At 42.7% G+C, this 214,506-nt stretch overlaps 3 protein-coding genes across 5 annotated transcripts; 1 reads left to right on the top strand and 2 right to left on the bottom strand.

The window, feature by feature from the left end:
- Nucleotides 1-6,592: 6,592 nt before the first annotated feature.
- On the top strand, nucleotides 6,593-13,438 carry arg1 (arginase 1). Its single transcript, XM_060939482.1, is given in 9 exon segments — nucleotides 6,593-6,742; nucleotides 6,848-6,920; nucleotides 11,146-11,320; nucleotides 11,444-11,603; nucleotides 12,039-12,133; nucleotides 12,267-12,371; nucleotides 12,490-12,626; nucleotides 12,788-12,924; nucleotides 12,926-13,438. Coding segments are annotated over 9 exon segments (1,062 nt in total). The 5' UTR covers nucleotides 6,593-6,655; the 3' UTR covers nucleotides 13,019-13,438.
- Nucleotides 13,431-125,423, bottom strand: p4ha1a (prolyl 4-hydroxylase, alpha polypeptide I a). 3 transcript variants are annotated; one of them, XM_060939480.1, is made up of 15 exons: nucleotides 125,311-125,423; nucleotides 94,145-94,232; nucleotides 93,932-94,028; nucleotides 87,876-88,027; nucleotides 87,534-87,671; nucleotides 76,430-76,681; nucleotides 72,452-72,648; nucleotides 54,128-54,304; nucleotides 38,809-38,879; nucleotides 29,146-29,245; nucleotides 25,890-25,943; nucleotides 24,244-24,309; nucleotides 19,261-19,329; nucleotides 19,068-19,164; nucleotides 13,431-14,541 (listed from the first exon to the last, which is right to left on the bottom strand). In XM_060939480.1, exons 1-15 carry the CDS (start codon nucleotides 125,323-125,325, stop codon nucleotides 14,471-14,473), a joined length of 1,644 nt encoding a protein of 547 aa, XP_060795463.1. In that variant the 5' UTR covers nucleotides 125,326-125,423; the 3' UTR covers nucleotides 13,431-14,470. The 3 variants fall into 3 exon arrangements, with proteins under 3 accessions (XP_060795463.1, XP_060795462.1, XP_060795464.1); XM_060939479.1 differs by lacking the exon at nucleotides 38,809-38,879 and adding an exon at nucleotides 52,708-52,778 and having other exon boundaries at nucleotides 125,311-125,421; XM_060939481.1 differs by lacking the exons at nucleotides 38,809-38,879; nucleotides 76,430-76,681 and adding an exon at nucleotides 52,708-52,778 and having other exon boundaries at nucleotides 125,311-125,422.
- A 3,052-nt stretch (nucleotides 125,424-128,475) lies between these two features.
- dnajc9 (DnaJ (Hsp40) homolog, subfamily C, member 9) lies at nucleotides 128,476-197,215 on the bottom strand. Its single transcript, XM_060939478.1, has 6 exons — nucleotides 197,109-197,215; nucleotides 158,467-158,645; nucleotides 155,828-155,968; nucleotides 138,683-138,937; nucleotides 138,510-138,593; nucleotides 128,476-129,188 (listed from the first exon to the last, which is right to left on the bottom strand). The coding sequence occupies exons 2-6, from the start codon at nucleotides 158,638-158,640 to the stop codon at nucleotides 129,084-129,086; spliced, it is 759 nt and encodes a 252-aa protein (XP_060795461.1). The 5' UTR covers nucleotides 158,641-158,645; nucleotides 197,109-197,215; the 3' UTR covers nucleotides 128,476-129,083.
- Nucleotides 197,216-214,506: the final 17,291 nt, after the last annotated feature.

Below are 214,506 nucleotides of genomic sequence, written 5' to 3'. Positions count from 1 at the left end.
TCTTGAAGTCCCACTGTCTGTGTCTGCCCTCGATGGCCAAGCGTTAGGTGATGGAAGAGTCATCCAAGTTACTTCTCCAGTCTTCCTCCAGTCTCAAGGTCACAAGGAAGAAATATCCCTGCACCTGATTCCTTCACCTGAGTTCCCAGTTATTCTAGGCCTTCCTTGGCTTACTCGCCACAACCCTCGCATAGACTGGGTAACAAGCCAGGTTGTGGAATGGGGCCCTGCATGCCATGCCTCTTGTCTGCTCTCTAGCTCTCCTGTGTCTCCTGCCGAGCCCCCTGATCTCACCAAGTTATCTCAAGTTCCCACAGAGTACTGGGATCTCAAGGAGGTCTTCAGCAAGAGCAGGGCCGCTGTTCTTCCTCCGCACCGGGCCTACGACTGTGCCATCGACTTGCTCCCTGGGACTACCCCTCCTCGTGGCAGACTGTTTTCCCTCTCTCAGCCAGAATGCAAGGCCATGGAGGAATACCTCAAAGACGCCCTGGTCTCTGGGTTCATTCGACCCTCCACCTCACCTGCTGGTGCTGGCGTCTTCTTTGTCGGCAAGAAGGATGGGGGGCTCCGACCATGTATTGACTACAGGGGCCTGAACAAGATCACTGTGTGCAACCGATATCCCCTTCCACTGATGTCCACAGCTTTCGACCTGCTCCAAGGCGCCACCGTCTTCACCAAGTTGGACCTACGGAACGCATACCACCTCATCCGTATCCGACAGGGAGACGAGTGGAAGACTGCCTTTAACACCCCGTCTGGGCACTACGAATACCAGGTGATGCCCTTCAGACTCACCAATGCACCAGCTGTTTTTCAGGCCCTAATCAACGACATCTTGAGGGACATGATTAACCTGTACATTTTTGTCTACCTCGATGGCATCCTTATCTTTTCCAAGACCGTGCAGGAGCACCGCCACCATGTCCGCCAGGTTCTCCAGAGGCTGCTACAGAACAATCTGTTCGCCAAGGCCCAGAAATGCGAATTTCATGTTCCCGAGGTCTCCTTTCTGGGTTTTATTGTACGGACAGGCCAACTCCAAATGGACCCAGCCAAGACCCTGGCCGTCCGGGACTGGCCCACTCCCAAGTCCGTCAAAGAGGTTCAGCGGTTCTTAGGATTTGCTAACTTCTACCGCAAGTTTATCAGGAACTTTAGTTCTGTAGCAGCACCCATGTCGGACCTCACCAAAGGGACAGGTGGATCTTATGTCTGGTCCCCTCAGGCGGAAAAGGCGTTCAAAGACCTCAAGGATCGTTTCTGCATGGCACCCATTCTGGTCCTCCCGGACACCTCCCAACCATTCATCGTGGAGGTGGACACCTCGGACAGGGGTGTCAGCACGGTGCTCTCTCAACGTTCGGAAGGAAAGCTGCACCCCTGTGCTTACTTCTCCCACCGCCTGAGTCCTGTGGAGTCCCGGTACGATGTGGGGGATCGAGAACTGCTAGCGGTCAAATTGGCCCTTGAGGAGTGGAGGCACTGGCTGGAGGGAGCGCAACATCCATTCCTGGTTTGGACTGACCACAAGAACCTGGAGTACCTCCAGCAAGCCAAAAGACTGAACCCACAACAGGCTAGGTGGGCCCTGTTTTTCAGTCGGTTTGACTTCACCCTCTCGTACCGTCCCAGCTCCAAGAACACCAAACCTGACGCACTGTCCAGGCTGTTCTCTGCCACTAACAGGGAGAGTGAAGTCGGGCCTATCATCCCTGTGTCCCGGATTGTGGCCCCTGTCCGCTGGGGTATTGAGGAGGCCGTCCGACGAGCCCAACGCCAGGACCCCGATCCTGGGACGGGGCCACCGGGCCTCTTGTACGTCCCACATCAAGCCCGGGCCAAGGTTCTCCAGTGGGGTCACTCTTCCCCTCTCACCGCCCACCCGGGAGCTCGGAGGACCCTGGACTTCCTGAAAAGACGCTTCTGGTGGCCTAACATGGAGAAGGAAGTAAGGTCATTTGTCCTGTCCTGTGAGGTCTGCACCAGAACCAAGAACCCGCGACAGTGTCCCCAGGGTCTCCTGCATCCTCTGACCATTCCCCGGCGTCCCTGGTCCCACGTGGCAGTCGACTTCATCACGGGTCTCCCTGAGTCTCAAGGTAACACTGTCATTTTGGTTTTAGTCGACAGATTCTCGAAGGCCTGCCACTTCATACCACTGTGCAAACTCCCTTCTGCTCTTGAAACAGCGAAACTTATTTTTAATCATGTCTTCCGAGTCTTTGGTCTCCCACAGGACATCGTCTCAGACCGAGGGCCCCAGTTCTCCTCCCGAGTGTGGCACGGGTTCTGCAAGGTCATCGGAGCCACTGCCAGCCTCTCCTCTGGGTTTCACCCACAGTCCAATGGTCAGACGGAGAGGCTCAACCAGGACCTGGAAACCACCCTGCGAGGCCTGGCTATGGATAACCCGACATCGTGGAGCACCTGGCTGCCATGGGCAGAGTACGCCCACAACACCCTGCAGTCATCGGCCACCAAGCTGTCACCATTCCAGTGCCAATTTGGGTTCCAGCCACCTCTGTTCCCGGACCAGGAGGAGGACGCGGGGGTGCCCTCGGTCAACCAATATGTGAGACGGTGTCACAAGACCTGGAGCAAGGTCAGGAAGACCCTCATCCAGACCTCCAGAACCAGCCAGACTCAGGCCAACCGCCATAGAACACCTGCCCACGCTTTCCGCCCTGGGCAGTGGGTTTGTCTGTCCACTAAGGACCTTCCGCTGCGGGTGGAGAACCGCAAGCTGGCTCCTCGCTACATTGGCCCCTTCAAGGTGGTGCGCAGGGTGAACCCTGTCTCCTACCGGCTCCAGTTGCCCCGGACTCTGAGGATCAACCCCACTTTCCATGTTTCCCTGTTGCGGCCCGTACTGACGTCCACGTATGCCCCTGCCCCTAGGAACCCCCCACCCCCCCGCATCTTCCAGGGTCAGACTGTGTTCACCGTGCATCGCCTGCTTGACTCCCGCCGGGTCCGTGGCGGGCTGCAATATCTTGTGGACTGGGAGGGCTATGGTCCTGAGGAGCGCTGCTGGGTTCCCGCTCGGAATGTCTTAGATAAAGAACTGTGTCGGGACTTCCATTCGGCCCATCCGGATCGCCCTGGGAACGTCAGGAGACGCTCCTGGGGGGGGGTCCTGTTAGGACTGGGACTGTTTTGGCCTCTAGAGGCCGCTGTTATTTCCTGTTTTTTGTCTATGTTTTGGACTCTAGAGGTCGCCACTGTGTCCTGTGTTTTGGGTTGGTGTTGATTGCCTGTTTTCATTAGTGTCACCTGTTTCCAATTTATTTTGTGTATTTATACCCCCTGAGTTCAGTCGTCTTGTCACGGAGTCTTTGTGCTGTTATGTTTAAGCTCCAGTTACCTCTGTTCCGATTTCCTCATCCATGTCCTTGTGTTCTTTGTATTTTTGCTTTCTTTTGGACTTTGTGGATTTTGTTTTTTGACTTTGTGAATCTTCTGAGCGTTTGGTATTTTTGCCTTTTCTAGTTTTTTTGGCTTTTGTATTGACTTTGAACTTTTGGATTTTTTATTTTTTCCCTTAAGATCTTCTGAGCATTTTGGATTATACTTTTTGGATTTTTTGTAAATATTGTAAATAAACCTTTTGATACTTTTTCTACTTCCGCCTCACGCCTCTGCATTTGGGTCATCCCCCTGGTGGCCTAGTGGGGGTTTGCTGGATTATCACACCAGTGAACCAGGTTTGAATCCCAGCAAAACCCTAACAGTTATCATGTAATTATTAAAATAGTTAACAGATGTATTGTAGGAGGGTGTAGCAACACCAATCTTGATGGGATTAGTACTCATCGTTTTCCAAAAGACCGGACAACGAGAGAGAAATGGGAGCACTTCATGCCAGACTCCCGGAAGCTGAGGACCAAAGCAGAGCCGAGAAAAAGACCAAGAAAATTGGCGATTCACAAGTTGACTGTTGCCAGGGTAAGAAATAAGAGAGACTATAAATTAGGTGTTCCTGTGTTTGTGTGGTACACAGATAATGTTATTTATTGACACACACAAAAGTAAACAACACGAAAGCGCTGGGCGATAATACACTTACTTAGATTAGATTAGATTAGATAAAACTTTATGGATCCCTTTGGAAGGGTTCCCTCAGGGAAATTAAAAAGACAGTCCGCAGCCTGGTAAAAAGCAGCCAAAGTAGACTCCAAAGTAGCGTGTTTAAATTCCCCAGAAATTATCATGAATGCCTCAGGGTGCTGTGTCTGCAGCCTTGCTGTGATAGAATGAATCCCCTCACATGCAGCGTCTGCGTCTGCCCTCGGAGGGATATAAACACAGATGGTGATGCTAGCAGCTCCAAGTCCAGGCAACAGAAGACTGTCTTTACAGAGAAATGTCCCGGGTTACACCAGCGGTTGTTCACATAAATGATGAGTCCCCCACCTTTGCCTTTCCCACATGTTTTAGTGTCTCTGTCGGCTCTCACAGCAGTGAATCCCCACAGGTCCACATTAGCATCCGGTACAAGGTGTGTTAGCCATCTCATCTCATCTCATTATCTCTAGCCGCTTCATCCTGTTCTACAGGGTCGCAGGCAAGCTGGAGCCTATCCCAGCTGACTACGGGCGAAAGGCAGGGTACACCCTGGACAAGTCGCCAGGTCATCACAGGGTTGACACATAGACACAGATAACCATTCACACTCACATTTCACACCTATGGTCAATTTAGAGTCACCAGTTAACCTAACCTGCATGTCTTTGGACTGTGGGGGAAACCGGAGCAAACCCACGCGGACACTGGGAGAACATGCAAACTCCACACAGAAAGGCCCTCGCCGGCCACGGGGCTCGAACCTGGACCTTCTTGCTGTGAGGCGACAGTGCTAACCACTACACTACCGTGCCACCCTGTGTTAGCCATGTCTCCGTAAAAATAAATAAGCTGCTCTCCCGGTAAACCCGCTGGTTGTTCAGTGCGGATAGCTCGTCGACCTTATTCGGCAGTGAGTTCACATTCCCCATGATAACGGAGGGAATGGATGGTTTGTAGTGCCGCTGGTTGTCTGCTAGCCTAGCCTTTAGCTCAGCCTCGGCTTTGCAGCCCCTGGGTTTCCTCCTCAGCTCGGCCGGGATGGGGTGTCGTATCCTGGCTTGTCCCATTGTTTTCAGGGCCAGCAGCTCCTCTCTCGAATAAGTGAGAAAACTGGCTCCTGGTTGCGTATTAAAGTTAAAAATATCCATGGGATATGAAGAAAAACACACTATGTCTTCGTAAGAAGAGCAGAAAAGTAAAAAGGTGGAAAAAAAAGAAGTTTAAAAAGCTAAAAACTACAGAGCTACTGGAGAGACAGCTGTCTCACACAGCGCCCAAGGGTCACATTTTCTTTACATTTTACTTCACATGTATCAAGGGATATGCGTGTCAGGGCTTGAGATCTTGGGACCTGACAAACACATTAAATGTATATACAACCCCGCTTAGCCGATTCCATGTGTGTAGCTTATGAAATCTTTCTCCTACAGTAGCCAGTACTCTTCTAAATGAAGAAATATATAAATACATAATAGTAATGAGAAAAAATATGATTTATGTAACAATAGATAGATGAGCATTGATACATGAATCCATGGGTTTAGAACCTGAAGGTGACAATTCCATATTTCAACGCAAAATCGCTAGCTGCTAAACTTGGTCTACACAGGCTGTGCACTGAAACCATGCAAGTTCTCTCAGCCTGCTGGCGGTTCCGCAGGTGACGTCACAAATCTGGCTCCAGACTCCCTTGGGTTTTTTCCAGACATTTTTTTTTTTCTGCTGTAGACAGATGGCCTTGTGAAAAATTACCCTTCTGGATGAGTGTGTAAAGGGACATTCTCATTTCATTATCTCTAGCCGCTTTATCCTGTTCTACAGGGTCGCAGGCAAGCTGGAGCCTATCCCAGCCGACCACGGGCGAAAGGCGGGGCACACCCCAGACAAGTCGCCAGGTCATCACAGGGCTGACACATAGACACCAACCATTCACACCTACGGTCAATTTAGAGTCACCAGTTAACCTAACCTACATGTCTTTGGGGGAAACCGGAGCACCTGGAGGAAACCCACACGGACACAGGGAGAACATGCAAACTCCGCACAGAAAGGCCCTCGCCGGCCACAGGACTCGAACCCAGACCTTCTTGCTGTGAGGCGACAGCGCTAACCACTACGCCACCATGCCGCCCCAGGTACATACTTTCATATAAAAAAGAAAAGAAAAAAAAAGAAATTGGTCCAGGATATGCACTTTAACTGGTGTCCTCACAGGCTGCTGAAGGTCGAAATGGCTAGAGAAGTTAGAGAAGCAGCTTTAGGACCAAAAGGTCGCTGGCTCGATTCCCTAGACCAGAAGGCTGTGGGGGAGTGAATGAACAGCGGCTACATGGGTTGAGGTGTCCAGGTTGTTGTCCAACTGCTCCAGGTGTTTTTTTTTTTGTTTTTTTTAGGTAGTTCTAATTAAACAAATCCTTGTGGGATTTTAATAGAATATACAAAAAAAGGTAACTCCACCTTCCGGTTAATAGACACGCCTGAAGTAATGCGCCATATAAGAGATGGATCGGTTCGTGGAGCGCGTGCGCCGCCGCTGTGCATCTCTCCAGAGGTGTTTAAAGAGCGGAGCGGAAACAGCATCTCCATGAGGATTTTAAACATCGCCTTCAGGATATTCCGAAGAGACCTCCACTCTGTCGGGATAATTGGAGCACCTTTTTCTAAAGGACAGGTGAGCTCTCGTGTACTGGGAAATAAAAGCCACTGGACACTACTGAGCTCTTGATTTCCCTGTGGATAATAAATTAGATTAGAAATAATGTTAAGTGTCTTGCAGCCCAGGGATGGTGTCCAGCTGGGACCAGATGTGATTCGGGAAGCTGGACTGGTGAAGAAACTTGAAAGCCAAGGTAACACTTTTACTATCCTGGAAATTTAAATTCAAATAAAAAAAATATTGCAAAGCAAATAAACAAGCAAACAACTGTGTTGTAAACCTAAATACAAATAAAATGTCCAATGTTTGAGATTTAAAGAATGTCTTACTGTACTTATTAAACTACTCTGTTTCAGAGAACACACACCGTTTTGTTGCAATGGACATACTGACTAAAGACAAATGAAGGTGTTTATGATACCTTAAGAAGAGCAGAGTATTGATGGCAGTGTTGCATTGTAAAACCTGATTCAAATGGTTTCTTCATTAAAACGTGACTATCCAGAACAGTGCAATAAAATCCTCAAAACTCTCATCATTCACTGCAAACAAATTCAAGACTGGCATAATGCCACCGATCATATATTATTATTACAGTTCCTCTTGACCCCCCAATTAGAAATGTAACTGCAGTTCAGTTGGATTGAACCCCAAACCTCTCTGATCACATCCATTCCATCTTCATTCATCACTGCAGTTAAGAACACTGCACCATGTGCAAGCCATTTATTTCTCCGTATAGGGTAATAAACACTAAAATGTCCATTTATATATGTGAACAGAAGGCTCATGCGTTTACACATGTGCAAGATTAGAAGGCTTGAAATATGATAGAGACCTTGCTGTCTGGTTTAACTTTTTTGTCTGACGTGTAAATGAGACATGAGATGGGATCTGATAGGACAGAAGTTCCTGACCTTGCAACACCCACATAGGGGCGTGTGTGTGAAGTCCATCTAGTTATCCATCATCCGTAACAGCTTATCCTTTGCAAGGTTGTGGGCAAGCTGGAGCCTATCCCAGCTGACTATGGGCAAGAGGCGGGGTACACCCTGGACAAGTTGCCAGATCATTGCAGGGCTGACACATAGAGACACACAACCATTCACACTCACATTCACACCTACAGTCAATTTAGAGACACCAGTTAACCTAACCTGCATGTCTTTGAATTGTGGGGGAAACCGGAGCACCTGGAGGAAACCCACGCGGACACAGGGAGAACATGCAAACTCTGCACAGAAAGGTCCCCGTCGGCCACTGGGCTCGAATCCAGAACCCTTTTGCTGTGAGGTGACAGTGCTAACCACTACACCACCGTGCCACCCTATGTGTGAAGTTCTGAGAATATACATTGTATACACTGAGGGAACATTGTAATGCAGGGCAAAAATGAGCACATTTTGTTACACAAGGTCAAGAAGCATGTGCTTCTTATGGAGTCATAGGAGTGCTATAAAAATAATAAATCTCATCTTCTCTAGCCGCTTTATCCTGTTCTACAGGGTTGCAGGCAAGCTGGAGCCTATCCCAGCTGACTACGGGCGAAAGGCAGGGTACACCCTGGACAAGTCGCCAGGTCATCACAGGGCTGACACATAGACACAGACAACCATTCACACCTATGGTCAATTTAGAGTCACCAGTTAACCTAACCTGCATGTCTATGGACTGTGGAGGAAACCGGAGCACCCGGAGGAAACCCACGCGGATATGGGGAGAACATGCAAACTCCGCACAGAAAGGCCCTTGCCGGCCACGGGGCTCAAACCCGGACCTTCTTGCTGTGAGGCGACAGCGCTAACCACTACACCACCGTGCCGCCCCAATAATAAATCTGCATAATAATAATAATAATAATAATGTTAAATTTATATAGCGCCTTTCTCGTACCCAAGGTCGCTTTACAATTATAAGGAAAGGGAAAAAAAAGGAAAAAAAAAAGTCCACCAAAAGAAGGTCAGGATGTCATTCCAATGGTGCAGCAGCCACAGTCCCACCAAAAAGCACACAAAAAAAAGTCCCACACCGCCTGCACAGCCGCTGGCGGGTAACATCGCCCGGAACACCGCACCATGGATCCACAAAGCGAGCACAGAAGCACTGCCACGCAGAGCACTGGTATGTCCCAAACCACCTGCACAGCCACGGCGACACTACCAAGAAACATCGCTCGGAACACCGCACCAAGCACAAAAGCACCACAGCACAGAGCGCTGGACAACCCCAATGTTAAAGAGCAATGAGCTCACTGCAGTCCATAGGTGAGGAGCACAGGCATCACCCACGGCGAACCAAAGCCTGGAGGGAACCGACGCCCAAAACCGGGTCCGGAGCTACACCACAACCGGCTCAAACAACTCAAACAAAAACAAACAAACATCAAACTACACAAACACAAAAAAAGAAAAACAAAAGGGAAAATAAAATAAAAAGCTCCAATGAGAAGCAGCAGCCAAAATGTGCATGGTGTACTCTCGACCGGAAACAGATATAAGAAAATAAACCAAAATAAAAAGAATACAAAATAAATACAGATAGATAGATAGATGCTTTTTCATTTGCTTAAGTGGCCAAGTTGTCAATCAACTGGCTGTGGGCGGGCCTTCTTGCCCAGGCTGAGTAGTCAGTTCCAGCACACAGGAATCCTGCTTTGCACAGTGTGAATGTGGCAGCAGTTTGAATGATGAGGGAAGTAGAGGATTTGTTTCCTCTGTGTGTATGCTGGCCATTATCTGCTCTTATTCTTTTATAGTTTTAGTCTTTTATATGGTACTCTGACAGTGTTCAGTTTCTGTGTTCAATAATTTCTTATTATTGATTATCTCATGATGTTATTATCTCAAATGATCTCATTCCAACAGCTTGGCCCCTCAAGCAAACAAAAAAAAAGCAATAAAGAAAAGCATTCATTTTCTTATTCTTTTATTTTCTTATTATTTTACAGATTTTTATGGCACTCCTGTGACTCCATAACTTCTGGCTACATTCCAACATTTCCTAGCCTCAATTTCCCACCAAAATTCAGACAGATTCCTCAGAGTTTTGAAGAAATTTGTGCCAAAGAGTGTTTTCAGGTCATGAAAGTCCCCCCCCCCGCAGTGAAGGAGCTGTGTCTGTAAAACAAAAGCTAAACTTGTATTACTTTAATCACCATTTTGTTGCCTACAATGTAGCAGTGTAGTTTTGACAAGCTCACAGCAAGTGCTAGCTAGGCTTAAGTACAACCTCTATATTGCAGGGTTAGTTGTTACGCAGCCGACAACTAAGCCACCTTTCATAAAGCATGACGAGTTATTTCTCTTGCATGTAAAATAAAAACTAATTTCATAGAACATTTTATTCACAGAATAAGAAATAAAATGAGTAGAGAGGTGTTACGTACACCCAGCTGCAGCCTTGGGAATGGGGCGAGGCTGCACATGGGGTGGGGCTATATGCATGTTCTAGCCCATTTGCCTCATGATCCATCATGTTGTGTGCCCTGAGATGCTTTTCTGCTCAACGTGGTTGTTGAGTGGTTATTTGAGTTACTATCGCTGTCCTATCAGTGTGAAGCTTCACAGTTCTACTCACAGAACTGCCACTCACTGCATGTCCCCCCCCCATCACTCTATGCAAACTCAAGAGACTGTTTTGCATGAATATTCCAGGAGATCAGCAGTTTCTGAAACATTTAGTTGTTGTTTAGCAAGTTCATAAGTCACAAACTGAATGCAATTTGGAAAAAAAGACATTATTCATACAGCATTTTAACAATGACTGTATTGCAGGCTTGTTATAGTGTCTGTTTTGGTTGACTCCTATAGTTTAGCAATTGGTTTGATCCATGGTCATGCAGTCTGCAGACCTGAGCAGAGTGTAGTATCCAGTTTGGGTGAGTCTTTGCCAATTGTAGCCTGGGATGCAGTTCTTGGCTGGCAGGAGTAGACCATAATGGGGGTTTCTGGTGTTCTAGCCCATTTGCCTCATGATCCATCATGTTGCGTGCCCTGAGATGCTTTTCTGCTCAACGTGGTTGTTGAGTGGTTATTTGAGTTACTATCGCTGTCCTGTCAGTGTGAAGCTTCACAGTTCTACTCACAGAACTGCCACTCACTGCATGTCCCTCCCCCCATCACTCTATGCAAACTCAAGAGACTGTTTTGCATGAATATTCCAGGAGATCAGCAGTTTCTGAAACATTTAGTTGTTGGTGCATATTTGGCACCCCAGTCAAGGTCACCAAGATCATCTTTTCCCACATGCTGATGTTTGATGTGAACATTAATTGAAGTTACTCTATTGACCTGTATCTGTATGACACTGCATTTTACTACTGCCACATGATTGGCTGATTGGATAATTGCATTAGTATTCCTAATAAAGTGGTTGGAGAGTGTATCAAAAAATAATCTGGCTCAGATTGTCTCTTTCAGGTTGTATGGTAAAGGATTATGGTAATTTAATATTTGAAGAGGTGTCCAACGATGAACCCATTGGGAGGACAAAGCAACCCCGGGCAGTTGGTCTTGCCAACAAACAGCTTGCTGCTGCTGTGCAGAGAGTTAAAAATGATGGCCACACCTGCGTGATGCTTGGAGGAGATCACAGGTTCAGCAAGTTCATAAGTCACAAACTGAATGCACTTTGAAGAAAGGACATTATTCATACAGCATTTTAACAATGACTCTATTGCAGGCTTGTTACAGTGTCTGTTTTGGTTGACTCCTATAGTTTAGCAATTGGTTCAATCCATGGTCATGCAGTCTGCAGACCTGAGCTGAGTGTAGTGTGGGTTGATGCCCATGCTGACATCAACACACCTCTAACCAGTCCAACAGGAAACATCCACGGGCAGCCCTTGTCCTACCTCATCCATGAGCTGTGCACTAAGGTGATTCACAGCATTTTGGAGAAAGTATTTTTATTCAGTGTATCTGGGCTAATACACCATCTGTGTTAATAATAGTAAGCTACATGACACATACCAGAAATCTATGTGAAATGTGTTCATCAAGGCTGTATTCTGCAGTATAGTTACAGGGCTTTGCTCTATTATGCATGTGGTCCTACAATATGACAATAATGGCCTAGTACTGTTTTACTGTATAGTCCCAATGCAGCTCTTGGTAAGATCATTTTATCTGGACTAAGAGCTGTTACAGAAACTCCCATTGTATATCTAGATATATAGAGTTCAATGTACCTCATTGTGCCTTGACCCCTGCTATGGACACTTGTTAGTTGTTAAATTTATAACTAACATACAGATACTATATACATACAGAGGATATTTATATAAAAATATTTGTCTTTCTGTCTCCTTCAGATTCCTGTCATGCCAAACTTCTCATGGATCACACCTTGCATAGCAGCAAAAGATGTAGTGTACATTGGACTCCGAGATGTAGATCCAGAAGAACAGTAAGTACTTAACCAATTACAGTTAGAGAGGAAATGTTAATATTTGACTCTGAAAGGAGACGCATGTTCATTCAATTTTTTTAAAGTTCTAAGAATGGACATATACCGTATCCTATAATGTGTTATATTGCAGTCACATCCTGAAACACCTGGGTATTAAGAGTTTCTCTATGACAGAGGTAGATAGTCTTGGAATTGCCAGCGTTATGGAACAGATATGTGATCACATGTTTTCAAAGTAAGTATTAATTTACAACATATAAATAAAGGGTTTTACAAATGATATCTATGTTCAAATTATAGTACACCTGATTCCACATCTCATATCAATTATAAAACCATTCTTTGACAAACAGGATAAAAAAACCCATCCACCTGAGTTATGACATTGACGCTCTGGACCCCTCAGTGGCACCAGCCACAGGGACCCCCGTGATAGGAGGCCTGACATACAGAGAAGGCATCTACATTACTGAATATCTGCGTCAAACAGGTGAGAGAAACCTACTGATTTGCACTGAACATTATTCATATACTTGTCTAATTAATTAAGTAGACATGCAATACCTACTAGCCTTTAAGTCTTGGGTGCAATGTTGAGAAATGGAAATGTAGTGCCAAGAACCGACCCAACCTTTAGTGTTTCACAAACAGGGCTCTTGTCTGCTATTGATGTCGTAGAGGTGAACCCAAAGCAAGCCAAAAGAAAAGAAGAGGCTCACTTCACAGCCAACGTGGCTGTGGATCTCATATTAAGCTGTTTTGGACGAGCGCGTGAAGGATCACACCCAGCCAATTACAAAATCCCAGACCCATAAGTGCAAAATCACCATATTCAGATTTCTTCCTGGAAACCTGCTCAATTCATACAGAACACAAACTTGACACAGTGTCAGCAGAGAAGCCTCCACCACCACTAAGTTTAATCTGTCTTGTGACAATTTTTTTAATGCCTGAAACACCCCTAAAATATACTTTAAACAGGAGGCACGCTATTGAAGAAAAGCTATTTCAGACATCTGGCTTTGTTGTGACCTTGACCCTGTTTGGTTCAATTAAAAGAATGCCATCAATTCAACTATAAAACCTACAAACCTTCAATGACGACTCTTTGAGACAGTGCTAAAAAGAATCTCGGATAGACAGACAGATCACCGAGAATCCTAGAAGCATAACAATATGAAATAATCATTTTTATTACTTGTTTTTATTCAATTACCCATATGAGTGTGTGTATTTCTTTTGTGGTGTTTCACTGGTGATAGACCTGGTGCAAAACTAACAGAATAAAAGCATATAAACAAACAGATCAGCAAATTCTTTATTTTTGTACTGTAGTAAACAACGTTCACACACTGATACAGCATTTGACCACAAATCTTATATCACTGGAGTGAAAAAATGTGAAATGATGCATAAATAGAGGCTTTCATTTCTTTATCAGATAACAGGAGTAAGAGAATGTAACTGGAGTCATGTTACAGTCTCACCATTAGTACAAAGAGAAAGATTTTGAGATGACAAAATGCTAATACATCCTTTCCTTCTCTGCTAGCAAACCCTGGTGTGAGCCACTGTAATGGTCAATAGTACAAGAAAACTAGTTTTAGTGCATTTCATACGCTGTTTGCAACAAAAGATTTATATAACGAGTATTTCTTGGGCACTTTATTCTTTTTTAAATCCTGGTTTCACTTGAGGAAAGAGACCTCAAATATACAGTGTACCTTTGATTTTAAACATGACAATCTGTTTGCCCCTGTGTGAATGACCTCAGTGCAAGTGAAGCCTTATACAATGCCCTGGCATCAGACTGGTGCGTGTGTGAGTGAGAGAGACAGACACACACAAACATGTGCGTATGCGCGCACGCACAGAGAGAAAGGTATTGCAAAGTACTCCATTGCCTCAGCTAAAAGAATTTATCACACTTGTAGCTATAATCCAACTTCAGGACTCCAGAGTAGTCTTTTTACACAAGAAATGTTGAGATGAAATAGGTTTACGTTTGAAATGTCTTATTTTTGTGAGCTCAATAAAATCTGGTACCATGTGGATGCTGTCCTGAAGTTTGAGATTTTCCCTAGAGTACCTCAGCTATATTAAGATCTGGAAAGATGGAGTGTCATAAGTGACAGTTCTTCTCTGCAGCTATTTTGAGCAATGATAAAAGGCACCAATGGCATCTGCTGGCAGACACACATTTAAATAAAACATAAAACATGACAGACCTAGGTTGACAAAGGCAAATGTGGGTGGGACTGGGGATTCAATTAGGAGTATCTCATAGGTCTTTAAACCACAGAGTGGACACAAGCAGGATGAGGAAGATTCTCATCAGTCTGTCTTATGAAGGCTACAGGGTCTTCTGAACTCCTGACCTCTTTCATGGATCCACTTGTTTGAAACTACATAAAGACAGAGAAAGACTGTTCAGCAAAGAACCATGCCAAGAGAAAGGTCTTGAGATAATGTTCTAAAGATGAGATGTGATTTAAAAATAATAAATAAATAAATAAATAAATAAATAAATAAATAAAGGACAAGAAAACACTGCCCTGTAATACATTAAAGTCCCCATAGCTATAATTTGAGTTTGTATGTTGGTGTATTTCCTTCTGAAACAGGAAGTCATGTTAAACTGTACTTAGTGATTCTTCATGGTAATTTTCGGCTGCTGCATTTCATCTGCCATGCTGACTTCAAATGGGCTCATAGCGAGTGCGGTTTATGGTGTTTAACAAGAGGAATCGTTTCAAATGATCTCAAACGTAAGGGTCAACGACAAACTTTGCTGTCTGTTCCGAAAAACAAGAGGGCAAGAGCTTTTCTCACTCAATTTGTTTCATGACATATTAATGATTATGCAATATTAGAGAGAAAAAAAAAAATCAACATGGAGTAGTGCCAGGCGGTATGACCAAAAATTTGTATCACATTTTTCTTTAAGATTCTGGTGGTTTCGCGGTACATCACATTATTTATTTATACGTACTTCTGGGTTGCCCTTTGTTTCATGTACAGTCATATGAAAAAATAAGTACGTTCCATGGAAATTGTAGACTTTTCTCAACAAATTTAAACAAACATTTCACCCTTTTGATACAATGCCTACAGATAAAGGTAATATACTTGAACAAAAACAACAAGGAAAATTAGTTGTCATTTATTCAACAAAAATATCAATAGATGTAATATTCTTTTGTGGAGAAAGTAAGTACACCCTTGGCTTCAGAAGCCAGTATTGCCACCTTTAACAGACATAACTTCTTGTAGCCATTTTGCATAATTGTCCACCAGTCTCTGACATCGGCTTGCTGAAATTTATGATCACTTTTCCATACAAAATTCCTTAATTTGCAAGATGTTTGACTGTTTTCTTGCATGTACTGCCCTTTTCAAAATCTCTCCACAACATTTCAACAGGGTTCAAAATCTGGGCTTTGATGGGGCCATTCCATAACCCTCTATTCCTTCTTTTTGAGCCATTCCTTAGTGGATTTACGAGTGTGCTGAGGATCATTATCTGAAAGGTTCACCTCCGGTTCAACTTCTGAACAGATGGCCTCAAATTATCTTCAAGCACTCTTTGATATGATTCAAAATTCAGAGTTGAATCAATGAATGCAAGTTTCCTAGTTTCTGAGGCAGCGAAGCAACCCCAAACCATAACATTTCCACCACCATGCTTCATGGCTGGTATGAGGTTCTTTTCCTGAAAAGCCGTCTTTGGTCTGTGCCACACGTTTGATTCGTCTGTCCGGAGCACGTTATTCCAAAAGGCCTGGTCTTTGCCTATAATGTTCATTGGCAAACTGTAGTCTTGCTTTAACATTCTGATAGAAATACATGTTTAACATGCTTGAAACTGGAACAGTCAGGCTGTTCTGATTACTAGTTGTTTTTGATTGTTAAACCCATGTGAATACACTACCATTCAAAAGTTTGGGGTCACTTTGAAATTTCCTTATTTTTGAAAGAAAAGCACTGTTCTTTTCAATGAAGATCACTTTAAACTAATCAGAAATCCACTCTATACATTGCTAATGTGGTAAATGACTATTCTAGCTGCAAATGTCTGGTTTTTGGTGCAATATCTATATAGGTGTATAGAGGCCCATTTCCAGCAACTATCACTTCAGTGTTCTAATGGTACAATGTGTTTGCTCATTGCCTCAGAAGGCTAATGGATGATTAGAAAACCCTTGTACAATCATGTTAGCACAGCTGAAAACAGTTTAGCTCTTTAGAGAAGCTATAAAACTGACCTTCCTTTGAGCAGATTGAGTTTCTGGAGCATCACATTTGTGGGGTCGATTAAATGCTCAAAATGGCCAGAAAAATGTCTTGACTATATTTTCTATTCATTTTACAACTTATGGTGGTAAATAAAAGTGTGACTTTTCATGGAAAACACAAAATTGTCTGGGTGACCCCAAACTTTTGAATGGTAGTGTATATACTCATGTTTGTCCTCCAATAAACTGAGAAACATCTCTGAACAGCTGCATCTGTGTCAGTGATTGCTCCCGGATTGACCCGTGAGGCAGAATCGCTTAAGCAGCAGAGGTCTACATTCCTAAACCATACTGTGTCAATTTGACCTTCTTTGGTACAGAGAGATCAAAACCTAACATTCTTTTTGGACAGCAAAGGCTTTTTCTTGGCACACCTCCCATGCAGGTCAAATTTGCCCAATCTCTTTCTGATTGTAGATGTATGCACTTTCACACCAACAGTTGCAGGAGTTACCTGCAGATCCAGTGGTGAAGTTTTGGGGTTCTTGGAGACTTCTTTTAGCATCAAACGGTCTGCTCTTGGGCTGAATTTGCTGGGGTGGCCACTCCTGGACATATTTGGCAGTTGTTTAAAATCTATACCACTTGTAGATGATTTTCCTTACAGTGGAATGATTTATTTCTAATAATTTAGAGATCTTTTTAAACCTCTTGACAGATTCATAAGCACCCACAACCTTTTTTCTGAGGTCCTTAGAGAGCTCTTTAGATCTTGGCATGATGACACCACACACTTCAATAACAAAGAGCACACCAGACCCTAGACATCAGGTTTAAAGAAGACCGGTTCCACCTGTACCTCTACCTGCAGGAAGTTCTAATCAATGGCACCTACTCTGGAACACCCGAGTCTAATTTTATGGACTTGGAAGTGTGATAAACGTAAGGGTGTACTTACTTCTTCCATGGTGTCCTTAGTTTTTTGTTTTACTGATTTTTTTAAATTTAAAATATGAAAATGGCTACAAAATGTCACGTTCGTGTGCCATTTGTTCAAATATATCACTTTTATTTGATACAGTAGGCATTGTATCAAAAGGGTGAAATGTTTACTTGTTTAAATATGTTGGAAAAAAGTATACAATTTCCATGGACTGCACTTATTTTTTCACATGACTGTGTATATACTAGTGTGTATTTCATGCATCAGGCATCCATCATAGCGGCAAAATATTTAAAGATATTTTTTGGGGGGGCTTTTTTCACCTTTATTATTGGATAGGACAGTGCAGAGACAGGAAATGAGCGGGAGAGAGAGAGACGGGGAGGGACCAGGAAATGACCCCGGGCCGGAACCGAACCCGGGTCGCCGGATCCACGGCACGGCGCCCCATCCACCTGAGCCACGATGCCCCCAGCGGCAAAATATTTGATCATAGATGATGACTGTGGGGTAAATAATAGGGTTGGGTATTGGCACAGATGCCCGATTCAATTTGATTCTAATTCACAAGCTAATAATTTGATTTTAATGCTAAAAGTTAACCGAGAGAGTGACATCTAAAGGGGGTCCTAGTAACTGCTTTTAAATACTAGTCAGAGCTCATCTGTGTAGCTCGCTTGCTATGTTTAATCATGAACCTTTTATGATTGTTATAAAAACAATTAATAGAAGAAACAATATTTTTGCACAGCCCCCAGTAAATAAGATGGCTGCAAGTGGAGTAATTAGTGCATATGTGTACAGTACATGAAAAACAAAGAGCAATCGGGAAGCGCGCGTTATAATTGTGAAGTCCGCGAGGTGTGCCGAGAAAGAGAATCACAGTGCGCAGCACTTGGAGTGAGGGAGGAATACGTGATTAAAGTAAATTGTGGGTAATTGATTGTTGTGTTATGAAGTTATCACCGTTAGTAAGAAGTGTATGCACAGTTAATAGGGGTCCCCTCTCAGTACACTCTGCACAGAGCTCTGTAGCTCTTCTAATGGCAAACATTGTTACATAATTTGCTGCCAAATGAAGTATTACAGTTGTTTGAGCTATGCTATGGTATATGACAGTATATGAAAAATTCATGCTATATGGGAAATTAAAACCAGTATATCGGATGAACCGGTATTCCGCCCAGCACTAAAGCAGAAGTAGTGGATGCAGCACCCATTGGACTGAAAGCCCTCAAATGTAATGCAGCTATATGACACAGAGACTGAATTATGGCAGAGACTTGGCTCAACTATGTCACGATGGTGTATTTGTGTAATATGGTAGTATTAAGAAAATTTTGGAACCTTATCTGCTTGAGCAAAGTGTAAAGATGAGAAGGTGAGTTGGTCAGCTTAAAGAACAAAGCACTGCTGTATCACTCTCTCTAGGTCAAGATAAACGGAGGGCTAATTTTCACTGGTGCCCCTATCAACAGGCTGTAGAATGGCCTTGTGGGTAGGAAACCAGTAAACAAAGTGGAAATACACCAACTTGTTGGTGAAAGATGTTTAATCGAAAAGACAACTCAGTATTTCATTACAAAATACATTTTGGACATTGCTGAAGGCTACAGGGTATTAAGATTAATATGCAAGTTGTTCAGAGTGGAGATTTCCTTCAAAGTAAAAATATCCTAAATTAAAACAGAAGCACATACAGTGTGGAGTAAAGAAAAAGGAGCTCTAATGAAGATGACTTCAGGTCACTTACCCCACTTATTGCCAATAAGTACTGGGCAAGCGGCATGCCTTGTGCTGTAATCTCCCTCTCCACTTGGGAACAAATTATACCAAAACACTGCTGTACCCTATACAGACAAACAAAGATTGATAAAATACTGAAAACTGGAATAATCGGGACAAAGTAAGCCAAGCCCTGTTTCACCAACAGGAACATGTTATACCTTTATTGGCTTTACTGCTGCTCCAACTTCTGGGAAGACTGTGGCACCCCCTGCTGCCACATCACTCATCTACAAAAGAAATATGTGCTTATATTGCAGAGATTGCTTTTTTATATGGTAATTTAAAAAAAAAAACACCCTCATTTCAGTACAAATAGAGGGAAAACAAGTACATAGTACCAGGGATGTGAGTGACAAATTTTAAAAAAAGAGGAAAATTTTTAGGCTCAACAGATGACCCCGAAGGGGTCGTCACGACAACCAAGTTGTCATGGGGAGGGTATGGGAGGGTGTGCCCTCCCATTGGTGGGGGTCTGGGAGGTCTCCCCCACGAAAATTTTTGTAAAAAGGACTTAAAATGGTGACACTTTAAGCACATAAAATGTAAAATTTCTAAATTAGCACATTTCAGTTTAAAAAATGTTTTGGTCAAATTTCATGGTGCTTTAGTGATACATGTTTCAGAACTTTACAAAAAATTTTTGAAAATGAGAAAAAAGTGTCATGTTTCAGGTTTGGGGTGCCGTGTCTGGCCTTAAGTCTGAAAAATTTTACCATTGATACCAAACTACCACCACTACAAATGTCATGTTAGGCCATATGAAAATAATTTCTTGTTTCTCATCTCTATTTTTCCTCAAAATGGGTAGGACGGGCTTATTTTATTTTTATTTTGTTTTATTTTTCTGCTATGTGGGGGATAAAACACGAAAAATTGGAATGGTTGGAGCAGACTCTGGTTTCAGAGGCATGACGCTAAATTACCAGTGTAAAAAAAAAAATGTTTATGGTGTGTCAATTTTTTTTGGTTCGGGCTGTAATGATTATGAGGAACAAGAATATAATTTTATGTGGCCTTACATAACTAGCAATAAAATTTAAACCCTGCCACCAGTTCATAGTACATGTACTTACTCTCTTCAATCAGACCTAACACCTGAAAAATTAATGGCTAAATAAAATTCCACACTTTCTGTGAAGTTTATACTTGCAATATAATTTCAGATTAAACCTAATCATTGTTCAAATGTATCTGTAAATATTAAATGTGCTAGTGATAAATTAGATTGGAATTATCACATTATTTTCAGAGAACTAAAAATTTCATTCAAAAAGTAACAGTGAAGGTAATGTTTTTAATACGTAGGATAAAACATTATTATTATTATTATTATTATTATTATTGATGCCTACCTGGCAATGCATAGTTAGTCTTCTGAATCTCAACTCGACTCCTGTGTTTTTCGCTTTTCACGTGTCCACTGAGAGTCACAAATCCACGCCGTCCGTAGTTCAGTTCACAGCAACACAATTTGCAATGTGCGATTCCTTTCTTGTTGAGTTTTTCAAAAACCAAACTAAAAACACTTCCATCGGGAGCTTTGCGCTCTAACCAGTCCCAACGCCACTTATTTTCAATGCCAGAATCTATTTTCGTGACATCGGACTTCACAGACAATGCCGCCATTTTCATTCATACTCGTACATACCTGCCAACCTTGGAAAAAAATTTTGAGTAGCAACTTATCGTGGCGGTGCAGCGCAGCACGGCGTGAGGTCAGGCACATTTGCTGATCAGTATTGATTGTAATGAGGGAGCATGTGAACAATGTATTACTAAGCACAGAGTTCCCACTCACCACCATATCTAGTTATTCAACATACAAGCAGACTATGAAGAAAACAAGAACTCAATGAAAAGGCATGAATATATTTCCAATGCTTTCACCAAGACATTTGGCACAAGGCAACTGTGCCCCAAAAATATGTCCTTTATACAGACCTTAAACTTAAAGATAAGGGATAAATGTACTGCCTTTGGCATATTGTGTCTTAAATACATTGGGAATTATAAACAACAAAGAATCCCAAATAGCATGCTATGTCCCTTTTGACATTTAGCATTATATTGTATAGATAACAGAAAAACCAAAGGGCTATAGCCTATGTCTTTTAAAACAGACGCCGACAGTCTGCAAAACACACACACACACAATCCTTTTTTCATAAATTTAGTTTTGACCATAAAAGAGATTCTGTTGCTCCTCGCTACACTAAACATCGAAAGTGAATATTCCAGAGTACCTATATAAATATATTTTTTTCAATATTAATATTTAGTAAATGCAAACTGATAACCACACTTACAGAAAAACTTACTGAAAATAAATTATAGGCTACTCTGGCCTATCCAATAACATAGCCTTTATAATATTCACTGACCTGGCCTAATTTGGAAAAAAATAATGGCCTATGTATATAAATGCAAGCATTTCTATGTTAGCAATATTATTACCTGTATTTCCTTGATGGCTAATGTCAAAATCATAATTGCACACTGTGCAAAACGCATGATTAGGCAGTTTAGGGGGCGGAGGCATGGCCATTGATCTTGATACTTCGTTAGGAACTTCTGAGGGGCATAGACTCGCTTCTTTTTAGATTTGCTAACCTCTCTCTGTCAGTATCCTCATCTGACGTCATGTGCATTATTAACTGCAAGGCACGCGCATACACAAAACACACATCATCCACTACACGCACTTACGTGAAAACACTTCGTGCGCTGCTCATTGAATCTCACATGCACGAGTAGCCTAGTTCAGAAGATTTTAACGCGTCTATCGGTCGACTGGATGGAAACGTCAGTAGGCTACTACAGTACATTTTCACTTTAGGCTATGCAATATTTTTTGGATTGAGAAGCCTGGGTCAAATATCAAAACAAGCTGGAACAAATATTTCCTTCAGATAAGGCGGAACACTGTGCTTTGAACTCTGACGTTAGAACGGTTGTCCTTGCTTTATTCACAATACCCTTGCCCTGCCCATTTACCTTCAAAACGGTGTTTAGCACCGTCCTCCCTTGTAAAACCAGTCACAGTATGAAGATCGACCGAGAGGGATGAAAATCAATGTCGTTACTTTCGTTTTGACGGCTCCTCGGCTCTCCGCTTCGCCTCATAGCCTAGGCCTATTTGAAGAGTTTAAAACTAGCGCTGTGATTGGTCGAAGTCTTCTTTTCTCTACAGGTTGCTGGTCAATGCGGTTACACCCATAGACGAGTTGCCTAGTGCGCGAATGCACAGACAGTTGAACCGGAATATTAAAGATCTTTCTAGAGGTCTGCGCTGGACAGAATTTTCAGTCCCGCTCCCGCAAAGAATTATGATTTTCAGTCCCGCTCCCACCTGCCATATTTTGTCCCGCTCCCAAATCCCGCATGATGCGGACGTTCGCGTTATTTCTCACGAAAGTTCTTGTCATTGGCTTGGGGAATTAAACATGCTGAGCTTAGCTGAGCTCCCCACTGACCGATCCTTCACCTAGCGCACGGAGCGAGGGTGCGCGTTACCAGGCGCCATGCGCAGCTGAGGCTTTACAGAGATACCCAACACACCTACCAACATCTACAGTGGATATTAAGAATATTGTACATAGCTTATATGTCACTCCTCACATTTACACTCTAGGAAATACAAGTAGGCCTATAAGAAATTAATATAATTTAAAGACACAGCGTGATGGTGGCCCGCCCCCTACTTTGAGTGGATTTGAGCATAAATATCTACAGCTCACGTTCAGGGGTGCGTTTCCCAAACAACCAACCAAGTTAGCATTAAACCAATATGGTACGATGCAAGTTTGAACTAACTAACATCCAAAAAACGACTGTTTCCCAAAGCTGTAGTACCAACTTGGTCTGAACCAAGTTGATTTGAACCAACACAGTTCAAACCACGATGTTTTCAGATGTGTTCGGATGGTCTCGTTTATTGTCGGAATTCAGAGAAACAACCCGAAGTTGGCTGACAGTGCGAGCGGCATTTCACCATTAAATGACCGTTAAGCCAAATTTGGTGCGTCCATAATCTTCCCCTGATGCTTGCAACTTGGTGTAGATGTTCATTTAGACTAATATAAAATTGCAATACCCCTCATTTGGAAATCACGTGTAAACAAAAGGCATCTCCATAAATTAAAGCATCATATACTAGTTTTGGCTATAAGGCTATTTGCCCTGATTAAAAATAGCTAAGCAAACTGCTGTGAGATGGCACAGATAACGTTATGTAGATCTACATGTTGTGTATTTATAGGTGGCATTGTTAGGTTTATTGTAAGTTTATTGTTTAGACTCTGACATTCTGCTGACACATTCCAAGTTGAGCGCTGCATGCGCTCATGATTGACAGCTCTCACTTTGATTGACAGCTCTCACTTTGCGCACTCGCACTCCCACTTTCTTTTTAAAGCAGCACTTCTGAAGCACTGTGAGCTTCACTAGAGGAGCTCTGCTCTTCTGCCACGATCGGAGATCTCAAACACGGAAGAGCGGAAAGGAATCGGAAACGTACGCGAGATTAGACCACATCCGCAAATTTAGGCATCTTAAAATGTTTTTATTAATGCCAAATAAAATATCCAGCACAAATTATATATGATAGACATAAATTAATAATTTATAAATTTTATTTTAAACACGTTTTTAGTTAGCGGGACTGCAGCTTATCACCTCCCCCTCCCGCCCGAAATGAGCTTTCAAAATTTGCCCCGCGCCGCACTGCTTTGCGTTGGGTCCCGCGGGAGTGCAGGGCTCTACTTTGAACTCAAAGCCATCAATGGCTTTTTGCGTATTTTGAAGTGTTAAATCGTAGCAGCGTAGTTTGATGTCTAAATGCGTATCTGCTACGCAAAATGCGTAAAGGTTGGCAGGTCTGCTCGTAGCAGTGCATGTACAATAGCGACTCCTCTCCACACAGCGATAATGATCAGATCGCTGTAAGGAGCTTTCGTCACTTCCGCTTAGTAAAATCCGGAAAAGTTTCGCGCCAGACTTTACCGAATATATATATATATTTTAAATTTTAGAAAACGCGGAAAACGATTTTTTTACGCGGAAAGGCAATTTGAAAAACGCGGATTTCCGCGGAAACGCGGAGATTTCACATCCGTGAGTACAATTGTCTTAAAATCACTTACATAGAAGAGCCAGGTGGCAATGCGGTTCCCTGTACCCAGCTCCTTAAAGGCATCTGGCTCGTCTTTCTATCAGAGATCATAAACAATAGTATAAAGCAGGAAACAAAACAGTGCTGACCGTTTCAGTTGTATGTGAACTCAAAGCAGAAGTTCAAAATAGTTCAAAACAGCTTTCAACAGAGGTGTTCTACACCAGGGCGTTACTTCAGTGAACTACTTTATTTGTATTTAATAATAATAAAAATTATATAATATTATATAAAAATATTTTAATTAATAAGTGTGGGGTTCTTTTTGGTGTACAAAGTAATGACGAGTGCAGAACAGAAGTGAAGGAGAGTGCAAGCAATTTGGAATGGATGGAGGAGAGTGTCAGGAGTGATCTGTGTGAAGGTTGCCAGCAAGAGTGAAAGGGAACATGAACAAGATCAGCTATGTTGTATGGTTTGGAGACAGGGGCACTGGCAAAAAGACAGGAGAGTGAGCTGGAGGTAGTGGAGCTGAAGATGCTGAGATTTTCACCGGGAGTGACAAAGTTGGGCAGGATTAGAAACGAGGATATTAGAGGGACAGCACATGTAGGATGGCTTGGAGACAAAGTGAGAGAGGCAAGAGTGAGATGGACACGTACAGAGGAGAGATCCAGGGCATATGGGAAAAAGAATGCTGGAGGTAGAGTTGCCAGGTAGAAAGAAAAGAGGAAGACCAAAGATAAGATTTATGGATGTGGTGAAGGAGGACATGAAGGTTGGTGGGACAAAAGATTTGGAGGACAGGAGGAGATGGAGGGACGTTATCTGTTGTGGCGACCCCTAACGGGAACAGCCGAAAGATGATTTATTTTAGGTGTAAAAACATCCCAGTAAGCCTACATCATCTCATCTCATTATCTCTAGCCGCTTTATCCTGTTCTGCAGGGTCGCAGGCAAGCTGGAGCTTATCCCAGCTGACTACGGGCGAAAGGCAGGGTACACCCTGGACAAGTTGCCAGGTCAGCCTACATCATGTCAATACTAATGTGTGTTTAAAAAAAAGAAAAAAAAAAGAAGTTGCTGAATAAATAGGCACAGATTAATATAGTATTAAATTTCTGACATCTCTATAAACCATCTCATCTCATCTCATTATCTCTAGCCGCTTTATCCTGTTCTGCAGGGTCGCAGGCAAGCTGGAGCCTATCCCAGCTGACTACGGGCGAAAGGCGGGCTACACCCTGGACAAGTCGCCAGGTCAGCCTACATCATGTCAATACTAATGTGTGTTTAAAAAAAAAAAAAGAAGTTGTTGCTGAATAAATAAGCACAGATTAATATAGTATTAAATTTCTGACATCTCTATAAGCCAATATTCTTAAATTATGGAGCACAGAAAAAAAAAAAAAAGTCTAACGCCTGAAGGTGAAATGGATTGTACTTATTACAAATCTCATTCTGCAAATTATGAATTTTGTGAACTTAAACATTAAGGCCCTTAATCTTTTGATGTTTTGTTGATACAAGTTGATGTGCAGATCAGGGGAGAATACAGATCAACCCTGAAATCAGTCCATGGGAGACTGACATGCATTTCACCCATTTTGCTGAGCCAGGCAAACAGGTAAATGGCTGTTGAGAGCTGTTAAAAAGTAAAATGACAATGCTTTTTACCCGTCCAAAGTCAAAGTGCGGCTCATACTGTCCTCCTACACCATAATTAGCCACCTAAGAGGCAGAGAGAGAGAGAGAGAGAGAGAGAGAGAGACACAGATTATGCATAACACATAGTATAATGTACTTAAATAATATTGGCTGGCTTTGAGTGGTATATCAGATATATTCCATTCAGCTAGCGTGATACTAAAGTTGAAGACGAGTTCAGTATCATGCTAGCTGAATGGAATATATCTGAAATACCATGAAAAAAGCCAGCCAATATTATTATTAAGACATACACAATTTTTTCCAGTTTCTCGATGTCTGTTGGGATGTTTTTCTCTTGTAAATATGCGTCAAGAATATTTAATGAAATTTTGGTAGCCTTTCAAGTGTTCAACACCTCTTTCTCTTTCCCGGCGAACAAAGAAATGCTTCCACGCATGTGCAGCAGAAAACTCTCTCATTGGATATTCACATCAGCTCCGACATGTGACATCATGTTGTCTTGACAACCATGCAATATCGTAAACCATATTCAACGCTCATTCTCCATTGGGTAGAGTGACATAATACATGTAGGATAAGCGATATGCTAATAATATTGCACGCTATCAAACCAAATGAATGAAACCTGCTAGAATGGAATAGAATACATGTTTTTATTCGATCAAAAAAGTGTCCTGTATATATATAATATAAAATGGTGTACAGTGGATTTGTATGGGGCTATTATTGTAGCAAACTTATTTACACATGTATGTGGAGAGTTGTATGACTCTCAATGTGTGTTTTCTCAGATCTATAAATGTGTATTTTAAAAAAAATCATCTATAAATGTGTGATGAGATTTGTACACGTGTAGACGAATCTGTAAATGTGTACTGAGATACTAATGGTTGAAAAGTCAAAGTATTTTGTTCCAAGAGCTGGAAAAACAGCAGCTCCAAAAGCTGGAAGTCATCAGTTACAACTCAAGTTGGCCCTTCAATTGCCTGTCATTTTACACATGGCATATCTGCAAGTGTGTGTGGAAATTTGTCTGTATGGACAAGGTTTTGTTGACCCTGACCTGAGGTATGGCAAGCAGAACAGCCATTTTTCATCACTTTCCACATACATTTTGTTAATGAAAACAGCATAAAAGGTGGCGCTCAAAATGTCAAAACACTGCTTTTTACGCTGCAGTGAAGCTATCTGCAGTTTAGAATTTCACTGTCAAGCTATCCATGCTTAAGTTTTTCAACGCGTGTCCATACACGGATGTACAGTAAAGGATCATGAAGCCCTCAGAACCAGAAAGAAAAGGATTTGACAGCATTTGACAGATTCCCCTGAATAAACTGTAATAAATGTGCCATTAGATTAAATGTAAAAACATGATGTATGTACTCTGTTTAAAAGGAGAAAATGTAGAGAGTTATGTGGATTTCAACATCAATTTCTTCTTCGTCTTCTTCTTTTGGCTGCTCCCGATTAGGGGTCGCCACAGCAGATCTTTCGTCTCCATTGCTCCCTGTCTTCCGCATCCTTCTCTACCACACCTGCCACTTTCATGTCCTCTCTCACCACATCCATGTATCTCCTCTTTGGCCTTCCTTGTTTTCATTTGCCTGGCAGCTCCATCCTCAACATCCTCCTTTCCACATGCTCTGCATCTCTTCTCAGGATGTGCCCATACCATCTCAGTCTCATCTCTCTTAGCTTAATTCCCAAGCTCTCCACATGTGCTGTCCCTCTGATGTACTCGTTCCTTATCCTGTCCAACCTTGTCACTCCCATCGCAAACCTTAACATCCTCAACTCCGCCACCTCCAACTTTGCCTCCTGTCTCTTGGCCAAATAAATAAGCTATATTTTACAAAGGTACAATATGAAAGAGCATGAGATGAATTATTAGCATAGCCATTTTTGGCAAATTAATAAATTAATTCTGAATCATGTGGCATTTCAGTGGCTTTATATGCAAACAGGCTGGGTTTGGGAAACGGTTTCTCTGAAGCTTTTTCAAGTGAATAATTCTCTCATATATACATGAAGAAGAATCTGCATCATCACTGGTGCCAACTGGGGGAGAATTTTACTGTACCACTGTAAGACAAATTCATACTAAATCCCTTTGTATTTAATGGATTTATATGGCCAAATACATAGGCTACATTTCAGTAGTTATTTCTCAGAGTTGTCCCATAATGCATGAATAACTCTGCAGTCACGTGAAAGAGCATCTTCCCGAGTTTCATCAGTGCAATTTTGGGTCAATTTTACTGTACCATACTGCAATTAGAATCATTTGACTCCTGATCCTACAGTGCAAGTCTATATAAGTAAAAAATCCCATGGTGTTATGACCCACTGAACCAGGGATAGGCATTTTAAGTCCTTGAGCGCCAGGATCTAGCAGATGTCACATTCTGATATAAAATTTAAAATCTCCTGGATAGCAATAATACAGGACTGGAGCTGCCTATCCCTGTAGTGAATATTAACATAGAAAATCACATCTAGTCCACCTGTAAAAAACATTGTAAGGGCCATTTCTTTCCATTTCTGGGTTGGGGCAGGGCTACACGTGCCCCACCTCATTTTGCAGGATGCAGGCTGGACTTTCTTGCTCTTGGAGAAAAATACTTAAACTTTTCAGCCATTAATATACACATTTATAGATTTGTCTACACATTCACAGATTTGTGCATGCAAGAATTAAAGATTCTTTTACACATTTACAAATCTGATTATGCGCACACGGCTTCAGACAGTTATACAACTCCACACATATTTGCAAATAATTTTGCCACAATAACAGCCCCATAGGTGTGGAAATTATTCAAACCCCTCTTCAATTCAGTTCTACTGGCATAGCGTGAACAGTAGAGATCACAAAGCAGCTCTACAGAAATACATTAATTCCAGATATGAGTTTTAAACATACGTAATTATAAATTTACCCCTTTTATACATATTCAATTTTGGCACTTTGCATTATACCTTAAATTTAAAGTGGATTAAGTGAATCAATCAATCTACAGTGGTGCTTGAAAGTTTGTGAACCCCTTAGAATTTTCTATATTTCTGCATAAATATGACCTAAAACAACATCAGATTTTCACACAAGTCCTAAAAGTCTTCAGAAAGAACTGAATATTTTCTGAATTGACTATATATTTTAAAGAGAGAGCAGGCCTTAAGCAGTAATTTTGACAGCATCAGATACAATATTTGTCTTATCCATTCTGCAAATCTTCAAAATCTCACACAAAGATACACACACCTGTAGCTCCTCTGCTGTTCTGACATCCAAACCTGTAATATCCTGAATTCTCTGATTAATGCGGTCCACCACTGGGTGCTCATAGGCTGCTAGCCAGGCGCTGCAAGCAGAAAACAATGTCAGCTTTTCTGTGATCAGCATGAAAACAGTCTAAGAGAGTCACAATCATTGTTGGAAAATGGTCAAGAATTAGTGGTGATTTGAGTTAGTACAAAAGACAGCATGCAGTGTAGTTACTAAGATTTAGGTTTTATTGGTCATATGTAGGGAGTTCAGTAAAGAAAAAACAGCAGAGTCAAATGTACTATAGTCATAATGTGTTTTTGATGTGTAGGGGGCTCGCTAACTCACTGATCTAAAGATACGGATTCTCTACACACTGGAAATTACAATCCCAAATGAGAAAAAGTTGGGACTGTATGGAAAATGCAAAATAAATAAATAAACAAATAAATAAAAATCATTGTATTTCATTGCAGACAGTATGGGCCCAAGATATTTCATATTTTATCTGGTCAACTTCATTTGTTAATAATACACCCATTCCTGCACTTCAGGAATGAAAAGTTGGGACAGGGGCAATTTAGCACAAGTAATGAGTTAAAACAATTAAATGATGACATGATTTGAATCTGGTGATGTCAACAAGTGATTGTAATCATGATTTTTACTACAAAAATCAGTATCCAGGAAAGGCCTAGCCTTTGCAGAGCAAAGATGGCTGAGGATCTCTAGTTTCTCAACAAATGCAGGAGAAAATTATTGAAATGTTTAAAAATAATGTGCCTCAAAGAAAGATATGAAGGGATTCAGATATTTCACCCTCAACAGTGCATATCATTAAACGGTTCAAGGAATCTGGAAGAATTTGGGTGCATAAAGGGCAAGGGCTCAAGCCTAAGCTGAACACCTGTGATCTCTTATCACTCAGATGGTACTGCATCAAGAACCGTCATTCATCTGTAGCTGATATAACCACATGGGTTCAGGATTACTTTGGCAAACCTTTGTCAAGCACTACAATATGGAGTTACATCCACAAATGCCAGTTAAAACTTTACTGTGCAAAAAGGAAACCCTACGTTAACTGTGTCCAGAAGCACTGACGATTTCTCTGGGCTCAGAGACATCTGGGATGGACCATCACATAATCAAAATGTGTACTGTGGTCAAATGACTCGATATTCCAGGTCTTTTTTTGTCAGAAAAAGACACAAAGTTTTCCAGACAAAAGACAGAAATGACCACCAAAGTCCAAAAGTCAGGGTCTGTCATGGTGTGTGGTTGTCTCAGGGGCCTTGGCAAAGGTAACTTATATTTCTGTGATGGCAGCATTAACGCAGAAAAGTACATTGAGAGTTTGAAGCAACATATGCTGCCTTCAAGACATCTTTTCCAGGGATATTTCAACAAGACACTGCAAAACCACATTCCACACACATTACAAAGGCATAGCTATGGAAGAAGAGAGTGCCTGTCCCCTGTACACAACAGAGAATTCTGGGGGAGGGGGGGACAACCACACACACACACACTTGCAAAAGTATTCATCCCCCTTAGTGCTTGTCCTATTTTGTCACATTACAAGCTAGAATTTAAATGGATTTGGGGGGGGGGGGGGGGGGGGGGGGTTAGCACCATTTGATTTACACAACATGCCTACCACCTTAAAGGTGAAAATTGTTGTTTTATTGAGACAAACCATAGATGGGGAAAAAAAAAAATCTGGAGTATGCATAGGTATTCATCCCCTTTCAGATGAAACCCCTAAATAAGAGCTGGCCCAACCAATTCACTTCATAAGTCACATAATTAGTTGATTAAAGATCCACCTGTGTGCAATCAAAGTGTCACATGATCAGTCACATGATGTCTGTATAAAATCAACCTGTTTTGGAAGGACCATGACTCTGCAACACTACTAAGCAAGTAACATGAAAACCAAAGAGCACTCCAAACAGGTCAGAGACAAGTTGCGAAGTGTGGATCAGGGTCGGGGTTTAAAAATATCCCAAACTTTGAATATCCCACAGCGCACCATTAAATCCATTATAGCAAAATAGAAAGAATATGGCACCACTACAAACCTGCCAAAAGAAGGCCATCCACCAAAACTCACAGACCAGGCAAGGAGGGCATTAATCAGAGATACAACAAAGATAACACTGAAAGAGCTTCAAAGAGCCATAGCGGAGACGGGCATATCTGTCCAAAGGACCACTTCAAGCTGTAGACTCCACAGAGCAGGACTTTATGGAAGAGTGGCCAGAAAAAAAGTCATTGCTTAAGAAAACATGTTTGGGGTTTTCCCAACAGCATGCGGCAGACTCCCCAAACACATTTCTCTGGCCAAATAAGACTAAAATTGAACTTTTTGGCCATCATGGGAAATGCCATGTGTGACACAAGCCTGAGAACACCTGTGAGACACCCTGAGAACACCATTCTTACAGTGAAGCATGTGGTGGCAGCATCATGCTGTAGGGATATTTTTCATCTGCAGGGACAGGAAAGCTGGTCAGGACTGAAGGAAAGATGGATGGCAATAAATACAGAGCAATACAGGAGGAAAACCTGTTTGAGTCAGCCAGAGGTTTGAGAGTGAGATGACAGTTCACGTTCCAGCAGGACAATGACCCTAAGCATACTGCTAAAGCTATACTGGAGTGGTATAAATGGAAACATTTAAATGTCTTGGAATGGCCTAATCAAAGCCCAGACCTCAATCCAACTGAGAATATGTGGCATCACTTGAAGATTGCTGTACACCAACACAACCCATCTAACTTGAAGGAACTGGAGCCATTTTGCCTTGAGGAATGGGCAAAAATCCCAGTGGCTAGATGTGCTAAGCTAATAGAGACGTACCCCAAGAGACTTGAAGCTGTAATTGCCGCAAAAGGTGGCTCTACAAAATATTGACTTTTTTTGGGGGGGGACATCCCCCCCCCCAAAAAAAAAGTCAATATTTAAAATACCTATGCACATACCAAACTTCTGTTTTTTCATCTTAATTATTGTTTGTCACAATAAAACAATTTTCATCTTTCAAGTTGTAGGTACAGTATGTTGTGTAAATCAAATGATGCTAACTTCCTAAGAATCCATTTTAATTCCAGCTTGTAATGTGACAAAACAGGACAAACATCACAGGGGATGAAGACTTTAGCAAGACATATATATGATATGATAATTACCCTGTACTGTTCCACACCTTAAGACCTGTTTGCAGGAAGAACGTGAAAAAGTAACACCTGAAATGCTTCATTACTTAGAGTACTTTAATTTAAAAAAAAAAGTGCTTACTAAATTCATGAGGTAAAACAAACTAATGTGCTGTGTATTGTTTTAAGCGCAGTACAGGTCAAAGATGATTTAAAAATCATTGTTCCAACATACCATCCCAATTTTTTATGATTTGGATTGTACACCACTAAATTCTGACTGTCCAGAACCCCTGAATATATTGCATGTTAATGAAGCTTGAATTACTACATTTATTAAATTTATCTGTATTGGACCAGATGATAATGAAATTTAAAAAAAAAAAAAAAAAAAAAAAAAATATATATATATATATATATATATATATATATATATATATATATATATATACACACACACACACACACATACACACACTACCGTTCAAAAGTTTGGGGTCACCCAGACAATTTTGTGTTTTCCATGAAAAGTCACACTTTTATTTACCACCATAAGTTGTAAAATGAATAGAAAAATATAGTTAAGACATTTTTCTGGCCATTTTGAGCATTTAATCGACCCCACAAATGTGATGCTCCAGAAACTCAATCTGCTCAAAGGAAGGTCAGTTTTATAGCTTCTCTAAAGAGCTAAACTGTTTTCAGCTGTGCTAACATGATTGTACAAGGGTTTTCTAATCATCCATTAGCCTTCTGAGGCAATGAGCAAACACATTGTACCATTAGAACACTGGAGTGATAGTTGCTGGAAATGGGCCTCTATACACCTATGTAGATATTGCACCAAAAACCAGACATCTGCAGCTAGAATAGTCATTTACCACATTAGCAATGTATAGAGTGTATTTCTGATTAGTTTAAAGTGATCTTCATTGAAAAGAACAGTGCTTTTCTTTCAAAAATAAGGAAATTTCAAAGTGACCCCAAACTTTTGAACAGTAGTGTATACACACACACACACACACACACATACACCAGGGCTTTACATTATCTTTTTTGCTCACCGGCCACTGTGGCTAGTGGTTTTCCCGAGTCACTAGCCATTCAGCCTTTTCACTAGCCACAATTTTGTTGCCAGGAAATCGCAGTTTTTTCTTCACCATGATACATTAAAGTTCGGAAGATCTAGATTTAATTACGAATGGCAGTGTATAATGTACTTCTACAGTAGCACTCAAGTATTCAGTGCTGTTAAGGTAGCTCCCTATATGAAAACATGCAACCAATTCAGACAAAAATATAAAAAAGAGTATTCTGTTTATTGAACTCAAATTCAAGCCCCTTACAATATGAAATATTGTATAATATGAAAAAACATTCAGTACAACTGAACTGATTCTAATATTAAAAGTCCAATTCAAAACATTTATCACTGAAAAACATTTGATGTTTTGATATGCAAGTATTATGTATTATCTATTAATAGTGTGTGTGTGTGTGTGTGTGTGTGTGTGTGTGTGTGTGTGTGTGTGTGTGTGTGTGTGTGTACATGTGTAGAGAGAGACATTAAATGTCCTCATTACATTCATCATCAGATGAGTCTGAATGGTCCATGAAAAATGGTCTTCGTGAACTGAGGCTTCCAGCAGGCCATAAGTTGATAGCTTGGTCAAGATCAACTTCTTTACAATCGCGTGAATGTTTCTAAACAGCAGCTCCATCCTCTCCAGCTCAGCCGACTTCATGACAGCCAGGGACTGAAAGCAATGCTGTCCTGTAGTGAACTAGCCGTCTTTGCTGATTTTAATGTTATACTACCGATGTGTGCATTTGACTTTTTGTGGTCCTTTATAGTTTCGAGTTTAAAATTACTGGTGCCTGTCTTTGCCATACTTTCTACAGTCTTCGCAGTACATGGTATTTTCGGTTTTGCTATGAACTAGCCAATCTCGCCTGAACTTCCATTTGTCATTGAACTGTCTTATCTCCCTATTAGCGTCTTGTTCATCTTCATGGCCGCAGCCAGCTCTGAGGCCCCCGCGGTCTGGACCTCGGTCATTTTTAAGAGCTGAAAATACATTTGTACGCTAAATATTCAACTGGATAAAAAAATAAAGAATAACATTAAAATGTCTCCGTAAAAAGTGCATTGTTAATTATGTTAAATGCTGATTCTGTCTTCTGTGTGCTTGGTGTGTGCAGCTCTGAGACCAAGAACACAAAAGCGAATGAGCGCGCGACTCGGCGGAGGAACGCAGAGCGGAAGACACAGGGTTTCCATGGTAACCATCAGCGCGCTTTCATGAAGCTGTTAAATTTACATTTTCGAAGCAGCACAGTTGTAGCCTGTCTTGTTTGTGATTTTAAAAATAAATCATTCGATAAGCCAAAGCAATAGAGTGGAAAGTTTCAACTTATGTTTGCCTTGGATAACTCTGCGTAAAACATGGTGGCGTACACTGATTTTTTCCCAGAATTTTTTTGTGTGTAGGTGTAACGGATGCCAGATTGTTAATGTATCTTAGTTCCATAGGTTACATGGTTAGGGTATCTTTTGTCCTCATTGCTTGGGCCAGATCAAACCATTAAACAAGCTTAAATTATTCTTACTCTTGCCACGTACAAAAAAAAAAAGGGGAAAATGGGGGTTGTGGAATTTACAAAAATGAAATTAATATACATGACATGATTTCTTTATGCTACCTCTCTGAACATATATAAATCATGTAGAACTGATTGATTTTTGAGGAATGTCAAATCTATGAATTTCAGTCATGTTGGGAGAAAAGAAAAAAGTTATGTTTTGCTCAGTAACTCCACCCATTTTGAAGACGTCAGCAGCGGGTGCGGGTGCACGAGCTGCGCAAGGCCAGACATTTTCAAGTTCAGTCCACCATAGAGTATTAACTTTAATCCAGCAGGGAAGATATACAAAACCAAGGAAAAAAACATTTGGCTTCAACAAGCTAGTTATAAATGCTGAGCATGCAAATCAGTCACGTTAATTTAACATGGGATAATTAAATACAGCTAACATAAAAAAAATCCTCCATCTTAGCAAATAAAACATGTTTGACAAAAAATATCTTTGTGTTAACATGAATAAATCATGTTTGTTAAACATGACAAAGGTTGGTAGATTGAACATGACTAAATTTGGTCAAGTGAACATGATTTTAATGTGTGCAACCGATGTACATGATTTTTTCCTTTTAAATCCACAGCCTATTTTTTTCAGTGTACATTTTTTTTTCCAAAATGGATGATATTCAGTTCAAACACCATTAAAAGTAATTTCAGGAATAGATCTCTTGTGTGGCGTGTAATTCACCCCTCTCACTTAAATATGGCAAATTTTTTTCCGGCGCGCGCTTTGCGCATCACGGACCTCGGTGATTTTAAAATGCTGCCTCCAGCCCTGCTCATCTCTGCCCCTTTTTCCCTGAGCAGCAGGGTTTGAAACTCCAGCTCTGTGCTGCCACATAGTGTGCTTGGTAGTCGTCAGCAACTTTGTCGCTTCGTTCATTAACCGCAGGTTACCGTATCACTGACTTTATCTCAGACGTTAACGAACGTTCTAAACAATTCTAACATGTTGTCAGAATGTTTATGCAGGTGCTCATGGGAGTTGCAGGTGCGTAACTGGTAGAAGATAAACAGTATCTGAGCATACTTCTGGTCCTTTATAACCCACCACGCCTACTTAGATGAAAAGGTGCAGGCTATCTGTTGGTACCTCAAATAGTGAAGGCTACATTAGGGAGCAGAGCCTTTTTTTTTTTTAATAAACAAAGCCCCACAGTTATGAAACAGCCTTCTAAATAGTGTTCGGGACTCGGACACAGTCTCAGTGTTTAAGTCTAGGTGGAAAACATATTTCTTTAGTTAAACCTTTTGTTAATAGCTTCTTATTAGGTAAAGGAGTAGATCTGGAGGGTCCTTGGGCATAGTGTGTTTTGATAAACTGGGATGCTCGGATTCATTAAGTAACAATGGGCATACCCAACAACCTGTGTTTTCTCTCAGTCTCTCAAGTTACATGTCAAACCTGAAATACCAGTGATGCTCGCCTCTTCTGCACTTTGCATCTGCCTGATCCATCCTGATGCCCTACTTCTGGCTCGAGTCTCATCACATTGCTCCTGTGGATGATGGCTCCATATGGACAGTTTAAAGATGCACTTAGATGGTGGACCTGGACACTTACAGTTTTGCTATGATTGTTTAGGACTATAATTGCCATAATAACTTTAGGACTGCAGTCGTCATGAACAGTTATACACTCATGTCTCCATCAATGAACTGTTGATAGCGTCAACAAAATAGACTTCATGCTAAAACTATCATGAATTTCCTGGTTACACAATTGTACTTGGTGACTATATACAGTGGTGCTTGAAAGTTTGTGAACCCTTTAGAATTTTCTATATTTCTGCATAAATATGACCTAAAACATCATCAGATTTTCACACAAGTCCTAAAAGTAGATAAACAGAACCCAGTTAAACAAATGAGACAAAAATATTATACTTGGTCATTTATTTATTGAGGAAAATGATCCGATATTACATATCTGTGAGTGGCAAAAGTATGTGAACCTCTAGGATTAGCAGTTAATTTGAAGGTGAAATTAGAGTCAGGTGTTTTCAATCAATGGGATGACAATCAGGTGTGAGTGGGCACCCTGTTTTATTTAAAGAACAGGGATCTATCAAAGTCTGATCTTCACAACACATGTTTGTGGAAGTGTATCATGGCACGAACAAAGGAGATTTCTGAGGACCTCAGAAAAAGCGTTGTTGATGCTCATCAGGCTGGAAAAGGTTACAAAACCATCTCTAAAGAGTTTGGACTCCACCAATCCACAGTCAGACAGATTGTGTACAAATGGAGGAAATTCAAGTCCATTGTTACCCTCCCCAGGAGTGGTCGACCAACAAAGATCACTCCAAGAGTAAGGTGTGTAATAGTCGGCGAGGTCACAAAGGACCCTGGGGTAACTTCTAAGCAACTGAAGGCCTCTCTCACATTGACTAATGTTCATGTTCATGAGTCCACCACCAGGAGAACACTGAACAACAATGGTGTGCATGACAGAGTTGCAAGGAGAAAGCCACTGCTCTCCAAAAAGAACATTGCTGCTCATCTGCAGTTTGCTAAAGAGCACGTGGACAAGCCAGAAGGCTATTGGAACAATGTTTTGTGGACGGAGGAGACCAAAATAGAACTTTTGGTTTAAATGAGAAGCGTTATGTTTGGAGAAAGGAAAACACTGCATTCCAGCATAAGAACCTTATCCCATCTGTGAAACATGGTGGTGGTAGTATCATGGTTTGGGCCTGTTTTGCTGCATCTGGGCCAGGACGGCTTGCCATCATTGATGGAACAATGAATTCTGAATTATACCAGTGAATTCTAAAGGAAAATGTCAGGACATCTGTCCATGAACTGAATCTCAAGAGAAGATGGGTCATGCAGCAAGACAACGACCCTAAGCACACAAGTCGTTCTACCAAAGAATGGTTAAAGAAGAATAAAGTTAATGTTTTGGAATGGCCAAGTCAAAGTCCTGACCTTAATCCAATGGAAATGTTGTGGAAGGACCTGAAGCAATCAGTTCATATGAGGAAACCCACCAACATCCCAGAGTTGAAGCTGTTCTGTACGGAGGAATGGGCTAAAATTCCTCCAAGCCGGTGTGCAGGACTGATCAACAGTTACCGCAAACGTTTAGTTGCAGTTATTGCTGCACAAGGGGGTCACACCAGATACTGAAAGCAAAGGTTCACATACTTTTGCCACTCACAGATATGTAATATCGGATCATTTTCCTAAATAAATAAATGACCAAGTATAATATTTTTGTCTCATTTGTTTAACTGGGTTCTGTTTATCTACTTTTAGGACTTGTGTGAAAATCTGATGATGTTTTAGGTCATATTTATGCAGAAATATAGAAAATTCTAAAGGGTTCACAAACTTTCAAGCACCACTGTAAGACAAAGTTATTTATAAATCTGTTATCACCCAAATGAGGACAGGTTCCCTTTTGAGTCTGGGTCCTCTCAAGGTTTCTTTCTTGTGCCGTTTGAGGGAGTTTTTCCTTGCCACTGTTGCCTCAGGCTTGCTCATCAGGGATAAATAAATTTATTTAGGATAAAATTAGTTCACATGTTTAAAGTCTATTTTTCTGTAAAGCTGCTTTGCGACAATGTCTGTTGTTAAAAGTGCTATACAAATAAACTCTTGACTACAAGTTTGTTTGATCTCAATTTCAATGCAACACCTTTGTGTGAGTGATCATTCAGATGACTGAATTACAGATACAGATGAGAATTCTGATTCTATTACATTCTATGATTGTTCATTTATCCTCATATACTCAGTACAACACAAAGTTTAACATAAAGGATGGATGCATGGGGTACACTAGAGCAACACAACAGGAAAACAAATAGACACATGCCTCCTGACCTACACTTAACCTTTAGCCCCTTACCTCTTGGAGACTCTGTATTGGGCTGTGGTGAGTTGCCCCGTTTGAGGGTCATGCACAGTGGCACGCCTGAGCTAAGGAATAGGCACAGGGGAAGAGAGAGAGAGAGAGAGAGAGAGAGAGAGAGAGAGAGGAGGAAAAGGGTAAGAGCAAGCACTCCCAATAAGATTTCCCTTTATATCTTATTTGGTGAGCAGCACCTGCTTAAGTTACATGTGCAATTATAAGGAGTAAATCAGCACAACTATGTTAATTCTCTATCTTCTCTGTGTTAAGACAGCTGTTGCAGCAACCCTACTATGATCAGTGACACCTGGAGGAACAACCTGCACACTCCTTTAAAACAGCTTCAGTTTCAAAATCTCTGAAATCATTGTGAAAAATAGCTGTTAAACCACCAGCAACTATGAGGAATTAGAGAATAACATACTAACATGCTAAAGAATAAATGAACCTTGCCAATTTATCAGGAAATAACAAGTACAGCTATTTGTTACACAGTTCCCTCCGAAAGTACCGGAACAGCAAGGCCAATTCTTTTGTTTTTGTAATACACTCAAAACATTTGGATGAGATTAAAATAAGAATGAGACAATAGATCAGAATTTCAACTTTCATTTCTTGATATTTACATCTAGAATTGTTTAACACCTTAGAACATGGCACCTTTGGTGGCAGAGCACCCACTTTTTAGGTGAGCAAAAGTACTGGAACAGACAGTCTTAAAGAAAACTAGAACTGTGGGTAAACTCACTATAAAATACCCCCACTTGTCAAAATCCAACAAACTGTCTAGGAGGAGTTGCACTTACGAGCCTGTGATCATATCTTCTTCAATCGGTTCAACCAGCCCACGTCCCCCCCCCCCCACTGCAGCCATCTCTCTTTCTTCCCTCAACATACCTCCCCCCAGTCATCACAGCAGCCCCCTCCTCCCCCTCCTCAACACAGACTCCTCTATGCATTACTGCAGACCAGGTCAGAGGTCAACTGAGGAAGCTTCACCCCAGGAAAGCAGCAGGCCCAGACAAGGTGTCCCCACAACTACTGAGGACCTGCACTGCTGAACTGGGTGAACCACTCCAACGCATCTTCAACCTCAGCCTGCAGCTGGGGAGAGTGACAACCCTCTGGAAGACATCATGTATCGTTCCAGTTCCCAAAAAGAATCGGCCCAGCGAGCTGAACGACTTCCGACTGGTGGCGCTCACTTCACATCTGATGAAGACGTTGGAGCGGCTCTTCCTCAGCCTCCTCAGACCTCAGGTACAACATGCCCAGGACTGTCTGCAGTTTGCGTACCAGGCAGATGTTGGTGTGGAAGACGCCATCCTCTACCTGCTACACCGAGCCCACTCGCATCTGGATAAGGGAAATGGCACAGTAAGAATCCTCTTCTTGGACTTCTCGAGTGCCTTCAACACCATCCAGCCCCTAATGCTTCAGGACAAACTGAACAGGATGCGAGTGGACCCCTGCCTGGTCACCTGGATCTCCAGCTACCTCACTGACAGGCCGCAGTACATCAGGCTGAAGGACATCACGTCTGACACTGTAATTAGCAGCACCGGAGCACCCCAGGGCACGGTGCTGGCCCCTCTTCTCTTCACCCTGTACACCGCAGACTTCTGCTACAACTCGGAGCTGTCTCACATTCAGAAGTTTGCCAATGACACAGCCATCGTTGGGTGTATCAGTGACGACAGAGAGGAGGAGTATAGGAGCCTGGTGAGGGACTTTGCTGTGTGGTGCAACAGGAATCATCTGCAGCTCAACACCTCGAAGACCAAGGAGCTGGTCATTGACTTTGGGAGGTCCAGACCAAGGTCATGACCAGTTCTGATCGAGGGAGTCGAGGTGGAGGTTGTGGATTCTGGACAGCAAGCTGGACTGGACTTGTAACGCCAATCACTTATACAGGAAGGGACAGAGCAGGCTATACTTCCTGAGGAGGCTGCAGTCCTTTAACATCTGCAGGAAACTCCTGTGGATGTTCTATCAGTCTGTGGTCGCCAGTGTCTTGTTTTACACCATGGTGCGATAGGGGGGGCAGCACATCCAAGAAGGACACATCCAGGCTGGACAAACTGATCAGGCGGGCCGGCTCTGTGGTCGGCATGAAGCTCTCTGGTGACGGTGGCAGAGAAGAGGTCTATGGACAAACTATTGAACATCATGGACGATGCCAGTCACCCTCTGCACACCGTCATCAGCAACCAGAGGAGCCTGTTCAGTGACAGAATGCTCCTTCCCAAGTGCAGGACGAACAGACTCAAAAACTCCTTTGTCCCTCACACCATCAGACTGTACAACTCCTCTCTGGGGGGGAGGAGGGGTAACAGGAGGACAGAGGACGGGAAGGAGCAGTAGCCTAGCCTAGCCTAACAATAAGCAATACCGGACAATGTGCAATATAAAGTGCAATATCTTTCCTGCTTCTCCCCCCCACACTTACCCTAACCCCACTTCTCCCCCCTTTCCCCCTTCCTCTCTTCCCCATATCTTATTCTTTTATATTTGTATATGTAAAATACTTACTTTATTTTAATTCATCTAGAAGTTTTCTCTATTTCTTTTCTCTGTTTATCTGTAATGATGCTGATGGAATCTTAATTTCCCTGAGGGAACCCTCCCAAAGGGGTCAATAAAGTTTAATCTAATCTAATCTATTGCCATATGGAAGAGAATTAGTCAAATTATCTCTCCTTTGAAACATTGGACCAGGATTATTTTCCTTCATGCACATCTTCAGGTGGTATACTGCAACTGTGTAGTTTCATCAAAATCCATCAAACCGTTCAGGAGGAGTTGCACTTACAAGACACATGGACAGACAGACGGACGGATAGATAGATGGACTGGGAGATCCTATATATAATAATACTTAATGTTTGGTTGCATATCTCCTGCTTAGAATAACTGCATCAAGCCAGCAACCCACTGACATCACCAAACTGTTCCATTATTCTTTTTGATGGTTTTTCCAAGACACAGTTTCATTTAGTTGCTTGTTTCAGGGTATTCTTCCTTCACTTTCTTCTTCAGATGGTGAAATGCTGCTTAACTGGGGTAAGGTCTCATGATCAAAGGAATTTAATGTGTTGGCAGTGTGTTTTGAGTCATTTGTCTTGCTGCATGAAGTTTCTCTCAGTTAGACTGGATGCATTTCTCCGTAAATTGGCAAACAAAATGTTTTTGTAGACTTCTGGATTCATTTTGCTGCTGCTTCTATCATGAGTTACATCATCAATAAAGATTCGTGAGTCTGTTCCAGAAGCAGCCATGCAAGCCTTGTTTTGGATCACAAGCAGATCCTATCCCTCTCCACACTTTGGCTGTTCCATTGCTTAGTTAGAAGTTGATCTTGGTTCCATACCTTTTGTGGCTCATCTCTGTATTTTTTTGTGAATTCCAATCTGGTCTTCCATTTACATCTTGTGGTATAGGCTTTATATTTTTGCTCTCAAAGTCTTCTTTCAAAGATCTTTCACCTCTGCCCTGTGAAGGCTGCTAGTGAAGTCACTGACTGTTGATTTCGGGTTTTTCTTCACAGCTGTCACAATGCTTTTTTCATTAATTGCTGTTGTTTTCCTTGGCCAACCTGTTTCATGTCTGGTTGGTAGTATAGCAGTGTGATGTTTTTTTCCAGGACATTCCAAACTGTTGTATTGGTTATGCCCAATGGTTGTGCAATGGCTCAATGATCAATTTTCCTACTTTTCTCAGCTTCAAAATGGCTTGCTTTTCTCCCATAGACTGTTCTCTAGTTTTCATGTTGGTTTATCCTTTTTAACAACAAACACACCCTTCACAGGTGAAACCCAGGGCTCAAATGAAGAGTAAACATTGAGTTATTAATTGTTCAATCAATCAATCAATCAATCAATCAATCAATCAATCAAATAGGGCAACAAGAAACACAAGAAAGGTACCTGGTCAACAAGAAACATCTCATGGTCCAATATTTTTTGTTCACTTTAAAACAAACAAAACACAGTGGGTTCAATCTATACAGGTGCTGTGTACGTGTACCACCTTGCTGATAATAGAGGTCAGAGGAAAATGATCAGATTTGTCTATAGTAACTCAATCACTCTTTTTAACTGTGGTGAGCAGAAAAGCATCTCAGCATGCACAAAACATTGAACTTCGAAGTGGATAGGCTACAACAGCAAAAGACCACATTGGGTTCCAAACCTGTCAGCCAAGACTAAAAATCTGAGGCTATCATAAACACAGGCTCACCCAAACTGGACAGTTTTAGACTGGAAAAAGACCAGGTGATTTTTTTTTTTTTAGTCTCCAACTGTGCAGTTTTGCATTGTACTGGTGACTGGCTGATTGGATAACTGCAGAAATTAGATATACATGTGTCACCAATAAAGATAATGAATGGATGGTAATAGGGAGTTTGCATAACAACTATTTCTGCAAAAAGTTAAATGTTTGGGAATCCAAAATGTTTTTTGTACTCACTCAACCTTGTAGAAGTCATAAAAGAAACAAATTTGCATTAAATAAAATTTACAGTGCCTAAGATTTCTGCACAATATTGTATGTGTAAATTGCGCACACACATTTTTTAAATATATATTCATCCATCCATCCATCCATCCATCCCATGGGACCCCACACCAGCCTGAAAGTTCCCCCCACACATACATTTTAAGGTTGGGGGGAGAGGGTACGAACAGGAGTGCAGTTCTATTGTAAAAATTGTTCTAATTATTGTTGTTCTAAAATAAATGTGAACACTTAAATAGGACTCCAACTGTTTGCTCAGGTCCAAATGCTCTGTAATAGGAGCCATGGAGAGGGGTCCTGCAGGTGACCATCCTCATCCAGCGCACCCCCCCCCCCCCCCCAAAAAAAAATAAAATAAAATAAATAAATAAATAAATAAAATTAAATGAATAAAAAAAATTAAAAAATAATAAATAGGGGGGTTTTTTTAAATAAAAAAACCCAGCAAATTTGGGGGAAACACTGGTTATAGATTTCTATTTTATAACTCATACTTTATTGAGTCAGTACAAAAACATTTTAGGAGTTCCAAACGTTTTCTCTGCTCATATATCGTGAGCAGAGAAAAACAAAATGGTGGTGCATGCTGCTGAACCAACCGATGAAGAAATAAATATTTTCCAACACAAAATTAAATGTTAAAGAAAAAAATTTTTATCTGAGCAGCATACTATATAAGAGACCACTTTTCAGATTAAAAAAGAAAACATAATGAATGCTACTGGGTTTTGCTGCAAAACTAAGAAGCAAGTGAGACAAAGTGCCCAGAAGAACTGTGGCTGGTTCTGCAAAATGCTCAGTAAAACCTCCAGCTAATTTCCTTATAAAACTGCACTCATTGTACCTGAGACAATTATTTTTTTTTAAGCAAAGGGTTCTCTCACACAGTATTGACGTTGTTTCATACTAAGAGACCCAAACCTGTTCCAGCATGACAATGGCCTGTGCACAAAGTGAGCTCCATGAAGACAGTGTGTTGAGGTTGGAGTGGAAGAACTCCTTGAGGGTCATGCACAGAGCCCTGATCTCAACCCCACTTGTGAATGGACTGGAATTTTTTTTTTTTTTTTAATTTTATCCACATTCATTGGATATGAGCAATTGCACGCTCTGATTGGCTGCTGTACTACTACGATATCAGCTCATATATCACGAGCAGAGAAAAACAAAATGGTGGTGCATGCTGCTGAACCAACCAATGAAGAAATCAGAACTGTCCTTGAAAACGAAACCCCAAAAAAGATCAAGTATTAAAAATAAACAGAAATAGCTAAAAGAATATAGTTAGTTTGTCCCCCCCATATCTCCTGTTCCACACTCCAGCCCAGTTGGTGGCAGTAATGCACCTTTAAGTTGGTTTGCCAACTGCCACAAAACCCTAAAGAAGAAGACCCCCCCCCCCCCCCCCCCCCCCCAAATAAATAAATAAATAAAGCGCAACAAAATATGGAATAAAAGTATTTGATGGGAACACCAGATCTTTTTATTTTTTACAAATTGCGACCGTCATTTCAGTGGTTTGTTTAAATTCTAAGCTGAAATGATTGGACGTTTTGTATAAAGTTTTTATTTATCAAATTTGCAAATAATAAAAATGATCTGTTTCTCAAAATCCAGTGAATGTGGATAGAATACAACCATTATTCCACTCAATCTTGTTGTACATGGCTTATAGCCAACTCAGTGTTACGTGCCTCACTGGTTATCAGCTCATGTACAACTCAATTTAGACTCAATTAACTCAATAATTGTTAATTTATCCATCTCTCCCACTCTCTCTCTCTCTCACACACACACACACACACACCCTGCCCCACCACCAAAAAAGTTGCCACTTGAGAGTATACGATTGGATAATTACTGCAGTGATTAATGCATTTCAACTGGCAATAAATCTTTTAACCTGAACTGATGCAGTGAGTTAGCTTCTCATTTCTTAAAAGACCATGCTAGAAAACCCCCGTGGTTGTGGAAATTATCTTACTATGTTAAAAAATTCCGTGGTTGTGGAAATGATCTTACTATGGAAATGATCTTACTATGTTTCAGAAGGGTCAAATTATTGGCCTCCATCAAGCAAACTTCATGGAAGAGATGTGGTTGGGGAAAAAACTAACTGACCGTGATTGAAGATCATTTAAACACGAAGCTGAATAGTTTATTTAAAAAAAAAAAAAAGACAGTAGAACTCGTGGCTATGTTTAATAGTGAAAGTAAGAGCATTTCCAAATATTTAACGAGAACTCAGAGGATTGGGACTAAACAGCTGTTTAAGAAAGCCACTTGTTAGGGAGGCTAATCAGAAGAAAAGGGTTCAATTTGCTAGGGAGCAATAAGATTGGACTCCGGAGCAATGGAAAAAGGTGACGTGGTCTGATGAGTCTAGATTTACCCTATTTCAGAGCAATGGGTGCATCAGGGTGAGAAGAGAAGTGCATGAAGCGATGCACCCATCATGCATAGTGGCCACTGTACAGGCCTCTGGAGGCAGGGTTATGATTTGGAGTTGCTTGACAGTTGGTCAGGTCGAGGATCAGCAATGTTATGGGGCAATAAAATGAAGTCAGCTGATGACCTAAATGTATTGAATGACCAGGTTCACGTCAGTGGATTTTTTCTTTCCTAATGGCTCAAGCATGTTCCAGGACGACAATGCCTGGATTCATCAGGCATGAAGAATCATTTTCACACATGAACTGGCCACCACAGAGTCTTAACCTTAACCCCATTGAAAGTCTTTGGGATCCTGGAGAAGATTTACAGAGTGCTTTGACTCCTGCCATAAATACAAGATCTCAGTGAAAAATTAAAGCAACTTTAGATGGAAATAAATGTTGTGACACAAGGTTGATACAATGACATGATGAATGTGCACCGTAACCAAATCTAAAGGCAGTTCAACAAAATATTAATGCGCAACATTTTGTGTGTGTGTGTGTGTGTGTGCGCGCGCGTGTGTGTGCTATGCATTGTGGACGCACATACGAGTGTATATACAGAGTACCAGTCAAAAGTTTGGACACACCTCTGACTTCAATGGTTTTGTTTATTTTTATTAATTAAAAGACACTTCATGTCTTAAAGGAAGGATGGACTGTCGTTTCTCTTACTTAGTTGAGTGGTTATCACAGGGGAAGCCATGCCCTAAATGTTAGAGAAGCAGCTTTGGGACTAAAAGGTCACCAGTTCGATTCCCTGGACCAGCAGGAATGGCTGAAGTGCCCTTGAGCAAGGCACCTACCCCACTTACTCCCTGGGTGCTGTAGTACACAGTAGCTGCCCCTGCTCTGGGTATGTGCGTGTGCTCATGTGTGCATGTACAGTATATGTACATGTGACAAAAATAAAGGCTTCTTCTTCTTGACATAATATGGATTACTGCAGTTGTGAATAGAGCTATTTAACTGTATTTTTATTATTTACTATTTGGTTTCAAATGCATTAAGGCGGCAAGAAATTCCACTAATTAACTTCTGACAAGTCACACCCTGTTAATTGAAAAGCATTCCAGGTGACTACCTCATGAAACTGATTAAGATAATGCCAGTAGTGTGCAAAGCATCATCAAGGTAAATGCTGGCTACTTTGAAGAATCTAAAATATCAAACACTTTTTTTTTTACTTTACACTTTGTTTACCACATACAGCTCTGGAAAAAAAATTAAGAGACCGCTGCAAAATTATCAGTTTCTCTGGTTTTAGTATTTATGGGTATGTGTTTGAGGATCATGAACATTCTTGTTTTATTCTATAAACTACTGACATGTCCCCCAAATTCCGCAAAAAAAATCTTGTCAGAGCATTTAATTGCAGAAAATGACAGATAGTCAAAATAACAAGAAGACAGTCATCTATATCTCCTGCCCTATATATCAACTATATACCAAGTTTCAAGATATTATTTGTCACATTTTTCAAGTTCTGCTGCAGGAAACCAACCCTACCTCTTTACACTGACCTCAGCAGCGGGACTTTTGGTCCCGGTGAGCTAAAAATTAAATTCTCACATTTCTTAGTATCAAAAGGCACATATACATTACTTAAAACAACACATATACCAACTTTCAAGACCATACCACTTTCAGTTTTCAAGTTCTGCTCCAGAAACAAAACCTACCTGTACCCCTTAGACTAACCTGAGAGACTAAGTCTGAAATTGTTTCCAGGGAAACATGAAAAATTAAAATTTCTCAAATTTCTTAGTATGAACAAGCACATCTACATCACCTTGTTAACATGTATACCAAATTTCAAATCTGTATCATAAATAGTTTTAGATATATGCTCCGGAAACGAACATTACTCTTAGAAACCAAATCAAAATCTATTTTGTTATGTAAAAATTTGAAAAATACTTTTTTAAAAAAATACAAAATAGCAAAAGGCATCAGTTCACATGTTGCTTGATATGTATACAAAGTTTCATGAAGATATCTTCAGTAGTTTTAAAGATATGGCCTGGAAACGAAAACGTGACCAGCTGGATGGACCCTGTTTCTATATCTCCCACCAAACTTCGTTTGGGCAGGGGATAAAAAAGATGAAGTGTTTTCAGACCTTGAATAATGCATGGAAATCAAGATCATATTAAATTTTTCAACAATACTAATTTTTGAACTTCAGATGAGTTCAAAAATAATCCAGCCACTGGGGGTGCATAAGCGTACTCTTGGTGCCAGTCCCAAGCCTGGATAAATTGGAGAGGGTTGCGTCAGGAAGGGCATCCGGCATAAAACTGTGCCAAATCTAATATGCGGAATGAAAAGAGAAATACCATACTGGATCGGTTGGGGCCCGGATTAACAACGACCGCCTCTGGTACTGTTGGTCAACAGGGTGCCGGTGGAAAGTGTGCTATTGCTGCGCCAAAACAGAGAAGGAGAGAGGGGGGAGGCGTGTTAGGAGAGAGTGTGAAAGATGGAAGGGAAGGAGCTTAGAATTGAGGGTAGGAACACTGAATGTGGGAACATTGACTGGCAGATCAAGAGGGTTAGCAGGTATGATGGAAAGAAGGAAGTTGGACATTTTGTGTGTGCAAGAGATGAGGTGGAAAGGAAGCAAGGCCAAGAACATTGGAGATGGATGCAAGTTGTTTTATTATGGAGTCGATGGAAAGAGAAATGGTGTTGGTATTGTTTTGAGGGGAGAGTTGGTCAACAGTGTGATTGATGTGAAGAGGGTGTCAGATAGAGTGATAGGCATGAAGTTGGAGATTCAAGGAGTGGTAATCAATGTTGTGCGCGCGTACGCCCCACAGGTTGGATGTGAGAATGAAGAGAGTCTTTCTGGGAAAAGATGGATGAAGTGGTAGAAAGTATACCGAGGGAGGAGCGCGTGCTGATAGGAGCAGATTTCAACTGACATGTTGGCGAGGGAAACAGAGGAGATGAGGACGTGATGAGCAGATATGGTGTAAGAGAGAGAAATGTGGAAGGGCAAATGGTGGTTGATTTTTCAAAGAGGGTGAATTTGGCAATAGTCAATACATACTTCGAGAAGAAAGAGCAGCACAGGGTGACGTTTAAGAGTGGAGGCAGATCTACACAGGTGGACTACATACTCTGCAGAAGGAGTAACCTGAAGGAGATAGGAGACTGTAAAGTGATGGCAGGGGAGAGTGTAGCTAGACAACATCAAGTGGTTGTGTGCAGGATGAGCTTGAAAGTGAAAAAGAGCAAGCGTGAAATAGTGGAGCCGAAGATTAAGTGGTGGAAACTAAAAGAGGTTGAACATCAGAAAGAGTTTAGGGAAGAAATGAGATGAGCATTGAGTGGTCACGGAAATCTGCCAGAAGATAGGAATACTACTGCTATACTAGTAAGAGAGGCAGCAAGGAAGGTGCTAGGGTGGTCATCGGGAAGGAGGAAGGAAGACAAGGAGACATGGTGGTGGAACAAAGAAGTGCAGGAAATTATAAAAGAGAAGAGGCTAGCAAAGAAGAATTGGGACGAGCAGAGAGACGAGGAAAGCAGGCGGTTATACAGAGAGACGAGACAGAAGGCAAAAAGAGCGGTAGCGAAGGTGAAAGCAGATGCATACCAGGAGTTGTACAAAAGATTGGAGACCAAAGAAGGAGAGAAAGACCTGTACAGACTAGCTAGGCAGAGAAACAGGGAAGCGAGGGATGTACAGCAGGCAAGAGTGATGAAAGATGTAAATGGAAATGTGCTGACAAACAAACAAAGAGAGCGTATTAAGAAGGTGGAAAGAGTACTTTGAGGAGTTATTAAATGAGGAGAATCCAAGAGAGAAAAGGTCAGATTCATTGGAGACAGCAAATCAGGAAGCAGAGTTGGTTAGTAAGGATGAGGTGAGGGCAGCCATGAAAAGAATGAAGACTGGGAAAGCAGTTGGACCAGATGGTATCCCGATTGAGGCTTGGAGATGTTTGGGTGAGATGGCTGTGGAGTTCCTAGCAAGATTGTTTAATAAGATCCTAGAGAATGAGAAAATGCCAAATGAATGGAGAGTGTGCTAGTCCCAATATACAAGAATAAGGGAGATGTACAGAGCTGCAGTAATTACAGAGGAATAAAATTGATGAGCCACACCATGAAGCTATGGGAAAGGGTATTGGAAGCGAGACTGAGAAGAGAGGTAGCAATCTGTGAACAGCAGTACGGGTTTATGCCAAGGAAGAGCACATCGGATGCAATTTTTGCTCCAAGAATGTTAATGGAGAAGTACAGAGAAGGCCAGAGAAAGCTACATTGTGTGTTTGTAGACCTGGAGAAGGCATACGACAGAGTGCCGAGAGATGAGTATTGTATGAGAAAGAGTGGAGTGAATGAGAAGTATATTAGAGTGGTGCAAGACATGTATGAGAACAGTGAAACAGCAGTGAGGTGTGCAGTTGGAACGAATGAATGGTTCAAGGTGAAGGTGGGACTCCATCAAGGATCTGCTTTGAGTCCTTTTTTGTTTGCCATAGTGATGGATAGCTTGACGGACAAAGTGAGGCAAGAGTCACCATGGAACATGATGTTTGCGGATGATATTGTGATATGTGGTGAAAGTAGAAAGGAGGTTGAGTTGGGTTTGGAGAGATGGAGGTATGCACTGGAACGAAGAGGAATGAAGGTGAGCAGGAGCAAAACCGAATACATGTGCATCAAATGAGAATGGGGATGAGAGTGTAGTGAAGATGCAAGGAGCAGACGTAAAGAAAGTTGGTGAATTCAAGTACCTGGGGTCAACTGTGCAGGAAAATGGGGGCTGCGATAGTGAGGTGAGAAAGAGAGTGCAGGCAGGGTGGAACAGTTGGAGAAGGATTTCGGGAGTCATTTGTGATAGGAAAGTCCCAGCAAAAGTGAAAGGCAAGATGTACAAGAGAGTAGTGAAACCAGCTGTGATGTATGGATTGGAGACCGTACCCTTAACAAAGAGACATGAGGCAAAGTTGGAGGTGGCGGAGTTGAGGATGTTAAGGTTTGCGATGGGAGTGACAAGGTTGGACAGGATAAGGAACAAGCACATCAGAGGGACAGCACATGTGGAGAGCTTGGGAATTAAGCTAAGAGAGATGAGACTGAGATGGTATGGGCACATCCTGAGAAGAGATGCAGAGCATGTGGGAAGGAGAATGTTGAGGATGGAGCTGCCAGGCAAACGAAAATGAGGAAGGCCAAAGAGGAGATACATGGATGTGGTAAGAGAGGACATGAAAGTGGCAGGTGTGGTAGAGAAGGATGTGGAAGACAGGGAGCAATGGAGACGAAAGATCTGCTGTGGTGACCCCTAATCAGGAGCAGCCAAAAGATGATGATGAGTTCAAAAATCAATATTTGGTGGAATAACTCTGATATTTAATCACAGCTTTCATGTGTCTTGGCATGCTCTCCACCAATCTTTCACGTTGCTCATGGGTGACTTTATGCTACTCCTGTCGCAAAAATTCAATCAGCTCAGCTTTGTTTGATGGCTTGTGACCATCCATCTTTCTCTTGATCACATTCCAGAGGTTTTCAATGGGGTTCAAGTCTGGAGATTGGGTTGGCCATGACAGGTTCTTGATCTTGCGGTCCTCTATCCATACCTTGATTGACCTGGCATGGAGCTCCGTTCTGCTGGAAAACCCAATTCTCCAAGTTAGGGAACAGTGTCAGTGAACAGGAAGGAAGCAAGTTTTACTCCATGATAACCATGTACATGGCTTGATTCATGTGTCCTTCACAAACAAAAATCTGCCCCATTCCAGCCTTGCTGAAGCACCCTCAGATCATCACTGATCCTCCACCAAATTTCACAATGGGTCCGAGGCACTGTGGCTTGTAGGCCTCTCCAGGTCTCCGTCTAACCATTAGATGACCAGGTGATGGGAAAAGCTGAAAATTGGACCCATCAGAGAAGAGGACCTTACTCCAGTCCTCTACGGTCCAATCCTTATGGTCTTTAGCAAACCTCAGCCTGGTTCTTCTTTGCTTCTCATTGATGAAGGGCTTTTGTCTAGCTTTGCATGACTTCAGCCCCGCCGGGAGGAGCCTGTTTTGAACCTTTCTTGCTGTGCAGTTAACCCCAGCTGTCATTTGCTATTCTCTTTGTTGGTCACTTGATGTTATCCTACAGTTGTTGAGTGACATTCAAAGGAGTTGATGATCATCTTGGTCAATGTAGAGTCATTTTCACCCTCTGCCAGTCTGTAACTTTGTTGTACCCGATGCCTGCTGGTTGACGTTATTCTTATGAACTGCCATCTTTGAAATTTTGAAGATGGAAGCAAACTGATGCTCACTGTATCCCTCTGCCAGTAAAGCCAGAATGGAACCCCTTCTTTTTCTCACTCAAAAATTCTCTTTTTAACTGTTTTGGCATGATGAATAGATATTTTTGTATTCCAATTAAATTTAAGGTACTACTAGCACTGTTTTTGCCATCCAAATTGGTCCTATTGCAAACGGATAGTGATGACCACAGCAGTGGTTTTTATACTTTTCCTCATTAAATAAGATTTGGTTCAGGTAATCACCTAATCAGTACCTCATTAAGTAAAATGAGGTGTGCTTGTGTTGGAATTCCAGCACAGACACTGGAATGAAATGGCTGCCATACATAAAGATGCTGATTTAAGAAAAAAAAAACTGAAGTGGTCTCTTAATTTTTTCCAGAGCTATAATTCTATATATTATTTCATAGTCTTGATGTCTTCAGTATTGCTCTACAATGTAAAAAATACAGAAAGACCCATGAATGAGTAGCTGTGTCCAAACTTTTGACTGGTTGTCTCACACGCACACACAAACACACACACACTTGCAATTAAACAGAAATGTACAGTGTCCCCTGTGCCTCCTCTCTTGTTAAAGTTGCTGAGGTATAATGTGGTGAAACAAATACGTGTCTGGATGAATGGCATGGCCTTTGTGCCTACAGGCATCTTACCTTTTGCTGATACGATAGTGGGCGGTCTCCAGTACGCCAGTGACAGGGTTGGAAATGGTGGCTCGGCGCAGCTGTGAAGCCAACCGGCCGAGAGGAGACGAATTACTCACTATGCCAATTAAGCACATTGGTTTGGGGATTACGATGTTCCCATAACACTAAACCTCAATGGGCCTCATTTATCCATCTTTTTGTGAAGTTCTATGTGAATGTTTGTGTAAGCCAAACTGAACTTTCCACTTTTCAAAAGGTACGAGAAACAGCAGAACTGCAGAAGTTATTTTGACTCACTTCTCATCTCATCTCATCATCTCATTATCTCTAGCCGCTTTATCCTTCTACAGGGTCGCAGGCAAGCTGGAGCCTATCCCAGCTGACTACGGGCGAAAGGCGGGGTACACCCTGGACAAGTCGCCAGGTCATCACAGGGCTGACTCACTTCTATGCCAATTAAAATAATAAATAAATAAATAAATAAATAATAGCAATGCCACAGCACCTGAAAAGATCAGAATCTAATGATAAATTACAGATAATGTTTATGGGTTTCTTCATTTTTTAAATTCATATCAATAATAGCAATTTTAAAAAAATACAAACCGTTCCTCAATCGTACTCTTAGTTTCATATCTCGAGAATAAGGATGTGTTTGATAGAGACTAAAAAGCACTTAAGTCACTCTGAATAAGGGCCTCTGCTACTGTAAATGTAATAGAAATAAGCAATTTAAAAACTTGACAATATAATCTATATATCGAAGTGCAGCAATTCATATAAATTAAATGAAGTCAGTTAAGTCAAGGTTTACATTAGTCAGTCTTCCTGTGTGTAAATTTACACACTTAGGAGCATGAATAGAATACGATTGGGGTTTTTTTCCAGAAATTATGGGATTTTCATTAATACTGAATTTCTTGGAAAATGGATGATATTCTATGAACCATTTTACAAATAAATCAATTTGTATTCAACTTGATAAATGAGGCCCAATGTTTCATAAATGAACACATCCCTCAGTTAGCCTGAACTACAAGGTCATACTGTGCTGGCAATAGCATTAGCTACAGTATATAACTGCATTAGTGCAGAATATTACAGCATATTTTAGCATTTGGTAGTAATCTAGGAACACTTAAATTCAGTGCAAAACTAAGTGGAGCACCATGTCTAGAATGGTTTCTCCAGTTCAGATATTTTGCCCCCTCTTTATTTATTTATTTAAAAACACAACAAATCAACTCATGAAGAGCTTTGCAATTTATTAAATGTGTAACATATTAGGTGTTCAGCACTAGTCCTGAAAACCAGTGACCGGTGATTCATTTTATAACCAACAACCAAGTTCATTCCAGCAGACATTAAAACTGATCTAAAATAAAATATTTGTAATTGATAGAATTGTAGATCTTATTGAACTCACCCTGGGCTTGGCTAGTTCCTTTACTTTTTCCATCTCTCTTTCACTGATGATGCTGTGGAAACGTACAATGCGTGGCTGGTCCCACTCATCCTCCTGTTTTACAGGGCCCAGCACATAGTATGGGTGCCTGTTGTTGTCGTAGAAACGGCAAAACAGCCGGCTCTGTTTGCGTGGGGTCTGTGTGGTTCAAAATGAACAGTAAACACTGTAAATCCACTCCTATAAACGTGCAGAGTACATGGCCTGGCCAGCTAATAAACGTGCAGAGTACATGGCCTGGCCAGCTAATAAACTGATTCCAATTAACCACTACTTCAAACAGCTCTATATAGTACAGGGTGTTTTTAAAAAATGTGATATTATGTGAGATGTAAATATCCCAGAAACTACATAGTCGAGGCAAATGAAACTGAACAGGCTTAATGTTGAGCAATACAAGATTTATTCCTCAAAATCTGAATGAGAAATTCAAAAAGGTATGTGAATTCCATAAACGATTTCACAAATTTTCAATATGTGCACTGCCTGAGACACAGACACACAGAGACAGCCTTCCTCCTTGAACTTTTTGTGCCATGTCCAAATCTGCATTGCAGTTGGTCCATTTTTAGAGAATTCCCTCATAAATGCATACTGCACAGTCTTGTTCGACTGTGTCTGAACATACTCTAACACACAAAACACCTTTTTTTTTCCCAGTGAATAGCATTTCTATACCTAAAAAGATAAAAACAAAAAACATTAAACCTAAAATTTTGACCTGTTTCCACACACGCTGTTAAAATTTGAGGTCAACTGAATGAGAAATGGCAAAGTGATTAGATTGCGAAATTATATCAATTTTTTTAAACACCCTGTATATACAGTATATACAGACAGGTAACAACTGAAAGGGTAGGTGAGTGGAGAAAAATAAATGGGTAGAAATTAGTGCTGTCAAAAATGTCGCGTTATTAACGCGTTAACTTGACTCAATTTTAACAGCGATAATTTTTTTATCGCGAGATTAACGCTCTGTGACATGATGCCACGCCCCGCACAGCCAGAGTCCTCTGCCCTCCCCCGAAGAGCCACGGTGCTCGGCTTAGGTTTCGTTTTCCCATCGGCGGCTCCAGCCCCACTTTGCAGTGGCTGTGACAAGACGTGTTATGCTCTGCAATAAAAAAAAAAAAATTGGTACAACCAGTGTTCGAACTATGCCGATATTTTCGGGGGGTCCCTTTTTTTCCCTTGGGGGGGTGCTTGCGCTTGTCTCAGAGCGCGGCTCTCCATCGCGCGCTCGCTTCGGATATGCAAATGCTTCCCGTTACACACGATTGCTATGTCATTAAACATCATTTTGCCAATATTTTAGAGACCCCCCAACATTTCCCAAATCATGTTTTCAAGGGATCTCATGTCTGTTTCAGGGGATCTCGGATCCCCCGAGTACCCCCGTAGTTCGAACGGTGAGCAAGCCCATTCACTTTTTTATGCTGATAAGAGAATTACAATGGTTTTTCGTGTGACAAAAATGTGCGATTAAATTGCGATTAATCGCGAGTTAACTATGACAGTCGCGACATTAATCGCGATTAAATATTTTAATCGCTTGACAGCACTAGTAGAAATGTTTCCAGGAGGTGGACTATGCAATAAAGCAAATAAAATCCCAATATGCTCTGTGATCTTTATAAAAATGCTGAGCAGGCCCAGTTGACCTCAGCTTTAGATTATGATGGTAAAAGGAAAAGATCAAAGTGAATCTGAAAGAGGGTTCATTATTGGGGCATGGATGATGGTGCATTCTGTCACAAAAACTGCTCAACTGCCTGCTGTTTCAGTAGGAACAGTGGCTAAACTAGAACCTGCATTTACAGTACCAGTCAAAAGTTTGGACATGCCTACTCATTCATAGGTTTTTCTGTATTTTGACTATTTTCAACATTGTAGAACACTACTGAGGACATCAAAACTCTGAAATAACAGCTTACTGGAAACATCAGGAGATCTGTGAAGGACAACTTGATCTTGGAAATTACAACACCAAGAGATGGAGTAAGGCCAATGCCAAAGGCAAGAAAAAGCTTGTTACACATACAGTCCGAGAAGCTGCAGAAGAAGACTGTCGCTTAAAAGCGATCAGTCTCACCTACCAAAGGCAGTTAATGCAATGGGACCAGGCACTCAAGCAACCGCTGTCCTGGAAGGAACTCTGGGGTGCTGACCAGGGTAAGCTGACCTTCCTCCTGCAAGCCATGGTTGCCCACCTGCCAACCCCAAACAACCTTAAAGCATATACGCAGAGCCATGGCCTCACTTTCGTTTATAAATGCCTTGAGACCTCAAGAATGGCACAAGAATAGTTTTAAGTTATATTATTTACTTTTAATTTATTTTTAAGTTATATTACTTATTAAGTTATATTGTTCCAGTTCTGTTCTCGGCCACTAGGGGGCAGTGTGGAATAGCAGATGCAAGATGGCGGCGCACTTTTGGCCCTTTTCCACTACCCTTTTTCAGCTCACTTCAGCTCGCTTCAGCCCGACACGGCTCGCGTTTCGACTACCTCAAAACAGCACGACTCGGCTCGCTTCAGCCCTGCTTAGCACCCAAAACTCGCACGGTTTTGGAGTAGGGCTGAAGCGAGCCAAACCGAGCTGAGTGAGGCTAGGGGCGTGAGCAGACACTCCCCTGTGCACTGATTGGTGAGGAGGAGTGTCCTCACATGCCCACACACGCCCCACGAGCACGCTGGGATCTGTAAACACCGTAAACCCGGAAGAAGATCACTGATGTCACTGTTTGCGCCGCTTAACGACATCACGTGACGTCCACCCACTTTCGCTAACTCCACCCAATGTGTCCACCCACTTCCAGCCAGCACGGTTCAGCGCGGTTGTAGTCAAAATGCAACCCCAACAGCCCCACTCAGCTCGACTCAGCACGGCACGGCTCAGCCCAACTCAGCCGCGTTTGTAGTGGAAAAGCGGCAATAGTTGCTGCGGCCCAGAGCTCCCAAAACATATGCAACTTTTTATTTTATCGTTTTTAACCTTGTTTTAGTAAGGATTAGCAACAGTTTACAATCAGTGAGAGCATGCACTGTTTACAGTCCGGAAGAACTCATCGATATTGGACTGGAAGGCTTTATTCCTCCACTACCCACGGATATCCCTGAAGAACTACTTAGAACCACTGTGCCTGCGTGGGTAAACAACCGAGCCAAGTCACACCATCGTCGGAGGAGATACAGGAGAAAGAAGTGGGGTAAGAGAGACGGCATCCAGATGAGGCTGAAGAACTGCCCTCACAAACCTCCACTCCCCAGCCTAGTCCTCGCGAACACCCAGTCCTTAACCAGCAAGATGGACGAGTTGAGACTCAGGATCTCAACACAGAAGTGGAACAGCTGTGCCCTACTCTTCACGGAGACATGGCTAAGCGCTAATATCCCCGACTCGGCTATTCAGATTGCCGGCTGGACTGTATACCGGGCTGACCGAACTGCTAACTCTGGCAAGGACAAAGGTGGAGGTGTGTGTACTTACGTGAGTAACTCTTGGTGCACCTCTGTTATTATCATAGAACAACATTGCTCTCTGGACTTGGAGTTTATTTCTCTGCAGTGCAGACCGTTTCATCTCCCAAGAGAATTCACCGCGGTGTTTCTCCTCACTGTTTACATTCCTCCCCAAGCTAACGCTAAGATGGCATTGAGCAAACTTTATGACAGCATCAGCGACTTGTAAAACTCTCACCCCGACGCTGTGTTCATTATAGCTGGAGACTTTAACCATGCTAAATTGAAGTCTGTTCTGCCTAATTTCTATCAGTTTGTGGATTTTCCAACCAGAGGAAAGAATACACTAGACGTTGTTTACTGTAACATTGCCAACGCATACAAAGCATCCCCCTCCCCCCACCTCAGACGCTGCGACCACATCCCTCTGTTCTTGACCCCTGCATATAAGCCTCTCATTGCCAGGTCAAAGCCCACTAACCAGATCATCAGAGTCTGGCCTGAAGGAGCTATTGAATGCTTGCAAGACTGTTTTGAGGACACTGACTGGGAACTTTTTAATTCGATCTCTACCTTGGATAGACAATCAGACCTAAATACATATGCATCTTCTGTTCTGGACTACATTAGCTTCTGTGTAGACAATGTCACCACCCACAAGACCATTCGCACCTTTCCAAATTGCAAGCCCTGGATGAACAGACAAGTCCAGAACCTGCTGGCAATCAGAGACAAGGCTTTTCACTCCGGCGACCAGGCAGCCTACACAGTAGCCAGGGACAACCTGAAGAGGGGCATCAGGGAAGCTAAGCACTCCTATAAAGAAAAAATAGAGCAGCACTTTGTGGACTCTGACCCCAGACGCATGTGGCAGGGCATCAAATCCTACACTGACTACAAGAGCACCAACCCCTGTCTGCCCAGCTCTCACAATCCAACCCTCCCTGATGACCTCAACAAATTCTTTGCACGGTTTGATGAGGGACCCATTCCCCAACCCCCCACTGAACTTATGGACACTGCATCACATGCACTGGTGCTAAGCGAACACGAGGTTAGGCGGGCCCTCGGCAGCATTAACCCTCGCAAAGCACCAGGACCAGACGGAGTTCCCGGAAAGGTCCTAAAATACTGTGCAGGCCAACTAAGCACAGTCCTCACTAACCTGTTCAACATCTCCCTGGACCAAGCTGCAGTCCCCACCTGCTTCAAAACCAGCACCATTGTTCCTGTCCCCAAGCAGGCGGCCATCAAGTCCCTGAACGACTATCGCCCAGTAGCACTCACACCCATTGTGATGAAGTGCTTTGAACGACTGGTGCTAGCTTACATCAAATCCAACACCCCCCCATTCCTTGACCCACATCAGTTTGCATACAGGACCAACAGATCAACGGAGGACGGCATTTCATTGGCCCTTCACACTGCCCTCTCACACCTGGAGGAACCAAACAGTTATGTGCGTATGCTATTCATTGACTACAGCTCGGCATTTAAAACCATCCCCCCTCTCAAGCTGGCCACTAAGCTGTACAACCTCGGCTCCAGTCCCCAGCTCTGCAGATGGATACTGGACTTCCTCAGTAACAGACCTCAGTCTGTGCGCATGGGCAAACTCCACTCAAGACCCATCACCCTGAACACAGGCGCGCCGCAGGGATGTGTGCTCAGCCCCCTTCTCTACTCCCTCTTCACACATGACTGTGTTCCTAAGCACAGCACAAACACAATCGTGAAGTTTGCTGACGACACAACTGTGATTGGCCTGATCTCCAATAACAACGAGTCGGCCTACAGGGAAGAGGTGGAGCACCTGGCACGCTGGAGCCAAGACAACAACCTGGCCCTGAACTCCAAGAAGACGAAGGTGGTGATCTTGGACTTCAGGCGGCGTGGCCAGGGTGACCACCACCAATCCATCAGCATTGGAGGGGAGTCAGTGGAGGTGGTGCAGAGCTTTAGGTTCCTGGGAGTTCACATCAGCCAGGACCTGTCATGGACCACCAACACCTCGGCAATAGCCAAAAAGGGGGCCCAAAGGCTGCACTTCCTGCGGACACTGAAGAAGGCCCAACTACCACAAAATCTGCTCATCAATTTCTACCGCTGCACCATTGAATCAGTCATTACATACTGCATTACATCATGGTACTCCAACTGCACCTCCGACAACAAGAAGACGCTACAGCGCATCATTAAAACGGCACAGAGGATCATTGGCAGCCAACTCCCCACACTTGAGGAGATTCATCACACACGCTGCACAAACAGAGCAATAAACATACTGAAGGATCACACACACCCCGGTCACAGGCTCTTCACCATGCTGCCATCTGGCAGACGCTTCAGGACGCTGCGCAGCCGCACTACAAGACTGAAGAACAGTTTCTATCCCACCGCCATCAGACTTTTGAACTCCATGCGTCACCTGCCCCCCCTCATTACTTCAGGACGTGCTGAACTGTGAGATGCCAGTGGTCCCCCCAGGCTGGGAAACCTGGAAGGCATGTGTGTGTGCCTGTAGCCGCAGGCTGTGTGTGCGTGTGTGTGTGGTGGGGGTGGGGGGAGGGGGGGTGTCTGTCCAATAGTGACCATTGTCTGTCCAATAGTGTGATCACTGTATTAGGACATTACTGATACTGACCCCTGCTTTCCTGGACTGTGCAGTGGGGTCTGTGCAATAGGACCCTGTGCATTGGTCTGGGTAAATATATTGCATTCTGTGGCCACAGCTTTGTAATGTAATATGATGACTCACTTGCACCTTATTTATTACTATTACTATATATATACCTCTACTTTTATCTTCCCAACTGTGTGTGTGTATGGGTATGTGTCCCATACCAACATTAATCCACCTCTACTGTGCTGCTAACTTGGTCAGTGAATACCTGAACCCTGCACCTATTTATTATTTATCTTAATTTTATATCATCACTTTCAACCTTACCAGCACATTTGATTGTATATATTTATTGTGGATTTTTATATTTTCTATATATATATATTTTAAATATTGATGTACAGTACCTATATTGCTTAACTACTTATTACTTTTATGGGCATCTGTGGGCTGTTTCTAAACGACATCTCACTGTACTTGTATGGTGACAAAGTACTACTAAAAAGTACTACTAATCATGAAGTGCTAACGATAAATCTAATATAGTAATTTTTATGATTAAAGTGATTTATATAGGTAGTGGTCCGAGTGAATGACCTTGACGTCCGTAACGTCACAGCAGGAAGTCTATTGGTCTCCTCGCCATTTTCACTATACACAGAGCTGACTGCAACTCCAATCCTCCATTTTGAGCCAATTTATCGCCATGCCACGTAGATGTGTTTTTGGCCGGTGCAACAACACGACAGAAGGTGGATTTATGTTGCATTCATGGCCCAAGAATATTCAAACTGCAAAGATCTGGATGTGTTTTGTGAGAAGTTCACAGACACATTGGGCAGCTATGAAGTGGTCTTTCCTCTGCACATTTTACTGAAGACTCGTACAAAACCTCTGATCTGTTGAGGAGTATTAGCTATAAGCCCGTATTGAAAGAGGGTACAGTCCCAACAATTAAAGAAAAATAAAACAAGAAAAGGAAAGTATTTATTTTTTTTAATGTGAGTTCAGTTGCACCAGTCCTCCTGGAGCATGAGCCGAGGGTTGTTGCTAAAACCCGGGATGAACTGGGACGGGACATATCGCTCGGGCAGTGACCTCCCCGCGGTTGTTGCTAAAACCGGTGACATCCCGTTCCGTCCCAGGTTTTAGTAATTGCCTGAGCCTAACAGTAATGGTGGAATACACAGTATGGAGAGAATGAGTGAAGTAGCCGTCTTATTTCTAAACTGGATATTGCTGCCATCTCACCCTTACGTGGAAGAAGTGAATGGATGGAGAACTGAACGAACAACTGAAAATCAGATTGTTTCAAAACAATCGGCCACAAGATCGGCCTTCAAGAAGCGATAACACAGATGGGTAAGCTCCAACTCTCAATTGGATTAAAAAACAAAACAAAAACAAAAAAACGTTGTTTACCTGCATTTAGATTAATACATGTCACTTGCATTGTGTGTTTAAGTTACTGGTATAAGATTATTTAATTTGCTTCAGAATGTGATTGTCTCAGTTCATCTGATTATTTAATTAGCCTTTTATGTTTTACCAGTGAAAATGCATGTTGCATAAGTTATAACACCTATCCTGTTTTAATGAGAGTCAACCCACAGTCACTGAAGTCAAATCAGTCTTAGTTGAGCAAGTCGATAACGGTATTTCTTACTTTCACCATAAATTTTTATTTACATGACTTTGGTCTATAGCTGTAAAAGGCCTCGGCCTTAAAATCGGTTACCACAGTGGCGACACGCACTCAGGCATGGCTAGCTCAGCGGGGCAGCTCGAATGTCAACTTTGCAGTCGATTTTAACTCAAAAATCTTTTTTTATTCCCATTTATGCAGCATACAAGAGTCAAGGATGGAGATACTATCCACTCAGAAATGTATTTAAAAATAAAGGTTCTGCGTATCTGCTTTAAGATTTGGGGCAGAGAAGAAACTCAATCGTTCAAGCACTGTGGGGCAGCTGTTTGCACCCTGAATCACATTTTGACAGGATGGCCCAAAGTACTGGGAGAACGCTGATACAGGTGGAAGCACAACAAGGTCCTTACAGAAAGCGTCAAATGGACAGACTAACATGAACTGAAGAGAGCCAAATACCAAGACTTGATTGAAGAGGTTCTTGTCAAAGGATGGCATGCAACTTTATTTCCCCACTGAAGTTGGCTACCACAGTTTCCCAACAAAATCAGTTCACTATTTCTTTCAGAAGTTGAGGTTGGAGCCCAAACAGTTGAAGAAAGCCATAGGGGGAGATAGCCACAGCAGCTGAGACCAGATCAAAATAGCTGTGATTGACAAGAGCCCACAATTGGAACCCTTCAGCAGGTGAAGGCTAATTCATTATATTACAGGCATTGAGCAGACACTCCAGAGCATCGTACAACAAAACCATGACATACCCACAGCAGTGGGCAGCCCAGGGAGCAGTTGGAGGTAAGGTGCCTTGATCAAGGGGACTTTAGCCATTCCTGCTGGTCCAGGGAATCGAACCGGCAACTTTTTGGTCCCAAAGATGCTTCTCTAACCTTTAGGCCATGGCATGCAGTCTTTGCTGCCCTGCTCAGGCAAGGGGTACAGACTAAGGGGTGAAACGCTGGCAACTCGGAGATACCTGCTGATGAGGCAGAAAGGTTTCCAACACTGCAAATGTTCCTTCCACCTTGTCACATGTATTACTGTCATGAGAAGGAACCAGCAACATCATGTCTTAAGCAGCTCCTGCAGTTTCTGCTTGTAACAAAGGATCTCTGATGCTTATTTCACATGGAACATGTATGGAATTATGTGGTTAACAAAAAGTGTTAAAAATGTTTCTTATTTTAGATTCTTCAAAATAGTCACCATTTACCTTGATGAAAGTACAACCCCAGTTCCAAAAAAGTTGGGACACGTTGTAAAATCTAAATAAAAACAGAATGAGAAGATTTGCAAATCATGAAAACCCTACATTTCACTGAAAATAGTACAAAGACAACATATCACATGTTGGAACTGAGAAATTTAATTGTTTTTCGAAAAATTTCTGCTCATTTTGAATTTGATGTCAGTAACATGTTTCAGAAAAGTTGGGACAGGGGCAACAAAAGACTGTAAAAGTTGTGTAATGCTAAAAAACTAATTTGGTTAATTGTCAACAGGTCAGTAACATGACTGTGTATAAAAAGAGCATCCCAGAGAGGCGGAGTCTCTCAGAAGTAAAGATGGGGCGGGGTTCACTGCTCTGTAAAAGACTGCGTGGGCAAACAGTGCAACAATTTAAGAATAACGTTCCTCAATGTAAAATTGCAAAGAATTTGGGGATCACATCATCAATGGTCCATAATATCATTAAAAGATTCAGAGAATCTAGAGAAATCTCTGTATGCAAAAGACAAGGCTGAAAACTGACATTGGATGCCTGTGATCTTCAGGCCCTCAGGAGACACTGCATTAAAAGCAGACACGTGTCTGTAGTGGAAATCAGTGTATGGGCTCAGAAACACTTCAGAAAACCATCATCTGTGAAAACACTTCATTACTTAGAGATGAAAGTGGAGCAAAGAAAAAAAAAACCTGAAAGTCAAACTGGGGGGGGGGCAACGTCCCCAAAAAATATTTTAATAACACGCAAAACCCTGCATTCTAGTGCATTTTAGTACTTATTTTCACTAAAACAAGTTATAACTTTTAAGCCTTTTTCTTTCATGTACATTAATGATTAACATGTCAAAAATATCAAATTTAATTCCCCTAGTTAATGAGTAATTTTCAGGAGTGCATTTAGAAAACACGGTGATTTTCCTGGCTACACAGTTCATTACTTTGGAAAAAAAAATCAGACAGTTGAAGGTAAACTCAGCAAAATCCCAAAACAGTACTGTTAAAAAGTAAAGGTCTGTTAGAGTTTCTAAAGCTTTCAGGTTTCAATGTTGGGGACATTGAGCCTCGTTTATCAATCTTTTAGTAGAGTTGTGTGTTTGCATAAGCTAAAGTGAACTAAAAATTTCCAACTCGTATTTATGCGAGTTGAAGCCAATTGTTTACATTAGTTCGTATTGTCTGTAAATTTAAACACACCAATGAATACCAAATTTCTCATATAAATCAGGGGCGTAGGGTGTGTGTGTGTGTGTGTGTGTGTGTGTCACACACTGACTGGCAGCCTGAGTACATTATGTAACAAAAAATAATTACCATTGCTAGTTTTAGGCAGCTTAGAAACCGGCTCTTCCATTATTGCTGTTTCTTCCACGTTTTCTTGATGTTGTGTTCTAGAAACGGCACTAAAACTTAGCTTCGAAACCACAAAATGCAACTTTGATGGAAAAAAAAATTATATATATATATATATATATATATATATATATATATATATATATATATATATATATTGCTTACCTCTCTTCACGTCGAAAGAAGGGGGAAAGTTTTGCTTGTTTTGACATGGCGAATTATTAACACGAGAAAATACTCGTAATTGGCAACTAAAAAGACTGCAGCTACACTGGCAGCTTGAACATACTTTATAGTGTGATTGTGTTGCGCTTGCGCAGAATGATGTCAGTCCTGCGCACCTTAGCACGCACGCCATTAACAAAGAACACCTGTCTTTAATCAATGAACCATGTTTGGGCTATTTAAGGACTACGCCCATGCAAGGACAATGCAAAGTATTATGCCGCGTCTAGGAACGCGAAAAATCCGGAAAATAAATTTCTCCATTCAGAAAACCGGAGATTTAAGAGTTTTGTCAAATATCCGGATTTCCGGGTCATTAGCGGAAAAAATCTGGAGGAAAATCTAAAAATCCTGAATTCCGGGAAAATCCGGAACACTTTCATGACTAATTACTGCATCCACAAATGCAAGTTAAAACCAGATATAAACAATATCCAGAAACCCTGCCCCCTTCTCTGGGCCCAAGCTCTTTTACGATGGACTGAGGTGAAGTGGAAAACTGTCTAATGAATCAAAAGTAGAAATTCTTTTTAGAAATCATGGACCCCACGTCCTCCAGGCTAAAGAGGAGAGGGACCATCCGGCTTGTTATCAGTGCACAGCTCAAAAGCAGCATCTGTGATGGTATGAGGGGGCATTAGTGCACATGACATGGAGAGCTTGTACATCTGGGAAGGCATCATTAATGCTGAATGATATAAACACATTTCAGAGCAATATGCTGCCATCCAGACTAAATCTTTTTCAGGGAAGGCCTTCCTTCTTTCAGCAAGACGATGTCAAACTGCTTTCTGTGCATATTAAAACTACATGGCTCCATAGTAAGAGTGTCCGGGTGCTAAACTGGCCTGCTGCAGTCCAGACCTGTCTCCCTTTTAAAACATTTGGTGCATTCTGAAGCGCAAAATACGACAAAGGAGACCCCGAACTGTTGAGCATCTGAAATTGTATCTCAGGCAAGAATGGGACAACATTTCTCTTTCAAAATTACAGCAGCTGGTTTCCTCAGTTCCCAAACGTTTACAGAGTGTCGTTAACAGTAGAGATGATGCAACACAGCGGTAAACACGCCCCTGTCCCAACTTTTCTGAAAGACATTGCTGACATCAAATTCAAAATGAGCATATATTTCTCAAAAAACAATAAAATTTCTCAGTTTCAATACATATGTTGTCTTTGTACTATTTTTAATTAAATATAGCATTTCCATGATTTGTAAATTACCGCATTCTGTCTTTATTTACAGTTTACACAGCGTCCCAACTTTTTTGGAATTGGGGTTGTAGCATACCGTTTACGCTTTGCACACTACTGGCATTATCTTAACCAGCTTCATGAGGTAGTCACCTGGAATGCTTTTCAATTAGCAGGTGTGCCTTGTCAAAAGTTAATTAGGGGAATTTAATGCACTGGAGACAAACTGTAAGCAGTAAATAATAAAACCACAGTAAATAGTTCTATTGAATGACTGTAGTAATCCATATTATGTCAACCACTCAGTTAAGTAAAGAGAAACAACAGTCCATCATTACTTAAAAAGACATGAAGTGTCTTAATAAAAATAAAGAAAAAACATTGAATTAGAAGGTGTCCAACCTTTTGCTTGGTACTATAGATCTGTGAGGAACACATCAATACATTGTGGTAGAAAGAGTACATTGAAGAGTACCTCCATTTTCTCCCTAATTTGGTCATCTGCAAATACACAACCACCAGCCAACGGTCCTCTATCATACCACAGCAATGAACTGGGGAGGGTGAAGGTTTATAGACATGTAAAACCAACCAACTGCTGCAAACCACTGAATGGTTTGTGAAGGATGAAAATGATGTTAATCATGTCACTGGCCTTCACAGACAGCAGATTCCATCCAAACTAAACACCTATGGGAGATTTTGCAGCGATGCGTTAGGTATCGCTCTCTACCACCAACCAAGTACTAACTGAAAGAATGCTGTTTATTCCTCCAATACAGTTCTAAATACTTGAACCTATGCTGAGGTGTATTAATAAAGCTATCCTGGAGGCTTGTGATGGTAGATCCAAGTGCTAATTGAATAAAGTGCAAATGTGAAATAAAGTGAATCAGTTATACCAATCACCATGCAAAGACTCAGGTTTTTAATTATACAGCGTCTTGCAAAAGTATTCATCCCCCTTCGTGTTTGTCCTGTTTTGTCGCATTACAAGCTGGAATTAAAATGGATTTTTATTTATTTTGGGGTGGTTTGCATCATTTGACTTGCACAACATGCCTACCACATTTCAAGGTTCAAATTGTTTTTTTTTTTTTTTTTAATGATGACACAAACAATAATTATGACGATTTAAAAAAAAAAAACACAGAAATCTGGAGTGTGCATTGGTATTCATCCCCCAAAGTCAATACTTTGTAGAACCACCTTTTGGTGCAATTATAGCTGCAAGTCTCTTGGGGTATGTCTCTAGTAGCTTAGCACATCTAGTCACTGGGATTTTTGCCCATTCCTCAAGGCAAAACTGCTCCAACTCCTTCAAGTTAGATGGACAGCTGTACACCAATGCAATCTTCAAGTTATGCCACAGATTCTCAGTTGGACTGAGGTATGGGCTTTGATTAGGCCAGGGGTTTTCAAAGTGTGGGAGAGTCAGCCCCCCTCGGAGAGCAAATAAACAACAGCGCCCCCCCCTTACAATTTTTGTTGTTGCCATACTTAATGTTCCATTCGTATTTTTAAAAAATGGTTGTGGTACACATTTTTTTTTCTTTTTCACATTTTAAACATCTGTGCTTTTTAAAACATTTTGTTTTACACATTTTAAACATCTCATAGCATCGTTAGCTAGCACCTCTTGGCAGACAACACACTGTGGCAGTGGAACATCTTCAGATCCAGTCCATGAAAATCCAAACTTTAAATAATCGTGGTCATACTTCCTTCTTTTTTCAGTCCCCCCAGGATTCCGCGGGCCTTTTTTGTGATTGTTGCGGCTAAAATGTCTGATGTTGCGGGGGTTTTCCAAAAAATTGCGATGAAAGTTGCGGTGTTTTTTAGGTTTTTGTTGCGATTACATTGCGGGAGGAAGTGAAAGTTGCAATAAATTGTTGCGATTTTCTCTTTTTGTGATTAAAATTGAGTGATATGTTAAATATTAAGTTATTACTGAAAAACTATTGATTAAAAAAACCAGACACTGAGAAATGGTCCTATAAACATCTTTACCAATATAAAAGATTACCAGGACTACAAAAATGCAGAAAAATAGGCTTTACTTATCCAAATGCACCTGTTGGTTCAAAAGTTAAAGTGCATAGAACCTCACAGCACAACATGAAGTTACCTTAAAATATAATATAAATGCCTCAGCTTTCATGTAAGAAAAAAAAACTATTAATACTAGGACTGTGTGCAGGCAGTCTCTCCTGAAGACTAAATTAAACAATAATTATAAACTAATAAAATAAATGGCTCAGGCTTCATAGAAGAAAAAAAAACAATTTGAACAGAATCTCACAGTATGATGCTGAAGCTGCCTAAACAATGGAAAATAAAATACCATTTTGGCAAAAATGTTGGCATCCATTAATTTCTTGTATTAAGTAAAAAAATAATGTAAAGTGCACACAGTCCTTCACTGTAAACATAACACACTTTCAGTAACAGAATTTAAGCCTATATAAACACTGACTCGCACATGCAGTGTTGCCAGATACTGCTGACGTTTTCCAGTCCAAAATATGTTCAAAACCCGCCAAAATGCACTTGAAACTGCCCAATCTGGCAACACTGCACGCATGCTGCTTCTCTTGAACGTATACACGGAAGTAAGGCGGAAGGTAGTTTGTCGACGTCACCTCAAGACGACGCCAACGATTGGTCAAATTTGCGGGAAAGTTGAGGTGATTGGATATAATTGCAACACCGCCCTGAATTCGCAGGGATTGGTTGAATTTGCGTTGAAGTTGCAAATCGCAACATCCTGGAGGCTCTGTTTTTTCACTTGGCCCAGACTCTGTCTCCTCACTCACTGTAGCTTTAGGTACTAAAAATCGATCCATTTTATCTCTGGTAAAGGCTAGCTGAAGTTCGCTAAAATGTCCGCAATAGTAACTTATTCTGGTTTATTTTTCCTCACGTTGCGCCCCCCCTGAAGAAGTCTGGCACCCCCTAGGGGAGGCACGCCCCACACTTTGAAAAGCCCTGGATTAGGCCATTCCAAGACATTTAAATGTTTCCCTTGAAATCACTCTTTAGCAGTATGTTTAGGGTGATTGTCCTGCTGGAACATGAACCCTCATCCCAGTCTCAAACCTCTGCCCAACTCAAACAGGTATTCCTCCAGAATTGTCCTGTATTTAGTGCCATCCATCTTTCCTTCAATCCTGACCAGCTTTCCTATTCCTGCAGATGAAAAACATCCCCACAGCATGATGCTGCCACCACCATGCTTCACTGTAGGAATGGTGTTCTCAGGGTATTGGGTTTGGGTCACACATGGCATTTCCCATGATGGCCAAAAAAAAATCGATTTTAGTCTCCTCTGACCAGAGAATCTTCTTCCATGTGTTTGGGGAGTCTGCCACATGCTGTTAAGCAAACTCCAAACATGTTTTCTTATTTTTTTTCTCTTTAAGCAATGGCTTTTTTCTGGCCACTCTTCCATAAAGCCCCACTCTGTGGAGTGTACAGCTTAAAGTGGTCCTATGGACAGATACTCCCATCTCCGCTGTGGATCTTTGCAGCTCCTTCAGTGCTATCAGTTTGGTGTCTTTATTGCATCTCTGATTAATGCCTTCCTTGCCTGGTCTGAGAGTTTTGGTGGGCGGCCTTCTCTCGTCAGGTTTGCAGTGGTGCCATATTCTTTCCATTTTGCTATAATGGATTTAATGGTGCTCCATGGGATATTCAAAGTCTGGAATATTTAATTAATTAATTTTTTTTTAACCCAACCCTGATCTATACTTCTCAATAACTTTGTCTCTGACCTGTTTGGAGTGCTCCTTGGTTTTTCCATGTTGCGTGCTTAGTAGTGTAGCAGAGTCAGGGTTCTTCCACAACAGGTTGATTTATACAGACATCATGTGACAGATCATGCGACACTTTGCACACAGGTGGATCTTAAATCAACTAATTATGTGACTTATGAAGTGAATTGGTTGGACCAGCTCTTATTTAGGGGTTTCATACGAAAGGGGATGAATGCCTATGCACACCTCTGTTTTTTTATCTTATTGTTTGTATCTCAATTAAAAAAAAAAAAATTGCATGTTTAAGGTGGTAGGCATGTTGTGTAAAATCAAATGGTACTAACCCACCCCCCCCAAAAAAAATCCATTTTAATTCCAGCTTGTAATGTGACAAACAGGACAAACTCTAGGGGGATGAATACTTTTGCAAGACACTGTATTTACTGTGGTTATTACTGCAACCCCACTCTGAGTACTCTTCCTATGTACAACCCCAATTCCAAAAAAGTTGGGACAAAGTACAAATTGTAAATAAAAATGGAATGCAATAATTTACAAATCTCAAAAACTGATATTGTATTCACAATAGAACATAGACAACATATCAAATGTCAAAAGTGAGACATTTTGAAATTTCATGCCAAATTTGAAATTTCATGACAGCAACACATCTCAAAAAAGTTGGGACTGGGGCAATAATGCCGCTTTTCCACTACCAACGCGGCTGAGTTGGGCTGAGCCGTGCCGTGCTGAGTTGGGCTGAGTCAAGCTGAGCGGGGCTGTTGGAGTTGCATTTCGACTACAACCGCGCTGAACCGTGCTGGCTGGAAGTGGGTGGACACATTGGGTGGAGTTAGCGAAAGTGGGTGGATGTCACGTGATGGCGTTAGGCGGCACAAACAGTGACATCAGTGATCTTTTAAGCGACAGTCTAATGACCCGGATAGTAAACAATAAACATGGAGTCGTTAGTGTTGCCGGTCTTGGTGCTGTGGCTTCTTGTCACTGACAACGCCAACAGATACTGGCAAGAGCGTATAGATGAGGCGAGGCGCATGAGGCTTCAGAAATTCTCGTAATTCGTAATTCTTCTTCTTCCGGGTTTACGGTGTTTACAGATCCCAGCGTGCTCGTGGGGCGTGTGTGGGCATGTGAGGACACTCCTCCTCACCAATCAGTGCACAGGGGAGTGTCTGCTCACGCCCCTAGCCCCACTCGGCTCGGTTTGGCTCGCTTCAGCCCTACTCCAAAACAGTGCGAGTTTTGGGTGCTAAGCAGGGCTGAAGCGAGCTGAGTCATGCTGCTCTAAGGTAGTCGAAATGCGAGCCGTGTCGGGCTGAAGTGAGCTGAAAAAGGGTAGTGGAAAAGGGCCATAAGAGGCTGGAAAAGTTAAAGGTACAAAAAAGGAACAGCTGGAGGACCAAATTGCAACTCATTAGGTCAATTGGCAATAGGTCGTTAACATGACTGGGTATAAAAAGAGCATCTTGGAGTGGCAGCAGCTCTCAGAAGTAAAGATGGGAAGAGGATCACCAATCCCCCTAATTCTGCGCCGACAAATAGTGGAGCAATATCAGAAAGGAGTTTGACAGTGTGAAATTTCAAAGAGTTTGAACATATCATCATCTACAGTGCATAATATCATCAAAAGATTCAGAGAATCTGAAAGAATCTCTGTGCGTAAGGGTCAAGGCTGGAAAACCATACTGGGTGCCCGTGATCTTCGGGCCCTTAGACGGCACTGCATCACATACAGGCATGCTTCTGTATTGGAAATCACAAAATGGGCTCAGGAATATTTCCAGAGAACATTATCTGTGAACACAATTCACCGTGCCATCCGCCGTTGCCAGCTAAAACTCTATAATTCAAAGAAGAAGCCGTATCTAAACATGATCCAGAAGCGCAGACGTCTTCTCTGGGCCAAGTCTCATTTAAAATGGACTGTGGCAAAGTGGAAAACTGTTCTGTGGTCAGACGAATCAAAATTTGAAGTTCTTTATGGAAATCAGGGACGCCGTGTCATTCGGACTAAAGAGGAGAAGGACGACCCGAGTTGTTATCAGCGCTCAGTTCAGAAGCCTGCATCTCTGATGGTATGGGGTTGCATTAGTGCGTGTGGCATGGACAGCTTACACGTCTGGAAAGACACCATCAATGCTGAAAGGTATATCCAGGTTCTAGAGCAACATATGCTCCCATCCAGACAACGTCTCTTTCAGGGAAGACCTTGCATTTTCCAACATGACAATGCCAAACCACATACTGCATCAATGACAGCATCATGGCTGCGTAGAAGAAGGGTCCGGGTACTGAACTGGCCAGCCTGCTGTCCAGATCTTTCACCCACAGAAAACATTTGGCGCATCATAAAACGGAAGATACGACAAAAAAGAGCTAAGACAGTTGAGCAACTAGAATCCTATATTAGACAAGAATGGGTTAACATTCCTATCCTTAAACTTGAGCAACTTGTCTCCTCAGTCCCCAGACATTTACAGACTGTTGTAAAGAGAAAAGGGGATGTCTCACAGTGGTAACCATGGCCTTGTCCCAACTTTTTTGAGATATGTTGTTGTCATGAAATTTAAAATCACCTAATTTTTCTCTTTAAATTATACATTTTCTCAGTTTAAACATTTGATATGTCATCTATGCTCTATTCTGAATAAAATATGGAATTTTGAAACTTCCACATCATTGCATTCCGTTTTTATTTACAATTTGTACTTTTTCCCAACTTTTTTGGAATCGGGGTTGGACTTTCTGAACTAAAGGAAGCACAATGATGTGAGATTCTTACCAGCCTGATTCCTTCACCTCTGCAAAGCTGCTCATATTTCTTCTTTTCTGTAAGGAAATCCTTCCTGTCCACCTCTCTGTTCTCTCGCTCCTTTTTCTCCTCCTCTGTTCCTTTCTGCTCCCTCTCTGCTTTTCTCTGCTTGGCCAGCTGGTATTCAAAGTATTTTAGGTTGCCATTGGCTCTCTGATGAGCAGGATCTGTACAGCAGGAATTATTATATTAGCAGTTAGAAATCATCAGCAAAATGCAGCCCTTTTTAACAAAGCATCATGCAAATTTATTTCCGAAAACAATGTTTATATAAGTATCCTCTCAATCATACCATACACTCAGGGTCTAAAATTAGCACCCGCTACTCACCAAATGAGTGTCCATGTCCATTGCACTTCTCTGCTGCTTACATAGATGTACATTATATGCCATAGATGGGTATATACAGATATTTGTAGATAAGCTGGTATGTTGCACTTTACCTTATTATATACTTTATTATATACTCTTATAATGTACCTACTTATATATTATACACAACTACTTATATATTATACACACACACACGCACTATATATATATATTTACAACCCCGATTCCAAAAAAGTTGGGACAAGGCCATATTTACCACTGTGAGACATCCCCTTTTCCCTTTACAACAGTCTGTAAACGTCTGGGGACTGAGGAGACAAGTTGCTCAAGTTTAGGGATAGGAATGTTAACCCATTCTTGTCTAATGTAGGATTCTAGTTGCTCAACTATCTTAGGTCTTTTTTGTCGTATCTTCCGTTTTATGATGCGACAAATGTTTTCTATGGGTGAAAGATCTGGACTGCAGGCTGGCCAGTTCAGTACCATGATGCTGTAATTGATGCAGTATGTGGTTTGGCATTGTCATGTTGGAAAATGCAAGGTCTTCCCTGAAAGAGACGTCATCTGGATGGGAGCATACAGTATGTTGCTCTAGAACCTGGATATACCTTTCAGCATTGATGGTGTCTTTCCAGATGTGTAAGCTGCCCATGCCACACGCACTAATGCAACCCCATACCATCAGAGATGCAGGCTTCTGAACTGAGCGCTGATAACAACTTGGTCGTCCTTCTCCTTTTTAGTCCGAATGACATGGCGTCCCTGATTTCCATAAAGAACTTCAAATTTTGATTCGTCTGACCACAGAACAGTTTTCCACTTTGCCACAGTCCATTTTAAATGAGCCTTGGCCCAGAGAAGACGTCTGCGCTTCTGGATCATGTTTAGATACGGCTTCTTCTTTGAACTATAGAGTTTTAGCTGGCAACGGCGGATAGCACGGTGAGTTGTGTTCACAGATAATGTTCTCTGGAAATACTCCTGAGCCCATTTTGTGATTTCCAATACAGAAGCATGCCTGTATGTGATGCAGTGCCGTCTAAGGGCCCGAAGATCACGGGCACCCAGTATGGTTTTCCGGCCTTGACCCTTATGCACAGATTCTTCCAGATTCTCTGAATCTTTTGATGATATTATGCACTGTAGATGATGATATGTTCAAACTCTTTGCAATTTTACACTGTCGAACTCCTTTCTGATATTGCTCCACTATTTGTCAGCGCAGAATTAGGGGGATTGGTGATCCTCTTCCCATCTTTACTTCTGAGAGCCACTGCCACTCTAAGATGCTCTTTTTATACCCAGTCATGTTAATGACCTATTGCCAATTGACCTAATGAGTTGCAATTTGGTCCTCCAGCTGTTCCTTTTTTGTACCTTTAACTTTTCCAGCCTCTTATTGCCCCATCCCAACTTTTTTGAGATGTGCTGCTGTCATGAAATTTCAAATGAGCCAATATTTGGCATGAAATTTCAAAATGTCTCACTTTCGACATTTGATATGTTGTCTATGTTCTATTGTGAATACAATATCAGTTTTTGAGATTTGTAAATTATTGCATTCCGTTTTTATTTACAATTTGTACTTTGTCCCAACTTTTTTGGAATTGGGGTTGTATATATTAACTTATTATATACCAAATACTATCACACTATTACATATACTATATGTACTGATATATACTTTAACTATGCCTATCATGTAATATACTATGCTTTTTATCTACCATATACCACTCAACACACTGCACATGTAACTGTCCACAAAGTATTTGCACTGCTCATTACACGCTTATTTGCACTGTGACTGGTTACTGCCAACTGCACTACCTCACTACCTCCCACATTGAGAGCTTTATATTTTATTACTTGCTCTTATTGGTAATGTTTTATTTCTTTTAGTATTTTGTTTTTTGTATTTTAGTTTTTTTTATACGTATAATGCTATTTAGTCTTTGTATTGATCTTGTGCAATGCGGAAATGTCACTGGATACCTTGAATTTCCCTCTGGGATTAATAAAGTATCTATCTATCTGTGAGTAGCAAGAGTGCTCCGAGAGTACAATATCCCCCACTGGCAACTATGCCATAACTCTGGTAAAATGCAGCTGAATTGAACGAAATTGCAATATGCGTATTACCGACGTATATCAAAGAATCCTGCCAAGTTTTGTGAAATTCCTCCAAAAATTGTGAGAGGAGTTGATTTCAGAAGGTGAGTACCCTTCCCAGGACGGACGGACGAACATCGCCACAACATAATCCCCCCTTTGGGCCTTTCGGCCAGTAGGGGTTAATAAAAATTATGAGGGAAGGTGATTTCAGAAAGCGAGCACACCTTGATGAAATTGCCAAAGTACAAGTTTGTTAATAATCAAGGGTATAACTCTGGTAAAATTTGCCCAAATTAAAAGAAATGTCAATATGTGTATAACTGTTATATAGCAAAGCCTTTTGCCAAGTTTGATGACATTCCTCCACAAACTGTGAGAGGAGTTGATTTCAGAAGAACGTACACCCTCATAAAATTGTCAAAAGTTATTCAATCAAGGGTCAAAACTCTGGTAAAAATTTTCACAAATGAATTTAAATTACAATATGTGTATTACCATCATATAACAAGGCCTTGTGCCAAGCTTCGAGAAATTTGTCCAAAAATTGTGAGAGGAGTTGATGTCAGAAGGCAAGCACACCTTCATGAAATTGTGAAAGTACAAGGTTGTTAATCAAGGGCCACAACTTTGGTAAAATGCGACTGAATTGAACAAAATAGCAATATGCCTACTACCGACATATAACAAGGCTTTTTGCCAAGTTTGGTGAAATTCCTCCAAAAATTGCAAGAGGAGTTGATTTCAGAAGGAACACACACACACACACACACACACACACACACACACACACACACACACACACTTATGAAACTATCAAATTATAATTTTGTTAATCACGGGCTGTAACTCTGGTAAAATGTGACCCAATTTAATGAAATTACAATACATGTGTATTACTGACAAAGAATCCTGCCAAGTTTCGTGAAATTCCTTCAAAAATCGTGAGAGGAGTTGATTTCAGAATGTGAGCACCCTTCCCGGGACGGACGGACATACATCACCACGACAATCCCCCTTCGGGCCTTTCGGCCAGTAGGGGATAAAAACCCATGTTGGTGAATAAAATAAATGAGGTCAGTCGCCAGTGGTGGGTTGCATATAAAGGCCTACAACACAAGTTGATTGGCTGGTTGAAAAATATTTTGGACAGGAATTTTTTTTCAGTTTAACAGCCATGGGCAACTATGTCAAACTATACCAACTATTCTACTGGTTGGTATAGTTTGTGTGAAAACATTAACACCATGGTGGTAAGTTGGGCTCAGTGAGGTCTGTATATATTGTAGTGCAGGCAGGGTTCAATATTGACTCATTGGTCAGCACCATACTGTATATGGTCCAGAGAATAATCCAGGTTCTGACAAGTATAACACTATCTGGTTATGAACAACACTGTGTATTTTATTTAAAACCAGAAGTCTGTGTTATGAAATGATGGAGAATCAGCAACAAAACTCTGCAACATTGGAAGGATTTCAATAATCTTGTAGCAGGCCTTACCTAGCGTCAACAGTCTTTTGGTATGCTCCAGGGCTCTCTCTAGCTCCCCCTGCTGGTATACAGAGTAACTTAGGTAGTCCAGGACAGTCACAGCATCAATGTTTGACTCCTCACCCTCATCCAACTGTCTCAGAGCCTGCGTCATCCACAACTCTGTGTGATAGTAATCTGCTTCTGAGTATGCAATCTTCCCCAATTCAAAACAGTCCTCCACTGTCAGAGTGCTCTTATATGGCAAATCTGCAGACAAACCTATGACAGCACATATAATCATTTGTTGCATTCCAAGTTAAACCCTGTAAATTCATAGCTAGGCCTACATGACCCTCACAAAATATAGCTATATTACAACAAAAAGTCCATCAAAATATATTAATAATCACAGGATTATGGAGAGGTTCTGTTATTATTAAGCAATGCAGCCCTAGTCAGCAGCCCATTACTGCTCTTTCCCACAACTTTATCCTTAACGTGCTCGTCTTATGAAAATGACATCACCCCTGGAAATTATACCTTATAAAACTAGACATGTTAAATAGTTTACTGTCTAAATTGTATTTTAATACGAGACTGGGAACATGTTCTGTTCTATCTAGTTGTTAAAGTTTGGCTCTTTGTGTCCGCCATTACATGAATGTGTTCCTGTTAAGTTACCGTTAATTCAAAGGAAGTGACGTCATATGCGCAACACTTGACAGTTTGCGGCGTTTCTGGCTTCGTCTGCTTTGCAAAGTGTAGCACATTTTTAACTTTTATTTATTTATTTTTTTCATTCCACAACAAATACCCCTCCTTGAATCACCACCTTAAGGTGGTGGAGGGGTTTGAGTGCCTCAGGGATTCTAGGAGCTATGTTGTCAGGGCAATTGCCCCTGGTAGGGTCTCCCAAGGCAAACAGATCCTTGATGAGAGGTCAGGTGAAGAGCAGTTCAAAAAGGACCCTTATGAAAGAAAAAACAGGTATCTGAATACCCTTGCCCAGACCAGGGATACCGGGGCCCCAACCTGGAGCCAGGCCTGGGGGAGGGGGTCTTTGGTGAATGCCTGGTGGTCGGGCCTATATCCGTGGGGCCCGGCCAGGCCCAGCTCGAATGAGCAACATGGAACCACTCTCCTGTGGACCCACCACCTATCCTGTTGGCTTCATTCGATGCACTGTGGATGCACTTTGGGCAGCCAAAGGCGGAGGCCCTGGTGTACTGATCCCCAGCTGACAAAACTGGCTTTTGGGACATGGAATGTCACCTCTCTGGTGGGAAAGGAGCCTGAGCTTGTGCGTGAGGTTGAGCGGTACCGACTAGATATAGTTGGGCTCACCTCAACGCATAGCTTGGGCTCTGGAACCGATTTCCTGGAGAGGGGTTGGACTCTCTTCTATGCTGGAGTTGCCAAGGGTGAGTGGTGCCGGGCAGGGGTGGGGCTATTGGTAGCCCCCCAGTTTGGTGCGCTAACATCAGAGTTCTCCCCAGTGAATGATGGGGTCATTTCACTGCACCTTCGGGTCGGGGAATGGTCTCTAACTATCATTTGCGCTTATGCGCCAAATGGTAGTTCAGAGTATCCGGCCTTCTTGAAGTCCTTGAGTGGGGTACTAGACAGTGCACCACGAGGGGACTCCATTGTTTTACTGGGGGACTTCAGTGCTCACGTGGGCAATGACAGAGACCTGGAGGGGTGTGATTGGGAGGAACAGCCTGCCTGATCTGAACCCGAGTGATGTTCAGTTGTTGGACTTTTGTGCCATGCACGGTTTGGCCATAATGAACACCATGTTCAAGCATAAGGGTGTCCATAAGTGCACATGGCACGAGGACACCCTAGGCCACAGATCGATGATTGACTTTGTAGTTGTTTCATCTGATCTATGACCATATGTCTTGGACACTCGAGTGAAGAGAGGAGCAGAGCTGTCAACTGATCACTACCTGGTGGCGAGCTGGATCAGATGGTGGGAGAGGAGGCCAGATAGACCGGGCAGGCCCAAACGAGTAGTGATGGTATGCTGGGAATGTCTGGCGGAAGCTCCCGTCCGTCAGATCTTCAACTGTCACATCCGGCAGAGCTTCAACTGCATATGTCCGAGCGGACCATGTTCCGCACCTCCATTGCTGAGGCGGCTGTGCAGAGCTGTGGCTGCAAGGTTGTTGGTGCCTGTCATGGCGGTAATCCCTGAACCCGCTGGTGGACACCTGTGGTGAGGGGAGCCGTCAAGCTGAAGGAGGAGTCCTACTGGACTTGGTTAGCCTGTGGGTCTCCAGAGGCAGCTGACAGATACCAACGGGCCAAGCGGAATGCGGCTTTGGCACTCACTGAAGCAAAAACTCAGGTGTGGGAAGAGTTCGGAGAGGCCATGGAAAGTGACCTTCAGTGGGCCTCGAAGAGATTCTGGCAAACCGTCTGGCAACTCAGGAAAGGAAAACAGTGCTTGGTCCCTACTGTTTACAGCAAGGATGGAGTGCTGTTGACCTCAACTGGGGACATCATCCAACGGCGGAAGGAATACTTTGAGGATCTCCTCAAAGAGGTGGGATTGCCACCTTCATGTTGTCCGAGGAGGATGCAGAGTCTGAGGGTGCTTGGGAGGACTCTCCCATCACAGGGGCTGAGGTTGCTGAGATGGTTAAAAAGCTCCTCGGTGGCCAGGCTCTGGGGGTGGATAAGATTCGTCCCGAGTTCCTGAAGGCACTGGGTGTTGTTGGGCTGTCTAGACTAACATGCCTCTTCAACACTGCGTGGAGGTCGGGGACAGTGCCTCTGGATTGGCAGACTGGGGTGGTGATCCCCCTTTTTAAAAAGGGGGACAGAAGAGTGTGTTCCAACTATAGGGGGATCACACTTCTCAGCCTCCCTGGGAAAGCCTATGCTGGGGTGCTGGAGAGGAGAGTCTGGTCGATAGTCGAACCTCGAATTCAGAAGGAACTATGCGGTTTTTGTCCTGGTCATGGAACACTGGACCAGCTCTTTACCCTTGCAAGGGAGTTTGCCCAATCTGTCTACATGTGTTTTGTGGACCTGGAGAAGGCTTATGACCATGTTCCTCATGGTGCCCTGTGGGGGGTGCTTCGGGAGTATGGGGTTCAGGACCCACTACTGCAGGCCATTCAGTCCCTGTATGACTGGAGCAGGAGTTTGGTTCGCATTGCCGACAGTAAGTCGGACTCGTTCTCGGTGCATGTTGGACTCCGTCAGGGCTGTCCTTGGTCACCGGTTCTGTTCATAACTTTTATGGACAGAATTTCTAGGCGCAGCCAAGGGGCAGAGGGTGTCTGGTTTGGTGGCATCAGGATCACGTCTCTGCTTTTTGCGGATGATGTGGTCCTGTTGGCTTCATCAACCTGTGACTTACAGCATGCACTGGGATGGTTTGCAGCTGAGTGCGAAGCAGCTGGGATAAGGATCAGCACCTCCAAATCCATGGCCATGGCGCTCAGCCGGAAACAGGTGGAGTGCCTACTCCAGATCAAGGGGGAGTTGCTACCTAAAGCGGAGGAGTTTAAGTATCTCGGGGTTTTGTTCACGAGTGAGGGTAAGGGGGAGTGGGAGTTGGACAGAAGGATCGGGGCAGCATCAGCAGTGATGCGGATGCTAAACCAGTCTGTTGTGGTAAAGAGGGAGCTGAGCCAAAAGGCAAAGCTCTCAATTTACTGATCCATCTACATTCCCACTCTCACCTATGGTGAAGAGCTATGGGTAGTGACTGAAAGAATGAGATCACGGATATAAGCGATAGAAATGAGTTTTCTCCGCAGGGTGGCTGGGCTCTCCCTTAGAGACAGGGTGAGAAGCTTGGTCATTCGGGAGAGGCTCGGCGTAGAACCGCTGCTCCTCTACATTGAAAGGAGTCAGTTGAGGTGGTTCGGGCACCTTGTTAGGATGCCCCCGGACGCCTCCCAAGGGAGGTTTTCTGGGCATGCCCCACCGGGAGGAGACCCCGGGGCAGACCCAGGACACACTGGAGAGATTACACCTCTCAGCTGGCCTGGGAACCCCTCGGTTTTCCCCTGGAAGAGCTGTTGGAGGTGGCTGGGGAAAGGGAAGTCTGGGCTGCTCTGCTTAGGCTGCTACCTCCATGACCCGGATCCAGATAAGTGGTAGAAGATGGATGGAACAAAACTAAAACCAAAGCACATCTCCTGAGAGGTGTGTCCTTCAAGGCTGTTCAAGTGTAAGGCTAAATAATGGCAGTAATTAGGCACTTTCACTTTTAGAGCCGGCAGAAGCGGGTGGCGTGTTGTGCCATACGCATTGTGCTCAGCAATCGCGCAACATCGAAAGGAGTCAGTTGAGGTGGTTCGGGCACCTTGTTAGGATGCCCCCTGGACGCCTCCCAAGGGAGGTTTTCTGGGCATGCCCCACCGGGAGGAGACCCCGGGGCAGACCCAGGACACACTGGAGAGATTACATCTCTCGGCTGGCCTGGGAACCCCTCGCGCAACATCGAAAGGAGTCAGTTGAGGTAGTTCGGGCACCTTGTTAGGATGCCCCCTGGATGCCTCCCAAGGGAGGTTTTCTGGGCATGCCCCACCGGGAGGAGACCCCGGGGCAGACCCAGGACACACTGGAGAGATTACATCTCTCGGCTGGCCTGGGTTTTGGTTCACCACCAATACTAAGCTGCTCATAAAACTACAACCTTTTCTGGTTCTAACAATACCAATTAGGACCATGTAGACCTTTTCTATTTTGTGCTCCAACATTAAGTAGAGGTGTGTGTGTGAGAGTACGCAATTACTGTTATTTATTTTTGAATAAAATTCCGATGCTGTAGTTGAAGGAGAGGGTGCAGTCCTTGAAAAAAAAAAATCTAAGTCTTACTTGCCCAAAAAACAATTCCACTTGCCCAGAGCTTTATTTTATTTTGGAGAGGACAGAATGCAGCTGACTTTTTTTTTTTTAAGTAGGTGAAGAAGCCTAATTATGATCAATCCACAAAACCATAACACCAATATATGCAGACACATTCAGAAAGAAAGAAGTTCTAGTAACAGAGGAATTAATAATTTAGGGTATATTAAGCTGTGGAGAGTTTTGAATGAGTATAAGAACAATGCCAAAGCTTTGTTTATCATCAAAGGAACACAGTCCTGTGCAAAATGTCACTGTGGAACCAGAGTGTAGAAATGAACCTACAGTTCCAGAGAGGTCTACACAAACACACTGAACTTTACAACAGCTGCACACATGTGAAATGGAAATAAATCAACTAAAGCAGGAAAAACTCATCTCTAGCCGCTTTATCCTTCTACAGGGTCGCAGGCAAGCTGGAGCCTATCCCAGCTGACTACGGGCGAAAGGCGGGGTACACCCTGGACAAGTCACCAGGTCATCACAGGGCTGACACATAGACACAGACAACCATTCACACTCACATTCACACCTACGGTCAATTTAGGCTACGTTTACATTAGACCGTATCTATCTCATTTTCTTCGCGGAGGCACTGTCCGTTTACATTAAACCCCCTGGAAAAGCCAGGAAACGGGAATCCGCCAGCGTCCACGTATTCAATCTAGATCGTATCTGGTCCAGTGCTGTGTAAACATTCAGAATACGCGAATACGCTGTGCTGAGCTCTAGCTGGCGTCTCATTGGACAACGTCACTGTGACATCCACCTTCCTGAGTCGCTGGCGTTGGTCATGTGACGCGACTGCTGAAAACCGGTGCGGACTTCCGCCTTGTATCACCTTTCATTAAAGAGTATAAAAGTATGAAAATACTGCAAATACTGATGCAAATACTGCCCATTGTGTAGTTATGATTGTCTTTAGGCTTGCCATCCTTCCACTTGCAAGTAGTAAGTGATATGCGCTGGGATCACACACACAGCGGCTCAGTCCCGAATCGTGGCTTCTGCACTTCACTTGAGCGCTGTGTGAGCTGCGCAGGGCCGGAGTGCGCACCCTCCAGAGGGCACTCGCTGTTCAGGGCGGAGTGATTTGGAGCGCAGGATGCCTGCGGAGCCGAGCGTATCTGCGTATTGGTGTTGCTGTGTGCACGGCTAACGGTTTTAGTGTAAACGCGAATCATTTTAAGAACATTAATCTGATGATCCGCTGATTCGACGTAATGTAAACGTAGCCTTAGAGTCACCAGTTAACCTAACCTGCATGTCTTTGGACTGTGGGGGAAACCGGAGCACCCAGAGGAAACCCACGCAGACACGGGGAGAACATGAAAACTCCACACAGAAAGGCCCTCGCCGGCCACGGGGCTCAAACCCAGACCTTCTTGCTGTGAGGCGACAGCGCTAACCACTACACCACCGTGCCGCCCCAGCAGGAAAAACTATTTTGGATAAAATTGTTATTGTCCGTTACACACTGATCAACCTGTGTGACTCAGTTGTGCCTTTTGAATAGAGAATAAATGAAGAGGGAACTGAACATTAACCATTTATTGAAATTATTCTTACAAGGGTGATTATAGTTAGTGTATGACTACAGCCACAACTGGAATGTGCTGATTCTGTTTGCGTTTGTAATTATTGTACCATCCACTATTAGATAAAATTAAAATAAAATCTTAAAATATTGTTTGAAAGTCTAGAGCAAGATATTGTTATTTTACAAATAACACTTCAGATATTATTTTAACAATAATAAGCCTCACTGTATAAATGATAGAGTGCAAATAGCTCTGTAACTAGATGTCCTTGGGGTTGTTGAGACATGGAGGGGCAGTAATATCATCTAGCCCACAGTTCAGGTCAGAGCCCTTTGAGAGTAAATGCTTTGGCTTTTGCAACATTCCGTTCCCAAAAGCTGATGTTGGGGGAAAAAGTCTTTACACAAAGAAGGTTTTCTTGCTTTTGTATTTTTTTTTTTAAACTGTTCTTCCGTGTCAGGACTCTTCGGGGAAAAAGAAGGTATATTCTGACATGTACCGGTAGCTAATGCTAGGCCACAAATCTGCACCATCACTCCAGTTATTTTGAGGAGTTTTGTATGGATCAGAACTGCTAATAAACTCAAATTTCTGTGTATATCTATCCTTCACTTCTTTCTGACTAAGATTGTCCACGCAATTCAGTAGTGGAGCTTTTTTTTTTTTTTAGCTGTAGTTACCTTCAGACAAAAGCAACAGATGCCGGACATCTCCGCTTGGCTTCAGTGTGTGAACAATCAGCGGGTCCCGTATGTGTTTACGATTTTTATGTCACGATTTACAACCAATAGGAGACACCCTTTGTCAGCTGTCCACCAATCACAGGCTCCCGTGCCACAATGGTGGTATGTCGATAAATATTTAGAAAATAAAAATTATATAATTATGTAATATATGAAAAGATCAAAAGCAATAAAAAAAATCATAATATATACATACACTGGTTAGAGGTAAGGAACATTATTCAGTGATATCGTTTATTATTAACTCCAATCATGATATAAAAGTTCCAAGTTTGACACCTGCCCACTTCAACCACATTGCTGGCACACGATGTCCTTGACCCTTGTCGCCCATAGCCAAGTGGTCATTACGTGAACCCCTCTGAGCCGAGCTTTTCCAGTACACTTGAACACAAGCATACTTCGATTAATTATAACCAAAAACAAGGAAATTTGAATTATCTCCTCAAAATATTTTTTTGTACTTTTATATATTGTGTTGTTGAATAAAACTTTTTAATGTATTTCCCGTGAAACAAGACGAGGTACTTTAGACTGGTTCCCTGCTTTCTTAGCACAGAGTGCGCATACAGTCAATGTCTCTGACGCTTGGTAGGATTAATTTTATACAGGAACCAGTCCAGGAAAACAAGATTTTCGCAGACACAGGTGAACTTTGTTTTAATGAGGAGTCAAATGTCACGATGTATGATTCACTTTGCAGAATAATAATTGAAATATGCTACTGCCAGACTGACAGTTCAGGCCTGCATCACGGAGCAGTTGCCTGTGTTGCTTAGGTTACCAGCACTAACTTTTGTCATCTAATCGGATGATTACTATTAAAGTTTTACTTGCCCTTGCGCACGCTTTAATCGTCTTGGCTGATCAGACATGTGGTTTTTCGAGCATAGGGGTGGAAAGGCTGTTTGTGCCGATGATGCACTATTTGAAGGCGGAGGAGCGGCTATTTGCACAAACAGTAGACACAGATGCTTCGGCTGTTTTGGTTATAGCACACTAGGATAAAGTACCGAAAGGAGAAGAGTGCGCTTGTTTAGACAGTTAATTTGTTTACAGGCAAGATTTGACGGAAGATGGAGGTGTTAATAGTACCTGAAGATACAGTATTAATTGAAGAGCGTACATTTTGCTCATGTTGTGAGAGAATCTCTTTCAGAGCCTATAAATACAGAAAAAAACGATAAGTTAGTTGAGAGATCTAACAGGACGACATGTCCATACATTTGATACTGAAATCATGTTTTTAGATGCAATGTAACGTCGCATGTGTTTCAGTGGACAAAAAGGCAACGACATGATTCAGAAATACACAGGGAAGTTTATCACAGAGTGATTATAATTTAATCTTGCAATGGCCTTTTCCTTCGCGCAAATTCCACGTTCATTGTAGGGACTTTACCTTAAAATTTCGAACAGGTTCAATTTACCTTAAAACCAGCTCTCTCTAAAGGACATAGGTTCTAAAGGGTAAGAAGTTCATAGGTTTTGGAATTTTGAAAATAATATTTTATAGTTGCAGGGATAGTGATTTTAGTAAAAAAAAATAATGGTAATTGCATGCTGACCCCCCCCCCCCACCATACATACATATGTGACCCCTCACCGAATCCAGGGACACACGTCGGCCGAAACGAATCCAAGATAATCGCAAAAGAAGCATTTTTTTCGAAATTTGTGATTTTTGGTTTTTTTCATCATGTGCAAGTTGAGATCTTGAAGAATGCAATCAGTATTTCAGATAACAGATTGTTTTGTTGGAAAAGCATACATTTTTGTTGCAAATTGTCTCGTTTTTGTCAGGACTGTAGCCTGCTGGGGGGTGTGGGTAAATTACCATATGGGCCATTCACATGATGATTTAAGTCTTTTTTTTTTTTTTCGCGAATCAGCTGCATGATGCGAGTTGAGCTCGTGGCTACTTAACCTGCATACAGGCATGTAATTTCACTATGGAATGAGGAAGCTAAACAGAGCGCAGAGGAGCTGAAACACGGTATTTACATCGGAGATAACCATTCCTAACAAAAAAAACACGCAACCTCGTTTTCCAGATTGAATGGAATACTTGAATGATCGGATGATACACGGACCGTTCTAGGATTACATTCCATCGGAGGCATTGGTGTGTGCAAGGCGCCGTTTCTCTTTCTGATGGGGTAAGTTTATTAATCTAAGGCTGTGTGGTTATTTTTGCATGTAACAGAGTGTGCTGTGGTTTGGTTAAGCCTAGGTCACAACCGGACGTACGATTTTTTGGCCGTGCGATCTTTGGCGTTTCCCAAATTGCTGCGTTTTTTTTTTTTGTTCACGGAGAAAGACGCGCGTTGGCCATAAGTTTGTCTTGCAACCTGAAAAAAACGCAAGCGCCCGAAGAGTTTGTTTGACATGACAAAGAACCTCTGCGGCCATTCTGCGGCTCGAAAATCAGCACGTCACACGCGCGCTCTCGTGCGTTTCATGCGTGCTCTCCGTGCGTTTCTTGCGGTTTTTGCATGTAGACCGGCCGTAGGAGCACGTACGGCCGGTTGTGACCGAGGCTTTACATGAAACTAGTGTTGTGTTAGTTGTGTCATCATTGTGCTATCTTTCTTTCTTACGGTGTGAGTAATTTTTCAACCACAAAACGTTAAAGTATACTTTAGGACTTATTTTTGTACTTCATAATTGTTTTGGGCATACTTTGAATGGAAGGAAAATTGACGTGGTGATCTTTGTTTACATGAAAGTAGCATTGTGCTAGCTAGTAGGGGGTAGGGCTTTCCTTAATATCATGCAAATGAGCACCATTATGTGCCTGCCCTACACCCAGAGTAGCTGAGATGGAAAACTTTGAGGGCGATTTTCTCCCTTTTCTGTTTTAAGAAGTATACACTTTCAAAAGGCCACACATTCTTCAAATATTGTCAGATCTCCACATGGAAGGCATCATTGGAAAGCTTAGAAACTGTACTTTCTGAATCTGTCAATAACTCAAAATGCCCCCGGGCAGACATGTGTCCCTGGATTCTGGGATCTGACACACACACACACACACAATATATATATATATATATATATATATATATATATATATATATATATATATATATATATACACACACACACACACACACACACACACACAGGACACACACACCTCTACTTAACGTTGTAGCACAAAATAGAAAGGGTATATATGGTCCTAATTGGTTCTATTAGAACCAGAAAAGGTTGTAGTTTTATGAGCAACTTAGTCTTGGAGGTGAACCCTAACAAATTCCTGGCTGTTGTACACTCCAGTATTGAAAGTGAAAGTGCCTATTTACTGCCATTATTTAGCCTTGTGCCTACCAAGTGGGGTTACAAAGATGACAATTACAAAGAGACACTGTTTTATAATAACTGTGAAAGTTGAACACCAAATCAGTAAAAAAAAAAAAAAAATTTAAAAATAATAATAATAATAATAAAAAAAATTATGAATAAGCAAACTATGATTTGTACCATGTATTAACTTCCTGGGTTCCAGAAAACCACTCGAGCAGTTGTTGCTCCTCTTCTTCACGAGCGACTTGGCTTGAGTACTCGTCCACCTCTTTCTCCGTGGCTATAGGTTCTAAATCGTGCTCAGACAACCAACCAAAGATTGAGGATGAATTTGAAGACCTTTCATCGTCTTTTTCAAAAGAATCAGTATCAAGAACGCACGCCATTGCAGAGAATAGCATAGAGTTTGTATGGACACAAAAGAAGGCAGTGGCGCATATGACGTCACACATGCAGCGCCGCTGACCTGTAAATCGCTGCGATCTATAATGGCGGACAAGCTTTTAGTGATTTTTAGAACAGAATTCAGACGCAAAAAAATTATTTTTCAAACCAATTTTTTATTTATCGGTGAACTTTACAACCTATTTGAGCATATCACATACAGAAAACCTGGGATTTTATGATGTAATTTTCGTTAGACTAGCACTTTAAGGTCATACTCACCAGGGAGATCTCCAGTGGAGATGGCATGCGTTTCTAGCTTATAGGTGTCCTGAAGTCGGAGCAGAGCTTTGGCTGCTCCTGCCTGATCTTCATCGCTCGGGAAGTATTGCCGGTGGATGGTTAGGTTGGAAATAAATCCTGTGCAAGATTAAATGTTTAGTTTCCAAAGACAGAGTTTTATATACTACATTTTCTAAACATATATATTCTCATACAACCTGGACAGAAAATTCTGCATAGACTTTTTTTTGAATGAACCACACCACATTCCTCTCCAAGTTTGTGCTCACAGAGATTAACCATTTTGATCTAAAGTGTTCAGACAAGAGATACAATACTGACCATCAGACATGTCTCTAAGCACCAGGTCTTCTACTTCACCCCACTCTGTGTTCAGCCTTTTCATCAGTTTGAAAGCATTGACTGGGTGACCAAGGAAACCTTCAGGGTCATATGTAGCCGTGGCTGTTAGTGTCTCCATTTTCTCAGCCCAACTGAAAAACATATGCAATCATCCATGAAATGGTTTTACTGATCTCACTGAAAGGTTCTGCAAACTGAAACTTTGTTTCTTCTTTACAAACTTTCTAAACTTTCATTACAAGCTTTGTAAACTGCAAAGTTGAATTCTGGGCAAAATGTTCTATTTCTATTGCTGTTGGAGTTTTGAGATGTTTTGCTGCTGCACATGCCGTGTATCTTATGTGGAAATGTTTTGCAGAGATAAAATGTTCTGCATTTTACGATTTCGGAGATTGCCGAAGCAAGTGAGGAGCAATATCGCATGACCACCGTGGGGTGTGTTTGACCTATTTTTAACCAAAACATATCAGCATGGACAAACAAAGAGGATTTCACTCTCCTGCCAGCTAAAAAGAATAGAAAAGCCTGCCTAGTGAGTGCAACTACAAGACAGAGCAAGGTTAGATGACGCCATTTTTCTGGACAGATAATTAAATCATTCTAGTTAGTGCTTAGCTATATTAGCCTTAGAATGCATGGGCTTGACTCCACGGTAGCAAGTATGGAGCTATACACCTAATGTTTTGATCATACAGAAAAAGAAACGATAACACATAAGCAGCAACAGAGAAAAGATATATTTGTCTTTTGTTTCACAGATCTATTCACTAATGTTAACCACAAATTACATCCCTGCAACTCAAAACTCCCCGAGGTTGATGCAGAGCCACAATGTTTTCCGTGCATCACCATCTTGGTGTGACCCAGTTCCATAGTTAGGCCAATTAGTTCAAGCTCCTCACATTCAACTATTTCCACAGGGCCATACTGTTTACCTCAAGAGGCAGGAAAATGGTCCCAAAATGGAGAAAAGCGACACCCAGCACATCAAATTGATTACATCTCTTCTGCATGATATTGTTCTTGCGAGATGTAGGAAAATGACAAGCACAAAAGATTTTTCACAAAAAATGTGAAAATTTCAGATGACTTTGCAGTCAGCACCTTTAAGAAGCAGGCTTAAGCTGGTCTTTTGTTTGTGTCAGTACAAAATTCCAGCTTATTTGTACAAAAGGGTCTGCCATGCTGTTTGATCCATGTACTAGGAGTTAAAATTTAAGCTTAATTTTGAATTATTTTACATCAGTTAGCTTTTCAAACTGCTGCTGATACGGTACTGCATTACAAAACAGTGTAACACTCAGAAGAAAGCATTATCTATCCTCTTCCACATACATGAGTTTACAGACACTCACAATTGGCTAGTGTCACTGTGATCTGTGATTGACAGAGGAGAGAGATCATGCCACACCTCCCACCCATAGCACACGGCCAATTTTGCTGTCTTACTCTCAGACACAAATTAACTGTGGCATCATTGGGACTCAAACTTGCAATCTTGAACAATTTGCTGCTGAGCATACAAATCATATTCAAATGAAAATGTTGATTTTGTTTATTGATAGTCTCATTATGGTCATGTCATCTGGACAGACAGGTTTCTGACTAGAGACAGCTAGTTTTGGACAGAATTTTATCTTTCAGTGGTGCTCTGAACAGGAACAGGTTTGGGCAATATTCTTGGGTGATAGTCAATTAAAGCTCCAAAATCATACTGTTCCCACTAAGCTGCATACTTCAGTTTTTTTCCTGGGCAGAAAAAGTAATAATTGGAGAAACCAACAAACAATTGCAGTGAAGTTCAGTCCAGCTGCAGGTGGTGGTATAAAGTTAGAACCTGCAGTGAATGGGCCAATTAAGTAGCTGACACAGGTTAGCTATGTCTATTGTTTGAGAGACATGGCCAAATGAAGACACAAAATATGAGTGAAACAATGGGAGATAATGAGAGAAGCAAGTTAAAACTAAGAGTCATTTATAGTTACACAGCTATCATCAGGTGTAATGGGCAAAAATATGCGTAGATGCTAAGAAGAATGGGGAAATAACTGAGAAATCGTAGGCAGAGTGGAAACTGGGCTAACACCACATACAACAGAAAATGCATTTATAGGCTGAGAGTACTGCATCTATTGGGCTGCAGTGCTGAGGACATGGTCTCACAATTTTATGCCAGGAATGACCTTGATTTGCCTTGATGGTGCTTGTGTCATGCTAGAACGACATAATGGAGTGAGCACACTCCATTTGGTTCTAAGGTTGTTATCGCCAGGGTGGTTGTCAAGGTTTTGCCTTCTCAGCCTATAAAATGCCCCAATGGCTTAGCGCAAAATATAGCCTCTGACAACCAAAGTCCAGCTCCTGGCCTTCACGTGGCTGAACTGTTAAAAACCAACAGGAGAAGGGGTGCAAGGTGGGTTACTGGCGCCTTAAAACCAGTTGTTCCTGTTCCTTTAGAGTTTAATGTCATCTACTCATCTCCTATAACGCCTAATTTCTAGATAACCCTTAGAACCCAGTTCCTGGTTGCTGTAGATCCAGGTTGGTGGTAGGAAGGGCATCCAGCCGTAAAAATTTTGCTTCAATTCAAGTCATGGAGGTTCACAGTAGTAGTTTAGAAGTAGACGGGACTCCTGGATGTACCAGGAGTGTCGTGAACGGTAGGGTGGGTGTTATGCGTGGGCAACACCAGATCGACATCCTGCGACTACGCAAGAAACGCAAGAAATGTCAGAAATTTCGACTTGCGACTTTGAATGTGGGCACTATGAGAGGTAGAGGAAGTGAGGTTGTAGAGACTGTTTCGAGAAGGAAGATTGATTTATGTTGTCTGCAAGAGACAAGGTGGCGAGGTGGATCAGCTCGAATGATTACGGGCAAGGACTCAAAATATAAATTCTTTTGGGTCGGCAATGATAAGGGTACAGGAGGAGTAGGTATTCTCCTGGCTGAAAAGTGGGTTGAGCATGTGTTGGATATCAACCGGATCTCTGACAGAATCTGTCTTATTAAGATCATTGTGGGGTCAAATATCTTATCAATATTTACAATCTATGCTCCCCAAGTTGGGCTGTGCGAAGCTGCAAAGGATGCCTTCTATGACGAACTTCAGAATTTAGTCATCAAAATTGGCACAAATGAAACCCTCCTCATCTGTGGTGACTTCAACGGTCACACTGGGGCCTCATCCTCCGGGTACGAGGGGATACATGGTGGTTTTGGTTATGGGGAGCGCAATCTTGAAGGTGAAAGGATCTTAGAGTTCTCTGTGGCTAATGAGCTTATTATCTGCAACTCTCTTTTCAAGAAGAGAAGCACTCATTTGGTCACCTACAAGTCTAGCGAGTGTTCTACCCAGGTGGATTGCATCTTGACTAGGCATAGTCACCGCAGATTTGTGACTAATGTAAAGATACTACCTAATGAGGAATGTGCCCCACAACACAGACTTCTGTTATGTGACTTGGCAGTTAGTCCAATTAAGTGCAAAAGATCAACCTTTAAACCCAAGCTCCGTGTTTGGAAGCTTCGTGACCCTGAAACCCAGGCGAAATATCAAGAGGAGGTTGAGAAGGAGCTGCATGAATTACTAAATTCATCTGCAGAGGCCCCGTCAGTGGAAGGAATGTGGCATGCCCTAAAAAGTGGTCTGTTGAAGGTAGCGGAAACTCTATGTGGTTCGACCAAGAAAGCCAGTGGCTGGAGAAAGGAAACATGGTGGTGGGACGAGACAGTGAGCTCTGCGGTGGACGAAAAGAGGCGGTTATGGAAAAGATGGCGTAAAGAGGGTGGCAGTAAAGAGGAATATCTCGCACCTAAGCGTAACGCTAGGCGTGTGGTCTTTGATGCTAAGAAACGTGCCGAGAATCAAAGGTTTCAGAATGTGGAGAAAAATGAGATGGACATCTACCGCATTGCTAAGCAAATGAGAAGAGTGAATCGGGATATTGTTGGTGAAAGTGCTGTGAGAAACGACCTTGGCTGTCTGGCAGTAGATGACGATGCTAAGAAGGAAGCCTGGAAGGAGCACTACGAGCGTCTCCTTAACATAGAATTTCCATGGTCTGTAGAGGATTTACCAACTGCTGAGCCTGTTGCAGGACCTCCAGTGCAGGTGACACCTGTAATGATAGCTGAGAGCCTGACAAAGATGAAAACTGGCAAAGCCCCCAGACCTTCTGGCATTGCCACTGAAATGCTAAAATCTTCTTCTGAAGTTACATGCCAAGTGTTAAGTAATCTTGCCAACTCGATCATAGCAGAAAGGAAAATACCAGCTGACTGGGATGATAGCTATATTGTCAACTTGTATAAGGGGAAAGGCGATGCTGCAGAGAGAGGTAGTTATAGAGGTCTTAAACTCACCGAACACTGTCTTAAAGTCATCGAAAGAGTCATTGAGGAAATATGCCGTGGCATTGTTGACATCAATGAAATGCAGTTAGGATTTGTGAGTGGCAGAAGTACAACTGATGCTGTTTTCGTCGTTCGTCAGCTACAAGAGAAATATCTTGCGAGAGACCGAAGGCTTTACCTCATCTTTGTGGATCTCGAGAAGGCATTCGACCGTGTCCCCCGTGAGGTATTGTGGTGGGCCATGAGGCAGCTAGGACTGCCTGAATGGTTAGTTGGAACAGTGCAGGCCATGTATGCTCATGCCAGAAGTAGAGTACGTATTAACAACTTGTACAGCGAGGAGTTTAATGTTCGGGTTGGAGTTCACCAAGGCTCTGTCCTCAGTCCTCTTCTGTTCATCATCGTCCTTGAGGCTCTTTCAAGAGACTTCCATACGGGCTGCCCCTGGGAGCTACTCTATGCAGACGACCTGGTTCTGATATCTGAATCTATCGAGGATGTGCTCAATAAATTCCAACATTGGAAGGCAGGGCTCGAGTCCAAGGGCCTGCGAGTGAATGTGGACAAGACAAAGGTGATGTTTCTTGGCCCCAATCTAAACCCCCTAAAAGACTCGGGAAAGTTCCCGTGTGGTGTTTGCCGGAGTGGCGTGGGTAGCAACTCTATCTTCTGCACAGGCTGTTCTCATTGGATCCATAAAAGGTGTAGCGACATCAAAGGAAGGCTCACTGCTGACCCATGCTTCAGATATAGAAGGTGTCTAGGAACAGCCCGCCCAATTGACAACAGGCCATGCGAACATGTCACTGTTAGACATGTCAGACGCTTGGAGTCGTTGACTCCTTTTGCTATCTGGGTGACACCATCACATCGGGTGGTGGCTGTGAGGCTGCTACTATTACAAGAACTAGATGTGCATGGGGCAAGTTCAGAGAACTTCTCCCAGTCCTGACATGCAGGCGTTTGTCTCTATCAACACGTGGGAAAGTGTACAAAAGCTGCGTAAGGAGTGCTATGCTTTATGCTAGCGAGTGTTGGCCCCTGAAAAGTTGTGAGCTCGGAAGATTAGAAAGAAACGAGAGGGCCATGCTGCGTTGGATTTTGCATACCAAGCCTGACGATAGATCGAGCACATCTATCTTGAGAAGGAGGCTCGGTCTGACAGACCTGGAGTCTACCCTCAGGCGTCGGCGACTTCGCTGGTTTGGCCACGTGCAGCGTAGCAACTCCATCATCAATCGCGCATGCCACCTCGAAGTCGCCGTGCGTAAACGTCCTGGCAGGCCCCAGAAGTCCTGGCAGGAATGCGTGAAAAATGATCTGAAGGCTGCTGGTCTGTCTGCCAGCGACACCCAAGACAGAGCTCGATGGCATGCTGCTGATCTCCATGCGATGTCCGACCCACTCTGAAGTGGATACACAGACGCTAATTTCCGGATAGTGAGTGAGTGAGCACAGCTTAGCATATAGCCTTGTAACATCATCTTGCCACAATTATATATTGTCTTTAGTTAATGTGTGAAAAGAACCTCAAAAAGGAGGGACTGGGAAAATTTGATAAATAGCCTAAAGAAATAAACATTACATAGAAAGTCTGTAAAATTGAAAACTATGTAAGAAAAAGTCTGTGTGGCTCACAGAGTCTTTCTGCCTAAATGGCAGAAGTGTCTGAGACTTACCGTTTGACCTGCTCTAGCTTGCTCTCTTCTGCTTTGATATAGTCTTTCAGAGATTTAACCAGGTCCTTCTCCATAAACAGCAGATCTGTCATTTGGCCTGTACACATAACAGGGTAGACAAACATACGGAAACATAAATGGAAGGGTTTAAGGGAACATTGCAATGAATGAGGTGATAAAATTGTTTTAGCAAACTCATGAATATCAACTGACCAATAGAAGTATAGAAGTCATTGTGGGCAGAGCAGTTTGGCAGAAACAAGCTGATCAGCAATACATACCATACACTCCAAGTCTCCATCTACACACACACAAATATACACAAATTATCAGAGCTCATCAGTACATTATCTACGAGTGCATCTCAAACAATTAGAATCTCATGGAAAAAGTTCAATATTTTCCATCAGTTATTTAAGAAAAGTGAAAATTTTATATATTCTAGACTCTACACGTAAACTGTTTCAAGCATTTTTTACATTTAATTTTGATAATTATTGCATACAGTGCAAAAAAGCATCTAAAAATGTTAAAAGCATTTAATTTCGAGTTTGAGTAAAAAACAGTATAAATACCATATACTACTCAGTCTAGTTCAGTACACACAACCACAATCATGGGAAAGACTGCTGACTTGACAGTTGTCCAGAATACAATGATTGACACCCTCCACAAGGAGGGTAAGCCACAGGAGGTCATTGCTGAAAAGGCTGACTGGAAAAGGTGCACAGGCAACAGGGATGACCGCAGCCTTGAGGGGATTGTCAAGAAAAATCAATTCAAGGACTTGCAAGAGCTTCACAAGGAGCGGACTGAGGCTGGCATCAGTGTATCAAGAGCCACCACACACAGATGTCTTCAGGAAAGGGGCTACAACTATCACAGTCCTAATATCAAGCCACTCCTGAACCAAAGACATAAGTGTCTTACCTGGGCTAAGGAGAGAAAGAACTGGACTGTTGCTCAGTGGTCTAAAGTCCTCTTTTCAGATGAAAGTAAATTTTGCATTTCATTTGGAAATCAAGGTCCTAGAGTCTGGAGGAAGAGTGGAGAGGCACAGAACCCAAGGTGTTTGAAGTCCAGTGTGACGTTTCCGCAGTCTGTGATGATTTGGGGTGCCATGTCATCTACTGGCGTTGGTCCACTGTGTTTTATCAAGTCCAAAGTCAACGCAGCCATCTACCAGGAGATTTTAGAGCATGTCATGCTTTCATCTGCTGACAAGCTTTATGGAGATACCGATTTCCTTTTCCAGCAGGACCTGGTACCTGCCAATAGTGCCAAAACTACTACCAAATGGTTTGCTGACCATGATATTACTGTGCTCATTTGGCCATCCAACTCGCCTGACTTGAACCCCATAGAGAATCTGTGGGGTATTGTCATGAGGAAGATGAGAAACACTCGACCCAAAAACAGAAGACCTGAAGGCCACTATCAAAGCAACCTGGGCTTCAATAACACCTCAGCAGTGCCACAGGCTGATCACCTCCATGCCATGTCACATTGATGCAGTAATTCATGGTAAAGGAGCCCCAACCAAGTATTGAGTGTATAAATGAACATACTTTTCAGAAGTTGGACATTTCTTCATTGTAAATCCTTTGATTGATCTTTGGAAATATTTGAATAATTTGAGATATTGGATTTACGATTTTCATGAGCTATAAGCCATAATCAAAATTAAAATGACAAAAGGCTTGAAATATTTCACTTTACTTGTAATGAATACAGAATATATGAAAGTTCACCTTTTTGAATTAAATATGAAAGTTCACCTTTCTTAATTAAATTAAGGGGGAAAAAATGAACTTTTTCCACAATATTCTAATTGTTTGAGATGCACTAGTACATACATACACCACCAATTCCAAAAAAAAGTTGGTAAAACGTAAATAAAACAGACATTCTATATTCAGTTACAACATTCTATAGTCAGTTGAATGCAATACAAAGACAAGATATTTAATGTTTAAACTGAACAACTATTGTATTTTTCTAAATATACACTTATTCTGAAAGTGATGCCTGCAACACGTTCCAAAAAAGTTGGAAGAGGGGCAACAAAAGACTGGGAAAGCTGTGGAACGCTCAAAAAACACCTGTTTGGAACATTTCACAGGTAAGCATGTAAATTGGTAATTGGAAAGGCTCAGTCATTCACTAGCAAGACGGGATGAGGTTCAGCACTTTGTGAAAAACTGTGTGAGTAAATAGTCCAACAGTTTAAGAACAACGTTTCTCAAATGTACAATTGTAAAGAATTTAGGGATTTCATCATCGACAATCCATGTCATCATCAAAAAATTATCTGAACATAAGTGGCAAGGCCGAAAACCAACACTGAACGTCTGTGAGCTTCGATCCCTCAGACAGTACTGCATTAAAAATCAACACGACCGAATAAAGGCTATTACTACATGGGCTTGGAACACTTCAGAAAGCCAGTGTCAGTAAACATCACTGTATCTACAAATGCAAAGTGAAAGCCATATATCAACAACATCCAAAAACGCCACCGAATTCTCTGGGCCCAAGCTCATCAGAGATGACTAATGCAATGTGGAAAAGTGTGCTGTGGTCTGATGAATCCACATTTAAAATTATTTCAAAAATCATGGACATTGTGTCCTCCAGGCTAAAGAGGAAAACGACCATCCAGATCAAAGTTCAAAAGCCAGCATCTGTGATGGTATGTGTTCATGCCCATAGCATGGGTGAAATTAGCTAGGCCTTTAGGGGCACCAGCAGCTTTAGTCAGGTGTATACCAGGAGCCAGGGCACTGGACACAGCAGGTAATCTTGGGGTCCTAGGCAAGCACAGGTTCTCAAAGATAGTTATCCATGTATATATCTAATTATATACATCAGTCTGAAATTACTAAGAGTAACTTTGTAGAGGTGTTTAAATTAGCGAAGGCGATGTCCGATGCTCTGGCCCCATCCCAACGCGGTGTGGCAATATAGCTTACAGCAGGTTATGGTTGCTGAACTGTTAGTTGTCCAGGTGGTGCTCTGAAAACAGTGTGGGCTTTATAGATAATTGGGCTAATTTTAAGGGCACTGCTGGCCTGTTATGGTGGTATCCATCCCACTTGGGAAGGTGCTGCTCTCATTTCTTGCAGCATAGGTCATAGTCTCAGAACAGGCCTAATTAACTTCTGACAATCCAGAGCCATGGCGAGGGAGCAGACAAACAGGCTAAACCAACTGTCTGCTAGCTGCGCAGGGTCATCACTTAAGGTCCACTACATCAAGACTGTGTCTGTTCCCCGAGCCAAACAAAAAAGTAGAAATACTCAGTTTGTTCCAGTAACCTAATCGATATAAAATTAGATCGTACTGACTATACAGTCGCTGCCAGCACCTTTGATCTGAAGGTAGGGCTATTAAATATTAGATCTCTTACATCTAAAGCACTAATTGTGAATGAACTTATTACTGATCAGGTGTTTAATGCACTGTGTTGAACAGAAACATGGATTAAAGGAACAGTCCACCGTATTTCCATAATGAAATATGCTCTTACCTGAATTGAGACGAGCTGCTCCGTACCTATCCGAGCTTTGCGCGACCTCCCAGTTAGTCCAACGCAGTCCGACGCGCTGTCACTCCTGTTAGCAATGTAGCTAGGCTCAGCATGGCCAACGGTATTTTTTGGGGCTGTAGTTAGATGTGACCAAACTCTTCCACGTTTTTCTTGTTTACATAGGTTTATATGACCAGTGATATGAAACAAGTTCAGTTACACAAATTGAAACGTAGCGATTTTCAATGCTATGGAAAGTCTGCACTATAATGACAGGCGTACTAACACCTTCTGCGCGCTTCGGCAGCGCATTGATATCTGAGCTCCGTATCAATGCGCTGCCGAAGCGCGCAGAAGGTGTTAGTACGCCTGTCATTATAGTGCGGACTTTCCATAGCATAGAAAATCGCTACGTTTCAATTTTTTTAACTGAACTTGTTTCATATCACTGGTCATATAAACCTATGTAAACAAGAAAAATGCGGAAGAGTTTGGTCACATCTAACTACAGCCCCAAAAAATACCGTTGGCCATACTGAGCCTAGCTACATTGCTAACAGGAGTGACGGTGCGTCTGACTGCGTCTGACTAACTGGGAGGTCGCGCAAAGCTCGGATAGGTACGGAGCAGCTCGTCTCAATTCAGGTAAGAGCATATTTCATTATGGAAATACGGTGGACTGTTCCTTTAAGCCAAATGAATATATTGTAGTGGACATCTATTATGGACATAATTCACCATACCATGTCTTGCTTGCAACGTTGGTTTTTTACTCTGTTCTGATGCTTTGTTTGCCTTGCTCAGCTAAGTTGGCATTTTTCCTCTGATCTGATGTGCGTTCCGCACGACATGTTTGTGTTACCTGGTTAGAGTATTAGCGACGCGGCCCCTTTAAGGATGGGAACTCTGTTTGTTTATCTGATGGGGAGCGCCATCTTGTTTTTCTTCCTTGAGTGTTTCAATAAACGACACGCCGTTGTGTTGTCAAAGTGAGAAATTGACTCTTCTTTTCTAATATCGCAATTTCCACACTGGTGACCCCGACGTTTGTCTGCTGGACGCATTCCAGAGACGCACCGAACGACTATGGCGACAAACGCTATAACTTTGAAGCTCCCAGAGTTCTGGGAGTCATCGGCTTCTGCGTGGTTCGCGCAGACTGAGGCACAGTTCGCGCTGCGTGAAATAACCGCGGATACCACTAAGTACTACTATGTAGTGTTGGCCCTCGGCAGCTCGACAGCGACAAGAGTGGTCAGTCTCCTGAAAAACCCCCCTGCTGTGGATAAGTATACTACACTCAAGGCTCACCTGTTAAAGACTTTTGAACTTTCTGATGCTGAGAGGGCTAGCCGGCTATTTTCTCTGCAAGGCTTGGGCGATAGCAAACCCTCTGAACTTATGGACAGAATGTTGGATCTGCTTGGGGAGCACAGGCCTGGGTTCCTCTTCGTCCAGCTTTTCTTGCGTCAACTCCCTTCTCAGGTACGGGCTGCTTTAGCCAACACTTCCATCACTGACTGCCGCGCACTGGCAGAGAAGACTGACAATTTTTTTCTGGCTGTTCAACACCCCTGCATGACTGCTGCTGCGCTCAGCCCTGCTTATGCCGTTGCAACCGACCCATCCCATGCCTGTCATGCCGCCGCCCCATACCCTGGTGACCCAGCGCTCACTGCAGCAGCTACAGTTTCGCACCGGCCATGTTCTGACTCCAGCCTATGTTTTTACCATGTGAAATTTGGCTCCAGGGCCAAGCAATGCCGAGCACCTTGCAGTTTCAGGGGGGTGGGAAACGCCAAGGCCAGCGCTCAGTAGTGGCCTTGAGCGTCGGCCGCACTGGCAGGCTGCTGTTCATCCAGGACACCACCTCTGGACGCCGTTTCCTGTGTGACACTGGCGCGCAGAAGAGCATTCTACCTGCATCGACGCTGGACATCCTGGCGAATGGATTTGGCCCCCCCCGGAGGCCGCTAACGGCAGCCCCATATGCACTTACGGCACGCGTCACGTGGAGCTGTGTTTCAGCGGTCAGCGGTTTAACTGGGACTTTATCACGGCCAAAGTGGCTGTCCCCATCCTGGGTGCGGATTTTCTATGTGCTTACGGGCTGCTGGTGGATGTCAAAAACCGTCGCTTGATTGTCGCCACCACGTTCTCTTCATACAACTGCACTCTCAGTGGTGTGGACTCCATCAGACTGTCTAGTGTGCTCTCACAGGCTGACGAGTTTCATCGCCTACTCGCAGAGTTTCCAGGGCTCACGCAGCCCACCTTTTCGTCATCTTCTGCCAAGCATGGGGTGGAGCACCACATCGCCACCACTGGCCCACCTGTCTACGCCCGGGCGCGACGGCTAGATCCAGCTAAGATGGCCATTGCCAGGGCTGAGTTTGACAGCATGGAACGCCTTGGCATCATCCGCCGCTCTAACAGCCCGTGGGCTTCGCCCCCCCACATGGTTCCCAAGCCTGCCGGTGGGTGGCACCCCTGTGGTGATTACCGCAGACTTAACGATGCTACAATGCCAGACCGCTATCCAGTGCCTCACATCCAGGATTTTTCAACATGCCTGGCAGGCAAGGTCATTTTTTTTTTTAAGGTGGACCTCATCCGTGGATACCACCAGGTTCCTGTCCATCCGCTTGATGTGCCCAAAACAGCAGTGATCACCCCTTTTGGACTGTTCGAGTTCTTGAGGATGCCTTTCGGCCTTAAAAACGCCACCCAGACCTTCCAGCGCCTCATGGACTCCATACTGCGTGATCTGCCTTTTCTGTTTGTTTGCCTGGGCGACATCCTTTTGGCCAGCACTTACAAAACCGAGCACCTGGCCCACCTGTGGATCCTTTTTGAGCGTCTCAGTCAGCATGGACTTATCATCAACCCAGCTAAGTGCCAGTTTGGTTTGACCACCATTGACTTCCTGGGTCATCGCGTCACCAAGGACGGGGCCGTGCCACTCCCGTCTAAGGTTGCCGCGATCTCAAACTTCCCATGGCCCATCACGGTGCGGTCCCTGCAGGAGTTCCTGGGAATGGTGAACTTTTGCCACCGCTTTATTCCTGGTGCTGCTGCAATCATGTGCCCCCTGCATGAAGCCTTGAAGGGGAAAGCACCGAAACACCTGGTGGATTGGTCCTCGGAGAGGGAAAAAGCTTTCATGGCTGTAAAGGCTGCTTTGGCCAAAGCAACGATGCTGGCACACCCATTACCTGATGCACCTATTGCCATCACTACGGATGCTTCAGACTATGCAGTTGGTGGGGTGCATGAGCAGTGGGTGGATGGTGCCTGGCAGCCACTCGCTTTCTTTAGCCGCCAGCTACGCCCGCCTGAATGTAAATACAGCACTTTTGACCGGGAGCTGCTGGCACTCCACCTGGCCATCCGACACTTCTGTTCACTGCTGGAGGGGCAACAGTTTACAGCTTTTGTCGACGATAAACCCCTTACGTTTGCCATGGCTAAGGTGTCTGAGCCGTGGTCTGCCCGCCAACAGCGTCAACTCTCTTTCATCTCAGAGTTCACCGCGGACATACAACATGTTGCAGGCAAAACCAACCTTGTGGCTTACTGCCTCTCTCGCACCACTATGGGAGCCGTCCACCTGGGGCTTGACTACGCCCACATGGCAGCCGATCAGGCCACTGACCCCGATGTGCTGGCACTCAGGACAGCTGCTACTGGACTGCAGTTATCAGAGATTGCTTTTGGTGATGGTGGCAACATACCGCTTTGTGACGTTTCCACTGGGCAGCCGCGGCCCATCATGCCCACGGCATGGAGATGACGAGTTTTTGATGCTGTGCACAGCCTTTCCCACCCAGGTAGGAAGCCATCTCAGAGGTTGGTGGCAGCAAAGTTTGTCTGGCATGGCCTCAAGAAGGATGTGCGGGACTGGGCAGACTCATGCGTGGAGTATCAGCGCTCAAAAATTCACCGTCACACAAAAGCTCCCTTGGCGCATTTCCCAGTACCAGAGCGATGGTTCGACCATGTCAACATCGATCTGGTGGGACCCCTCCCCTCCTCCCGGGGCTTCACTTACCTCCTTCTCCATGGTTGATAAGACCACATGTTGGCCGGAGGCTGTCCCATTGGCATCAGGGACGACTGCTGAAATGGCTCGAGCGTTCATCAGGACCTGGGTTACCCGGTTTGGCACCCCATCTGATCTGTCTTTGGACCAGGGCTCATAGTTCACTTCCGAGCTCTGGAACGCCATTGCAAACAGCCTGGGTGTGAAACTCCACCGTACCACTGCCCATCACCCCCAGGCTAATGGGCTTTGTGAGCGTTTTCATCGGGCAATGAAGGCCTCTCTTTGGGCCAGCCTCAAGGATGGTGGCTGGGTTGACCAGCTCCCTTGGGTCATGCTAGGCCTGAGGACTGCCCCTAAGGAGGACCTACAGGCCTCATCAGTGGAGCTGGTGTATGGCCAGCCATTGCGGGTTCCAGGGGATTTCTTTCCAGACTCTTCTACTCCCTGGTCTTCGGTCCAGCAGCGGGCGGTGTTTCAGGATAAGGCGAGGCTTTTTGCACCTGTCCCTACTTCACGCCACAGCCTCCCGCAATCCTACACTCCCCCGAGTCTGCCATCAGCGGAATATGTCTTCATTCATCATGATGCACACCGGGGCCCACTACAGCCACCTTACAACGGGCCGTTCCGCGTGCTAGAAAGCGGAGAAAAGCATTTTGTGGTGGACTTTGGCGGTAAGGCAGAACGCGTTTCGGTGGACCGCCTTAAGCCAGCTCATCTGGATGTGGACAGACCTGTGGGGCTCGCTCAGCCTCCAAAACGAGGGCATCCTCCGATTCAGCCCCAGTCCCTGAGCGTGGCGCCACCACGCAGGGGTTCCTCAACCCATGTTCCAGTGCAGAGGAGTCATTATGGCCGGATTGTTCGCCCACCTCCTTGCTGACTTTCATTTGTTTCTGTGTTATGGCGAATTCTGGGGGGACATATGTAGTGGACATCTATTATGGACATAATTCACCATATCATGTCTTGCTTGCAACGTTGGTTTTTCACTCTGTTCTGATGCCTTGTTTGCCTTGCTCAGCTGAGTTGGCATTTTTCCTCTGATCTGATGTGCGTCCCGCATGACATGTTTAATGTGTTACCTGGTTAGAGTATTAGCGACACGGCCCCTTTCAGGATGGGAACTCGGTTTGTTTATCTGATGGGGAGTGCCATCTTGTTTTTCTTCCTTGAGTGTTTCAATAAATGACACACCGTTGCGTGTCAAAGTGAGAAATTGACTCTTCTTTTCTAATATCGCAATTTCCACAATATAGCATTAAATGAAGCTAGTCCTCCTGGACACAGTTATCTACACCAACCTCGTCTAACTGGCAGAGAAGGTGGCGTCACGGTTATTTATAATGATTATGTAGGTGTAACACAAAAACCTGGTCATAAATGTAATATATTTGAAGTTCGTCATACTAATATAATGTATGTAGCCTCAAAAAATAAGTCTACCCAGTTAATTCCATTACTTATTATTTACAGGCCCCTGGGGCCATATTCTGAGCTTCTTTCTGAATTTGCAAATTTTCTCTCAGACCTGGTTATTTCCTTAGACAAAGCTTTAGTTGTCAGAGATTTTAATATTCACTTCGATAACCCATCCTTTGACCCTTTGAAAACAGCATGTGTGTCCATTTTAGATTCAGTAGACGTTAATCAGAATGTCATAGGACTGACCCATAATGGTGGTCACACTCTTGATCTAATACTAACATTTGGGCTAAATATAGAAAATATAGTCACACGTCCAGTCTCAAGTTCTCAGATCATTATCTCATCTTATCCAAAATATGTCTGAGCAATAATATGCACCTTACCACGCTACTGTATTAAACGTACATTCACGTCAACTACTACACAGAGTTTTATAAATGATCTCCCAGTTATCAACTTTGATTGGGTCACTGTCAACCCCTGCAGAACTTGGCTCCACTTAAAAGGAAAATGATCAGCGAGAAAAAAAATTAGCACCCTGGTATCACGATGGCACTCACACTTTAAAACAGACCACTCAAAAACTGGAACATAAATAGTGTCAAACAAAATTGGTAGTGTTCAAATTAGCTTGGAAGGAGAGCTTCCTGAAGTATAGAAAAGCACTTAGTGCTGCTAGATCAACATATCTCTCCTCCCTAATAGAAGATAAAAATAATCCTAGATTCCTATTTAATACTGCAGCAAGATTAACCAGGAATAAATCCACTATAGACACATGCACACCTGCAGTATGTAGTAGCAACGACTTCATGAATTTTTTTAATGACAAAATTTAAAATATCAGACAAAAAATTCAAACTACTAATTTAAGGTCAGACAACTTAAGTGACAATTTAAATAACCCTGTAGTTAGCAATATAACTATCAGATCAGCAATTAGAATGTTTTATTCCCCTTCGAGAAATTGAACTACTTTCATTAATCTCCGCATCAAAATCATCAACTTGCGTACTAGATCCCTTACCTACATGTCTATTCAAACCGATAATACCTGAAGTAATTGAACCGCTTCTAAAAATAATAAATTCTTCTCTTAGGATCAGCTATGTACCCAAATCCTTTAAACTTGTAGTTATCAAACCCCTGATTGAAAAACCTGACCTTGATCCCTGTCAGCTGTCCAATTATCGGCCAATATCAAACCTCCCCTTTATCTCCAAGATCCTAGAAAAAGCTGTGGCACAGCAGTTATGCTCATATTTACATAGGAATAACATCCATGAAATGTATCAGTCAGGATTTACACCTCATCATAGCACAGAGACAGCACTGGTTAAAGGAGTAAATGACCTACTGCTAGCATCTGATCAGGGCCGTATCTCACTGCTTGTGTTGTTTGACCTTAGCGCAGCATTTGATACCATTGATCATTCAATTCTTTTGGATAGATTAGAAAATGCTGTGGGAGTTAAGGGAACAGCCCTCTCCTGGCTCAGCTCTTATTTAACTGATCACTATCAGTTTGTTGATGTAAATGGTGATTTTTCTAGACACGCTGAGGTAAAGTTTGGTGTTCCACAAGGTTCTGTCTTAGAACCACTGCATTTTTCTTTACATGTTACCTCTGGGTGATGATATTCGTAAGCATGGTATTAGTTTCCAGTGTTATGCTGATGACACACAGTTGTATGTTTCTGCAAAACCAGATGAGAGACATCAGCTTAATAAAACTGAGGAATGTATAAAGGACATTAGACACTGGATGCTTATTAACTTCCTTCTGCTTAACTCTGACAAGACTGAAGTACTTGTAATAGGACCACATGCAGTTAGAAGTAGGTTTTCTGGTTACACAGTAACTCTGGATGGCCTTTCTGTTTCTGTGCAGGAGTAAAAGACCTCAGGGTGATCATTGACTCCAGTCTTTCATTTGAAACTCATATCAATAACATTACCTGGAATAGCGTTCTTTCACCTTAGAAATATTGCTAAGATAAGAAATTTAAATGTCACTACACGACAAAAAACAAAAACAACAACAAAAAAAAACCTAGTCCATGCTTTCGTTACCTCCAGGTTGGATTACTGTAATGCCTTATTGTCTGGATGTTCCAATAAGTGCATAAACAAGCTCCAGTTACTTCAAAATGCAGCAGCAAGAGTCCTTACTAGAACTAGAAAATATGACCACAACACCCCTGTCATATCCACACTGCACTGGCTCCCAATCAAATTTCGTATTGTTTATAAAATACTACTATTGACCTTTAAAGCACTGAATGGTCTCACGTCACAGTACCTGAGAGAACTTCTGGTTCTTTATGACTTGCCACGTCTACTTAGAGCAAAAGGTGCAGGCTATCTGCTGGTACAACATACAGTGAAGACTACATCAGGGGGAAGAGCCTTTTCTTACAAAGACCCACAGTTATGGAACAGCCTTCCAAGTAGTGTTCGGGACTCAGACACAGTCTCAGCGTTTAAGTCGAGGCTGAAAATATACAGTGGTGCTTGAAAAGTTTGTAAACCCCTTAGAATTCTCTATATTTCTGCATAAATATGACCTAAAACATCATCAGATTTTCACACAAGTCCTAAAAGTAGATAAAGAGAACCCAGTTAAACAAATGAGACAAAAATATTATACTTGGTCATTTATTTATTGAGGGAAATTAACCAATATTACATATCTGTGAATGGCAAAAGTATGTGAACCTCTAGGATTAGCAGTTAATTTGAAGGTGAAATTAGAGTCAGGTGTTTTCAATCAATGGGATGACAATCAGGTGTGAGTGGGCACCTTGTTTTATTTAACGTTGTTAAACGTGATCTTCACAACACGTTTGTGGAAGTGTATCATGGCACGAAATAAGGAGATTTCTGAGGACCTCAGAAAAAGCATTGTTGTTGCTCATCAGGCTGGAAAATCTTAAAAAACCATCTCTAACGGTAATGTTAATGTTCCAAGATGGCGCTGCGGATGGTTGCCTCGGTACTTCGCTCTCTCGTACTTTCTACATTTTTGTGTATTTGTTGTGTTTCTTGCGTTTCTTCGCTTGTCACATACTCTAGAGAAGAACTCATAAACATTGAATTAACCACCAGTAAAGTTCTTTCATCGGCTTTCATCAATCCGGAAATTTTTTCAGAGTTACTTCTTGGAGGAGCAGCAACTCTCTATGGATTACGCCGTGGACGCCAGAGACACCGGGGGAAATGAGCTGGCGCGCTCGTCAGACTGAGGCAGCGGGGGCTTCGCACTGCACTCCCGTCTATTCACCTGGCTAACGTCCACTCTCTGGCCAATAAGATGGACGAACTGCTGCTCCTCAACACAACACAGATTTTAATAGATCTGCTGCCTTGTGCTTCACCGAAACCTGGCTCGGTGAGCACATCCCGGACTCTTCTCTCCACCTGCCTGGATTTCACCTGCACCGAGCGGACCGCGAAACGGAGCTCACGGGGAAAACGAGGGGAGGCGGAATCTGCTTTTACATTAATGAAGGTTGGTGTACTGATGTCACAGTTCTAAATAAATCATGTAGTCCTCATCTGGAGTCATTATTCATTAACTGCAAACCGTTTTATGCTCCGCGAGAGTTTTCCTTGTTTATTCTGGTTGGAGTTTACATCCCTCCTCAGGCGTGTGTTAATGAGGCGTTACAACACCTGGCTGACCAGATAAACAATGTGGAGAAAAAACACCCGGACTCTTTGCTCATTGTTTTGGGGGACTTTAACAGAGCAAACCTCAGCCACGAACTGCCAAAATACAAACAGCACATTAAGTGTCCCACTAGGGACACCAACACTCTGGACCACTGTTACACTGTTTTAAAGGACTCATACCACTCTGCCCCCCGTGCAGCCTTGGGACTATCTGATCACTGTATGGTTCATCTTATCCCGTCCTACAGGCAGAAGCTAAAATCTGCCAAGCCTGTAGTTAAGACGGTGAGGAGATGGTCTGATGAGGCCAAAGTGGAACTACAAGCCTGCTTTGACTACACTGATTGGAGTGTTTTTGAGGCTGCAGCTTCAGACCTGCATGAACTGACTGATACTGTGACATCTTATATCAGTTTTTGTGAGGATGTGTGTGTGCCCACCAAGACCTTCCGCACATACAATAACAAACAACCCTGGTTCACCGCAAAACTCCGACAGCTTCGCTAGGCCAAGGAGGAGGCCTACAGAAGTGGGGACAGAGTCCTGTACAAACAGGCCAGAAACACACTGACGAAAGAGGTGAAATCAGCTAAGAGGAGCTATGCTGAAAGGACTAAAAACAGCCTTTCAGCCAACGATCCGGCATCAGTGTGGACAGGCCTGAAGAACATCACTAACTACAGGAGATCATCCCCCTACACTGCAATGAACCATCAACTGGCTGACGAGTTGAATGTGTTCTACTCCAGATTCGACAAATTCACACCTCTCCCCCCCTCAGTCATTAAAGACCTATTCACACCTCCTGCTATTCTGCCTCCTCTCGCCTCTGACCCCACACCAGCACTCAAGATCTGTGAGGAGGATGTTTGTCAGCTTTTTCGCAGACAGAAGATCAGGAAGGCACCTGGCCCAGATGGTGTGTCACCCTCTTGTCTGAAGGTCTGTGCTGATCAGCTGGCTCCCATCTTCACCCAGATCTTCTATAGATCCCTGGAGCTGTGTGAAGTCCCCTCATGCTTCAAACGCTCCACAATAATCCCGGTTCCCAAGAAAACCACCATCACAGGACTGAATGACTGCAGGCCTGTAGCTCTCACATCTGTAGTCATGAAGTCCTTCGAGAGACTGGTGTTGTCACACCTGAAGGACATCACAGACCCCCTGCTGGACCCCCTGCAGTTTGCCTACCGGGCAAACAGGTCAGCGGATGATGCAATCAATATGGGACTGCACTACATCCTGCAACACCTTGACTCTGCAGGGACGTACGCCAGGATTCTGTTCGTGGACTTCAGTTCGGCATTCAACACCATTGTTCCAGACATCCTCCACACCAAGCTCACCCAGCTCACTGTGCCCTCCTCCACCTGTCAGTGGATTACAAACTTCCTGACTGACAGGAAGCAGCAGGTGAGGATGGGGAGCATCATATCCAGCACTCGGACTGTCAGCACTGGCGCCCCCCAAGGGTGTGTGCTCTCCCCACTGCTCTTCTCCCTTTATACCAACGACTGCACCTCAAGAGACCCGTCTGTTAAACTCCTGAAATTTGCAGACGATACAACGGTCATCGGCCTCATCCAGGACAGTGACGAGTCTGCATACAGATGGGAGGTTGAATGGCTGGTCTGGTGGTGTGGTCAGAACAATCTGGAGCTGAACACGCTCAAAACTGTGGAGATGACAGTGGACTTTAGGAGGAGCCCCCCCCACTCTGCTGCCCATCACCAACAACACAGTGACTGCCGTTGAAAGCTTCAGGTTTCTGGGTTCGACAATCTCTCAGGACTTGAGGTGGGAGACCAACACAGTCACTATCATCAAAAAGGCTCAGCAGAGGTTGTACTTTCTGCGCCAGCTCAGGAAGCTCAACCTGCCTAAGGAGCTGCTGACACAATTCTACTCTGCCATCATTCAGTCTGTTCTTTGCTCTTCCATCACTCAGTGCGTTTACATGCACATCCAAATCGAGCTACTGTCGGTAATCGAGCTAAGGGTCCCAGAGAAATCCAATCCTACATGCACACAAGGAAATCGAGCTATTGTGTGAGGTACATTGTGCACCCGAGCCACAGGTGGCGCTACACGCCCCATCGTGTTGGTACACTTCCGGTTGTCGTCATGAAGAAGAGCTATTCAAGAGTATAAACAAAGTTATCAGTTCCGTGTTCACAAGAAGAACGACGACGAGGACAGCAACATTGAGATATATTATATATATTCAACTCCTTAAGCTGAATGAGCATGAACTCTATCTCCTCATTGCTCCAGAAGTGCACGTTTCTACTACTGTTGTCATGCCGACCGAGGCTGTTGTGTTTCCCGCTTGTGGTCTCGTCACTCGTCACTTCCGGAAGGGGCAGTGCTGAAGTAAGTAGCTCGACTATGTAGCTCGATAGGGTTTACATGCACTAAGTAGCTCGGCTACAATCGCATAATCTAGGTCGCGTAGCTCGATTACAAGAAATCCAGTTCGGTTCGATTTCAGCCGAGCTAAGGTGTTTCCATGACATTTAGAACTTCGATTTCAGTCGAGCTATGGCAGAAATTCGATTTTCTCTATGTGCATGTAAACGCACTGACTGTTTGGTTTGGATCGGTCACCAAACAGGAGAAGAACAGACTGCAACGGACAATAAGGTCTGCAGAGAAAATTATTGGTGTCAACCTGCCCTCCATCCAAGACTTATACTTGTCCAGAGTCAGGAAACGGGCAGGTAACATCTCTGCGGACCCATCACACCCTGGTCATAATCTGTTTAATCTTCTCCCCTCAGGGAGGCGATATAGATCTCTGTATGCAAAAACAACCAGACACAAGAACAGTTTCTTCCCTCAGGCTGTCTCTGTGATGAACAGCTAAAATCCAGATTCATATATCAGTAATATCACTTGCAAAATATCTGCACACTCATACTGTCATTCTGTGCTCACTGTTACTTATATTTATACTTAAGTTTACTATTCATCTTTGCACTATGCACCATATTGCACCAAAAGGGAAATCCTTTCTGTGATGAACAGCTAAAATCCAGATTCATATATCAGTAATATCACTTGTAAAATATCTGAACACTTATACCATCATTCTGTGCTCACTGTATACTTTATTTAACTATTCCATACTTGACTTACCTGGATTACTTTGCACTATGCACCTATTTTTGTTGTTGTTTATTTGTTTTGTGTATACACTTTAGAGCAATTCCAGCGTTATGGACGTGACACTTGAACTCAAAATGGCAACAAATGACCCAGTGCATGTTTTATTGTCTCCCAGTATTTAAACAGGTGTTGCATATTTTAAGGCTGTACCATACTGGAGAAGTGATAGAACAAGAACAATTCCCATAGTACATCTAGGGCATGCCAGAAAATGCCAATAAAAGATGCGTTATGGATGTGACAGAAAAAGTAGATCACTTTTCTTGGGTGACTGTACATTTTTATCAAACTCTGTGAAATCGTAAACCTAATGTCGAAATGGAGATATCCATTTGATAGAGGGGTCCAAGGTGAATATTAAAAAAATCTTTGTTTAAAATATTTTGTATTTCATGCAGAGTTTCGGAAGGAAAAGTCAGCGTTATGGATGTGACGAAATTTCGTTATGGATGTGACGCGTCTGAAATAGACATGGCATATGTTTAGAAAATCAGCAATTTAACCACCATAACCCTTTGAAAAACTCTCTAAATATCAGCTAAAACTATCAAAGTTCTTAAATAATATTTAGGATGGCTATTGTTTTGCTGTTTTGTGGATTTTAGCATACATTTCTGTGGCTTGTGGCAATAATATAGAATTGTACATGATCAAAGTTGATTTTAGCTTGGGTTTTACATTATAAGAAAGAAAGACTGACAGTGACATTAGGTTGGTTACAAATTGGTTCAACTTATTCACATCTGTAAAATACAGGCCTAGGTGATATCTCTGGGAGTGGTTTTGATGTATTACATGTTGCTTTATTTTTGCATGGTGAGGTTGACATTTACATGGAATTGCCCTTTATCTGTTTTGTACTATGAGAGCTAAGTGAACCGGAGTCAAATTCCTCGTGTGTGTCCACATACCTGGCAATTCAAGTGTTTCTGATTTCTAAAGAGTTTGGACTCCACCAATCCATAGTCAGACAGATTATGTACAAATGGAGGAAATTCAGGACCATTGTTACCCTCCCCAGGAGTGGTCGACCAACAAAGATCACTCCAAGAGCAAGGCGTGTAATAGACCCCTTTCACTGACGTCACCTGAAACCGGAAGTAAACAGACCCTGCGCCATTTTGGAAGACCAACAAACTCGTGATTAGGGAGAAATAACGGCAGCGGTATGTGAACCCACGAGAATAAAGTGGAGTGTCAAACGACTTAAACAAACAAATCTGAGCTGTTTTATTTATGATTTATTGGCCCAACAGTAGACTTGAAAGAAACCTGTGTGAGACTTGGCAAAAAACTGTGGATATAATGGATAAGTCTGTGCATGATCTGCGGACACTTTGAGGTAAGCAAACGCAAGAAATTCAGATTTAAAACATGCTAAATTGGCCTCAAGTTGATAACTGTATGAGGAGCAAGCCTCCCAGACTTCTACAATTTAATAATAATAATAATAATAATTTAGGATGGTTTGGGGCTTGCTCTCCCTCCTATTATATAAATAAAGCATAGTTGTTGTGTAGGCATATATCATAAATACATATGTATAATTTGGATAAATTAACCTAAATTATGGATACCTTAATAGTAACAAAAAGTATTAATTTTTCAACTGAAAAGATATATTATTAAAAGATAAATATCAACAAGATTACCTTGGCCATAACTATGTGTAGGTTATTCTTAATAACAGCTGTAATATCACGAACCAAGCCACTAACAACATAATTGTAAGCCTGTAGCCCTTTGTAGGCTTTCAAGTCATCAGCAGTGTAGGCAGTGTTCGAACTACGGGGGTACTCGGGGGATCCGAGATCCCCTGAAACAGACATGAGATCCCTTGAAAACATGATTTGGGAAATGTTGGGGGGGGTCTCTAAAATGTTGGCAAAATGATGTTTATTGACATAGCAATCGTGTGTAACGGGAAGCATTTGCATATCCGAAGTGTTGTGTTTACATCAAAGATAAAATAAACCGATATGACAACGACTGCTGCTGCCAGGTTGGTTGTTGAGTAGCCTGACTGTTTTTTTTTTCTTGCGTGTGGTATCATTGTTGACGCGAGGTTGTTTTTTGAACATGCCAATGCGGACACGATTTCCCCTGATGAGTTATGACTTCAGACGCGATGCGTGTGTAGAGGTGTGGAGTCCGCGTGATATGTGCGTAAGATAGGCTTCTCATGTGTTTGGAGATCCACGCTCCGAGACAAGCGCAAGCACCCCCCCGAAGGGAAAAAAAAGGGACCCCCCGAAAATATCGGCATAGTTCGAACACTGAGTGTAGGCACTGGGTGTAAACAACAAATAGTTTACAATGTCTGGGTAGCAAACAGATGGCAGAATTGGTGTCAGGTCCTCCTTATGTTTCCATTCTCCCTTGCCGCGAGTCTTATCATACGGGTCAAACCCATCAATCACAGCCAGCTTCTCCACATACCGTGCCCTTTCTGCAGCTGGTAATGTACTCACATAACCAGAATTATCATCCATCGTGTCACTTTACTCTCGCTCGTACTTTGTTTTATATTGTGAGTGCATGTACTTGGTCTTCCAATATGGCGCCTAACAAAATCTCGCGGCGCGGTGACGTCATGCGGTAGCCCTCTATAGTCGGTGAGGTCACAAAGGACCCCAGGGTAACTTCTAAGCAATTGAAGGCATCCCTCACATTGGCTAATGTTAATGTTCATGAGTCCACCATCAGGAGAACACTGAACAACAATGGTGTGCATGGCAGGGTTGCAAGGAGAAAGCCACTGCTCTCCAAAAAGAACATTTGCAGTTTGCTAAAGATCATGTGGACAAGCCAGAAGGCTATTAGAAAAATGTTTTGTGGATGGATGAGACCAAAAGAGAACTTTTTGGTTTAAATGAGAAGCGTTATGTTTGGAGAAAGGAAAACACTGCATTCCAGCATAAGAACCTTATCCCATCTGTGAAACATAGTGGTAGTAGTATCATGGTTTGGGCCTGTTTTGCTGCATCTGGGCCAGGACGGCTTGCCATCACTGATGGAACAATGAATTCTGAATTATACCAGCAAATTCCAGTTAACCTAACCTGCATGTCTTTGGACTGTGGGGGAAACCGGAGCACCCGGAGAAAACCCACGCGGACACGGGGAGAACATGCAAACTCCACACAGAAAGGCCCTCGCCGGCCCTGGGGCTTGAACCCAGGACCTTCTTGCTGTGAGGCGACAGCGCTAACCACTAACTGGTGACTCTAAATTGACCGTAGGTGTGAATGTGAGTGTGAATGGTTGTCTGTGTCTGTGTGTCAGCCCTGTGATGACCTGGCGACTTGTCCAGGGTGTACCCCGCCTTTCGCCCGTAGTCAGCTGGGATAGGCTCCAGCTTGCCTGCGACCCTGTAGAAGGATAAAGCGGCTAGAGATAATGAGATGAGACCAGCAAATTCTAAAGGAAAATGTCAGGACATCTGTCCATGAACTGAATCTCAAGAGAAGGTGGTTCATGCGGCAAGATAACGACCCTAAGCACACAAGTTGTTCTACCAAAGGATGGTTAAAGAAGAATAAAGTTAATGTTTTGGAATGGCCAAGTCAAAGTCCTGATCTTAATCCAATCGAAACGTTGTGGAAGGACCTGAAGCGAGCAGTTCATGTGAGGAAACCCACCAACATCCCAGAGTTGAAGCTGTTCTGTACGGGGGAACGGGCTAAAATTCCTCCAAGCCGGTGTGCAGGACTGATCAACAGTTACCAGAAATGTTTAGTTGCGGTTATTGCTGCACAAGGGGGTCATACCAGATACTGAAAGCAAAGGTTCACATACTTTTGCCACTCACAGATGTGTAATATTGGATCATTTTCCTCAATAAATAAATGACCAAGTGTAATATTTTTGTCTCATTTGTTTAACTGGGTTCTCTTTATCTACTTTTAGGACTTGTGTGAAAATCTGATGGTTTTAGGTCATATTTATGCAAAAATATAGAAAATTCTAAATGGTTCACAAACTTTCAAGCACCACTGTTTCTGTTTAGTCAAGTCTTTTGTTAACAGTGTTTATGAGGTAAAGGTGTAGATCTGGAGGGTCCTCAGACAGTGTTTTGGTAAACTGGGATATATGGATGCTGTCAGTCCCCCACTCACTTGAGTTTGTTGATGGTGTAGTGGCTGACTGCTTTATGTCCCAGGGCTCCCTCATGCCTGTGTTACCTTCTGGCTCTCCCCTTTTATTTGTGCTGGAGTCCCTGCTTTTGCATACAATGCAAAATGTATACTGTTCCTACTCATCAGGTGACATTGGGCATACCTAACAACCTCCGTTTTCTCTCCCCCTCCCCCTTAAGACTTCGCTCTTTTTTCTGCCTTTAAACCAGCAGCTTGTGGGTGTGATGCATGTCTAACACTAACAGTGAAGCTACTACTAACTAGCTACTATTAAATCCTTCTTTCTACACCCATCACCCACAGACAGACAGGAGCAAGAAGTCCATTCATTTAATGCAGTGTTTAAACAAAATTTTTGACGTTTATTAATTATCAGTTTGTGTGAATATTTATTTATTGCACTGGTACTAAACTAGTACCATACCCAAACCAAAATTGTAGTACTGAAACAACCTGAGTTCACACTATGACATTTCTCTGTCAGTCAATCTGATTTTACAAGAAATATGCTTGTTTTATATGCAGAAACAAACGTTACAATTGTGTTTTCATTACATGACCAAAATACACCTCTGCCATAATGTATTCTCGAACAAATGTTTTCAAAGAGAAATGAAGACATAATGGCTACTGTTGTGTCCCTTTGTGCGCACATTTTCGAAATTTAACAGCCTTAAAGGATATGGGACATGAAACATAAATGCACGCTATATCAGTTTCTTTCCATTAAAAATATGAATTAATTGCATCAACAAATACAAAATCATCTATTAAATTCAGTAAAATCGTTATATTCGTGATGATTATATGGCATTTCTGCTCGACTTCCGATATGCATTTTTTGCAACCGGAAGAGCCGCTGTCACGTGATCATACGTCACAAAAACTTTCGGGCACAGCACAAGCGGGTAGATGAATGGAGAAGTGGACGACAAGAAAATTGTTTTTATAGTCTTTAAAGTACATTGGACATCATACATTGGACATCATGGTGTATTGTGCTGCTTATGGTTGCAATAATTCCAATGGGAAATGCCCTGGAGTAAGTTTTTTTGCATTCCCCAAGGACTCGAAGCTGAGGAAAGTGTGGGCTCACCTGCGCATGCGCAGTAGGCTTCGCGCATGCGCAGTAGGCTTCGCGCATGCGCAGTAGGCTTGGTAGGACAAATCCAAGAGGTAGGATAACTTTACAGAACACCTGTTGAAAAAACTTTGCACCTACTGTTTCCCACAAACTGTGTTCGGACCATTTCACTGAGGATTCTTTCAACATTAATACTCAGGTACTGAGCGATATTAATTCATGAAACAGGAAGTATAAGGATGAGAAAAAAAACAGTTTAAATCGGGAAGCTGCGCACATTTGCGCCAGGCTGCACAAATGTGCGCAGCTTCCCGATTTAAACTGGTTTTTTCCTCATCCTTATACTTCATGTTTCATGAATTAATATCGCTATTTTTTTCTTTAATCGGATCTGCGCGATTCAGCTGTGAAAAAGGCGGCATCCGCCGAAAGGCGCGCTGTTTGCATCCCTGAACGGAGGCCAGGGGACAGGGCAGGAATATTTTTGTTGATATGAGTGATCCGGTGCGATTTCCCGACCCCCCTGTTGAAGACCTCTGCGCTAAGCGTCTGAAAGCCGAGGTAAGGATTAGTATTATAATTTTGGGTGCATCAATTATTGATTATCATAATTCTGACTCGTTTCGCCATTTTGAATGTTTTCATCTCGGACTCTGGAAGCATTGTATCTCAATCAATCTCGAAAAATATCAGCAAAAAAAAAAAACTAGCTTGCAACGGACTTTAGCTAGATCTATGATGAACTTTCAATGTATGATACAAAAATAATACTTCTTTCAACAGATCATTAGCCTTTGAGCAGAATTGTTTTTAACTTACCAGGAAGTGTTATCGAGCCGACCGCTTTCAGTTTCATGAGGGCTGAATGAACTCTCACTCTCAGAATCATCTGACCCGTCAGAGTAAAGACAAGATCCATGTTCATGTGAATTTCCAGCTATCGGTTCGAATTGATAGGGTCTAACTTCACATCTCTGTGAAACATCGGGAATATCACTGTCGATGGTGTCCATTTCAGTAACCTGTTTACATTAGATACCCAAGCGCTGGCTCCTTGGAAAGTTTTTGTGACGTCACGGGTCACGTGACCACCTAGCTCATTAACGAATCCTTATTTTACGCTGATGTATAAAAAAACTTGAATAATGTGATGATTTTCACATTTTTGATGCCCTGCAGTGATTTAGATGGCATTTCTTATGTCCTTTATACATAATTATGCCCAGGTAAAAATCCATGTCCCATATCCTTTAAGCCTCCACAGCTTCTCAGCCAAGAGTGATCTCAGGAGATGATGGTTTAGGAAACCTACGTCACAACCAATTCCACCCATACTAAGGTCTGAAGCACACATTTCATGCCAGATCAGCTAGTTGAACCAAAAATCAGAGGGTCAGAGAGGCTCTTTGAATGGAACAGCTACAGGATTTAAAAACTACGGCCAAGCGTGTGGTATAGGAAAGCACTGAATAACAAACACCTAATATTACACCAAATTATTATTAGTAGTAAGTTTCAAAACATACATACTTTTACACGCTGATAAAATGGCTAACACACGTTGGCAATATTTATCTTCATAGCAAATACGATACCATTAAAAAAAGAAAGAAAAAAGACAGACTGGCCGAGTTTTAGATGGAGCCATTTGACATTAATTCTGTTAAGACAGGCCAAAACTCCCAGGACTAGTTTGCGAAAGTTGGTTTTGTATACTCTGCAAATTAGCTCCAAATCTAAGTGTGTGGAGCAAAATGGTTCTTGAGATTATGTTTGACAGGAACCAGTGAATCAGCGGGGTGAAAATAAGAACCTTAAGGTTCTTGCGAGCTCACCAAAATGTAAATCGCTGTGCTATAACGCCATCATAAGGAAATGATCTAAAATACAATGATGGAAAAACGCCAAAAAAACCTGTGCATGTCTAATAAAGCTTATCGAGAACCATGGGTTTGGAGAATCTCTCTTTCATTAGATACTTTGAAAATCTGGAACAATGGACTTGATTGAGCTGTCTTTGAGAAATCACTTTTCAATAATGGATTGTTTGAGGTGGGAGGTGTTCTAGATGGATCACTAGTAGAATGTGTTTTTCTGAAATTACGCTGCGTCCAGATGTTTGTCGCAGATGTGGAATGTCCATGGCTGCATATTATTTCTGATAAACATCTAGAGCGGTGGCTACAATTATCGACACCTTAATGATCTTTTGGCCATTGCAAAAGTAGAAAAGACATTCAATATGTAAATTGTCCAAGAATAATTACTCAAACTGCCACTGGGAAAAAAATGAGTTGATTCCCAATTACTTGGCGCATCAGATCACGTGACACCATTCCACAATTAATTATCAACATCCAGATGATTATTTATTTAAAAATAATAATAAAATCGGTATGTAGTATTAAGTTAACAAAATAGTTTTTATTTAAATTTTGTTTTACATAGACTTATATTTAGTACAAAATATCTTTTACATAAATATATGGATGCCTGTGCTTACGTAAATGAAGTAATTCTAATGTTTGTAAACAAATGAACTGATCGTATTTAACCTGTCAGAAAATTTTTGTTCCACTTTAAGTATTTTCGTAGGTCACATCTTGTTAATCATTCATTCTTGTTTGTATTAATTTCTAGTTTACCAATAAATGTCAACAGGCAATTGACATTGTAAATGCATGAAAATCCAGGTCAAAGGTCGCATGTCATTCCTCGAACCAAAACTTTATATTTTTACATCTTAAAATATAAAATGTCTACTGATATTGTAATATGTGGTAGATATTTACAAAAAACTGAAAAAAAAAATTCTGAATGGTATAGAAAAATCTGAATATTTCAAGCATGTAATTTTTTTTTTTAATATGCTAGGAATTTAATTCTGGTCTAATTCTATTTATTGCAGTAGGATTCCAAATACTCTATAAACATTCCATTCTGTTACGAATCAGAAAAAAAATTTATAAAATCACAGCACTTTATTTTTATTTTTAAAAGTACTTCATCTACTTCAACAATGTTACACAAAGATCAATACATAACAGTTGTAAATGTGACTTAATTCCACAGGGTGTTGATAATGCTGGACACCAGTGAAAGTGATCACTATTAGTGACACCTCACGTGACTTCTCAAACACGCGTTTATACACAAAATGGCGATTGTCAAATGAAAGAGTAAGAAACAAAGGACGTTTCGACAAAGATATCATGAAATATCGGTGAATTTGATAAGTACAAACATGTCCATGATCTTTCCACCATGCTCACCTGCAATGATAACGTCCAGGTTTTCCTCAAATTGCTGATCTTGCTGAAACAAATTCCATCTCAGGTACCGAGCTGTGTCATCAGACAACAAGATCAAAGGGCGAGTGGGAGTCATCCGGTTGATTAATTAACCAATAATAACTGTTGTAACTGAAACTCACCTTTGTAAAATTGTTTATTGGTAAATCTGAAAAGGTGTCGATAATTATGGGCTGTCAATAATTCTAGTTGCCGCTCTAGTATATTTTAGTTTATGAGACTATTCTTTGTGAACATTATTTCCGTTATCTATGTTTTGCATCAGGCTGGCACGGTGGTGTAGTGGTTAGCACTGTCGCCTCACAGCAAGAAGGTTCTGGGTTTGAGCCCAGTGGCCGGCGAGGGCCTTTCTGTGTGGAGTTTGCATGTTCTCTCCATGTCTGCGTGGGTTTCCTCCGGGGGCTCTGGTTTCCCCCACAGTCCAAAGACATGCAGGTTAGGCTAATTGGTGGCTCTAAATTGACCGTAGGTGTGAATGGGAGTGTGGATGGTTGTTTGTCTCTATGGCCAAGTTTACATTAGACCGTATCAGCGAATCATCAGATTAACGTTTTTAAAACGATTAGTGTGCACACAGCAACACCAATACACGGATACGCTCGGCTCCGCAGGCATCCTGCGCTCCAAATCACTCCGCCCTGAACAGCGAGTGCCCTCTGGAGGGTGCGCACTCCGGCCCTGCGCAGCTCACAGAGCGCGCGAGTGAAGTGCACGAGCCACGATTCGGAACTGAGCCGCTGTGTGTATGATCCCAGCGCATATCACTTACCACTTGCAAGTGGAAGGATGGCAAGCCTAAAGACAATCATAACTACACAATGGGCAGTATTTGCATCAGTATTTGCAGTATTTTCATACTTTTATACTCTTTAATGAAAGGTGATACAAGGCGGAAGTCCGCGCCGTTTTTCAGCAGTCGCGTCACATGACCAACACCAGCGAATCAGGAAGGAGGATGTCACAGTGACGTTGTCCAATGACGACGCCAGCTAGAGCTCAGCACAAGCGTATCCGCGTATTCTCAATGTGTACACAGCACTGGACCAGACACGATCTAGATTGAATACGTGGACCCTGGCGGATTCCCGTTTCCTGGCGTTTCCAGGCGGTTTAATGTAAACGGACAGTGCATCCGCGAAGAAAACGAGACAGATACGGTCTAATGTAAACTTGGCCTATGTGTCAGCCCTGTAATGATCTGGCGACTTGTCCAGGGTGTACCCCGCCTCTCACCTATAGTCAGCTGGGATAGGCTCCAGCTTGCCTGCGACTCTGTACAGGATAAGCGGTTACAGATAATGGATGGATGGATGGATGGATGGATGGATGGATGTTTTGCATCAGTAGCATAGTAGATCAGAAATGGTATTCTTGAGAAAAGATTGATTCATAAAAAATAAAAAAATGGGCCAAAGTTAAGAAAATAATTGTAGTCATGGTATCTGTGAAGATACTCAGTCGTCCAGGTACATAGTAATCTGTGGTTGGTAGAAGAGAGCAACTGGACTTGCTTGAAAAGTCTTGAAGACGTTTCGCCTCTCGTCCGAAAGGCATCATCAGTTCTGTCTGTCTAATAGGGAGTATCAAGTATTTATCCTCTCATGGATCATAATAGAATCCAAATCAGAATGCTGATGGCTGCATTGAAGGTGGCTGATAGATGTCATAGACACCCACCTCTGTTCAGTGATGGTCGTTCCAGGCTGACAAATTTGAACGATCCTCTCTGGCTAAGATGTCTGCCAGTTTTCTGGAAGTCCTCTCATACTCCCGCACTAGTCGAAGGGTACTCATCCCAAAGTGTGTAGAAACATATCTGTGAAGATATGTCCAGTTGCTCTCTTCTACCAACCACAGATTACTATGTACCTGGATGACTGAGTATCTTCACAGATATGTTTCTACACACTTTGGGATGAGTACCCTTCGACTAGTGCGGGAGTATGAGAGGACTTCCAGAAAACTGGCAGACATCTTAGCCAGAGAGGATCGTTCAAATTTGTCAGCCTGGAACGACCATCACTGAACAGAGGTGGGTGTCTATGACATCTATCAGCCACCTTCAATGCAGCCATCAGCATTCTGATTTGGATTCTATTATGATCCATGAGAGGATAAATACTTGATACTCCCTATTAGACAGACAGAACTGATGATGCCTTTCGGACGAGAGGCAAAACGTCTTCAAGACTTTTCAAGCAAGTCCAGTTGCTCTCTTCTACCAACCACAGATTGTAGTCATGGTAGTTTACCAACGGTACCAATGGTAATAAAAGTGTTATCCTCAGACTAGAAGAAGAGGCAGGTTGTAGCAATGTGCCAGGGAAGGGTTTGGGTATAAGAAGAAAAACCTGTGACAAACAAAGAAGCCTTTGTTTGTCACAAGTTATGGAACAGCCTTCCAAATAGTGTTAGGAAATCAGACACAGTCTCAGCGTTCAAGTCTAGGCTGAAAACATCTGTTTAGTCAAGCCTTTTGTTAATAGTGCTCATGAGGTAAAGGAGTAGATCTGGAGGGTCCTCAGACATGGAGTGTTTTGGTAAACTGGGATGTATGGATGCTGTCAGTCCCGCACTCGCTTGCTCACTCGAGTTTGTTGACAGTGTAGTGGCTAGCTGCTTTATGTCCCGGGGCTCTCTCATGCCTGTGTTACCTCCTGGCTCTCCCCTTTTAGTTATGCTGTCATAGTTAGTTTTGCCAGAGTTCCTGCTTGCACTCAATGCAAAATGTATACTGTTTCTACTTATTCAGGTGACATTGGGCATACCTAACAACCTGTGTTTTCTCTCTCTTCCCACCCCCATCTGTCCCTCTGAATTACATGTCAATCTTGAGATCGAGATGCTGACCTCTTCTGTTCCTCGGACCTGCCTGATCCATCCTGATGCCCTATGTCTGATCGTAGTCTCATCACATCGCTCCTGTAGAGGATGGCCCCATATGGACAGCTGAAAGTCACACTTGGAGGATGCTCTGGACACTTACAGTAATGCTTTAATGGCTGAGGACTACAGTTGTCTTGCTAACTTTAGGACTGCAGTTGTCATGAACAGTTTTGTACTCAAATTTCCATCAATTGAAGGAGTTATAACGTCAACGAAACTGACCATGTTAAAACTGTTAACGTTATAATCATGTTGTCTGTTGTTGCACAAATGAGGATGGGTTCCCTTTTGAGTCTGGTTCCTCTTGAAGTTTCTTCCTCATGTCATCTGAGGGAGTTTTTCCTTGCCACCGTCTTGCTCATTGGGGATAGATTAGGGATAAAATTAGCTTAGTCATTCAAAATTCTGTAAAGCTGCTTTGCAACAATGTCTATTGTTAAAAGCGCTATAGAAATAAACTTAACTTGACACATGCACACTCACGCACAGTGAAATTCACCCTCTGCATTTAACCTATCTGAAGCAGTAAACACACACATAAAAAAGGTGAACCAAGCCCTCAGCTGCTCTCCACACCAACTCATTTATTGGATGGCTTGTGGATAATCTCATCTCGTTATCTCTAGCCGCTTTATCCTTCTACAGAGTCGCAGGCAAGCTGGAGCCTATCCCAGCTGAAAGAAAGGTGGGGTACACCCTGGACAAGTCGCCAGGTCATCACAGGGCTGACATATAGACACACACAACCATTCACACTCACATTCGCACCTACGGTCAATTTAGAGTCACCAGTTAACCTAACCTGCATGTCTTTGGACTGTGGGGGAAACTGGAGCACCCAGAGGAAACCCACGCGGACACGGGGAGAACATGCAAACTCCGCACAGAAAGGCCCTCGCCGGCCACGGAGCTCGAACCCGGACCTTCTTGCTGTGAGGCGACAGTGCTAACCACTACACCACCGTGCCACCCAAGTCAAAGTCAAGTAACAAATCTTTAAAATTAGGGCACTAGTCAGACTCAAATACTACAAGCCTGGTGTAACACCAACTTTGACTTCTAGGGCAGCTCTTTCTTCTTTTTTCTGTTACCCTTTGGAGACTGGTGGGAAAAATTGCATTCATACAATTAGCATTTATACCAGTTCAGACCACAAAGTGTGAAAAAAGGTTGCATGGAGAACTATGCTCATTGCCTAGTCATTAATAATTATTAATTAGAGGAGCACTCAGAGCGCAGGCTTCCACCAAGGACAACAGTCGACTCTTATGAGATGCAAATCTGCAACTACAACCACTGTACAGTATATGTGGATATTTTCCAGAAGTATTAGAATTATGTGCCTACAACAGGAATTATGAATCCTAGAGGATTACTGATACCCATAAATGTGGATTGTGCAGGGATGTGATTTGGGGCTGGTGAAATTATCTGAAAATTTTAGCTGGGGGTCTGGGGGCCGCAGGCCCCCAGCTGGTCCAGGGCAGCGCCCTGGTGGGGGGACAAGGGGGGCGAAGCCCCCCGAAGCTCCTGGGTTCTGGGGTTTTCTGACTTAAAAATTGTACTAAAATGGCAAGCAAACACACAAGAAAAAACTTGTCATGATTAACAAATTCAAGCCAATTTAATGGTCAACATGCAACTCTGAGCCCCTATAGTAAATTCAATGATTCTTAACTGACAAAAAGATAAAACATGAAACCTAAAAATGTCATTCTAAATTAAATCATCTGCATTAGAACACATAGAAAATTGTATAAGGAAAAACAAAATTTATACTTTCAATTACTGTAAAAGTTGAACATACCTAAATGTGCCTTTTCAAACAAACATGATGCAACATAAGAATTCATCCACAAGTCTTCAGGAACTCTCAAAGAAAAAAAGATGCTAGCATCCATGTCCAGTTCCAGCATATCAGTCACTTTTTTTCTGCAGTTTCTACTCTAGCAATGTCAACTTCATATACATAACTCTATAGTGTTCACTCACCAAAGGATAATCATAACTCCACAGTGTTCATTCACTTAAGGAGGATATTCAGAACCCCAGTGTTCACTCACTTAAGGATATTCAAAACTACTATGTTCACTCACTCAGGTTTCGTTTCTATCCCGGGCTCCAGCCCGACTTTGCACACTCGTAGCTCAGGCAGGGGAGGTCCCAGCCTGCCCAAACTTGACAGCTAGGGTCCTCTGCCCTCTCCCCAAAGAACCAGCGCAGGCAGGGCGCGCCAGCCCCGCGCCTCGGGGCGAAGAGCCATGGTGCTCGGCTTTAGTTTCGCTTTCCCATCGGCGGCTCCTGCCCGACTTTGGACGCTCGTAGTTCGGGCAGGGGAGGTAGGTCCCAGCATCCCCAAACTTGACAGCCAGAGTCCTCTGCCCTCCCCCCAAAGAACCAGCGTGGGCAGGGCGCGCTAGCCCCGTGCCTCGGGACGTAATTCGTCCCGAGGCGAGCCGCAGCGCTCTGCTTAGGTTTCGTTTCTATCCCAGGCTCCAGCCCGACTTTGCACACTCGTAGCTCGGGCAGGGGAGGTCCCAGCATCCCCAAACTTGACAGCCAGAGTCCTCTGCCCTCCCCCCAAAGAACCAGCGTGGGTAGGGCGCGCTAGCCCCGCGCCTCGGGACGTAATTCGCCCCGAGGCGAGCCGCGGCGCTCCGCTTAGGTTTCGTTTCTATCCCGGGCTCCAGCCCGACTTTGCACACTCGTAGCTCGGGCAGGGGAGGTCCCAGCATCCCCAAACTTGACAGCCAGAGACCTCTGCCCTCTCCCCAAAGAACGAAATCGCTGAACAAATGTCTCACAGTCTTATGTCCAATGTCTGTAGCAACCTCTTTCTCCAACCATTCCCAGCGGAACTTGTTTTTCACTATTCTGTCGATTTCTTTAACTCGATTTGCATCTTTACGCTCGATCATGGAGGCTGCCATCTTTCAACTCTTTGTTTGAAGCGAACTTACGTACAGCTATCTAACAAGCGCGTTCATTGGTTGTTACAGAGCGATGGGCCAATCACGTACCTCGTTTCATCTCAATGACGGAATTACTGAAAGTTGGAATGAATAGGATACGAATGAGGATTTTTGAGCGAAAAATCGGAAAAAATGTTTTTTTCAAATTTTGAGGTGAAAAAAGCGGAATTCCACGAATTCGCAGAAAAATCACATCCCTGATTGTGATATGGAGGCTATCGTGTTTCTACATTGGCTATGTTTTTTCACTATTGAACTTTACTGCCATCAACTGTTTTTTAACATGTATGGCATTGTTGAGTGCAGACTTCCACGAAGGCTCGAACCCGGACCTTCTTGCTGTGAGGCGACAGTGCTAATCACTACACCACCGTTGTGGATAATCAATCAATTAATTATTTCTGCTCCCACGTTGTATTTGACATTGTTTGTTTAAAAGTATTGCTTTTAGACAATGCATGCTCAATACAAATGGACTAACTCCTGTATATATGAAGGGGAAAGGGTGCCACATCCCAGGCCATACCTCCATATACCCCAGTGGAGTGAAGAACTGCTCATGCCCAGCTGGTTTTCTTACCCTGTGGACAGAAAGCTTTCCTCACACTTGCTTTATGCGTGTTTAACAGTGCTGTGATCATCATGGCAACGCAGTATCCGGTTCTTTTGATGTGAAAAGAATGTAACTGTTAACCGGAGTTTAACATGACCGGCTTTACAATTAACCAGGATGTGTTTGCGTCGTTTATTCCCGAATTGCGAAACCGGGGAAAGTCTAAATAGGCTGCTGTGGGCAAAAACTTTTTCTCAGCCAAATAAACAGTGAACTGGCAGTGGCAGTAAATACAGCACAGTATCCACACGGCAAATAACAAACAGTGGATCTGAAACAGCTCATAGTGGGATAAAAGGCGCTTTTACTGAACAGGAAACGCACAATGATGTAAACACAAGACAAAGTAACCCCAGAAAAGCTCTTCTCTTCCTCCTCCGACAAGGGACAGCTCAAAGAACACACAGAGAACCAGCAGAGAAATTTCTAGACTCGCTCATACCCCCGTCTCCAAAACATCAACTATTTTCATTCGCTTCCGGTTGTTTTCATTCAAAGAGAAATAAGCTGAACAAGACATGAAACCTACCATCATTTTCTTCATTTTTCTACAAAGCCAGTAAATTAATGATATAGCACCGTTTTCAGCCTGACCCGTTCAGCTCCAGGGGCTGCAGTGTCGCCCCCTGTGGACAGAAAGAAGATCCTGCACAGGTTCTAACATCACACAACCTCAAGAAAAAACAAAGAGCCATCGTCCCAGTATTCTGTAAATGTAAATAAACAACATGAACTTCATTTTTCTTTCTCTCTTATGTTTATTTGTTTTTGCGTTCATCACAAAAAACAACAGAGGGCACCGTAAACGACGTCATTTTCCACCTTCGACTTGCAAAGTGTGTGGGGGACAAAAAAACATGGCCGCCTCCGTGTGCGTCTTTTGTTAGCAACAAGCTAACTGTGATAAACAACATACATTCTTCCTCAATGAACTGTATCGTTAGTATTACAGAATCAACTCGAATACATCTGTATTTTGATTAATCTAAAGCAAATATTTGTATATACACAGTGTAACTCATCTAAAAGGTATGACGTACTACTGTGTTTACTTCTGATGCTGTGCGCAGCCATGTTGATTTGACGTCACTCCGAAGCTCGTAACTATCCTCAAGTGACAAGTAGTAATTTCAAGTTGCTTGTGTGTTGGTTTCTTGTAGTGCCTGCTGGGGAAGGAAAAAAAAAAAGCAGCTACTGAAGTTACTGTACAATAAACTGGAAACCTGCTGGCAATCCTTAACTTATGTGTCTCAGATACAGTCAGTAAATAGTTTACCTAACGCCACTCTTCAGATGTGACTAAGTAATGTGTAAATGTCTTTCACAGGAAAGAATCAGCACTTGTAGGTCAATGGTGAGAGTAGTTTTTCCTTTTTTTTTTTTTGCAGATGTAGGCAATGCTGTTACTCTTACAATGTAATTATGTTATTAAAATGTAAAGTCATGTTTCAGTAAACAATTAAGCACAGGAAGTTCAATGATAAATATTGCAAATGTTTGTTGTTCTGTTGTAGAACAGTCATGTTGAATAGTGCCAATAGACTGCTTTGTAAATAAAGCCTGAATGTAAATATATTATATTATATACATGAATCTACTGAAAAAAAACTACTTAACAATTACATGGTAGATTAGATATGTACATAGACTGTACAGTGGATATAAAAAACATCTACACGCTCCTGTTAAAATGGGTGGCGCACGGTGGTGTAGTGGTTAGCGCTGTCGCCTCACAGCAAGAAGGTCCGGGTTCGAGCCCCGTGGCCGGCAAGGGCCTTGATGTGCGGAGTTTGCATGTTCTCCCCGTGTCCGCATGGGTTTCCTCTGGGTGCTCCGGTTTCCTCCAAAGACATGCAGGTTAGGTTAACTGGTGACTCTAAATTGACCGTAGGTGTGAATGTGAATGGTTGTCTGTGTCTATGTGTCAGCCCTGTGATGACCTGGCGACTTGTCCAGGGTGTACCCCGCCTTTCGCCCGTAGTCAGCTGGGATAGGCTCCAGCTTGCCTGCGACCCTGTAGAACAGGATAAAGTGGCTAGAGATAATGAGATGAGAGACTCCTGTTAAAATTGCTTCTTTTTTTTTGTAATGCAAAAATAAAACCAAGATAAAACCATCCATCCATTATCTATACTGCTTACTGATCAGGGTTGCAGGGGAAGCTGGAGCCAGTCTCAGCTGACTTCGGCTGGGCTGACATGGAGACAAACCACCATTCACACCTATGAGCAATTTAGATCAATCATGTCAGATCATTTTCCACCCTAAATGGGATATAGCAACCAATACAATTGAAGTGAATAACACAAATGTTTTAGGGGGAAAAATGAATATGGAAATAACTTGGAATAACCTGGTTGTATAAGCATGTATAACCCCTACATAGTACTATGGTTAAAGTGCCTTTGGCATATAATACAGTACTTTTTGGGTAAGAGTTGACCAACTTGGTACATCAGTGGCTATGCTGACATGCAGCTTAATCTTCCATTAATAAACCAATTAGCTGAATCAGAAAAATTCCATGTGTATATACACCTCAGTCAGAATTGAGCAAACAAACCTAAGCCAACTGATTGAACAAGGTGGACTAATGCACTTTAACTTGACCTTGGAGATCAATAATCTTACTTCTTGTGTTATTCCCAAATATCACAGGTAACTCTTATCTGCAACAGCAATGTATCAAGCATCTGGGCCAACCATTTATATTAAATGTTTAACACATTACAAAATTAAAAGAAAACCTATACTGAACCACAAGTCTCAAACTGGCTCCTACATTTTTTTTCCTTCTGGTTGCTGGATGTCACTTGTAAAACCGCAAAATGCACTCTCTAGACGAAAAAACAAGGATTTTTAGTTACAGGTGATTAAATACTAAGGAAAACAATTATGAATATCACATTCCATTTCTGCTAATAGACCCACTTTGATCCTACATATTTAAGACAAGAATTTCCATGATTATGTGACTGATAACAACTTGAGTGAAAAGTAGAATTTTTGAAATACTTACATGAACATCAGAGTTTCTTAGTATTTGGTATGTCCCCTTTTTGCTTTAATGATGGTGTGCACTTGAGCAGCCATGGACTCCAAGTTTTTGAAAATCTTATGATCCATTTTAGATCAAATCCATCAGACTGCCATCTGAACACGTGCTTCAAGTAGATTATGAATTTCTGAAATTCTGACATGAGGAAAATCTGACCATTTATACAAAGTAGCTAACATGGTCAATAACAAATTTGATTACATTTTAAATAGGGATCTAGGAACGGTACAGAATCCTGAATATTGAACCATGACTTTTTGTTTTAGACATTTCAAAATTTTAAAACCTTCAGGTTTTTTTTTTTTCCAAATTTTAAATTAACGACAACAACTCCTCCTATGTAATTTAAACAAATTACATATGTGTCTTCCCCCCCCACTCATCTTAGCAGTCCAGGTAACAATTTGTTTGTGCAGTTGTATGGCTAATATTGTCTAATTACCTGGCCATGGAACAATCACAAAATCCCAAAGGTTTTTAGAAAGTTGGGGACAATTGTCTCAGGTCACCCTGAACATTTTTCATTCTTTTCTTTTTAAAAAGAAATGCATTGAGCAACTGTTTTGGGTGCAATGTTCAGACATATGTTGCTATAGACATCACGAACAAGGTGAATGCTGTTCAGTCAAACAACCATTCTGATGAAAAAAAAGGAATGTTTATTACATTTTTACTTTATCCAAAACAATATACATAAAAGTGCCACAAAAAGTGAATTTAAAAATTGCTGACCGAAAACTAGAGGTACACCAGGAATACCATGCATTCCTTGTCTGACTAGATCAAGATCAGAGCTCTAATTATCGAATATGGAAACCCTCACAGTAACAGAGCATGCTTTCTACAAGCTACTGTTGCTAAGGAACATAAAATATTGCAGGCCTGATTTAGAACAATTACATTAATAGTCAAATTATGTTAGTTAACATCAGTTGAGTCTGTGTTCACAGCCTATATAAACATACCTAGCATAAATGAGTCAGTGGTGGATTCCATGTATTGCTTATATTGGTCTGATACAGATATGCAGTATGGCACTGGTGCAACAGTAACTGAAGAAAAACATAGAACTAGAATACAGTCACTGCCTTCCTCTAGGCTTTGCTGCTACGGTAAGTCAGTTCCAAATCATGAAATTTTGGGCGCTAGAAGATGGTTACAATTTGCAAAGTGAGGAAGACAGTGAGGTGAAAAAAACAAGTCAATACAAGCTACTCCCTGTTTGATATTTGCAATATAAAATGTCAGTTTTTCTTTGCCTTTTTCCCCTTAGAAGACTTCTTGCAGTACTTCGCCTCCAAGTCTGAGATGAGAGAGTTAAAATCTTTTTCTTTGGACTTCTGTCTTTGCTACAGGGAAAAGTAAGAGACAAAACAGATGATTATTATTAATTAGATCTTCAATAAATAAGTTATAATTCCATAGAGACAGATGTAGTAGAGCCTAATCATATCAGCCACTCAACAAATGCTAATCTTCATAACCTCAGATTATAAATTTCATTACCTCTTCTGAGTGAATGTTATCTGTTACAATTTGTCCAACAGAAAACAATGTTTCATTGATTCCTTCTAGATGTTGCACAATCATCTAGAAGCTCACAATAAGCTCTTTAGAATTATTGCTGCAACTAGTGGTCAAAATGGGAACTACACCAAGTGCCAACAGGAATCACTCTGCCCCATGCTCACTATGAACGTTTTGTTTATTAGTGGGCAGAACAGTTCCTCTTATTGCCTCATTTGTGCTCTGAATTTTGCATAGTGAGACAATGGTGATAGTAGCAACAATAACAACTGTCAAGCAAATGAATTTCTTTCTTTAAAAAAAAAAAATCCATCTAAATGCAAGTCATCAAAACAATCACTGTCATCATTTTAGTCCATAGTTTCAGTCCTTTCCCAGATTTGAAAGTATGCAATGAGCAAATTTAATCTATACTGTTATCAAGCTAGCTATGCAAGTTGTTAATGTGTCTTTGGAATGCAATAAGCCTGCAGGCAGACACCAACCACTTATAAAAGTTATAGGGCCAGATTTACAAATGGAAACCACCTTTTAGCATTAAAAATTCTCAGTATTTACTAAAGACACAGGAAAAGTTGGCAATGAAATGGGATGGGCAAAGTTATTTTTGTGACTGACCTCACTGCATATGTATTTGTAGGATTTTCCATTTCAGAGTTCAAAATTTGGGGAAGGAGTTTATTTAAATGAAATCATGATTTACAAAAAGGTTTGCGGTAGTCAATTTACTACTAATTGTGCCATTATTTAAACGCTGAAAAAAAAAGCACTTATTAATTCTGTGCGAGACAGATACTGAGTGCACAGGTAGCATGTCGGAGCAGAAATTGAGTGAGCATGCACAGAATAGGATTTTGTTTGCTCAGATTAATATTTTCGCTTCGAAATAAAATTTGTGCACTTGTGCAAGTCCCACTGTGCACTCAGAAACAAGATATAAAACAGAGCATGTGGTGGAAGGGAGAGAATTTCCTCCAATTGTGTTAATTTATTTGGAATGACAGCGTTATCAGAACGTATCTATTACCAACATGTTATTCTGCACCCATTTGAGACAATACACTAATTTGCACTGCTCTTGGTAGATTGCGCTGGTAATTACTGAAATGAACTGGCTGCGTTTGTATTAATTAATTTGCACATCATCAGTAGATCAGAACTGGTCACTCCCGTCTGCTTCCCCCCCCCCCTTAATTGCAGCCTCACACTCATTTGCCCTGTTTAATAAACCTGGTCCATGTCTGATTTCACTGAAGCGCTGATTGAAAGAATTGTGCATTTAAATGCTCATGTTACATTTCCAAGCAAATTACACTGCCCTGCCTAAATAAATATACATTTTTTTTTAAAGGGGGCACGCATTCTAATATTTGGTTGGACTGCCTTTAGCTTTGATTACAGCAAGCATTAGCCATGACATTGTTTCAATAAACTTATGCAATGTCAACATTTATTGCAGTCCAAAGCTGGATTAAATTTTCACCGAGATCTTGTTTGAATTAGAATGCCTGTCATTGTACACAGTACAACAAAATTGAAGTGCTTCATGTCTGTCTCGTTTTATAAGACAAACAGAAAACAAATACTAAAAATATTAAGTGACAAGTTATTGCACAGTTTTGTTATTGCACTTAATTTATGAGGTCGTAAGTCATGCATTTGCAGCATTCACAGTTCTGATGGCCCAGGGAAAGAAACTGAGTCAGTTTTTCTTTTCAAGCTCCCGTAGCGCCTCCCTGAAGGCAGGAGAGCAAACAGTTTGTGACCAGGGTGAGAATTGTCCTTGATGTTGCTGGCTTTGCTCAGGCACCATGCGTTGGAGATAGTTTCCAGAGAAGGCAGGGGACAGCCAATAATTTTCTCTGCTGTTCTGGTGACCACCTGGAGGGCTCATCTGTCTACTGCTGAGCAGCCAGCATACCACACTGCGATGCAGTATGCCAGCACAGTCTCGACAGCCGAGCAGTAGAATGTCACTAGCAGATTCTCATTTAGTTTGGCTTTCCATAGCAGCCTCAGGAAGTGCAGCCGCAGCTGGGATTTCTTAACCACCTCCTAAGTGTTTACCAACCAGGAGAGGTTCTGTGAGATCGTCAGCCCTAGGAACTTGAAGGTTGAGACCCTTTCCACTTCTACTCCATTTATGAGGAGTGGGGCAGGTTCATCTCTGTGTCTCCTTTAGTTGATAATCATATCCTTGGCTTTGCTGATGTTCAGTGCCAGGTTGTTGTTTGCACACCATACGGACAGCTCCTGGACCTCGTTCCAAAACGCTGACTCCTCACCTCTCGTGATGAGATCAACCACTGTGGTGTCATCCGCAAATTTGATAGTATTTGAGGCATGGATGGGAGCGCAGTTGTAAGTGTACAAAAGTGTAAGTGTTGTCCCTGTAAGTGTACAGGGACAACAGTAGCTGATTTTAAGCAGGATGGGACTGTAGCTTGTAACAGGGAAAGATTGCTCCTGGAGAGGGAGTGTGAAGGGCGTGGTAGATGGTGGGAGCAGTTTGACTGAGTATGGCAATGTTGTCTCAAACCAGGAAAATAAATGGTTGAGTTCTTCTACCAGCGAGGGGTCAGCACTAACAGTCACATGTGAACTGCCCTTATAGCTGATCTGCTGAAGTCTCTGCCACACCTGCCTTGGGTTATTGTGTATTAGGTGGTCCTCTATTTTCCTCTTGTAGTCCTCCTTGGTTGCTTTAATGCCTCTCCTTAGGCCAGCCCTTGCCACACTGTACTGAGCCCTGATACCTGACCTGAAGGCAGAGTTGCATGCTTTCAACAGAGACTGTACCTCCCTAGTCACCCAGGGTTTACGGTTGGGATAGACCCAAATGTGTTCACCAACCGTTACATTATCTGTGCAGGTTTTTATATAGGACAAAAAACAAACAAACAGTCTCTCTGTATGCTTCCAAGTCCTGATATTCAAATGTATTCCAATCTGTGCGTGCAAAGTAATCCTGCAGCTGAATGAGAGCGTCCCCTGGCCAGATTTTATTAATCCTAATGTCAGGCTTAGTCTGTTTCCTGAGTGGGGTGTAAGCTGGCAGGAGTAGCAGTGAGAGGTGGTCTGACAGACCCAGGTGTGAAGAGGTACTGCTCTGTATGCTTGCTTTAAGTTGGAATAGGCATGGTTTAGTGTGTTCTTCCCCCTGGTGGCACACAGTACACATTGTACAAATTTAGGAAGCACAGTCCCTTAGGCATACTTAATTAAAGTCCCCAGCAATGATAAGCCTGTTGTTGTTTGTTTACGGTGTCATACAGCAGGGCAAGAGCAGTGCTAACATTAGCATTCGGTGGAATATATACAGCAGTCATGAGTACAGCCATGAACTCTCTTGGCAGACAGAAGGGTCTACAAATCACAGACATTGCATCCAGGTCAGGAGAGCAGTAACTGAATATGTGGCTTACAGTTTGTGCACCAGTCATTGTGAAAATAGATACACAGGCCCCCTCCTCTGCCCTTACCAGAGTCTTCATTTCTGTCATGAGGGCGGGTGGAGCAGTCTGCTAGCAGAATTGCAGTGTCCAGGATCCACAGATGTAGCCAGGTCTCAATTATGATAAATCACAAATGGTGGCATTTGCTGTGATTTGCAACTCCAATTTGTCCATTTTGTTGATGATGGATCATGCATTAGCGAGAAAGATGCTTGGAACCAGGGGCTTATGGGGTTGTTTTCTCAGTTGAGCCCATAGGCCAACTCGGCAACCTCGCTTTTGCTTCCGTTCCCTTCACTGTCTGCGTCTCCTCACTGGCCCGGCTACAATCTAAGTAGATCCCGGTGGTCTTGTTATATCATGCGGCATGTTAGGAGCTTGTTGCAAAGTGCTCCTAACATCGATGGGACACTGCAATCCAATATTGAGCAAGTCAGCATGACTGTATATGTGTTTTGCATGATAGCATGTCCTAACACACATTACACACAGTACATACATAATAGACATTGTGTCAGAGAGCCAAAAGCCACTGCATGCTGCCATCTTGGTTGCCCTGTGCTTGCGCTTGGACAGTTGAGGATGGGAGAGTCGAACCACTGCATGTCTTTGAACGCAGATTAGGTACAATGGGGCCACTGCAACTGGCACAAGCTGTAATTATTTTACTTACACACACACACACACACACACACACACACACACACACACACACACACACACACACACACGTCTTGCAAAAGTATTCATCCCCTTGGTGTTTGTCCTGTTTTGTCGCATTACAAGCTGGAATTAAAATGGATTTTTTGGGGATGAGCACCATTTGATTTACACAACATACCTACCACTTCAAAAGGTGCAAATTGTTTAATTATTGTTTGTCTCACAACAACAACAACAACAATAATAAAGATGAAAAACAGAAATCTGGAGTGTGCATAGATATCCCTTTTCATATGAAACCCCTAAATAAGAGCTGGTCCACCAATTCACTTCATAAATCACACAATTAGTTAAGATCTGCTTGTGTGCAAAGTGTCACATGATCAGTCACATGATGTCTGTATAAAAATCAACCTGTTCTGGAAGGACCCGGACTCTGCAACACTACTAAGCAAGCAACATGAGAACCAAAGAACATTCCAAACAGGTCAGAGACAAAGTTGTGAAGTATAGACCAGGACTGGGTTATAAAAACAATCCCAAACTTTGAATATCCCACAGAGCACCATTAAATCCATTATAGCAAAATGGAAAGAATATGGCACCACTGCAAACCTGACAAGAGAAGGCCGCCCACCAAAACTCACAGACCAGGGAAGGAGGGCATTAATCAGAGATGCAACAAAAACACTGAAAGAGCTGCAAAGATCCAGAGCGGAGATGGGTGTATCTGTCCACTTTAAGCTGTACAATCCACAGAGCGGGCTTTATGGAAGAGTGGCCAGAAAAAAGCCATTGCTTAAGGAAAGACATTTGGAGTTTGCCCAGCAGCATGTGGCAGACTCCCCAAACACATGGAAGATGATTTACTGGTCAAATGAGACTAATGTTGAACTTTTTGGCCATCATGGGAAATACCATGTGTGATGCAAATCCAACATCCTGAGAACACCATTCCTACAGTGAAACATGGTGGTGGCAGCATCATGCTGTGGGGATGTTTTTAATCTGCAGGGACAGGAAAGCTGGTCAGGACGGATGGCACTAAATACAGGGCAATTCTGGAGGAAAACCTGTTTGAGTCAGCCAGCGGTTTGAGACTGGGATGAGGGTTCACAGTCCAGCAGGACAATGACCCTAAACATACTGCTAAAGCTACACTAGAATGGTTTAAAGGGAAACGTCTTAGAATGGCTTAATCAAAACCCAGGCCGCAATCCAATTGAGAATCTGTGGCATAACTTGGATTGTTGGACACTAACGCAATCCATCTAACTTGAAGGATTTGGAGCAGTTTTGCCTTGAGGAATGGGCAAAAATCCCAGTGGCTAGGTGTGCTAAGCTAATAGAGACATACCCCAAGAGACTTGCAGCTATAATTGCAGCAAAAGGTGGCTCTACAAAGTACTGACCCTTTTTATTTTTTTTGGGGATGGGAATACTTATGCACACTCCAGATTTCTGTTTTTTTTCCATCTTAATTATCGTTTGTCACAAAACAATTTGCACCTTTAAAAGAGGTAGGCATCTTGTGTAAAATCAAAAATGGTGTTAACCCCGCAAAAAGTCAATTTTAATTCTAGCTTATAACGCGACAAAACAGGACAAACACAAAAGGGGAGGAATACTTTTGCAAGACACTGTGTGTGAGAGAGATTTTTTTTTCCAGATTTGTGTGGCGTATACAGTGGGGCAAAAAAGTATTTAGTCAGTCACCAATTGTGCAAGTTCTCCCACTTAAAAAGATGAAAGAGGCCTGTAATTTTCATCATAGGTATACCTCAACTATGAGAGACAAAATGAGAAAAAAAATCCAGAAAATCACATTGTCTGATTTTTAAAGAATTTATTTGCAAATTATGGTGGAAAATAAGTATTTGGTCAATAACAAAAGTTCATCTCAATACTTTGTTATATACCCTTTGTTGGCAATGACAGAGGTCAAACGTTTTCTGTAAGTCTTCACAAGGTTTTCACACACTGTTGCTGGTATTTTGGCCCATTCCTCCATGCAGATCTCCTCTAGAGCAGTGATGTTTTGGGGCTGTCACTGTGCAACACGGACTTTCAACTCCCTCCAAAGATTTTCTATGGGGTTGAGATCTGGAGACTGGCTAGGCCACTCCAGGACCTTGAAATGCTTCTTACGAAGCCACTCCTTTGTTGCCCGGGCGGTGTGTTTGGGATCATTGTCATGCTGAAAGACCCAGCCACGTTTCATCTTCAATGCCCTTGCTGATGGAAGGAGGTTTTCACTCAAAATCTCATGATACATGGCCCCATTCATTCTTTCCTTTACATGGATCAGTCGTCCTGGTCCCTTTGCAGAAAAACAGCCCCAAAGCATGATGTTTCCACCCCCATGCTTCACAGTAGGTATGGTGTTCTTTGGATGCAACTCGGCATTCTTTCTCCTCCAAACATGACAAGTTGAGTTTTTACCAAAAAAGTTCTATTTTGGTTTCATCTGACCATATGACATTCTCCCAATCCTCTTCTGGATCATCCAAATGCTCTCTAGCAAACTTCAGACGGGCCTGGACATGTACTGGCTTAAGCAGAGGGACATGTCTGGCACTGCAGGATTTGAGTCCCTGGCGGCATAGTGTGTTACTGATGGTAGCCTTTGTTACTTTGGTCCCAGCTCTCTGCAGGTCATTCACTAGGTCTCCCCGTGTGGTTCTGGGATTTTTGCTCACCGTTCTTGTGATCATTTTGACCCCACGGGGTGAGATCTTGCGTGGAGCCCCAGATCGAGGGAGATTATCAGTGGTCTTGTATGTCTTCCATTTTCTAATAATTGCTCCCACAGTTGATTTCTTCACACCAAGCTGCTTACCTATTGCAGATTCAGTCTTCCCAGCCTGGTGCAGGTCTACAATTTTGTTTCTGGTGTGCTTTGACAGCTCTTTGGTCTTGGCCATAGTGGAGTTTGGAGTGTGACTGTTTGAGGTTGTGGACAGGTGTCTTTTATACTGATAACGAGTTCAAACAGGTGCCATTAATACAGGTAACGAGTGGAGGACAGAGGAGCCTCTTAAAGAAGTTGTTACAGGTCTGTGAGAGCCAGAAATCTTGCTTGTTTGTAGGTGACCAAATACTTATTTTACCAAGGAATTTACCAATTAATTCATTAAAAATCCTACAATGTGATTTCCTGGATTCTTTCCCCCCATTCTGTCTCTCATAGTTGAAGTGTACCTATGATGAAAATTACAGGCCTCCCTCATCTTTTTAAGTGGGAGAACTTGCACAATTGATGGCTGACTAAATACTTCTTTGCCCCACTGTACTTCCAACAACACTTATTGCTGCCAGTACATTGCTTCTTGGTCCATACAGAGTCATCAGTCTGGCAAATAATCCATAGTAGTCCTGCCTGTCTGCCAGTTCCTGTAGTTCCTCAGCTTTTTTGCACCATCATCTGTCTTTTATGGCTCAGATTTCTTGTTGCACTTTCACTTTAATATCTATGAAAGCTTTCATGCTTCTATCGGAGTTCTCTTTTAGACGTAGGTTATAAATTTTGCATTTTTCTTCGAACAAAGCTCAGATAGAATTGGCCTGTTCTTGAAACCAGTCTGATGTACTTTTCTTCTGCTATCCAAGTACATCACTTACAGTTGTGTACACAATGTATCTTTCAGCCGTCGCCACATGTCCAACATTTTCTGTGTCTTCTTGATCAGGGCGTTTTCCTGGAGAGCAGCTGTAATAGCCATTGAGTTTGCACCGTGTCCTCATTCTTCAAACTTGTCTATGTTTAGTTTCTTATTTGTTGTGGAGGCTGCTCTCTTGCATCTAGGAAATACATGTCTGAGTCTCAGCTTTGATTGGACCATATAGTGGTCTGTTGAGCATTCAGCTCCTCGCATTACCTTTGTTGACAGAATCTCTTTCATGTTGGATCTATGAATCATGACAATCAAGGAGATTTAAGGTGTTTGGATCTTGGGTGGCACCAAGTGAAGTAATTTGTGTCTGGTTGGTGAAAGTAGGCATTAGTGATGTATAGTTCACATGGAGTACAAAAGTTGAGCAGAGCTCACCATTTGTGTTCCCATTTCCCTTGACAAATTTCCCAGTAGTACCTTCGTATATTACATGATCATTCCCTACTCTTGCACTGAAATTTCCCAGGAGCAGAAGCTTCTCTACTTGAGGTACCGTCTACCCCACCAGCTAATTCGTAATAGAAGGCTTCTTTTTCTTCATCAGGATAGGTCATGGTAGGTGCATACACACTGATCAGGTTTAGGTAACGATCATTCCCTGTGGGTACATGTAAACTTATGATTCACTCAGATATTCCCCCTGGTAGTGATGGTAGTTTGCCAGCTATCTTATTCAAAATGGCAAAAGCAACTCCTGCATTTTTTCTTCTGTCTGTATTCCCACTCCAGAAGGTGTATTCGCTTTCTTGCACTTGTCCTTGGCCTTCAAGCCTGGTCTCTTGGAGTGCAGCAATGTTGATGCTGTAGCAATCTAGTTCCTTCGCAGTCAGAGCTGTTCTACGCTCAGGTCTCTTATCATTGTCCAACATGGTGCAGACATTCCAAGTCCCAACTATCAATTTCATATTCTTTGTTTTTCTACCGCTATTATGGAGACCCGCTGGCCACGGTGAGCCAGCCAGGTAAGGACTGGGTAAGCTTTCTTTACCCCACCTTTTCTAGGGGTACATTTAATCATGTAGTAGTGTTACATCAGAAATGTTTGATCAACTAAATGAACTGCATTATTTGACTTAAGGCTATTTAGCCACACTGGGGGCACTGGCTTTTCGACCAGAATAAATTTTTCTGCTCTCATTGAATTTTTTGCATACATAGCTTATTCAAGTTAATTCAAGTCTGGTCAACCCTCAAGTGCTTATTACAGGGTTTCTCCAAAAATTCACTAGATAGTAACCAATAGCATAAGTCAAGTATGATAGCCTGCTGACTTTTTTTTTTTTGATGTTATTTAACATCAATCTGCCCCACCAAAACCTATGGTCACAATTTCACTTCATGTTTATTTTACCTGGATCATGGCCACTAGGCTGTCCTCTGTATTCAGACCCATCTCTCTTTGGAGCTCCTCAGCCTCTTTGTGCTCCTTCTCTGCCTAGACAACACAGATGAGTGACATTAATGCTACTCAGACAAAGCTCCATATGTTGGCTGAGAAGTCCTGATGAAGGAAAAGCCACTGACCTTCCTCCTGCGTGTGGCCTTTTTCTTGGCACCTTCATGAGTAAAGGCTCTGTAGGCTGGCACGTCTTTAGCATCTACGGCTTGCCGCAGAATGTCCCGCACGCGAGGCTCGTCCTCATGACTACTGCACAGTGCTGACTCCATAATGCGATCCATGTCTCCCTCATGCAGTAGGTACAGCCTCTTTAGGTCCTGCTTCTCTTCCTCAGAGTCCTTATACTGCTTCTCAAAGTCAATTATGTCCTGCAAAGTTATCTGAAAACACAGTTTTGCACACAAAGAATTTAGGACCCTTAAATTATGACAAAGACTTGTTTAGCAAGGTGGGAGAATGGGTAATTTAGATCATTCCTCCAGATTCATTTGAATCCTGAGGCAGCCACCAAAAAAAGTAAAAAGGGCAACCTTCTACAACCCAGGGTAGGATCAGATCTTAACATAAGACAGGGTGTCATTTGAAAACTACCTTCACCCTGCCTTATCTGTAACTAATACAGCCCTGCAACCCTGCTCTGACTCAAGTCCACCAATTATGGTCTGCTAGTGAAGGCCAGATTACCAGATCTTTTAGCTCAATCATCCCAAGGCCATCCATCCATTTTCTACCGTTTATCTGGTTCTGGGTTACGGGGGCAGCAGTTTCAGAAGTGATACCCAAACATCCCTGTCCCCATGCACCTCCTCCAGGGGATGCCAAGGTGTTCCCAGGACAGCAGAGAAATATAATTCCTCCAGCGTGTCCCAGGTCTGCTTCCAGCTGGACATGCCCAAAGCACCTCAGCTGGCTCCTTTTGATGTAAAAGGACCAGCGACTGCACTTTGAGTAGGGCTCGACATTAAGGACTGCTCGATTGCCCGGGGACAGTGAAACATGCATTCAGGCAAGTGGGATATGTCCCAGACATGCCCAACTGGGCAAGTTGGAATGAGCATATATTACTTACTAACACCACAAAAATTAGGCTTTGATATTTTATTTCATTTCAGTTCCTTAAAGCGTCCCTCACTACATATCCGTCATTATGTCTTGGCTGTTTTCTTACTCTCAGTTTCATTTACTGCTTTGCAAGTCATTTTGTAGTATGGTACGCGTACTGTTTATAGACCCCTTGCACATGACGTCACGCATCACATGACAATTACAGCTGGGGTCAGACAGACACAGTCTTTCACGCAAGCAAGGCTTAATCTGTCTTCAATATGGTTAATTTTTGCACTGTTTTTGCTTATTCAAACAGAGAAATAGATAAAATGCATTACAGTCTCCCCACTGTCAAGAAAAATGTTAACAAATAGAAGCAAATGCTTCAAGAACAACGAGGAAATGAGTCATTAAAGAACATGGCTAAGCCTGAAAACTCCAGAGAAATTCACAATTGTATTTAAAATGCATTTTATAAAAACAAAGTCGTGAGTGAGTATGGAAGAGTTTTCTTAAGAATCTCGTTTTATTTTTTTCTGCCTGCACTTGAGTTAGCTCCTTCATGAAAGTGTTCGATTTTCTTACAGGTGAAGCAGCTTCCTTATTTAACACAGAAAACCTAGATTAGTTTCAAACAACTTGGGCATAAAAAAAAATCTCAACAAAGAGTGACATGCACAATATATCCTGAAAGAACAACAGATTAAGAGCAGAGAGAGCTGGAGCTTTGTGTCTCTTATAAGAGGAACACAATCCTGTGCAAAATTTCTCCATGGAGTCAGTGCAGTAATGAACCTTCAGTCTGAGAGTTCTACACAAAACACACTGAACTTTACAACAGCTGCACGCATGTGAAATGGAAATAAATCGACTAAGGCAGGAAAACTATTTTGGATAAAATTGTTATTGTCCGTTACACACTGATCAACCTGTGTGACTCCGTTGTGCCTTTTGAATCAAGAATAAATGAAGTGGGAACTGAACATTAACCGTTTATTAAAAATATTTTTACAAAGGTGATTATAGTTGGTGTATAACTACAACTACAACGACGACTTCGCTTGGTTTGAGGCATACAACAGCACGGCCGCACAGAAATCTTTTCCCCCTCTTGGCGACCAGGTACTGACGCTATCCCCGGTCAGTGTGAGGAGATCATTCAGCAGGATCAACGCTCGGAAAGCTCCTGGACCTGACAACATACCTGGTCGTGTGCTGAGGGACTGTGCGGGGGAACTCGCAGTTGTCTTCACAGACATCTTTAACATCTCGCTGAGTCAGGCCATTGTCCCTACATGCTTCAAAGCCGCCACCATCATCCCTGTCCCACAGAAGGCTGAACACCCCTCCTGTTTCAATGACTACCGTCCGGTGGCACTCACCTCCATCCTTATGAAGTGCTTTGAACGGCTAGTCATGCAATACAATAAGGCTACATCCACACGACAACGGCAACGAGATGTTATTTAAAAATATATCGCGTCCAAATGGGCAACAATCAGTAAAATATCAGGTCCATATGGCAACGCAACGCTTGCTGAAAATGATGCAATACACATGCCACACCTCTAGGGGCGCTGTAAGACGGTCCCTTCGGAGACACCAGAACAATAGAAGTAGTAAGGACGCATGCGCATAAACTATTATGCGCGAGACTTCATATTAGCCACAAAGTCAGGAAAATCTGTTTGTAAAATTACATTATAATGACCAAATACAATGAAAAGTATTTTTCCAGTCTCACCTGTGAAAGGTAATCCCATGTGATCTCGTTTGGACGGCAAACCTGTTGGTACAGTTAAACACAGCTAATCTTTATTCTCCGCTTTGACCTCTCCAAAATGGCGGCGAGGATGACGTATGATTCTACGCGGAAGGCGGCGTCTTTAATGGTCCGGAATAAATTGAATGATACACGTTGATGGATTAATTTGTTGTTTCTCACCTGTGAAAGGTAATCCCATATAATCTTGTTTGGATGGTAAACCTGTTGGTACAGTTAAACGCAGCACATGAATCTTTATTGTCCGCTTTGACCTATCCAATATGGCGACGAGGACGACGTATGATTCTACGCGGAAGGCGGCGTCTTTAATGGTCCGGAATAAATTGAATGATACACGTTGATGGATTAATTTCTTCTACGCCCTTTTTGAGGAATGTATTGTAGAACTTAAACCCACATCTGAAGAGGTGAGATCGCTCCTTTTTTTTCCCCTATTTTTGCTGGCGGGATTGACTCTGCCCTAAGGGCAGAGTCTCTCTCTCTCTCTCTCACTTTGCACCATTACACAATAAATATTCACAGTGAAAATATTTTGTAAGCGCGTTTCATGAACCAAGTTATAGGATTTGTTGACAACTCGCATCGAGTTCGTTACACTTCTACCCGGCGTGAAGCACTCACAGTCATGTGGTTGTGACGTCATCGTAAACAAATCCGTTCTACTCATCCAGACGACTTCACAACGGCAACGTTGCCAGATCTTTCCACTCTGGAACCCGTTCTCAAAAAGATTGCGTTTTGGGCACCCAAAACGCCGGTGCCGTGTGGACGCCAGGCCTAAACGATAAGCAATTGTATTGGAGTCACCTGAATTCGTTGCCGTGTGGACAGGGCCTAAGTCTATCCTTCCCCCCTCCCTGGATCCCTTCCAATTTGCATATTGGTCCAATTGCTCAATCGATGATGCCATCTCCACTGCCCTCCACACAGCCCTCACACATTTAGACACAAAAGCATTTAACATAATGAAAAGCATTATGTTAGAATGCTATTCATTGATTTCAGCTCAGCATTTAACACCATCATCCCCCAATAGCTCATTTTCAAACTGGACAGGCTGGGGCTGAACACCTCACTGTGCAACTGGCTGTTAGACTTCCTGACCGGGAGACCACAGGCAATACGGGTCGGCAGTAACACATCCAGCACCATCACACTGAACATGGGGGGGGGGCCAAGGATGTGTGTTGAGCCCCCTTCTATTCACTCTGACAACACATGACTGCACACCGTCGCACAGTTCTACCCTCTTCATTAAGTTTGCAGACGACACGACTGTGGTGGGTCTCATCAGCAACAACGATGAGAAACTACAGGAGCGAGGTGAGCTGCCTGGCCTTGTGGTGCAGACACAACAATCTCTCTCTGAATGTTGATAAGATGAAGGAGATTGTTGTGAACTTCAGGAAAATGCGCACCCAACATGCTCCTCTAACCAACAACAGTACTGCCGTTGAGAGGGTGACCAGCACCAAGTTTCTGGGAGAATGTCTCAGAGGACCTGTCCTGGAGCAATAACAACATCACTGGCCAGGAAGGCTCACCAGCGCTAGAGCTAGAGCCCCAATCCCCATCATGTGCACCTTTTACAGAGGTGCCATCAAGAGCATCCTGACCAGTTGTATCACTGTGTGGTATGGCACCTGCACCGCGTCCTGCCACAAGACCCTCCAACACATCGTGAGAGCAGCTGAGAAGATCGTTGGCACCTCTTTCCCCTCCCTCAAAGACATACCGGTACACAGCACCCACCTCACTCAGAAAGCCCTTTGCATGGCAGGTGATCCTACCCACCCACTACATAGCTTTTTCAGCCTGCTTCCATCAGGGAGGAGACTGCAGAGCCTTCGAGCTAGAACCAGCAGACTGAGGGACAGCTCTGTCCACCAGGCTGTCAGGATGCTTAACTCTCTCCCTGCTCTGCCCCCCCCTTTGCACACACAAACTTTGGACCCTGCATCCCTCCCAATCAATACACAAACTCAGGATCCTGACCCCCCCATCAATACCGGACTTTGCCATCATCAAGAACTGGTTGCGCACGTATCACTTTAGGCAGTCTATAAGCTCATCCAATTTACACTACTGTTTATAATTGCACTAGCCATACCCACAGACTTTTATCTGTTAGGTGCCTATGTCAGTTTATTGTTCTGATGTCAATATATAAAATCTTTATGATTAGTGTGTATTAGTCCTATATTTTACGCTTAGTGTTTATTTAATGTTTATTGCTGCATCATAGGTTTGAGAGTAACACAATTTCAATCTTCTGTATGTCCTGTACATATTGCAGTATTGACAAAGTAGACTCTGAATGTGCTGATTCTGTTAGCGCTTATAATTATTGTACCATCCACTATGAGATAAAATTAAAATAAAATCTTAAAACATTGAAAGTCAAGAGCAAGATATTTTACAAATAACACTTCAGATATTGTTTTAACAATAATAAGCATCACTCTATAAATAATAGAGTGCAAACAGCTGTGTAATTAGATATCCATGGAGTTGCTGAGACATGGTGGGACAGTAATACCATCTGGCCCACAGTTCAGGTCAGAGTCCTTTGAGAGTACTAGTGCATCTCAAAAAATTAGAATACCATGAAAAAGTTCCTTTTTTTCATAATTTAATTCAAAAAGGTAAACTTTCATATATTCTATATTCATTACATGTAAAGTGAAATATTTAAAGCCTTTACTGTATTAATTTTGATAATCATGGCTTATAGCTCATGAAAATCAGAAATCCAGTATCTCAAATTATTAGAATATTCCCTAAGATCAATCAAAAAAAGGATTTACAATACAGAAATGTCCAACTTCTGAAAAGTATATTCATATATACACTCAATACTTGGTTGGGGCTCCTTTACCATGAATTACTGCATCAATGCGGTGTGGCATGGAGGTGATCAGTCTGTGGCACTGCTGAGGTGTTATTGAAGCCCAGGTTGCTTTGATAGTGGTCTTCAGCGTATCCGTATTTTTGGGTCGGGTGTTTCTCATCTTCCTCTTGACAATACCCCATAGATTCTCTATGGGGTTCAGGTCAGGCAAGTTGGCTGGCCAATCAAACACAGTAATATCATGGTCAGCAAACCATTTGGTAGTAGTTTTGGCACTGTGGGTAAGTGCCAAGTCCTGCTGGAAAAGGAAATCAGCATCTCCAAAAAGCTCGTCAGCAGATAGAAGCATGAAGTGCTCTAAAATCTTCTGGTAGATGGCTGTGTTGACTTTGGACTTGATAAAATACAGTGGACCAACACCAGCAGATGACATGGCACCCCAAATCAAATCAAATCAAGTTTATTTGTATAGCGCTTTTAACAATAAACATTGTCGCAAAGCAGCTTTACAGAATTTGAACAACTTAAAACATGACTTAAATCATCACAGACTGTGGAAACTTCACGCTGGGCTTCAAACACCTTGGATTCTGTGCCTCTCCACTCTTCCTCCAGACTCTAGAACCGTGATTTCCAAATTAAATGCAAAATATACCTTCATCTGAAAAGAGGACTTTGGTCCACTGAGCAACAGTCCAGTTCTTTCTCTCCTTAGCCCAGATAAGACACTTCTGACATTGTCTCTGGCTCAGGAGTAGCTTGATATTAGGAATGCAAAAGTTGTATCCCCTTTCTTGAAGATGTCTGTTCGTGATGGGTCTTGATACACTGACACCAGCCTCAGTCCACTCCTTGTGAAGCTCTCCCAAGTTCTTGAATCAACTTTTCTTGACAATCCTCTCAAGACTGCAGCCATCCCTGTTGCTTGTGCACCTTTTCCAGCCACCCTTTTCAGCAATGACCTTTTGTGGCTTACCCTCCTTGTGGAGGGCATCAGTGATTATCTTCTGGACAACAGTCAAGTCAGCAGTCTTCCCCATGATTGTGGCTGTGTGTACTGAACTAGACCGAGAGATACACTGTTCATACTGTTTTACTCAAACTCGAAATGAAATATTCTAATATTTTGAGATGGGTTTTTTTTAATGTTTTTGTACTGTATGCCATACTGATTAAAATTAAAATAGAAAAATGCTTGAAACATTTTAGTTTACGTGTAATGAGTCTATAATATACAACATTTTCACTTTCTTAAATAACTGATGGAAAATATTGAACTTTTTCACAATATTCAAATTTTTTGAGATGCACTAGTAAATGCTTTGGCTTTTGCAGCACTCCGTCCCCAAAAGCTGATGTCCAGAAAAAGTCTTTACAAAAAGAAGGTTTTCTTGCTTTTGCAATTTTTTTTAAACTCTTCTTCTGTGTCAGGACTCTTCAAGGGAAAAAAAGGGTATATTCCAACATGTAGCTAATGCTAACCCTAGGCCATAAATCTGCACTGCCACTCCAGTCATACACAGGAATTTTGTAACCACTAATAAATTCTAAATTTCTGTGTATATCCATCCTTTGTTTCTTTCTAAGATTATCCAAGTAATCCGGTAGTAAAGCTTTTTTAGCTGTAGTTTTCTTCAGACAACAGCAACAGACACTAGATATCTCCGCTTGGCTTCAGTGTGTGAACAAAGTTCGCTTGTCCCCCAGGCAGCAGGTAGTGAGGTAAATGTAGTGTCAGTGCAGCTATTGTAAGAGCAGTATCTCTTGGAAATGACCGGTCATTGCTGAATATTTCAACGATTATTTCTGACCAATCAGAACTTCAACTGTATTCAGTCCGTGCTGTACAAGATGGCAATGAAGAAGCCAAAGCAGCAAACTCTGTTCAGCTTTCAGTTTGAGCTAAAAAAAACCAGTCTGATAAGAAACAAGAGCAAGGAAAAGAATGGAAAAGTCAGTCCAAAAATAAAAAAAGAGCTATGAAGCTAACAAGAGAGACAGTTTCAACAAAGTTGGCTCAAGGAATTCAGGGGACTTGCCTACACTGAGGAAGATGGGATGATCTGCGAGTATTGCACTCAATATGGAGGTGATGGGGTGGTTCATCTGTCTTTATATCCAGCTGCAAAACTTTTAGAAAAGGATGCCTTCAGAGTCATTGGGATTCACCTAGACATTTTATGGCTCCAAATGCCGCTGCCTGTGCTGAACAGGGACAACAGGGGCCAATTGATGCTATTGTTTGTAAAATGGCCAAAAAAAAAAAAGGAAATCTTAAAAGAAATGTTTAATAATGTATACTTTATTATGCACTTTGAAATGCCATTCACTTCTTTCCCATGTCTTCTTGAACTCCAGGCTAAGAATGGCTCTGATTTTTAGCAGCTTCTGAGCTACACAAGTGACAAAGCCTGTTCCAGGTCAGTTTTGGAAATTTTTAGGTGGTCTCTGTATGTATTGTTACTATCCAAATTTTAAATACTTTTTAATAACGATTCATGAATTTTGCTTGGCAATATTCAAAAAAAAAAGACTCCAGTAGTATTAAAAAAATGTGTAATTTAATAGTTAAGATAATAATACAACCTCATTTATCAAACTTGCCAAATAAGTTCTGAATTATTTTTTGTTACAGGACAATTTTTGGAAAAGCTTGGAATTAATTTGAATGTTATAGATTAACAGTGGGTCCATGAAAATACTGATTCATGCCCATTTTAAAAATTTATATATATTTTTCAGGTTCTCAAAGTATATGGAAGAGACCATAAGAGCCAGTTTTAGAATCCAGTGCAGCTGCAGATGTTCTGTCCATAATATTTGGCGGGGCCACAGATTGCAGTGTTTCGGAATTAGAAATTGTGTACTGCAGGTATGTCACTGCCATATACAGCGAATTAGAAAATGTAACGCATAGTTTCAACATTCTAATGTGTTGTTCAGAAAAGACGAATACTCAGGTAATACTTTTAGTTTTGGTACACAAGTGTTTTTTTTTTTTTTTGGACAATCATTAATGTGATCAAGAATCATGTACATTCCAATAAAAAAAGTGATTATGCATGACATTAAATAAAATCAAAACTGCAACTAAGTTTTACAGTTTATGGAACATTCCAGAATTTGCTTGTAGGTTTGCGGAGAATGGCCAAGTGAGAGATGTGCTAGCCAGTTTAGAAGATATTGAGCATGCATACGCCAATGGAGATTTTTGGTGCACTAGACAGATCCATGAGAAATTCTGCAGGTCAAGTTTGAAAACAAAATTGCCTTTTGGAATAGCATCTTCCACATTAACATCTAGACAGATTATTAAAATTAGCCAGTTTGGCCAATTTCTAACAGTATTTCTCTTTGCAAATTGAGTGATACTAAGTTATTTCAGAAGTTATTACAGCTAATCACAAGTCACTGTACTTCAATTTGGAGATCAGTTAATGACACCCAAGAATCATAGTCATTTTTTAAAACTTCACTTTTGTTTCTGCCAGGCAGTGATTGGTTGAACAGACTTGTTGGTGCTGGGTGTGATGGTGCTTCTGTGAATCTAGGGGCCAACAACAGCGTTGCTACTCGCCAACAAGCAAATCACCAGTACATTGTCCCTGTTCATAGTGTTGCTCACAGACTTGAGCTAGCTGTTCTGAGTGCCATCAAAGACAACCAAAACATGACCACAGTTAATGACATAAACCCCCCCAAAAAAAAAACACTCCACAAAACACCATCACTACTCTCCAAAAGCTCTTAGGGAGTTGAACTGCATAGCTGAGACCATGGAGGAGAAAATTATTAAACCTACAAAATTGTCAGGAACCAGGTGGCTCCCCCATATCAGAAAGGCTACTGATGCTTTGATTGCCAGCTATACAGTCATTGTTACTCATTTTGAACATGTTTCACAGGCAGGCCCAGGGCAGGCAACCCCTGAAGTCAGAGGCAGAGCTCAGTTTGTGGCAGACAAGCTGAAAGATTCCCAGGTACTGCACTTTATTTTCTTCATGAAAGATGTTCTTGATGTTGCCAGGCTCAGGCTGTCAATTCAGCAAAAGAAAATGACTTGTCAACTTTCTTGATATGTACGAGACTGCAGCTCTCAAACTGACACAGCTGGCAATAACACCTGGGCTACAGTATACAGAATTTCTGGCCCAGGTTGCTACTGTACCACAAGGCACATATAAAGATGTTCTCACACGTGTGCAAGAAAACCCAGATTACACAGATTTAGAAGGGGTGTGTGAAGTGATTAGAAATCGTGTCATTGCACAGCTAGACAACAATCAGAATGCCGTTACAAGAGTTCTGCAAGCAGGCAGGATTTCTGATATCAAGGAGTGGCCAGATGACAGGGATGCTCTAGTCACTTATGGGAATGATAGCCAAGCATTTTTGTGTGACCATTTTGCTGAACTCCTAACAAGTTTGGGAATGAATGACCCTGCTGCCATGCGTCATGAATGGACTAGGATGAAAGCCGTTCTTGAAGCCAGACTACACCAACACCCCAGACCAACAGTGAATGGACTTTTTCCTGACTCACCCTGTTCCTCTGGCACACATTTTGAAGTTGGTGCAGATAGTTTTGACAATACCAGTTTCCAGTGCCATTTGTAAGCATGGCTTTTCAGCTGTGAAGCGCATAAAAAGTGACTGGTGTTCATCCTTGACAACTGCACAGATGAACAACCTTCTGATTGCCTCCATGGAGGGTCCATCACTGGAGGCATATGATGCTGAAAGAGCTGTACAACTCAAGGTGGAATGGTGGCCAGAGGCAACAGTGCCCTAGATTTGCTCCACCACAGGCAATGGAGGAACAGAATGATGCTGCTGCAGAGGATAGACTGCTTGATTTTATCATTCAAAATGATGCATGCGACATTGTTTAATCCAGGGGTCACCAAACTTTTTTCTCTGGGGGCCACATTGTCGTTCCTGACTGTGATGGGGGCCGGGGTCGGGTCAGCTATATCACATAGAATTGTATAACCCAGACAAATATGACCACCAGCAGGCCTCATTGTGTAGTAGAGATTACTAGCCTGGCACGGCCATCCCCACTACTATATCCATACTACTATATCAACACTTGATTCCTGGCACATATTTGTTTATCTTTACTAGTGGTTTGCAAAAGTAGTAATCAAGTCTTCACACTTTGTTTTAATTTGAAATACCACAGATATTCCATTTATTTATTTTCTAATAAAAATAATATCAAAGCTGTCAAGGTAAGAAACATCTGCCTAGTTGAGGTGATTGACACTGGCAAAGGTGAGTGGAAAATTATAAATTGTAGGTAGGCCTGTTGATATTAATAATATTAATAATAATTGTATGCAGCACTTAATAAAGGTCAAATAAATAGGCCTATAAAATAAATACATTTTAAAAAACAGTGAAATTATAATAATATGAGCAATAGATCAAAGCAGTTGTGCTGTGTCCTGCACGTCATTGCTCTCATCCATGGCCAAAGCAAAAAACTCGAATTCTGACGCTCTCTCATTCAGCTGGTCATACACGTTGTCCCCCAAATCTTCGGTTCGCCTGGTCATAGTAGGTGCGGAGAGACTCACCGCGTTGAGCGCATCCTTCTTGTCGGGACACACCTCCTCGGCCACAGCAAGCATGCATACTTTAACAAAGTCCCCATCAGTAAACGGCTTTCCATGGGTAGCTAGTAGGTGAGCGACCTTATAGCTAGCTCGGACAGCAGCCTGGTTGATCTGGGTTTGGTGAAGGAATACATTCTGTTGTGCAGCCAGTCCGCATTTCATCCTCCAAATCCTGTCTTCTCTTGTTTGCCCTCGCAAACTAGCATACTCTTTGTGGCATAGTTCGAATTACGTGGGAGCCAATGGGAGCTGAGCTCCCATTCCTTCAGGCTCCCATGAAAGAAGCAAACTTAATTTTCTGTGAAAGTCTCTCAAATACGTCATATATCACCATAATAAGCTTGAATAGCCTATATCACCATATAAATATAAATAAAACTAATTTCATTTCCGATCACCAGGCAGCCATAACTTTGTATTGAACGCGTTATTAAACCGCAACATGTACAGCTGTACTTCACCACCACACCACTATGCGCGCAAACTGAAATTTGCAGCCTGCGAAATCGAATGTGAAGTTAAGTCCGAAGAAGACTTGTCCTCTATCTCACAACGATCTTCCTTTGTTTAACAATATATATAATTTTATATATATATATATATATATATATATATATATATATATATATATATAAAATTTGTTTAACTCTCTCTCTCTCTCTCTCTCTCTCTCTCTCTCTATATATATATATATATATATATATATATATATATATATATATATATATGGGCGGCACGGTGGTGTAGTGGTTAGCGCTGTCGCCTCACAGCAAGAAGGTCCTGGGTTCGAGCCCCGGGGCCGGCGAGGGCCTTTCTGTGTGGAGTTTGCATGTTCTCCCCGTGTCCGCGTGGGTTTCCTCCGGGTGCTCCGGTTTCCCCCACAGTCCAAAGACATGCAGGTTAGGCTAATTGGTGACTCTAAATTGACCGTAGGTGTGAATGTGAGTGTGAATGGTTGTCTGTGTCTATGTGTCAGCCCTGTGATGACCTGGCGACTTGTCCAGGGTGTACCCCGCCTTTCGCCCGTAGTCAGCTGGGATAGGCTCCAGCTTGCCTGCGACCCTGTAGAAGGATAAAGCGGCTAGAGATAATGAGATGAGAATGATATATATATATATATATATATATATATATGCAACACCGTGTGTGTGTGCGTGCGTGCATGCGCGCGCGCATGCGCGCGCCTGTGTGTGAAAGCTGTGCACTGCAGTGCGCAAAAGTGCGCTGGTCCAGGAGAGCGAGTATGCATTGCTTTTTTTTTTTTTTAAATAGAGACCCCCATAGGGTCAAATTTATAATTCGAACCCTGCTTTGTGGCGGGTTTCATAGTGACGACGCAGATTATATTCTTTGAAAACCGGCACACTTTCTTTACATACAAGACAAACTGCACGGTCCTTACACTGAACGAAAAAATAATCGGTGGTCCACTGTTCTTTAAAAACTCTGCACTCTCTGTCAGCTTTTCGCTTACCGCTCGCCATTTTGCTGTCCTGAACACTGACAGTTCTCTGCGCGTGCGCTGCCTGTCACTGCTTGATCGCGAGCATATGACGAAAATTCGGAAAATATGAATAGTTCATTTTATAACTAAATATCAATTTTAATTGATAAAATCAACAAAATACAAGATGCAGACATGTTATTATTTGCCAAAAAGCAATTTAAAAAAATAGGCCATGACCACTTTTGGGGATTGCCTCAGAGGGCCGGTTCAAGTGATGGGGGGCAGAGGGGCTGGGGGGCCGGTCAAAGGGGGGTGGCGGGCCGGATCTGGCCCGCGGGCCGTAGTTTGGTGACCCCTGGTTTAATCTGATAGTGCTTCATCTGTTTTCAGTTTTGGCTGCTTATCAGACATTTGAATTCTTACTAGTCTTAGTCAGTTGTCTTGCCTAGTTGAATTTTTTTTTAAACCATGTTTACTTTTTTAGATGATGTTTTGATAGCCCAATTACTCATTCTAGGAATGCTCAGGTCAATAAGTTTTGTTGATTAAACAGATAAAAGTACATTTTGTGTTTCAATAACCAAACTTGAAATCAATATGTAATCATTTTATGTTACAGTTCACAACTATTCTATGGTTTTCCTAAAAAAAAAAAAAAAAAAAAAAAAGGAGTAGTACTCATAAAATAGAGGGCAAGTGATAATATTGGGGGCCAAGTGGAAATTAACCCCCACTTGCCCCCCCAGGGCAAGTGGGTTTAAAAGTTAATGTCGAGCCCTGTTTGAGCTCCTCCCAAATGTCCAAGCCCCTCACCCTCTCTTTAAAGCTGAGCCCAGACATCCTGCAAAGAAAGTGCATTTCTGCCACTTGTATCTGTGATCTTGTTCTTTCAGTTATTACCCAAAGCTCATGACCACACGTGAGGGAACATAGATTGACCAGTAAATCAAAAGCTTTGCCTTTTGGCTCAGCTCTCTCACCACCACAACAGATCAGTTGTCTGCATGGCTGCTGATGCTGCACCATTCCATCATTTCTCTCTCTTCCCCCCCCCGGCTCATGAACAAGACCCCAGGACACTCAAATTTCTCCACTTGAGACACTGGTCTAACCTCAACTTAGAATAGTCATTCCACCTTTTTCTGGCTGAAGACCATGGCCTCTGATTTGGAGGTACCGATTCTCATCCCAGCCATTTCACACTCCGCTACAAACTGTCTCAGGGCATGCCATCCCAAGAACAAGTCTGACTTACTGCCAGCAATGCAAAACAAGTGCTCGCACCATTCATACAGGGACCTAATGGCCCATATCAGCAGACCCGGTACCCCGTACTCCTGGAACACCTCCCACAAGACTCCCTGAGGGACACAGTCATATGCCTTTTCCAAGTCCACAAAACATGTGGACTGGTTGGGCAAATTCCCATGAACCCTCCACAAATTTGCTGGGAGCATACCCCCAGACTCCCCTAACAGGCACCCCCACCGACACCCTTCTCTCAATTTCTAGAAAATACCCTGCTGCCACCTAATCCACGTTGCACCGGACCCTGACGGTTCCCCCTGCCACTGGTGAGCCCACAGGAGGGCGGACCCATAATACTCTTGCAGGCTATGCCTGGTTGGGCTCCATGGGTTAAGGCCCAGCCACCAGGTGCTTGATGATAAGCCCCTCCCCCAGACCTAGCTCCAGAGTGGGGCCCCGCTATCCCTGTTCTGGGCAAGGTATTGGGGTCCTTGTTTTTATTTTTAACTCATGAGGGTCTTTTGAATCCCTCTTTGTCTGGTCTCTCACCTAGAATCAGTTTGCCTTGGGAGACCCTACTAGGGGCGATTGACCCAGACAACTTAGCTGCTAGAATTACTGGGACACACAAACCCCCCCACCACGATAAGTGGGGCAATTCACCCCAAAACCATTCCCAAAAATATCTGGCTAAGAAAGAACAACTAGGGGATTTGATCTTTGGCTGGGCATTTTTACCTAATCTGCACATCTTTAGAACTGTGGGAGGAAACCCACGCAGACACAGGGAGAATATGTAAACTCCACACAGAAAGGCCCTCAACGAGCGTGAGGTTCGAACCCGGAATCTTCTTGTTGTGAGGCGACAGTGCTAACCACTGCACCACCGTGCCATGCAAAGCAACCCCCCCCTTCATTTTCACCACTGGATGCATGTTTCTAAATGGCTGACTAATACCATAAGACTGAAATTTTATCACAGACCGACAAGATCCAGTGACTGCATGGACACGTCTGCTAGTCCTGACTGCACATGCTAATGATTTGTCCACTCCCATTAATAAACATTGTATGTTTTCTATTAAAGGGTACCTGTAGTAGATTTTAATTACTAGCTATTTCAAAAGATCATTTGATACCAGTGGTTCTGTCATGTAATGTTCATCATAAGCTCTTGTCAAGTATGCGCAAATTTTAAGTCACTGCTCCGCCAGCCAGGCATGGTCAACGACATGTTGCCTCCTTCATGGGCTGTTCCGGCACCAGTAGTGACGCACAGTCATTGGTTTGTCCAATTGGCTGGGCTGCAGTGGACTGGTCACTGATCCCGTGTTGCAAAAACCAGTCTAAGATAACACATTACCAACCGATCTGCTCATAAGAAATGTTTACACTTACTCAAGTTGATCTTTGGCTGGATTGAGTCGAAGTTTTAAAAAAAAAATAAAAAATATATTTAAAAAAATAAATGGGGGCCGGGGGCTGCCTTTCACCGTCACAGTTCTCAAGATTGAACCGAATTGCTGTCCTGAATCATGAACTGAATCGCTGTCCTGCATTAGTAGAAGCACATAAAATTCACATGCCATCTCACAACAAGTTTTACCTCCAAATATCCCAAACTATGTCAGACAGATTTTATCCTGTTTACGGTGGGTGTTCCCACCGCAAAAGAGAAACCAATCGAAACCTAAAGAGTGAAAGTGATTATCATGCCATTACTATGTGAATAGTCTTTTATGAATGCGGAAGTGGGCACTCAGCCCTCTGACTCCGGTGTGACCAAGTAAGGTCGCAAGTTTTGTGTTTGATCTAATTTCAGTAATTTAAAAACTATATCATTTGGCAGTAGGCATATAGGAAAATGTAAAGTATAAAAGTTTGTCAATATGTTTATCATGCTTGTATGATAAAAAACTCGAAGATATTTCTCAATACATGACCTACTCATTCTAAACCTGTTGAGCTTCGCCGTCGAAGCTCTCGACCCCAAAGTACAACCAAATCTACTTGCACATAATGCCATGAAATAATAGATATGTGCCATAAAATAAAGATCTATTACAAGTATTAGAGCTATATTTATTGAACGTGTCCTTAAGTTACTTGACTGGGAACTGCAGGGGTGATAGCATTCCGGCGCCGCGCCGGATTTCCGGCGTACCGTGGCTGGGGGAAAAAAAAAAAAAAAAAAATCTAGTTCGCCCATTGTCCTGTGTCATTCTGAGATGCGCAGATAGACAGTAAAGGGAATTCGGAATTCCCTTTACTGTCTATCTGCGCATCTCAGAATGACACAGGACAATGGGCGAACTAGATTTATTTATTTTTTTTCCCCAGCCACGGTACGCCGGAAATCCGGCGCGGCGCCGGAACGCTATCACCCCTGGAACTGGGAATCTTAACCCATAGAAAACTGCTTGTTTACTTGCACCCGATAACCCGGAGTCAACGACTGCACGCTACTTCCGGCCGGCAACGGCTGCTCCCTGTGGTTCTACCTCCGCGGGTAATTCACGGAATGAAACTGTCCACAAAAGTGCTTTTACGGTGTTTTTTCGACTGAATGTGCATGTATTTTGTCTATAAGTAATATATAAAGCACAAATTACATGTTGTAAGCATGACCAGTACACTTTAAATTTACAAGCCTCTCTACAACAGTTTAAAAAAAAAGAAAAAAGACAGGAATTTCTGAGTAAGAATCACTTCATATGTTTCTGATAGACATTCAGAAATATTTAAAATATCTGAAAATAATATGATGTAGACCCTTTAAAACTTAAGAACCTACAGACACCCTAATGAAAGAAAGTGAAAACGCCAAAACACCATACAGAATAAGCAGTGAAAATACATTACATTAATGGCATTTAGCAGATGCTCTTATCCAGAGCGACATACAACATACTCAGAGCAGCTTGGGGAGCAGTTGGGGGTTAGGTGCCTTGTTCAAGGGTACTTCAGCCATTCCTGCTGGTCTAGGGACTCAAACCAGTGACCTTTTGGCCCCAAAGCTGCTTCTCTAACCATTAGGCCATGGCTTCCCCCATAAGTACATTTGAAAAAAAAGAAAAAAAAAAGGCTATGTTCATTGCTTTGGCTCACCACTTTGTTTGACCATTACTTGTAATGAAAAATTAAACATTAGAAACTGAGGTGTTAAGAAATACCCAGGACTTCTCAAAACAGGTTTCTAAAGGGACATTTTGAATATTTAACCCCCCCCCCCCCCCCCCCCCCCCCCATCATATATAATTAGTACTAGACCTTTGGAAACAGCCTTCTCCAATGTTCTTCCCAGTTGCGGTCATGGTTGAGTGAATCCAACTCTTCATCTATTTCACCTTGCTCATCATACACAGCTCTTTGGTCCTTGTTACTCAACACAGCATAGACTTTTCCTAGTACCTGTTGAGCACACCCAATATTGGGACAAATAAATTAAGATATTTTATAACTTTGTTCCATTCATGCATTGTAAATGTCAACAAAAAGAAAATAGTGTGAAGTAGGGCAATTTACTTAGAAGCTCAACAAACAAATATCATACAGAGAATGGAAAGCACTTGTGATATAACTTACAAAAAAAACATTTTATCCCTGTGGAAAGGGTTATTAGGTTCCCAGTCACACTCTCAGGATTACATCTTTAAAGCTAGAGTAGGTGAGGTTGGAGAAACCAGCAAGAGTAAGCTAAAATTTGAAAGTATTCAACGAAAAAAAAAAAATCCCACTCCCTCACTTCAATCCTCCCTCCAAATCCACTCCTCCAAAACACAGAAACATGCACTGCCTGACTAGTGCTGGAGGACAAGTCCATAAGAGTGCACTGGGGGGAGGACTGTTGCACATCATTGACATGTCCAACTACCTCATATCTTATTCACACGTAAAACCAGGGCTCGAAATTAAGCACTGCCCGATTGCCCGGGAAAAGTGAAACATGCATTTGGGCAAGTGAGATATGTCCCTGACATGCCCGACCAGGCAAGTTGGAATGAGCATACAAACTAGCACCACAAAAATTAGGCTTTTTGATATTTTATTTCAGTTCCTAAAAGTGTCCCTCACTACATATTCGCCATTATGTCTTGGCAGTTTTCTTAGTCTTGGTTTCATTTACTGCTTTGCAAGTTATTTTAAATACCCTGCTGTTGTAGTATGGTGCACGTACTGTTTATAGACCGCTTGTGCATGACGTCACGCATCACATGATAATTACAGCTGGGGTCAGACAGACACCGTCTTTCATGCAAGCAAGGCTTAATCTGTCTTCAACATGGTTAATTTTTGCACCATTTTTGCTTGTTCAAACAGAGAAATAGATAACAAATAGAAGCAAATGCCTCAAGAACAACAAGGAAATGAGTGGTTAAAGAATACGAGGAGAGGAGCTCAGCCTGAAAACTCCAGAAAAATTCACAATTGTATTTAAAATGTATTTTACAAAAACAAAGTCAGAAGCGAGTACGGAAGAGTTTGCTTAAGAATCTCATTTTATTTTTTTCTGCTCGTATTCGAGTTAGTTCCTTCATGAAAGTGTTTGATTTTCTTAAAGGTGAAGCCGCTTCCTTATCCGAGACAGAAAACCCAGATTGGTTTCAAACAACTCGGGCATAAAAACAACTCAACAAAGAGTGACATGCGCGATAAATCCTGAAAGAACAGATTAAGAGCAGAGGGAGCTTGAGCTTTGTTTCTGTTATCAGAGGAACAGAGTCCTGTGCAAAATATTTATATGTCTTTTTTTGTTGTTATATCATCCACCTCTAGGTTTATTTATTAAAAAAAAAAAAGCCACAACCACCCCGTGCTGCGTCATGACAGAGCGGCTGCACTGAATCAGTTACAGGTTGCCAGGTCTGTATAAAACACCCACAATCTACACACTAAACAATTTTAAACTCAAACATTATCCTGTCTGTCATGACACAGCGTTTTTTGTTTGTTTGTTTTTAAACCTAGAGGTGGATTTTATATATTTCTCAAACACCGTACTGTTCAAAAGTCTTGGCACCCTATTGTTTTCTTCATATAAACTGTTATAGATTTCTATTTTATCAAGTAATGAACCTACAGTCAGAGAGTTCTACACAAACACACTGAACTTTACAACAACTGCATGTGACATGGAAATAAATCGACCAAGGCAGGAAAAACTATTTTGAATAAAATTGTTATTGTCCGTTACAAGTAAAAAGTAACCAATAACCAAACTTCAACTCAATGTGCGATCTTCATTTTATGTTGCAATTCACAACTATTCTATGGTTTTCCTAAAAAAGTAGCACTCGCAAAATAAGGGGTAAGTGGAAATTAACCCCCACTTGACCCCCAGGGCAAGCGCGTTTAAAAGTTAATGTCGAGCCCTGAAAACACCTAACATTATCATAATGAATGTAAACAACAAACAGGCTATGGCCAGTACTCACAGCTGTTGACTAACTTGTTAGCTTTAGCAATATTTTTGCAATACATCCACCTAGCCTTGTGGAAGACTCCGGTCACGCGCAATGACTGCACGAGCAGTGTGCACGCAAGTAGGCAGATAGACAGACAGGTAGGTCATCCAATCATTACATTCAGACCAAATTAAATGACTGGATGGGCTTTTTACATCCCTACAACTGGACAGATGAAGGATTTTTTTTTTATATTGTCAAAACATCCAATTTATTCATTGTTGTCAATATGTAAAAACTTAAAGCATTTTTTCTTACATTTCTTGAAGTTTTTGAAAAGTAATAAAAATTGTTTTACCAACAAAGTGATTTCACATTAGGAAAACGTTGTTCAAAAGGTGATTTGATTACTTACATTTTAACACAAATATTTAAAAAAAAAACCCCTCAAATATATGAGCTCCCAGAAGTGTTTCTAAATGAAAGAACATGATGCAGTCCTACCTGAAACTTGATGGTGGCCTGCTGATCGCCAGGTGCTCTGTCTGGGTGAACTTCCAGGGAGAGTTTATAATAACCACGTCGCAGCTCTGCATCTGACGCCTCCTTCGCCACACCAAGCACCTCATAAAGGTTGGAGGTGTTGTAGAGTTCTACACATTGCTGTAACAAACCCATGGATCCTAGAATAATAGTATTCACTCATCAGTGTTTTAATATAGATTGACTTCAGTGAGACTTGTGAAGTGACTGATAACTCTGGACCACAATGACGGACATGCATTACGGTTTACGCAGTCACACAACTACATTTTAGCCATTAAAAAGAGCTCTTCAGTAGCTTTTTGAACACAAGCCCCGTGCCACTGCAGTGTAAGGTGTCCGAGAAATCTGGTGCAGAAAATAGTCATTTTAGGCAACTTTAGAGCTCTATTTCCAGTTAAAGTGATGCATCAGGCATTGCTACAGATCACCCCCCAGGACTCTTTAAAAAGCTTTTTAGTGAACAGGAAGTAAAATATGACATGACCTCTGTACAGCCTGCTGAAGTTCCTGAAGAACTCCAGGTATCCAGCCTGTCAGCAGTTTCCCTCAGCAACTTTGAAATTCACTTTTCCATACAGGTGACCAGAGTCCATGTCACATCTACTTCCTGCTGTCCATTAAACCCCACCACCACCAAAACAGGAACTGACTGGGCAGGAAGCCCCGCCCACAGCCAGTTGATGCATGATGTCGTATTTTGAATTGAAAAATGCGCCTTTTATCGAAATTTAAGTAATTTTTGCGGTATGTGTATTGCAAACTATGATATCGCGATATCGATACTTTTTCGATATATTGTGCAGCCCTAGAGCTCAGAGAACTTCCTGGTCCGGCTCGTGATGAAAAGAAAGTCTCTGATTAAACAATGTGCACAGATTTTGAGTTAAAAAGGATTCAGTCGCTTCTTAACTTTTAACTGCTTTGAGCTGCAGTCGTACGTACTGATAATGAATAAACCGGTTGTAAACTCAAGCTGAGTTTAAAATCACGCGATCTTAGAGTCTACCGTGGCCAAAGGTAAACAAAGAAAAGCACGAAACTCTTATTCTTGCAAGAAAGAAAAGAAAAGACGTCTTTTTGGGTAAAATGGATAACGGTAATGGTGAAAATGATAAGTTGGCCTTATAAGTGCCAACAGATATTCAAGGTATAAGTAGATGAAATGAACATAAAAGGGGTCTTATTTTCAACTAAAGTGTACTGCAGATGTAGTGAGTTGAAATATTTTCTGAATGAGCTAGTTGGCCCCTTTAAATAAACGGGTATCTATTCATACAGCGAGCTCGCCAAAGTTTAATAAACTGAAAATGCAATAACTAATTTTGAAGTAGATGATGTATAGGACATGTGTCACTTGTGTCTTGTGACTTATTGTAAAAATATAAAGGGTTCAAAATCGCATAGTTACAAATGTAATAGTAACTTCATATGATAATATTAACCACTGGTTATTTCAGAGAGGAAAAAAATGGGGACACTTGCTTCCATTCGGGACAATACAACACAGAATTCGGGACCACTGGGGGACACAAAGAAAAAAAGTTAATTTCGAGCCCTGTCTGTGTCGCTCACCTTCATCTCCCGGGAGCCGCTGAAATTGCCATTTTGAATGCTTTATGTTAATGTAATGTAGTTTTCAGTTTTTTGTTTATTTCAACTTAAGACATTTTCTGCTGCGCTCACAAAAATTAAGAGATTTAAAGATGATTGATGGACACCATTGCAGGTGTAGCCATGTTTTTCCAATAAAAAATAATGTTGGAATGGAAGCAATGCATTGGGTGTTTTTTTTAAATGCTAGATACAGGGCAGAACGGCGAGTAGAGGTAAGAAAAACAGTATATATTTAATTATCGTGATACATATCGATATCGAGATATTCAGTCATGTTATCGAATATCGCATATTTTTCTGATATCGTGCAGCCCTACTGAGCTCCACGGAATCGATTCACGGAGACCTCCACAACGGTGAAACTCCAAAGTCTCGGAACATCTGGACTGTTTCTGAAGAAGGCGGAAGATTCTCGCCGAAACTGTTAACAAGGTAACAAGTTTAAAAAATCCTTGTCCAAGAAACGAACTTAAAATATCTATAATAATAGATAGACATAATGAACTTCCACTAAAACATATATATCAGCTGGATAGTACAGTGGTAATGCTCACTGACTACGACGCGGGAGATCGGGGTTTGAATCCCGGTCGGGGCAAAACATCATCCAGTAAGGGCCCTTAGGCAAGACCCCTCATGATATATCAGCCTACCTCAGGAATGAGTGAAGACATAACTGATAGAGTCATACCGGCTCAGACGTCGCCCGGGTCAACAAGGTCTGCGTCAGTTGCTAGGGAACCAGGGCAAACTGATGAGAAATGGGCTACTGGAACAAGACATCGATGGACGAGGACAGAAAATACAGATTTGCTGGAATGCTACTATACAAACTTCGAAACCCACAATCAAGGCTAACAAAGAAACAGCTATTAGCCCAGTGTTCCAACATCCGTAATCGAAATCTACTATCACAACTAGAGATTAATGAAATACAACAACGATGCTACGGCAAGGGGGAACCAGGAAGACAGGTCAGCGGGGAGATGTCATCATCCCCACAACCAGAGATTGGGTACCAAGCCCCAACAGCTAACAGCCTCAACACAAGAGCTGCTGACCTGAGAAGGAAGATCGTGACCCAACTGGAAACCTGGAGCCCCCGACGAATACCGAAGCTGAGTTGCCAAGTACCTTCAGAAGACAATCTCCACAAGAACCATCACTGAGACCAACAAGCTGATACACAGTACAGCAACAGTAATCATGCTTGGATACAAGGTGGGCTCGGGACATAAACAGTATCCACCATGGAAGAGACGATTAGAGGCCAAGATAAAGGCAGCACAGAGAGAAGTTAGCCAGCTAGCTGAACTACAGAAAGGGAACATGGTGAATAAAGGGGCACCCAGGAAGTACAACTCACTCTCCATACCAGAGGCACTTGAAACTGCCAAACAGCGACTAACAGCTCTGGCCACCCGGTTGAAGAGATACACCAAGGAGGGAGAGGCCAGGAGAATAAATAAGCTGTTCTCCACTGAACCAGCCAAGGTGTATTCTCAGTGGCAGGGGAACAACAACCGGTCAGACCCACCAAGAGCTGAGGTGGAAAAATACTGGAAAGCATCACACAACACCGATGCCCAATGGTTAGTGGACCACAGCAACCTCCCAGAACAAGAACCAATAACCATCTCAATGGCAGACATCCAAGAAAGAGTGTCAAAGATGAAGAGCTGGACAGCACCAGGCCCCGATATGATCCATACGTACTGGCTGAAGAAGCTAACTGCACTCCATGAACGCCTAGCAGCACAGATGAACCAGCTGCTGAGGGATGGGACCCACCCAGAACAGTCCTAATCATGAAGGACCCCCAGAAGGGACCCATCCCATCCAACTACCGGCCAATTACCTGTCTCTGCACAACATGGAAGGCCCTGTCAGGCATCATTGCGGCAAAAATGAGTAAGCATGTGGCTCAATACATGAGCGAGGCACAGAAGGGAATTGGCAGTAACACCAGAGGAGCCAAACACCAGCTACTGGTCGATAGAACAGTCGCCCGAGACTGTAAGAAGAGACAGACCAACCTGTGCACTGCCTGGATTGACTACAAGAAAGCCTACGACTCAATGCCACACACATGGATACTGGAATGTCTGGAACTGTATAAGATCAACAGGAACCTAAGGACCTTCATCCAGAACTCAATGGAAATGTGGAAGACAACCCTAGAGGCCAACTCAAAACCCATTGCCCAAGTCAACATCAAGTGCGGCATATACCAAGGAGATGCGCCATCACCACTGCTGTTCTGCATAGGCCTGAACCCCCTCAGTCAGATTATCACGAAGAGCGGCTACGGGTACCGATTCCGTAGTGGGGCAACAATCAGCCACCTGCTCTACATGGATGACATCAAGCTGTATGCCAGGAACGAACGAGAAATAGACTCGCTGATCCACACCACCCGGATCTACAGCGATGACATAGGGATGTCATTCGGATTGGACAAGTGTGGCCGGATGGTCTCAAAGAGAGGCAAGATGATCCGGACTGAGGGGATTGACCTACCAGAGGGCAACATAGGTGATATCCAAGACAGCTACAAGTACCTTGGCATCCCACAGGCTAATGGAAACCATGAAGAGGCCACAAGGAAGTCAATCACAGCCAAATACCTCCAGAGAGTAAGGCAGGTCCTGAAAAGTCAGCTGAATGGTAAGAACAAGGTCCGAGCCATCAACATGTACGCACTACCAGTCATCAGATACCCTGCTGGTATCATAAACTGGCCAAAGGAGGAGACAGAAGCCACAGATATCAAGACTAGAAAGCTCCTCACCATGCATGGAGGGTTCCACCCCAAGTCCAGCACCCTGAGACTATACACTAAGCGGAAAGAGGGAGGCCGAGGGCTAGTGAGCGTCAAGACCACGGTCCAGGATGAAACATCGAAAATCCGAGAATACATCAGAAAGATGGCCCCAAAGGATGAACCGCTAAGTGAATGTCTCAGGCAGCAGAACTCTGATGACAGCGCACAGGAGGAGGAGGAACAGACAACCTTTAGGGACAAACCCCTACATGGCATGTGCCACCGTCAGATAGAGGAAGTGGCTGATATCAAGAAATCCTACCAGTGGCTGGATAATGCAGGACTGACAGACAGCACAGAGGCACTAATCATGGCAGCACAAGAACAGGCCATAAGCACAAGAGCCATAGAGGCCAGGATCTACCAGAGTAGATCAGACCCAAGATGCAGACTGTGCAAAGAAGCCCCTGAAACAGTCCAGCACATAGTAGCAGGGTGTAAGATGCTAGCTGGATCAGCGTACATGGAGAGGCACAACCAAGTGGCTGGGATAGTATACAGGAACATCTGCAACCAGTATGGAATAGAAGTACCCAAGTCCCAATGGGCCATACCACAGAAGGTGGCTGAGAACAACAGGGCCAAGGTTCTGTGGGACTTCAGCTTCCAGACTGACAAACAGATCCTGGCTAACCAACCGGACATAGTGGTGGTGGACAAAGAGCAGAAGAGGGTGGTGGTGATAGATGTGGCGATCCCAGCTGACGCCAACATTAGGAAGAAGGAACATGAGAAACTTGAGAAGTATCAAGGGTTGAAAGAGCAGCTGGAACGGATGTGGAAGGTCAAGGGTTGCGTGGTCCCCGTGGTAGTGGGGGCACTTGGGGCAGTAACCCCCAAACTGGGAGAGTGGCTCCAGCAAATCCCAGGAACAACATCTGAAGCCTCAGTCCAGAAGAGCGCAGTCCTAGGAACATCGAAGATACTGCGCAGAACCCTCAAACTCCCAGGCCTCTGGTAGAGGACCCGAGCTTGAGGATGACATGGATACCAACCCCCCACCGGGGGTGAGAAGGAGATTTATATATATATATATATATATATATATATATATATATATATATATATATATATATATATATACACACACACACACACCTCGGAACATCTCTTCATAATCTTGCTAGAGGCAAGATACTAAGTAAGACTGGCAAATTTTGGGCATAAAGACTAGTCTTAGGAATTAGCTTTTATTGAAGTAGTGTGAATTTAAACTCGCGTTTAATTGTTACACTATAGACACGCAGCGTGTTGAATTGATTTATTTGTTTTAATCTCTCAATTGTTTTAATAGATAGGCTGTGCATGCTTCTCTTTATTCCGTACTAACATACTTAATTTCCTTATACATCTTGACCGCATCAAGATTTCAGTGGATTCAGTATTATGAGCTAGTGGGTTAACTACTGGCTAGTCCTTTGTTACTTAGAAACACGTGGTCACAGGCCTCAACAGGCCTCACAAACACCTTAGCTAAACACACGGCTAATTCTTTTGTTCCATTAGCCTCCAGGGCTAATTGTATTGTCTCAAGGGACCACAAGGCCTCAACCACGTGGAGTTAGCTACACAGAGCTAATCTTTTGTCTCCAACACGTGGCGGTCCTTCCCCCCACTCACATAACCACCTTTTGTTTTAACTCCACGAGGTAGGGTCCTTGGGCCTTAGCTAGCCACACGGCTAATTCTTTTGTCCACTTAGCAACACAAAGCTAATCTAGGCCTCACCACGTGCTCAAAAACACACCTCAGTTAGCATCCCACGCTAGCTTCTTTCTTTTGCTAGGCCATAGGCCTAGCCATGTGGTCAACACAGATTACAAACACATCTTAATTAGCACACACGAGAAATAGTTTGTTTATCGTGGTCATAAACAGTTGAAGGGTCGCAGTGTTTTTACAGGGTCGGCCGGGTAACCAGAAACACATTATTTTGTTTGGCCTAAGTAGGCAGGTATGTGACTAGTTAAAAGCAGGGATGGATTACTGAACAGGCCTGCCAGTCCCAAGAGCTCTGGTGCTCTGCACAAAGATGCTACTGTAATATAGGCTTATATTGGGTTTGTTCATCTCATGTCTGAATGTTGTCCATTTATTTCGACAAAATTCACTACAATCTATCATTTAAGGGACTAAAAAAAAAAATTCTCCCAGAGGAACATACCCCTGAACCCCACCTGACAATAATAATGATCAGGGTTATATACAGACATATATCTGGGCCCAGAGGCCAACAAGAAGTTCTTCTATGGCATTTTATGTCAGGTGGCATCCAGTTTGTTGCATTGCTGCCACCTACAGTGTCACTCCATTATTACACTAGATTCTCTGAAGGAGTCCTGTCCCCTTTAGATATTTTAAAAACCAACACTTTCCCTTCCCAGTTGATCCCATTTCTAAAATTGTTCCCACTGACACTTCTTTCATGCCCACTTTCCTGAGTTCTGTAAAAAGTTCTTGTCTTTCTCTGTTGTATTTCTCACAGGCAATAAGAACATGATGCACTGTCTCAGGCTGTTGACACTCTAGGCACAGACCATCCTGATGTTTTCCTAGCAGGAAGAGAGTACTGTTGAGGTATGTCCAATTCTCAGCCTAGAAATAGTGACTTCATCCTTCCTTTTCCACCCTCCTCTTTTACAGGTTACTGAATCAGTCACTCTACTAGTTAATGAGAATAAATGTCTCCCCTTGCTCTCTTGTTCCCAGCACTGCTGCCACTTTAGGATTACTTGTTTCCAGACAATACACTTGCCTTCCGCTTTGGATAGACTAACATCGATGTCAATATTTTCTTTTTTCACTGCTTTTTTTTTTTGCTAGCCTATCCACTTTCTCATTTGTTGGAATACCATGTGCGGGAATCCACACCAACGACACCTCAATCCCTTTCCTCGCAACTTCTCTAATAGCCAGAAGGAGGTCATAAATGAGGTCTTGCCGACTCCTGGATGAGCCTGTCCCAATACTACGCACAACTGATACAGTGTCACTGCACACGAGTACTTTCTGATTATTTATCTGAGTTGTCCATTGTACTGCCATTAGAATAGCATACAATTCTACTGTGAACACACTCAGGAAATCTGATGTTCTCTTGAATGAGCTAATGTTCCATCCTTGGACAATAAAAGCTGCACCAGTAGCATCTGTCTCTGGGTCCTTTGACCCAGCGGTAAAGATTAAAATGTGGTCTTGGTATCTTTCTGCTACCTGGATGTGAAATACGCTAACTAGATCCCCAGTGTTATTCTCTGCTTTACCTCAAGTAGATCGAAATCAACTTTGGGTACCTCCAGCTGCCACAAAGGAACAGTAGGCCACAACACAACAGGACGGAAAACTTTGTCATGTACTGCCAGTTCCTCAGCTATAATGTCACTTGATCACCCATAGCTTGACAATTCTGCCACCTCTCTCTCCCAGCTTGGCTGACTCACTGCTTTAACTGGATGATTATCTGTTTGACCCTTCATACTTACCCAGTAATTAGCCTGCAGTTGCTTCCGGTGGAGACTAAGGCCCTGTCCACACGGCAACGGATTCAGGTGAATCCGATACAATTGTTTATTGTTTCGGCCTGGCGTCCACATGGCACCGGCGTTTTGGGTGCCCCACAACGCAATCTTTTGAGAACGGGTTCCAGAGTGGAAAGATCTGGCAACGTTGCCGTTGCGAAGTCACCTGGATGAGTAGAACGGATTTGTTCACGATGACGTCACAACCACATGACTGTGAGTGCTTCACGCCGGGTAGAAGTGTAACGAACTTCATGCGAGTTGTCAACAAATCCTATAACTTGGTTCATGAAACGCGCTTACAAAATATTTTCACTGTGAATATTTATTGTGTAATGGTGCAAAGTGAGAGAGAGAGAGAGAGAGAGAGAGAGAGAATAGCCCTTAGGGCAGAGTCAATCCCGCCAGCAAAAATAGGGAAAAAAAGGAGCGATCTCACCTCTTCAGATGTTGGTTTAAGTCCTACAATACATTCCTCAAAAAGGGCGTAGAAGAACAAATTAATCCATCAATGTGTAGCATTCAATTTATTCCGGACCATTAAAGACGCCGCCTTCCGCGTAGAATCATACATCATCCTCGCCGCCATATTGGCTGGGTCAAAGCGGAGAATAAAGATGCCTCATTCATGTGCTGCGTTTAACTGTACCAACAGGTTTGCCGTCCAAACGAGATCACATGGGATTACCTTTCATAGGTGAGACTGGAAAAATACTTTTCATTGTATTTGGTCATTATAATGTAATTTTACGAACAGATTTTTCTGACTTTGTGGCTAATATGAAGTCTCGCGCATAATAGTTTATGCGCATGCGTCCTTACTTCTTCTATTGTTCTGGTGTCTCCGAAGGGACCGTCTTACAGCGCCCCTAGAGGTGTGGCATGTGTATTGCATCGTTTTCAGCAAGCGTTGCGTTGCCATATGTACCTGATATTTTACTGATCGTTGCCCATGTGGACGCGATATTTTTTTAAATAACATCTCGTTGCCGTTGTCGTGTGGATGTAGCCTAAGTGGCATTTCTCCTGCTTTAACTAGGAGCGCACACAGGAGCTGACCTCACAGCTCCTGTGCATATGGGTCAATGATGGATAAGGATTTTCAACTTGCAAATTTTAAAATATAAAAAATATTAATTTCTATTAAGAATGTTCAAATATTTACAATGTCAGGTATGCATAAATCTATTTTTGATATTCATATTTGGCATTTTTAGTGTTTATGTACATGAATTGGCTACAACCTTAAAAAATGTCATGTGGTGCGACCGAGAATAACCTTAAAATTGTTTTATTTTCCAAAACATGGTTTGGATATTAATCTAAGTTCTGAGTAGTATGATGTGTATAGAAACAACCCATTGACATTTATTTTGACTTTTAATGCATATTGTTATTTTCTTTTGATGTCCAATATGGCAGTCACCTGCTTGCGTCTAATTAAAACAAGACTTTTCCTTATAAAATGTACAAAATGAAGAAAAAATACCTGAAGAGCAACATCCACCCAAGTAAACTTTGTCAGTTATTAAAATTCCAGCCACAGAAGTGAAATGCCATATTCTTTGAGAAAATTGCTGCTATTTTTGGTCGTGCCATATGATGCATGGTCGCACCAAATGACAGGAAATCCTCATATTGGCAAAACAAATAGCAATAAATTAATAACAGATAAAGTGCAGGCAACATGTATGATTAAATCAAATTTTATTGCCTTTTAACACTCAGTAAAAACGAAAATTTAATCTTTTTTTCCATTTCATGTCTACTTCTTTACACAACATTGTCATTTCAGTTTTCACTTTTTCTCATTCACAACAGTGCTCAACAAGTCTACAACATGTGCAAAGTTTTTGTGTCCATTAGTTGATATCACCCGCTCCCATTGTTCCCAGGATGTAGTCTCACAGTTGTCTGTCTTCGGGAAGACGATTTCATCAAAGCAGCATTCGGGACACACACGATCCATACATGCTTTGTTTTTGGGGTCACACACAATCATTCCCACTAACTCCGACGCACTGGTTGTCTTCAGCAGCCCTGTCTTCGCTAGTTTGTTCGCCAACAGTCGGATGTTCTCATGTTCTGAACATGCACATGTATCTCGGTCCCGTAACTTTGGCTGTGTAATGTAAAAGGGCCTGTGTCGGGTAAACTGTCTAAGACATGGACAGGTGCTGTTCTACCTCTGTTTGATACTGTGTGTGGAGCTCTTTGAGAGGCTTTGTCAGGACTCTTCTTTGTACTCTGTTTATTTTTCGTGATTGTGTCTTTTTTCCCCAGGTAGAAGGCAACTGTTTTCATCTCTCAACAAAAACTGTATAACAGCTTGCTTTCTCTCAGCTGACAGTCTCTTCTGACCCTTTTGTTTGACCTTTCCACTTCTCACTTTCCTTTGCATTTCCATCATTCTCATCTCACGCTTTCTACTTTTATTTTTCATTTTTTGCATTTCCATCAGCTTTTTCCTGAGATGCAAGACTTGCTTTTTAAGCATTATCTTCTCCCGCTGCAACTTTTTGCAAAGTTTCTGGCCTGACTTATCCCTTCTCTCATCTCTCACTGGTGTGGACACCACTGGTGGACTAAAATCGTCATTCAATATTGGGTCCACTAGATTCACATTTCCGGATGGGTCGGGAGCTACAGCTACATTAAGGAGAGCTGGTGGAATGCTCTCCATAGATGGCGGGGTGAGGTCTAATACTGCTGGGTCAAAGTTGACCTGCTCCCTATGGCGGGCAGTCTTTATTTTGCTGGACAGTGGCATCTAATTGAAAAAAAAAAACATTAAAAACAGTTAAAATATATAAATATATATAAAATAGGAAATACGTGTTATCACAGTGACAAGCTCTCACTTTTTATGTTTTTTCTAATTATACTATGAAATATGAATTATAACTCGTTGTTCCTGAAATACACAAAAAAATACTCAAATGGGAAAAACATATTTTACAATCAATTCTTTGTTTGTATTAATCATGAAAATAACTTTTGAAGCACAATAAATGTAACTCTTCAATGTATACAAGTAACTGAAAGTATCCTGCAATGGTCGCACCACATGATATTGGTCGCACCAAATGATGTTTTCTAGATTCAGTGAAAATTTACAGACCTAGCATTAGCCACTGTAATGAAACTAGCTGGTTTCTGACAGAAGGTCACCTTGAACTATATTATCAAAATATACATTTGTAAATAAAACTATTATAGTTTTCTTTTTGGGGTCATACCGCATGACATCCAAATATGGCAACAGCATCACAGCACTTAAAATCATTACTTTTAGAAATGTATGAAAGAGGGTTACAGACCTGCCTGTTGATTCCATGTGTCCTTTGCCTATTGATGAATGATGCAACTTCATGCCTTTCACTTGGATTTAAAATAAAAGTCCCAAAATGGTAATTTCTTGATGGTCGCACCACATGATATTTGGAAAAATAGACAGGCTTGGACATTATTTGTTTGTATATTATGGGGGAAATATATATTCAAGAAAGCTGAAATTTCATGTGGGACTACAAAACACTTCAGAAAATATGCCAAAAAAGAAAGACAATAAATTTGATTAGATTTAGAGTAATTTTTAAAAAGTTTAAAAATCAGCAGTTAAGGTCGGACGGTCGCACCACATGACATTAACACTTTGAGGACAAAAAAATTGCATGCTAACTAATTATTTCTGAAAAAAAGATTTAGTTCCATGGAGGTCACATGTACTACATATATGTGGTAAATTATGAAATTTAAACACTTTTTAACTGAAAAAATTGCAGTTGGACAGAAAATATAGGCGTCATGTCATTGACCCAGATCCTAAGAGCTTTAGATTGAACTTCATCTAGCCAGGACAGAACTGATTTGGAAGCAGACCCATATGCCAAGCTACCATACTCCATTCTTGACCTTATCAGGTATACATAAATTTGTTTTAAAGAGGCCATACTTGCTCCCCATTCCGTTCCAGCAAGACATCTCATTAAGCTCATGACCTTTTTACACCAGTCAGTCACTCTCCCTATATGATGCCTCCATGCAAGTCTTGAATCAAAAAATACTCCCAAGAACTTAAAGTTTTCCACCCTTTCCCGATCCTTGCCATAAAGGGACACTTATATTCTCTCCAGTCTTCTTCCTTATAAAGAACATGATTTTGGACTTTCCAACAGAGAACCTAAAGCCCCACTTCCTTCCCCAACTTTGTACTTGAGTTACACCTTCTTGTGTTTTTTTTCACAATAAAATTTACATTTTTCCCCTTTTTCCATAGACTTCCATCATCCGCAAACAGTGATTTTCCAATCCCTGGGTAGATTTCTGAAAACATATCATTAATCATGATATTGAACAGTAAAGGGCTTATTACACTACCTTGAGGGGTACCATTTTCCACTGTACACTTCCTTGATATTTCTGATCCTATTTTTACCTGAATACTTCTCCCACTTAGGAAGTCCATTACCCAGTTAAACATACTTCCACTTATTCCCATCATATACATTTTAATTAAAAGGCCTTCTACCCACAACATGCATGGATTAAAGGAAAAAAAAAATCTGACTGGAAAAAAAAAAAGCTCCATGTTGTTGGCCCCTACCACATCAGCGATGCATCAAATTTTAAACGCCGTGTTGTCCATTATCCCCTAGGCCCCTACTTATAGTACATTTACATAATTTTAACAATGACTAAAGCTAAGGCAAGACTTTACCATTGTCATTACTGGCTATAAATGATGAAACATCAAGTTTTCAGCCCAAAGTGCAAATTTATTTCAACAATACTTTAGTAATGCACAACAGTGGTTAAGAGAAAAAGTGCAAGTGGTGTTCTAGCACTTTTTTGCCATTGCTTCCATAGACTATTTTTTTATGGCAAACTACACAAAAGCGCACACCTGCCATTTTCATCTTTTTGCACCATGAACTTGAACTTGCACCATGAATGGCTTGCCATTATCGCCCATTTCATTTAGCCAAGCCCATCTCCACTTATTCTTTACTGTTTTGTCGATGTTTGACACATCTGTGTCTTCATTTAAAAGAAGCACGTCCATGCTGGCAAAACTGAAAGTAATTTGACGCACTCTAGTGATGGAAATCGAAGGGCCTATGTCCGGTGAAATACAGCCTTATATGTAGTAGGGCTGTACGATTCGATTCGTATCACGATTTTTGACCCACGATTCGATACACCCACGATTTTTTTAAAATGTTTTTTTAAAAGTAGTAAATTTGACTTAACATTTACTTACTTACATTAACTTAATTTAATAACAAATATTTCAGACCACTGCAGAGAATGAGTAATATGTATGCAAAAATGAACAAATGTATATCCAAATATTGTTTTATTTCTCAAAATAATACTGTTGAAAGACATTCAACAAACTTTCATTCTGTACAACAAAATGCTACTTCATTGAATAAATGAAATATCTCCCTTTCATTCTGGGGAAGCAGAATTGCACTAGTGCTGCAAAAGTAAACAAATAACCAAATAAATAACATTTCTCTTTTCTGTCACAAATGTGACCCCACTGAGTTAAAGTAAATGAAATATCTCCCTTCTATTCTGAGGTAGCATATTGCACTAGTGCTAAACCAATAGTTAAGATATCAAAATAACAACTGTTCTGTATAACAGATCAGATAACATCCTGCACCAGCTTGTGCGATGGCAACTGCAGCATTTTTTGTTTGTCACTTAACACAGCAGCGGCTGAAGTGCTTTTGTGAAAAAACGTGACAATTTTCCTGACTCTGCAAAGGAGTCTGGAGACCTGGTTCACGGCCATTCCTTTCTGTGCAGCTAGATTCACTGTGTGGGCAAAGCATCTGATATGCGGAGAAAATCCGGCCGCCTCAACAGCATTTGCGATATTCCTCGCGTTGTCAGTGGTCACTGGCACCGGGAGGTCTGAGCTGATCTTCCATTCTGACATCGCCTGCATCAGGATTTCTGTCAGATGGCCACTTGTATGGCTCTCGTACACCAGCCGTGTTTGAAGGACTGGGTTTGCGATTTGCCACTGGCCAGTGATGTAGTCTTTTTGTCACATGACTGAAACTTTGTCACATGATTGAAAGCTCGTCGCGTGACTCGCAGAAGATTGTCGCAGGTCGGCGAAAAAACGACTTACTAATAGATATAAAAAATAAAAGTAATTTAAGTAAGTTTAAAATGTAATTTAAATAAAAAGTAAAGTATTCATAAATTGAAGTTTGGAAGCACTAACACCTCTGTTTTTGGCTGAGGAGAAGTTTGAAAGGGTGTACCGCGATTCTGCCTTCTTGTATCTCGACACGGATCGTGGCTCTGCGTATCGCGATTTCGATATGCATATTGTTACAGTCCTAATACGTAGTACTCGAGTTGAAGGGGGATGTGGGGGAATGGCATCCCCCTTCTGAAATAAAAATCTCAAATCATCCCCCTTATAAAACGGCCATGCCCCCATCACATCCCTTGTGCCATCTTACCAATTAATGTGGAAATTAGCCTACCATTTCAACATTAGAGGCTTTGAGCAGTGATAGCCTACATGTAGCCGGATAAAAAAAAAAAGACGCATATTTATTCAGTTGTACCTCTCATTCACACCTATACGGAGGTTTCAGTCACTGAAAACAGCTACTTTTGCAAACTCTGGGCAGAGTGGAGATTTCTGAAAACTCCATCTTCAGACACTCGTGTAAATCGGGAAAATGAAGCAACAGTGGGCGAGAGGGCACGCGCGAATATAATGAGTCATAGGTGTGAATCTTTCACCGAATGCCAATTGTCCCGGTTCTTCATTAAATCGCACGTGCACGCACAAATTCATTAGGCCACACCAATTCAATTAGTTGGTTCTCAGAATCGCCGCTTGAAGAAAATGCAAAATGAAAAGAAAAAAAAAAATCAAACTCCCGCCAACAGAAAAGGCCACGTGACGTGGTCATGTGACGTCGAAAACCAATCAAATCGCCCCTTTCACTTTCGATAAAGACTTGTGGAAGAAACATGCCTGTGGAGGGGAGTCCTGCAAAGCCTGTGTTTGTGATTGTTAGGATATTCAGCGAACAGAAGTGTAAAATCTTTGACAGGTGTGTTGAAATTCTGTTTACTGGTTTGCCTGTATTGTTTGGTCTATTTTCACCGCTAATTTTACCATCAGAGCATTTTTTTAATTTTATTTCACCAGCTCGCTTCATATTTTTCCTGAAAAAATCCGAGAACCAACTAATTAAATTGGTGTGGCCTTAGGTTAACTTTCAAATAACTGTTCTTGTGCACTTGCGACACCGGAGCCACTTTCCTGAATTTTGGGCTTCGGAGTATTGGCTTCTTTATCTATTTAATTTGTCACATACGCTGAATTACTAATGTAAAACATTAGTAGCCTATTTAAGCAATAGCCGTTTTCTCCACTGTTTTCCGACCTTTTGTGTTTAGTGAATGAGACACTTCATTACACTCCACTGACCGACTTCCAATTCCAGACTTTTTTGAAAATGTAAAATATAGGCCTACGAGATGGTTTTTTGGGACTTAATTCGCATTGGTCCTTCACTATTAATTTTTGAGACTGACGAGGCACTAAATACTGCGGAATTATTTTCTCCTTACTATGAAGTTTGTCATCTTAAACAAGTGTCGGGAAATCTTGCAGCCCGACTCTGCAGCCTCCAATGTTTAAGCGAACTGCTGAAACCATAACATTTAAAGATTAAATCGTAGGCTATTCAAACCAAAGAAAAACACAGCCTTTCCAGAATGTTGTCTGCCGAAGCCTGTTTAACCTACAAAAGGCTTAATAGCATAGATCTTGCTGCAGCTTCAACAGGGCTGTTTAGATTTTTCACCTGATCGACTTTCAATAGGCAAATATCATTATTATTATTATTATTATTACTACAACAACAACAACAGGCCTAGTATTAGTAGTAGGCAAGTAGTTTCCTAGTAGTAGGACAGCCAAATTGTTTCATCAGTGGCCTACGCCGAGCCTCCCCGGGACTAGACAGTAGCGTAGGCTGTATTTATTTATTTAGGCCTATCTAGCGCAACAACTTATTCCTTTACATATACTCAAACATAGCACAAGAAAGGGTTCAACAACAGGCAATCACAGCAGCTTGGTGAAGTTCTAAATCACATCGGTGTCAGACCTATGGGCCTAGGCCCCCCCCCCCTTTTTTTCCTCGGATCTGCATCACTCATTGTTGACCTTTAGCGCTCCCAGTTGACGGAAATCTGTCATAGCAACGGAAAACTTTAATCCATGAACATGTCATATGCTTTCTCAACATCTAAGAATATCGCCACAACAGTCTCTTTATCTAAGGCAGATTCTACCATAATAGAGGCCAGTTAAGTCCCATCTCCTTAAATTGCTGAATTGATTATTTTGATCATTCTATTAAGTTTTTCTAGTAGCATTTGGGGTCTTGGACATTCACAGTAAATTTTAGGACAGTAGTCCTGGTAACTAATTAATAAAAGCCTGACATGACAGACATGCTAAATGACAATAGAAACACATCGGTTTCTATCATCAAAATCTGACAGACAAACTAACGTCTACCATCATATTCTGACACACTCTAGATGACAATAGCAACAAAACTGTTTCTTACATTATTAATCTGACAAATTTAGTAATAATATTAAATACCTCATCACTAGAACCAAATAATAAACTAAAATATTGAAATAAAAAAGATAAAATTTATTTTCAAAATTGAAATATCAACAATAATTGTCAGAACAGTGACGACAGACACGACTGTGTCACTTTCGTGGGGAAATAACACATTGAAATGGCCTGTCGGCTGAAAGGGTCGCAAGTGGCTCTGATTTCTCAACTTACGATAGTTTTCCTCCAGAAAAATGTAAATATGAATGCACAAATATATTCTCAATGTTTCTATCGTCAAAAATTTCTATCGTCAGGATAGCTGACTGAAAATCTTACCTTGATTTATTTGAAATCTAGCTGTCAGAACTCCAAGTCTTGCCCGGAAATAAACGTCTGCTGTCACAAAAATCATGCGCAGTAGAATTTCCTCTTTGCGTCAGTCAACATGTGCGTGGTGACGGCTTGAATTTTGCTATCGTCAGGTGCATTAGACTGACAGACTGACGATAGCATTTTTTAAAAGTAACTGTGGGCTTCTCTCATGAACGAAATAGTTTTTTCGCTGTTAATCTATTTCAAAACTCTGTTGACACCCAAAAATTATAAAGCCTGCTTCCACACGATAACTACCAAAGATCCATAATGGCTGAGTCTATCGTCAGGTCATCTGACAGAAATTCACTGACGATAGCAACAGGGATAATGAAAGTGATTTTTAAAATGGGAGTTATGTCTGTCAGATATGTCAAAGAAATAGAACTTTATTCTTTAAAAATCTTTTATTGATATACTCAATGTATTTTTAAATGGCGTGCTGTTTTAGAAGACCAAATACCATATTTTCAATCTTGAAAATATTACCTCACTGAAAAAAGGACAAGAAAAATTTCTTATTTTGTGGGCAAGTGATTAATGGATCCAGTTACGGTAGAATCTGCCCTAAGCTTTCCTCATCTCATTCTCTAAGCACAGTATTGAGTCAGTAGTGCCTCTCTCTTTCCTAAACCCACTTTGGTAGTTGGCCATCAGCCCTCTTTCTTCAACATAATGCATCATTCTCCCATTAATCAGTCTCTCCATTAATTTGCCAACATGGGATGTTAAAGCTATTGGCCTGTACTTTACTGGGTTACTGGCATCCTTCCCTGGTCTCTTGATGGGGATGATAACTGCATACATGTCAACCTATACGGATTGTCCGGAAATTATACGGATTTTAGCTCATTTCAAGGGCGTACGGGCATATAAACAAAGTCTTACGGATTTTCAGTATTTTCTGACCTAAATTTATTTTGTGTCTTACTTGAACATCGTCAGCTGATCGTCGCAAAAACATACAAAAGCTCGATTTATAGACAAAGAACAGTGTGTATGCAGGGGCAGATAACCCAGACTATGTGAAACCGGATGTTTATTCCTCAAGCCTTGTGCAGTATCGCGACTGCGAGACTTCGCTCGTTCCGGTCATGCATAGATGCAGACAGGAGAGATTTCCAAACCTGAAAAAAAACTATGGAGGCATTGCTGTGTCTACCTCGCAGCCAGGGCTCGAAATTAACTTTCTTTGTGTCCCCCAGTGGTCCCGAATTCTGTGTTGTATTGTCCCGAATGGAAGCAATAGTGTCCCCATTTTTTTCCTCTCTGAAATAACCAGTGGTTAATATTATCATATGAAGTTACCATTATATTTGTAACTATGCGATTTTGAACCCTTTATATCATTTTTACAATAAGTCACAAGACACAAGTGACATGTCCTATACATCATCTACTTCAAAATTACAGTTATTGCATTTTCAGTTTATTAAACTTTGGCGATCTCACTGTATGAATAGATACCCGTTTATTTAAAGGGGCCAACTAGCTCATTCAGAAAAAGTTTCAACTCCCTACATCTGCAGTACACTTTAGTTGAAAATAAGACCCCTTTTATGTTCATTTCATCTACTTATACCTTGAATATCTGTTGGCACTTATATGGCCAACTTATTTTCACCATTACCGTTATCCATTTTTATGAACTTTCCGTTATCCATTTTATGAACTTTCCGTTATCCATTTTATGAACTTTCCGTTATCCATTTTATGAACTTTCGCTGCCGAAACGTGGGTGCAAATGTTAGCAACATCAGCATAGTGCCAGCAGGTCCGAGCCTAGCTGTGCTGCTGACTGACTAAACTTTCTGAACTAGAAAGACACCAAGAAAACTCACTTATTCTGTTGAACGGTATCTTCCGTCAATATCATCCACATCATTCCTGTTGTATTTTATAACAACGTGTCTAACAGTGTTCATTAAGTTCATTCAGTTGCTAGCGTTGCCTGCAGACCAGGCGATGACACTTTGGATCCTGAAGGTCCCGGAGACGTTATGTCTGGGCTTTCAGTTTCTTCCCCGCGGTCGGTCCGCTTCAACCACTTAAGCATTTTTGTTCTGGCAAGAGTCGGCGCAGCGTGTGTGCTAGCAATTCCATTCCAAGTCCATATAATGCGGACTCCGGCCGAAGATTCTAGAACAGAATGCGCTGCTCTGTAGCCTACGGATGCAGGTGCATCGAAAGTGTAGCTACTATGTATTTTTCGCTGTTAACATTTTAAAATTAAAATTGACAAATTAGGTGAATGTCTACGTATGTGTTACAGCTTTGTAAATAATATTAATGTAGAACTTTTTTTCTAGATCTATTTTTTTCCATTGTCCTGGGATTGTCCCAGATATGATAATTTTGTGTCCCGATGACATTTTTTATGGTCCCCGGGACGTCGGGACACCGTTAGTTTCGAGCGCTGCTCGCAGCAATGCTGACTGTGAGAGGGTATTCTCACAGGTCAGGAAAATCCACACTGACTGCAGAAAAAAACAGGGCACAGACACCCTTACTGCACTACTGCAATGCAAACTGAACACAGACTTCTGTTGTGACATCACCCCCACAGAAAGGCAGTTACAGCTGGCAAAGAAGGCTGCCAGTGATTATAATCAAGATCATATGTAAACATGACTGACTGTGGACAAAAATGGTGAAGTTTGAGTGCTTTCTCTGGCTATATGAAAAGTTGACTGTGGACAAAAATGGTCTCTGTGAAAAGCATCCCATTGAAATGGGAGCAGCCTACACTTTGACTGCCAGTGCACAGGCAGTGGAGTTTGAGTGTTTTCCCTGAGTCTGTAAAAAGTATTTTCCTTTGGAGTGGGAGCAGCCTACCCTATGAACAATAGGATAGCAGTAAATGTGTATTGTACAAATGTACATCAAAATAAAAGTTTGGTGCGATTCGAAGGCTATAAGGATTTTATGTTGATTTCATGGATTTCTTCCTCTGATACTACAGGTGGACGCCCAAAGGGGTTGACATGTATGTAACTGCCTCCTTCCACCCTGAAGGAATTTTGCCCTCCTCCCATATTTTGTTATATAAATTTAGAAGCCTCTGAAGTCTCTCATCACTTACTGTAAGCGTCTTAGCATGGTAAAGCAGACTTCATCCTTTCCTGGTGCTGACTTCTTACATTTATGCTGCTTTTCCACTACAAACGCGGCTGAGTCGGGCTGAGCCATGCCGTGCTGAGTCGAGCTGAGTGGGGCTGTTGGAGTTGCATTTCAACTACAACCGCGCTGAACCGTGCTGGCTGGAAGTGGGTGGACACATTGGGTGGAGTTAGTGAAAGTGGGTGGACGTCAGGTGATGTCGTTAAGCAGCGCAAACAGTGACATCAGTGAGCTTTTAAGCGGTAGTCTCACAACCCGAATAGTAAACAATAAACATGGAGGACATGGAGTCGTTAGTGTTGCTGGTCTTGGTGCTGTGGCTTGTTGTCACCGACAACGCCAACAGATACTGGCAAGAGCGTATAGATGAGGCGAGGCGCATAAGGCTTCAGAAATTCTCGTAATTCGTAATTCTTCTCCTTCCGGGTTTGCGGTGTTTACAGATCCCAGAGCGCTCGCGGGGCGTGTGTGGGCATGTGAGGACACTCCTCCTCACCAATCAGTGCACAGGGGAGTGTCTGCTCACGCCCCCAGCCTCACTCGGCTCACTTTGGCTCGCTTCAGCCCCACTCCAAAACCGTGCGAGTTTTAGGGGCTAAGCAGGGCTGAAGCGAGCTGAGTCGTGCTGTTTTTTGGTAGTCGAAACGCGAGCCGTGTCGGGCTGAAGTGAGCTGAAGCTAGCTGAAGTGAGCTGAAAAAGGGTAGTGGAAAAGGGCCAATAGACAGTGCTGCTTTTAGCTCTTCTAGAGTGAATGGAACATTATACTTATCTTGGGCTTTTTCCTTTCTTATTATAACTTCAGCATATGTCTCACTTGTTTCTGCCCTGCCCTTCTTCTCCTCTTCTAGGCTTGCACGGTATACCGGTACCAGTATAGTATCGCGGTACTGAGGCATTTAAAACGGTACTATACTGCATTTGTAAAGTATCGGTACTTGCAAAAGCGCGGCAAACTCACCACGTGACGTCGCGTTGTAACTAGGCTACAGCTGAGTGGAGCAGGAGAGGAGAATGGCTGCTGCACCTGTCAATCCCCTAGTTGACAAACCAGGAGCGCAAAGTGCAATATGGAAGTATTTTGGCTTTACCCCAGATGCGGAAGGCCAACCAATAAACTCAGATGCACCCGTTTGCAAACGGTGTTTAAAAACACGTCTGGCGAAGGGCGGCAACACCTCCAACCTTGCTAAACACTTAAAAGACAACCACCCAGACCTGCATGCAGAGCTCAGGGAACGACAGGTAACTCATGAACTGTAATGTTTTTTTTTTCTTAAAATTCCAGGGAGCCATTAAGCTTAAAATATTTTTGGGAAGTGAGCAAGTCACGTCAGGCCAAAAAAGTCACAACTTTGCATGTATAATGGCATACGCCTTCAATAGCGGAGAATGCAACATGCAGGCTCCCCTTTTCAAATGCAATAGCTCAGTAGCCTAGTTAATAGTTCAATGTGCACTCACAGCGACCAACCACATTTCACATTTTCCAATACTGCACACCTAAAAAGTTTGATTCAGTTCGTAACACCCTCGCTCAAAGACGATCAGTAGTCTTTCACAAAACAAATTTAGTGATGTGTCGGAGAACCGGCTCTCTGAAATGACAACGGGAGCAGCGATTGCAGGCTGCTTGTTAGGAGCCGTAGGTGCTGCACTGTCTCTCGCTCCCTCATGCCGTGCGCTGCTGCACGGAGACCAGTAAGGTTTTTTTTTTTTCCCCCCTTCGGTGCCTCATCTCATCACACTCTCCCATGCGAGAACTCCGCAGATACAACATTGACCAATCGAGTGTAGCTTTCATTTAAAAAGAAGCAGAGGGGAAAATTAGAGAGGGGGAATTTTCTCACACACACTAAGGTTGACTATATTTGGAAAATAAAGCCATAAATGATACACATTTCATGCCATGTATGCCTATTTTACATTAGAAATTCAGGTTGCATACATTGCATTGTTTGGAGAGAAACTGGGCTAATGAATTAGGATCTGGTTTTTACCTGCTGAATGAATTTTATAGGCTACTCGAGAGGACAACGCCGTCAATAATAATAAAAATGAAACAATTGAAAAAGTTGTGACAGAGTTTTCTGACATATAGTCTTCATGCCGCCACTAACTTTCGATCTGAGCCGACGTTTCGGCAATCTTGATGGTCAAGTGCATATATTATATAGCGTAACAGCCCTGCCTGAGAGCGCGAGGCTATTTTCCCCCATCGCGCGCTTCTGCCCGCGCTTTGAATTTTTAACCACAATCTGAGATGCATTCATGTTTTCACTCCTCCTTTACCAGAAAACACACAATTTGTGCCATTAATAAAGAGATGCAGGTTGTTTCCCTGCCTGCTCTTTTCACGCAATGGCAATAGGGCACGTTTCGTTTTCATTTAGGAGGAACACGCGAGCTCGAATATCTGCTAAACTATCTGCTAAACTATTTTCACTGCAGAGCTCTGGTGCTTTTGGTCCAGGGACAGTGCCCCCACCCAGTGCCCCTACTTGGTCGCAATCTACTCTCCCAGCTGTTTTTGAGCAGCATAGAAAATATGCAAACGATTCGAAAAGATGCTAAAAGGCTGAACAGAGCAGTTGCTGAATTCATCAGCATGGACCAAGTGCCAGTATATACAGTTGAGAAGGCTGGGTTCAGAAACCTGATTCAGCAGCTGGACAAAAGATATAACCTCCCCTCAAGGAATTTCTTCAGGTACAACGAAATTCCACAAATATATGAAGAGACAAGGTCAATAATTAGTGCACAGATGGCAGACAAGCCATTCTTCTCCTGTACTACAGACATCTGGACAAGCAGAGCAGCGAGTTCCTACATGGCTGTAACTCTGCAGTTCATTACAGCATCCTGGGAAATGCAGTCCTGGTGCATAGGATGCTCTGCCTTGCAGACTGACCACACAGCAGACACACTGAAAGAGGTCCTGAAAGATGTAGGTCATGGACACCTGGGGCCTTGATATGGCAAAAATGACTGGAATCACAACAGACAATGCAAGCAACAACCGCAAGGCATTTTCCGACCACCTCTGGATTCCCTGTTTTGGCCACAATTTGCATTTAGCAGTCAAAAAGGCCATAGAAATTGATCATGTGGCGAGCTGTCTGTCCCGGCTATGGAAGACAGTGTCAGCCTTTTCAAGATCTAATAAAATGTCAAGGCTGCTGAAGGAAAGAGAAATCTTTAAAGCTACCACAACACAGGCTAATTCATGATGAGCCTACATGATGGGGATCCACCTATGATATGGTGGAACGCTTTTGTAAGCAGCAACAAGCAGTCTGTGCTGTTCTTGCTGAAGACAGAAAAAAATGGTTCCTGATGCCAAAAGACACAGACATGACAACTTTGGAAACAGTGAGGAGTGTCCTGGCTCCACTCAGTGATTTCACAGATGCCCTTAGTGGAGAGAAAGAAACAACTCTCTCATCAGTCCTGCCACTCCTGTGGAAAATTAAAGCGTGTCTTAGTGATGAGGAAGGTGACAGTCGACTGGCACTGGACATGAAGGAGAAATGTAGAGAAGACTTTGAAACGAGATATGATGAGTACAGTATTAAGATTAGGGATGTCCCGATCCGATCACGTGATCGGAAATCGGGCCCGATCACATGGTTTCAGACTCGATCAGAATCGGGCATTGCCTCCCGATCAGGGATCGGATATATATCTATATAATATATTCTCATTTTTAACACATCAATAGCTATGCGTTGGCACGGAGTGAGACCAGACCTCTTGTCTCAACACAGCAACATCAACGCGTGCGGCATGACATCACTTTGTAGCGGAGACGCTATTGGTTATTGGCTGCCTGTTGCCGGCAAAGTTGAACACGGAAGCAGTTCGAAGCGGAAAGCAAAGCATGAGATCTTTTTTTTTCGTTGGATGACAAAAGAAACGGGCTCAAACCTGAAAGGGTAGAAATGCTTGTTTTCATCAAGAAAAACGTTCATTTCCTTAATTGAAATTACTGTACACCACTGTGAGATGCGTTCTTAAAAGCAAATTACCGGTACTGTGGCACTTTATTTTTTTTTTATTTGTTTACATTCCTGCCAGGTATTTTAAGGTTTTTTTTTAAATTTGTTATTTATTGTTCAAACTGCCTCACGTAAGTGCTCTGTTTGCTAACGGAGTTGTTGGATGTTAAAATAAGGTGTTAAATAAAAAATGAGGAACATCCTGGATCCGTTTCTTTCCTCGTCTTTATTTTTTATGGATTATAAGAAGTATCGGATCGGGACTCGGTATCGGCAGATACTCAAAATCAAATGATCGGTATCGGATCGGAGGGCAAAAAAAAACTGATCGGGACATCCCTAATTAAGATGGCACTGAACATCAGCACCTACCTGGACCCCAGATTTAAAAGCACATTTGTTACAACGGAAAAAGAAGTTAAAGAAGAACTGCTCCTGAAAGCTCACACATTTCCACTTTTCAGAGGAGAGGAGAGCAGAGCAACAAGCAGCCTCTGGCTCAGACCACGAACCAGCAGCAAAAAAAAAAAAGAAGTGATCTAAAAAGCCTACTTTGCACCATCACCTCTGAAAAGAGGGTAGCAGAGAGTTCAAGGCCTTCATCCACACTGGCAGTGGCAACAACACTTGAGGACAAAATAAAAAAAGAGATGAGTGACTATGAACAGTCAAGAGAACCGAGTGCTGCACAGGACCCCCTAGCCTGGTGGGCGCAACACGAGGCTGATCTTCCCATCCTGGCTCAGTTTGCACGTCAACATATGTGCATTGCAACCACAAGCTGTGCTTCAGAACGCGTGTTCAGCACATCTGGAAACATATGCAGTCCAAGGCATTCTAGGTTGAGTGAGGAAAATTTAGACATGTTGGTTTTCTTGGCCAAGAATTTGAAAAACACAAAATGCCTGAGACAGACTCAGTAGTACTACTCCAAAAGAATTAGCAAGAGAGGGAGAAGGGTGAGGTTTAAGTTGACAGATGTTGGTGTAAACTGTTTATTGGTTCTCGTTACTCTAGTTTGATTCCTTTTATTTAACTTTTCTAAAATTGCCGTTGTTACGATTTTCTATTAATAAAGTTAGCAATGACATTTTCTGCATTCTCTTTCTTATTTGAAAAAGTATCGAAAAGTATCGAAGTATCGAAATACATTTTTGGTACCGGTACCAAAATATTGGTATCGTGACAACACTATCCTCTTCAGACAGATTATAGGAGCTATGTACTTTACTCAATGATTTCACCATCATTTCTGCTTTCTCTGCATTTGATACTGCCACCCGTTTTCCATCAGAAAGGATAGCACCAGTCTCTTCTATTGCCTTCCATTCTCTTGATCATCCCCCATACAGTACTTGCTCAATGGAAGTTGTACTCCCAATAGAGCTACAGTACTCCCTCCAGTATGTCCTTTTCGTCTACCTTATAGTTCTTCTCACCACTGCCTGAAGCTGTTTATAATCAATTAGATGTTGAAAATTATGAGTTCTTTTCAGCACTCTAAAAGCTCGATTTCTGTTCTTTATGGCTTCAGCACATGTCTCATTCCACCATGGTACTAGCCTGGGCCCGCCCATCCTAAGTGTGACGCAACACGAGGGCCTGTTGCGAGCTTAGTCTGGCAAGGCAAGCTATCTACAGCTCTTCCAAGCCCCCGAAAAATCGGGAGCCAATCAACTTTGAGCATCTCCAACGGCCCTGGGTAGAGGCGTGTTCAAGGCAGTGACGTAGTAGAACGGCGGCGGGAGCAGGAGCCGGCTGGACACACCCAAGGGAACTTGCGTTTGTGAGGCGGAGAATTTAAATCTTTCTTCAATACACGATAACATTGATATCTTAAGGCCCGGTCCCACTGCACTTACGGATGCAAAGAGGATGTAAAACGTAAAAAAATCTTTGCCATCCATTGGAAAACGCTATGCATCCGTTGTGTACTCATTGCATACGTGCTTCATACGCTCTATCCATCGAGCATCCGTCCACTGTGATTTCATCCGCGCAAAACGTTTTGAGCTGCACAAAACTTTTAGAACGCATGAACTTTCCGCCGTGTACGATGTAAATCCGCGACATATACGAGCAACAAACGTTCTATGTCCGTTATCATCCATTAAACGTCTGCTGTATCCTCTCTGCATCCTCTGGGCATCCTCGCAACTCACATCCGCTGCAGCTGAAAACGGAAAGAGGGAGGAAAGATAAGGTACATGAAACGTCTATTCATCGTTAGTAGCACGGAAATAGAAAGGATGTAAGCGTATGCATCTCGTATATAAAGTATTCAAAACGGACAAAGCGTTTATATCTGGGATGTATCTCGTATATTTAGGATGTCTGGAGTATGTCTAGAGTATGTAGAAGGACACCTAGCGGACAATCGATATTTTGTATAAAAAGGGGGAGAAAATCATCTAGTAGTGGAGATGTATCGATGTAGCCGCCAGCACGTCTTTCCGCTTTATGCTGACGGCGTGCATGCTGCATCCCTTTATATCCGCGGAGCAGACGCAATTCATACCCCCCGCATGCGCAGTGAACGGTCTGCATCCGATATACATCCGCGCAACATCCCCTTTGTTTCCGTTAGGCGTACGTGATGCATCCCCTTCATCCCCTATGCATCCGCTCTTTCTGCTATGCGTCCGCTTCTCAGTTATCACCGGTAACCCCTTCGGAGCTGTCATCCACTTCCATCCGCTAGGCTTCCTATGAACATGCGTTTAACATCCCCGCTATATACTACCCACGTCCGTTCTTTTCCTTTCTGTTTTCGCAAATTTTCGCCAATTTTGTCCATTTCTGGAGCGGATGAAAACGGATAGAGCCACCCCCGAAGTTTTGCTCGTCCGCTGTGTCCTTTTTGCATACGTTTTGTGTCCATCGGCCAGTGGGACCGGGCCTTTACTAGAAACTGTATAGTGAATGTGAGTGGTCATGGCGGAGAAGTCTGGTGGGCACTTGGAAAGTCATAATTTGTGTAATGATGTGTTTTGGGATGAAATTAGCCGAGTGAGGAAGCTGTCAGACAGAGATAGCAGTGGAGAATCGGTGGCCTCAGTGGTTAAGAAATCAAGAGTGACTAGAAGACAGTCCAAGTTAGAAGTAGAGGCTAGAACATGGAAAGTAATTATTGCCTTCGAAGCAAAAGGTGGACCAGACTTACACCCAATTCACATCACTAATGCCATTCAGAAAGAAATAGGGAAGATTCATCATGCTGCATTCTTGGGGAATGGTAGACTGTTAATCTATGCTAGCTCAGAAGAGCAACGTGATAACATTCTAAAGAAAAACACTCTTAATAAGCTTAAGATATCCTCACACATTCCAGGAACAGCGTCCAGAGCAAGAAGGGTCATATATGGAATTCCTACGACTGTCTCTATTGAAGAGATAAAAGAGAATCTATCCAAATATGCAGTACTAGAAGCTAAGCGATTAACTAAAGGTAAGGAGAAAATAGACAGCACATCAATTCTGTTAAGTTTCAGTAAAGACCTGCCAGCTAGAGTCCAAATGGGCTTTATGTCTTACACAGTTCGCGAATACATCCCTCCTCCTTTAAGGTGTTTTAAATGCCAAAGATTTGGACACGTTGCAAGCCAATGCAGAGGGAAATTAAGATGCGCTAAATGTGGTGGGGACCATGAATATGATAAATGTGAGACTTTAGTGTTGAAGTGTTGCAACTGTGGAGGCCCACACAGTGCTGCATATCGTGGTTGTGAAAAACAGAAGGAGGCAAAGGAGGTACAGAAATGCAGATTCACACGTAATATGTCTTATGAGAACGCCCTTAAGACAGTGCAGAATGACAAGAGTATCTAGTGTTCCTACCACATTGACAAGACCTACATGGAGCCAATATGACAGAACTACTAACTTGAACGAGCAGGTATTGGCTGGAAATCATTACCAGGTTAGGCCTGGTCCTAGGCCTACGCCAGCCTTGGAAAAGTGTGAATGCAGCACCAAAATTACAAAGGAAACACTGCTAGTGAAGAAAAATGATTTTATTGCATTCCTTTGTACAGTAATGAATAAAACATTGAAATATTCAAGTAAAAGCGACAGGATTAAGTCTATTGTAAAAATTGCCAATGACTTCTTAGGGGCTACTGCTAAAGCAGATGAGATACATGAAATGCTAACTCTAAAATATGGCCAGACTCAAGATATATGAATGGTATATGATGCTTTTCATTTTACAATGGAACGCAAGAAGTTTAATAGCCAATGGACAAGAACTTAAAAGATATATTCAAAAGTTAACTGATAAACCAGAGGTCATTTGTATCCAGGAGACCTGGTTGAAAGCCCACTTACAATTTGTCATTAAGGGCTACAGTGCTGTTAGACACGACAGATATAATGAGAGAGGTGGTGGATGTATAACATTCATTAAAGAAGGGATTCCATATAAAATTCTTAAAACAAGTAATGAACATGAATGTATTGTAACAAAAATATTTAACGGGCCTAAGAAGACGTATACTATAATTAACTATTATAACCCATGTAAAGCTCTAACTATTGATCTTTTAAATAATGTTACCAGGAGGAATAATGCAGAGATCTGGTGTGGCGACTTTAATGCCCACAATAGTTTATGGGGTAGCAAACACACTGACCTGAATGGTATGGTGGTTGAAGAAGTCATCAATGACAGGATGTTAGTGTGTTTGAATGATGGCTCCGGTACTAGATTCAATATCCTTAAGAATGAGACTTCATGTATTGACCTAACCTTAGTTGACAGAAGATTAGCTTACAGATGTGAATGGAAAACTGACCAAACAACTAATATTGGCAGTGATCATTTTCCTATCTGGTGTAAAGTGGATGTGGAAATCAGGACTGAACCTAACTATATACATCATAAATGGCTTTTTCGGAAAGCTAACTGGGAGGAATTCCAGAACATGTCTGCAGACCTGGCTAAACTGATACCATCTGATCAGAGTGTGAATGACATGAATGACAGTATAAGCTCTTTTATTTATTCTACAGCAAGACAATTTATACCAATGAGTGAGGGTCAGAATAACCCAAGGAATGTCCCCTGGTGGAATGATAAATGTACCCGAGCAATTAAGGACCAATATAAAGCTTTTAAGCTATTACGTAATACTTTAACATATGACAACTTATTGGATTATCAAACGAAGAAAGCAGTAGCTAGAAGAATTATTAAAGAGGCAAAAAGAGAATCTTGAAGAAGCTTTTGCTCATCAATAGGCAGAGAAACCTCACTCAACCAAGCATGGATGATGATCAAAAAGATGACTGGTAGACACCTCCTCATATTCCTGTCTTAACTAACAAGGATAACCAATATATTATGGATGTTGATAAGGCTAATATATTAGCTAAAACTTTTGCAGATGTTCACAAAGGTAATCATTTAGAAGACTGTTTTAAGAAAAGAAAAGAGGAAATCTTGAGTATGAATGAGAACCTTTTTACCAAAAGGGATTCAAACATGTCTAGTCTAGATCTTGATTTTAGCATGACAGAATTGAAAATGGCTCTAAATAATACCGCTTACTCTGCTCCTGGTAGTGATTGTTTATGCTATGCCATGTTTAGACAACTCCCCGACGTAGTTTTAGAAATTATTCTTAAGTTATTTAATAAAGTATGGAAGGAGGGCATATTACCAACTACTTGGAAAAGATTAACAATTCTCCCATTTCATAAACCTGGTAAAGATAAAAGTGAGCCAGGCAACTATAGACCCTTTTCACGTGACGTCACGACAAACGCGGCCGCCATTTTGGACATGTACTACCAGTAGTTTACCACAGCCAACATTGAGGAACGGCAGCAAAGAAAGTTTTTACTTTCAGCAAGACTTCTATCATGCCACTATATTGTTGTGCACCTGGATGTAGTAACCATCAACAAACAAGGCAAGGGTTATCATTTTATCGGATCCCGACGGAGAAGATGGATAGCAGCCATAAACAGGAAAGATTGGCAGCCCTCGGCATACCAGCGCTTGTGCAGTGACCACTTTGTTGGAGGTAAGACGAATAAAATTAGCCAGAAAAGGCATTACATTGCTGTTAACATTCTGTGGCGGCGAATGTGTAACCAAATAGGTTAAAATAACCCATTGTAACCTCTTTGTTCTTCTGTAGTAGCTATTGTTGACTAGCTAATGTCAACAACATAGTAGCTAGTATGTTACTGTAGCAATGTTTACGTTTAGTCATTTGGATGACTGTTAAAACCTTTCAGTCTCAAGTTTTTCCTTTACTGTATTTACGTTGGCTCTGGCAACTATTTACCTGTACAGGGCTTAATTTGAGGGAGAGCAAGCCGGAGAGCGCTCCGGAACCTCGGACGTTGGCTCCGGCAGCTATTTATCTGTACAGGACTTAATTTGAGGGAGAGCAAGCCGGAGCGCGCTCCGGAACCTCGGACGTTGGCTCCGGCAGCTATTTACCTGTACAGGACTTAATTTGAGGGGAGCGAGCCGGAGCGCGCTCCGGAACCTCGGACGTTGGCTCCGGCAGCTATTTACCTGTACAGGGCTTAATTTGAGGGGAGAAAGCCGGAGCGCGCTCCGGAACCTCGGACGTTGGCTCCGGCAGCTATTTACACTGGATCCGGTGTAAATAGCTGCCGGATCATAATTACAGTAAACTAGTAAATACAGTAAAGGAAAAACTTGAGACTGAAAGGTTTTAACAGTCATCCAAATGACTGAACGTAAACATTGCTACTAGAGATGCACCGATACCACATTTGTGAAAAACGATACGAGTATGAGTACTATCATTTCAGTACTTGCCGATACCGAGTACTACCGATACTGTTGATGTTATTAAAATATAATTTTTCAAAAATTGCAGCATTTGAATATTTAATAGGCCTACTTTATCTATTTCCCGTGAATGTTGTTTTCTAACTGGAGTGATCATGCACACGGGTTCACATTGACAATCTCCGCTGCTCCAGAAGCGCAGAGTAGCCTTGAGTCCACGTCACACAGCCAGACAGCGCCTCTTCACGGTAGCGCTTATCTTTTGCAACATTGTTACAATAATGTTGCAAAACCTAAGCGCTGCTGCGCTAGGCCTACATAATGTTGCAAAAGAAGCGCTACCGTGAAATGAAGAGGCGCTGTCTGCTGGCAGTGTAACGTGGACTACAAGGCTATCTGCGCTTCCGTGTGCAACCTCTCTCGATTGTCGCGCAACATTCACTCCCAGAAAACTACACTCATTGCAAATAGCCTACACAAAGAGTTAAATATTTAGCTGCTGCAATTTCTGAAAAAGGCTGCTATTTATTTGGATTAGATTACAATGTCCAACTTTCGAAATCAAGAAAGACTTGCACTCTTGCAACATGTAAGACCGATTGTTGATGAAGGGAGGAGAGAGCAGTGAGTTACCACATGCAGCGTGATCATTTCACTCCGCTGGTCACTTACCCCCTCTATCATCGGCCTTCCGCAACATTGCGGTCTTGGTTGACTTAAGGGTTGTTCTGGTGGTGCGCTTAAACTACTCCAATTACATTTAGCAACAAGACAAGGGCGTGAAAGGGAGGAGCAGTGACCATCGCAACATCACAGAGAGCGCACAAGATAACAGTGGCGGCCGGCGACGATGTATTATTTAATTTCCATCGCCAGTAATGCAGACTAAAATATGCCCCCCCTCCTCTCATGTGCATGTGCGCTGCAGGAGAGTTGAATGCCTCGAGCACGCTCTTGTTCAGTCGCAGAACTTGTTAGGCAGACGCTGTTGCTGTCCATTCGCAACATCGCGTCCCGTGCTCATGGAGCTCCATACCTGTAGATGGGACGTCAATTTCCTTGGTCTTAGCGTTGCCCTCAACTGAAACAAGTTGGAAAACTCAATCAGCCATTTCTTAAAGCTCTCTCTCTCACTCTTAAACTCTCCCGGTTGGACTCGTACTTAAAAACTCTGCCGGTTGGATTCACCTATACAAAAATCCGATTTTCATTTGTTTGTTAGTGAGTAGCCTGTCCTACAAAACCCTTACCTAGGCGAATAGCCAACATTAAAAAAGGACAACGTTGGGGATCTTAGCGTAGGCCTATCTGCGTATGGCAGCGAAAGGGAGTGGAATGTGGAGAGATGTTTAAAATGACAGTGTTGGGGAAAGATGTTGTGACGGCACTGTTTCATGACTACGCAAACACATCTTCGTCATGGAAAAATGGGTTGTTGTCGAACAATTTTTTTTGTCTTCTGACGAAATTAGCCTACGCTCAATGCTTGAGATTTACAATTTTTTTCCTGGGAGAGGCTTTTTTTCCTCGAACAGACGCTGGCAAAAGGCGCTTCACGGAACACTATCGGCGCATGGTATAGCCTATCATATTATGCTCAAGCCTGAGCTCAACAATGCTTCAGTTTTTTTTTCTCTCTCGAATGGAACAAAAAGCGCTGCGGGGAACATTGGTATCGGCGCATGGGATCGGCACTGGTATCGGTTCATGGTATCGGCAACTGTTTGACAAGTACGAGTATGAGTATATTAGTGGAGTATCGGGGCCGATGCCAGTATCGGTATCGGTGCATGCTTAATTGCTACAGTAAGATACTAGCTACTATGTTGTTGACATTAGCTAGTGCTAACAGCTTGCTGCTAGTACACTGCTACAACACAGACACCGACCCTAATAGGTCATTGCCTGGTAACAGCAAATTTATAACGGGCCATGTCTCAACAGACTAAGAAGTTATTTCAATGACATTTAATAACATTTTGTTTATCCTGAGGACCGAAAGTAAATGAAAATGTGAACAAACCTTAGCTGTAATAAGATGGCGACCACCGGCTCCAGGGACGACCCACTGATGTAGGCATGTTACCCAGCCTGACACAAAATATTTGTAGGCATCCAAACTCTTATACGCTTTCAGATCAATACCTGTGTATGGCGATGGGTTTTTAACGACATAGGTATACAGATCATGTGGCCCGAAGTCAGGTAAAGACGAGGGCTTCGTGTACTTCCATACGTCAGTGAACAATCCTGGTGGAAGCAGGTAAACGTCGTTCTCTAAGCCTGCTAACCTCAATTTTTGCAAATACCTCTCCCTCTGCTCGCCCTGTAAATGCCCTACGTCGCTGGATAGTGAAGGTGTTTTCTGCATCTCGCTCCTTTTTCTTTTGTTTTTCGTTTGTCGCCTTCCTCGCATTCAAACTGATTCGAGCCGAAGTCCACTACATGTCCAAAATGGCGGTCGCGTTTACGAAGGTCACGTGACTGAAAAGGGTCTATAGACCAATAGCCCTCACCTCACACCTGGGCAAACTAATGGAGAAGATGGTTGTAACTAGACTTAACTATTACTTGGAATATAATAACTTACTCCATGGTTATCAAACAGGTTTTAGAAAGCAAAGGTCAACTACAGATGCACTGGTCAAACTCACAAATGAAATAGAGAAGGCACTGACTATGAAAGAAGCAATGGTAGCAATCTTTCTGGATATTGAAAAGGCATATGACACAATGTGGAGAGAAGGACTACTAATCAAACTACAGAAAATGGGCATTGAAGGGAAGATGTACAACTACATTTTAAATTTCCTATCAAAACGTACCTTGAGGGTTAGAGTTGGAAAAGCCGTGTCAGAAGAGTTCTTAGTGGAAGGTGGAATTCCGCAGGGCAGTGTTATTAGCCCAATTTTATTCAATATTACGATTAATGACATTTTTGAGAACTTGAGCAGAATCAATGATGGGCTACTGTATGCTGATGATGCTGTCATTTGGAGAAGGGGCAATAATATCCCATATATTACTAAAACAATACAGAAGGACTTATACATCCTAGAACAATGGGGAGTGGAGGGGGTTTTAAGTTTTCTGTACAAAAATCGCAAGTGACATACTTCACACGGAAGAAAGTTCCAGAGAGACATAAAGTCCTGCTTTACAACCATGCACTCAAAAGAGGAGAGGGCTTCAAGTATTTGGGTTTATGGTTAGACAACAAACTCTCTTGGAAACACCATATTGAATATGTCGAAACAAAGTGCAAAAAGGTTCTAAACTTGATGCGAATGGTCTCTGGTCTCTGTTGGGGAGCAGATAGACAATCCTTACTCAATATTTATAAAGCATTGATAAGATCAAATATTGATTATGGTTGTATAGTGTATGGCTCCGCCTGTAAGACATCCCTCCTGAAACTGGAAAGAGTACAGTCAAGGGCCCTGAGAACAGCACTGGGAGCTATTAAGACAACTCCCATTAGTGCATTACAAGTGGAATCAGAGGAAACCCCACTTCAGTTACGATTTACAAAACTGTCATTGACATACTGGGTCAGATTACAGTGCAGCGTTCACAATCCAGCCATATCAGTGCTTACAGACTGTTGGGAATACTCCAAAAAAGCTTCGGGCTTTGGATGGAATATTGATGAGTCTGCTAGACAGTATGGTCTTAAAAATCTTAAGTTCAACTCTGCATTGGCCATGAGTAGTGTCTCCCCATGGATCCTCCCTGCTCCAGATGTTAATACAGTATTACTTACAGCAAAGAAAGACCACTCCAACGAACAAAGCCTTGCAATACATTGCAAAAATTTAATTTCTACCTTCTATGATTACCTACAGATATTTACAGATGGTTCAAAAGACCCTCAAAATGGTCAGTGTGGCATAGGAATCTGCATACCAGAACTCAAGAAGACCTATGGATATCGACTGAATAACCTCGTCAATATACTCAGTAGAACTAACTGCTATAATTACTGCTTTGAGATGGATTGAAGAAGTTAAACCTTTAAGGTCAGTCATATGCACAGACTTGCTCTCCGTTTTGCAAAGCTTTGTCTCTGGAAATGCAATAAGAGATGATCTAGTTCTTGAAATGAAACAGCTATTGGCTCAACTCAGAAATCTTGGACTCACTGTTCAATTTTGCTGGGTACCAGCTCATACTGGCCTCAAGGGTAATGAAGTTGCAGATAAAACTGCCAAGGAAGCTTTAGGTCATCACTGTATTGCAATTCACGTACCATTAGGAAAAGGGGAAGCTAAATCTCTTATCAAATCAATAACTATGAGTAGATGGCAGGATGAATGGGAGACAGACCCAAAGGGCAGGCAATACTTTAATGTGCAACAACAGGTTGGTGGGAAAAGAATCACTTCAATGGGGCTGGGAAGGAAGGTAGAAGTTACACACACAAGGCTGAGACTAGGACACACTGGCCTCAATGCCACATTACATGTTTTGGGGAAAACTGATGGACTTTGTGCTGAGTGTCAGATTAAGGAAGACATAGAACACATTCTTTTCTGCTGTAAGAAATATAACGATCATAGGACCATTATTAAAAAAATGTTCTGTTTCCGGTCCACCGGCCGGGTGAGTGCCGTTTGTGCGGGTGAAATTTTTTTTTAACGCCGGTTTTTCGACATTTTTTTCGGGTTCGTAAATCTAAAATCGCACTTGACATTTCCGCATTCCCAGGGCTTTCCACTAAGGCTCATACTAGCCAGCCATGACAAATAAGTAGCCGGGGGGGTAAACACAAAATAAACTCCTGTGCACGCAGTTCCCAGGGTTAAATGTATTTTCCACAGACCATTTATTTATTCACTTTTACTCAAATACAAAGTAAAATGGCAGTAAATCTTCTTTCTTTTCTTGCGTATTGCATCATGAGGCGTTCCTGGCTTGTAAATCTCTTATTTTCGGTGCATGACACATTCACGCAGCTGAGTGCGCGCGCACACCGCATGTCGGGGCGCGGATGAGTTACTCTGCCTTGATCAACGGTTCAGTTTGACATTATTGTCAGTCCGTTAGATAAACATTTAATTTTATTAAAATCGAAAATTAATATTTAGAGCCTGTGGGCTACAAAAATAGTCATTAAAGTAGCCGGCTGGACTTAATTGTGTGGCCGCCAGCCGGCGCTTGTGGAAAGCCCTGTCGAATCAGCTCTGCGCATGCGCCACAAAAAAACGGCAGCCACCATGAAGGAAGGAGATCCGGAGTTTTCAAACATTTGCTTTAGTGTGAAATCGCAAAATGGTATTCTGGCGAACAATAAAATAGTAAAGATTCAGAAAAACAAATCATTCAGTGATCATTTTAATAGCGTAATTTTATCCGAACTAGGCCTAACGGTCGATTTAGAACTACAAAAAGTCCGTGTGTCAGACATTTTAAGTACCTTTGTAAAAGTTTTGCAAATGTTGCTGTCAGCATTTAAAATGCTAACTTAAAGTTTTTGTACAAGTTTCAGTTGATTTAACTGTCATATTTAATTAAATGTGTCTGCTTTTGTAATAAAAAAAAAAGTACTGAAAGAAAAAGCAAACACAGCATTGCGATTTCTTATCCATCATAAAAATAAATAAAAAATAAATAAATAAATCCCTCCCTCCCTCCCGACTGAAATTTTTTTTGCCCACCCGGTGGACAGGAAACAGATTTTTTTTAAAGATGGCCTAGGGAAAAATGGTTAGAACAAGTAGGTAAAGAAGGAGACATTCATAACATTCTGAAAGAGGGAATGCAGGGAAAGAGTATTAAAGCCCTTATGACGTATCTGACAGACACTAGACTAATGGGAAGAATTTAGTTCCATACACTTTCCTAATCTCCTTATATAATTTTTTTTCTTTTCTCTATCATGCCGAAGACTTGACCTGAACAACTCACACACTCATACAGTAGGTGGCGATATACAATTAAATATTGTGAAACGCCATTAATCAAAAGAAGAAGACGTAGTAGAACTGCGACCGGAAGCCATAGATTGTTTACAGAATCGATGCCGGAAGCGCTTCATTCACTAGAAACATTACGAACATGGAGCAAGTTCTCATTGAAAACGGAGCAAAGAGCAGCCCTGGAGGTATTTATTGAAAGGAAGGACGTTTTCGCCTTGCTCCCGACCGGCTTCGGTAAGAGTTTAATCTACCAGTTAGCCCCGTCGCGTCACATACGTCAGAGGAAAGAGTGATGTGATTGGTTTAAGCTTCGTCACAGCCTTTTCTGGCTTCGACCAATAGCAAACTAAGGCATTTCAGGGAGGCGGGTCAACCACGCACTTTGGGAAACGGTTGGGCTTATGCTGCGTTCATGTGCTATGGGAATTATAGTAAATACCAAACGCCGACATGGAAAGCACACATGAACGCCCCCTCTTGTGGTATTTTCCACTGGGCAACTCGTAGAAAATTTTGATACACGAGTTGCCGAGATGAGATGAACTTTAACCTTTTCAACATGGCGGCGAGCGGTACAAGACACTTGAATGTTAAGCACTGTACGCTACTAAAGTTTTTTTTTTTTTACTAGTACTAGTGGGTAGTTTTTGGTGTCTATGCAATGTTGCGTCATTAACAAGTGTAATATAATACGTTAGAAATCCGTTTCCTTTAAAAATGTGTTGTTATGGTTTGTTTTTACCTATCCAGAGCAGACGCTATTGCTAACGACAGCTAACTAACTATTGCTAACTTGAATCTGGTCCACCATCTTTAATTTGTCAACAACAACAAAAGCATGTGAACACAACACACTGGTAAATACCACTTCCCAACTGGAAAATATCATCTTCCCATAGCACATGAATGCAGCATTAATATCTTCGCCAGACCAAATACTCGCAGAGCTTTGAAGTCGCGTTAGCCAGATTACCATGGTACAGCTTTCCTCACACTTTTACCTGTGCTTTTAGGAATAGAAGCCATTGCAGCCAGATATATACACTCTGCCGAATTTCAATCTCATAATTCTCAACATCATCTTCCTCTTGTACTGCCTTGAGATAGGAGTCACTTAACTCCATAAATCTTTCCCAATTAGCTTTATGGAAAACCCATCTACTACCATTTCCTGTGTCTTAGAATATTAATGCTCAGCTTACACATAACTGGATAATGGTCACTTCCTATGGTTCCTTTCTCGTATACTTCCCACTCACATTTAGTAAAATTCAGACTAGGCCCAATTATACCAAGTTGGTAAATTTATACTGTGGTAAGGTTAGACCGTGGCTGCTACAGTTTAAAATTACCTGGTAAATTCAGACCGTGACAGGAATTTTTTCCACTATCACCCCTGATAACAACAAAACAACATTGGAAATCTGTGATTTTGATTTCAGTAGCTTTCGGGCCACTAAACAAAAATAACCGGGTGTCAGGGAGGATTCTTTTTATGACCTAAACATGAAAAATATGAAAGGCAGTCTACCTTTAATTTAGCTAACAAAAATGCTAACACTTTCCTGACGCGTATACAGAAATACGTTTATTCCTGATTTAACTCGGGGTCACTAAGCCTGTCTCTGTAGAGTCTTAAACTGACAGAAAGTTCATTTCCAGAGGGAAAAACTCCTTACATCACATCACATGAGAAATAAAACCCCAGAGCACACAGCGGGCTTCAGGCTAACTCACTAAACCACTTATTCTTATCCAGCACCGAGATACAAAGAGTGTCTAAACTGCACATTTACTCATTCAAATAAAAAGCACTTCTATTGTTTTGACTTACCCACAAAACAAGTACCCAGCGGTGTATAACGCGTCCGACAGACTTTCCTGCTGCTAATACCAAACCAGCAAAAGTTACCGCGCGTTCAAGAAAAGGCTATGTTACAAACCACACCACATTCACTACATAGGGCGCTAGAGGTATACCAAGGCGGCGGGAATAACCATTGTAAAGCATAACACAGCTTTAAAAATGTCAGTATATTACAAAATAATATGTGGTGGTGTTTGCTAGTATCACGAAATGTAACCGCTGGTAGTGAATGATAAATTACCAGTGCACTATATAGTGCTCATTCTGTTATACTGAATAGTGACCAAGGGGAGTGAATTCGGACAGAGGCACGTTAGTGTTCTTCTACAGTTTATGGCAAGTTTGGATGCAGCATGGCGTATTCCTGCCACCTACAGTTTACTGACAGAAGTACAACAATATTCTTTCTTTCCCTCTCTTTTACACACACACACACACACACACAAATAAATCCAGAAGGTTATTATCTGGTGATAAAATGTACAAAAAAATGTTATTACTTTATCTTGTGTGCATTTAATACATGTTGTAAACAGTGATCCCAGTGTGAACATGATTTTTTTATTTATTTGTGGCGTTAAATGGCTTTGATCCTAATCTAATTCCATCCATCCATCCATTATCTGTAGCCACTTATCCTGTCCTACAGGGTCGCAGGTAAGCTGGAGCCTATCCCAGCTGACTATGGGCGAGAGGCAGGGTACACCCTGGACAAGTCGCCAGGTCATCACAGGGCTGACACATAGACAAACAACCATTCACACTCACGGTCAACCTAACCTGCTTGTCTTTGGGGGAAACCGAAGGAAACCCACGCAGACATGGAGATAACATGCAAACTCCACACAGAAAGGCCCTTGCCGGCCAATGGGCTCGAACCCAGGATCTTCTTGCTGTAAGGTGACAGTGCTACCCACTACACCACAGTGCCACCCTAATATACACTACCGTTCAAAAGTTTGGGGTCACCCAGACAATTTTGTGTTTTCCATGAAAAGTCATACTTTTATTTACCACCATAAGTTGTAAAATGAATAGAAAATATAGTCAAGACATTTTTCTGGCCATTTTGAGCATTTAATCGACCCCACAAATGTGATGCTCCAGAAACTCAATCTGCTCAAAGGAAGGTCAGTTTTATAGCTTCTCTAAAGAGCTAAACTGTTTTCAGCTGTGCTAACATGATTGTACAAGGGTTTTCTAATCATCCATTAGCCTTCTGAGGCAATGAGCAAACACATTGTACCATTAGAACACTGGAGTGATAGTTGCTGGAAATGGGCCTCTATACACCTATGGAGATATTGCACCAAAAACCAGACATTTAGTAGAATTTAGCTAGAATAGTCATTTACCACATTAGCAATGTATAGAGTGTATTTCTGATTAGTTTAAAGTGATCTTCATTGAAAAGAACAGTGCTTTTCTTTCAAAAATAAGGAAATTTCAAAGTGACCCCAAACTTTTGAACGGTAGTGTAATTCCTTCATCTTAAAATGTTAACTGCTTAAAGTTTACGGAATATGCATTTGTGTAAAAAAAAAATTGGAATGAACTCTTAATCTATCAGTGCTTTTGCTCTAATCAGTGAACATATAAACCAACTGAAAAGACAGATTTGCTGATATTCAGAATAAATATTAAGCGTCACTTATTTATAGATCACATGGGTCTGAGCTCTGTGACTATTTTGACCAGTGAATGTCAGTAATGTGTATATTTGCTTCTATTCTCATGTGTTCATCAGAAAGGTACAACAGTTTTTATATTTAATCATTTATCATTTAAATTAACAAATCTGAATCATTTTGTTTAAAGGGTTAACAAAAGACTCAACTTTTGACTCATCAGATGACACCATATTTACTTCTTTTCTTTTTTTTTTGATTGGTTGATTGGTTTTGAGAAGTTTCTTCATCATGCCACCCTCTTACCCATATGTGCAGAATGCAGGAACTTGGTGCCAGAAAGTCATCATAGTCACCTTCCTGCTCAATGTTTTCCTTGTCCTGTCCTTTGTCACTTATTTTTCTTAATTATCATCTGTTTATTACTTTAACTTTTGTGGTTACGAAGTCACCATAAAGAAAAACAAAAAGATTTAGCACAACATACTTAAGGTTTTACATCACAATAAATCACTAAAACTTAAGGTCTACATGTTTTATACTTGCTGCATATGAAACTATTGTTTAGATTACAAGGGCAAAATTTCATAACCTTGATATAGCAGGGTACAGCCTTCAACTGTCCATAATTTAATATAACTGGTATTTTATTATTCAGCACAGTAAAAATGGTGAGAAATATTTGCTATTCTTAATAAAATAAATAACCTAAAAACACAAAAACATAGCAGAAAAAAATTCAGCAATAATACACAAACATATTATTTTTTTTTATTATTCTTTAAAAATTCAGTGTCGTAAACGTCAGTGAGAAATTCACTGGAGAAATTTTCCCAGCTGTCAATGCCTGGGACAACTGGACAAAGCTAAGACAATGGTAGATTAAGTATGAGAGTTCAATATCCCTATTGTTTGGACTACAAAAATATTAAAATCAGCTTGCAGCTTACTATTGATTTACTTACTTTGGAAAGGTTTAGCGCATAAATGCTTCTTCACTCACTTCTTTGGCACTGGGTATGTAAGATCTTGCCCCTATTAAAGGGGCTGACTCACCCTTCCCAGAATTCAGTTCCTTGTTTTCGTTATTGAAAATCACATGACCACTACCTTAAAAATCCAACTTGAACTTCTTCTTCATCTACATATCATACATTGCAGCTTTGAATAGGATATATCTGATATTTTCTTTCCTTCATGGCTACCCACGAGATGGCTGAGGCCGGTTCTGGTCCATTACGATGGATTAACCATATGGAAACGAAGTGGATCATTTGAAAGAATTTAAAATATACAACCCCAAATCTGAAAAAATTGGGACGGGATGGAACATGCAAATTAGAAAAAAAGAAAGCAGTAATTTCTAAATATAATTTGACTTGTATTTCATTGCAGACAGTATGAACCCAAGATATGTCATTTATTAATATACGTTCATTTCTGCGTTTCAAGCCTGCAACACATTACAAAAAAGTTGGGACGGGGCATTTTAGGACGAGTAATGAGGTAAAACAATTAAATAATGATGTGATTTGAAACAGGTGATATCAACAGGTGATTGTAATCATGATTCAGTACAAAATCAGTATCCAGGAACGGTCTAGTCTTTGAGGAGCAAAGATGGCCGGAGGATTGCCAGTTTATCAACAAATGTGTGAGAAAAGTATTCAAATGTTTAAAAATAATGTTCCTCAAAGAAAGATAGGAAGGGATTTGGACATTTCACCCTCTACGGGGCACATCATTAAATGATTCAAGGAATCTGGGGGGATTTCAGTGCATAAAGGGCAAGGGCACAAGCCTAAGCTGAATTGTATCCAGAAGCACCGTCAACTTCTCTGGGCTTGGAGGCATCTGGGCTGGCCCATCACACAATGGAGACATGTATTGTTTTCCTTTGAATCAGTATTCTAGGTCTTTTTTTGTTGTTGTAAGGAATAGATGCTGTGTGCTCCAGACCAGGAAATAGACCATCCAGACTGCTACCAACAAGTCCAAAAGCCAGGGTGTGTCATGGTGTGGGGTTGTGTCAGTGCCCTTGGCAAAGGTAACTTACATTTCTGTGATGGAGCATTAACGCAGAAAAGTATATTGAGATTTTGGAGCAAAATATCAAGACAACATCTTTTCCAGGGATATTTCAACAACAGAACATGAAACCACATTCTGCTCACATTACAAAGGCATGGCTGTGGACGAAGAGTGTCTTCAGTCCCTAAACATCCTTTAAGTGTTGTGAGAAGGAATGGCAGCATTATAAAGTGGTACATTCTTTACTATCCCAATGTTTTTGAAATGTGTTGCAAAAATCAGAATTGAAAGTATTTATTTTGAACAAACAATAAAATTCACGAGGTAAGACATCAAATAATGTGCCGTTGTATTGTTGAGTGCAATATAGATCAAAACTTCTTTACAAATCATTGTTTTCAGTTTGTTTGTTTTTTTTGTTATGCTCTCAGTGGCAGTACTAGGACCATTCAATTGCAGTGAGAAAGTGATGCTCTGAGCCCATGTTTACATTAGACCGTATCAGCGGATCATCAGATTAACGTTTTTAAAACGATTAGTGTGCACACAGCAACACCAATACACGATTTGCGTGCACACAACAATACCAATACACGGATACGCTCGGCTCCGCAGGCATCCTGCGCTCCAAATCACTCCACCCTGAACAGCGAGTGCCCTCTGGAGGGTGCGCACTCTGGCCCTGCGCAGCTCACAGAGCGCGCGAGTGAAGCACACTAGCAGTGTTTTCGGGACTGAGCCGCTGTGTGTGTGATCCCAGCGCACATCACTTCCCACTTGCAAGTGGAAGGATGGCAAGCCTAAAGACAATCATAACTACACAATGGGCAGTATTTGCATCAGTATTTGCAGTATTTTCATACTTTTATACTCTTTAATGAAAGGTGATACAAGGCGGAAGTCCGTGCCGTTTTTCAGCAGTCGCGTCACATGACCAACGCCAGCGAATCAGGAAGGTGGATGTCACAGTGACGTTGTCCAATGAGACGCCAGCTAGAGCTCAGCACAGTGTATCCGCATATTCTGAATGTTTACACAGCACCGGAGCTGACACGATCTGGATTGAATACGTGGACGCTGGCGGATTCCCGTTTCCCGGCGTTTCCAGGTGGTTTAATGTAAACGGACAGTGCATCCGCGAAGAAAACGAGACAGATACGGTCTAATGTAAACGTAGCCTGAGTGGGACTTGACAAACAGACTAATATATGTGAAACCACCCTTAGAAAATGTAAAACCTTTAAATATACTTTGCTCTTCTGGGAGAACCCTTAAAAGTTTTATGTAGAATCCTACAACAGAATGTTTCTCTATCAGAAAGGATTCAATGCAGAACACTTTTTAGGAGGCCAAGAACCCTTTTTTCTTAGAGTGTGGATATACACTCACCAGCCACTTTAACTCAGTGACTTTCACTGTGGCATGGGTGTTGGTGCCAGATGGACTGGTTTGAATATTTCAGAAACTGGGATCTCCTGTGGTTTTCACACACAACAGTCTCTAGAGTTTACACAGAATGGTGCGAAAAACAAAAAACATTGTGGGTGACAGTTCTGTAGGTGGAAACACCTTGTCGATAAGAGAGGTCAGAGGAAAATGACCAGATTGGTTCAAGCTGCCAGGAAGGATATAGCAACTCATAGCAACGCCTTACAACTGTGGTGAGCAGAAAAGCATTTCAGCATGCAACAGCAGAAGACCATATCGGGTTCCACTCCTGCCAGCCAAGAACAGGAATCTTAGAATCAAAAACAAGTTCCTATTAAAGTGGCCAGTGAGCGTATATGATATGATAATTGATACTGTGGATAATAAGCCTGAGATAGGAAAGGGTTTAGATTAGAGTAGGATTGGAAAAGGATGGTACTCTGGGCAACAGAACAAAACACAGGACAGGACAGAATAGAAGACAAACACAAGTCCTACTACTGAATGCTGTTTTGTTCCTTGCTGATTATATATCAAGCTTCTATTCAAATAGTGGAGTGGAGATATATTTATACCATAATATTTTGAATCTTAGATTTTGATTGATCAAGTCAAGTCTATTTGTATAGCGCTTTTAACAACAAACATTGTCGCAAAGCAGCTTTACAGCTAATTAAAGACTTTAAACATGGGCTAATTTTATCCCTAATTTATCCCCAATGAGCAAGTCTGTGGCAATGGTGGCAAGGAAAAACTCCCTCAGATGACATGAAGAAAGCTCGAGAGGAACCAGACTCAAAAAGGAACCCATCCTCATTTGGGTGATAAATAGTGTGATTATAAACAACTCACTTCTATAACTGTGTCCTGTATAGTCAAAAGTATAAACTGTTCATTGATGGAAACTTGAGTGCAAAACTGTTCATGACAACTGCAGTCCTAAAGTTAGCAAGTCAGTTGTAGTCCTGAGACATAAATATAGTACTGTGTCTAGAGCCATCTTTCAACTGTCCATATGGGGCCATCCTCTACAGAAGCGATGAGATGAGACTCCAGCCAGATGTAGGGCATCAGGATGGATCAAGCAAGTCCAAGGAGCAGAAGAGGTCAGTATCTTACTGGTGTCTCAGGATCAACATGTAACTCAGAGATGGACAGACAGCGGGAAGAGATGGGGGGGGGCAACACACAGGTTGTAAGAACGTGATACATTTTGCACTGAGTGCAAGCAGGGACTCCAGCAAGACTAATGTGGCAGCGGGGGCGTGGCCAAGCAGCAGTCTGTGAATGGAGGGCGGGGTTGGGGAAAGTAAGTGGCTAAGTCATTCCACCTGCTGTTAATTAATGTGTGTGTGTGTGTGTATGTGTGTGTGTGTGTGTTACAGGGACGGACCATAAAAGGAGGGGGAGAGCAGAGAAAAGGGGCTCCCTCCTGACCACAACGCATGTGAGTGAGTGCTGAAAAGCTAAAAAAATAAGTGAAATAAAGAGTTTGTGTGTGACCATCAACTCTCGCCTGCCGTGCTTCTGTGGTCCACCCACACCAGGAACTGCTACAACTATAACAGCATAAATAAAAGGGGAGAGCCAGAAGATAACACAGACATGAGGGCGCCCTGTGACATAAAGCAGCCAGCCACTACACTGCCAACAAGCCCGAGTGAGTGAGTGGGGGGGAGACACCATCCATACATCCCAGGTTACCAAAACACTCTATGCTTGAGGACCCCCAGTTCTATTCCTTTACCTAATAAAAATTAACAAAAAGCTTGACTGAACAGATATGTTTTCAGCCGAGACTTAAACACTGAGACTGTGCTGAGTCCCGAACACTACTTGGAAGGCTATTCCATAACTGTGTGGCTTTATAAGAAAAGGCTCTGCACCCTGATGTAGCCTTCAATATATGAGGTACCAGCAGATAGCCTGCACCTTTTGATCCAAGTAGGTGTGGTGGGTCATAAGGGACCAGAAGTTCACTCAGGTACTGTGATGCAAAACCATTTAGTGCTTTAAAGGTCAATAGTAGTATTTTATAAGCAATGTGAAATTCCATTTGGAGCCAGGGGCGGCACAGTGGTGTAGTGGTTAGCGCTATCGTCTCACAGCAAGAAGGTCCGGGTTTGAGCCCCGTGGCCGGCGAGGGCCTTTCTGTTCGGAGTTTGCATGTTCTGTCCATGTGGGTTTCCTCCGGGTGCTCTGGTTTCCCCCACAGTCCAAAGACATGCAGGTTAGGTTAACTGGTGACTCTAAATTGACCGTAGGTGTGAATGGTTGTCTATGTGTCAGCCCTGTGATGACCTGGCGACTTGTCCAGGGTGTACTCTGCCTTTCGCCCGTAGTCAGCGAGGATAGGCTCCAGCTTGCCTGCGACCCTGTAGAACAGGATAAAGCGGCTAGAGATAATGAGATGAGATTCGGAGCCAATGCAGTGTGGATAAGACGGGTGATATGGTCATATTTTCTAGTTCTAGTAAGAACTCTTGCTGCTGCATTTTGAACTAAATGGCACTTGTTTTATGCACTTATTGGAACATCCAGACATTAAGAGATTACAATAATCCAACCTAGAGTTAACAAAAGCATGAACTAGGTTTTTTATTTGTTTTGTTTTTTTGCGTCATGTACTGACATTACTTTTCTTATTTTAGCAATATTTCTGAAATGAAAGAAAGCTATCCAGGTAATGTTATTGATATGAGTTTTAAACGAAAGACTGGAGTGAATGATCTCACCTAGGTCTTTTACTGCTGCACGTGAAGAAACAGAAAGACCATCCAGAGTTACTGTGTAATCAGAAAACCTACATCTAGCTGCATATGGTTCTAGTACAAGTACTTCTATCTTGTCAGAGTTAAGCAGAAGGAAGTTAATAAGCATCCAGTGTCTAATGTCCTTTACACGTTCCTCAACTTTATTAAGTTGGTGACTCTCATCTGGCTTTGCAGAAACATACAACTGTGTGTCATCAGCATAACACTGGAAACTAATACCATGCTTATGAATAATATCACCCAAAGGTAACACATATAAAGAAAAAAGCAGTGGGCCTGAGACAGAACCTTGTGGAACACCAAATTTTACCTCAGTATGTCTAGAAAAATTCTGTCAAGGACCAGACAGGAGAGGAGATCAAATGCACTCAAACCACAGTTTAATAATAACAGGGGAAAAGGGAGTTGGAAGAATGTGTGTATGTGAAGGTTTCAGGCAGTGTTGGGTTTCAGGCAGTCTCCCAGCAGTAGTCCCTCAGCAGGCTGGAGTTAGTGAGCAGGCTGGAACACAGAGTCACAGATCAGATAGCAAGATAGGGGACAGAAATGCAGGGTCAGGTTACCGGGGCTGAAGAGTAGGGCTCCAGGCAGGGCTGCTCACACCGGGCTGATGGAGAGGCAGGCAAGCAGCAGGGCTGGGCAAGCTGGAGATCAGGCAGGAGAGGCAGGCAAGAGGCAGAGTCGACAGGACAGAAGGCAGATCAGGTTACCAGGGCTGGAGAGCAGACGGAGTCAGACAGAACAGAATATCGTCAGGAGTCAGAGTAGTAGGAACACAGAGCAGGTTATCATGCTGGAAGTTGCAGACGATCTGACACTGAGGCTTGGGAGAACTGCAGCTTAAATACACACAGGGGGAAGCAGGTGATCGGCAACAGCCAATGACAGTCACTGAAAGTTAATAAGAGGAAGTGAGAGCGGGCGTGGCCGGTAATGCTGAGTGGAGATGTTACCTGAAGAGAGAAGCCCACAGGTAGGACCATGACAGAACCCCCCCCCCAAGGGACGGCTCCAGAAGTCCCTAGCCACAGATCCACCAAGACGGGCGGGAGGAGGGGGAATACCGGTGGAGGGTCAGAACTCCTCTGACCGGTCAGTGTCCAAGGCCTCAGGATCTGGTTCAGAATCGGACTCGGGGACAGTAGCGGTTGGCGCATCGTCATTCCGACAAGGACCCCTTGGTTGACCCCTCCGGTTGGCCGGCTGGTCCGGATGCAGGTGATGAAAGGTGCTGATGAGGGTACAGTCTAAAATTCTCCCAGCAGGAACCCACATCCTCTCCTCAGGACCATAGACCTCCCAATCCACCAGGTATTGGAGGCCCCTGCCCCTGTGCCGTGACTTCAGCAGTCGCCGGACAGAGTAGACCAGGCCACCATCGATGAGACGAGGAGGAGGAGGAGGAGAAGGTGTAGGTGGGACCAGCGGGCTCTCGTGCACTGGCTTAATCTTTGAGACGTGGAAGGTGGGGTGCACTCTCATAGATTTGGGCAGTCGGAGCCGGACAGCAGACTGGCTGATTATCCTCTGGATCGGAAATGGTCCGACGAACCGAGGTGCCAGCTTACGAGACTCCACCTGGAGGGGCAGGTCCTTGGCTGACAACCACACCTTCTGGCCCACCCGGTAGGTGGGCGCAGGCGTCCTCTGCCGGTTGGCTCCAATGGAGTAGCTGGTGACTGACTTGGAGTGCAGCGCGGGCTTGAGACCAGGTGCGGCGGCATCGGCGTGCATAGGTGAGGGCAGACGGGCAGGTGACCTCTCCCTCCTGGCTGGGGAACAGGGGTGGTTGGTAGCCATACACACAGTGGAATGGGGACAGTCCAGTGGCTGAGCTGGTGAGGGAGTTGTGAGAGTATTCCACCCACAGCAGGTGCTCACACCAGGCCCTAGGGTTGCATGACGCCATGCACCGAAGTGCCTTCTCCAACTCCTGGTTAGTCCGCTCAGACTGGCCGTTGGACAGGGGTCGGAATCCAGAGGTGAGGCTGGCGGTGGCCCCGAGCAGGTGACAGAATTCCTTCCAGAAAGAGGTGAATTGTGGCCCCCGGTCCGAAACGATGTCCCTGGGCAGCCCATGGATGCGGAAGACCTGCTGCAGGATGATCTGGGCGGTCTCTTTGGCCGACGGTAGTTTTGGGAGGGGAACAAAGTGTGCCATCTTGCTAAAACGGTCCACGATGGTGAGTATGACAGTCATCCCGTTAGAAGGGGGCAGACCTGTAACAAAATCCAGGGAAATGTGGGACCAGGGTCGCATAGGCATGGGCAGAGGCTGGAGCAAACCGGCAGGAGGCCGGCTGGAGGATTTATTCTAATTACAGGTAGGGCAGGCTCGGACGAAGTCTCGCATATCCCTGCTCATAGACGGCCACCAGAACCGTTGGCTAGCAGGTGGTAGGTGCGAGTGGAACCAGGGTGGCAGGCTAGACAGGAGTCGTGTCCCCATTGTATAACCTGGGATAGCAGGTCTTCAGGAACAAAGAGGCAACTTGCAGAGCATGCACTGGGGCTGGGTTGGTCACGGAGGGCTTCCCACACTCGTTCTTCGATGTCCCAGGTCAGCGCAGCAACGATACAGGGGTCAGGTAGGATGGGAGCCGGATCCTTGGAGGAGGCATCATCCTTCTGGAACTGGCGGGAGAGTACATCAGGCTTGTTGTTGCGAGATCCGGGCCAGTATGAAAGGGTGAAATTGAATCTGGTGAAAAAGAGAGCCCAGCGGGCCTGTCTGGGGTTGAGTCGTTTGGCGGTGCAGATGTATTCCAGATTCTTATGGTCTGTCCAGGCCAGGAATGGGACTACGCACCCCTCCAGCCAGTGACGCCATTCCTCCAGGGTGAGCTTGACCGCCAGCCGTTCCCAGTTGCCTATGTCGTAATTGCGTTCAGCTGGCGATAGCCGGCGGGAGAAGAACGCACAGGGGTGGAGTTTGTTGTCATCCGCTGACCTCTGTGAGAGCACTGCCCCAACTCCCACATCCGAGGCATCCACCTCAACGATGAATTGCCGCTCCGCATCTGGCATCTGGAGGATGGGAGCAGTGGTGAACCGAGCCTTGAGGGTGGCAAAGGCTTCGTTGGCAGCCGGAGTCCAGGTGAAGGGCTGTTTGGTGCTGGTCAAGGTGGTGAGGGGTGACGCAACGGTGCTGTAATTATGAATGAATTTCCTGTAGAAATTAGCGAAGCCCAGGAACTGCTGAAGCTTCTTCCTGCTCTCTGGTACTGGCCATGAAGTCACTGCTGAGACTTTGGCAGGGTCCATCTGGATGCTCCCCTCTGCCACGATGTACCCCAGGAACACTACAGACTTGGCATGAAACTCACACTTCTCTGCCTTGACGAAGAGGGAGTTTTCAAGGAGACGACGTAGCACTTGCTGGACATGCTGGGTGTGTTCGGACAGGGTTTTAGAGAAGATCAGGATGTCGTCGAGGAAAACGAACACGAACTTGTTCAACATATCTCGCAGGACATCATTCACCAGAGCCTGGAATACCGCTGGCACGTTGGTAAGGCCAAACGACATCACCCGGTATTCATAGTGACCGGTGGGGGTGTTGAACGCGGTCTTCCACTCGTCTCCCTCCCTTATCCAAACCAGGTGGTAGGCATTCCGGAGATCGAGTTTGGTGAAGATCATGGCTCTCTGGAGCAGCTCGAAGGTGGAGGTAAGCAGTGGGAGAGGGTATCGGTTCTTGACGGTGATGTCGTTGAGACCCCTGTAATCGATGCAGGGGTGCAGGGATCCATCCTTCTTTCCCATGAAGAAGAACCCAGCACCGACGGGAGAAGAGGATGGACGGATGAGGCCGGCAGCCAGAGAGTCACTGATGTAGGCCTCCATCGCCTTCCTTTCCAGGGCGGACAGAGAGTAGAGACGGCCCTTGGGTGGTGCAGTGCCTGGAAGGAGATAAATGGCGCAGTCGTAGGGCCGGTGAGGAGGCAAGGAAGTGGCCTTGGCTTTGCTGAATACCTCCCGAAGGCTGTGATAACACACTGGGACATTAGTGAGGTCGGGGGCAGAGCTGGCAGGTGGAGTACGAGGGGTTAGAGTGGAGGCTCGTAAGCAGGTCCGGTGGCAGTCCTTGCCCCATTCTCTTATCGCTCCAGTGGCCCAGTCGAGGTGAGGACTGTGCTGGCGGAGCCATGGATAGCCCAGGATGAGAGGTTGGCTGGGGAAATGGAGCAGGTGAAACTGGATGGTTTTGTGGTGGTTGCCTGACAGAGTCATCGGGACAGGGGCAGTGAGGCGGGTGACGGTGCCAAGGAGATGGCCATCCAGAGCCCTGGCTGGAACGGGAGAGGATAAGCGATGGCTTTGCAGACCCAACTGGCGCGCAAGCTCAGTGTCCATGATGTTAGCCTCGGCGCCAGAGTCAACCAGGGCAGCCAGGGTGTGGGTGGAATCCGACAGACGAAGGCAAACTTGGAGCATAGGTTTCTGGCTGGTGGAGGATTGGATGATCATTGAGCTCAGCCGGGCACCTCCTATGTCTGGTGAGCTCGGGCTTCTCCATGCGCTGATGACTGACTGAGTCTGGCGGGCCCTCTCTCGTCGACGGGTCTGGACCTGGTGGTCAATGCGGACGGCCAGGGCGATGGCCTCATCGAGTGTCGACGGTTGTTTGTACGAGACCAATTCATCCTTCATGTAGTCGGCCAGGCTGTGCAGAAAGGCGTCCACCAGCGCCTGCATGTTCCACCTGCTGCGCTGGGCCAAGGTCCGGAAATCGATCGAGTAGTCAGCCACTGTTCGTCTGCCTTGGCAAATACTCATCAGTCCTCCGGATGCCTCTACCGCCGACGAGCCCAGGTCAAAGACCTTAATCATCTCCGCTGCAAACAGGGAGAAGGAGGCACACGCCGGTGTCAGGCATTCATACTCAGCAGTCCCCCACAGGCGGGCGCGGCCAGTCAGGCGAGTGATGACAAAGGCCACCTTCGCTGCCTCCGACGCGAAGGTTCTGGGCTGCAGGTCGAACAGCAACCGGCAGCTGGTCAGGAAAGCAAGGACTTGGGAGGGGTCACTGTCAAAATGTTCTGGACTGCCGACCTTGGGTTCCGGGGCATCGAGTGCAGCAGGAGCACCTCCCGGAGCTGGCCAGTCAGCGGTGGGTATGACAGGGGCTGATGCAACGAGGGGCGACGATGATTGACTCGGAGGAGCAGGGGGTGCTAGGGCGGTGAGCAGCTGGAGTGCTTGGTCCAGTCGTTGTTGCTGTTGCTGATGACCAAGCTGGATCAGGGCTGCAACTTCGGCAGACATCCGACTGACATCTCCTTCGGTGCGCTGCAGCCGGTCTAGGGCAGAGGGTTCGGGTGCTGACTCCATGTCTTTGTCAGATCATTCTGTCAAGGACCAGACAGGAGAGGCGATCAAATGCACTCAAACCACAGTTTAATAATAACAGGGGAAAAGGGAGTATGTGTGTGTGAAGTTCAGTGGCAAGAGGACTGAGAGGCAGGGATGGCTGGTGGGAGCATGGTGGTGACGTCTGAGGTCTCCCATCCAATTACTGACCAGGCCCAACCCTGCTTAGCTTCTGAGATCAGACAGGATCAGGCGTTGTCAGAGAGGTGTGGCTGTAGGCTGACAGCACTTGGGTTTCAGGCAGTCTCTCAGCAGGCTGGAGTTAGTGAGCAGGCTGGAACACAGAGTCACAGATCAGATAGCAAGATAGGGGACAGAAATGCAGGGTCAGGTTACCGGGGCTGAAGAGTAGGGCTCCAGGCAGGGCTGCTCACACCGGGCTGATGGAGAGGCAGGCGAGCAGCAGGGCTGGGCAAGCTGGAGATCAGGCAGGAGAGGCAGGCAAGAGGCAGAGTCAACAGGACAGAAGGCAGATCAGGTTACCAGGGCTGGAGAGCAGACAGAGTCAGATGGAACAGAATATCATCAGGAGTCAGAGTAGTAGGAACACAGAGCAAGTTATCACGCTGGAAGTTGCAGACGATCTGACACTGAGGCTTGGGAGAACTGCAGCTTAAATACACACAGGGGGGAAGCAGGTGATCAGCAACAGCCAATGACAGTCACTGAAAGTTAATAAGAGGAAGTGAGAGCGGGCATGGCCGGTAATGCTGAGTGGAGATGTTACCTGAAGAGAGAAGCCCACAGGTAGGACCATGACAAATTCCCATTTACATCAGCAAACTGATAACGATCATTTAAATAAGACCTGAGCCAGGAGAGAGTCATTAGCTTAACTCCCACAACATTTTCTAGTCTATCCAAAAGAATGGAATGGTCAATGGTGTCAAAGGCTGCACTCAGGTCAAACAATACAAGCAGGGAGACACTGCCCTGATCAAATGCCAACAGTAGGTTGTTTGCTATTATAACCAGTGCTGTATCTGTGCTATAAGGAGGCAGGCTTGTAGTATTCGAGTCCAGGACTCGGACTCAAGTCCGATTCGTGCCCTAATTCTAAGAACTCGTGACTTGACTCAGGCTTGAGCACTGATGACTCAGACTTGGACTTGTGCATTCACTGCATTAGGACTCGGAAAATGGAGACAAGGACTCAGATTTTTTTCTTTTTTTTGGTAACATTTCATAATAATTTAGCAGAAGATATTTATATCTATATACATTTTGTACTAGGGTGGCACGGTGGTGTAGTGGTTAGCGCTGTCGCCTCACATCAAGAAGGTCCGGGTCCGAGCCCTGTGGCCGGCGAGGGCCTTTCTGTGTGGAGTTTGCATGTTCTCCCCATGTCCGCGTGGGTTTCCTCTGGGTGCTCCGGTTTCCCCCACAGTCCAAAGACATGCAGGTTAGGTTAACTGGTGACTCTAAATTGACCGTAGGTGTGAATGTGAGTGTGAATGGTTGTCTGTGTCTATGTGTCAGCCCTGTGATGACCTGGCGACTTGTCCAGGGTGTACCCTGCCTTTCGCCTGTAGTCAGCTGGGATAGGCTCCAGCTTGCCTGCGACCCTGTAGAACAGGATAAAGCGGCTACAGATAATGAGATGAGAGATGAGATGAGAATTTTGTACTAAGTGTAAGAGTGTCACACCTGAGTGCCTTGGCACTTGCATCAGATAGACTCTCGAGCATGCTCCAGACAGCACAGCAGACTCTCACACATGCGCTGTAAACGACTTGCACCTGCAAAGGATTAAGGTGCAATCAGTGCACGATATAAAAACTGAAAATGCACTTACTTTGCAAAGTATTGCGTTGCGTTGCTGACACTTACCAAGCCTTATTTTCTTGTTTGGGTTCCTGATCCCTGATTTCGTGTTTCTCGTCTATGATTCTGCCGAGTCTATGATAGCCTGTTTGTACCTTGCTTGACCCATTGCCTGTTTCACTGTTTTACAATTTTGCCTGCCATTCTGCATTGTTTAAATGTCTTCACTTGTATTAATAAACACACACCTTCTGCACTTGCATCTGTCTCCCAACCATCTCTGATAGAATACTTCACACTCCCTGACAAAGAGAATGCACATTCACTTGTTCACACATCATGTTCAGGAACAAACTAATGTTAATGGTGCTAAAACAACCACCATCAAACTGTGCGAGTGTTGGACTCGACTCGGATCAATAGTGTAGTCGACTTGGACTCGACTTGAAATTTTTTTAATGACTTGGACTTGAACACTGGGGACTTGAAACTGGACTCGGACTCGAGGTTTAGTGACTCGATTACAACACTGTGATGAGGTCTAAATCCTGACTGATACATTTCATGGATGTTATTCCTATGTAGATATGAGCATAACCCAGTCTTGTCTGGTTTGTGGACTGTAGTGATACCTGTTTAGTCTATGTTCTAGATTTCACCTAAAAAAACTGTACCAGCACATAACTGTTTTATAGTTTAAGAATGTGCCAACATTTACTTTTATTAAAGTTTGTTGCAAGTTTCTGAAGTCTATCAAATCAACGTTTACATTTGTCAGTTTTATGTGTAAATTTACACACAAGAGCATAAGCAGGATATCAATATCCCCCCCCCCCAAAAAAAAAAAAATCAGGATTTTGACCTGAAGACCAAATTTCTTGTGTAAATGCTTCTACCAATAAATAAATAAATAAATAAATAAATAAATAAGTTTTTAAAAATCTGTTCATATCTAGCATGATGAATGAGGCCCTCAATGAGGAAACGTGATGTTCCTGCTCCATGTTGCACCACTGGCTGAATTTATTAGTTTACAATAACATTCCTGGTAAATTGGCTTTTCTGTCAAGTGAATTTTATTTATGTTTCATCTAAAATAAAAAAAGATCTTAGTTGTCAGATGTCTCATGCACGGGCGATTGCTCTAAGACAACGAGGGAGGCTCAGCCTCCTCTAAAAATGACGAACATCATGTAGGATGAATTGCGCTGGGCTTATGTTATAGCCGACCTTATAACATTGCTATTTTAGATCCAGAATCATAGAAATATGTGTGTAGCACTTACGGAGTGTGGGTGGAGCACAGAGGATGGCAGGACAACGCTTTAGATACACAGAGGGCTTTTATTTCACAACTTTTCAGTCTAAATCACCCGTTTCTAATATGCGGTGTAACGCACAAACACACACACACACACACACTCTGCGTTCTCATCCCGGGTTGCGCTCCCTCCGTTCTCCCTCTGCCTCCTTAAGTAGGGAGTGGTTACTGGGAAAACACACAAAACACAGGTTAATCACCGTCAGGTGTAGCGATTCTGCCACTCACCTTCCCTGGCTCCGCCCTCCTGTCACAGACCGGCGCTTGACTACGCCCCCGCTGCCACATACCCCCACCGCCCGACTCAGGCCGGGCGCCCATCCGGCCCGCAGCCGACTCCCCCCCCCCCCCTTGATGGGAGAGGAAGTCCGCCACGACCATCTGCGCCCCTGGCCTGTGGACCACCTTGAAGTTGAAGGGTTGGAGTGCCAGATACCAATGGGTGATCCGCACATTGGCATCCTTCATGCGGTGGAGCCACTGGAGGGGCGCGTGGTCCGAACAGAGGGTGAAAGGGCACCCCTGCAGGTAGTAACGGAGGGCGAGGACTGCCCACTTGATCGCCAGGCATTCCTTCTCAGTCGTGCTGTAGCGCCCCTCACGCACCGACAGCTTCCGACTGATGTACAAGACGGGGCGATCCTCCCCCTCCACCTGCTGGGACAAAACGGCCCCCAGCCCTCTGTCCGACGCATCTGTCTGTAACATAAAAGGGAGAGAGAAGTCAAGGGAGTGTAAAAGTGGCCCCCCACACAGTGCAGCCTTTACCTCAGAGAAAGCCCGCTGGCACTGCTCCGTCCACTGGACCGGATCTGGCGCCCCCTTTTTAGTGAGGTCAGTCAGCGGGCTGGTGATGTCCGAATAATTAGGTATAAACCTACGATAGTAGCCAGCCAGCCCCAGGAACTGTCTCACCCCCTTTTTGATCTTGGGCCTCGGGCAGGCCGCAATCGCTGCTGTCTTATTAATTTGGGGACGCACCTACCCGTTGCCCAAGTGGAAGCCCAGATACCGTACTTCCAATCGCACACTTCTTCGGGTTGGCA

Source organism: Neoarius graeffei, chromosome 14, assembly GCF_027579695.1.
Source record: "Neoarius graeffei isolate fNeoGra1 chromosome 14, fNeoGra1.pri, whole genome shotgun sequence".
Classification (NCBI taxonomy): domain Eukaryota; kingdom Metazoa; phylum Chordata; class Actinopteri; order Siluriformes; family Ariidae; genus Neoarius; species Neoarius graeffei.
The sequence above is the reverse complement of the archived record's forward strand: the minus strand, read 5'-3'. Positions and strand labels throughout refer to the sequence as shown.

Excerpts from the sequence above, each read along its gene's own strand:
- dnajc9 (XM_060939478.1), bottom strand. The coding sequence starts at position 158,640 with ATGGGTTTGTTACAGCAATGTGTAGAACTCTACAACACCTCCAACCTT. Across the intron at positions 138,938-155,827 it reads GGAGAAGGCTGTTTCCAAAG|ATAACTTTGCAGGACATAAT; the intron begins GTCTAGTACTAA and ends CTGTGTTTTCAG. Across the intron at positions 129,189-138,509 it reads GCCTAGTGGCCATGATCCAG|CAAAGACAGAAGTCCAAAGA; the intron begins GTAAAATAAACA and ends TTTTCCCTGTAG.
- p4ha1a (XM_060939480.1), bottom strand. Across the intron at positions 94,029-94,144 it reads TGACTTCTATACTTCTATTG|GCCAAATGACAGATCTGCTG; the intron begins GTCAGTTGATAT and ends TTATGTGTACAG. Across the intron at positions 88,028-93,931 it reads AAGCTAGAGCAGGTCAAACG|TTGGGCTGAGAAAATGGAGA; the intron begins GTAAGTCTCAGA and ends TATGTTTTTCAG.